Genomic DNA, 275,659 nt, shown 5'->3' with positions numbered 1-275,659 from the left:
AGAATGTTACTTTGACATCCTGCCCAATTTTAGTATCTGCTCAAATCAACACTGAACAAGAACAGAATCCACATTTGACCTGATCCAACCCATGAGGTTAAAATTGCCTCCACAGGTTCTGTCGTTAGAAAGCAGTAAGAGTCAGTATGGTGGCTTAGAAAGAAATGGAAAAGTCAAGGGTAACATTGAGTGAAACACTCCTTGTCGAATGTGAAACGCTGGACTCAAAATAACACTGAACCTCATGAGTTGCCACACTGATATTGATGGAGCCACCCTCTTCAACTCACCAAAATAAAAGCAAAATGTTGTCAGACCAATAACATTTTCCATCATTTTCTGTTTCTGTCCCTTCAACTCATCATCTCCTGTCAGACCAAAATATTTCTCCCACCTCAACTGTTCCTGACTCTAGCCATGCCAACATCTCCATCACACTCTTGTCTCCTCCCTGACCTCCCATATACTCCTGTATGACTGCCCAAATCCCGCAATTCCCTCAGAAATCTCCCAGTCTCATCGAATGGAACATCCACAACCCTCTGCAGGAGAGTATCCCAATGATTGGCAAGCAGCCACCACTCGGTTCAAAATGAATGACCTTTCATCCCAGTCTGCCCTGGAAAGCCCTTTGGAATTGTACAGAGGCAGTGGACATTTCTTCTTCCCTCTTGTCCAAAATAATTGACCCCATATCCTGGAGACCATGCCTCCAACACTTCCTCCACGATCACCTTCAACACTGGTGTCCCAGAAGCCTGTGTTCTTAGCTCCCTGCACAAGAATGAGATAGAGAATCTGGTGAACTGGTATGTCAACAATAATCTCTCCTTCAATGTCAACAACGTAGGACACTGAACAGTGTAGTAGAACAGAGGGATCTAGGAGTACAGATACAAAATTCCCTAAAAGTAGCGTCATAGGTCAATTGGATCGTAAAGAGTGCTTTTGGAACATTGGCCTTTATAAATCAAAGTATTGAGTATAAGAGTTGGAATGTTATGGTGAGGTTATATATAACATTGACAACGCTGAATTTGGAGTATTATGTGCAGTTTTGGTCACCTAATTACAGGAAGGATATTAATAATGTTGAAAGAGCGCAGAGAAGTTTTACAAGGATGTTGCTGGGACTTGAGAAACTGAGTTACAGAGAAAGGTTGAATAGGTTAGGACTTTATTCCCTGGAGCAAAGAAGAATGAGGGCAGATTTGATAGAGGTGTATAAAATTATGATGGGTATAGATAGAGTGAATGCAAGCAGGCTTTTTCCACTGAGGCGAGGGAAGAAAAAAACGAGAGGACATGGGTTAAGGGTGAAGGGGGGCAAAGTTTAAAGGGAATATTATGGGGGGCTTCTTCACACAGAGTGATGGGAATGTGAAATGAACTGCCAGATGGAGTGGTCAATGCAGGCTCACTTTTAACATTTAAGAAAAATTTGGACAGGTACGTGGATGAGAGGGGTGTGGAAGTATATGGTCCAGGTGCAAGTCAGTGGGACTAGGCAGAAAAATGGTTCAGTACAGCCAAGAAGGGCCAAAAGGCCTGTTTCTGTGCTGGAGTGTTCTGTGGTTCTAAAATGACGATTGTCATCAACTTCAGGCAGCGTAAAGGAAAACATGCCCCTGTCTACATCAATGGGGACGAAGTCGAAAGGGTCGAGAACTTCAAGTTTTTAGTTGTCCAGATCACCAACACCTGTCCTGGTCCCTCATGCCATAGTTAAGAAAGCTCATCAACGCCTCGACTTTCTCAGAAGAATAAGGAAATTTGGCATGTCAGCTACGACTTTCACCAACTTCTACAGATGCACCATAGAAAGCATTCTTTCCGGTTGTATCACAGTTTGGTATGGCTCCTGCTCTGCCCAAGACCACAAGGAAATACAAAAGGTCATGAATGTAGCCCAATCCATTATGCAAATCAGCCTCCCACCCATTGACTCTGTCTACACTTCCCACTGCCTCAGCAAAGCAGTCTGCATAATTAAGGACCCCACGCACCCCAGACATTCTCTCTTCCACCTTCTTCCTTTGGGGAAACGATACACAAGTCTGAGGTCAAGTACCAACCGACTCAAGAACAGCTTCTTCCCTGCTGCTGTCAGACTTTTGAACGGACTTGCATGAAGTTGATCTTTCTCTACGCCCTAGCTATGACTATAACACTACATTCTGCACTCTCTCCTTTCCTTCTCTATGAACGGTACGTTTTGTCTGTGTAGTGCATAAGAAACAATATTTTTCACTATGTTAATATATGTGACAATAATAAATCAAAATCAAATCAAATCCTGGTCTCGGTTCCCCAGCCTGAGGAAGCAACCTCTCTGTCTCTGTCCTGGCAAGCCTTTCAGAGCCTCGTAGGAGCATTGAGAGAAGGGAGGTCAGATATTTTATGCTAAACAGGCTGGTGTCAGTCAAGTTGCAGCTACAGAGTGGACATGTGAATTGGCACAGTGGTCCATTCCTGAGAAGTGGCAAATCAATCACATCCAAGGACACAGTAATCTCCCCTTTCCTCAAATGGCAAGCAGACAAAAGAAAAATAAAAAAACGCAGTTAGCTAAGAAATGTGGAAAGTCAGTAAGATACAAATAGACAAAGCAAAGTATCAAGACTTGGAAAGTAGGCACAATAGAATTTGCATGGATAATAAGTATTGAACATGTTAATGGAAGGTAAGGGGGAATATAAACTCATTAAAGACAAGTACAGGCAAGGCGATACTTACATCTGAGATAGAGGTTGTGGATTCAAGTCCCACCCCCAAACTCTAAAGTGCAAAATTCAGGCTGACACTTCAAGGAAGGAAGCACTGTGCTGTCTTTCTCAGAAGATGTCAAACGGAGGTCATGTCTGCCCTCACAGGTGGATGTCAGCTCACTACTCAAAGTTAGCCAGGGGAGTTAACCCCCATGTCCAAGCCAATATTTATCCCTCAGCCAGTCTCGCTGATAACAGACTATCTGGTGATTCTCACATTGCTGCTTTCAGCACCTTGCTACTTGCACATTTGCCAATATGTTTCCCTGTGTCACAACAATGAGATCATTTGAATAGAATATCATAATCTTTGACCCAGCAAGAGTAAGGAAAATGACTTTAAAATACTTGAAAATATTGGGAATTGCTTTAGAAAGTATTTGAAAAGGACTTTGAAGGTTTGTAGCACTTAGAACATAGAACATTCTTGCGCCGACCGGTGGAACCAATCTAATGACCCTCTAACCTAAACTATTCCCATGTTATCCATATGCCTATCCACTGACCATTTGAACGTCCTTAAAGTTGGCGAGTCCACAACTGCTGCAGGCAGGGCATTCCACGCTCTTACTACCCTCTGAGTAAAGAACCTACTCTGACATCCGTCCTATAACTACCACCCCTTAATTTAAAGTTATGTCCCCTCCTGTTAGCCATCACCATCCGAGGAAAAAGGCTCTCACCGTCCACCCTATCTAACCCTCTGATCATCTTGTATGCCTCAATTAGGTCACCTCGTAACCTTCTTCTCTCTAATGAAAACAACCTCAAGTCCCTCAGCCTTTCCTCCTAGGACCTTCCCACCACACCAGGCAACATCCTGGTAAACCTCCTCTGCGCCCTTTCCAATGCCTCCACATCTTTCTTATAATGCAGTGACCAGAACTGTATGCAATACTCCAAGTGCGGCCGCACCAGAGTTTTGTACAGTTGTAACATGACCTCACGGCTCCGAAATTCAATCCCTCTACCAATAAAAGCTAACACACCGTACGCCTTCTTAACAACCTTATCAACCTGGGTGCCAACTTTCAGGGAGCTATGCACATGTACACCAAGATCTCTCTGCTCCGCAACACTACTAAGAGTCCTTCCATTAGCCCTACATTCTGTACTCCTGTTACTCTTAGCAAAGTGAATCACCTCACACTTTTCCATATTAAACTCCATTTGCCACCTCTCGGCCCAGCTCTGCAGATTATCTATGTCCCTCTGCAAACTGTAACATCCATCCTCACTGTCTACAACTCCTCAGACTTTGGTGTCATCAGAAAATTTACTAATCCATCCTTCTACACCCTCATCTAGGTCATTTACAAAAATGACAAACAGCAGTGGCCCCAAAACAGATCCTTGAGGTACACCACTTGTAACTGAACTCCAAGTTGAATATTTCCCATCAACCACCACCCTCTGTCTTCTATCAGCTTGCCAATTCCTGATCCAAACTGCTAAATCACCCTCAATCCCATGCATCTGCATTTTCTGCAGTAGCCGACCATGGGGAACCTTATCAAACGCTTTACTAAAATCCATATAACACCACGTCAACTGCTTTACCCTTATCCACCTCTTTGGTCACCTTTTCAAAAAACTCGATAAGGTTTGTGAGGCACGACCTACCCTTCACAAAACCGTGTTGATTATCCCTAATCAATTTATTTCTCTCTAGATGATTATAAATCCTATCCCTTATAATACTTTCCAAAACTTTGCCCACAACAGAAGTAAGGCTCACCGGTCTATAATTCCCAGGATGGTCTCTACTCCCCTTCTTGAGCAAGGGGACAACATTTGTTATCCTCCAGTCTTCCAGCACTATACCTGTAGCTAATGACGACATGAAGATCAAAGCCAAAGGCTCTGCAATCTCCTCCCTAGCCTCCCAGAGAATCCTAGGGTAAATCCCATCCGACCCAGGGAACTTATCTATTTTCATACTCTCAAGAATTGCTAACACCTCCTCCTTATGTACCTCAATCCGTCAAGTCTACAACCCTGTATCGCAGTATTCTCCTTGACTACACTGACTTTTTCCTGCGTGAATACTAACGAAAAATACTCATTCAGTGCCTCTCCTATCTCTTCAGGCTCCACGCACAACTTTCCACTGCTGTCTCTGACTGGCCCTAATCTTGCCCTAACCAACCTTTTGTTCTTGACAGACCTTTCGAAAGCTTTAGGGTTTTCCTTGATCCGATCCACCAAAGTTTTCTCATGTCCTCTTCTGGCTCTTCTTAACTCTCTCTTTAGCTCCTTCCTGGCTAATTTATAACTCTCCAGTGCCCTAACTGAGTCTTCACGTCTCATCTTTACATAAGCCTCCTTCCACTTCACCAGGGATTCAGCTTCCTTAGTACACCACGGTTCCCTCACTCGACCACTTCTTCCCTGCCTGACAGGTACATATTTATCAAGGACTCACAGTAGCTGCTCCTTGAATAAGCTCCACATTTCAGATGTTCCCAGCCCCTGCAGTTTCCTACTCCACTCTATGTATCCTAAATCTTGCCTAATAGCCTCATAATTACCTTTCCCCCAGCTATAACTTCTGCCCTTCTTAGAACCATAAAAAAGTTACAGCACAGAAAGTAGCCATTCAGCTCATCGTCTATGCTACCCCGAGGAGACCCAGGTGCTCTTTCTGATCACACCTTCCTGCACCCGGCCCATAGCCCTGTCGCTGACAATATTTATGGTGCAGATCCAGGTACTTATTACAACAGTTTAGGGTCTCTCCCTCCAGCATCAACTCAGACAGCGAATTCCAAACACCCACCACCCTCTTCCTCATGTCCTCTCTACACCTAGTGCCACTTATCTTGAATCTATGTCCACTGGTTCTAGAATTTTCCACTAAGGGAAACAACTTTACCATGTCCACTCTATCTCTTCCCTTCAATTTTGTACACCTCTCACAGCTCACACCCCTCAGCCTTCTTTATTTCAAGGAAAAGGCAAAGAATGAATTGTAATTCTTCAGATAATAAAAAATAACAGTCCATTTGACCTGGTGATCCTTGATCTGGAAGTTGCACCAACAGAAAAGGAAATTACAACATGGGGCCTGAATGGCACATAGAAAGAGAAGCAGAAGAAGACTTGTGGAAGGAAGTCTGTCCTGCTGACAGGGAAGATCGCACACGTAGTCCCCTGTTTATGTGGAAACTGCTGCTTAGATAATCGGACAAATCCTTGAAGAAAAGGGACTGGAATTCTGCTTGGAAGAACTGCATAGCTGAAACAGAGACCAATAGTGGCCTGCCTACTATAACACTGAGAAAGTCTCTGTTACACTGACAAAGAACAAAAAAGAATTAGAGCACAGTACCAGGCCCTTCAGCCCTCAAGCCTGCACTGACCACGCTGCTCGACTGAACTAAAACCCCCTCCCGTTCCAGGGACCATATCCCTCTATTCCCATCCCATTCATGTATTTGTCGAGACGCCCCTGAAAAGTCAGTATCGCATCTGCTTCCAACACATCCCCCGGCAGTGAGTTTCAGGCACCCATCACCCTCTGGGTAAAAAATCTGCCTCGGACATCTTTAAACATTGCCCCTCGCATTTAAACCTATGCCCCCTAGTAATTGACTCTTCCACCCTGGGAAAAAACTTCTGCCTATCCACTCTGTCCATGCCCCTCCTAATCTTGTCGGCTTCTATCAGGTCGCCCCTCAACCTCCATCGTTCCAGTGAGAACGAACTAAGCTTCTCCAACCTCTCCTCATAGCTAATGCCTCCATACCAGGCAACATCCTGGTTAATCTTTTCTGTACCCTCTCCAAAGCCTCCACATCCTTCTGGTAGTGTGGTGACCAGAATTGAACACTGTTCCAGCTATCATTTATTGTTCATAGTGACTATCATTTTCCTGAAATTTATGCAGGTTCTGATTTGCGTTCAACTAAATGTTACAAAAGTGAAATCCTTTGGTAATTCCTTCATTTCATGGGGAGGCAGGGGTGTTGGATAAATGTTATTTTGATTTCTGGACCCGTACCAGGATCTTAACAAAAGCATTCAGGAGCTGCTGTGTGCAAATTGACTCTTCTGTACCCCTATGCCGCAACAGTAAATTCACTTGAATAGATTTCTTCATTGATGTAACACACTCTGGAACATCTTGAGGTTGTGAAGGTTCCGTGTAATGGAAGATTTGTTAAATGAGGACTTTGTATACTTCTTTTGCAGTGGAGGAAGAGGACTAAATAACTGTGGGACAAGGAAGCCGAAAAGCAGGATGAGCAGGGGTACTTAGTGGATTTAGCCTATGTACTAAATGTTTTCCTGGGGTGAAATTAAAAGAATCAAGTCAGGAAAGTGTAAATCTGTGTTTTGTAAAACTCTCTCTGGATTCAGGAGCTGGAATTGAAAATTGTCAAATATCAGTCCTGTTATTTAAGCAGAGAGGAACAGGTCACTGCAGACCCATCAGCTTGACATCTGTTGTGAGGAATGAAATGGACAGAAAGACTGAGCTGGTGGGAGAGTCAGTGAGGGTTCATTCAGGATTGGCTTTACCTGACAAACCCAGTTAACTTCCCTTTGAGGAGGTCACCACCATATATATGGGCAATATTTATGGACATTACCTTAGTGGACTTCCAGAGGCCTTTAGATAGGTTTCAACACAGGAGATTATTTGCAAAAACAAGGGTGCAACAATTGGAGGTAACCTTGTCATGAGTGTATCTGTGTATGTGTGTGCACGTGGGCGTGTGTGCGTACATGCGTGTACGTGTGCACACATCTGTGTGCATGTCTGTGTGGGTGCGTGCACACATGCATTTATATGCAAGAGACAGAGCTGTGATAAATGGTGGCCCTCTCAGTGATGTGTACTGGTGCCTTGGCTTTTTACCACACATAGAAATGATCTGGGTGAACAACTTCTGAAAGCACTCTATAGTTAGACAAGTGGAGTCACTTGTATTACAGCAGCCAATCTGCACACAGCAAGATTCCACAATCAGCAGTGACTAGTTTTCTCATGTTCATTCAGACAGCAAAATCAGCCAAAGCCTGAGGGAGGACTCCTGTGATCCTCTTGACAATCGTGCCACAGGATTGCTCACATCTATCAGGGAGGACAGACACTCCAGTGCAGCATCAGATGTTTTGTGCTCAAGTCTCTTGGGTCCAACTTCAAGCCACTTTCCCAAGGATGAGAACTTGCAATCTTGCCCTCCCTGGAGATGCTGCCAGACCTGCTGCATTTCCTGCACTTTCTGGTTTTATTTCAGATTGTCAGCATTTTGCTTTCAGTACCACATAGAACAAAAAACAGTACAGGCCCTTTGGCCCACCAAACCAGCGCCTTTTTAAACTAAAGACCTTTTGCCACTACGTGGCCCGTATCTCTCTATTCTCTGCCTATTTGTGTGTTGCATCTCACTTAAGCATTCAACATCTTCCAGAGCATTTGGGGTGGGTGCCACATATTTCGTGAAAGAGAACTTGTCTTGGGACACAGTACCTCATCTGAAATGGGGACGTCTCATCATTCTCTCAAAGAGATGTCACTCCCACAAGATTAACTCCCCTCTGAAACCTTATTAACCATAACTGCACTTAAGACTTCATTACATTAGAGGGGATATCTGCTCAGTTTCATCTCTCGCTGATTGAATTTATCTTTCAATATCTCCTGTGCCACTTCTTACACACTCTGACTCCATTACCAATGACTGTAATTGACCTCCAGTCCATACTATGTCAGAGGTGAACCAGCTAATCAATATTTTACATGAGGAATATCTGTCAGGTTTGTGTCTGCATTGTGCATGTTACATTCATAGCAACTTGCACAGATCACCCACCAATCAGGTCAACTTTGGCTGTTCTCAGCCTGGCCCATCACTGCTGTCCCAAGCAATAACACTCTCCCTACACTTTTGCCTGAGCCTCTCTCTCCTGTCCCATCTTCCTCAGCCTCTCGCCTCACCCACCTTCGACAACGAGAAGCAAAGGCGAGACCCTAAACCGGCCACACTCAAACAGGAAGATGCTCTCAACTTGGGGAACTGAGAGCTGAACAAGCCCAACCACTCCTATCACCAACCCTGATAGTTGGTGAACAAATGCAGTGAAACAGTATTGACTGAGTTCAACACTGTTTCACAATGACACACGTACACCCCACATCCAAGCTCAATGACATGTATCGGCTGAGGAGCTATAGAATCACGGAATCCTCACAGTATAGAAAGGGGCCATTCAGCCCATTGAGTCTGCACTGACTGCAATCCCACCCAGGCCTGATTCCCACAACTCCATGCATTTACCTTAGCTAGTCCCTCTGACACTAAGGAGCAATTTAGCATGGCCAATCTGCCTAACCAGCGCATCTTTTGGACTGCGGGAGGAAACGGGAGCATCTGGAGGAAACCCACGCAGACACAAGGAGAACGTGCAAGACAGTGACCCGAGCCAGGAGTCGAACCCAGAGCCCTGGTGCTGTGAGGCAGCAGTGCTAACCACTTGTGCTGCCCATCTTCTACTGGGAGGGGAGCAGACAATGATTAGGAGTTGGATAAGAGGCTGCAGAGCTGCTTCGAGGGATGGGTTTTTAAGAACCATTTGAATCTGAGGAAAGCTGCAACGAGAAGTAGTTTTGGAAGGGATACTCAGACAGCAAGTCCCTGATAGCTGACGATTCTGAGATACCACTTGATAAGATGGCTGAGAAAACAGGGCTAACATATTTGCCGCTAGATTCCATCACAGAGTTGAGTTATTACAGTTCATTTCCCCATCCACTTTAACAGGAACTGCATACAGTTTAACACAACACATGCTGGAGCTCCAGGAGCTATGGCATGTGGGGGATGGGCAGTTGGATGTAATTAAATGCTTACAATAAGCCCTTGTAGACTCTTTTAGCCACATAAGGCAAGAGCATGGTGATCCATCAAACTCAAAGGGTCAGTTCACCAGGAGAATAGCATCTGCTTTCTACATGTAATGTAGGCTGGAGAATTCCCCCAGGGTGCCAGTGCGCAGGGAGTACACAAATGTTATTTGTGCAATGAAATTACAGCCATTAACTATCTCTTGTGTCACACAGATTGACAAGTGGGGTCAGTTTGATCCCTTAATGCTTGGACCTGAACACATGAATAAATATAGAACACGACATATCAATACATAAGCAGAGACACAGACTAACTGATAACAGATACTGAGGTGTCCCAATAGTATTAGGGGCAAAGGAAGAATGTGTTCCTCAGTGTTACTCCATGTTGAGGTGCATATTGTGATTTCCCTACTGTTGGTGAGCAGACAATAAATACACATGCAGACTTGGTTAAACTGTGCTCTCGTTGCTCAGCATTTTGTCAGTAAACTGATCAGGGATATTCAAATTCTGCTTTTTTGTTCAGTTGAGGGACATGGACATGGTTAGCTGGCCAGCATTTATTGCCCATCCCTAGTTGCTCTTGGAAGGCAGTTGAGAGTCAACCACATCAATCTAACTCTGGAGTCACATGTCGGCTAGACTGGGTAAGGACAGCAGATTTCCTTCCCAAAACGACATTAGTGAACCAGCTAAGTTTTTTCAGCCATCGACCATGTTTTCTAGGCCAACTTTCTTAGTTTTAATTCCATATATTTTTTATTGAATTCGAATTCCGCTGTCTGCTGTGGTGGGATTCAAACCCAGGTCTGCAAAACATTAGCTGAATTTCTGGATCAATAGTCATGCAATAACACCACGAGGCCATTGCCAAACCAGGGTTAGAGAAAATCTTTCTGAAAACCCCCTTAATGATCATTGCTGGTTCTGTATTAATCTGGATATTTGGGTGGACTGCTACATTCATATGGAGACACTGAGACAGGGAAAGGTTCTCTGATGCATCCAGCTAGTCCCACACAATTCCCAATACCATGGGCATCACAATATATGCATGGTCAGCCCAGATATGACCAAGGGAAAGAATCTGGGAAGTTCCTCAAGTGAAGGGGATGAGGGCAATCTGACCCTGATGAATGTCACATCGTACCTGTCTAAGGTGATGTGTGTTCCAGTCAGAAACAGGTCTCAATCTCGCTGGACGGGTGGAATTCAGCATTCATGAGTGATAACATGTCCTGTGGGAAAGGAAAGAACATTATTCAGATAAATCCCAGGCAGCAGCAAACAGACATGTACATAGATCAGTACTTATGCTCTTCTAGCTGACTCACCCAAAGATCTGCTGCCCATTCCCTAACTAGCAATTCCCATTCTCCCCATTCCCTTCTTCTCACTGACTCACACTGGCTCCAGTCCAACCAGATCTGGATTTTAACATTCCCCATCCTCATTTTCAAATCCCTCCATAGCCTTGACTCCCCCTATCTCTGTCACCTCCTCTGGCCCTACCATCCTCCGAGGGTCGAATTCCAACTCTGGAACATTCCCCATTTCTTATGTCCCAACATGGATGGTCAGGATTTTAGTTTTCAAGGCACTTTTAGGATTCCTGTTTCTGAACCTCTCCATCTCTCTCCCCAGCTCTCCTCCTCCTTTAAGACACACCTTAAAACCTACTTTTGACGTATCTTGTTCATCTTTCCTTATATCTCAATATGGTTTCTCTATCTGATCACTATCCAGGGATATCTTCCAACGCATTAAAAGTGCTATATGTAAATACATGTTCTTATGCCTGTGTGCGTGTGCTTGTGTGCGTGCATGTGGTTGTGTGGGTGCTTGCGTGTGTATTTGTGTGTGTTAAACACCTTAGGTTGTCTCCTGTGGCTGTTGGCTCATCTCAGGCTGTTCATTGTTTCTCTGTGGTGTGATGGATCGAGTCATAGAGGTTTACAGCATGGAAACAGGCTCTTCAGCCCCACTTGTCTGTACTTCGAGTTTTAAGAAAAAGAGATGCAGGTGCATGGAGTCAAACAGTTTAGGAACTTTCAAGCCGTTATTGGATAGGCACATGGAGCACACCAGAATGATAGGGAGTGGGATATCTTGATCTTGGGTTTGGACATAGCTCAGCACAACATTGAGGGCCGAAGGGCCTGTACTGTGCTGTACTGTTCTCTGTATGTTTGTCCTTGCCGCCCAGTTGTTAACCACTAAGCTAATCCCAATTGCCCATGTTTGGCCCATATTCCTCTATACCCATCGTACCCATGTAACTGTCTAAATGCTTTTTCAAAGACAAAATTGTACCCACCTCTACTACTACCTCTGGCAGATTGCTCCAGACACTCGCTACCCTGTGTGTGAAAAAATTGCTCATCTGGACAATTTTGTATCTCTCTCCCCTCTCATCTTAAACCTTTGCCGTCTAGTTTTAGACTCCCCTATCTTTGGGGAAAGACATTGACTATCTAGCTGATCTGTGCCCCTCATTATTTTATAAACCTCTATAAGATCACCCATCTATGCTCCAGAGGAAAGATGTCCCAGTCCATTCAGCCTCTCCTAATGACTCAAACCATCAAGTCCCGGTAGCATCCTAGTAAATCTTTTCTGCCCTCATTCTAGTTTAATAATATCCTTTCTATAATAGGGTGACCAGAACTGTACACAGTATTCCAAGTGTGGCCTCACCAGTGTCTTGTACAACTTCAGCAAGACGTCCCAACTCCTGCGTTCAGTGTTCTGACCGATGAAACCAAGCATACTGAATGCCTTTTTCACCATTCTGTCCATATGTGACTCCACTTTCAAGGAGCTATGAACATGTACCCCAAGATCTCTCTGTTCTGTAACTCTGCCCAACACCCGACCATTAACTGAGTAAATCCTGCCCTCATTCAATCTACCAAAATACATCACCACGCATTTATCAAAATAAACTCCATTCACCATTCGTCAGCCCACTGGCCCAATTGATCAAGACCCTGTTGCAATCCAAGATAACCTTCTTCACTGTCCACCATGCTACCAATCTTAGTGTCATCTGCAAACTTACTAACCATGCCTCCCATATTCTCATCCAAATCATGAATATAAATGACCAATAACAGTGGACCCAGCACTGATCCTTAAGGCACACCACTGGTCACAGGCCTCCAGTTTGAAAAACCACCTCAACAACCACCCTCTGGCTTCTGTCATCAAGCCAATTTTGTATCCATTTAGATACCTCACCCTGGATCCCATGAGATTTTACCTTATGCAGCAACCTACCATACGGTCTCTGGAATTCTCTTCCTCAAAAGGCAGCGGAAGCAGCGTCATTGAATATTTTCAAGCCTGAGCCAGATCAATCCTATATGAACAAGGGTTGAAAGGTTATCATGGGTGGACAGCAATGTGGGGTTGCGCTCATAATCAGATCAACTGGTCTTATTGAACGGGAGAGCAGACTTAAGGGGCCGAATTTTCTGATTGGTTATTTCTTTGCAGTTTCACGGGACCTTGCTTTGTGCAAATTGGTTGCCCATTAAAGGGACTGTGTTCAATATCAGTAAATACAGTACGCATCACTTCCTCTTCAGCCCAGCTGAGACCAGCTCGTGTTCAGAATTACAGTCACAGATCAATGTACAGAACAGACTGACTGAAGGCTGGACTCACTCAGAAATCCATTATTATGTTTCAGAGTGTCTGAGAATCCAGCGGTTTCCATGAGCAAGCTGCAGAGTGCACATGCTTTCCCATAATGGCAGCAGGAACAAGTCAAAATGCTCCTTGAAGCCTGCTTAAAGTTAAAGGTTATTTATTAGTGTCACAAGTAGGGTTACATTCACACTGCAATGAAGTTACTGTGAAAATCCCCGAGTCGCCACACTCCAGAGCCTGTTCGGGTACACTGAAGGAGAATTTAGCACCTAACCACCACATCTTTTGGACTGTGGGGAGAAACCAGAACATCCAGAGGAAACCCATGCAGACACAGGGAGAATGTGCAAACTCCACACAGACAGTGACCCAAGCCAGGAACTGAACCTGGCTCCCTGGCGCTGTGAGGCAGCAGTGCTAACACTGTACCACTGTGCTGCCCATTCAGAAAAGACCACAGATGAATGTCAGTGTTAGCACCCACCTCTACTGACAGACTGGCTGAGCCTGGGTCCCACAGACCAGCAGCTGGAGGCAGTGGCTGCTTCTCTGCATGAGCCACCACACCAATGCCTATCCAATCAGGGCTACACTCCCAAGCATTGGCACACTGGCTTCTAGGGTTAACTGGAACCCAAGTTGAAAGTTTTCCAATCTTGGGTAACCCTTCCTTGGTTCTGATGTTACTTGTGCTGATTGTCGCACAATGCACCAGAAGAGAGTCGCCTGGCTTCAGGGACCACTTGGGAACCTGAGTGACTCATCACCCCAGAGGGTGGAGTCCTGTCTTAGGCAGAAGGCATCTAGAAGATATGGAGGGACTGGGGCAGCCGGTGATGGGGAGGCTGCTGGCCTCGGTGCAGTCTTTCCTCCTGAATGAATACCTTCTGTGTTCCTTACCAAGCCTGCGAGTGTGCGTGCATTGTTATGCCAGTCAACTGCAATGTTCTGCATTCAAGCTGAGGTGTTGACAGGAGGCCCCCTTGTGTTTCCAACACCCCCCCCCCAACCCCCCCACGTGCCCCCACCCCCATCAGCCACTGATTGGTAAGCAAGGGGGCATGAAGACAAACAGGCAGATCTCATTAACGCCCCCAGGGCACACCGTGTCAAGCTGAAAACAAACAGCTTCTGTTAATCGGTTTCCCAAAGCTGAACAATGCCCACAAAGTAAGCACGCAAGTGGAAGATGGACATGTGTATGTGCACTACCAGCCTCTGCCACCAGATGGTGATCATTCTACACATAACCTGTTCGGAGGTTAATGCAGCATCTTCAACTCTCCAACACCCTCTGTCTCTACCTCGCACTCTTACGTAACCCCAGGTTACAATGCATTGTTTTCGGCTCTTTCTCTTGCTTAGCATCACTGCAGACTTCCCAGCACTGTGAGCGGTACCTTCGGCACAGGGACTTTAGCGGTTCAAAAAAGTGGCTCACCACTCAAGGGCAATTGGGGATGGGCAACAAATGTTGCCGGGGGCGCCCAAGGATGGACAAGCAAAATAAAAATTGCTGCCAGTTTCAGAATTATCCTGTCTTTTTGGGGCACTCTTCAAATTGGCACGGTGGCACAGTGGTTAGAACTGCTGCCTCACAGCAGTGACCCAGGTTCAATTCCTAGCTTGGGTCACAGTCTGTGTGGAGTCTGCACGTTCTCCCTGTGTCTGCATGGGTTTCCTCCGGGTGCTCCGGTTTCCTCCCATAGTCTGAAAGTTGAACCGGTTAGGTGCATTGGCTGTGATAAATTCTCCCTCAATGTACCCGAACAGGTGCTGGAGTGTGGCAACCAGGGGATTTTCACAGTAACTCCATCGCAGTGTTCATGTAAGCCTCACTTGTGACACTCACAAATGGGCTTTAAATCTAAAGGGTACTGTTCCTGTACCAATAATGTCCCCCGTATCACAGTAAGAAGTCTCACAACAGCAGGTTGAAGTCCAATAGGTTTATTTGGAATCACGAGCTTCGGGAGTGCTGACTCTCACCTGCTGAAGGAGCAGCACTCCGAAAGCTTGTGATTCCAAATAAACCTATTGGACTTTAACCTGGTGTTGTGAGACTTCTTACCATGCCCACCCCTGTCCAACACTGGCATCCCCACATCATGGCTACCAGCTCTATCACAGCCCTCTGAGTGCGTGTTAATCCACGAGGCTCAGATTATGCATTTAGGATGCAACAATATGATTTGCATTTATGTAGCGCCATTCCGTAGAATTAAATGCCCCACAGTGTCTGCCAGGAGTCACAAAGGTTGACAGTGAGCTGCATAATTCAGGCAGGTGGCCGAAAGGTTGGTCACAAGAGTTGTCTCCAAGGTCAGTTTGCCAGGGAGAGAGTTCAGACCTGGCTGCACTGATGATGAAAGCAGGCATAATGTACACTCAAAGGATGCATGAGGCTCTGGAAAAACTCTCTGCTTCTTCTCATGTTAAAGAGAGCGAGCTAATAACCAGAGATTTAGCTTCCTTTTAGTTGGGAGGAGTGAGCCATGCCTCACAGGAATGGCCAGGGAATGCCCGCTACCTTCTGTCCTGATGCTGAACCACTTCCATGTCATGGCCTCCATTCATTGGCTTCATATCTCTCAGTCACCCCCTCCACCCAATGCCCAGTCTGAGCTTATCTTGTCATTGAGCCATACCTCTGGCTTCCTTCACCTCAGTTACCTCCATTACACTGCTGACCAGCCAATTTCTCTCACTGCTTCCCATGTCAGCCGAGACTGTTAATGGCTCCCTCTCTCCTTTTCTTCAAATCTACCATCATCACTCTCTTCCCTTCGACTCCACTCGTCCTTATGGTCTCATCTGCAAGCCCCACTTCGTGGAAATTGTGTGATGTCACCTCCCCAATCTGTGTCCACATTTCCATGTTCAGGTTTGCCTTGCCCCTGCCACAGGGCTGGAACTGCACTTCTCAAACTTATCATTGACACACGCTGTGATGGGGATAGAACAGTGCAGCACAGGAACAGGCTCTTTGGCCCCAGGATCTTGTGCCAAACATGACACTAAATTAAACTGACCCCTTCTGCCTACCTTCACTCCATATCCCTTCATTCCTTGCATATTCACATGCTTCTTGAAAAGTCCCTAAAACAGATCTGTCTCCACCACCACTTCTGGCAAAAATCGCCCCTTTTTGTTTTATTAGTGTCACAACTAGGCTGACATTAACACTGCAATGAAATTACTGTGAAACCCCCCCACCTCCCCCAGTTGCCACACTCCAGCGCCTGCTTGGGAACACTGAGGGAAAATTTAGCGTGGCCAATTCACCTAACATGCAGGCCTTTCAGACTGTGGGAGGAAACCAGAGCACCTGGAGGAAACGCACTCAGATGTGGGAGACGGGTAAGAATGCGCAGACTACACACAGACAGTGATACGAGTTGGAATCAAACCTGGGTCTCTGGCACAGTAAAGCAGCAGTGCTAACCACTGCGCCGACCATACATCTCACATCTCCTTTGAACTTTTCCCCCTCTCACCTGAAGTGCGTGCCCCCAGTATTAGGCATTTCAACTCTGGGTAAAAGATTCTGACCATCAATCTCTCTATACCTCTCAGAATTTTCTCGAGTTGTATCGGGGTGAACCCTTCTCCCTGCTCGCTCCATAACCAGAGAGAGGGAGGGTCTCATATCAGCTCAGATGACCTTTTCCTGACCTTGCTTACTGGCTGGCTAAAAGCAGGGGAATGAAAGTGTATTCTGGACACTGACAGCAGCAGGAAACTAATTGAAGATAGAATGCTGGCTTCCACTCTCCAAGTGCACTTAGTGTAATGGGCAGGTAGCAGGAGGGAGGGAGCAGAGATAGCAGAGCGCCACAGCTCCTTCAGCTCCAAGCGTACTCCCCACAATCCAATCATCAAATGACATCCCAGGTCAAACTTGCCAACACTCTGATAAGGAGGAAGACTGCAGGCAGCAGACTAATGATGCACTTGAGTGACATGAATGTATCAGGTGAAAAAGGACACCAATGAGTCAGCGACTGTCTCCTGCTCCAACATTGCAAGGTGAAGTCTAGAAAACAAGCCAATTCAGGTCACGGTACAGTGCGACAACTGCTCGGTGTAAACATTGGTTATTGTCTTTGTGATAGGCACTTGCTGAAACTCTGCTATGTATTACTTTATAGAGTCATAGAATCCTGACTGTGCGGAAGGAGGCCGTTTGGCCCATCAAGTCTGCACTGACCACAATCTCACCCAGGCCCTATTCCCCCCGTAACACCATGTATTTACTCTGCCAGTCCCCGACGCGAAGAAGCAATTTAGCATGGCCACTCAACCTCACCCGCATATCTTTGGAGGGCGGGAGGAAACCGAGCAAACCTACACAGGCACGGGGAGAACATGCTGATTCTGCACAGATAGTGGCCCTAGGCTGGAACTGAACCCGGGTCCTTGGCACTGTGAGGCAGCAGTGCTAACCACAGTGCCACGTCACCCTCACGAGCTCACCATTTCCCTGGCAGAATGTATGTTGTTTGACTATCACATTTTTCTTATGCCCAGAGTATTTTTTGAGAGCACTTAGTGCCATCAACAAACACAGACGTACCTTCTGTGAGTTGCTTGAATATTTGCTAGCGTTCTGTTCCACACCAGTATGACTATCGCCTGCTTCCAGATTACTGCTAAATCCAGTCTGTCCATCCCTGTAGGGAACAAGTGTATCCCAAACATCAAACTCCATTGATCCCACAGCATGTGTGGGACCACTGGATGAAGGAAAGCAAAGGTTCTGGGAATCCTGTGATGAGTATCTCACCTCCTGACTCCCCAAAGCCTGTCCACCATCTACAAGGCCCAAGTCAAGAGTGTGATGGAATACTCCCCACTTGCCTGGATGGGTGCAGCTCCAACACTCAAGAAGCTTGACACCATCCAGGACAAAGCAGCCCCGCTTGATTGGTATCCCTTCCACAAACATTCACTCCCTTCACCATTGACTAACTGTGGCAACAGTGTGAACTATCTACAAGATGCACTGCAGCAACTCACCAAGATTCCTTACGCAGCACCTTCCAAACCCATGTCCTCCACCGTCTCGCAGGACAAGAACAGCAGATATCTGCAAGTTCCCTTCCAAGCACCCACCATCCTGACTTGGAAATATATTGCTGCTACTTCACTGTTGCTGGGTCAAAATTTGGGAATTCTCTCCCGAACATCACTGTGGGTATACCTACACCCCAGGGATTATAGTGGTTAAAGGCGGCAGCTCAACGCCACCTTCTCAAGGGGCATCTAGGAATGAGCAATAATGAGCTGATCTCACCAGCAATGCTCAATCCCATAAAATTAATTTAAAAAATAAAATTCTTCACTATTGTCATTGCCAATTTGTTGTAAATTGAATAGCTCAGAGCTATGCAGAGATGACACCAGTTTCTATGAGGGTAACAGCTCTTATTCACAGAGCTTTAACATATCTACTCCGCACTTCAACACTGCCTTCCAGCTCTTTCCACTCATCTGTTTGCCTTCATCAGAGTCCACACCCAGGCTTAACCAATCAAGCACAGCGAGCCTCAATTGTAAATAGACTCACTGAACTAAACAGGACAATTTCATTCCACTGCCTCTTTCTACACTTGGCTCATCATTCCTCTCTAAGAATGCTAATTTCTTAATCCCATTCCATTATTTGATTTTGATTTATTCTTGTCACATACAATGAAAAGTACTGGTTCTTGTGCGCTATACCGTTCATAGAGAAGGAAAGGAGAAAGTGCACTGTAGTGTTACAGTCATCGCTTGGGTGCAGAGAAAGATCAACTTAGTGCAAGGTAAGTCCATTCAAAAATCTGACAGCAGCCAGGAAGAAGCTGTTCTTGAGTTGGTTGGTACATGACCTCAGACTTTTGTATTTTTTTCCTGATGGAAGAAGGTGGAAGAGAGAATGTCTGGGGTGGGTGGGGTCCTTGATTACACTGGCTGCTTTTCCAAGGCAGCGGGAAGTGTAGACAGAGTCAATGGATGGGAGGCTGGTTTTCCTGATGGATTGGGCTACATTAACAAACTTTTGTAGTGCTATTTTGTTGAAGCTGTTCTTGAGTCAGTTGGTATGTGACCTCAGACTTTTGCATCTTTTTCCCAATGAAAAAAGGTGGAAGAGAAAATGTCCAGGGTGCGTGGGGTCCTTGATTGTGCTTAATATGAGGTAGGTCCATTCAAAAAATTTGATGTCAGCAGGGCAGAAGCTGTTGATGATGATGTTCCTCTATAGGTCCAGAGAGAAAGGGTAGCAGCATCAAATGGATAGCCATTCTCAACACCGTGAAGCAGGTCTGTCACACCTCATCCTGTTGTAAAGGTTTGCGGATTCATTGCTGTCAGGGTCATTGATGTATGAGGGGGTTACGATGGAAACTATCCATCCATTAACTCAAGCAGCCCAGTGTCAGGAAATGAAATACATCTCCTCGGGGAGAAATATGGTTTCCATTCATTTGTCAGGCAGCAAGAGAATTTGTTTGCAAGCGATTCTGACTCATAATTTTCCTACTTATGCAGAGCGTCTAACATCAGTTTATGAAGTAATGATGTAAATATGATTTGTGTTGCCAATAAAGCTCTCTATTTCTCCAAATTACCAGGCCCAGTCTGCGCACCAGAAATATATCTTCAACTTCCAGTCTCAGCAGAATGTAATTTTCTTCTTGTTTACAAAGGCTGCAAAGATGCGTTGCCCCTATATATGTTTAGGCCAGAAACTAAACTGGACTAGTCCCATTATACCGTGGCTACAAGAACAGGTCAGAGGCTCAAATCCTCTGGAACCCACCTTCTAACTTCCCAAAGTCATAAGATACAGAAGCAGAATTAGGCCATTCAGCCCATTGAGTCTGCTCGATAATAGCTGATAAGTTTCTCAACCCCATTCTCCTACCTTTTCCCCGTAACCTTTAATCCCCTTACCATTAACAATCTGTCTATCCCTGTCTCAAATACAGTGGCTCCATAGCCTTCTGTCCACTATCTACAAGGCACAAGACAGGGAGGTGATGGAATGCTCTCCACTCACCTGGGTGAATACAGCTCCAACAGCTTAAAATCCCCGCTGTGCAGTAGGAGGCCATTCAGCCCATTGTGTCTGCACTGACTGTCTGACAGAGCAACTTACCCAGGCTCAGCCCATTCCTATTACCTCACGCATTTACTCCGCAGATCCCCCTAACCTACACAACTTGGGACACTGAGGAAGAACTGAGTATGGCCAATCTGCCGAACCTGCACGTCTTTGGAATGTGGGAGGAAACTGGAACACCCAGAAGAAACTCACGCAGACACAGGCAAACTCCACGCAGACAGTGACCCAAGGCCAGAATCCTGATGCGAGTTGGATATGGTCAGTTGAGCCCAAGGCTTGACACTTAACCAATGAGAGTTCTTCTTACTTGCCCCCTCCACTGATTTTTGACCTTTCTTATCCTCAAAGTGCTTCCTCCTGCTGGTGGGCAGACAGAGCATAATCAGCCTGCTGTCACCTCACCCAAGATGCTGACCCTTGGCCTTGGAGAGGGCCCAGGCTTCAAAGCCAAGTCCACTCTGTCCTCACCCACTGCCCAGATGTCTGCAGATTCTGCCAGGCGCCCCTGGATAATGGTACAGAATGGACACACTGGCTGATATCCCTCACCACCCACCAGAGAGCTCAGCTATCCCACAAACCACTGAGATTCCAACATTAACACCATCAATTTGATTTACCCAAAGGGCGAAAAAAATCCGATCTGACAAGAGGAAGCTTGTCTGAAAAGGTTTGATTGCATCTCCATAATCTGATCTCCCCAGGCAATCATTAATGAGTAATTGTCAAAGCACTGGAGAGGCCAGGTTTCCCCAGATAACACTATCCCGTTAAAAAACAAAACAGCATTCCTTATTCTTCACACACAGCCTACATTTGCATAGACAAGCACAGAGCTTCCATCAGGAGTATTCATTCGGAGAAAGCAGCTTTTCTGAGTTCTGCACTGTCATGAAGCCTGACAGATGGAGAGAGCAAATTAAATTCAGCATCAAACGTCAGTAACTGACGGGCTGTGACTCCTGCCAGCTCTGTCTGGAGATGTCTGTCCTGACAAGCCTTCCGACGTTCTAAATATCCATGAATAAAGAAGCCCCTTTCCTAACTCTACCTCACAAAGTATGTTCAGAGAGGAAAAAATCAGCCTGTCTGCTCAAGGACAAATACCTCGTGTGATAAAGCAAGTGAAGATTTCAGAAAGAGAGACAGGATTACACCGGCATATCAGATTCACAAAGTCAAGGCTGCTTCATGGGCATAAGGCCCCACTTGCATTGAGAGAAAGGCTCAATCCTGCGGACACTGGAATCTGAATCAAAATGCTGGAGAAACTCAACAGGTCTTACAGCATTTGTCAGCTTTGCTGAAGGGTCATCCTGACTGGCTCTATTCGCTCTCCAGAGATGCAAAGAGACATTCTCTCTCCACAGAGACCAAAGAAAATTACAGCACTGGAACAGGCCCTTCAGCCTTGCAAGCCTGCACCAACCATGCTACCTGTCTGAACTAAAACCCCAACCTTTCCGGGGAACATATTCCCATCCTATTCATGTATTTGTCCAGACTCATGAAAACTCACTAACGTATCTGCTTCCATTACCTCCCCTGGAAGCGAGTCCCAGGCACCCATCACCCTCTGTGTCAAAAACTTGCCTCGTACATCTCCTTTAAACCTTGCCCCTCGCACCTTAAACCTGTGCCCCCTAGTAATTGACTCTTCCACCCTGGGAAAAAGCTTCTGACTCTCTACTCTGTCCATGCCCCTCATAATCTTGTCAACTTCTATCAGGTTGCCCCTCAACCTCCATCGTTCCAGTAAGAACAAAACAAGTTTCTCCAACTTCTCTTCATAGCTATTACCCTCCAAACGAGGCAACATTCTGGTAAACCTTTTCTGTATCCTCTCCAAAGCCTTCACATCCTTCTGGTGCTGCGGTGACCAGAACTGAACACTATATTCGAAGTGCAGCCTAACTCAAGTTCTATAAAGCTGCAACACGACTTGCCAATTTTTAAACTCAGTGCCCAGGCTGATGAAGGCAAGCATGCCTTATGCCTGCTTGACTACCTTCTCCACCTGCACTGCCACTTTGTGACCTGCGTACCTGTACACCCAGATCCCTCTGCCAATCAATACAAAAGAACATAAGAACATAAGAAATAGGAGCAGGAGTCGGCCATCTAGCCCTTCGAGCCTGCCCCGCCATTCAATAAGATCATGGCTGATCTGTCGTGGCTCAGTTCCACATTTCCGCCCTCTCCCCATAACCCTTTATCCCCTCGCTTATCAAAAATCCATCAACCCGCGTCTTAAAAATATTTAGCGAGGCAGCCTCCACCACCTCAACGGGCAGAGAATTCCAGAGATTCACCACCCTTTGAGTGAAGAAGTTCCTCCTCAACTCTGTTCTAAACCGCCCCCGCTTTATCTTGAGGCTGTGCCCCCTAGTCCTACTGTCCTTTCTGAGCGGGAAGAGTCTCTCCACCTCGATCCTATCCATCCCATTCATCATCTTATACGTCTCAATGAGATCTCCCCTCATTCTTCTAAACTCCAACGAGTACAAGCCTAGTTTATTCAGCCTCTCCTCATAGCTCAACCCCCTCAACTCCGGCATCAGCCTAGTAAACCTCCTCTGCACTCCCTCCAAGGCCAAAATATCCTTGCGTAAGTACGGCACCCAAAACTGCACACAGTACTCCAGCTGCGGCCTCACCAATGCCCTATACAGCCGCAGCAAGACCGCCCTACTTTTATATTCAATACGCTGCCATTTATGTACATTTCCTATCTGTATTAGACCTTCCAAAATATATTACCTCACATTTGTCTGGATTAAACTCCATCTACCACCTCTCCACCAAATTCTCCAACTGAGAGGGTGGGAAGTAAATGGAATCGGCTGCCGTCGGTGGTGGTGGAGGCGAACTCGCTGGGGTCTTTTAAAAGACTTCTGGATGAGTATATGGGATCTAATGGGATTGGGGGTTATAGATAGGTCTATGGCTTAGTAGGTATGGAAGTGATCGGCGCAACTAGTGGGCCGAAGGGCCTGTTTGTGCTGTAGTGTTCTATCTTCTATGATCTATATCCTGCAGTATCCTCTGATGGTCCTCATTGCTATCTGCAATTCCACCAATCTTGGTGTCATCCGCAAACTTACTAATCAAACCAGTTACATTTTCCTCCAAATCCTTTATCTGCTTCCACTATTACAAACAGCAAACAACAATATTACCAACAGCAAAGGTCCCAATATTGATCCCTGAGGAATGCCACTGGTCACAGCCCTTCTCCTGAGGTCCCAAGGATCACAGATACGAGTCTTCAGCCAATTCAGTTCACTCCACATGATAACAAGATATGGCTGAAGGTTCTGGATTCAGCAAAGGCTGTGTGTCCTGACAGTATTCCAGCAATACTACTGAAGACTTGTACTTGAGAACTTGCCATTCCCTCAGCCCAGCTGATACATCTTCTCAAGGGGCAATTAGAAATGGGCAATAAATCACAGAATCCTACAGTGCAGAAGGAGACCATTTGGCCTATCGAGTCTGTTTCAGCCACAATCCCTCCCAGACCCTATCCCCATAACTCCATGTATTTACCCAAGCTAGTCCCCTGACGCTAAGGGGCAATTTAGCATGGCCAATCCACCTAATCTGCACATCTTTGGAGTGTGGGAGGAAACCAGAGCATCCTGGGGAAACCATGCAGACACGGGGAGAACGTGCAGTCTCCGCACAATGACCCAAGCCAGGATTGAACTTGGGTCTCTTTGCTGTGAGGCAGCAGTGCTAACCCATTGTGCCAGCCTAGCTGACCTAGCGAACAATGCCCTCATCCTGTGAATGAATAAAATAGAAAAAGGGGGAAGGCAGAGCTGAGGCAAGGAGGAGAAATGTTCAAGGCCCTGTAAACTGATCAAAATGAGTGTCATCTCTACTCACTCTGAGATATAAAACATACAGCCAGCCCACTGCCCAATCTGCAGTGCAATATGGAAGGAGCTCAGGGATGGGAAAAAGTCTTTCTTTGGCTACAGGTTTGACAATGTGATCTCCTTCACTGTTACAGGTTGATGGGAAGACACCAATAGCTGAACCATAGATCAGATTTTTAAACTGCTGAAACCAATATCTCAGCTCAGTCTGAGAACACATTGTAAACCTGCACTAACTTCAGCACCTCTCCTTCAAGTTTATCAAATCGATTCTCATTGTTGTTCCAAACACCAGTCAGATGGATCCAGAAGAAATGATTTGATTTGATTTATTATTGTCACATGTATTAACATACAGTGAAAAGTAATGTTTTTTGCGTATTATACAGACAACACAGTCTTCGTTGATGTAGACAGGGGCATGTTTTCCGTTACGCTTCCTGAAGTCAATGACAATCTCCTTATTTTGTTGACATTGAGGAGAGATTATTGTTGCCACACCAGTTCACCAGATTCTCTATCTCATTCCTGTACTCTGTCTCATCATTGTTTGAGATCCGACCCACTACGGTAGTGTTGTCAGCAAACTTGAAAATCAAATTTGAAGGGAGTTTGGCCGCACAGTCATAGGTGTATGAGGAGTATAGTGGGCGGCTGAGAACACAGCATTCTGGGGCACCAGCGTTGAGGATTATTGTGGAGGAGGTGTTGTTCCCTATCCTTATTGATTGTCGTCTGTGAGTTTGAAAGTTCAGGATCCAGTCACAGAGGGAGGTTCCGCAGCCCAGCCCATGGAGTTTGGAGATGAGTTTTGTGGGAATAATATTTTGAAAGCTGAGCTGTCGTCAATAAATCGGAGTCTGACATCCGTATCCTTGTTATCGAGGTGTTCCAGGGTTAAGTGCAGGGCTAAGAGATGGCATCTGTTGTGGACCTGTAGTGGCAGTAGGCAAACTGTACTGGATTCAGGAAGTCTGGGAGGCTGGAACTGATCTGTGTCATAACTAACCTTTCAAAGCACTTCATAATGATGGATGTCAGAGTCACCGGCTGACAGTCATTAAGACACATTGCTTCGTTTTTCTTAGGTACCGGAACAATGGTCGTCTCCTTGAAACAGGTAGGGATCTCAGATTGTTGTAAAGAGAGGTTGAAGATGTCTGTGAACACCCTGCCAACTGATCCACGCAGGATCTGAGTGCACATCTGGGTACCCTGTCCGGTCAGTTGCTTTCTGTGGGTTGACCTTCAAGAAAGCTGCTCTAACATCTGCAATGGTGACTCCAGATACAGGTTCATTCACGGCTTCCAGAGTGGAGGGCATGCTCTCGCTGACTTCTTGCTCAAAACAGGCGTAGAATGCAGTGAGCTCATCAGGGAGAGGTGCGTTGGAGCCGGCGATTTTACATGCGTTCATCTTCTAACCTGTTTTGTCTTGCAGACCTTGCTATAGTCGGCAGGGATCAGTGTGGCTCGCCTGGGACTCTAGCTTAGTCAGGTACTTTTGGCATCTTGGATGGATCTTCTTAGATCGTATCTGGCTTTCTTGTATAGGTCAGCATTACCTGACTTGAACACCTCAGACCTGGACTTCAGCAAGCAGTGGATATCCCTGTTCATCCATGATTTCCAGTTGGGGAACACACGGCTTTGCTTCTTTGGCTCAAGTCTTCTAAACACTTAGTAATGAAGTGGTGTACTCGTTCAGGCTAGTTGCAGAGTTTTTAAATACTGACCAGTCCATTGACTCCAATACGTCCCATAGGAGATCACCCGATTCCTCAGACTCTGTTTGATGGATTCTCCTGCTTCAGTTTTCGCTTATAAGCTGGGATCAGGAGAACAGCCTTGTGGTCTGATTTGCCAAAGTGCAGGTGGGCGATAAAGCGGTCGGCATATTTGATATTTGTGTAATAGTGGTCGAGGATGTTGGGACCTCTGGTGGAGCAGGAGACATGTCGGTGGTAACTCGATAGTACGCTCGAGCTTGACCTGATTGAAGTCCACGGCCATGATGAACAAGGCCTCGGGATGTTTTGTCTATTCGTCGTGGTGTATGCAGCACAATCTTCGTGTCCCCATGGGGTGGGATGTAGACTGCCATGAGGATAACGGAAGTGAACTCCTGCGGAAGGTATTAGGGGCAGCATTTTAATGTCAGGTATTCTAGGTCTGGGGAGCAGTGTTGCTACATTTAGGCACCATGAGGTGTTGATTAGGAGGCAGACCCCACCTCCCCTAGCCTTGCCAATCTTCAATAGATTGGGAAACTCTCTGGTTGAAGGGCACAGTCCAGTGAAACAGGAGTGAACCATGTCTCAGTGAAACAGAGTACACAGCAGTCCCTCAGGTTCTCTTTGCAAAGTGAGTCTTGAGTTCTGCATGATGGCTTCTTGCTGACTGCCTCGGGATTTATCTCTTTTCGATCCATCAAGAAACATACAGAAGACAGACTGGGACAGATATTTGCAACAATTGGATTAACTAAGTGCGTCATGGACACCAAGATAAAAAGAAAGACATTTCTATTCAAATTGAATGTCTTTCCACAATCTTAGCCAGAAGGGAATGAGCAAATACACAGATATATTTGATTTCTGTCACTGTGCAAAGTTGCCATTTAAGGTTATTTATTTTGACACGTTTCACGTTTTAACTGAAGGCAGGTCCAAACAAATGGCTTCAAGACCTTGGGGAAGCGCTGCTGCTCGAGGGTGCTGTCAGTACTTAAAGGAACTATCTATCCAGCAGACACAGCAAATCCTGCAACACTCAGCATATTACTTTCACCTTCTCATATTGACGATGTTTAATTGCCTATGGACAATGTGTAGCACCCATGTCCCACCAGAGAATGAAGAGTAGCAGCTGAAAGGAAGAATTCACCTTGTCCTTCTCATGGGTTTGCCTGTCCACCCCTCCGTCAGAACACTCATCTGCAATAAGTTACTCACATTCTGTTCAATGAGCTCAATCCTTCAAAAACTTTGGACTTACCCTTCTTGACTGTGGCTGGAAGTTGTAGCCAAGTCATCGATGGGGAGTTCTGAAGAATTTCTGCTGCTGGTTGATGCAAAGTTGCTGGAACACAGGATGCTGTGTCTCAGGAAATGACAGGACTGCTATTGTCTCAAGAAGAAATAGATAATCATCTGAAGCAAACGAAGATGAAAGGTTATGGAGAGAGAGAGGGCAGAGCGATGGGACCAGACTTGGATTAACCTCACAAAGAGATGCCTCCTTCCCACCTTCAGCCTTGATGGGTTAACATGACACATTTAGCACTCAAGTGCTGAGACCTTGCTTCTGAGCTGTCCTTGTCCACCCTGACCACAACTGCAGCTTGTGAGTGAGCTAAATACAGATCGACCCATCAAAAGAATCAATAACCCCTTTTTGATCAACAATCCGAATGGATATTAAACAGTGAACTCAGAAGATAGGGTGCTATCACCTCATGCACTCTATATACTTTGAGCATTTTAAGCATTTTAATAGTTTTAACATTATAGGTGACAAGATAATTACGGATTATGTCCTTTCAGCCCATTTTAAGCATTCCACCCAGAAAGACTCCCAACATTGCTTCCGTTATATTGGTTCACGAATAATTGCTGGGTCTATCCGGGAGTGAAAGATGCCCTGTGTGAAGAGGGAATTTCTGCTATCAAATCTAAATTTACCTTTTAGTGTGTCCCCTTGTCTCACTTCCTCAATTTAGCGATATTGAGCTTTTTAATTCCATGAAACATAATTTAACAGCTTGCATTTTCTACGGCACTTTCAAAGCAATGTTCTGAAGCAAGGTCCGACAACGAGCAACTAAATAGAGATAGATGGTTAAAAGAGGCAAACTGGACCTGGCAGCTCAGTCAAGTTCATTGACAGGGGCACGAGCAGAAATCTCTGACAGAGAGCGCGAAGTGTTCGGTTATTCTGGGAATTAAGAGTTGCTTTTATACAGAGTTTGTATACTAAGGCTTTGTTAATAAAAGTTGGGTCATCTGTGTATTGAGTCTTGTCCTGTGTCCATCTCCTGTGTAAGTGCACCAAGATAAAGTCCAAATTGGTTGGACTGTCTTCTTGTTTCCAGACAACAGATATCTCAGGGGGTTGTGGGGCTGGAGAAAGTTACTGGGCCATTTGAAAAAAGAGTGAGAATTTCATTATTGATGCATTCCTTGTTTGGGGCCCAGTGTGATTAGCGAGCACGGGGGGTGATGGGTGAATGAGATTTGGTGCCAGGTCTCAGGCAGAATATACAGAGTGTACTATTTGACATACATTTAATTATGAAGGAGTGTTGCTTTTATCTTCTAATTGTAAAGTGTTAGAGAGGCTGTAATTATATAATGTATAATTAGGCTGCATACCATTCACAAATATATATGTAAACAACTGTGCCACCCTGTTTTATTTATTCATTCGTGAGAATGGGCGTCGCTGGCTGGCCGGCCAGCATTTATTGCCCATCCCTAGTCACCCTTGAGAAGGTGCTGGTGAGCTGCCTTCTTTGCCACTGAGTGACTTTCTGGGCAATTTCAGAGGGCAGTTCAGAGTCAATCACATTGCTCTGGCTCTGGAGTCACATGTAGGCCAGACCGGGTAAGGACAGCAGATTTCCTTCCCTAAAGGACCTTCGTGAACCGGATGGGTTTTCCTGACAATCAACAATGGTTTCACAGCCATCAGTAGATTCTTAATTCCAGATAGCTTTTATTGCATTCAGATTGCATCATCTGCTGTGTCGGGGGGGGTTGGTGAGGGGTTTCAGCTGGGCTGGCAGCAGAGAAAGTCAGAATGGTGATGCGCTGGGAATGATTTAAGAAGGAGGTGCCCATTAACCAGTGTTCAATTCCTGGCTGCCAAATCTGGGCAAGTGTTGCCTCCGCCTGTCCTCCCTCCCTCCCTCTCTCTCTCTCTCTCTCTGGCCTCTTCCAGCCCTCTGAAATCTGGGTGCTCCTCCAATTCAGGCCTCATTTCAATCATTCCACCACTGGCAGCCTTGCATTCAGCTCCGTGGGCCCTAATGGCAGCAATTCTCTGCCGAAACCTCTCCCTTCCTTCAATCTTACCTGGCAGCCCAAGCTATCGGTCACATCCTGATCAGGTTCTGGGTCGACGTGGGAGTACCTGTGAAGCACCTCGTTATGTTTTACTGGGTGGAAGTATCGGTTATTGTGTGGCTCATGGAAGGACATGATTCAAGTTTTCCTGCACGATTCCCCCTGTGGTTGGATACTGGGCTGAGACTTTTACATTACCTCACTCTCTGTGAAAGGTGCGCCGTCTGCTCACCCTCCTGCTTGTCTGCAGCAGTATTAGTGCAGTCGTGACCCTGTGGGAGACAAATGGTTCACTCTGGCAACCTTTTCGAATAGAGGAAAACATAAATAAATACATTGATTTCCTTTAGCCCAAAAGGAAGGAGGTTTTTCTTGAGAAAGAAAGGCCGGGGACACACTCTAAGTGCACACGGGCAGCTGTTAGAATTGATTGCAAGGCTCCATGAGGTTGTCTGGCAAATGGCAACTGCAGTAAATAAAACGTTTACTTGCTTGGCAGACACTCTTTTGGATAGAGAAATAGTTTTGCTGTCAGCATTGCATTATCATTTTTAATTAGCCTTTGGATAACCTGCTCTGAACCATCAGACAACAGGAACACTAACCAGTAAACATGATAAAACACCTTCATAAATATCCATGCTGCAGGCTGTTAATTTACTCCATCCATTGTGCAATGGCAGCTACAGATAAATGGTTTCCAGCATCATCATCTAACCTGCTCCTGCTGGCCAATCTGAAATAGAACATAGAACACGAAACATTATAGTGCAGTACAGGCCCTTCGACCCTCGATGTTGCACCAACCTGTGAAACCAATCTAAAGCCCATCTAACCTACACTATTCCAATATCATCAATATGTTTATCCCATGACCCTTTAAATACCCTTAATGTTGGCGAATCCAGTACTGTTGCAGGAAGAGTATTCCTCGTTCTTACTTACTCTGAGTAAAAAACCTACCTCTGATATCTGTCACCCGTCAATTTAAAGCCATTTCCCCTCACGCGAGCCATTTCCATCTGTGGAAAAAGATTCACACTGTCCACTCGACCTAATCCTCTGATCATCTTGTATGCCTCTTTTAAGTCACCTCTTAACCTTCTTCTCTAACGAAAAACAGCCTCAAATCCCTCAAGCCTTTCCTCATAATACCATCCCACCATACCAGGCAACATTCTGGTAAGTCTCTTCTGCACCCTTTCCAATACTTCCACATCACTCTTACAATGCGGCGACCAGAACTGTACGCAATACTCCAAGTGCGGCCGCACCAGAGTTTTGTAAAGCGGCAACGTGACCTCATGGCTCCTGAACTCAATCCCTCTACCATTAAAAGGTAACACACCGTACACCTTCTTAACGACCGTATCAACCTGGGTGCCAACTTCAGGGATCTATGCACACTGACATTGAGATCTCTCTGCTCAACCGCACTACCAAATACCTTACCAATAGCCCTGTTCTCTCTATTCCTGTTACTCCTTCCAAAGTGAATCACTTCACTTTTCTGCATTAACCTCCATTTTCCACCTCTCAACCCAGCTCTGCAGCTTATCTATGTCCCTCTGTAACCTGCAACATCCTTCCGCACTGTCCACAACTCTACTAACTTTAGTGTCATCCGCAAATTTACTAACCCATCCTTCTGCACCCTCATCCAGGTCATTTATAAAAATGACAAACAGCAGTGGCCCCAAAACCGACCCTTGAGATACACCACTAGTATCCGAACTCCAGGATGAACATTTCCCAACAACCACCACCCTCTGTCGTCTAGCAGCTAGCCAATTTCTGATCCAAACTGCTAAATCACCCTCAATCCCATGCATCCATATCTTTTGACTGTTCATGCCTCAAACCACTCTTCTGATTGTACTTTATGGGTGGCATGGTGGAACTGCTGTCCCACAGAGCCAGGGACCCGGGTTCAATTCCGGGCTTGGGTCACTGTCTACGTGGAGTTTGCACACTTTCCCTGTGTCTGCGTGGAGTTCCTCCCAAGTCCAAACATGTGCAGATTAGCCATGCTAAGTTGCCCCTAGTGTCAAGGAATAAGCTAGGGTAAATATGCTTGGGGTGATGGGCATAGGGTCTGGGTGGGATTATGGTCAGTGCAGGTTTGATGGGCTGAATGGCCTCATCCTGCACTGTTGGACTCTATGATTCACCGGCTCGAAGGCAGTTCAAGAGGTCCAGTGGTCGTCAAAAGCAATCTATCATTGTAAAACTTGACCTTTTCATCTTTTCTCTCACCGTATGACATTGTAGGAGGTTTTCGGCACAAGACTCAATTATTGTCCATGTTCCATCAACAAGGACGGTGAAGGGGAAGGTTGTCATTGGTGACAGGAGGAGTGGCAGATTTATCAGGTGATCTAAGCTTTGAAGGGCAAAACACTGCAACAGGCAACGACTCATGGAAGGAGATTTGGAGGTGGTGGGATTGCGAGAAAGTTTTGGGAAGAGAATTCCAGATTGGAGGTAGACTACTACAGCTCTGGTACTAATGATTGAGCTGGGGATGGGAGGGGGGAGTGTGTTGGAAGGCTTGCATTGTACACCAGAGATAAATGCATGGTGAAAATTGGATCACTGGGAGGACAGATTTGTGGGGCATTGAAAAACAATAAAATGGGAAGACTGGTTATTGGGTTTGGACATCAGGAATGCAGGAATCATAGAATCCCTGCAGTGCAGAAGGAAGCCATTCATCCCATCAAGTGTGCACCAACAAAAATCCCACGCAGGCCCTATTCCTGTAACCCAGCATTACCATGCTAATCTCCCTGACACTGACGCACCATTTATCAGGACCAATGCACCTAATCAGCACACCTTTGTGGGAAGAAACCTGAGCACCTGGGAGGAAACCCATGCAGACATGGGGAGAATGTGCAGACTCCACACAGTGACCCAAGTTGGAAATTGAACCCAGGTCCCTGGCGCTGAGAGACAGCAGTGCTAACCACTGTGCCAGAAGTAAGGAATGGGAATTGCAAAGCTGTTGGAAGTTGGGTCACAGGGCAGTAAGAGATGACTGACGAGGTGTCAGGAGAAAGGCAATGGAGGGCTTTGAAATTGAGGCTGCGAATGTTGTCAAGGATCTTGAAGAGTGTCCAGATATTGACCCTCATGCCCTTGACTACAAGCCTTGCTGGTGAACTCAAAGTCTCCTCTCAGTTTGATTTTCTGTGACGCAAGAATCTCACTTCCAGTTTTGCACCGAATGTCAGTCTCAGAGCCAGCTGGATACCTGTCATATCAGCCCAGGAGAAAGCCTCAAAACTGCAGTACATGACTGAGTCAGAATACAGGGAAGCCTCTGACAGCTGAAATTGGCCCATCTCCCAGCAATGCTATTTGTCACCTGGAAGAGTCCATCCCCGATGAAGATGTGCGGGCTAGGTTGATTGGCCATTCTATATTGTCCCTTAGTGTCCCGGAATGCATAGATTAGAGGGATTACTGGATAAATATGTCAGGATATGGGGAAGAGGCCTGGTGCAGGCCTGATGGGCTGAGTGGCCTCTTTCTGCACTGTAGGGTTTCTATGAAAAGACTAGCTCTCCGAATCTCATTAACTGGTGACTCTGTTGTGACATCTTGGGTGAACCGGACAATCACAATTCTTTCACAAGTTATTACAACATAAACATTGCAAAGAAAATGGCTGGAATTTTACTGCCCCGGTTGCCACGGGAATCTGAGTGGGTGAGAGACAGACATGGCGAGGTCTGTTGACTTTGGGTGGGATTTCACGGTTTCGGCATGAGCGAGTCTATAAGATCCTACCCAATGAGGTCACACTTACAGAGAAGAGCCATGACAAATCAGACCCTTCAGGTTGAGCAGGTTGAATCCTGTCATATTCCCATAATCCTTCAAACCCACTTTCTTTCATGCATCTGTTCAGTCTCACTGTGACATTAACATCAGGCAGGATTTTCTCTGCAGGCTTCTTGGCTGAGATTAGAAGGGGTTTCGAAGCCTGCACCTGTAGGGAGACATGTACCCGGAGATGACATCCAAATCGGCTGCGTTCACACTTTTTTTACATCCTTTATGGGACACAGGTGTCACTGGCTGTCATTACGTGGAGATGCCGGCGTTGCGACTGGGGTAAACATAGTAAAAAGTCTCACAACACCAGGTTCAAGTCCAACAGGTTTATTTGATCGTAAATGCCACTAGCTTTCAGAATGTTGTTCCTTCGTCAGGTGAGTGGGGAATTCTGAACTCTCCATTCACCTGACAAAGGGAAAGCGTTCCAAAAGCTAGTAGCATTTACTACCAAATAAACCTGTTGGACTTGAACCTGGTATTGTGAGACTTGTTACTGCGTCACTGGCTGGCCAGCATTTCTTGCCCATCCCCAGGTGCCCGAGAGCAGTTGAGAGTCAGCCACATTCTGTGGATCTAGAGTCACATATATGCCAAACTGGGTCGGGATGGCAGATTTCCTTCCCTAAAGGGCAGTAATGGACCAGATGGGTTTTTCTGACAATCGACAATGATATGGTCATCAGTAGATTCTTTATTCCAGATTTTTTTTAGGTGAATTCAAATTCCACTATCTGCCGTGGTGGGATTCGAACCCAGGTGCCCAGAACATGAGCAGAGTTAAGGGATGAGCGATAATACCACTTGGCCATCACCTCCTCCTGTCATTCTATGAAGGGTAATGGATGAGTTGCCAATATTACCAGGCCAAAGCAAGTCATGGACGACAGGGAGATCTCTTCCGTTTGATCATTCGTCAGTGTAATTTTAATCTGCCGAACTATCCTGTCCAGCAGACATTCTCAGGGAGATTTTGATTGTACACAGATCATCCCACTTAGTTGAACTATTGGCTCCTCAGCCCAATGTCTGGTTCCTCTGGTATGAAGCAGGATTACTATTATCAGCAGGGTAAAACTGACCTGTCTCATCATGCTCTCATCCCAGCTCACACTCCCAGCACATCAACCTTTCGGATGTAGACATACATTTGATTAGTGGATGAACGAACTGACACTTCATGAACAAGTGACGTTGCTATGAACACAAAGCCATCACAAGCCAGGAGGAGAAGAAAGGCCGAGAGGAAAATGGGCTTTGGCTACATCTACAGACAGGTAGAGAGCAGCCATTCTCCAGTTGCATGGTGGGAGAGGGGCCAAATGGATTACTCTTTTTTCTACATTCCTGAGCCCCGTGACTTGACACGACCAGGCAACAGTAAGGGGCAGAATTTAGCTTCCTGTCCATGCTGCCCAATGCCCATCAATATCTATTGGCTGCTGGGTAAATGCCCGAAGGGATGGGGGTAAGAAGTCAATCCAAGGCACCAAGCAGTTGAGAAGGATGGAGGTCAGGCTACAGGCTGGCAGTGAGGTGAAGGGTCCGGGGGGAGGCCTGAGAACAGGTACAGGAGGACCTTCACCTTGCATTGCTTTCCCAAGTGAAGGGGGAGGGGTGGGGCAGGTAGCCAATCAGAAAGGAGATCCACAAGAAGGCAACAGATAGACCAACAAGATATGATAAAGAAAGGCAACTGAAATGTTAAAAAGAATTTAATCACAAAAAAAGGTAAATATAAGAATAACTACAGGTCAACTTTAAAACTGGCATAAACATTTATAAAAAAGGGAAAAAAAAGTTCATTTTTTATTAAAAAACAATAAATTAGGTAATAGCAGGTTTACCTCATGCACATATTTCGATTGAAGTACAACATGTTGAAAAGGGCCCCCCGAGATTGGGAAGCCTCTGAGATTCCACACACAGAGCAGAGAAAGGTTACCCGCGGAGCTGGCTGGGAGGCTGGGCGAATCACCATCAGCTCAGTCACATTGCTGGTTCGCGTTGAAAACACAGTGTATGTATATACTGGAGGTTGGGCAGCTCAACATGGTCACAATTCATTACATTTGAACTGAACATCACCAGCACATCTCCCTTTCAGAAGTAGATCTACATTTTATGTGGCTCCCTCGAACTGTAGCCTTGGCTAGAGAGCCTCATTGTCGATAACCGCCATTTCCCTTTGACGGTCTCTCTCTCCTCAGTCCCCAATGAACCTTTCAACCACAGAAACACAATGGCAACAACAGCAGGTCAGAGGCTCGGAATGCAGTGGCAAGTCAGCCAACTCTTCACTCCCCAAAGCCTGTCCACCATTTACAAGGCACAATTCAAGAGAGTGATGGAATAGTCCCCATTTGTCAACTTGGGTGCAGCTCCAACAATACTCAAGAAGCCTGACACCAACCAGGAGAAAGCACCCTGCTGGACTGGTCCCTCATCCATAACTATTCACTTCCTCGCCCCCAATGAACAGTAGCAGCAGTGTGTACCATCGACAAGGTGCACTGCAGCAACTCGCCAAGTCTCCTTCAAAAGCACCTTCCAAACCTGCGATCTCTGGAAGGACAAGGGCAGCAGATACATGGGAACACCACCACCTGCAAGTTCCCCTCCGAGCTACTCACCATCTTGACATGGAAATATATCGCTGTTCCTTTGCAGTCGTCAGGTCAAAATCCTGGAACTCCCTCCCTAACAGAAATGTACCTGTATCACAGAGATGGCAGTGGTTCAAGAATGCAGCTCACCATCACCTTTTCAAGAGCAATGCGGCATGGGCATTAAATGCTGGTCTAGCTAGTGACATCCATGTCCCATGAACAAACAAATAAAAACTGTTGTTAGTGGTGGATCAATGGAATAAGGACGATTCTGGGTCTGGAGGTGGGGATACAAAGCCCACTCTAAAATGAATGAAATATACTTGATCGAGTAGTTTGGGACAAATCCTACCCACTAGCAGAAGGGCCAGATTTTAGATCATTGCTGAAGGCAGCAGAGGGGGAAAATGAGTTGTGTTCTTTGGATCTGGGATGCACTGCCTGAAACGGCAGTGTATTCCTCTCTGTTTCAAGTTCAACTGTAAGGAAATTGACATGGAGAAACAGCAGATCAAATGGGAAAGGACAGGAGAATGAGAACAGTTAGATCGCTCTTTTCAGAGAGCCAGTACAGGCATGATGGGCAAAACGGCCTCCTCCAGCACTATCTGTGGAAATTAAGGTCATGTGCACCTTATCCACAATGAGTGTGCAAGACACTTAACAGGTGTAGTCTTCTTTGGGTTGGGATGGACAGAGTTGATCAAGATCTCAGCAAGTTCTTTCAACAATGCCAACAGGCAGCTTTGGAATGTGGCAAATGTTTGCAGTTTCTTTATCAGCCAGTGGCAGGCAGCTGGGTCCATGGACAGCACAATGTTCCCATTCACAAATCCTCTGCAGCTACCAAGCCCAGTCTCCTCACCAACTCAGCTGCCAACTTCTACTCCGTGGGATTTATTTTTGTTTCTCTGCGGCTGGTGATTATGATAAGCAATGGGATCCGAGCCCTGAGCACAAGTGGGCTGTGTATTCCTGTCTGTGACAACTTCAGTTACACTCCACTGGCTTCCTTCACAAAGTGCCAGTAACTTCATTCGGAATGTCTCATAGAATGGGAGGGGTTTTAACAGCAAGTCACCCCATGGTTCAATAGGCCCTTTCAGCACTGACTCCCAACCTGATTTGTGTTTAATTACTTTTCTCCTCATGGGACAAATGTCAGGGTCCTAGTTGGATAGTGGCTGCTTGGACTGGGCAGTGAGGGAGAACATTAGGTGTGACTCCTGGTGTCTCAGTTTCATTCACCAAGGGTGGCACTCTGTAGCAGGGCACTGCCCATGTATCCACAACGTAGGCACCTCAGACATGGTTAAAACTGGTGCATTCTTCCCCTTTTCCTTCCTTGACACTTGCTGCTGCAATGGGTGTCTGGGGAAGTACAGGGGGACGGGGGGATTGGAGTTTCGGTCTCAGAATATTGCTGTACATTCCACAAGTGGCCGGAGATCAGTGAGCACACTAACCACGGGAGGTATCAAAGAATTGGTTCGTTCAGTCACTTTGAGAACAGGCCTTGGATTTGACCACAGTGTCACTGGGGCCACCTCCTTCTTGGGATTTGTGGGGTTCAGAATGAAGGGGATGTGGATGCAATATAGCTTAGAGAACACACGGTCATATTGATACAGATAGCTTCAGAGAGGGGAGGACAAGACAGGCTTGCTGATCGTGCTGAGGTGTTGGAAGGCAGAGGGTTGTTCCAAGGAGGTCCTCCAGTGGGGCAGGGTAATTCTGCGTCCTATTCTCTGTACCCTTCCGAAAAGCCTCCCAAGTGTCCCGCACATGGAGACTGACCCAGGATATTATTGTTAAAGGCATGATGTAAATGTGAGTAATTTTTAACTTCCTGTTTCAGGTGGGGTGGGGGGAGCATGTGGGAGAACGAAGTGGAGAAACCCAATACCCTGCTTTTGCATCAAGCAACCAACTCTACAGCTCAACCAGTCAACTCCGCGCCTGACATTCGGCCCATCTCTCTGCCCTCCCTTGTACCCACAATATAGATCCAAGACATTGCAACTATTTGTGGCAACTTACAGATTCATCACCAGATGCCCTCGTGTCTGAACCCCTCCTCAGTGTGGAAAGCCCCAAGCTCGGAAGAAGAAACAATTAATAATATCGATATGTTAATCCCTAACGGTACATAGCCTGGTAACCACCTTTTTTTTCTTTACAAAAACATTTCATGTAAATATATTTATATTTATACATATTTGGCTCTATTTACAAAGAGCAGAGCTGTCTTCTGCATTCTGTCATCCAGCGTGAGGTTCTCAATTTTACAAATCACGGGATTTAATCCATGACTTTGTGTCCATTGGTCCCTTACCAGAGTCCCAGCTCAAAGACATGGGGGGGGAGCAGTCTAGTGACTTTAGTGCAGTCCGGAGCTGGGTCAAAATGGAAAATCCCTCCAAGTCCTCGTTAAAAAGGGATCAGACACCTCCACTCCATATGGATATCCTTCCGCTCCCCCTTCCATTGTCCAAAGTACACTTCCTGAAGTTCACTGGTTTGGGTGGATCTGTACACATCAGGCTGCTCTGAAGGTATATAACCTCACATCTTCAGGCCACCTGCAGACTGAGGGTGGGCAAAGGGAGAGGGCGGAAAGAGAAGGACAAAGCGGGCAACAGCTTGACAACGACTCAAAGTCCAGCTCCTTAAGGCTTTCGTATGACACCAGCCTTTCTCCGAGAGGTCCAGCAAGGTTCCGATTGATGAGGCAGTGGCAAGGAACGACTGACAGCTTTTTAAGCAAAAACAATGGATAAGGATCGGTGAAGAACGGTGGACAACAACCTCGGAAAGTCGGCAGGCCACCACAAGTGGCGGTGCAGAGAAAGCAGGTCTGACCCCGTGAATGACAATAATGACTTCAGTGATGCCTCAGGGAGTTCTACTGGACTGGAACAAGGGCATTGACATCTCTCAGTGTTTCCGTCTCAGGCCTCCGTTCATGTGCCCCGGGTACTTGGGAAGGCAGGGTTCCTCGGGCAGAGGGTCGTGGGAGAAGACGGAATCTTCACCGGAAGAACATGTTGAACTTCTGGTATCTGGGAAGCTGGGCGAATACTGATCCAAGGAGACGGACAGATCCAGATAGTCCTGTAAATCCAACAAGATAAAATAAACCATAACCAAAATCTCCAAATAAACACCCAGACTAGCCAGGAACTAAAAGGCTCCACCAGGGCACACATTTGGAAGTCTGAATTGTTGGCTTTTTGATGTGGGCGAGGCTAAGTCAACTAAACTCTGAAGGATTTGTAACCACACATCCTCCAGACTGTGTGAAGGCCTCTCTATAAAAGGCCTTTCTATTTTCTCAGCTATATAATCCATCTACTTAGATTCCTCTGTTTCAGAGGGCTAAAAACATGCCTTTCTACATTCCCCTCCAGAAGCCAAATATTATGACAAGAAAGTGCTCAATGGAAACGTTTCTTCGCCCAGAGTCGACGTCACAAGTAAATTTGGGTCATGTACAGGAGAATGTTCCCTCACTAAAACTCCCCAGCTCGCCTCACACCTCCATATCCAACAGCCATTGCCCAACAGGCCTCAGATCATCACGCTGAGAGCTAGCAAATCACAAGCTGTCCTGAACTCCATTCATTTCCAGTCCCAGAAACACTGGAGGGCTTGTGCACCTGCTCCAGGTACCTGGTCCTGAGCTGTTCCCCAATGAGCCAGTGACCACTGTGGGGAGGGGGGAGGGTGGGAACACTGATTGCTTAGGATTCACTAACCACGAATGACCCTTCTGACTGAGGAAGCTGAGAGGCCTTCGACAAAGATGGGCAGGTTTGATGGATTGGCAAGGCTAAATTGCCCCTTTGTGTCATGGGGGGAATTAGCAGGGCAAATATGTAGGGTTACGGGGCTGGGGAGATTGTTGTTGGTGCATGCTCGATGGGCTGCATGGCCTCTCTTCTGCACTGGCGGGATTCTGTGAATGGCAGAAACCAGTTGCTGTCACATTCCACCACCTGCCCCCAACCCCCACTCCCCCTCCCTGTCCCCCACCCCAATGACGACACGGTCACCAGCAGGACCTTGTGCAGTGAATGGACGTGAAGTATCACATCTGAACATGGAACATAACAGCGCAGAACAGGCCCTTCGGCCCATGATGTTGTGCCGACCAGTTAAGAAACAATGACCCTCTAACCTAAACCAATCCCTTTCCATCCATAAACCTATCCACGGATCTCTTAAACGCCCCCAAACTAGGCGCATCTACGACTGCAGCAGGCAGGGCATTCCAATCCCTCACCACCCTCTGGGTAAAGAACCTACCCCTGACATCCGTCCTATAACTACCCCCCCTTAATTTAAAGCCATGCCCCCTCGTGCTAGCTTTCTCCATCCGAGGAAAAAGGCTATCACTATCCACCCTGTCTAAACCTCTAATCATCTTATATGTTTCAATAAGATCCCCTCTTAGCTGCCTTCTTTCTAGCGAAAACAACCCCAAATCCCTCAGTCTCTCCTCATGGGACCTCTCCTCCATACCAGGCAACATCCTGGTAAACCTCCAACATTTCCTGTCTTTGAATCTAACTGGTAATAACATTGGATCTGTTGTAATGTGACCAATGGTAACAAGCTGCAAGCGTCAGCTGACTCAGTAAACAATGTGACCAATGGCAGAATGATGCAATTATCAGCTGACCAGCCGACTCAGAATAAATTAGGGCCTATTGGGAATTATGGGTAGCTTGGAGGGTGAAGCCCCAAATCTGGAGTAATGACGCTTCTTTGATTTCCAAGTAGGAGAACATTTTGTTACATGTTTATTGTCTGCACTGGAAGAATTCCTTCTGGATTAACATCCTGAAGCCCTCCGGTAAATCAGCGCTTGACTGAGCGTATCGCTGGTGTTCAGCATAGCCCCACCAGTCTCACCTGATTGGAAGTCATGGCTAGGATCCTGTCCAAATCTTCCACCAGCTGCTTGAATGTCGGCCGCTGGGATGGCATGACGTGCCAACAGTCTCTCATCATCATGTACCTGGGAAGGAACAGGAAGCCAGTTAAATGCAGCATCAACACTGTGAAGCAAGATCCCACGCAGACACACCCCTTCACTACACAATCTGGCCAATACTCAAGCTTTCAAGAAGGAGTGGACTTGTCTAAATGATCACAGCTGGGGTTTCCCTCAAGTGAAGGACCGGCAGCCGAGGCTTTTATCCTGGAATCATTTAGCGAAGTGTTGCCTTCTGTAACAGGCTGATATGGAGGAGTTTCCTCCAAACCTGGCCTTAGATCAGTGCAGGATAAAGATTCCCTCAGTCCTCAGAGGTCAAACACTGGGAAAACCTTGACATTTCCCAACTTGAGAGTATTGCTGAAAAAAAGACATATCCCGTCAAAGCTTTTGACCTTGAACTCATCAGAACAGAATGACAAGAATGCCAGGTTTCAAAGGGAACAGAAATTTACAGGTACAACGCTTGGATATGCACTGTTTGCGAAGTTCAGGGCCCTGTGGATGGATGTAGATAAGTAGGCCACATTGACAGTCTGACTGATGATCTTTAATTGCTTGTTGGTGTAATTCTTGGCACCAACAAGGTGTGTGGTCTAAAACAAAGAACAGTGCAGCACAGCAACAGGCCCTTTGGCCCACCAAGCCTGCGCTAATCATGTTGTCCTACCTAGACCTGTATTCCTCTTGACCCTGTCTGTACATGTGTCTATCCAAAACAGTTTTAAATGTGGCTAACATATCTATCTCAACCACCTCACGTGGCAGTGCATTCCAAGCCCTCATCACTCGCTGTGTAAGAAATCTTTCCCTGCACATCTCCATTGAACCTCTCCTCTCTTATCTTGAACTTATACCCCCTTGTAATTGTCATTTCTGCCCTGGGGAAAAGCTTCCAACTGTTCAGCTTACCTATGCCTCTCATAATTTTATCAACTTCTATCAGGTCGCCCCCCAAGTCTCTGTCTTTCCAGGGAGAACAATCCCAGTTTATTTCATCTCTCCTCATTGCTAATACCCTCCATACCTGGTGAAGCTTTTCTGTACTCTCTCCAAGGCCTCCATGTCCTTCTGGTAATGTGGGGACCAGAATTGGACACAGTCTTCCAAATGTGGCCTAACCAGCATCTTATACACCTGTAACATAATTCGCCAATTTTTATACTCGATGCCCCGGCCGATGAAGGCAAGCATGCCATATGCTTTCTTCACCACCTTTTCCATCTGTGCTGCCACTTTTAAGGATCTGTGAACTGTACTCCCAGATCTCCGTGTGTCTCCCCGCTCCTCATGGTTCTGCAATTTATTTTATAGCTCCCACCTAAATTGGATCTCCCAAAATGCATCACCTCGCGTTTGCCTGGAATAAATTTCATCTGCCATTTCTCTGCCCAATTTTCCAGCCTATCTGTATTCTCTGCCAATCTTGGTATCACCTGCAAACTTGCTAAATAGACCAGCTATATTTTCTTCCAAGTCATTATACATATTATAAACAGCAGAGGTCCCAGCACTGATCCCTATGGAACATCACTAATTATAGACCTCCATTCAGAAAAACACCATTCCACCACAACCCTCTGCATTCTATGGCCAAACCAGTTCTGAATCCATCTAGCTAGCTCACCCCTAATCCCGTGAGATTTCATCTTTTGCACCAGCCTGCCATAAGGGATCTTGTCAAATACCTTACTAAAATCCATGGAGACAACATCTACAGCCCTTCCCTCATCAATCATTTTAGTCACCTCTCCAAAAAGCTCAATTATATTTGTGAAACATCACCTCCCACATATAAAACCATGCTGCCTGTCGCTAGCAAGACTGTGGAATCACATCGAATGTTGGACATGATGCTCTGAAATGTGCAGCTGGTTGAGACAGTAATCGGCCTGTTGTGTCAAGGGACATGATGTTTGTTCTGTTCTGTCACGTCTGATTATTCTTCAGCTGGGGCTCTGTCCTCAGTCTGGTCAGCACACAGCAAACTGCAAGGGGAGGAGGTGTCAATACATTCCGTGTTTGTAGTCTGTACATCCTGAGCCTTCCATTCAGGAATAACATGGTTCCTACAGTGCCATTCATCACAGCAAGGCACTCATTCACAATCTCCATGTGACTCAGTATGAATCGGTATGTCTGTCTGAGCACATCTGCTCACACACTGAGGGCCTGTCACACTGAAGGAGGTGTTACTCCACTGATATTTATCTCCAGGCCCTGGGGCCAATTGTTAAAAAACCTTGTGACACTGCACAAGAGGAAGAGGGACATTTCCATGCTTAACACTTTCCCCATTGAGCAACAATAGCAAAACCGATGAATTAATCAGTCATCACACTTGGTTTTATGTTGCATGACATACACAGGATGCAACTGTACACTGTTCAAAAGGAGCTTAACCTCCGCTGAGGGCTTGGGGATGGCAAAGTGGCTGCCATCCCACAACACCAGGGACATGGCATGTGTTTCTTCTGGATGTTCTGGTTTCCTCCCACACTCCAAAGATGCGCAGGTTAGGTGGATTGGCCACGCTAAATTGCTCCTTAGTGTCCAATGATGTGCAGGTTAGGTGGATTGGCCATGCTAAATTGCCCCTTAGTGTCCAAAGACGTATAGGTTAGGGAGATTGGCGGAGTAAATGCCTGGAGCAGGAAGGGGGGCCAGAGTAAGATGCTCTGTTGGAGAATTGACGCAGACTCGATGGGCTGAATGGCCTCCTTGTGCACTGCAGGGATTCTACGATTGAGTACGGTGGTAAGAATAAACCCGTCACTAGCCCGAGAGGAAGGGAGGAGGAGGAGGAGCCTTTACTCACAGTTCATTGGTGCAGTTTGAGGGCTTGTCCATCCTGTGTCCCTCCTTCAGCAGCTTGAAGAGCTCCTCCACTGGAATGCCAGGGTAGGGGGAACCGCCCAGGGTGAAGATCTCCCACAACAGCACTCCAAAGGACCACCTGAGGAACAACAAGAGTTTCTGGTGAGCGCAGAGACATGAATTCATACCTGCAGACGATCCATGTGGACAACAAAACAAAGGGCGTCAGCAACAAAGAAACATTGAGGGTGGGGTGGACCCTGATAGTGAATTCAGTTAACAATACCATCTTCTTCAACAAGTGGAGCTCATCGGAGACTGAGTCACAGACAGATGGAAGACATTTTCCCCCCATAGCGATATCCTTCTCTGGGCCTGACCAGATCATTGGCAATCCGGTGGCTGGCTGAATGGCACAGCTTGTCACACCATAACTTGATAATTCTCCGGGAACTCCCCCTCTTCTCCCCAGCTATCGCCTCAGCTTCTCCTCCACTGCACTGCAGGAATTTGGGGCGTGGCAGGTCGGGGAACACGGACACGGAGCTGTCTCCCGCTGTAGATTGCCTCCACCAGTCTCAAAGCACCAGCACTCCCTGCTTTTCCTTCTCGCCATTGCCTCTCCAGCTTTCTCTCCTCCTTGGGACCAAACAGTCATTTCCCAATGCCGGCCTCAGTGCTAATTTGTCTCTGACAACATTCCCATGAGGGTCAGTGTTTCACTCCATTAAAATAGAGTTTATAAAGGGGAGGTGATGGCCTAATGGTGTTATCGCCAGACGATTAATCCAGAAACTCCACTAATGTTCTGGGGACCCGGGTTCGAATCCCACCACGGAAGTTTGAACTCAATAAAAATACTTGGAATTAAGAATCTACAGATCACCACGAAACCATTGTCAGAAAAACCCATCTCTGAGTCACTCATGCTCTTTAACGAAGGAATCTGCCCTACAAGTGACTCCAGAGCCACAGCAAGGTGGTTTACACTGAACTGCCCTTTGAACATGGGCAACTGGGGATGGGCAAGAAATGTTGGCCAGCCAGCGACACCCCATGTCCCACAAATTAATTTAAAATCAACACAAGTTGCTGCTATTTACTTGCGTCACAGCTGTTGTCTCACATATCCGTCAATCTGAAGATACAACCTGCTGTGTAGATGAGATGTTCCACTCATACTTACACGTCACTCTGATGTGTGTATATTCGATCAAACAGGGCTTCTGGGGCCATCCACTTGACAGGTAACCGGCCCTGTAAAACCAACCAAAACCCATGAATTAATGATTCCCTGATTATTAGCACCAACACTGGAGAAACATTGCACTATGGTCTCTTTCCAATATCACACACTTCAGCAAAAAGGACAATCTTTCATCCGTGTGAGACTTTAGCTCTTGCCATGGCTTATCTGTTTGACAACTCTCTGTCCCTAACAGCATCTCCACCCAATGGTGGGTGCCCAGGTTGTGTGTCCATATGTCATGTGGAGTTGCATGTTGAGGCCAGAGGTCTGTCAGAATTGATTGGATAGAGTTTGCACTTTGGGCACAGTTGATGAACTGTAATCTGTTTCTGAGCAAATGAATTCATCTTGGGATTGTGGTCAGTTTATTGCAAAATATGTTTTTAACTCACCCTAGTTCAACTTGTCCTGAACCTCAGTGAGATCATATTTGGCTTCCCAAGCATTGTTCCAATCCTCATAATATAAACTTTCAAGATATTAATTGATGTTACAAGTATGCTTATATTAACACTGCAATGAAGTTACTCCTTTCAGGTGCGGGGAATTTAGCTCGGCCAATATACCCAACCAGTATGTCTTTCGGACTGTGGGAGAAAACTGGAGCACCCGGACGAAACCCACGTAGATACAGGGAGAATGTGCAAACTCCACAGACAGTGACCCAAGCTGGGAATCGAACCCAGGTCCCTGGCTCTGTCAGGCAGCAGGCTAACCACTGTGAAAAGAATACTGTGGAACTGGGGAAAGTACAAGTGGATGATGCTAAAATTGGGGTTACACTTATTTGGAAAAGCAAGTGTATCCCCACCAGAGCTCCTTCCTTTCTCTCAGAAAGGCAAGACTCGGGGCGACCTGGTTGAAGTCTTTTAGATCAAAAAAGGGTTGGATAGGATTGACGGAGCGGGGATTGGGGGAAAAGCCAGGTGTAGGAGCCACAATTACAAGACAGCCATGAGCTAATCCGATGGGGAATTCAAATTCCTTAACTGGCAAATCTCAATTGGAAGCCTCCAGCTTTGACAGATGCTGACCAACGCACTGTCATCATAAGCCAGAGGTAAGCATGTCGAGCTGGTCAGAGGTCCAGGAGATTCCAACTCGAAGCCCTGTCAGGATTTCCCCACACCAATGGGAAGGACAGCGGAGTGGAGGAAGGATGTCAGAAAGGAACTGGGGATCGGAGGTTGGAAATCGAAATCCGAACCTTGTTGATGGGGACTGAAGGAACCTTCTCCTCACTCTGGATATTCTCAACCCCCAGGGAGGAAGTCAGAAGAAGTAAAGAAGGATATTTTTACAAAAATGGCCATTTTGAGTGTCTCCTGGCCCCAGACTCCTTTGCAGCTGCCGTGACCCGATGGGAAAATTCTTCCATTTAGCCTTGGGTGAACCTGCGCAGGAGAGCTGGTTCAAATCAGAGCCAAAAGGAAGGATGCAGCTGAGTGGGTCCCCTGTGATTTTAACTGTCTGTCCACTCTGTGCGCTGGGCGAAAATTACCCAGCAAAGGTCTGAGGAAGGCTGGGGAAATTGTTTTTTTGTTATGCCGTTAATAATCTTATCGAGGTCTATAAAATAATGAGGGGCACAGATCTGCTGGACAGTCAACATCTTTTCCCAAAGATAGGGGAGTCTAAAACTAGAGGGCAGAGGTTTAAAGTGACAGGGGAGAGATACAAAAGGGTACAGAGGGACAACTGTTTCACACAGAGGGCGGTAAGTGTCTGGAACAAGCTGCCAGAGGTAGTAGTGGGGGATGGGTATCATTTTCTCTTTTAAAAATCATTTTAAGTTACATGGATAAGATTGGTATCAAGGGATATGGGCCAAACGCGGGCAACTGGGACTTGCTGAGTGGTAAAAAAACAAGAGGGTGGCATGGAGGGGCCGAAGGGCCTGGTTCCAAGCTGTAAACCTCAATGACTCTATAATTCTGGCCATCGCTCCCTTGATGAAGAGATCCAACAACGTCGGCGCACCCAGGCCAGCATGAACAGGATGGAGGTCAGGACTGTCATGAAGATAGCCTGAATAACTGCGGTTTAAGATTGGTCTGTACATCACTCCCAATCCGTCACACTCACATTTGTTGTCTTTTTGTAATAATCAATGTGGTGGATATCGCGCGCCAGTCCAAAGTCAGCAATCTTCATCACGTTATCCTCTGTCACCAGAACATTCCGTGCGGCTAAATCGCGGTGAATGCACTGTGGAGAGAGAAAGAGAGAGAGCAGAGGACCATTAACGCCTGAAGACTTAGCAAACCCACAAATCAGCCACATTTCACCGACTGAGCCCATCTAGACAGAGCCAGCAAAACTGTCTTCAAATCTACACAAATGATCCTTATCCACTAGCGAGGGAGCACTTCACGTGCCTGCAAGCCCCAAATCGTCAGGCTGAAGGAAAAGAAAGATCAGGAGCCTCTCCATGTCGGGGACGGTGGGGTCATTACCATACATCTGAAACAAAGCTGCACTGTAGGTGGCCTGAACCTGAGAGGTACAAGGTTGGCCACTACCTCACTCAACACAATACAGTGGGAATAAGGATACCTTTCTTGCTGGAATTGGTGAAGCCCCACACTGTAGAGCTTTGATCTCTGAATCTAACGAAGGGTATGCTTGCCATAGAAAGGTTGCAGTAAACATTTGATAGACATCTTCCAAGGAGAAATCAAGTCAAACTGACTGATAATCTCAGTTGTTTCAAACGATGAGAGGTCTTCTCCTTGAAACTAAGATTGTGACGAAAGAGCGTGTAGGAGCAGGAGTAGGTGGACCTGGTTCCTGAAGCCTGCTTCACCAGTCAGTAAGATCAGAGCTCATTCTCTATCTCCATTTGCTTTTCCCTCAATCCCTATATTGCTTCATTCCTCTAGCACCAAAAAACTTAGAGCTCAGAGCATCGTGGAGAACATGTCCCTATCTACATCAATGGGAACGCAATAGAAATGACCAAAAGCTTCGGGTTTTAGGTGTCCAGGTCACCAAAACCTGTCCTGATTTCCCCCATGCTGACACTGAAACAAAGAAAGCCCATCAATGCGTCGACTTTCTCAGAAGACTAAGGAAATTTGGCGTGTCAGCTACGACTCTCACCAACTTTTACAGATGCACCATAGAAAGCATTCTTTATGGTTGTATCACAGTTTGGTATGGCTCCTGCTCTGACCAAGACTGCAAGAAACTATGTGAATGTAGCCCAATCCATCACGCAAACCAGCCTCCCATTCACTCTGTCTACACTTCCCGCTGCCTTGGCAAAGCAGCCAGCATAATTAAGGACCCCACACAAGCCAGACATTCTCTCTTCCACCTTCTTCCATCGGGAAAAAGATACAAAAGTCTGAAGTCATGGACCAACCGATTCAAGAACAGCTTCTTCCCTGCTGCTGTCTTTTGAATGGACCGACCTTGCACTAAGTTGATCTTTCTCTACACCCTAGCGATGACTGTAACACTACTTTGTGCACTCTCTCCTTTCCTTCTCTACGAACGGTATGCTTTGACTGTATAGCGTGCAAGAAACAATACTTTTCACTGTATGTTAATACATGTGACAATAAAAAAAAAATCGAAGATCCTTTCATCTCTCATCCTTGAATCGACTCAGTGACTGAGAATGCACAATCCTCTGGGATGAAGAATTTCAAAGACTCCAGAAATTTCTTTTCTTCTCAGTCTGAAATGGTTCACCCCATAACCTGAGACTCTGCCCCTACCAGCCCCCCATTCTAGACTCTCCAAGCCAGGTAAAACAAACTCTCCTTCTGTCAAACCCTCTCCCAATCTTCTACTTCAAAGAGATCACCTTTCCTTCTTCAAAACTCCATTCTGGTCACCCTTGATGTTTCTGTTTGGCTGGCAGAAGCAGAGGTCCTGGGGGGGTTGGGGGGAGGTGGGGGGGGGGGGGGGGGGTGGGGGGCGGCGGCGGTGGAGGCAGGGGGCAGGTGTGGGGAGGGGTTGGTGGTGGTGGTGGTACCAGATTGCCCTCATCCCTCCATCACTGCTTGTCCCTGCTCCCTCATTGATGAGCCAGCTGGCAAATGAAGGTGTGTTGGGGAGGGGAGTGGTGGAGGAGGTTCAGATGGATGGGTCAGAGGTCAGTGGACAGCAAACAATCCTGATAAAGCTAAGAACCATGAGTTTGGTGACAACAACAGCTCACAATGGGGCAACGTCAGAGCGAGTCATTTACATCTCTTCAACACATGTATCTTGAAGAGGAAGACATTCTCAGTGTGATTGCCTGGGAGCCAGGAGACAAGAGGACAAGGTTCAGATTGCTAGTTTGGGCAATGGGCAGGGTTAATGGGTCAGGCACAGACTGTCTCATGCCCTCACCCAATCTCTCTGGGTAAAAGGGTTGTGTGGTCTGTAATACCACCCCGACACCACAGCAATGCCTGGTCATTGCTGACGTCTCCTCCCACTTTATTGGAGGTGGCGGAAGGGCCCTTTCCTCATCTAATTCATCCCAAAATCCGTTGCCGTCAATGGCAGAGCAACTGTTCCCGCAATGTGGTGGCACCAGTGGCACTGATCTGCAGCTGAAGAATTTCTCAAGCAGCCAGACCCTGGGGAACACGCTCTTCCCCTCCCTGACAGACTGCCACTCCCATCCCTCTGAGAAGCAGCCCGTCTTCCCCAGCCCACACTGGCCCCTGGCTGAGAAGTAATGTTTAAACGAGCTCCCCCCCCTGGTCTGTCTTCCTACCTTTTTGGATGCCAGATACTCCATTCCTCTGGCTACCTGGTAACCACACGATACCAGGTCTTTGAAGGACAGCTGTTCCACCGCTATGTGGGCAGGGTTGTAACAGTACTCCATCCCTGGAGGCCGGCGTGCGCGAAGATACTCCCTCAGGTTACCCTTGGAGGCAAACTCAACAATGACGTAGAGAGGACCTGCAGAAAAATATTCCAACTTAATCACCTTCAGGCAGGCTGGCTGAATGGGGCATTGTGGAGGAGTCACGTAAGGAGGGAACGAAGAACAGATTTGCATTTCTACAGCCCATTCATAACTTCAGGACAACTCAGACTGTTTAAGTATCTTTTTCCTGTGGGGTCTTTGATAATGCTGCCTGCTTTTCCGAAGCAGCGGGAAGTGTAGATAGAGTAAATGGATGGGAGGTTAGTTTGCGTGATGGACTGGCCTACATTGGCAAACCTACATTCATGAGCTGATGCAGTCCATCAGGTATAGGTACAGTCACTGTGAGGTCCAAGATTTGGACCCAGCAATGTAGAAGGTACATTTATCTAATTCCCTGTCTGAGGGGGGACACGCAGGAGTGGTGGTCATGGGCGTTGCTGCTACCTTTCTTCCTGCATGTGGTCAAGGGTTGTGGCTTGCAAAGGCGCTGTCACAGGAGGCTGGCAAATTGCTGTGGTGCCCTCTGACAGATGCTACTGCCACTTGGTGCCAGTGTTGGACAGAGTGACTTGTGCCAGGCGATGGAGCAGGAGTGATCTTTCTGGGAGGCAGGGATCAGGGTTAACCTTGGGTGTGTTTTGTTTCACACAGACCATGTATATACACCACCAACAGTGTGCATGGAATTGGGGGTGGGGAGGGGAACACAAAATGCAATGAAAGCTTTCAAACTTGAGTTAGGTTTGAGCAATACATTATCAGGGATGTTGTTGAGAAATTAATACTATTGAATGAGGGTGAGTGGGGGTTAAAATGCAACAGGAAGAACGAGGACTGAAGACACAAACAGGCACAAACAGCCCAGTGGCTGATTGGGGGGATAGGCCTGGACAAAAGGAAGGATTCCCCTTCAGCACTGCTAGCCTCAATGCAGTACTCACCATCCTGAATACAAGCCCCGAGCAAGTTAATGATGTTCTTGTGTTTCCCAATCATCTTCATCATCTCCATCTCAGAGATGAGGTCGGATAGATCCTTCTCTGTGGCGTCAGCTGTAAAGAAAGGGAGGAATGGAAGAGATCATTCTGTCTGTCATCTCCCTTAGCAACAAGCAAGGGAGAGAGAGAGAAGCTTCCTATTGGTCTGCAGTCCCCGACCAAGGCTGGTGCCTGCACAACGCAGAGTAATCCTGAAACCAAACACACCAAGTATCGTCTATGTACCCAGATGTGTGGGGAAGGAGGAATCACTTGAATTTGCTCTTGAGACATGTTTAACCTCTTCACTGCCATGACATGTTCAGGTCAAAAGGCTATTTCCAATGTGTCTCCTCCTCTTTGCCTGGATGAGTGTCCTTGTTGAGTGGCCACAGACAGTGAGCGTCATTAAACTATTCACAAGGTGAGGACAATGGCACAGACATCATACCTAGCCAGGCACACTGGCAATCCTTGCAGCTGTCCCCACCTGGACCTCAGTCATCTAACCCTTGCCACCACCCTTGATAAGATCAAGAAGGTTGGCACAGAGCAGTGGTCTCGCTTTGCCATCTTCAAGCTTCACCAGCTGAGCTGCGGGGAAGAGTTTCTATGATGGAACTCCCTGTAGCCCATGCGGAGAAAGCAGGGCAGTGTGAAAATGTTGACGAGATTGGAAGCTTGACTAAGTTACTCACTGGCTGATATGATGCTGCTGATCAAACAGGAGGACTGGGAGAACTTATCCAAACCTATGATGTGGGGCTTTGTCAATTTCTGATGTGCACACTCCAACTTGGCTCTTCCGTTTTGCACCTTTACACAGGTGTGGAAAGTAAAGTTTATTCTTTCATCACAAGTAGGCTTATGTTAACGCTGCAATGAAGTTACTGTGAAAATCCCCTCGTTGCCACACCTGGCGCAGGTTTGGGTGCACTGAGGAAGAATTTAGCATGACCAAAGCCCCTAACCAGCATGTCTTTCTGAACGAGGGGTGAAACTGGAGCACTCAGAGGAAACCCCACACAGACACGGGGAGAACATGCAAACTCCACACAGCGACCTAAGCCGGGAATTGAACCCGGATCCCTGGTACTGTGAGGCAGCAGTGTTAACCACTGTGCCACTATGCTGCCCTGGAGAATTGGCGCAGCCAATTGCCATGCTGTGACTGATTGGCAACTGCTCAGAAGTGGGTAACAGGAACATCAATGTGGTTATCACCTGCTAACTTAGCAATCAGGTTGAATTTTAATGATGGACAATTCACAGCTCCTTCCCAACATGCAAAGACTGGACAAACTGAGGAAAGTGAGGAAGGTTTGGAGCTGAGCTGAGCCAAGGCAGGGAGGTGGCCTGAATTTTTGGGTGCCGTACTTACGCAAGGATATTTTGGCCTTGGAGGGAGTGCAGAGGAGGTTTACTAGGCTGATGCCGGAGTTGAGGGGGTTGAGCTATGAGGAGAGGCTGAATAAACTAGGCTTGTACTCGTTGGAGTTTAGAAGAATGAGGGGAGATCTCATTGAGACGTATAAGATGATGAATGGGATGGATAGGATAGAGGTGGAGAGGCTCTTCCCGCTCAGAAAGGACAGTAGGACTAGGGGGCACAGCCTCAAGATAAAGGGGGGGGGGGGGGTTTAGAACGGAGTTGAGGAGGAACTTCTTCACTCAAAGGGTGGTGAATCTCTGGAATTCTCTGCCCATTGAGGTGGTGGAGGCTGCCTCGCTAAATATTTTTAAGACGCGGGTTGATGGGTTTTTGATAAGCGAGGGGATTAAGGGTTATGGGAAGAGGGCGGGAATGTGGAACTGAGACATTATTGAATGGCGGGGCAGGCTCGAAGGGCTGGATGGCCTACTCCTGCTCCTATTTCTTACGTTCTTATGAATCATTCAGCGAGCTTGTCCTCCATCACTGAGCAGTGACTACTGCTGGGAAGGTGGCAGCTACACCAACCATTCTGCTTTGCCAACACTGCCAGTCTTCATTCACTCTTCCACACCCGGGCCAATGGGCAAGGCCATGAAATAGCTCCCACTTTGGGAGAGGAGTTTAGCGAAGAGTGTGGAGTCACAGAGCATCTTCCATTTCCCTCAATTCACATTTCTCAGTCTCCAGCAATTCCAACACCTAAGACTGGCTCAGGCAGTGCAGCAACTGATGCCATTGCGGAGATCGGATACATCACTAAACAAACAAGCACTCACCTTTTAACATCTTCACAGCCACAGTAACCGGCTTGTTGGGCTTATCCTTGTCAATGCCAATGGTCTCTCCCATCACCACTTGTCCAAAGCAGCCCTCACCAAGTGGTTTACCCAGTGTCAGCCTGCAGGTCAGGGGAGAACATGTGGATTAAGGTTCACTCCATTTATTCCACTTCAGATTCATTCCTAAATTTATGAGGAGTCCCGTCCACCCTGCCACATTTGTTCTGTACCTCACCGTGCCACCCAAATATTTCCATGGCCATTGCCTGATTTATCAAAGGTCAGACTCTGAGAAGCACATGAGTTTGAGACATTCTTGTTCCCCTCCTGTCAACATTCTGATAGTCTTCAGCCAACAACGCTTCCAGTTCGGATTTCCCTTCTCTCTCCTGCTTCCAACTCTAAGCAGACGTTGGAAAGTAAGAAACACGAGAGGTGTTTGGTGGAGGAGTTTGTGTCCACCCCCCTCCATTAAGCTCCAACACATTGCCCAATCAATCGCAGCAAGCCCAGACAGATCTTATCAAACTAAGACTGGCTGTCTCAATGTAAATCTCATCAGTCTGAGGCTGATCCCATCAGCAAAAATACATCCCAGCAGCTAACCCTCTTTGTAAGCCTTTCTCTGGAAATCTTGGACTGCAGCAGCCCAGGTTAATGGCGGCAAAACATCTGGATATTCATGCACAATTTTTTTCCTTGTTGACATTCCCAGCAGACCCCCCTGAAGGTGTGTGGTTAACTGCCCACAAATCTGTAACTGGCCCACAGGCATTGAGAAATGCAGTACATTTCATACAGATAGATTAAAAAACAGAGTAAGACTGTAGTAAGGCTACAAATCATTACACTGATTTAATATAAAACAAGTAAATGGCTCAGACTCAGATCCTGACAATTTGACAGGGAGCAAGTGTCCCAATCAATGCCCCACCAGCCTCCATCTTTGACAGAGGGGGTGTGCTGGAACTGTTTCTCAAGCAACACCACCAAGATCCCAATCTACTTTTTTATTCATTCCTGGGATGTGGGTGTCACTTGCTGGCCCACATTTATTGCCCATCCCTCGTTGGAAGGCAGTTGAGAGCCAACTGCATTGCTGTGGCTCTGGAGTCACATGTAGGCCAGACCGGGTAAGGACGGCAGATTTCCTTCCCTGAAGGGCATTAGTGAACCAGATGGGCTTTTACAACAATGGTTTCATCAGTAGATTCTTAATTCACGATAATAGGATGTTGGGAGAAGCCACGCGGAGGTTCAGTGCGAGTCCCATGACGATAATTCGGAACAATCTATTGAAGTGTCACCCAAGGCCCATTGCCTGGTCTCTCATACTCTCTGCGAGCTTGCTGTGGTTATCTGGCCCTCAGAGCTCATTGCAAAGCCACAGTCCTGTGGCTTTAACCAGCACCATTCACACCTCACTCCACTCATTCCCAGGACCAAGGAGGGGCTGATCTTCTGGAGGAGGTTAGGACTACATCCACTGGGAGTTTGGGAGAATGAGAGGTGAACCTCTATAAATAGAAGATCCTGAGAGGATTTAATTGGGCAGATGTTACCACTTGGGGAACAGAGTAGAACCAGGGAGAACGATTGAAGACTAAGAGGTCAACTGTTTGAGATAGAGATGAGGACAATTATTTTCTTTCAAAATGTTGTTAGCCTGTCAAATGTTCTTCCACAGGAAGGTGGGTCATTCAATTTATTCAGGGCAGAGTTACACAGATGGTTCATCAATGAGGTGGTTAAGAGTTATGGGTGGGGGGCGGCGCAGGGGGCAAGATGGAGTTGAGACCACAGCCAAGATCTTAATAAATGCTGAAGTAAGCCTGCCCTGATGTTCTGACGATTCCTGTCCCTCACCTACATGAGATACCCTCACAACACAGAGCTGCCAATCAATTATATTATTTGACAAGTTCCACAGAATGCCTGAATCGTACTGACTGAACCTCTGAATTTCCTTTAGAGTTCCACCGCTACAGCAACTGCACCCATCAAATCTATCCTGCCATGTGTCTTCCAGTCTATCCATCTTTGCTGCACTGCCCACAAACAGACAAGAGTGACAAATTTTAACCCTTCGTGTTCTGGCGCCAGGAAGAATGAATTTATAAAACAGCCGATTGCACCATGAATCGGAAGCTCCTCAAACTGGGGATTGTGGAGCTTCTCCAGTTTTGAACACTACGCCCCACTCACTACATGAGGGAACATCAACCTGCCCTCTGTAAATACCAATCGATGCCCTGGGATTGGAGCTCTGCTCTTCCTGTCTCATGTACCAGTGCACAGTCGGAGACGTGACCTTGCAAACTATCCCGGCAGCAGGGTTAACATGGCCCCTCTCGTTGGTCTAGAGTGTGCCCTGTGAGGCAACGGTCTTGTGGCATCATCGTTGAACTCAGAACCCAGAAACTCAGCTAACGTTCTGGGGACCTGGGTTCGAATCCTGCCACGGCAGATGGTGGAATTTGAATTCAATATAAAAAATTTGGAATGAAGAATCAACTGATGACCATGAAACCATTGTCGGAAAAACCCATCTGGTTTACTAAGGTCCTTTAGGGAAGGAAATCTGCCGTCCTTACCTGGTCTGGTCTCCATGTGACGCCTGAGCCACAGCAATATGGTTGACTCAGTTAGGGATGGGCAAAAATTCTGGCCCAGCCAGTGATGTCCACGTCCCACAAATGAATAATTAAAAAAAAATCCTCTCTGATTCAGTTTTGGGGGAGAGTTTGGTAGGAGTGGCAATGATCCTGGTGTTAAGTCAACTCCACAGGTTGGACCAGAGTTTACTGCACCAGATACAAACTCCCAGTGGAGCTAGCGATCAGGCCTGGCTCTCTTGGGCTGCGCTCCCCATTCACACCAAGCATTCTCAATCAGTGTGAGCTTGAGAGTTCCGGGGCTATGGGTCAGTCAAAGCAGCCTCAGGTTCATTTCAAAGCAGGCTTCCAGATATAAGAACTTCACTCCGACCTTTCGGGCTCACAGCTGGGTGGAGTGGTGGCCTTTGGAGCCTTGTGAAATACCCAGTTCACCCCAGGGCATGTGTCCAAGCCTGGAACCACAGCTGATTCACAGCTTCATAAACAGGCAGCAGCCCTGGCTCTATAAATAAGTCTGGTCACGTTTGGAGTACATTCTATTTTTCACTGTGTTTCCTGTTTTTGTTCCGACTGAACGAACTAATAGCTGAGCGTTGATGGAAAGGTTGGCAAAGTGCCCATTCCGCCTCCCTCCAGTTCAGGGAACATACAACCACATTGCCACTCGGACCCAGGCTGCTCTGGGAAAGCTCAAGATCAGTAACACTGAGAGACCAGCACGCAGTACACTCACTTGTCTCTGGAAAACTCCCAGCGAGGGTCTTCGGGAAGCTCGTACTCCGACACCCCTGCCAACATGGGGGTTCCGTTGGATGAGTGTCGGGCTGTCCGAACCAGCAGGACACCCGAGTGCATGGAGGAGCTGGAGTCAACGGATACCTGTGTGGGGACAGACAACGACACTGGACATTACGGTCTGCAAGAGGAATCACACATACAGTAAATCCTCCCAACACTGCACTGTGCTGAGCTTCTGTCCCTTTGACACTCACTCATTCCCAAACCCCACCCTCCACAACCATTTCCATCTCTTCCATCAATGCCAAGAGATTCATTCCTTTCTCAGCTCTCATGATCATGTCTTCATTTCTTGGTGCTTTATCCAGTTCTTGCTGCAAGATGTCAAAAACAGAGGCTGTTTTGAATGAAATCATTGCTTTCCAAGTGGAGGCCGGGTTTGAGTGTGATGTACTCATGGTACATGGAGATATGCCGATCTTGACAAGTGGTTGTTGAGTACAATTGTGTGTGTGTGTGTGTGTGTGTGTGTGTGTGTCCACCTGTGTCAGTGTGTCTGCATGTACCCGTGACATGGTTGTATGTATGTGTCAGTAAGTACTGTGGCGTGTCTGTGTCTGTGTGCATCTGTGCATGTCTGTATCTGCATGTGCGTATCTCTGTCTGTGTCTGCGGTGTGTGTATGTCTGCATGGGTGTGTGTCTGTGGCATGCGCGTGTCTGTGTGCATGTGGATGTGCACACGTGGTGAGTTCCAGACCACCATGCACTCAATTTCAGAAAGAGAGAGGAGATGTGTGACTTACCCTGCTGCTCAGTATCTGCAAGGTTAATATTTCACTGTCTGTAACTGGCAGCACACTGTCAGTTCTCAAGTCTCTCTCCTTTGACCCTGCACTTGAATTGTGCCAGGGGGTTGCCCGATCTCCACCCACCAGCCCGTTCCTGTTGCTGAGTCTGAGTTTCCCCTACAGTTTGAGATCGGGTTTCGCACCGTCTCTGCTTCATTTGGAAGACTTTGAGCAGGTGGCAATGAGAACTACAGCCAGTCCTGAGAACTCAGACTGGTCAGCTGAGCAAAACTCAAACTCTGCATCATTCGGGTGCATTAGACAATGGGTTTGAACTTTAGCTGATTGTGTGAAATGGACTTTATCACAATCTTATTCGCTCTCCACCCAACATCCCATGGGACAATTTAGCACGGCCAATCCCCAGGGGTGGCACAGTGGTTAGCAGTGCTGCCTCACAAGGCAGGATGTTAAATTACTGGCTGATCAGATTTCTCCCAGTGTCCTCTGGAAGGCAGAATATTGGTCTCCTGGCCATTGGAGTGTTCCTGGGTAGTGTAGGACCCTTAACTATTCTCACCCTCTCTAACTGCAATGTCTCTTCTGGAGGACGGGAGATGGGGGAGGGGGAATATTGTCAGTCTGAAGATGTCACTTAGTCTCCAGGAGGACTTTGTGCCAGTTACTCCTGCCCATCCTGTCCTGGACAGATACATTTGCAATGGGTAGATGGATGAAGAGTCTGAAAATGGGGTGGGGCATGGTCTCAGGAGGAGGCCATTTCGAACTGAGATCGGGAGAAACTCCTTCACTCAGGGGAAGCTGGAAATTTTGAGAATTGTCCACCCCACATACCTGTGGGTTCAGCGTGGAGGAGTGAGTGTAAGGAGGATTAGGTGTGGAAGTGGAGTCTGAGATAAAGAATCAGAAATGACCTGACAGACTCTGCAATCTGACTCAGTCTGGGATGGATGACCAGAGGCTGGAACCTTTGTGAATGGGGAGGGGTCACTGCCTTTCAGCACTAAGGTTCCAGCTTCTGGTGTGAATGGGGAGGGGTCTCTGCCTTTCAGCACTCTGCTTAACCAACTGAAGCTGGGGGATTGACAGCATTTACACGGCCAGTTATCCACATCACAGACAGCTGAGGAAAAGGCTTTGCTTATCAATTCTCCTTGGTGTATTTCCTCCTCACCTTACTCACTCAGTATCACTTGTTTCTGGTGAGCTGACTGGGGCAAAGCAGTTAATGGAATATTAACACTGCCCAATTTACTGGACAGCAGTGCAGGTAAAGGAGATTTAATTCAAAATGATATATTGCAGTGACAGACTGATCTAACCTTGCACTCTGCTGAAAGGTTTTCTTTCATTGAAGGGAAGCGTTATTGCGGGGATGGGAGAGAAAGCACTTTGAATTTTGAAGTACGCCTGATATGAATAATGGAACGTGATTACGGTCTTCTTCTGGAGAGACTCCTCAAGGGCACAATTCTACTTTCTGCTACGAGGCAGGATATCAGAACCAAGGGAACCACTGAACAGTAAACAGACCGTTTTCCTGGGAAAAGTGAAGACCGAGAAGTGACTGGGTAGGACTTGAATCGGGTCTCAACAGGATTTCAGAGGATAGAATCACAGCACTTTTTTTAAAACAGTGTAAGAGGCCATTCAGCCCATCGTGTGCACTGACTCTCTGAGTGGGACAAATCACACTGCCATTCTCCTAGCTTCCCAGGTTGATGTGGAATTTGCAGGGGGAATTGTTTTAATAGTGAAACCCGGTCTATTTCTTTTACCCTCTTCCCTGCTCCCACTCAGTCCGCGGCGCTGAGACGAAAGGCAGTGTCTGAACTGCAATAGTAAACAAAACCAGCTAAATCACAGCAGACCAGTGGCTGGGCTGAGCACAGCACTATCCAGACTTTTTACTGTGCTCCCAGTTGTAGGTGGCAGAGTAGCACAGTGGGTTCGCACTGCTGCCTCACAGCGCCAGGGTCCCAGGTTCAATTCTGGCCTTGGGTCATTGTCTGCATGGGTTTCCTCTGAGTGCTCCAGTTCCCTCCCACAGGCCAAAGATGCGCAGATTAGGGGTATTGTTCATGCTCAATTGTCCCTTACTGTCCAAACATGTGTAGGTTAGGGCCATGCTAAATTGCCCCTTATTGTCCCAAGATGTGCAGGTTAGGAGGACTGGCCATGCTAAATTGCCCCTTAGTGTCCAAAGATGTCTAAGCTGGGGGGATTGGCAGGGAAAATACATGTGTTGTAGGGATTGAGTGAGATGGCCTGTTGGGGAGTGAGTGCAGACACGATGGGCCGAATGCCCTCCTCCTGCACTGTAGGGATTCTATCATTTACATCCATTAGGACAGTCCATACCTTTTAATGCGCCCGCCCTGGCAGGATGGTGATCAACTGAACTCCAATTTGGGGTAGTTGAATAAGGCACCATGTCAGAGCATGCAGGGATGTGTTGGGCTCTCCGAGTCTCTTCCATTTGCTAAGGTGCAGTCAATGTGGGCTCACTGGAGATTGGGATTGCCAGTCTGAGTGAGGGTGAAGACAAGCTCGCACAGTCTCTTTGGAGGGTAGGGTGTAGTTTTCTTGAACTCTTTATTTACTTTCTGTTACCTGTCTGCGTAGGGGAATGCTCTTGGCCAGTTTGTGGACAGCCAGCTGGCTGTTGAAGTCTGGTTTCTTGGCAGTGCTCTTCATGCGAATGATGACAGCTGCTACCACCATACAGGAGGTGAGGAAAGCTCCGGTGCAGTAGATGATGATCTCCAGGTACACAGGCGAGGACAGAGTGGAAGGTTTCTCCTCCATCACTGGGCAGGTTGAAAGAAGAACTCATTTAAAGAGGCAGGTAAAACAAAGAGACACACCTCACATCGGTAACAGTGCGACACTCAACGCGGAAGGTCAGAGGTCACAAGATGGATGCAGATTGGCATGCTCCAAGTGCAAGCTGGGAAATTCCTTGCCCTTTCTGGCACACCAATGGAATTGCGGTGCTTGACATGTTGCAGCCTTCATTTCTCATGCATGCAAGACATTGTGGTTGTGCACATTTCTAGTCACTAATCACGGAATCTTTATCGCGTAGAAGGCGGCCATTTGGCCCATTGAGTCTGCACTGACAACAATCCCACCCATCGAGCCTGTACCAGCAACAATCCCACCTAGACCCTGCTCCCATAACCCCTTGTATTTACCCTTCTAATCCCCAAGGCTAGGGTCAATTTAGCATGGCCAATCCACCTAACCTGCACACTGTTGGACCATTAAGTATGGACTCGCACCCAACAACAGACTGCTCGATCAGTGATTTTTGATGCCATTCATATAGATCGTCGAGACAAGTCGACATTTCGAATATTCTTTCCTTCATTCCTGACTTTCCAGCTATCGGGTACTGGTCAGATCTTGACCGGGACCCGAATCGTTTCCACAACAATAGAGAGGGCCTCACGTACACAGGATGAGAAAACCAGCCCACCTCCCCAGCAAAACCACGCCATTGCTGATTATTCTGTCATCACCCTTCCCATCATCCACTGTTGATCACCTGATCTTAACCAATTCCCAAACTGCTCCACCAGAAAATAACATCTCTATTTACCCTGAACGAATGAATTCCTCCAGGACTCTGATCCGTCTATCCAATATCCAGTGGGAAATCATTCCTTCAGTCTCTAACACTGAGCTATGTTGGTCAATGTGATACTTGTGTTCCCAATTCCTCTCCCTGCTCATTTCAGTCTGAGAATTACCTGATAGCAGGGACCCCATAACTTTCTTTATTCCACCCACCAGTGAAAAGTAACACGTTCCAAGTCGACATCTTTTCTCATCACCTCTGTAGCCTTCATCCTGGAGTTCCTGTCTTGTCCCCCATCCCACATTCAGGTCCTGCCCTGACCGCTCAAAACAACAGGCACAGAGGAGGCCAGCATAAAGCTCGGGTTTCATAATGAGACCCAGAGGAGCATTCATGCCCCATGAAGCAATTGGAAATAAAGCTTTGTAAATAACTGGGCCTCCTCTATTCGCGAATGGATCGCCTGGGACTAAGTTCCAGGTTGGAAACTAATTGAGGTTCTTGCTGGTTTATGTTAATTACTCAGTTCAGAATGAGAAGGGAACAAGGCCTCTCAGCTTCCACTCCACTGCCCACAACCAGAAGAGATGGAAAAATGCCATCACGAACAGAACGGAGGATTCTTCAGAGGATTTCTGAACCAACATGTAACTCAGTCCGTGTGTCAGGCAGGTCTGGGCCTTCAGTCTGCCCTGAAGCAATCTCAGTATAAATCCTCAGCCAATCCATCAAAATCATCCTCACCCAAAACACACACCATCCCAAGGTCCCCAAAGCTGAAAAGACAGCTTGACGCAGATACCCACCCCGACAGCGCCAAGTGAGAAAGCTCATCCTCGTGGGCTCTGAAGTGAGCGGGCTGTGTTAAACTGCATCAAAACATTCTCTCTGCTGCTTCCCAACTCAACCGGAGTCCTGCCCTCAATGTCTCAGCATCGCACATGAAGAAAAATGTGAATGAGTGAGACAGGGTGGCGAGAAGGTGGAAGAGAATGGTTCCAGGAAAGAGGAATTTCAGCTGTGTGGATAGATTGGAGAAGCTGTGGTTCTCCTCCCGGGAAAACAAAAGATTGAGAGGAGACCTGATAGGCCTTTTCTGAATCATCAGCGGTTTAGATAAAGCAGACAGATTGATGAAAGGGTCAAAAAGCACAGATTTAAAGTGATTTTTTTTATTGCCCATCCCTAGTTGCCCTTGAGAAGGTGGTAGTGAGCTGCCTTCTTGAATCACTGCAGTCTCTGTGGTGTAGAGTGTTGTTAGGGAGGGAGTTCCAGAATTTTGACCCAGCAACAGTGACAGAACGAACAAATCAGGATGGTGAGCGGCTTGGAGAGGATTGGTAAAGAATCATCAACATGGGGGAAAAAGGTTTGTGATTTGGATCTGGAATGAAGCGGAGGCAGATTCTACCATGCATTTCCAAAGGGAATTAGAGAAGCAACTGAAAAGGGTTGGATACCTAATGGTCATGGGACTAGTTAAAGAATTCAAGCAAAGGGCTCGATTGGCTGAATAGCCTCCTTTTGCACTCTACAGCAGTATTAACCAATCCCCCAAGTATTAACTACATGCTAATGAATGGACAGGGGAGGGAGTTAGGGGGAGGAGGGGAGGGAGTTCGAGACAGGGGGAGGGAGTTTGCGGGGGGGGGGAGGGGAGGGAGGGGAGGGAGTTCGAGACGGGGGAGGGAGGGGAGGGAGTTAGGGGGAAGGGGGAGGCATGATCATGAGATGTACAATCGAGAAAGAGACAGGATTGACAGAGAGAGGGAAATAAAGAGAGGATAATCAGAAAGAGAAAGAGAGCGAACAGGGGGAGAGAGGCGGGGGGGACATGATAGACAGAGAGAGGGAGAGCAGGAGAGAGAGGATAGACAGGGAGGGGGGAGGGGGCAGGAGGATTAATCAAGAGAGGGAGAGGATAGACAGAGAAAAGAAAGACAGGATAGAGAGAGAGAGAGAGAGAGAGAGAGGCAGAGTGAGACACAGAGACAGGCATGGTAAACAGAGAGAGGAAGAGAGGATAGACAGAGTGAGAAAGAGATAGAGAGAGACACCTGATGAACTGGGAGAGAGCAATGATGAAATGAGAAATGAATGAAGAGACAGACAGTGAGGTTCTCCAAGGGAGATGGGGTGAACAATCTCCAAAGTTTAACACCTCACATCTGGATATCTTCCTTTACATTTTCTTTCATTCCTGATGAGCCTGAATGTTTTTGATCCAGTGGGTTCTTGGAGCTTGGGGTTGATGATGCTGAGACACGGCAGAGTGGAGGCTGAGAATCTAACAGAAGTCAACACCAACTCTGGCTGCAAGTAGCTTCAACTCAGAAAAGAAGCACAACCAATGTCTTGCATGCATTCCCCAGGACAGCAAGCTGGGGCCACATCACCACTGCCCACTCTCTGTTACTGGCTGCACACCAGCCTGAGAAGGGCTGAGGCACAAACAGCATTTCTGTTCTGAAATAAACAATATTACTTTCAGCCGTGAGAACAAACGGGACACTGTACCTGAACGCGGGGAGTCCGACCCTGTTAATCGCTTTAGCAGTTCACCCTTGAAGTGGCAAATTTCAGTTCTACATTTTAATTATTGGTCGGAGAAAAACGGGACTGAATATGCAAGACAAGCCAGTGCAAAAAACACACACACACACACACATAATACAGTGCCAATTCCCAGCACACAACCCCCACCCCCTGTCCCCCCTCCACCCCTCCTGTCACCCACCCCCCAACAGATCACATTGAGAACACACCCTGAGGAAAAGAATGGACTTGAAATTTCCAAGTGAAAGGTTGACGTTCGGCAAGTCTGATGAAGAGTACTGATAATTGAGAAAGTTTGCCCCCCATGCTTAACCCTGCATGGGTAACTTTCATCTGCTGCCAATTATCAGCCCTTGCCAACGTTGGTTTGATGGACACTTCCACAGGGCTGGAGGTGGCATCAAGTCAGCATGCTGCAGCTTGAGCATGCTTTGCAGGAAGCATGGTCAGTTGATACAGAGAACGTGCAAAAAAATAAAAGACAACCAACACTCACAACAAAAAAACGCATTTTGAGGGTTTTTTTTAAACACCAAACAAAGCCCAAACACTTCAAGGCAAGCTCCTTCACTGAACTGGAAAATTTAGTCCTCAGGCATTGAAGAACTGAGGGTGTTGAGACATTTCTCTGATTATCATCAGTGCAGGAAAGCCTCAGGTGAAAGCCATTCTGCTCTGGTCTCTATAAGCTTGCCTTGGAGCTTGTACACTGCTTCTCGAAGCCAGGAGCTGCTCATGTGCACCACAGGGTCTGCAGGCAAGACGACAGGCACCCCTTTCATTTACACTCAGCGATGAGTCTTTCACACAGGAGTTGATGCAGACTTAAAGATTTATTTTTTGCAGTTTTGTTTTCTAATGCTCTGTGAAGTGCCTTGGGAATTCTTTATTGTATTGAAGGGGCTGTCTCAATATTAGGTTTTGCTGTTGCTGGGGACACAGAGTCTTCAGCAGTTCAATCTCGAATATTCTCTCTCCCAAAATCTGAGAATCATAGAACCCTACAGTGCAGAAAGAGGCCCTTCGGCCCATCGAGTCTGCACTGACCATAATCCCACCCAGGCCCTACCCCATATCCTTATATATTTGCCCACGAACCCCTCTAACCTACGCATCTCAGGACACTAAGGGACAATTTTAACATGGCCAATCACCCTAACCTGCACATCTTTGGGCTGTGGGAGGAAACCGGAGCACCCAGAGGAAACCCAAACAGACACAAGGACAATGTACAAACGCCACACAGACAGTGACCCAAGCCAGGAATCGAACCCAGGTCCCTGGAGCTGTGAAGCAGCAGTGCTAACCCACTGTGCTACTGTGCCACCCACCGTGCAAGTCAATTCATAAAAGGAACCTTTCCATATGAACTTCAAAAAGTAACACACGGCAGAGGTTGGAATTGGGTGGCACAGTGGTTAGCACAGGGACCCAGATTCGATTCCTGGCTTAGGTCACTGTCTACGCGGAGTCTGCATGTTCTCCCCGTGCCTGTGGGGGTTTCCTCCCATATTCTGAAAGACGTGCTGGTTAGGGTGCATTGATCCGAATACGCACTGGACTGTGACAACTGGGGGAATTTCACACTAACTTCATTGCAGCGTTAATGTAAGCCTTATGTGTGACAAATAAATAAACTTTAAAACCTGGAAGCACCCAGCATGTCAGCAGCATCCGTGGCAAGGAACAGAATTCAAGTTTCAGGTAGACAAACGATTCTTGAACTAAAATGTCAACTCTACAGATGCTGCCAGACCTGCTGAGTATTTCCAACACTTTGTCTTTATTTTGTGTATTTTGCCACCTTTCTTTCAACCGTCATAAGGCAATGCTAGCAAGATGGTTACCCATGGAAAAATGGGTTCTGGGGAATGAATTAAATGAATCAATGTGGAAAAAGCTTGTCTCTGTAATGGCAACTAAGAAACTTCCTGGATTGCCGTAAAATCCCACCAGTCACTTTTGCCCTTTTGAGCTTTTTGTGGAGGTGACAAAAATGATTGACGAGGGAAGTGCTGTGGATGTTGTCTACGTAGACTTGAGCAACGCCTTTGGCAAGGTCCCTCATGGCAGACTGGTACAAAAGATTACATCTCACGCGATCAGGGGCGAGGGAGCTAGGTAGATTCAGAACTGGCTCGGCCATAATAGACAGAGGGTTGCGGTGGAAGAGTGTTTTTCTGAATGGAGATCTGTAACTAGTGGTGTTCTGCAGGGGTCAGTGCTGGGACCTCTGCCCCTTTATATGTATACACACATGACTTGGAAGAAAACCTAGCTGGTCTGATTAGAAAGTTTGTGGATGATACCAAAATTGGCGGAGTTGCGGATAGTGAAGAAGATTGTCAGCAGGACACAGATAGGCTGGAAAATTGGGCAGAGAAATGGCAGATAGAATTTAATCCGGACAAACGCGAGTGATGCATTTTGGTAGATCCTGAACTGTTCTCAGCTTTGTCCAGCTGTCGTTCGAACTCAGTGGAAGTTTGCCCCCTGGCTCAGAGCTTCTAACGGCCATTCAACAACCCAACAGCTGCCCTGTGAGAAGCTCAGCTCAGATTTCCATCCCTGTTTCACTCTCATGCTTTGCCTCTGTGGGCTTGGACTTTAAATGATGCAAGGAACCCAAAGGGAAGTGGCCGAGACATCGATTCACATACGTCAGAGGCTCCAAGATGTTTTCACCATGTTTTAGAACATAGAACATTACAGTGCAGAACAGGCCCTTTGGCCTTTTGTGGGGAAGAATGACTTCACTTGCTCAACACCAGTACTTGATGGCACCTGGAGCGTCCATCAGCCAATGGACACTCATCTACATTTTCCTCCAACACTGGAATTAAAAAATCCTACAGTGCAGAAGGAGACCATTCGGCCCATTGAGCCTGTACTGGCCACACTTGCACCCAGGCCCCATCCCCGTAACCCCCAAATCATTTCTCCTAGCTAGTTCCCCTGACACTGCAGGATAATTTAGCACGGCCAATCCACCTAACACGCACATCTCGTGAAGGTGTCTTCACTTGACTTAGTCTTTAACTCTTTCCTCCTCTCCATTCTATAGTCTGACCCTCAGAGATACACAATCACTCCACAACCTCAACAGTGGGGCAAAGCAATCCTCGTCGTTCTGAAGACTCTCTTGCTCTGGTGTTTAACATAGGGTAGGGTTATATGAGGTAGAAATGGCTCCCAAACACATTTACTGCTGAGGTAGTCACCTACGCACCACGGGCAGTTTGCACTTGAGTTGAGTGGTTATTTATAAAGTGTGGTCACAAACAGTTAGGAACCCAAGTTATGATTGGGAAACTTCTGCCAGTTTTTTGACAGGGGAGAGGAAATGCACTTTTCAACACAGGAGACTTCTGTTCTCCAGCATAAACAGGAACACACACTGGGTTCAAGTCTTTTTCTGTAATACACACACACGCGGTTGGCCTGTGCTTGCAGACTGGGTGGTAAAATGAGTTGAAATGTTTTTGCTTGCACAATTGGCTCCCTCTTTAGAAGCAGTGCGTTCCATGGGACTTTGTTCAAGGGGTTAATGGTGAAGAAAACAGCAGAATGTACCTGGAAGAACCGTCAACCATGCAGAGTGATGGGAAATCCCAATAGAATTACCCGCCAGGCATGTATACTCCCCAGCATCCTCAAAAGTAACATTGCGTAAATATAGAGCTTCCATTTCTTTGTCCGTAGTGTTAACACCGGCTGTCTGGAAGAGAAAACGAAAGCAAACGGACAAGCAGATGACTTGAGAAACTGTGGAGAGATTCAGCTGGAGAAACCATCTTATTAGTGCCATTCGCCCAACACCCAGCGAGTGTTAAGGCAACACCTGGCCCACCTTCCAGGACTGCCAGAGTCCAGACTCATCCTAGGAAGCAAAAGAGGTCTTTGGTTATGTGTTAAACCCGCCACCATTTTGTTTTATCACACCCATCTCCACATGCGAGCAATGGGGCACATGGAGAAAATGGATCCACCAATGTTCGGAACAAGCCAGGACTGCAAAGCGAGACGGAGGGACAAGGTAAGTGACCGCAACATGAGGCGCACTTACTGAAAACACAGACAGGAGGACGAGATACGACAGGGGATTGAGTAGGACCTTGGGAAAATGGAAACTTTGAATGGGCAGGTGAACTCTTCAATTTGAAAACTAATTCCTGAAACTCGCAATCCTTCCTGGGAATGGGCCTTGGTTCCCCCTCTGGGATAGAGGATTCCCAATGATTCAGAGCCCTCTTACTGGAGCAATTGTTCCTTATCTCAGTCCTCACCAGCTGACACGCTACTCTGAAGCTATGAACCACCCCCCCATCCCGAAGCTTTTGACTGTTCAGCAGGAGAAGTGACCTTTTCAGTGTCTGCTCTGTGAAAACCACTGAAGAATTTCAAAATCGTTCAAGGCAAACACCTCTCATCCTTGTCAATGTTTTCTTGACACAGTGACTCCTTCATGTTGGATGTGTGGGGTAAATCTTGGGTGGTCCTAACTGCTGAACTCAAACACAGTGTTTGCGTTGCAGTTTGGCCACTTACACTTGCTCTGTCTCATTAATGACATCCTGGAAACTCTGGAAAAAAACAGAAGCAGCACTTTGGACGATGGCACAGCGGTGCTTGGGAAAACTGTCTACTCAAGGGTTTAGCTTCAAACTACAAGCTGATAAATGGGCAAAGAAATCCGAACAAGCAATTTCACAGCAGAAAAAGGATCAGTGACATGTTATCCTTCGACACCATGGTGATGTTATCACTGGGTCAAAGGTGGAATCACTGTCAGATTAGACTATAGTTTAATGTTTCCTCAAGACCTCAAGCTCCGGATTCTTCCGTGAAATGCAGGGGAAGGCGAGCTTTACAGGCAGAACACGGGATCGGGACAGGCTTGTTCCGTTGGCTGCTCTTCTATTGCCTTACCAACAGAGGCAGTGGCGCAGTGATACTGTCACTGGACTTGTAATCCAGAAATTCAGGGTAATGCTCTGGGGGCCTGGGTTCAAATCCCACCATAGCAGATGGAAGAATTCTAATTCAATAAAAACCTGGAATTACAAGTCTACTGATGACCACGTAACCATTGTTGATTGTCGGAAAAACCCATCTAGTTCACTAATGCCCTTTTGGGAGGGAAATCTGCCTTCCTTGCCTGGTCTGGCCTACATGTGACTCCAGAGCCACAGCCATGTGGTTGACTCGCAACTGCCCTCTGAAATGGCCTAGCAAGCCATTCAGTTGTCTCGAAGGCAGCTTACCACCACCTTCTCAAGGGATGGGCAATAAATGCTGGCCAGCCAGCAAAGCCCACATCCCACAAATAAATAAAAATAAGTTACAAGAACGGGGTGGCACGGTTTGTATATCCAGAGCCACAGCAATTCTCTTAACTGCTCTCTGAGATGGAGGGCAGTTGGGGATGGGCAATAAACTCTGGCCTAGCCAGTGACACCCAAGTCCCATGAACCAAAAGCTTCAGAAGGAGGCCTTGTCGAAGAGTGGGGTCATGCCCCCACCTCTGTAAGAAACCAGGACTTGTTGGTCAGGGAAGGAGCGTGCATAATGTGGTTCAATAGGCTTCTGCCACAAGTCCCCAAAGGGGATAAAACAGTGTGGGCATGTGTGAAGATATGCTAAAAAGACAAAAGCGGCTTTGGACAGCTCCGAGAGAGCAATGCTGCAAACATCATGGATTCCCTGCATGAGAAGGTATTCAAGGACAATCCCAACCTAGCGGGCGATTGTTGTCAACCAGCACATGGAGGTTTCACAGAACAAAAGGAATAACATACAGAAAATGACAAAGATAGAAAGAGCAGTAGGGCGGCACAGAGGGAGCGTTCCTTCACATTGTGGCCATTTTTCCATGTTCATCTTTGGATTTGCACATAAACAGCAGAAAAAGGGGAGAGAACGAAACCTTCACCACCACTATGATGGGAACGCAATCTTTTTACCCACTCAGTCGTCACCAGCTAAACGTTCCCAGCCCTTTTTTCTGACTTGTTTTCTGGCTTTGGGTTTTACCTTCCAACTTTGGACTGCGCACTGTGAGCCACGCAGACTGATTGGCCTCACCAATATAATTGGAAACTTTACAAATATACTCTCCGCTGTCACCTTCAGTCACATTGGACAGAGTCAGCACTTCCGCATCTGAGCTATTAATCCCCGAATGCTAGAACAAACCAATAACAGAGAACATTGGGAGATCTGTAATCAAGAGAACTCAATGTAACACAACCGCCGCTCTTTCTCCACTGAACAGTCACCAGAGGGTGGGGGGAAATCACCGTCCACTAGGGAGGGCTGATAAGTGCCGGCTGGCCTTGCCAGCGTCAGCCTGAGCCAGAGACCACCTTCGATCAAATGTTACCAGTCAGCAATCGCTCAACAGTGACAGGACCCAGTGACAATGGGGGAAAGCTCAGAGGCCTCCAGCTCTCAGCAGTTGACCAGTGCCAAGTCAGGAAGAAGAGGGTTGAAGACACGAGGGCAGCAGAGGACTGCACTCTCAACTTAAACCCACACGACCTGACTGCGGGTAACAAAAGGCAAACATCCGGGAGCACACTCCTTTTGGTGAACACCACTCCTTTTGGCGAACACCACTCCTTTTGGTGAGTTTTGGCATTGAGAATTGGGAAGAGGACGGCTCCACCCTTTGTGTCTCCTCAGTGGACAAAGCGCATCAGTACATCATCATCACAACTATTAAAACTAGCACACAAAGAAAAGGCCACTTTTGCACATTGCTTCATCGCTGAGGGGGTGGGGGGGGCGGGGAGGGGGGAACCTTATCTGTTAGAGTTTCTGACCCAGTTCCCCACTGGGAACAGGTGATGGGGGGGGGGGGTACTTTAGCTGTTTGAGTTTCTGATCCATTTCACCACTGGGACAGGGGCAACTTTACCTGTTAGTTTCTGACACAGTTTCTCGCTGGGGGAGAGAACTTTGTAGAACCCCTACAGTGCAGAAGGCCGTTCAGCCCATCGAATCTGCACTGACAACAACCCCACCCAGGCCCTATTCCCATAACCCCAAACATTTACCCTGCTAATCCTCCTGACACTAGGGTTAATTTAGCATGGCCAATCCACCTAACCTGCACATCTTTGGACTGTGGGAGGAAACTGGAGCGTCCAGAGGAAAAACACACAGACATGGGGAGAATGTGCAAACTCCACATGGAAAGTGACCCAAGCAGGGAATCGAACCCATGTCCCTAGTGCTGTGCGACAGCAGTGCCAACCATTGTGCTGCTCGTCTGTTAAGAGTTTCTGATCCAGTTTTCCTCATTCAATTTTGGGATTGATAAATGTTTCTGATTGCAAATGGCAGTCTCTGGCTCTGGACCTCTGAGACAACAGTATGCTGGGGCAGCTTGATAGTGTCACCCTGAACACTCAGAACAAAAGAAGGAAGCAAAGGCCACTTCTCCAACGCTCAGGAGAAAGGTGCGAGGCATCTGAAATGCCTCTACAGACCTCACGGCACCAGGCACAGACTTGGTCAGTATGGAGCCTGTGGTCCGGTTTGGCTGGGCCACGGATATGTTCCTTTCTTGGGCGGAAGGCTGAACGTGGAAAGGGAAACCAAAGGAATTGGGATAACAGTCAATCCAAACAGGGCTGGGCAAAATGTCAATGAGCAAGCAGTGAGAGAGTCATCAGGGAAGGACTGAAATACACTGCGGGTGTAAACAGGCATTGGATTCCAGTCACAGCCCCTTCGTTCAGAAGGAGCAACATGTCCAGAAGGTGGATTTGTCCCTGAGGTGACATCCCCTCACTTTCAACACAACATCACCGTCAATGTACCACCATAAGAACATAAGAAGTAGGAGCAGGAGTAGGCCATCTAGCCCTTCGAGCCTGCCCCGCCATTCAATAAGATCATGGCTGATCTGTCGTGGCTCAGTTCCACTTTCCCGCCCTCTCCCCATAACCCTTAATCCCCTCGCTTATCAAAAACGTCTTAAAAATATTGAGCGAGGCAGCATCCACCACCTCAACGGGCAGAGAAAACCACCTTTGGTCATACCACAACCCACGGGTCGGGGGTGGGGAGGCTGCACAAAGCGGGCAAGGATCCCAAAAGCTACCTTCAGCCAAATGGAGGGTTTTGTTTCTCTCCACTGCTGGGGGAAGGCTGTGCAAATCATTGCAGTTAGAAATTGGTCAGCAGGTACTCTCAAACCTCAATACCCGAAGCAAGAATGGGGGAACGCAGTGCAGCCAAAGCTGTTTCACTGTGCCTTCAGCACTGGCGGATTGTCATCGACCGATTGTCTTCGAGAACGTGACCAATTTCTCTGCCAAACAACCGGAACTCAGGTGGAGAAAAACTTGTATTTCCTATTCAGCTCTGAAGGAGTCATAAGGTCTCCAAACTATTATTTTCTTTCCCTCCACAGATGCTGCCAGACTTGCTGAGGTTTTCCAACCTCTTCTGTGTTTCTTTCCCCCAGTACTTCCAATTGAAACAAAGGACTATTTGGCCTTTCATTCGACGCTGGAGTCTTTGGGGAAGCTCTGGAGTCTTTGGGGAAGCTTTGTCACTTTGGTTGCTACCCATTTCTGGTCAGATAGCTTCCAACCATATCACACATCCCTCCAGCTGTCATCTTCGCCATCACGGAACTGTGGCTATTTCTCTTCCTCCAGATATTGATGGAGTGGGGAGGGAAGGGGTGGGGGTGAGAGAGGGGGTGGCGCAGCCAAGCACAATATCAATTTACAAAGCTTAAGGGTACGAACAGTTTCCCATACTCAGCAGTTGCCCCTGACAGAGGTATTGATGTAAGGAGCAATGTTTTACAGAGTGATACAGTGGCCTGATGGTGTGAAAGAGGAACCTTCACATGGCTGGTTTCCTCCGAGTACACTGACAAGCCAAGAATCTCCATTCACCCAGAGAAAACTTACTTTCAGGATGTTAACGTAGGGTGATCCATCAGGTCCCAAACTGCTCCCGTTCACCTCCGCGTGCTTCAGCCACTGGATGTGGGGCTGCGGGTCACTGTAGACCTTGCAGACAAACTGCACGTCGCTGCCCACAGTCACGCTCTTGTTGGCAGGCAGGCCAGCCTGCAGGATTGGCCGGTGAGGTGACCGTTCTGAGAGAGACAAAAGCGTCAAGCAGATTAGCGTGGTCAATCCACATCTCTTTGGAGCACCTGGAGGAAACCCACGCAGAGACGGGGAGAATGTGCAGTCTCCATGCAGAGAGTAATCCGAGGCTGGATTCAAATCTGGGTCCTCGGCTTTGTACCCATTCAGACCATGCTGCCGTCAACTCCCTTTGCAACCTCAGTTATTCACAAATCTACAAATTATTCCAACAATTTCAGGCCAGAGTGCTGGTCACTAGGATTCTGAGGCTAAGAAACAGCCAGTACTAGCTAACACCGAGGAGCTACGTTGACCTCCTGATGTAGTTTGGGTGGATGGCTGGGACAATCGATGACTGAAGATGAAGCCATTCAAGAATGGGCAATGTCCTCCTAATCTACCCACGCTGGCCAGGTCAACTTTCCTCCCAGGCCAACATCCTGCTCGCTGCCCTCAACCAATAGTGAGAGCTGAGCTTCAGAAAGTTTGGGTCAGTACATTTCAACCGCACTCCTGAAGCTTGAGCTGCATAATCTCGGCCAACACTCCCAGCACGGTACCGAGGGAGCACCTCGTTGTCAGTGGCACTGCCTTTCAACTCAGACTTGACAAGTAGGGCTGGATAGACTGGGACATTTTTCTCTGGCATCTAGGAGGCTGGGGGTGATCTTACAGAGGATATAAAATAATAGGGGCAGAGAGCAGCTAGATAGTCAATATCTTTCCCCAAAGATCGGGGAGTCTAAAACTTGAGAGCATAGATTGAAAGTGAGAGGGGAGAGATACAAAAGAGTTCGGAGGGGCAATTTTTTCACATAAGGGATGGTGAGTGTCTGGAACAAGCTGCCAGAGGTGGTAGTAGAGGTGGGTACAATTTTGTCTTTTAAAAAGCATTTAGACAGTTATATGGATAAGATGGGTATCGAGGGATATGGGCCAAATGCAAGCAATTGGGATTAGCTGAAAGTTTAAAAAAAAGGGTGGGCAATTTGGGCCGAAGGGCCTGTTTCCATGCTGTAAACCTCTATGACTCCATTTACCCTCACAGATCCCATCACACTGCTCTCTGGGAAACACAAGTGAAGCATTCTCTGCGATCCTGACCAATCTTTACCCTTCATCCTTTTATTTATTCATTTATGGGCATTACAAGTTATTACCCATTTCCCATCACCCTTGAGAAGGACGTAGTGAGCTGCACTCAGTGGTGTCGCTATACCCACAGTCCATTACTAAAACACATGGTCTGCCCATTGTTATGCTGCTGTCTGTGGGAGCTTACTGTGCACAAACTGGCTGCCTTGTTCCCATGTACAATAATGACAATACAACTTCAGTGGCTGTCGGACGCTTTGGAAATTCCCAGGGTGACGCTGTGACAATGCAAGGCCTTTCTTGATGAGCACAGTAACAAATCTCACAACACCAGGTTCAAGGCCAACAGGTTTATGTGGCAACACAAGCTTTTGGAGTGCTGCCCCTTCATCAGGTGAGCAGATAGACAGGGGCAGCTCATTCGTTAGCAACTCCCTTGCCCCAAGCTCCTTCACTAATCCGAGTACTAGCCCATACTGAGCTGTTAAAGCAAGGCTGGACACGAAACAGCGAGCTCAAGAGAGTGACAGCAAGGCGGGCAGGGAGGAGGAGAGCGAGAGCGAGAGCGAGCGAGGGGGGCAGGGAGGAGGAGAGCGAGAGCGAGAGCGAGCGAGAGGGGCAGGGAGGAGGAGCGCGAGAGCGAGCGCGAGAGGGGGAGAGCGAGCGCGAGAGGGGGAGAGCGAGCGCGAGAGGGGGAGAGCGAGCGCGAGAGGGGGAGAGCGAGCGCGAGAGGGGGAGAGCGAGCGCGAGAGGGGGAGAGCGAGCGCGAGAGGGGGAGAGCGAGCGCGAGAGGGGGAGAGCGAGCGCGAGAGGGGGAGAGCGAGCGCGAGAGGGGGAGAGCGAGCGCGAGAGGGGGAGAGCGAGCGCGAGAGGGGGAGAGCGAGCGCGAGAGGGGGAGAGCGAGCGCGAGAGGGGGAGAGCGAGCGCGAGAGGGGGAGAGCGAGCGCGAGAGGGGGAGAGCGAGCGCGAGAGGGGGAGAGCGAGCGCGAGAGGGGAGAGCGAGCGCGAGAGGGGGAGAGCGAGCGCGAGAGGGGGAGAGCGAGCGCGAGAGGGGGAGAGCGAGCGCGAGAGGGGGAGAGCGAGCGCGAGAGGGGGAGAGCGAGCGCGAGAGGGGGAGAGCGAGCGCGAGAGGGGGAGAGCGAGCGCGAGAGGGGGAGAGCGAGCGCGAGAGGGGAGAGCGAGCGCGAGAGGGGGAGAGCGAGCGCGAGAGGGGGAGAGCGAGCGCGAGAGGGGGAGAGCGAGCGCGAGAGGGGGAGAGCGAGCGCGAGAGGGGGAGAGCGAGCGCGAGAGGGGGAGAGCGAGCGCGAGAGGGGGAGAGCGAGCGCGAGAGGGGGAGAGCGAGCGCGAGAGGGGGAGAGCGAGCGCGAGAGGGGGAGAGCGAGCGCGAGAGGGGGAGAGCGAGCGCGAGAGGGGGAGAGCGAGCGCGAGAGGGGGAGAGCGAGCGCGAGAGGGGGAGAGCGAGCGCGAGAGGGGGAGAGCGAGCGCGAGAGGGGGAGAGCGAGCGCGAGAGGGGGAGAGCGAGCGCGAGAGGGGGAGAGCGAGCGCGAGAGGGGGAGAGCGAGCGCGAGAGGGGGAGAGCGAGCGCGAGAGGGGGAGAGCGAGCGCGAGAGGGGGAGAGCGAGCGCGAGAGGGGGAGAGCGAGCGCGAGAGGGGGAGAGCGAGCGCGAGAGGGGGAGAGCGAGCGCGAGAGGGGGAGAGCGAGCGCGAGAGGGGGAGAGCGAGCGCGAGAGGGGGAGAGCGAGCGAGGGAGGCAGGGAGGGGGAGAGCGAGCGAGGGAGGCAGGGAGGGGGAGAGCGAGCGAGGGAGGCAGGGAGGGGGAGAGCGAGCGAGGGAGGCAGGGAGGGGGAGAGCGAGCGAGGGAGGCAGGGAGGGGGAGAGCGAGCGAGGGAGGCAGGGAGGGGGAGAGCGAGAGTGAGAGTGAGGCAGGGAGGCAGAAAGAAAGAGGGAGAGAGAGAGACGGGCTGACTGACTGATGGATACAAGTGCAGTTAGACATACAGCCAGCGAGTACGGAGAAAGGCACACTGCCTCTCAGTGCCCCCTTCCCCTGGAAAGGGTGTAAGTGCGAGTTATCAGGTGGGAATGGAATGGGTTGTCTCTGCCACCCCTGCCCCTGGAGCTGGACTCACAGAAGCAGGTTGCTTTGGAACGATTCCCAGCTCATTGCTGCCATTTCCCAGTTCCACACAATCATGTGAGAGCTACTTCCACAAGCTCCGCTCTGGGCCAGTGTCCAGCTGGAATGATTACAGAGCTGTGGGTTCCCGGGACTCGCTGATCACACAGCAGCCTTCAATTACTCTCACCAACTTTCCCAAGTGCCTCATATGCCTTTTCCTCTCTTTCCGATTAGACAGCAACAGCTTCCTGTTCCTGCAGCTATAGGGGCCCAATACACACACACACACACACAGACACAGAGATACAGACACACAAAGCAGATAGGACGCTGAGCAGTGGGCTGAGTAGGCCATTGCAGCCTTCTCTGACACAAATTTACAACAAATCCAAAACAAATCTGCCCACACTCGCAAACGAAAAAGCAGCAGAAAAGTAGGGGTCCACATGATATCCTCTTTCTCGTTGAGCTTCCCGAGCGCTTGCTCTTTCTTACCTGCTGTGCCACAAACTCCAGCTGCTATCAAATGTCCTTTCCACATTCCACACATTTCCGAATCCCTCAGGGAGGCCCCCACCCCCCCACAACCTGGCCCGCCGGTAATATTACAGCCCGTGTCTTCAGGGCCTTTCAACTTCTCAAGCTGCAGGTGGGCAAGAAGTGCTCAGCCAAAAGCTAAGAAGCAGTTAAACCTGTCCAGCGTGCCAGACCCCTGACCTTATACAGGATCGGGGAGAAACAAAGCAGCTCACAAATTGCTTCATTTTCTCCCATAAGTAGGCTTACATTCACACTGCAATGAAGTTACTGTGAAAATCCCCACATTGCCACACTCCGGCACCTGTTCGGGTTACACTGAGGGAGAACTTAGCATGTCCAATGCACCTAACCCGCATGTCTTTCGGACTGAGAGGGGAAACCGGAGCACCTGGAGGAAACCCACTCAGACACAGGGAGAACGTGCAGACTCCACACAGTCACCCACCCAAACCGGGAATCAAACCTGGCTCCCTGGTGCTGTGAGGCAGCAGTGCTAACCACTGTGCCGCCTAAACACACGAGGTACGGACACTCAGATGGAAGCAAACGGCAGCTCTGGGTGTTGAGACACAACGAAACACTGATTATTGAGACTGTGTATGTGATGATGTGTCTGCGCACTGAGCGAGGGCATGTACTCTGGCCCGGAGCCACACTGAACAGTTTTCATTGCTATCTCCCCACCCAAACAAACTGGGGGGGGGCACAGTGGTTAGCACTGTTGCCTCACAGTGCCAGAGACCTGGGTTCAAGTCACTGCCTGTGCGGAGTCTGCATGTTCTCCCCATGTCTGAATGGGTTTCCTCCAGGTGCTCTGGTTTCCTCCCACATTCCAACTTTGTGCAGGTTAGATTGATTGGCCGTGCTAAATTGCCCAAGTGTCAGGGGGATTAGCAGGGTAAATGCGTGGGGTTATGGGGATATGGCCTGTGTGGGATTGTGGCCGGTACAGATTCAATGAGCTGAAAGGTCTCCCTTTGCACTGCACGATTCTGTGATTCTATGAAACACAACTGAACTTGAAACTGAATTCCCCAGCCCCGTGCACACTGCCATGATCTTACTGAATGGCGGAGCAGGCTCGAGGGGCTGGATGGCCAACTCCTGCTCCGAGTTCTTATGACTGTGTGTGGGGCCATCTATCTCCCTATGACCCTCTCTGGAGGTATTGCTTCCTGGGTGGGGGAAGTGGTTGATGTTATCCACTGTTCTATTGCCTGCTGATGTCAGGGCTTTGCTGCCATCCAGCCATTGTTGACGTGGTCTTCCTGCAGTGTTGACCAATCTTGGCAGCACTACTCTCAAGACTGGCACACATGTCTTCCAGTGCCCATTATTCTCCAGCCAGTATCACCTATAACCAAACCAAAAACCAAGAGGAAGAGGAACGGGCTGTGTATGACCTCCCAGCTGCTGCCTCATCTATTCAGTGTTGTTTAGAAATCCCTTGCTCAATGGGGGCAGGGGGGCGGCGGCGGCGGGTAGATGATCAGTTCCAAGCGATACCAACATCTTTCTGGCCTCTCACCCAGGTGGAGACCTTACACGACAATGCCCAGACAAACCTTCCTCCCCTCTGCAGATCACAGCACAACCTTTGTGCAGGTTCCTCACAAGTCAGGAGTGGGGCATGGAGTTACTTCACTGTCCTAACTCCACTGAGCTCAGTAGAGCACCAAGGGGGCTGGACTATCATTCCAGTACCAAACCCACAACTTTTACCATAGAGTCACAGAGGTTTACAGCATGGAAACAGGCCCTTTGGCCCAACTTGTCCATGCCACCCAGTTTTTAACCACTAAGCTAGTCCCAATTGCCCGCTTGGATCAAAGAGCAGCAACAGGAGTAGGCTTCAAGGGCCACGGGGCCTATTCCTGGAACATCCGCTGCTTTCATCCCTAGCGTGGAGATGCCTGAAGTGGGCACAATAAGAAGTCTCACAACACCAGGTTAAAGTCCAACAGGTTTATTTGGAATCAGGAGCTTTCAGAGCGTTGCCCCTTCATCAGGTGAGTCTCTGAAAGCCCATGACACCAAATAAACCTGTTGGACTTTAACCTGCTTTCATTCCTGGCCAAGATTCACTTCTCAACTCCTACTAATTGCCACCTACGCTTCCTTCACTGTGAACCTAAAGTCACCAGGCAGCTGCAGTGTTGAGCACATAAACCTTTACGTCCCAGTGTTAAAGTGACAGCAGTCACAAACAGGCCTAATTTACTGCCTGCCCCTCTGACACCTCATGCACCCCAGCAGTTAGTGCTAAGTAGGGTGCAATTAAAACAGGGCAAGTAATGGAAGTCTGCAGATACAATAAACGCACAAGAGAGCGAGGATTTATAGCTGCTCTTTCTGTGTGCTTTATTAGGAAGGAAGTTAATGTCAATCAGTCCATCCATCGTCAGGCCAAGGCTGGGCAGTTGTACACTAATGGAGCCGGAGCTATCCGAGACAAGAGAGATGCAAGATCATTCCTTTCTCAGTACCCAGCGAGTCAGCACTCTCAATGTTTCACTTGTGAGTGAGAGGAAGAGAGAGAGAAAGGCAGACCTGCACTGAGGCCACATCTTTCCTGATATCAGCACAGGATTGCAACTGAGAGACATGTTGGTTCAGAAACTGGGGAGATCTCTCTGTCTCAAAACATGGGCACGCAGCCTGTTCTGTTCAGAGAAGCAGGCGGAGCCTCAGTTAAATGTCTCGTTCAGATGGATGGTGCCTAACTACTGTGCTCCTTCACCTCTGGGCTGGAGTGCCAACTTTTGGGGTCAGGTCTCTCGAGTGAGACATCGAAGATAGCAGGAGTTGACCATTTGGCCCTTCAAACCTGCTCTGCTGTTCAATGTGATCATGGCTGCTCAATCTCAACTCCGCACTCCACCATAGCCCTTGACCATGTAGCTGCTGCCCACAACCCTCCGACTCAGGGGTGAAAGTGTTGAGGTACAGACAAAACCAGAAGTGAGAGAATTAATCCCCTTAGATTGTGACCCCTAGCTGCCCCTTGGAGGCAGTTTAGAGTCAACCATATTGCTGTGGTTCTGGATTCACATGTTGGTCAGACTGGTTAAGGACGGTGGACTTCTTTCCTTTAAGGACATGACATGAACCGGATGGGTTTTTGTGACAATCGACAATGATTTCCTGGTCACCAGTCAATGCTTAACTCCAGATTATTTTTAAACTGAATTCAAATTCCACCATCTGCTGTGGTGGGATTCGAACCCGGGTTCACCAGAACATGAGCTGACTTTATGGAAGAATAGTCGAGCGATAATACCACGAGGCCATCGCCTCCCCGGGCGGAGGGTGTCGGAGGCTTCCCAAGTCAGCTGCAGTATTGGAAAGGGAAACTGGGATAGGTGGTGGGGGAGGGAAATAAGTTCCAATGGATCATAGAGAGTCAGGGGTGTGGGAGGGGCGCGGGGAGGGAGACAGAGAGGGAGAGAGACGGAGAGAAGGATACTGCTCATTGAGCTAAATAACTCCGCTCTGGTGTAAAACCTACTCTCTGCAGTCCCTGACTTTGATAGAATCAGTTTGAAAGAAGGTACAAAGCAGGTCTGCAGACAGTGTCCATCCATCAGCCAGTTTAGATTCCAGCTGACTATATTTAATGCACGCAATCTGATGCTTCCTCTCTCCTCTGACTGGCTATCAAAGTGCAATCTGAGGCAGCTGAATAAAACCAGATCGCTATCACCAGTGAGCTGCTTGTGGGTGAACGGAGAGGGAGGGAGGGAGGGAGGGAGGAAGGGGCTTTCCGATCTGTCCAAGATAAGCAAGGCAGAAGTAAACTCCAAGTAATGAGGGGCTGGGGGGGGGGCGGGGCGGGGAGATGAGGGGTGCACTGAAGGGCAGAGCTGCCAAACACAGAGACAAAAGCTTCCCTTTCAGACGCAGCAAAGGTGAGATCCCCATCAGGAACAGTGAAAATAAACATGTCAGCTGGTTCACTGAGAGGAGGGTGGGGGGAGAGGACAAAGGTCAAAGCAAGTAAACGCAGGCCCAATCACTCAACAAAGAGCCTGTCACAGCTACATCGCAGCACACTGAGCAAATACTCAACTCTCCCCCCCACCCCCGTTCCTTCCCTTCAAGCCATGCCTTCAAATCCACCTGAAATATTTCTGTGCAGCTCGGAGGCTGCACAGATAGGTGTACACTCACTGATGGGACTCAACTCCCTGAGTCACCGGCACACTTGGCTGGTGCGTTATTCCGCACTCCTGTTTTACAAGCCCTTCCTTCCCCTCACTTTCAGCAAAAGGTCTCCAAAACCCAAATCCCGTTCCATGAACAGGGGAACAGACACTCCCTTCAATATGTAAACCCCCACTGCAACGCCCCGATGGCAGAGGCAACTTATCCCACAGGCAGGGTAAAAAATATCAAAACCCAACTGTTCAAATCCCCAACTGAAATCACAGCGGGAGGCTATTCAGCCTATCAGAGCTGTACTGGCTCTTTGCAGGATCTGTCCACTCACCTGCTCTTTCCCTCAAATGTGTCCTTTTTAGCCAAGTTCCTTTGGAATCTGCTTCCCTGTCCTTCGAGGTTAATAATTCTCAGCCTGACATGTTTTTCCCCTCATCCTCCCTCTGGTTCTTTTATCAATTACACGCATGTCAATAGCTCACAGCCCGGCCAACAATTCCTCACTTTCTAACTCCATCTGTCTCCTGTTGTGTCTCTCTCTGTCTTGTTGTCTCTTATTGAGCTGACCAAGTAGTAATGAAGGTGAAAAGGGGCAGTTGCTTAAACTTCTAAATCTGAGGGCCTCATCATCGAATCAATGTGTGTGTGTGTGTGTGTGTGTGTGCACACGCCACGAGTAACTCTCATTCCCACTCCAAGCTGTGTCTCAGAAAGGAGCAGGAAGACAGGTGCCACACTTGTAGGGAAAGTAAAGTGCTGGGAATGTGGTCACTCTGGGAGTTCAGGAATTATAGGAAATCATTTGGCCCATTGCGTCTACACTGACTCTCCAACAAAGCATCTTACCCAGACCCTTCCCCACCCGATCTCCGTAACCCACCCCCTGAAAAGATACAAAAGAATGAGGACATGTACCAACTGATTCAAGAACAGCTTCTTCCCTGTTACCACCAAACTTTTGAAGAGACCTATCTTTGCATTAAGTTGATCTTTCTCTGCACCCTAGCTATGACTGTAACACCACATTCTGCAGTCTCTTGTTTCCTTCTCTACGAATGGTATGCCTTGTCTGAAGAGCGTGCAAGAAACAATACTTTTCACTGTATACTGATACATGTGACAATAATAAATCAAATTAAATCACATTTAGCATGGCTGATCCATCTAACCTGCACATCTTTGGAGTGTGGGAGGAAACCGGAGCACCCAGAGGAAACTCACATGGAGAGAATGTGCAGACTCCGCACAAACAGTGACCTGAGGCTGGAATTGAACCCTGGTCCCTGGCGCTGAGGCAGCAGTGCGAAACACTGTGTCACCAAGTTACAGCAGTCAGCTTGAAAACAGCCTCAGCTCCATGAGGAGTGGCCCAGACATGAGGGTAAGAGGGAAAAGGAGGGAAGCTACACACCATGTTCCTGAGCTCATCATTGTTCTTGCAAGAAGCTAATAGAGCTACACATGGTTGTGCTTTGGGCACAATGCATCTCCTTCAAGTCAAAATACATCAATAGGACCTCACACTTCAAAAAGGTAGCAGAGCCCAACACAACAGGCAGATTCTGATGGATAAAGCCAGTTACCTTGGATTTGGACATCCAAAGACAATATTGATAAGAGTTTGCCAGTGAAAAGAAATGGTTCTTACCAACAACATCCAGCTGGTACGTGTGATTAATGCTGCCATATTTGTTCATCACCACACAGGTGTAATTGGCCTTGTCCGAGGGTACAACTCCTTCCATGATCAGACTCCAGTGCTGTGATCGGATCTGGAGGGAATGAACGAGAACAGAAATTTTAAACAAAGAAAGAAAAGGAGAGACTTCCATTGACAAAGTACCTCAAGTGATCAACAGACTTCTCCATCCTGTTTACAGCCAATGAATTGCTCCGAGAGTCTCGTTGTTGCGGGAAGCACAGGCAGCTATCTTATGCACAGCAAGCTCCCAAAACAGCAAGATATCAAAGATCAGATAATCTCTGAAAACAGTAGGATAACAATGGACAGATGATCTGTTTTCCTGATGTTGATTAAGTGGTAAATATTAGCCGCAATACCTGCCCTAATTGGTGCCATAGGATCTGTACATCTATCCAAAAGGCCAGATGGGGCCTCGCATCGGTATCTCATCTGAAAGAGTGCATCTCCAACAAAAGAATTTCCCAACTTAGTTCCCGACTCCACCGGCCCATTCCCGACTTAGTTCCCGACTTCAGTGACCTAATCCCAATTTAGTTCCTGACTTCATTGACTCATTCCTTCTGTACTGCACTGGAGAATCAGCCTTGGTTTTTGTACTTGAGCCTCACTGAGAGACCTGAACCCAGGACTTGGTCCTTCTCACTGAGCCACAGCTGACCTGTGTGGTGGACACTCAATGCCAAGCCATGGCCAACATACTTCTGAAACCTGGCCACATTGCTCCTTCTCCTTACCCAACTAAGGTGGATGTGTGGTACAGGGAAACTCTTGGCCAAGGTACCTCACCCTCTCAGTGATGTGTGTCCCATTGCTCTGGACTCGCGACCAAGTATTGTACCTTGGCTGCAAGCTATTGACATCCGACTCATCCACATCAGTCTGCAGCTCAAACACCATCCAAGCTCTGACTGAAAGAAAACTGCTTTAGCAAAAAAAAACTCAGCTCCAAAAGCTGATTTTGAGGTCTATCAAAATTCAACAGCACAAACCAGATACTTCCGCGAAGTAACCAATTCATTAACAACATTGCTTTGTCACATGTGGGACTTTTTACCAAGGGATACTGAGTAAAATGGGGAGAGGCAGTTGAGATCCACCACAGTGGAAATGGGCTGAATGGCCTCCTCCTAAGCCTATGATTGAGTGGCTCCCCAGTCCATTATCTTTAACAAACAGACACAGGGAGAATTTCACAAAGTGAGACTTTGTCTGATGAACGGGGCAGCACGTGGCACAGTTAGCACTGCTGCCTCATGGCGCCAGGCTTCGATTCCTGGCTTGGGTCACTGTCTGTGTAGAATTTGCATGTTCTCCCCGTGTCTGCGCGGGTTTCCTCCGGGTGCTCCGGTTTTCTCCCACCGTCTGAAAGATGTGCTGATTAGGTGCTAAATTCTCCCTCAGTGGACCTGAGCAGACGCCAGAGTGTGGCGACTAGGGGATTTTCACAGTAACTTCATAGCAGTGTTAATGTAAGCCTTACTTGTGACACTAACAAATAAACTCACTCTTAAAGAATAAGCAAGATTGGTGTGACAGTTCCATTCTCACAGGGCTCTGAGCTCTCTCAAACACAGAGGTTGGGTAGATAGAGCGAGGCCATAAGAACACACAGGTCCCACCCCCTCCAGCGCTGCCCCAAATGATTAGACATGGGAGGAGGATGAGGAAGGAACCCAGAGACTTGCCTCTTGATTGCTGGTTGTGTCTGCTGAGGAACAGGGTGTGCTCATTCACAGCGGTGATATCTCAGTTCTTGCCGTGCAGCACTCAAAGGGTTAAAAAACCTCGAGGTCAATTTGCAGCCAAGCTCAGCATTCTGCAGTGTTGTGTTAGCTTGGAGGTGAAGCCAGGGCATTTTCTCTCAGTCACCTTTGACCAGGATGAAAGGGCAGGCCAACGCGGGAAAGAAGATCCTTGCCGGGTAAGGCTGCCCTGTTTGTGAGGGATGGTATAATGGATTCCAGCTGCTGTGTGACAGGCTCCATCTCAATGTAAACACGATCTAATGGCTCAAGCAGATGTCAAAAGTGCAACTGTGAACCTTGGAAACACGAACATCGGGCCCTCCCAGTGGTAGCCATCTTAACATGGCTGACAGACGTGAGGCCTTTCATCTCCCCCAGCCTGTGGAAACAATCAGCTGTGTAGATGGGCTCAGGTTTTAACTGAAGACAGCTAGTGAGAAGCAGAGTTGAAGCAAGCTCACATCATTGTTCCTCTTCAAGAAGATTTTCATTGATTCGTGGAACATGGGCATCGCTGGCCAGCCACCATTTATTGCCCATCTCGAGTTAGTCTTGGAGGGCAGTTGAGAGTCAACCACATTGGTGAAGCTATTTGATGGAGAGACTGGGGAGGAATCCCTTCAGCCTGTAGACTTGTTCAGGTGGAGAAAGCTGTCTGTTCCATTCAATCTCCTCAGGTCAAAGTGGCAGCACTCTTGAAGCTTCAGGAGATGTTGAGAGAGCGGGGCAGTGGGTCACTGACTGGTCCTCAAAATGAGGCAGATTTGACTCAAAAGGTCAGTTCAGCATTGAAAATGTCCTCTAAAGAGCAAAGGTCTCTTCCAGCATGTTACTCATTATGTTGAGCACTGCAACAGGCCATTCGGCCCAGCTGGTCTAGACTGGTACACATCCCTGTGTGAACCAGCTCAAACTGCTGACTTCCATTGAGCCACGTCCAAGGAGAAAGCAGAGACAATGACACTCCAGGGGGCAGCTGCTCCCTGCCGGCTCAGCACCCGTTCCGCATCATGTTCAGTTGGTATGGAGCCAATGCTCCTTCACACAGGTCAAGGGAGCAACCTCTAAACACACCAAAACCTCAACCAGCTGTGTGATACCACGAAGAACTGGTGATCGTCAAGTTCAGTAACTAAACAAAGTGTTTTGTGGATTAACTAGAAAGCGAGTAAAAGAAATGTGCCACCGACTATGACTGAGGAAGCTCGCACTCAGCCCAAGGATTTGGCCCAATTGGTCAATCAGGTCACATCACTACCCCGAAAATTCACCCCAAAAGGCCACAGAAACCCTGCAGTGCAGGAAGAGGCCATTCGGCCCATTGAGTCCGCACTGACCACAATCCCACTCAGGCCCTACCCCCACATCCTGACATATTCACCCGCTCATCCCTTTCCCCTACGTGTCTCATGGCTCTTAAGGGGCAATTTTTTAACATAGCCAATCGACCGAACTCGCACATCTTTGGACTGTGGGAGGAAACCGGAGTACCCGGAGGAAACCCACGCAGACACGAGGAGAATGTGCAAACTCCACACAGACAGTGACCCGAGCTGGGAATCGAACCCAGGTCCCTGGAGCTGTGAAGCAGCAGTGTTAACCACTGTGCCACGCTACTATAGGCAGTCTCCAGGATCATTTCCATCACCAGAAGCACAGATTTCTGACTTCTTTCCCTGCATTTCCCAGCATCAAATTTCCCCAAAATCATTTCCGAGAATCTTTACGATGCAGTTGGTGGCTTTGTGGCCCATCCAGTCTGAACCCGCTCCCTGGCCTTATAAGAACATAAGAAATAGGAGCAGGAGTAGGCCATCTAGCCCTTCGAGCCTGCCCCGCCATTCAATAAGATCATGGCTGATCTGTTGTGGCTCAGTTCCACTTTCCCACCCTTTCCCCATAACCCTTAATCCCCTCGCTTATCAGAAACCCATCAACCCGGTTCTTAAAAATATTTAGCGAGGCAGCCTCCACCACCTCAACGGGCAGAGAATTCCAGAGATTCACCACCCTTTGAGTGAAGAAGTTCCTCCTCAACTCCGTTCTAAACCGCACCCCCCTTTATCTTGAGGCTGTGCCCCCGAGTCCTACTGTCCTTTCTGAGCGGGAAGAGTCTCTCCACCTCTATCCTATCCATCCCATTCATCATCTTATACGTCTCAATGAGATCTCCCCTCATTCTTCTAAACTCTAACGAGTACAAGCCTAGTTTATTCAGCCTCTCCTCATAGCTCAACCCCCTCAACTCCGGTATCAGCCTAGTAAACCTCCTCTGCACTCCCTCCAAGGCCAAAATATCCTTGCGTAAGTACGGCGCCCAAAACTGCACACAGTACTCCAGCTGCGGCCTCACCAATGCCCTATACAGCTGCAGCAAGACCTCCCTACTTTTATATTCAATCCCCCTTGCTATGAAGGCCAGCATCCCATTCGCCTTCCTGACCACCTGCTGCACCTGCAGGCTGGGTTTTTGCGACTCATGCACCCTGCTTGCAACCCGCGTCTTAAAAATATTTAGTGAGGCAGCCTCCACCACGTCAACGGGCAGAGAATTCCAGAGATTCACCACGCTTTGAATGAAGAAGTTCTTCCTCAACTCCGTTCTAAACCTCGGAAACAGGCACAGACAACAATTCACTAACTCCCTTCTGAATAATCCAATTGACCCTGCCTCCAGCACCCTCTCAGGAGGTTCCTTTCAGCCTCTGAGCACACACTGGGTGAAAAGGCTTTCTCTCCTCTATAATGCAGAAACAGCCCATTCGGCCCTACATGTCCCTGCCTGCCTTTCCGTTCTAACCACCCATTGAGACATGAAGCCCCCCACTTCCCCTCCAACAACAAAGCCTACTGTTCCCCTCTCCTTCTGGTGACTTGATCAAAGAGGTAACTAGAAGAGAACAGATAATCTGGTTGCTGTTTGTGGGATCTTGCAGTGCACAAAGTGGCTGCTGTGATTCCTTTATTGAAACAGTGATTGCACTCCACAAATACTGGATTGGTTGTAATGTGCTTGGGGACATTCCCAGGTTCCCCACAGGGATACAGGTTCCACACTTCTTTGCCTTGCTCAGACTTGGTATCCACCAGTATGGAGTTGGTTGGGAGGCTGTTTTCTCTCTCCATCTCCCTCCAGCCACACAGGGAACGAGATGGTCTGCTGCAGTCAATGCTCCTGCCCACTCCAGCTTTCACCCGATCTTTGCAGGGATATTTTCTGTGGCAGCGTCCATGATGATTGATGATGACACTGCAGAGGCACCGCAGCACAGGAATGTGTCCCCCAGCAGGTTACTTTCTCATTTGCTGTCCACCCCCAGGTGGCATGGTGGTTAGCACTGCTGCCTCACAGTGCCAGAGACCCAGGTTCGATTCCCGGCTTGGATCACTGTCTGTGTGCGCATGCTGCGTGTTTCTCAGTGTGCATGTCTGTGTGCATGAGAGAATCTGTGTGTGTGTATGTCTGTGTGCGTGTGCATGAGAGAATCTGTGTGAGTAAATATATGTGTGTGTGTGTGCGCGCGTGCGTGAGAGAATCTGTGTGGGTATATGTTTGTGTGTGTGTGTGTGAGAGAGAGAATCTGTGTGTGTTTGTGTGCATGTGTGTGTATCTGTGTGCATGCGTGTCTCTGTCTGTGTGCGCGTCTGCTTTGTGTACATTCTCCCGGTGCCTGCTTGGGTTTCCTCTGGGCGCTCTGGGTTCCTCCCACACTCCAGGTTAGGTGGATTGGCCGTGCTAAATTTTCCCTTAGTGTCGGGGGATTAGCAGCATAAATACCTGGGGTTATGGAGATAGCACCTGGGTGGCATTGTGGTCAGTGCAGGCTCGATGGGCGGAATGGTCTCCTTCTGCACCTTGGGTTTCTATGATTCTGGGGCAGTGGGCAGATTTGAGCAGCTCCACACAGACAGCAGGACCAAGAGCAGGAGCGAAGCACAATTCTGGGCCTTCTGATGGCAGCTTTCAATCCAGGTACAGGGCATGGAGCAACACCAACACAGCAGCAGCACTGCAATCAGTCCCCTTAAAGCACCCCGGCCAAGGGTTCAGAGCTCTGCAGGGAGTGAGGGGGACAGACTGTGACCATGATCAGCCTCACAACTGGTTAGAACACAACTGCTGGAAACATCTAAGGATCCTGTGCAGGGCACGTCAGTGAGAAAGCTGCACTCTGAGCTGAGGATAGCCTTCAGCGGCAGAGACACACACACACAATGGAAACTGGGTGTCAACAGCATCCAGTTTCAGTCAGTCCGAGGGAAAGCCTCTCCGGTGTCACTCAGGTATGCAGCTCTCTCTTCACTACGTAGGACTACTGTGTCTGTGCGCGTGCGTGTGTGCATGTGCACATCTATCGTGTGTGTGTGTATCTAATGCGTTTTTGTGTGTGCATCTCGTGTATGCGCGTGTGCATGTTTGCATCCAGTGTGTGTGTACATTCTGTGCGTGTGTGCGCGTGTACGTGCAGAGTGTCTGTTTGTATGCTTGTCTGTGTCCGTATGCGTGAGAGAATCTGTCTGTGTTTCTCTGTGCTTGTGTGCATGCACGAGAGAATTTGTGTGTGTTTCTTTGTGTGCGTGAAAATCTGTATGCGTGTCTGTGTGCAAGAGAATGCGTGTGTGTTTGTGTGCGAGAGAATCCATGTGTGTGTGTGAGAAAGAGTGTGTGAGAGAGAGAGAGAGAGAGAGAGAGAGAAAGAATCTGTGCGCGCGCGTGTGTGTGTGTGTGTGTGTGTGTGTGTGTGTGTGTGTGTGTGCGCGCGTGTGCGCGCTTTGGGGGGTTTGCAGTGAGAATAAGGGTGGGGGAAGGAAACCAAGCATTTGGTCCGATCTGAGTAACATTTGCCCTGAAAATGAGCAGCAGATCAATCACCCCTTCCCTGCCACTGCACCCTCACAGGATCTGGCTGACTGCAAGGTAGAGGCTCAGGCCAGACAGGCAGCAGTTTGCGTCTCTCTCCACGGGACAGGGTGTTACAGCAGCCACCCCACCACCCCCCTGCCCCACGACAGGACAACGGACAAGGCAACAGCTTGTTTTCATAAAGATCTTCTCACCTTTCACAGCAACATTAGAAAAACTAAATCTGACACTGCTTGTGGCTTGTTTTTGCTTCATTCTTTCATGGGTGGCTGGGTGGGTGTTTCTGGCAAGGCCAGCATTTCTGCCCGAAGAATCTCTCTGAAATTGAGTGGCACTGATGGTTACAGCATGGAAACGGGCCTTTCGGCCCCACTTGTCCACACCACCCCTGTTTTTTCACCAGTAAGCCAGTCGCAATTACCCGCATTTGGCCCCTATCCCTCCATACCCATCTTAACCATGTAACTATCTAAGCACTTTCCAGAAGACAAAATTGTACTTGCCTCTACTAGTACCTCTGGTAGCTTGTTCCAGACACTCATCACCCTCTGTGTGAAACAACTGTACGTTATGTATCTCTCCCCTCTCATCTTAAACCTATGCCCTCTAGTTTTAGACTCCCCAACCTTTGATAAATATATTGACTATCTAGCTGATCTATGCCCCTCATTATTTTATAGACCTCTATAAGATCACCCTTCAGCCTCCTACACTCCAGAGAAAAAAATCCCAGTCTCTCCAGTCTCTGTTTATAACTCAAACCATCAAGTCCCAGTAGCATCCTAGAAGATCTGTTTCTAGTTTAATAATATCCTTTCTATTATAGGGTCATCAGTCAATTTCAGGGGAGCAGTTAAGAGTGAACCACATCTGTTGTAAGCCAGATCAGCTAAGGATGGCAGATATCCTTCCTCTCAGGACATGAGCGAACCAGATGGGTTTTACAACAATTGATGATTGGCCATCAGTACTGAAATTAGCTTCATCCCCCAGATTTTATGAATTTAATTTAAATTCCACCAGTTGCCGTGGTGGGATTATGAACCCATGTCCCCTCAGTATCAGCCTGAATCTCTAGACCGGTGACATTACCACTGTACCACCATCTCCCTGATTTCCAGGACAGGAATAAAATTCCCGTCATCCTTTCCCGATGAGACCAGCCACAAAGGATCGACAATTCGATCTGTGAAACGACAGGTGGAAATCCCAAAAATAACCCCAGCTACATCAGTCACACTGAGAACTGGAAAAGGTTATTCCAGGGAATTCCAATCAAGTACCTCCATCAGAGGCACGATGGGCTGAATGGTCTCATTCCCTGCTGCGTTGTTCTCGGAGCATCACATCTTTATTGGGGGCAATACTTTCTCACCCAGCTTCCCTGCAATGAATGGACTGATCAACTGTCAGCCTCCTGTTCACTGTATCAATTCCAGAGATGAGGGGGTTTGAAGAGAGATTGAACAGTTTAGGCTGATACTCTCTGGAATTTAGAAGAATGAGGGGAGATTAAATTGAAGTATACAAGATAATAAAAGGTCTGCATAAAATAGACATGGAGTGGATGTTTCCTCTTGTGGGGCACTCTGGGATGAGAGGTCATAGTCTTAGGATGAAGGGTAGCAAATTTAAAACAGAGCTGAGGAGAAACTACTTCTCCCAAAGGGTTGTGAATCTGTGGAATTCACTACCCCAAAGTGCGATGGATGCTGGGAGAGTGAATAAATTGAAGGAGGAGTTGGACAGATTTTTAATTGGTAATGGGGTTGAAGGGTTATGGGGAGAAGGCAGGAAAATGGGGATGAGGAGCACATCAGTCATGATCGAATGACGGAGTGGACTCAATGGCCTGAATGGCCTCATTCTGCTCCTATATCTTATGAACTACAGACAGGGTCCATGATGCAGAGGGATGAAGGGAGTGAAGACAAACTGTCAATGAAGCCACAGATTTGAATCAGACATCCAATACAAGGCAGAGAAGCAACCAAAGTGTCAACAGTGGTGTAGCAGTGCAAGGTGGTACGCTTAGGCATGGTGTGAATATCGATCCAGCCTGACCAAGTGGAAGGCAGCAGACTTGGTGTCATTAAGAGAGGGGCTCAGTAAATATCCCCAGCCCAGCACACCATCTGTGCCATCGCTCCCAAACTAAGACATTGCCAACTCACCTCCACCTTCAGCTGTTGTTGTGGTGGGTCTGCTTCAGCAAGTGGCTCCCTCTCCACCCTCTTCAACTTCTTCTGTGCACTTTGGAGCTTCAACAGCACCAGTTTCCAACTGAAACCCCCCCAACTCCACCCCTGAGCTTCAACTGCTCTGGTTTCCTACCAAACCCCACCATCCCATACTCCCGTCCGCTGTCTTGGTCTGGTTGGCAAGGCTGTTTTGGCGTTGCCACTGTTGGCACCATTTAGGAATTGAGCCATTGTGACTGGAGTTGAAACCAGCCAGAGACCAAAGGCACCTTCAACCCTGGGTACTTCCAATCATCTGGCAGTGTTACTCCCCATCATCCACTTACACAGCCTCCAAACCGTACCAACACTTCAAATCTGCTGCATAGTTTTTAACAAGATACATAAACTCCACAGTGCTCTGAATCACTGGGTCAAACCACAAAGCAGGCAGGCATGCACATCATGAGAGTGAAACAAAAGGAGTTCTTTAATTAAAGAGGCAGCTAAGCCTGTGCTGGAGGCGCTGACACCTGATGCAGAGCCCCTGACAGTCGGATACTATCGAACCGCTAACTTGCCTGGATTTGCCTGATTGAGAGTTGGGATTTTATTTCTGGATCCTCAGGCTTTTCACAAATTTGATCTCAGTTTGCACCTGGCTGCTCAGGGCTGCACATCAGGCGCCCCTCCCCGTCTCGACAACCTCCCCAGGAATCTCCCAGGCCCTCCCTATCTCCTCTGAGATCTCTTCAGCCTTCTCCCTCCATAACTCATGAACTTTCCCCTCGTCTGACAACCCTCCAAGATCCCTGCAGCCTCTAATTCTAATCAGTCCACCATTGACTGCCGTGCCTTCAGCTCCTGAAACCCAACCATTGAGGGTATCTCTGGAATGCCCACAGTAAACATCTCGATCTTCCCCCTCCTTTCAGCCCCTTTTTAATACATACATCCATGCTATGATCCTAATGAATGGTGGAGCAGGCTCGAGGGGTCAAATGGCCTCCTCCTTCTCCAATCATCTATGTTTTTATATCTTTTCAACCAAGCTTTTGACCACCTGTCAAAGTAAGGCCTCGTGTGACAGGATTTCACATTTTGGTGGCTAAGATTCTTGGGAAGTGCCTGTTATATTAGTCCAATATAAGTCAGGCCACTCAACTAAAGCCCCGCTTCTTAAACTGGGCAAAATAAATAACTCTCTTCATTGACCTGAACGTTGACATGTCCAATGAGTTAATGGAGCTCGCTGGGATAGAACCACCCTTTTTATTGGGGAGATACACAGTGTAGAAATCCACCAGTGCAGATTGAAGTGTAGAGAAATATCTCTTAAGTTTCCATGTCAGCAGGTTGGGGACAATCAGCTGATGAATGTATTCAGGACAGAGATTATTCAGATTTTAGACACTCAAGGAATTCAGTGACATGGGGACGGAATGGCAAAGTGCACTTCAGACAAAAAAAAATCAGCTATGATCTTATTGAATATTGGAGCATGCGGCCTATTCCTGCTCCTAATTCTTGAAGCGAATTTCATAGAATCCCTACTGTGCTGAAGGAGGCCATTTGGCCCATTGAGTCTGCACCAACCACAATCCCACCCAGGTCCCATCCCTGTCAATACATGTGTGTACCCTGCCAATCCCCCTGACACTAACGGGCAATTTTAGCATGGCCACTCAACCTAACCAGCTCATCTTTGGACTGTGGGAGGAAACCGGAGCACCCGGAGGAAACCCACGCAGACACAGGGAGAACGCGCAGACTCCACACAGACAGCGACCCGAGCTGGGGATCGAACCCAATCCCTGGAGCTGTGAAGAAGCAGTGCTAACCACTATGCCACCCCGGCATATAATAATAATAAGTTATAGGATGAAATTTTGCCTGTCACTTTGTCAGACAGTTTGGGTGTTGGGATGTGATTTGACTGTACCTTGAATCCACCGATCCGGTGATCCTGTTTGAAGTCTTTCCCATTCTTTAACCAGTGCAGGGAAGGGAGTGGATTCCCACTCGCTGGGCAGCGGAACTTGACTGTCTTCATGGCGGGCACAGCATGAAGCTTCTTCTCCATCTTCTCTGGCTGGGACCAGTACGGGGCACCTGGTAACACCAAAGAGACAAGTTACATTTCCCACAGCTCAACTGGGCCAATCCAAGCTGGCAAGTAGAAGCACAGGCATTCTACCCAATCGGCAAAGCTCAAACTCAACTGAGTATAAAATAAATCTCCCCATTTTCATTGATGGGTCATCACTTGCCTGATTCCTTAATGTTTTATTCTCTGGTGCTCACAATGGTATGTTTTGGACAGATTCCATTGATGTCACTGTACCAAGGGATGCGTGACCACGAGGAGGCATTGCTTTGGAATGACAGACTGTGCATTAATTCGAGTGACACTTCGTCAGAATTCATCAATTATCTGGGATCTTTCCACTCTCCAATTCCCAGATAATAATGAAGATATTTAAGTGTTGTCACTGGGCTGTGATTGGAAGCATTCTGTCCTCATTCCTCCACAGACTTTGCCCCACTATGGGCAGCTGCGTGGCTTCTAACCTCTGCAATGCACCTCTTCAGTCTTTCGATCCTGGGTCTTGGCTAGATTTCTTGTCATTGGCCTAAACACCTCAGCGTCATTTTCCTAAAGCACCTTCTGACACAGAAAGGCATGAAGTAAACACAAGCCGTATCTGTGGAGGGTGAGTGGGTACTTCTTGCCTGCCAGTAGCACCAACATTGACAGTTAGATCTTCCCTGGCGGCGCAGTGGTTAGCACTGCTGCTTCACATGGCCAGGAACCCGGGTTCCATCAATGCGGGGTCTGCATGTTCTCCCCATATCTGCGTGGGTTTCCTTCAGGTGCTGCAGTTTCCTCTCACAGTCCGAAGATGTGTTAATTAGGTAATTGGTGCGCTAAATTCTCCGACATTGTCGTAGAAATCATAGAAACCCTACAGTACACAAAGAGGCCATTTGGCCCATCGAGTCTGCACCAACCACAATCCCACCCAGGCCCTACCTCCCATATCCCTACACACTTTACCCACTAATCTCTGTAACCTACACATCTCAGGACACGAAGGGGCAATTTTTAGCATGGCTAATCAACCTAACCTGCACATCTTTGTACTGTGGGAGGAAACCGGAGCACCCGGAGGAAACCCACACAGACACAGGGAGAATGTACAAACTCCACACAGACAGTGACCCGAGCCAGGAATCGAACCCAGGTCCCTGGAGGTGTGAAGCAGCAGTGCTAACCACTGCGCCACCTTGTCACCCAGGGGGATTAAATACGGGGTGAGGGCATGGGTGGGATTGTTGTCAATGGGCTCCTTCTGCATGGGAGGGGCTCTATGATTGGATGATAATTGCTTTGCCTGGCTTGCTCCATTCTGGAGCTGGGGAAGCAAACGCTGAAGAACGTCTTCTTCTTAAACCTGTGCTGTTCCCCCAGCTGTGCCTCAGACAGCAGTCAGACATTCCAGCTGCCTGTCTCACAGTGTCACATTCAGAGTCAGCTCAAGCTCGGAGATTAACCCGACAGCAGCTCAGTTACAAGTGTGATTGCAACTGATAGCCCACTCCTGAGTAGACGCTATGAGGCTTCCTGTCACCCCACTATTCATCCCTTTCTAAATTCCACCAATTGGATTCAGTTTTCTGCTTTCATTACAAACTGACGAGGGACCAGACAAAGATGGCCGGAACTCCATTTTGAGTTGTCAGTCAAAGCGCCCCGCTTCGTCTCTGCAGCTGTCATATTGAGCAGGTCGGCTCAGAAAGGGTCTTTTTAAACAATAAGGGATCAGTTTACACTATCTGTCTGCTTTATTCCACGCACTCAGCCCTGCAAACTGACGGCAAGACACAAAGTCAACCGCCTGGCCTCACTGAACCTTGTCTGAGTTTAACAACTGCAGGGAGTTGTTGGATTGTTGCCACTCCCTCCCACAAGGCTGGCACAGTGGCACAGCGGTCAGCACTACTACCTCACAGTGCCAGGGCCCTGGGTTCAATTCCCAGCTTGGGTCACAGTCTGCATGGGGTCTGCGGAGTTCTGACTGTGTCTGCGGGGGTTTCCCCCGGGTGCTCCGGATTCCACAGACCATAGAAGACCAGAGAACCCGACAGTGCAGAAAGAGGCCCTTCGGCCCATCGAGTCTGCACTGACCACAATCCCACTCAGGCCCTACCCCCATATCCCTGCATATTTTACCCACTAATCCCTCTAACTTAAGCATCCCAGGACACCAAGGGACAATTTAGCATGGCCAATCAACCTAACCCGCACATCTTTGGACTGTGAGATTAAACAAGAGCACTAGAGGAAATCCACGCAGACACTAGGATCCTCCCACACTCCAAAGATAGGCAGGTTAGGTGGATTGGCCGTGCTAAATTGCCGCTTCCTGTCAGGGGGATTGGCAGGGTAAATACATGGGGTTATGGGGATGGAGCCTGGGTGAGATTGTAGTTGGTGCAGGCTTGATGGGCCAAATGGCCTCTTTCGGCATTGAAGGGATTCTATGAGCTTGTAGGGCTGTCACAACCCAGAGTGAGGTTTCCTCATTGCCACTGGCAAGGCCCAACAGTCAAACTCAGAGCGATTAGGCACAAGGAACCCCTGAACTCCACCCCCTCTAGCATTCCAAATCTGAGGCAGGAGAAGGCCACACAGTGCGAATCAGATCACTGGATGGTTTTCCTACGTTTTGGGGGAAGGGAAATTGGATCTTCCCCACCGTTTCCTGATGGCCCAGAACTGCAGACTTCTCTACAATTCACTCCCGGACAGATGGTGACGTGATGAGGTAGAATGTTCTGGAATCCAACAGAGGGAACAAAGGCAGGCCTCAGACTCTAACAGGGCTGAGGCCAATCCCTATATCGCTCATTCTCCAGTTTTGGGGTGGGTTTGGCAGGTTGGTGATGCAGAGTTACGCCAACTGTGTGGGTTCAATTCCCCTGGCGGCCGAGGTTACTGATGAAGCCCCCTGCCTTCGCCAGCTTGCCCCCTTGCCTGAGGTGTGTTGATCCTCAGGTTAAATCACCACCAGCCAGCTCTCCTGCTCCAAGGATAGGGCAGTCTCTGATCATCTGGGACTCGAACAATTTACATTTCAATTCTTCCTCACGTCCAGACTGATGAGAAAAAGAAAGGCAGCCTTACATTTAGAGAGCACCTTTCAAAACTGTGGATGTCCCAAAGCATTTTGTAACTAATTAAGTGTGATCACTGTGCAACAGTTGGAAGCAGCAGTCAATCTGGGCACAGCATGTTCCCAGCAATGTGAGAGTGAACAGACCATTATCTCTTTAGTGATGTTGCTTCAGGGTTAAATCCTGCTCAGGGCACTGGGAATACTTTCCCCTGCTCATCTTCACAGTCACCCCAGAGGGCAGGTGAGGCGTCTGTTTTAACATGAGATCCAACAGTGCGGCACTGCCTCAGGACTGCACTGCCCCTTGACTCGGGACTCTGGTGTGAAGCTTCAACTCAGTGCCTTCCGACTCCGAACCACGCAGAGTTCCAACACTTCCTGATGGCACACTTGTTGTAAATATGGTGATGGTCTCTTGAAGGCAACACAAGAGCGAGTTAACTGACTTGAGGGAAATGGTGAGCAATCACCCCAGAGGGTGCAGTCCTCTCTCCCAGGGAGAATCACACAGCAGGCATATAATAAGCAGGTGAAGACTGGAGCTCTGCCCCAGGGCACCCTGGAGCTGCAAACCTCCTGTACTTCAAGTTTATCCCATCAATAAATACCTCTTGTTCCTGACAAAGTCTGCAATCTCTTCATGACACCCTAACAGCCACAACACATCGATAGTTTGAGTAGTACAACCAAAAACGGCCAACATAAAAAGCTGTTGACACAGCCTGTGTGAATGTGGTCAGATCATCGAATCAGAGACTTCCACAGTGCGGAAGGAGGCCATTCAGTCCATCTAATCTGCACTGAATGCAATCCCATCCAGGGCCAATTCCCGTAACTCCAGGTATTTATCCTCGCTCGACCCCCCCTGACATTAAGGGGCAATTTATCATGGCCAATCCACCTAACCTACACATCTGGTGGGTTTGAGTGCCACGGTGGCACAGTGATAGCACTGCTGGCCTCTCAGCGCCAGGGACTCGGGTTCGATTCCCGACTTGGGTCACTGTCTGTGTGGAGTCTGCACATTCTCCACGTGCCTGCATTTCCTCCCAGACTCCAAAGATGTGCGGGTTGGGTGGATTGGCCATACTAAATTGCCCCTTAGTGTCAGGGGGATTAGCAGGGTGAATATGTGGGGTTATGGGAATAGGGCATGGATGGGATTGTTGTCAGTGAAGACTCGATGGGCCAAATGGCCTCCTTCTGCATTTTAGGGATTTTATCATTTTGTGATCTTTTGGACTATGGGAGGAAACTGGAGCACCTGGAGGAAACCCACGCAGATAGAGGGGGAACGTGCAGACTCCACACAGACAGTGATCCGAGGTCAGAATTGAACCCCGATCGCTGGTGCTGAGAGGCAGTGGTGCTAACCACTGTGCTGCCAGATGGCACTCAGGAAGCTGTGCTTCACCAACATGGAAGGATCGACCGAGTCAGGAAAGGGTGAATTTTTTTTTCCTTGCTGGGGAGGTTTTAACTGTTATTCCAGGCACTCGATACAAAGGTTCAGTGTGCACCTCTGAGTGCCTTTGTCTCTTTGCTCCATTCATTCCGGATATCACACGCTTCAGAATAGGCTGACATTTGCAACGGCGGATGAGGAGATGTATCAGCAGGGCCAGAGGCACATTGAGGTGTAGAGTTCCAACGCTTGCCAGTAACACTGGCTGAGTTCTCAGTTCAATCTCTCACCCAATCTGCTCAATCCCTGTTACAGCAATGTCACGTGTCGTTTGCAGGGTGGGGGTGGGAGCGGCAAATAGGTCATTTCAAATCAGGTCTCTTTTCCCCTTCAGCCAAATACTCCACTAAACAAAGCACATTTCATATTTCCTCTCAATTCAGATCCTATCTCCAGCTTGAGGCAGTTCATAGAAACAGACAAACATCAAAACTAGAAGCAGGGGGAGGCCATTTGGCCCTTCGAGCCTGATCTGTCATTCGTTGTGATTCATTGAGAACGAGGACGATGGAATGGAATTCAGACAGCGAGACTGAGAGGTTCTTGAGCAAATTGACATCGGGCAAGATGAGGTATTGAACATGTTGGGAGGCTGAAAAATGGGTAAGTCTCCAGATCCAGATGAATTGTATCCGAGGCTGCTGTGAGAGGCAAGGCAGGAGACTGCAGGGGCTCTGACCCAAAGTTTCAATTCCTCTCTGGCCATGGGGGAAGGTGCCAGATTACTGGAGAACAGTGAATGTAGTTCTACTGTTCAAGAAGAGATCGAGAGATGAAATGGGACTACAGTGGTAGGGAAACTATTGGAGAAACTTCTGAAACAGAGAATCTGTCTCCACTTGGCGAGGCAAAGCATGATCAGGGATAGTCAGCGGGACAGTGTCAGAGGGAGGTCATGCCTACCAAATTAGATTGAGATTTTTTGAGGTGGTGACCAGGTGTGTAAACGAGGTAGTTTATATGGATTTCAGCAAAACTTTTGACAAGGTCCCACATGAGAAACTTGTAAAGAAGGTAAATTTACATGGGATACGAGATAATTTGACAAAGTGGCTCAGTTATAGGAGACAGAGTGTGATGACAGAAGGCTGCTTTAGTGATTGGAAGCTAGTATCCAGTGACACACCACAGGGATCTGTGGTAGAGACAGGATGCCTCACATCCTTTAAAAAGTATCTGCATGAGCACTTGGCACATCCCAACATTCAGGGCTGTGGGCCAACTGCTGGCAGATGGGATCAAGTGGGAGTTCAGGTGTTTCTAATGTGTTGGTACAGACTCAATGGGCCGAAGGGCCTCCTCTACGCTGTATGATTCTATGATCGAATTCAATATCCTGATCACCCTCCTTCCCCCCCATGTCCCTTGATCCCTTTAGCCCCAAGAGCCATATCGAACTGCTTCTTGAAATCAGACAATGTTTTGGCCTCAACTACATTTTGTGGGAGTGAATTCCATGCATTCACCACCCTCTGGGTGAAGAAATTTCTCCTCACCTCAGTCCTAAAAGGTTTACCCCTTATCCTCAATCTATGACCCCTAGTTCTGGACTCACCCACCACTGGGGACATTGTTTCTGAATCTACACAGTCTTACCGTGTTAGAATTTTATAAGTTTCTATGAGATCCCCTCTCACTCTTCCAACCTCCATGAATATAATCCTAACTGGCTTAGTCTCTCCTCATATAACAGACCTGCCATCCCAGGAATCAGCCTGGTAAACCTTCGCTGTGCTCCCTCTGTTAGCAAGGGCATCCTTCCTCAGATAAGGACACCAAAACCACATACAATACTCCAGGTATGGCCACACCAACTCCCTGTACAATTGCAGCAAAATATCCCTATTCCTATCCTCAAATCCTCTCACTATGACCATTTGCCTTCTTTACTGCCTGCTATACCTGCGCACTTCCTTCCAGTGACTGAGGCACGACTTCAGGCTCTGTTACCTGGAACTAGGTGGAGTGTTGGGGATGGGGAGAGGAGAGGGGCACTCATCATAACTCCAACAGCATTGGGAGCCTTCAAAGACCCTAAACTGTATCTAAAATGGAAAGCAGCAAGACACCTCAGCACATTGCAAAGGTCTGGGTGAAAAACCACTCAAGAAAGCGGCCCTGAAATTGACAGTTTTGGAAGTACTGGTTAATCACTGGCCGCCACAACAACAACAGAAAGTGAAGGGGAGGCGATGGCCTAGTGGTATTATCACGAGACTATTAATCCAGAAACTCAGCTCACGTCCTGGGGATCTGGGTTCCAATCCCACCACGGCAGATGGTGGAATCTGAATTCAACAACAAAAAAATCTGGAATTAAGAATCTACTGATGACCAAACTATTGTCAATTGTCAGAAAAACCCATCTGCTTCACTAATGTCCTTTAGGGACAGAAATCTGCCATCCTTACCTGGCCTGGCCTACATGTGACTCCAGAGACACAACAATGTGGTTCACTTCCAAATGCCCTCCAAGGACAATGAGGAATGGGCAATAAATAGTCAGAATTTACATCAGCAACTAATCCAGGGTTGTGCGGATAAGGTGGGGAAATGGATTTGAGGACTGTCAGTTCAGATTAGTCATGATCTCACTGAACAGCAGAGCAGATTCAATGGGCCGAATGGCTTGCTTCTTCTGGTTTTATTGTACATGAAGAGTTAACTGGAATCAGTGATTCCTGACACGATTGCACTTTTAGTGATCCTCTGTCAAAAAATATCCACTCGGAGAATCTGAAAACCGCAGCTATTCAGGTGCAAATTTAAATTCAATGGGCAAATCACGATGATTTGTGAGCAGCAGAGTGAACAAAAAAATTCATGACAATTCATTGATTGTTGCCTCGCTGACGCACCCTGAAGAATAAAAGACAGACCAATTCTTGTGTCAGTGAGAGCAGAACAGGGTGTTTGGATGCTGACATGGAGTTTTGTGTTCCTGGCACCGGTGGGAAGCTTCCAGTCGGTGTGATGGACAATGGTGAATATGGGACGTGTGACAAAGGGCTTGTCACCACCCTCCCCCACCAATCTCCAAGATTCAGGGAGCCAGGGGGACAGCGGGAGCGGGAGCGCAAGGCGGGGGGGAGCGGACAAGCGAGGGGGAGTGAGTGAGTGAGTGAACATTGGCAAGGTGAGGTTTGTACACACCAGAATTTCCAAGAGATTGACAGGGTGGACATGGACAGGAAGCTTCCTCTTGTCAGAGAATCTCAAACTCAGGCTCACTCACTGAAGACAGGGGGTGAGGGAAACATTGTTTTGTCCAGTGTCAGGGTGTTTGGAACTCTCTCATTCCAAAGGAAGTGGGGCAGTGTTGGGGAATATCTTTCAGGGAGAGCTGGATAGATTCCTGGTTAACTGGGGGGCGGGGGTGAAAGGCAGGATTGAGGGGCTCGGGTTCCAATCAGATCAGCCATGATACTGAATGGGCCAGCAGGCTCGAGGGGCCGAGTGGCCTTCTCCTGCCCCTAATTCATCCATCACATTCTGCACGAGCTCAGTCTAACGACTGTCTTCTTTATACACTGTTCAATGCAGAGAGAAGACAAAGCTTACCATGTGCGAGCAGCCTCAGGATGGGACTAAACATCCCAATGTATTACAATGAAGCACCAGTCACTGGTTTTACAAATGCCTCAACACCGCACTCTCACCTCTGAACCAGGAAATGGTGGGAATGACAATGTCACACTCAGGGAGTGCTGCACTGTTAGGGGTGCTGCCTCTTGGATAAAAACCTAACCAAGTCTGGTCTGCCTTGACAGTCAAGTACGAGACATTATGTGGACAGTGTTTTACAGAAGAACTGGGGACTTCTCCCCAGTCTCCGGTCAATAGTCCTCCCTCAACTATAATATGTGAAAGGGATTGCAGTTTCGTTATCACATTGCTGTTAGTGGGATCTTGCTGTGTGAAAATTGGCATCCGCGTTTTCTATGTTACTTCAGAATTACTCCTCTGGCTAAGTTGTGGAAAATGTGGTGGAAATGCAGATTCATTTCCAGATGTCACACACAGTATATCTTCCATTCAGTATGTGGTCAAACAGGGATAATCTGTGTGGTCAGAGTTCATGGAATAATGTGTCAACATTATGTGCGCAATGGGGTCTTCCCAAATCTCATGGGAACCAGATGTCGGAGTGATCCTTCAAAAACTCCAGCAGGGTTCCCGTCCAACCCTGATGGTCTCACTTTGGCTTTGTGGCAGCCAGAGTGACAATTTATCCATGGCCAACTTGGGAAGAGGCTGGGAGGATCACAGCAAGCTGCACCCTGATCAGACCATCAATCCCCTCCTCACTTACGTGCTTCCTTCCTGCCCTTGGCTGTTTCCTCCGACTCATCCTCCTCATCATTTTCACCGTCATTATCTTCATCATCTTCGTCTTCATCCTCATCATCCTCATCGTCCTCCACTGAGAACAGGGCATCTAGACCAGGAGTGCGCTCAGGTTATTAAGGAGTCAAGGCACCAGGAGTTTGTACAGTGTCCCACAAATCAGAGGCCACACAATAACACTTCAGCAAGAATTCATGTTGACTAAGTGTTAGCCACATCAGCTAAGATTGCTACCAAAGCAGTGACCTGTGTACCCTTCTCTGCAACCAGGTATCCCACCCCAGGACAAACCAATTTCCCAATAAAATGCAGGGCAGGCGGGGGGAATTCACAGTTTGCAATGAGATACTGTCTCAAACACAGTCAAACATCCCAAGATCTTTTGTGAGCATCAGTGTCAAGACTAAGTTTGACCATAAGATATAGCTCAGGTGTCCCAAAGAATTGGTGACAGAAACTTGAATGAGCATCTTTAAGAAGGGGGGGGGGAAGAGAGAGAGAGAGAGAGAGAGAGAGAGAGAGAGAGAGAGAGAGAGAGACAGACACACAGAGGTTGAGGGACAGCATCTGTGCATGGCGGATGATTAGATTCAGGATATCCAAGAAGCCAGGATGAGCAGAGCACAGAGATCCTGGAGGAGATAGGGAGGAGTGATATCATGGAGTGACTCAAAAACAAGAATGAACATTTCAATGTTGAGGCATCGCTTAACCGGTCTGGCCTCCATATGACTCCAGGGCAATTGGCCATGCTAAATTGACTTGAATGTCGGGGGATTAGCAGGGTAAATGGCGTTACGGGAAAAGGACTGCGTGGGATTGTTGTCGGTGCAGACTCAATGGGCCAAATGGCGTCCTTCTGCACTGTGTGCATTTTATGATATTCTCCTGGGACACGAAAGGGGAATCCAGCATGTCCAATCCACCTAACAAGTCTTTGGGAGGAAACCAGAGCAATGTGGTCAATTCTCAACTATTCCCCAAGGATAACTAGGGATGGGGAATAAATGCTCGCCAGCCAGCAATGTCCATGTCCCACAAATTAATTTTTTAAAAAATCTGTAACTCCTTCATTGGCGAGCACAGTGGTGAGTGCGAGTGACTTGGGTTTGTGTTGTCAACACTCTGGATGACTTCAAGCTCACTTCAGGAGACAAGTGTTGGAATTGGTAGCAAAGCTGAAGGCTGTAGCGGGTGGGCTGAGGGACAGTTGGCATGGGCCAATGTTGAGTGACAGGAGGTTCATCTCAGAAAGATGTCACCAAGGTTTGGAACAGTCTGGTTCAGCCTCAGGACATGGGGGAGGGGGAGGGACTGACGGTGCTGAGGTGACAGGTGCTGCTTCAGATCAAGAGGGGCAGAACACCAAATGGTGACATATCACTGCTTTTAACATGCTAACTGAGCCACCAGCCAGATGCAGTGCTCCCTTTGCTCATTTCAATTCAAGATAATGGGGGTGAAACTGGCCTGCGACACAAAATAGATGTAATCACATCCTAAACCGCTATTTTACACTGCAAGGGTGGCAGTATACAGTGGCAAAGTGGTTAGCACTACTGTCTCACAGAGCCAGGGATCTGGGTTCGATTCCCCGACTTGGATCACCGCCTGCGCGCAGTTTGTATGTTCTCCCCGGGGAATTCAGAGGAACGAGGGGGAGATCTTATAGAAACATACAAGATTATGAAGGCAATAGATAAGAGAAGCAGGGAGGTTGTTCCCACTGGTGGCTGAAAGTCAAACTAATGAGGGGAGATTTAGGACTGAGTTGAACAGGAACTTCTTCACATAAAGGGTTGTGAATCTGTGGAATTCCCTGCCCAGTGAAGCAGTTGAGGCTACCTCACTGAATGTTTTTAAGGCAAGGATAGATAGATTTTTGAACAGTAAAGGAATTAAGGGTTATGGTGAGCGGGTGGACAAGTGGAGCCGAGTCCACAAAAAGATCAGCCATGATCTTTCTGAATAGCAGAGCAGGCTGCAGGGGTGGGATGGCCTACTCCTGCTCCTGGTTCTTATGTTCTTATGTGTCTGAGTTTCCTCCAGGTGCCCCGGTTTCCTCCCAAACTCCAAGATCTGTGCATTGGATGGATTGGCCATGATAAATTTCCCCTTAGCGTCCCAGGACAGAATCAACAAATCCATACAGTGCAGAAGGTGGTTATTCAGCCCATCGAGCCTGCACCAACCACAATCCCACACAGTCCTATTCCCGTAACGCCACATATTTACCCTGCTAATCCTCCTGACACTAGGGTCAATTTATCATGACCAATCAACCGAACTCACACATCTTTGGACTGTGGGAGGAAACCGGAGCACCCGCAGGAAACCCACGCAGACACGGGGAGAACGTGCAGACTCCACACAGACTGTGAACCACGCCTGGAATCAAACCCGGGGGTCCCTGGCGCTGAGCCAGCAGTGCCAGTCACTGTGCCTCCCGCCTCATCATCAGGGCTCAGACTGCTGGAGCAATGGATTGCCACCTACCGGAGACATTGACTGCAAAGTAGGAGGTTTCACTGCCGGAAGGTCCGTCGGTGACACAGGTGTAGAGGCCGGAATCCTCTCGCACCGAGTTGGTGATCTGGAGATACTCGGCAGTGATTCGGGTGCGGTTGTTGGTGGGCAGCTGTACTCCGTCCTTGGTCCAGTCGATGCTCTGGACATCCTCCCTCAGGCGACAGCGCAGTTCCAGGGTGTTCCCCGGGTGGGCAGAGTACGGCTTGATCTCAGGCTTCTGCTTCAAGGATACTGCAAAGCAAATGGCAAAACGGTTCATGTCAGCGTGCGACCATCACTGAAATATCACCACAACAACATCCACTGATCATGATGCCCACGCAAAGCACAACAGCTGGGAACTTCCCCAGAGAGCTGGCTGAATCGGCCATCGCTAACAGAGCCACAAGTGTGGTTCACACCTCAGGGGCAGTGGGCAAACAGCCAGGCCCCATCCAAACATCATCGCTGGACAGCACAGTGGGGAGAACACATGAACCACCTGCCTCCCCCATGACAGGGGCAAGTCAATCTGGGGCAAGAGGTGGAAAGGGAGGGGGGGGGGGGGGGCGGAGGCAGAAAGGGAGGGAGGGGAGGAGAGGCTGAAAGAGACCGGGGGGAGTGAAAGGGGGAGGGACAGACAGGGGGCAAGAGAAGGGGAGGGGGAAAGAGGGAGAATAAAGGAGGTAAGGGGGGGGGGGGTGGTGGGGGCGGGTGTTGTGTCTGTCCAGGCTCATCAAGTCAATTCAGCATTCCAGCAGAAAACTAACTGCTGTCCCTCGTCTTGCACGTTGAACGTTATTCCCTCAAAGTGTTAAAACTGTTTTAAAATGTTGAAGGATCCTCAAAAGCCCTCATCAGAAGAAGGATCTCGATGAAGTCAGACAGAGAGGTGGACAGAGGTGTTCACGATCCCAATGGCTCCCCCTGTATGGGGGGGGGGGTGAAGAGAGTAATTTGTTTGAGTGGATGTTGTAATCCAGTGGGACTGCAGATGTGTCTCTCAGTGAAGTGCTTCATTATTGCTCCCAGTGTCCAGGTTTCAAAGCACTAACCCAATTTATCCGTGCGTCTCATCCATCAACCCTGTTGGCCAAGCAGCACACAACACTTATAGGCACTCGTGACTTGCATCCTTTCTGCTCTTTGCCAAACTGACGTCCGATTCCTGGTGTCCACGGAGACTAGTTTGTGTGGAAACGACCGGCACCGCCTCATCAATCTTCCCGCTCTCCTGTCCAAACTCCTGAAGGCCGGAGTTTCCGAAGCAGGCCTAGCCCATGGTTAGCGACACATTGCTGTGTCTCTCCCTGCCCCAGGACAACTCCCAGCTCCTAGCGTAGCTCAGCCTGCAGTATTCCTTCTATACACACCAACTTCATGTTGGAAAACTCTTTGGGTGCACCCGAAGATATCAGATCAGAAGCAGGCCATTCGGCCCACTGAGTCTGCTCTGCCACTTAATGAGATTATCACTAACCTGGTCTGATAAGCCTCAATCCCACATCCCCCACCTTATCCCCACCACTCTGGATTCCCAAACTGATGAACAATCTCTTGAATCATGGATAGGATGTAAAGTCACTCCCCCCCCTGCACACAATCTGGGCCAGGGCTCGGGATACAGACATGGAAATAAGTGCTTGTCTTTACTTGTCGCCTTTAACAATCTCAGGTCCTGCACACCGCGGGTACGAGAGAGAAAGTGAGAGGGGGAAAAAAAAAATCAAAGGAGAATAGAGGGGCAAGATCTTATTTTGAACAGAGAGTGGTCGGTGTCTGGAAGGTAGTGCCGGGGATGGTGGAGGAGGAGACAGATAGGACAGGGGTGTTTAAGGGCCTTCAGATAAGCACGTGAATATGCAAGGAATAGAGAGCCATGAGGAGCGGGAGCAGGCAGAAGGGAGTCAGTTCAATCTGATGGGCTGAAGGGCCTGTTCCGGTGCTGTACTATTCTGGATTCTCGGACATGCCCATTTCAGAGGCAGCTGAAGCAAAGCCACTCTTTCAAATGCAGCCTCCAGTTAGTGCACCTGCAGCAGAGAGCTCACCCTCTTCTGTGGAAAGATGGTCCTTAACAATCACCGACAGAACATTCCGGGGCAGGGGGATTCTCCCATCCTGGCTAGGAGATTTCACGGGGGGGGGGGGGGTGCGGGGAGGGGGCCGGATTAGCACCATCGCGCTGGGTGTCCGACCCTGAGTGAGCGGTACGGCGTGGGGGTGGTGCAGTGATCGAGACAGGCCGGGCACTAGGCCCAGGCCTTCTTGGGAGTGACTCCAAGCCAGCGATTGGGCCATGAGGGGCTGGGGGGGGGGGGGGGGGATGCAGGAAGGAGGGGCTGGCCAGCAATTGGGAGGCCTGCCACGTGGGGCCAGTAACCCGCTCAGCGCAGTGCTGCTGGCACCCCGGGTGGGAATGGGCTCCACCTCCTTAACCCTGATCTTCTCTCCACAGACGCTGCCCAATCTGCTCAACAATTTCAGCATTTTTTTATTTCTGACGCCAGCTTCTACATTTCACAAATCCTGCATTTACCATGAGGAGAAAGCTCAACCAGTTGGGAAAGAGATGGAGAGAGAAGAAACTAAAGGGAGAGAGAGTGTTTTTTTAAAGTTTATTTATTGGTGTCACAAGTAAGGCTGACATTAACACTGGAATGAAGTTACTGTGAAAATCCCCTAGTTGCTGCACTCTGGCGCCTGTTCGGGTTACGCACTGAGGAAGAATTTTGCACCAAACTAGAACGTCTTTCAGATGTGGGAGGAAACCGGAGCTCCCAGAGGAAACCCACGCAGACACGGGGAGAACATGCAGACTTCCACACAGACAGTGACCCGAGCCGGGAATCGAACCCAGGCCTCGGGGACTGTGAGGCAGCAGCGCTAACCACACTTAGTCTTCTGTCTGTGCAGCAATCTGCAAGCTTTTTGACTGTCTGTGGAATGCTGCCCAAACCCCCGCCCCTTTCGGGGTTGAGTTTCCCACTCCCCAGTGAGGTGACCCAGCTTGACGTTGCCTCAGCTGGAGGGGTGTCCACCAGGAGCGGGCCCCGGACCTTCTCCACCTCACAGCCACTGACAATCGCTTGCTGCAGCCGTACAGCTAATGCGGACCAGGTTTCAGCTCCGTGTGAGGATAGATTCCTTGCCTGCTTTGAGGCACCCGATCAGTAATCCCTATCCCCTCCTTCCCCCCTACCCTCCCCCGTTCAGCACTGTGTCAAACTTAACTCTTGCAGTGCTGAGGTCTTTTCAGAACACAGGAGTTCAGGGAGATTCCATCCTCAGCACCCACACAAAGAGCCACATAGCGGGGAAACTCAATTAGCACCTTTCACATCCTCAGGACCTTTCACAGAGATTTACCATCATCCAGCATTTTAAACCCCACTCAGTACTGGCAGCTGACAGCAAGCTCTCATTACAGGCCATCACCTAACAGTCAGATTAACTTTTCAGGTGACATTTTTGATTTGATTTGATTTATTTTTGTCTCATATATTAGTATACAGTGAAAAGTATTGTTTCTTGCACGCTATACAGACAAAGCATACCGCTCACAAAGAAGGAAAGGAGAGGGTGCAGAATATAGTGTCACATTCATAGCTAGGGTGCAGAGAAAGATCAACTTAATACTTGATTTTGATTTACCACGTGTATTAGTTTTCTGTGAAAAGTACTGTTTCCTGTGTGCTATGCAGACAAAGCATACTGTTCATAGGGAAGGGAATGAGAGAGTGCAGGATGCAGTATTACAGTTATAACTAGGGTGTAGACAAAGATCAGCTTAATATCTAGTAGGTGCATTCAGAGGTCTAATGCAGCAGCAGAGAAGCTGTTGAGTTGGCTGTTACATGTTTTCAGTTGAAAATCTTATATTTTGTAAACATTGATTGAGGGAAAAGTATTGCGCAGGATTTCTAGTTAAAAAAACCTTTTGCTTTTCTTTGAAGAAATTGGGTCTTTTGCATTCAGTTTGAGAAGGCTGGCAAGTGCCTTGCCTTCCCCCTGACAAATGGTAACTCCAGGGCCCCGTCAGTAAGCACTAGCAGTGCCAACTTGGACTTCAAGTTGGGATTTGAACCCAATACACCTTCTGAATCAGATAATGACCCCCGACCCAACTCCGCCCCCCACCCCTGCCACACACACACACACACAACCCAACCAACCATGGAGGGAGGAGAGAAGGAAAGCGAGAGACGGAGATGAACATGTTCACCACACATCATCGCTAAACAATTCCCAGCAGTTGGCCTCACACGGATAACAGGAAATAAATCATCTTTCTACCCATCTGACCAGGGATAGGCCCCACTAATAAATACAAGATAGGGGAGTGAGAGGAGGAAGAGAAGGCCATTTGGCCCAGTGTATCTGTGCTAGCACTCTGAAGAGGATGTCCAGTTGATTCAACTCCCTCACTCTTTGCCCAGGGCCCTGCCAACGTTTCATCCTTCAGTATTTATCCAGTCCCCTTTTGAAAATGATCACGGAATTGGTTCCATCGTCCTTTTAGCCAGATCATAAATGAAGTGGGTAAAAGCGCTCACATCTCCCCTCAGTAAAGCTGTATTTGGGGGTTAAACAGCCCCCTGTCGGAGTTGGGGATGAACTTCCACACTCCAGTTGACTAATGAAACGTGGGTGACCGAAGGATCAGCTCTGGATGGAAAGCAAGTATCTTCAGGGGAGACAGGGCCACCTCCACTGGACTCAGTTACCTGTACCTCCTCTCGGAGGGGCAGCACGGAGCTGACCGAAACCCCAGGTTAGTCAAGAGACATCTGGCTTCTCATCACCAACAATGTTCACCGCAGACTGCCAATGGTGGTGGTGGTGGTGGTGGTGGTGGTGGTGCGGCTGTACTCTCTCCGCCAGGATTCATGGCTGCTCCATGCAGGCAGGGAGGCAAAGTCACATGTCGTGCACCACCCACAACACACACACACACACACACACACACACACACACAAACACACACACACAGACACAGACAGACACAGCCTCATAGCCCAAAAAAAGCAGAGCGATGGCAGGAAGGGGGCATCAGAACAAAACAGTCAAGACAACTTATCGGAGCATCATGTGCCCGGTCACCATCTCAAATGGAAGAATGAGGACTAACTGTGTACCTTCCTTGCCCTAATACCAACCCCACCACCCCCCCCGCCTTCAACCAAACCCCCGATCTGGCTCGAAGCCCTGGCTAATGTAAAAATACCGCCGGTATAAACCGGAAAGGAGGAGAATTCATCCGGTTTTCCAACTGCGAGGAGAGTTTTCCCAGACTCTCTCTCTCTCTGTTACAGTACAGGATGGGAGTGTGAAAGCTGGGGCAGGAGGAGGTGGAGGGATTAACCCTGGCTTCCAAAACCAACAGCCCTGGGCCACTTCACTCACACTCCCCTCCCAGCCCACCACTGTCCGTCTCTCTCTGTCTGTCTGTCCTTTACTGCTTTCCAATGGAGCTGAACCAGAGAGAGAGGGAGAGAGGCTTTGGGAACACAGGCCCAGTGAAGTGATCGGCCAGGCCTGAGCACACACTGCCAGCCACTGTAATAAAGCTCACAACAAAGGAACAAGCCAAGTGCCCAACAATGAAGGAATTGAATGTATATCCTTCATCAGCAGGTTAACCAGCCAACACCGCACCGCACCACCGCCCGCCCCCCCCCCCACCCCCCCCACCAAACCCCCGCTCCCAGCTCGTTCCCCCCACCCTTCTCCTATTCTCTCCGACAGGGATTCCCAGCTGGGGGGCTGCTGAAGGCATTTCCTGAACTAAAGCACACATGCCATCGGGTCGCGCAAATCCCCAACAGGAAATGGGCCTAAGACAGCCTTTCTGAATGGTGGTGTGGGGCTCTCGTACACAAACGGCCACTGCGTGAGTCAGAATTTAATGAGTAGCTGACTGCCAGAAACCACAGAGCCAACCACCACAACTCCCCCCCCCCCGACCCTCCCCCGGCTCATTCATTAAGAGAAACTAAAAGCAGCTCTCTCTCTCTCTCTCTCTCCTGTCAATATTCATCCATTCACTGGCTGACTGCAGCAAAACAAAATGTGTGTGTGTGGGGAGGGTGGTGCTGGGTAAAGACAGGATTGCTGCTTGGTAGTTACAGACATTGCCAACTTCAAGCAGCTCGTCACATCACCAGCCTCCTTCACCAGCTTCACACAGTCCCAAAGGCATGGAGTTGAGGGCTGTGTCACACTCTCACCACAGCCTTTTCATTCAGCATTTGATGGAAAGCAAGAAGGGATGAAGGGGTGGAGAGGAGTGGGGGGGGTTAGAAACGACTGCGACACACAGGATGAGGGAGCCCCCATGGGCTGGGGAAGGTGGGGGGTAGTGGGCTCACGGTCTGTGAACTGGAACGGGAAGCAAAGTTCCCTTCAGCTCTCAGAAGTTTGCACCGACTCTTTCTTTCCTCTCCAGCACCAGCGGCACGGTGGGTTAGCACTGCCACCTCACAGCGCCAGGGACCCGGGTTCGATTACCAGCCTGGGGTCACTGTCTGTGCAGAGTCTGCACATTCTCCTCGTGGGTTTCCTCTGGGTGCTCCGGTTTCCCCCCCACAGTCCAGAGATGTGCGGGTTCGGTGGATTGGCTGTGTGAATTTGCCCCTCAGTGTCGGGGGGGGCCAATTAGAGTCAATGCCTGGGGTTATGGAGACAGGTGGGATTGTGGTCACAGCAGACTCGATGGGCTGAATGGCTTCCTTGTGCAGTGTCGGGATTCAGTGACCCCTCCTTCTGCCCCCTAACTTCTTGCCTGAAGGCCTGGGGAGCCTGTCATTATCAGGGGGCAGAGAAATCATTCATTCCTGGGTTCCTGACTCAGGACATGAGCCCTGTCCGCCCAGGAGATCAGCTGTCCTGGTACATCACCCTCACCCAATCTGTGCCACCCTCACACACCGATCAGAGCTGGCCTGCAACTAATCTACGATGTCAGACACCCAGCCACTCCAAGGGTGCCTCCCTCTTTCTGCTGCCCCCCTACTTTGCCCTCTGCACCAGATCACTGTGGTCTTTCAGCTCTGGTTAAATAGTGGAAACGCTGACAGTCTCTTTATTGGGCATCATGTCTTCAACAAGTTTGCTTTGCTCTTCATTTGTCTCAAGCGTGGAGCTTTAAGGGTGTTTTCTTGGCAGTTTGAGTTGGCTCCCACCGCCACTCCAAACGAATGCCTCGCCCACACAATGGCACGCCCATCTTGGCTTGGGTAAGGTCTCCGGAACCCACCATGTGGGTAGAAGCCACAGGCCTTGCTCCTGCCAACCACAAGCCAGCAGTACACCACCAGACCACATCAATGCTTCAAACTCCTTCCCCCAACCCAACTGCTTGCTTCCTTCAAAGCCCAACGCTGCAGCAGTCACACAGAGAGACACTGCACTCATTGTGAAAAGCTCATGGCTGCTCTGAAATGGACAAAGCTGTCCCTGCAACTGGTAACGCACTGGGCACACTCCGTTATTCCAACGCACTGCTCAATGGCCTCCCAAATTCAATTCTCCACCAAGCTCCGGAAAGCCCTGCTTTCTGTGTCTAATCGCACACCAAGTCCTGAGCTCACTCACCTCCAAGGATTCCTGGCTAATCCTTTTCCATTTAAACTCCCATCCTTGTTGTGCAGTGATCTCTCTGAGCCCTCGCGTCCTAATCTCCCCTGCTGGTGGTGTTCACAGTATTTTTTGATGGGATCTTGAGAATTCCATGTTTAAACATGAACTGTTCACTGGTAATCTTGAACGATGGACCCCTCCCAGTTTCTGCCAGGCATGGCGTGCTGCTCCTCATGCAGGCTCTTTCTGGACTCTTCTGCCAATCTATTACCATGCGACTCTATCCATCATACTGAGGGCAGTGCTGTTATCCAGTCCCATATTAGCCCTTATTATGTTCAAGGCGCAATATAAATGCAATGTTTTCTTGTTGGACAGGAAGTGAGCGTCCAGGCCTATTTTTAAACCCTGGCTGGATGGACAGAGGCTGGCCAGTTAGGTTCAGATTGTGGCTGGCCCCTCCCTCTGTTCAGCCCCCACCATCCCCTCCCACCCCTGGTGAACTTGAATTCCAGTGATTCAGGTCCCTGGTGAGGGAAAAGGGGGGAGGGGGAGGGGAGGGGTCCTGGTTGGCCAGAAGAAGTCAGGAGTGAGGGCGCCGGGGTGGGGAGATGAGGAGGATGAGGAGGATGAGGATGAGGAGGAGGAGGAGGAGGAGGAGGAGGAGGAGGAGGAGGAGGAGGAGGAGGAGGATGAGGATGAGGATGATGAGGATGAGGATGATGAGGATGAGGATGAGGAGGAGGCGGCAAGTATGGGAATTAAAACCCCCTGCCAGACACGAGTGCTGCAGCACCCTGAGGGGTTGACGGACGGAGAGAAGGGGATAGATGAATGAGAGGGAAAGCTCCAACAGGTACACCTGCACTTGGGACTGTTCAGCCTGGGACTGTGTGTGTGTGTGAGAGAGAGAGTGTGTGAGCTTGGGATTTACTGCAATGTTACAGGGTGTGATGGAAAGATTGTGACTCACTGCCGGGCAATCTTTCATTTGACTCAGGTGGAAGTTGGGGAGGGGGAGGCGGAGGGGTGGGGGGTGGGGGTGTGTGGAAAATAAGCTGATAAATTCACATAGAAATACCTACTCCACGCCATGTGCCAAATGTCTCACGGCTGTGTGAGCCACGTCCCGTTAATCTGCTCTCCCCCCCCCCCCACCTCAGACCAGACCAGTTCCTGCTAGGGAAGCAGTGGGAGGGGTGTGTGTGGGTGTGTGTGTGTGCGTGTGTGCGCATTCAGCAACAACAAGGCAGCCCCCCCGTCCCGTTATATTGGTGCAAGCAGACAGATCCAGAGCTCGTCCGCCGTTCTGTCAACAAGAAAACCAACGCACACAAGGACAGGGGACGAAGCATCCTCGGGATTCTGTTAACCAGACAGACCCTCCTTCCACCTCCCTCCCAGCCAGGAGCTGAATGAACCGGGTCACAGAGAATTCCAGCCCAGACTGACTCAGCTCAGGGCAATTGTCACAGAAAGGGTTGGAATATCACAAGTTCAAATCCCACTGCTGGAATTCAGCAGGCTGGCGCTGAGGGAGTGCCGCCCTGTCTGTGGCGCTGAGGGAGCGCCGCCCTGTCTGTGGCGCTGAGGGAGCGCCGCCCTGTCTGTGGCGCTGAGGGAGTGCTGCTCTGTCTGTGGCGCTGAGGGAGCGCCGCCCTGTCTGTGGCGCTGAGGGAGCGCCGCCCTGTCTGTGGCGCTGAGGGAGTGCTGCTCTGTCTGTGGCGCTGAGGGAGCGCCGCCCTGTCTGTGGCGCTGAGGGAGCGCCGCCCTGTCTGTGGCGCTGAGGGAGTGCTGCTCTGTCTGTGGCGCTGAGGGAGTGCCGCCGAGGGAGTGCCGCCCTGTCTGTGGCGCTGAGGGAGTGCTGCTCTGTCTGTGGCGCTGAGGGAGCGCCGCCCTGTCCGTGGCGCTGAGGGAGCGCCGCCCTGTCCGTGGCGCTGAGGGAGCGCCGCCCTGTCCGTGGCGCTGAGGGAGTGCCGCCCTGTCCGTGGCGCTGAGGGAGTGCCGCCCTGTCCGTGGCGCTGAGGGAGTGCCGCCCTGTCCGTGGCGCTGAGGGAGTGCCGCCCTGTCTGTGGCACTGAGGGAGTGCTGCCCTGTCTGTGGCACTGAGGGAGTGCTGCCCTGTCTGTGGCACTGAGGGAGTGCTGCCCTGTCTGTGGCGCTGAGGGAGTGCTGCTCTGTGGCGCTGAGGGAGAGCTGCTCTGTCTGTGGCGCTGAGGGAGTGCTGCTCTGTCTGTGGCGCTGAGGGAGTGCTGCTCTGTCTGTGGCGCTGAGGGAGCGCTGCCCTGTCTGTGGCGCTGAGGGAGTGCTGCTCTGTCTGTGCGCTGAGGGAGTGCTGCTCTGTCTGTGGCAGTGTTGTCTTGTGGATGCAGCATTCTACCGATCTGTTCGGATCAATACCCACTCTTCAGTCACACTATTAACTTCAATATTGGTCAGGGCAATGGGGGGGAAACTCAGCAGATCAGAGAAATCACAGGAACCCCACCGTGCAGAGGGAGACTATCCGGCCCATTGAGTCTGTACCGACCACAATTCCACCCAGGTGTTCCCCCCCTATCCCTACATATTTACCCGCTAATCCCTCTGACCTACACATCTCAGGGTATGAAAGGGCAATTTTAGCATGGCCAATCATCCTATTTTACACATATATAGATCTTTACATCAAGATATTTTAGATCCAGCACCTTAAAGTCAGCACCCCTGACAGTGCAGCACTTGCTCAGTCCTGCAATGAAGTGTCAAACTGCATTTACACACAGGAGGCCATTTGGCCCATTAAGTCAGCACCAACTTTGAGTATCTTATCAGGCCCTCTCCCCCACCCTAACCCTGTCACCCTGTGCATTTGCAATTGCTAATCCATCTAACCTACTCATCTTTAGACACTAAGGGGCAATTTAGCAATAGCCAATGTACCAAATCCGCACATCTCTGGCCTCTGGGAGGAAATCGGAGCACCCGGAGGAAACCCACGGGGACAATGTGCAGACTCCACACAGACAGTGACCCGAGCCGGGAATTGAACCCTGATCTCTGGCACTGTGAGGCAGCAGCGCTAACCACGGTGCCACCCTCTTCTTCATGGCCTTCTTCCTGATCGTACCGTTGACAGAAACATCGAAACATACATGCTAGAGGCAGGAGGCCGTTCAGCCCTTCTAGCCTGCTCCACCATTCATCACGATCATGGGTGATCATCCAACTCCATAGCCTAGTCCTGCTTTCGCCCCGTAACCTTTGATCCCATTCACTCCATGTGTTATATTCAGCTGCCTCTTGAATACATTCAATGTTTTGGCATCAACTACTTCCTGTGGTCCTGAATTCCGCAGGGTCACCACTCTTTGGGTGAAGAAATGTCTCCTCAGCTCCGTCGTAAATGGTCTACCCTGAATCCTCAGACTGTGACCCCCTGGTTCTGGACTCCCCCACCATTGGGAACATCCTCCCTACATCCACTCTGTCTAGTCTGAAGTCAGCCATGCTCTCTGTCTCAATTATTGGATGATGTGGGGATGCCAGTGTTGGACTGGGGTGGGCACAGCAACAAGTCTCACAACACCAGGTTGAAGTCCAACAGGTTTGTTTGGAATCACCTGCTTTTGGAGTGCTGCTCCTTCAGCAGGTGAGAGTCAGTGCTCTGAAAGTTTGTGATTCCAATTGAACCTGTTGGACTTTAACCTGGCGTTGTGAGACTTTGCACTGTCGATGAGTGGAGGATGTTGACTGGTTTTTGCATTGCCCTTGTGGCCTCAGCTGTCGGAGCGTTATCAGGAGCTGTGGAAAGACAGGAATGCCTGGGTTCCTCTACGTTCAGGAGGATGCTGTCAACAGTTGGCCTTGCATGAACTTTAACACCCACCACCCTCTGTCACCAGGACTGCAATCTCAGCCGAATGCAGAAGCCTCTTCATGAGGTTTAACGTGGGGACACCCAGCAGCTCAACTTTCCTGAGCCTGTCGCCACTGTTTGGAAAGTCTACAAAAGTACAAACACAAGCTCCAAAAGGAAGGGTAGCAGGTGGGAAAAAAAAAAGATTTTTACTCCCAAAGGAGACTCAACTTGAGTTCAACCTTGGACTCAAGAGTCATTACAGCACAGGAGGAGGCTTTTCAGCCCATGCAATCGATGCTGGCTCTCAAGAGAGCAACCAGTCAGTCTGATTCTCCCACTCCTATATCCACAACCCGACAACTTCAATACCTTCAAATGCCCATCCATTTTCGTAGAATTATATAGTGCAGAATGAGGCCATTCAGTCCACTGAGTCGACACCGATCACAATCCTACACAGACCCTATTCCCACAACTCCATGCATTTACCCTCCTAATCCCCCTGACACGAAGGAACAACTTAGCACGGCCAATCCATCTAACCCGCACATCTTGTGCGAGATTGTGAGAGGGAACCGGAGCACCCGGAGAAAACCCACGCAGACATGGGGAGAACGTGCAGACTCCACACAGTGACCCAAGCCGGGAATTGAACCCAGGTCCCTGGCGCTCCGAGGCAGCAGTGCAAACCCACTGTGCCACCGTGCTGCCCAATTTCCTTGCCAAATGATTCACCACCTCCGCTTCTCGCACCCTGAAACGCAGTGGGATCCCGCTCATGAGCACTCGCCCAGTCCTTCTCGCCTGTAAACCTTCCCCACTTGGAAAGCATGCACGCGGGTGAGATGGCTGGCCTCGAGGCCTTCCACAGCCGAACAGCCTATTGCTACTCAGTGCCACTGAGACTCACACACGGGTGAAGCGGGGGCCACTGTGCCAAAACCCCAGTGGCCAACCGACCTGACCACTGCTGGCGGACACAGATCTCCAGCAGGAAAGGGCTGGTGGGGGGTGGGGTGCAGAAAAATGACTGGGTAAAAGGAGAGAGAAATGAAGAGACAGCCCCCCCCCCCCCACACCTTTCCATTCAGCTCCCAAGGAAGGAAGGAAGCAGAACGTTCCGAACAAAGACCGGCCACATTCTTTGACAAACTTCCCTTCAGGCACCCAGAGTTCATGTTAAATTTTATACAACAAGTTCGTGGCTCGCTTCCCAAACTTGCTGCTCTGCCAAGGCCCAAAGCGAGGGACAAAAGGATCTTTTGTGTTTGCCAGTGTAATCATCCTCTCAGCTCTGCGTGCACACTCTGTAATATTCAATCAGCCCGGGGAATTTTTTTTTCTTGTCCTGCCCTGCCTGTGTTTACAGTGATGGAGAAAGTTCACCCCCATCACTCCCCAAAGGCCTGCCTAACCTTCCCTCCTGCACCCACCCCGCCCCTCCACCATCCACAACCCTCCAGGGAGGGTATGCAGACTCCGCGCTCCTGACTCTTACAGGAACTCGGAGTGGGGGGAGTGGGGGGAGGGTGTTTGGGGGGAGTGGTGTGTGTGTTAGTTGAGCCCTCCCCTCTCACCGATCCCCCCCACCCCCCCCCCCATGCCACATGACAACACAAAGCCTTTGTGTGTGTGTATGTGTGCCTGGCCTGCTGGTTAATGCAGGGAGCCTGGCGCAGGCTCGCAAACACCTGCAACTGCGACCACACTTCATGCATCAATGCCAGAAGGTTAGAGGAGAGACAGGGAGAGAGGGAGAAAGCTTGCTGCTTTGTTTTAAACAGGCAATGCTCCCCCCCACCACCGCTCTGCCCTCTCTTCCACATTGTTTTGCTGGTTGGAGTATTTATCCTCTGGAATGCAGTAACCCCGCAGGCAATGTACAAACAACAGGGTGCAGAAGACTAAATACAACTGCCCTTTCAGAAAGCCAGCACATCAACAGGCCAGCCTCCTCCCGAGCTCCCACCTTCCTCCAGCGCTCTCAATGTCCCAACTATCAACTGGGCAGCACGGTGGTGAGCAATGCTGCCTCACAGCACCAGGTACACCCGGGGTTCAGTTCCAGCCTTGGGTCACCGTCTGCGCAGAGTCCGCATGTGAGAATCGTAAAATACCTGCAGTGCAGAAAGAGGCCATTCAGCCCCTCCCACTCAGCCCTATCCCCATGTACAAACTCTACACAGTCACCCGAGGTCAGAATTGAACCTGGGTTTGACATGATCTCATTCTCCCTGTGTCTGCATGAGTTTCCGCCGGGTGCTCCAGGTTCCTCCCACACTCCAAAGACGTGCGGGTTAGGTGGATTGGCCGTGCTGAATTGACGTTCAGTGTCGGGGGGATTAGCAGGGTAGATACGCGAGGTGACAGGGATAGGGCTGCAGTAGAATTGTTGTCGGTGCAGACTTGATGGGCTGAATGGCCTCCTTCTGCAGTATAGGGATTCTATGAAAAACTGAAGCGAATGTAAAAGTAAGTTAAAAGGCCCTGCTTACAGCTGTATTCTCCGCATTGCAGCCTGAACTGACAGAATGGTCTCGGGCTGGGAAACGTTCAGACTGTCAGGGCTCAGCAAAACTCACCAGCAGTGAGATTCTCAGCGAGCACAAGGGACGTCTCCCCAGTGGCTTTCCCAGGTCGTGCTGCGACTGACTGCTGTGACACTGACCAGCAAGATCCCTCTGTTCAGAAAGGTGCCCCGGTGCAATGCACACTGCAGTCAAATAGCTCACTGTAATTCACCAGTCACCATAAAGGCTGGGCAACTCCAGGGTCCCCTGCTGAAGGAAAAGGAATATCCATCCCAATTCCCGTTTTCAGCAACCTCGAATTCACCGCAGCACAGCAGATAGCAGGAGCAGAATGTGGGAGCAGATGGACTGACTCTAATCCACAGGTAGATGGAGAGAGACTCTTCCGTTTGCTCTATGGCCTCACCCCAGCCCATCTCTGAATCCCTCCCCAGCCCAACAATGCGGTGATGTATCTGCAATGTTCCAGCATTCCCCGCTTTAGCATTCCCATTCTGGTCAGCAGCCTCATCCCTGAAGCTCTGCATCCCAATCCTCTAAGCCTTCTCTCTCTCATCCCTCCTCTGTAACACTCTTTAAAACCTCCCTCTTCACTCAGACAGCCTGCCCCAGTGCTTCTTTCATAAGAACTAGGAGCAGGAGTAGGTCGTCTGGCCCTCGAGCCTGCTCCGCCATTCAATAAGATCATGGCTGATCTTTTCGTGGACTCAGCTCCACTTAGCTGCCTGCTCACCGTAACCCTTAATTCCTTTACTGTTCAAAAACCTATCTATCCTTGTCTTAAAAACATTCAATGAGGTAGCCTCAACTACTTCACTGGGCAGGGAATTCCACAGATTCACAACCCTTTGTGTGAATAAGTTCTCAACTCTGTCCTAAATCTGCTCCCCCTTGTTTTGAGGCTATGCCCCCCAGTTCGAGGTTCATCCACCAGTGGAAACAGCTTTTCCCTGCTTCTATCTTATCTATTCCGTTCATAATCTTATATGTTTCTATAAGATCTCCCCTCATTCTTCTGAATTCCTATGAGTATAGCCCCAGTCTACTCAGTCTGTCCTCATAAGCCACCGCTCTCAGCTCTGGAATCAACCTAGTGAATCCCTCCAGTGCCAGTATATCCTTTCTCAAGTAAGGAGACCAAAACTGTACACAGTACTCCAGGTGTGGCCTCACCAGCACCTTATACAGCTGCAACATAACCTCACTGTTTTCAAACTCCATCCCTCTGGCAATGAAGGACACAATTCCATTTGCTTTCTCAATTACCTGCTGCACCTGCAGACCAACACCTTGAGATTCCTGCACAAGGACACCCAGGTCCCTCTGCACAGCAGCATGCTGCAATTTCTTACCATTTAAATAATAGTCCATTTTGCTGTTATTCCTACCAAAATGGATGACCTCGCACGGGGATGGCACTGAGTGTGCGTCAGGGCTGGTTACTGCCCTGTCGAGCACTTCAGGGGAGGTGCTATCCCAATGCAATACAACTTGTTTGTGTTGAAGTTTGGGTAGTTTACCCCAGTTCTGAGAGCTGCAGGGTGAGCGTGCCCCAGGAGGAAAAATGTCCACACACCCGAGTTGCCTCTGCACTTGGAAAGGATGCAAGGATCGGCAGCATGGGAGGGGGGGGGGGGGCGGCAGCGGCGGCGGCGGCAGTCACCCAGTGTTACAGCTACAAGATCAGTAGGGGAGAAAAGCTGCTAACTCTGCACGGCCCTCTTTCAGTGCCTCACACTCGCCCGCCTCTTGTTCCTGTCTTGGAGTGGGGGTCAGGGTGGGGGCAATAGGGGATGGGGAGAACAGTGGGGAGGGTGATGGGGGTGAACCGGCAGCAAGCCACGTGATCAGAAGAGGCTCATTTTAAACACAGCAAGCGCAAGGCAGTGTGTGTGTGTGTCTGTGTGTGTGTGTGTGGGTGGGTGGTGTGTGTGTGTCTGTGCGTGTCTGTGTGTGTCTGTGTGTGTGTGTGCGTGTCTGTGTGTGTGTGCGTGTCTGTGTGTGTCTGTGTGAGCGTGTGTGTGTGTGTCTGTGTGTGCGTGCGCACATGCACCTTCTCCTCAGTCACAGAGGGCCACATCTGCCCCCTCACCCCCTCCACCTGATCTTGCTGCCATCAGCACAGTCAACACAAAATGCCCTCCTGTCACACTCAGCATTTTTGTTATGGTTGACAAAGCAGCAGAGACCGAGTGCAGAGAGCTCGCAGAGACACTGGGCCTTTTGTCTGCCTGTCCCGCATTTAATAAGGAGTGAATATGATTGTAGTATTTACCGCATTCCTTTCAGCACACCTCAGCTTCGCCTCGCACTGACCAAGGGATTACTGCTCCTGATCAGATTTCACTCCACAACTTGACTGATGAGAACCAGAGTTGACCCCCCCCCACCCCACCCCCAACCGACTCCTTTCCTCTCAAATAGCAGCTGCAGTGGGTTATGAAATAATCCTTTCAAAACATTGTACCTTACACCCAGCACAAGACAGAGCAAGAGCGAGAGAGAGAGGGAGAGAGGGGGAGAGAGAGGGAGCAGTCAGCACCACACATTACCCAAATTGCTCCATCCTCCTATTCCTCGCTAGGTTTATATTCCCATTTCCCCCTTAACTGCCCTCAAGCGTCCACTGTCCGAGCCGTGTCACCTTCACCGGCTGAGAGATGCTTTGGGAAGTGGTGACGGGCGCTACCCAAATGCAATGGGCCTTTATCTCTTTGGGAGTTCCCCGTGTCTGAGTGGGTTTGCTCTGGAGAGAGACACGCAGCCAAGAGTCAAAACTCTACTGAGACCAAGATTCGGCACTTGCCTGTCTGTGGGCAAGTTCCCACGGGCCAGGACTTTCCAGCTCCTCCTTGTTGGTGAGCTATTACAGTCCCGTCAAAGTTAAAGGGGGACTGAAATGGTCTCATGGCGTCCAAAACAGGGGCAGGCGAGGTGGCACACTGGTTAGCACTGCTGCCTCACAGTGTCCACTCACCTGATGAAGTGCTTCAAAAGCTAGTGGCTTGTGCTACCAAATAATACCTATTGGACTTTAACCTGGTGCACAGAGACTTCTTACTGTGTTTTACCCCAGTCCAACACTGGCATCTCCCATCATGACCTCACAGCGCCAGAGACCTGGGTTGGATTCCTGGCTTGGGTCACTGTCTGCGTGGAGCTTGCATGTTCTCCCCGTGTCTTCGTGGGTTTCCTCCAGGTGCTCTGGTTTCCTCCCACAGCCTAAAAGATGTGCGAGTTAGTTGGATTGGCCATGCTAAATTGCCCCTCAGTGTCAGGGGCGCTAATTGGGGTAAATGCACAAGGTTATGGGGATAGGGCCTAGGTGGGGTTGTGTTCGGTGCAGGCTCGATGGGCTGAATGGCCTCTTCCTGCACTGTAGGGATTCTGTGATTTTCTATGTCGGTACTGGTTGTTTATCAGACCCTGGGAGAAATTCTTCCTGTTCCACAGCCTGCTGTTGGAATTACAGAAACATGATCCATTTGGAATCTGTAATCAGCAGATGTCCAGATCTCAACAGTAAAAGTCCCATTCAGCATGGTGAAGCATGTCCTTGGTCAGTCCCTGTACTGTGGCCTCAGCGAGCCATCAACTGTTCATTAAGCTCAGGCAAAAAACCTTCTCATCAACTTCATCGTTCCAACTCATCTCCTTCCCCTGGAAACATGTGGGGAGGCAGTGGCAGAGTGGTATTGTCACTGGATGAGCAATCCAGAGACCCAGGCTCGAATCCCACCACGGCAGATGGTAGAATTTGCATTCCATCAAGATGCAGAATTAAGAATCTACTGATGACCAGGAAACCATTGTCACGGACCCATCTGGTTCACTCAAGTCCTTTAGAGAAGGAAATCTGCTGTCCTTGCCCGGTCTGGCCTACATGTGACCCCAGAGCCACAGCAATGTGGTTGACTCTGGCAGCACAGTGGTTAGCACTGCTGCCTCATAGCGCCAGGGACCTGGGTTCGATTCCCAGCTTGGGTCACTGTCTGTGTGGAGTCTGCACGTTCTCCCAGTGTCTGAGTGGGTTTGCTCCGGTTTCTTTCCACGGTCCCAAAGATGTGTTGGTTAGATTGCTAAATTCTCCCTCAGCGTCCCCAAACAGGTATTGGAGTGTGGCAGCTAGGGGATTTTCACAGGAGTGTCAATGTAAGCCTACTAGTGAAGTCAGTGAATAATTAAACTTTAAACTCTTAATGATCTTCTGAAACAGAGGACAGTTGGGCAGCCCATCCCGGAAATGAATAAGTAAAAAAATTCCTTAAATAAAGCTTGCCATCAATTACCCCATCCACGATGACTATTTGCCAGCTCATTCTTAATGTGTTTGATTTCAGCATCGTGTGTTAATTATTTACAACCTGATGGCAAGGAAACACTTCCTTCTCTCTTCATTCCATTGTAGTCACGATTCAATGGACAGTACCTAGCACCTGGCTGTGTTCATTTATCACCTTCTTCTTTGGGAGCTTGCTGTGTGCAAAGTGCCTGCCATGTTTTCTGCCTTACAGCAGGGGGCGATGTGTCACACCTACTTCATTGGCCTTACGAGTGCCACAGGACATTCTGAGGCAAGTTCTCTTTCCTCTCTGTCCACATGGAGATTGGTCATGTAAAGGGATGGGAAATGATTGGTTCAAATGGTCATTGAGATTGCATTGTGTGTTATGTCCTCCAGCCTTGTTGGGCTATCTTCTTCATTAGAGGATCACAGAATCCCGAGAGTGCCATTCGGCCCATCGAGTCTGCACTGACTCTCCGAAAGAGCACCCTATCTAGACCCAATCCCACACCTTAACTCCGTAAACCCACAAACTGATCATTGTCAAACCACCTCATCTTTCCAGTGTAGGAGGAAACTGGAGCACCTGGAGGAAACTCACGCAGACACGGGGAGAATGTGCAAACTCCACAAAGACAGGGACCCAAGCCGGGAAGCGAACAGCTCCCTGGCGCTGCTCACCACTGTGCCACCCTCACTTTCATTGAATCGAGTTCTCTATCCCAAACTGTGCAATAATACAGCTCGGTGCAGACACAGGGACAAGGAAGAGGTCATTCAGCTCTTTGAGTCTGTTCTGTTGTTCACGAGTAGAATAGAATTTCCACAATGCAAAAGGAGGCCATTTACCAATAATCCCATTCAGCCCCTATCCCCATAACCCTATATATTTATTCTGCCAATCCGCCAACACTAAGAAGCAATTGAACATGCCCAACCAACCTAACCTGTACATCATTGGAGTGTGCGAGGAAACCAGAGCACCCGGAGGAAACGCACGCAGACATGGGGAGAACGTGGAGACTCCACACAGACAGCGAGCCGAGGCTGGAATTGAACCATGGGCCCTGGCGCTGTGAGGCAGCAATGCTAACCACTGAGCCACCTCTACTTCTCAGTATCCTCACTCGATCCAGCTGTCAGCCATCTCAGGCCTGGCACAATCTGTCAGTGCCAAATTGAGAATCGCTGATACCAAGCTCTTGTTTCTGTGTAGGAGAGCGTTCCACATTTCTATAAACCAGCGTGTGAAGCTTTGCACTGCCGTCCTCAAAGTCTGAAGACCTGAGCTTGTTCCCACAGGGTCAGACCTGGGCAGGTAGGGAAACACTGCAGCTCCTGGTCTCACATATACACAAGTTCCTGTGTGTCTGCTGCCAGGATAAGGCAGTGGGTTTTCGTGCTCGAACTGAGGTTTACGAAGACAGAGCCTTATCTGATTTCCCCCCCCCACCCCTGTCAGTCCCAACAAAGCTCAAGACCAGCCAAGCTTCCCAACACCAACACTCCACGTGGATGAGACAGAATTCAACCGGATTGAGGGGCCTGTCTTGCTAACACTCCCACGCTCTGCAAAAAAAGACACAAGCTTGGGAACCAAATGAAGCTGACCAGTGCCTGAGGAACTGTTACTGTCTGAATGTGGGAAGCAAGAAAATAGGCTAAAGAAATCAAAACAAGGGAGACCAATCCAGCCTGTAAACGCATGACTTTTTCACCAAGATGCATGCTCCATTCTTCCGTCAGCCATCAGTGAAGCCAAACCTGGAGTATTGTTTGCAGTTTTGGTGTCCTTATCTGAGGAAGGATGTCCTTGCTATAGAGGGAGGACAGCAAAGGTTTACCAGACTGATTCCTGGGATGGCGGGTCTGTCATATGAGGAGAGACTAAATTGGTTAGGATTATATTCACTGGAGATGAGAAGAGTGAGAGGGGATCTCATGGAATCTTCTAAAATTCCAACAGGGTTGGGAACAGGGTAGATTCAGGAAGAATTTTCCCAATGGTGGGGGAGTCCAGAACGAGGGATCATAGTTTGAGGATAAGGGGTAAACCTTTAGGACTGAGGTGAAGAGAAATTTCTTCACCCAGAGGGTGGTGAACGTGTGGAATTCATTCCCACAGAATGTAGTTGAGGCCAAAATGTTGTCTGATTTCAAGAAGAAATTGGATACAGCTCTCAGGGCTGGCTAAATGGCCTCCTCCTGCTTCTAGTTTCTACGTTTCACTTAACTCCTGGCACTGAGATGGGATTTTCCAAATCAGACAACTGAGGTCTGGACCACGTCTGCCACTTGGTGACCCTGTCTGGACAATTCAACTGTGTGGAGATGGCGGTGTTGGACGGGGGTCAACACAGTAAGAAGTCTCACAACACCAGGTTCAAGTCCAACAGGTTTATTTGATAGTAATCCTTTCAGGGTTTGCCCCTCAGTCAGGTGAGTGGACAGAACTCTCCACTCACCTGACAAAGGGGCAAACCCCAAAAGCTAGTGGGTTTTGCTACCAAATAAACCTGTTGGACTTTAACCTGGTTTTGTGAGACTTCTTACTGTGGACAATTCAATCCCAAGACCTCTCCAAGTGGCTTTAATTCTGCTGGAAGCGAGGAAACGTGATGATGTATATTTGGAGTGAGGAGAAACATCTCAAATGAGGGGAACTGAGGAAGGTTGCAGAAACACATCTGGAGAAGCAGATTTTTTATGGGTCTCTTAAAAAATGGTGCCTGTGTTCCAATGAGAAATACCAATCTTGTCTGCAGTACTGCAATCATTCCTGCACAATCCACTAAGGTTATAATCTGGGACGGCAAATGGAGGAATTAAACCAAAGATCAAAAACGACCAGAACATCTGCTGGCATTCATTCCTGCACGTTAACACCCTGCTTTTTATAATGATAGGGCTGAACAAGAGATGCAAACATTCTTCACATCGCACTGATATTCGGTGTAATAAACATCCAGCCGGTAACAGGACAAAGAAAAATAAACCTGGCTTAGTTTTCCGGTCTTGTAGCGGCAGACGTAGGGCTGTTCAAATACAGCAACAGGCCATTCAAATACCCATCCATTTAGACGGGAATGAAATGTGTGGATTGGCCATGCTAAATTGCCCCTTAGTGTCCCAAGGTGTTTACGTTATATGGATTAGCAGTGGGAAATGTATTGGGTTATAGGAATAGGGTGGGGGAAAGGGCCTGGGTAAGAGAGTCAGAGTCAGTGCAGACTCACAGCACCACGACAGAGCACAGAGGCCATTTGGCCCATCGACAACATACCCACCCAGATCCTAGCCCTGTAACTCCACGTATTTAGTCTGTTGATCTCCCTGATGCTAAAGGGTAATTTAGAATGGCCAGTCAACCTAACCCACACATCTTAGAACTGTGGAAACCGGAGCACTCGGAGGAAACCCACGCACGCTTGGGGAGAACGTGCAAACCCCACACAGAGAGTGACCCAAGGTGGGAATTGAACCAGGATCCCTGGCGCTATGAAGGTGCAGCGCTAACCACCTTGCCACCTCAGAAAAATGCTGAGCTGAATGGCCTTCTTGTGCGCTATAGGAATTCTACGATGGTAGAAGTGGGGGCTGTGACGTTCAGCCCCTCACCTGACAGCTGATATGGCCTAGTCTTTGAAAGAAGCAAACTGCCCAACAAGGCTGCATCAATCTTAATATCTGACTGTGAGAATTCTAACACACACACGCACACATTAAAGTCTCCTCTCAGGATCTCAAAGCCCTTTCCACAATTAAGATGTGATCCAAGGTACAATCCCTGTCTGAACGCAGTTTGACAATCTTAATGGCCATGTCTTGTGGTGACAGCCTTCATGCATTGAGCAGAAGCCCAAAATTCAGGCTGAGATTTACCACAAAGCAGAAGTGCATCTCAGCACCTCATCAACACTGTACACCATCCTGAGGCACTTGGCCGAGTGTTCCCAAACACAGTGTGATAACAAGACATGCCAGGGAAGGCTATGCTATTGTCGCTAACTTATTAATCCAGAGACTCAGATTATGTTCTGGGGACCCCGGTTCGAATCCCGCCACAGCAGATGGTGAAATTTGAATTCAACAAAATATATCTGGAATTATGAATCTACGAATGACCATGAAACCATTGTGGATTGTTGGAAAAACCCATCTGGTTCACTCATGTCCTTTAGGGAAGGAAATCTGCCATCCTTACCGAGTCTGGCCAACATGTGACTCCAGAGCCATAGCCATGTGGTTGACTCTCAACTGCCTCTAAGGGGCAACTAGGGGTGGGCGATTAATGCTGGCCAACCAGTGACGCCCACGTCCCACGAGTGAATAAAAAAAAAGCACAAATATATTACACCAGGGAAGAGGCAAGTTTTAAGGAGCGAGTTTAACAAAGAGGTGTAGAAAAGTGGGCAGGTCTAGGGAAGGAACTCCAGAACGTTGGACTTAGGCAGCTGGAAGCTCGGCCGCCAATGCTGAGACAACTAAAACTCAAGAATTTCTCAGAGATTGGAGTCGGGAGATAGGAATGGGGCAGGTCCTGGAGTATAAGCAGGAGAATTTTAAACCGGAGGTGTTGCCAGGAGCCAGTGCAGATGAGCAAGCTGAGTGGGACCTGGGCTACATCAGAACAGGGGCAGCAGAGCTTGGGATAAACTCAATTTTTAGTTCTCGAGTGAAAGATGGGAATCTGATAAGGAGAGCATTGGGAAAGCCAAGTCTCGAGGTAACAGATGCAAGAATGCAGAGCAAGTTCAAGAGGGACGCGTCTATAAAAGACAGATCCACTCACATGGAGACAGAATCAAAAACCAGAGAGTTTGGGACCAAAAATACGATTTAAATGTGAACCATCTGAAAGGTTTGGCCTAGGTTTGAAAAGACAGTCTGTAAAAACCACCAGCAACTTTGAAATCTAAGCCATCGATGTTGACATGGAATGTAGAGCAGACACTAAATTACAGAGCTGGAAACTCTGCCCAGACTCCCTTATCAACACTATCCACAAGATTCTCTGACCATTCACTGGGAAAAGACTGAAATATGAGGGGCAAACTCAAAATCCAATGGGACTGCAACAGTCCAATAAGAGGCTGTCACAATCATAGAAATCTTTGTTACCTCCCGATTCCCACTCCCAGAATCTCCCTCTCTCCCAATCCCTAGAATTCCTCCCTCCCAGTCCCTGAATCCTGACTCCCAATCCCTGAATCCCTCACTCCCTCCCGAACCCAGAATCCCTCACTCCCTCCAGACTCCCAGTCCCTGAATCCCTCACTCCCAATCCCAGAGATCCTCCCTCACCCCTGACTCCCAATCCCAGAATTCCTCACCTTCTTGTTGCATCACAGACTACGGAGTCTGAGGTATCAGACTGATTCTCACGAGGAAGGTTGGAGGCATAAGATGGCAGAGTAGAAGACAATCATTGAATCCCTGTAGTGCAGAAGGAGGCCATTCGGCCCATCGAGTCTGCACCAACCACAATCCCACCCGGCCCTATCCCCATACCCCCATGCATTTACCCTAGCTAGTCTCCCTAAGGGGCAATTTAGCATGGCCAATGCACCTAACCCACACATTTTTGGGCTGTGGGAGGAAACGGGAGCACCCGGAGGAAACCCCACCGAGACAGGCACCCGAGCCGGGAATCAAACCCAGCTTCCTGGCACTGTGAGACAGCAGTGCTAACCACTGCGCCAGTGGGCTGGGTACACAGAAAAAGAATGAAGCAGCACAGTCTAATAAAAGTTTGTGGCGAGTTCGAAACCTCTTGTGGAATTTTTATAAGCTGCAATCAGGGTCCCAAACATGAGAAAAACACTTGTAGTTCTTTGGTGTGCTTACATAAAACTAAACTGGGTGGTTAGCACTGCTGCCTCACAGCGCCAGGAACCCAGGTTCGATTCCCGATTTGGCTCACTGTCCGTGTGGAGTTTGCACGTTCTCCCTGTGTCTGCCTGGGTTTCCTCCTGGTGCTCCAGTTCCCTCCCACAGTCCAAAGAATACGGGTTAGGTGGGCCCGCCATGGTAAACACAGAGAGTTACAGGGATGGGGAGGGGAGTGGACTGAGGTAGAGTGCTCTTTTGGAGGGTCGTGCAGAGTTGATGGGCCTCTTCTGCACCGCAGGGATTCAGATGATTCTACGTCCATCAGCTATCAGGCAGAAAGCCAAGTAAACTTGAAGAAATGTTCCCAGAATTGTGATCTGGTTTGTGAAGACAATCTGAGTGAGAGCAGTGAATTATTTACTGAGTTTGTAAGTGCAGTTGCTATGTTTGTGATAACCTCCTGTTTACTGTTCAGTGTCTGACTGGGCACACAGCCTCCTCCATTGCTTCTCTCGGCCAGTAAGAAACGGCACCCCCTCTCCGTCCCTCCCCCCCCCACAACCTCGGCGGGAGTTGCTCTATGAAAACATTTCCCCAGCTGTCAGAGTTAACCTCTGACCCTCGGGCCCGCTCTGTGTGATAATAAATCGATGGCTCCCGCCTCCCATTTCCCCTGGAGCTGGTCAATTAATCACGACTCCAGACACACAACGTCACTCATTGCTTCCTGTTGCCCTGGCCTTAGGCAATGGGGACGGCCTGAGCAGAGCAGAGCAGCCAGGCCCAGGCGAACCGAGTGCCTTAAGAAGTGGCTACAGGCCACAGCAGTCCCTGTGTGAGAAAACCATTACAACACCCAGGGCTGAGAAATACTCACACAGCCAGTAACAGGAATACCTTTCGCAGGACTGAGCAATGCACCACAACCTCACTTTCCCCTCCGGGACCCACCCTTACTTCTCATTTGTGGGACACGGGTGTCATTGGCTGGGCCAGTGTTTATCCCCCAGCCCGAGTTGCCCGTCAACAGTTAAGAATCAACTGCTGTGGCTCTGGAGTCACACGTGGGCCCCACTGGGGAACGATGGCAAATTTCCTTCCCTAAAGGACATTTGTGATCATTTCCAACATTCGACAATAGTCATCAGTAAATTCTTAACTCCCAAATTTTTTTGTACTGAATTCAAATTCCACCATCTGCTGTGACGGGATTTGAACCCAAGTACCCTGATTCAGAGTTTCTGGATCAATAGTCTCTTGATCATGCCACTAAGCCATTGCCTCCCCCACTACTCCAATTCTCGATTTGCTGAACAAGTGCTTCTGGCCACGAGGGTTGCGGTTACACCGGGGTGACAGACTATTTGGCTGCAGGTCCCAGCTGACGGTCGTGCCTCTTGCTGTGGTACACTTCCCAGGGCACTGTGTCACAGGCAAGCCTCATCATTCTCATTAAACCCAAGCCTCTGCTTCACCACAATGAATGGCCACGGAGAGGAGCGGGCTTGATCAGATTTACCCCTCCCTGGTCTTCACACCAAGCTTCCGGTTATCTTTCAAATACACTGTCTGTAATCACCATGACGGGGAGATGTCAGCTTTAGACTGGGCCAAGCAGATTAAGAAACCTCACAACACCAGGTTAAAGTCCAACAGGGTCACCCACAGAGCAGTGACCAAGCAAAGAATCAGCATGTCTGTACAATGTCCAGTCATCCAAAATATAGAGACTCCCTGCACTTGGAGACTTCATTCTAACCCTTGTCTTTTATTCCTCACCTCCCTGTTTCCCCCCTCTCTGTCCTTGCCCCAAAGGTACTCCACCTCAAACTCCTCCCAGACCACACAACAGGTCATCAGCATCACACGTTAACTCTGTTTCTATCTCTGCTCACCCATTTACATTCCCAGCAGTTGCTGCTTTCATTTCAGCTTTACAACAGCTGTAGCGTTTTGCTTTGTTGCTTTACCCTGTCCTGGGAGTGTTTGATGGGGGACAGTGTCGAGGGAGCTTTACTCTGTATCTAACCCCATGCTGTCCCTGCCCTGGGAGTGTTTGATGGTGTGGATGTGCTGGTGTTGGACTGGGATATACACGGTAAAAAGTCTGACAACACCAGGTTTAAGTCCAACCGACTTATTTGATAGTACACTCACTAGCTTTCGGGTTAGCCCCTTCGTCAGGTGAATGGAGAGTTCTGGCCTCAGACAGAGCATATAACAGCACAGACAGTTTACAGATTACTGATTAGAATGCGAATCTTTACACCTAACCTGCTGTTCAAGTCTTAAAGTGGCTGACAATTGAACAGCAGGTTAGGTGTAAAGGTTCGCATTCTAATCAGTAATCTGTAAACTGTCTGTGCTGTTATATGCTCTGTCTGAGGCCAGAACTCTCCATTCACCTGAGAAAGGGGCAAACCCCGAAAGCTAGGGAGTGTACTATCAAATAAATTGGTTCGACTTAAACCTGGTGTTGTCAGACTTTTTACTGTGTTTGATGGGACAGTGAAGAGGGAGCTTGACTCTGTATCTAACCCCGTGCTGTACCTGTCCTGGGAGTGTTTGATGGGGGACAGTGTAGGAAGGGGACGTTTGTAGAGGAGCTTTATTCTATATCTAAAACAAAAGGTATAGGCTAAGACACACTGCCCATCAAGCCTGCTCCACCTTTCAATGAGATGAGGATTGAATCGATCCATTCTCTGTATCTTTTTCTACTCTTGAATTGCAAGAATCAGTTCTGCTGGATTAACAATGATCCGGTTTGCGACCGACTGGCTTGTGTGGGAGAAAAATTGAATGACTTGACTCTGTTTTAAAATTATATCTTCTTGTGTTAAGCTTCCCCTGCCATCAGCAAAGTTGCTCTCTATGCTGTTTGTTCAAATTCCATCCAAAACCCTCAAAACCCCAATCAAATCTTCCACCTTCCAGGGATTCCAAGTCTGACTGATTTCATCTCTCATTATCTGGCCAATCTATGCTGCACTCCTTCCAAGGCTCATTTGGAAAAAGCAATGCCCAGAAATGTATGTGTGATTCCAGATGTGGCGCGGTATCCAGGTGTGGTGCTGGAAGGAGGTGGTCTGATTTGTGTAGGCTGTTCCCAAGCCCAATGACTCAGTGTGAAATCACAGAGTTTGTTTGCCACGTCCCACCCTGGCACCCTTGAGTCTTCGAGTAGCATCACCTGGAAACAATTTCTTCCGGTTTGACCCTTGAGTTTGGCAGGCAGGCAGGCAGTGGAGGAGTATTTGGCAACGGTCGCAGAATAGCATTCATACCAATTCGCGCTCTCAACTCATCAACAGCATTTACAGATACAGCTCAGTTCTGGGTCTCGCTCGGACAGACAAACCCTGGCTTCAACTCACCAACAATTACAAAAGCAGAGCTTTCTGACAAACTCTCACCACTAACAAGGTCCATAGGCACGCTGGAACGGCACGGTAGCACAGTGGTTTGCACTGCTGCCACACAACTCTCGGGACCCCGGTTCAATCCTGGCATCAGGTCACTGTCTGTGTGGAGTTTGCACATTCTCCTTGTGTCTGCGTGGGTTTCCTCCGGGTGTTCCGGTTTCCTCCCACCTTTCAAAGATGTGCGGGTGAAGATGGTCAACCATGCTAAATTGCCCCTTAGTGTCAGGGGAAATACGTGGGGTTGCGGGGATAGGGTCTGGATGGGATTGTGGTCAGTGCAGACTCAATGGGCCGAATGGCCTCCTTCTGCGCTGTAGGGATTCTATAAATTTATGGCTGCTCTCCGACTCAATGGCATATCAGAAGTTGGAAACACAAAGGCTTTTCGTGTTGTCCTTTTCAGTCTTCAGGACATCCCAGCGCTCATGCCGCACTCAAGTGCTTCCAAAATGGAGTCACCGTTGTCACGTACAAAGCACGGCCACCAATTTTAGCACAGCAAGCTCTCACACAGGACTGTGACCAGACATTGCTTCAGGGCTGGATGCTGTCCAGGTAGAACATACGTGCTTTTCTTTGAACTCATGGCAGGCCATCTTCCATGGTGATTTGAGAAAGAAGAGGGGGAGGGGAGTGAGGGGGAGAGGAGTCGGGGAGGAGGTCGGGGGAAAGAGGTGGGGGTGCAGACTGGAGCCCACCTCACTCCCTCAGTACTGCACTGGAGTCTGAACTGAGGTTATATATCCAAATCCCGGTGATGGCCAGGGGGAGGGGAGGGGAAATTGAACCCACAGGATTCGAATTCACAGGCCTGAGACCAACAGAGGCACAGCTAACATGGTCAGTAATCATTCACACCCATTTTATTTGCAGCAATGAATAAAGCACTGTGAGGGCAGCAGGGAAGAAGCCGTTCTTGAGTCAGTCGGTACATGGCCTCCTTTCGTTCTGAGCTTGTAGAATCATGATGGTTCTTGCACCCTCGATGTGCCAGTAAGATGGCAGATAACCAGAGGGTGAATGAAGGGGCTGTAATGTCGGAATCACAGTGACTGCCTGGGCCCTTTCTTACCCATCACCGCTTACCACACTCAAACATGGAGCTTTGAGAGAGATCTGCACAGCAAATCCACATGAAAATCTTCCATTGTCCAAGCACACTCCCACCACCAGGACAATGCCCACAGGCCCCAGAATCCCGACAGTGCAGAACAGGCCACTCGGCCCATCGAGTCTGTACCGATTCTCTGACAGGGTGTCTGACCCAGGCCCTCTCCCCAGCCCTTTCCACATAACTGAACACATTTCCTGTGACCCATCCACCGACACATCTTAGGAGTGTGGGAGGGAAACTGGAGCACCCAGAGGAGACCCACACAGGACAGTCTAAGATCAGGAAATCTCGTTCTGCTTCTTGACCAACTCTGCATTTGGGCCCGGTGGAGAGGAAACGAAAGGTAAGCCAGCTTGGCACTTGCTGTGTGAAATGTCAATGATATTGCCTCTCTCTACACACTACAGATTCCTCAGCAGTGGCCTTTTCCACAATGTCTTCCTCATCCACTCCTGTTTTGTCTGTAAATAGCCCATATCCTGCTCAAGCCTTCAGGGTGTGGAGATGGGTTCCACAATCAGTCTTTTAACTAACAGGGCATGCATGACCGCATTTCTCAAGGCAACTCCAGGAGCGCCAAACTCACGCACAAGGTTCAACCATTATGCTGAGAAAGCCCACCAATGCCCCTACTTTCTCAGAAGACTTGAGGAAATTTGGCATGTCCGCTACAACTCTCACCAACATTGACAGATGCACTCTAGAAAGAATTCTTTCTGGATGTATCACAGCTTGGCATGGTTCCTACTGTGACCAAGACTGCAAGAAACTACAAAAGGGTCGTGAAAAAAGCCCATTCCATTACTCAAACCAGCCGGCCATCCACTGACTCTGTCCACACTTCCTGCTGCCTTGGGAAAGCAGTCAGCATAATTAAAGGCGTCCCTTTTTTCCACCGTCTTCTGTTGGGAAAAAGCTCCAAAAATCTGAGCTCATGTACCGACTGACTCAAGAACGGCTTCTTCCCTGCTGCCATCAGACTTTTGAACGGACCTACCATATATTTGGGTGATCTTTCTCTGCAGTCGAGCTATGAATGTAACACTATATTCTGCACCCTCTCCTTTCCTTCTCCCCTCTGTGCTCTATGTACAGTATGCTTTGGCTGTATAATGTGCAAGAAACAATACTTTTCACTGTATGTTAATACATGTGACAATAATAAATCAAAGTGCGGCTGGGTCAGGGGAAGAGACAATTTGCAAGCTTGTCAGATCTTTCTGCAATTTCCCTCCTCTCTGTCCACATAACGACACAAGTGAGACTCCTGATTCAGGCTGCTTGCATTGGAACCTCCACTCCAAAACCTGTTGGGTAAAGGTGTGATGTCACAGTCTTTGACAGACAAAGCAGACATTAACCAGGAGGAAAATCCTGCTGGCAGCTGATTGCTAATCCCGGGACGGAACTTGTGGACAGACGCAACATCAAACTGAGTGGAGGAAGTGAGGCAGCAGAAGCTGCCCCTAAGATGTCGGGGCATGTAGCAGAATCAACAGCTTCCAGACAGCAGAACAAACGCTGTGTGGATGAGGAGAGAGTGACAACACACAGTCACTCCACTCTCTCCACAGCTTCAGACAGTGCAGAGTCCCCACTGTGCCAGTTGAGCAGACTGCAAGCTCAGTCAGATTTGTGTCTGACCTATTCCTTTAAAAAGACCCACAGTCTCCGCAAATAACACACACAGCTTTAATTTCATTGAGATGGAATAATATTTACACTGGACTTCAGAATAGGTGGATAAAGGGAACACACTGTGCATCAGTGTACCATACAAGGGTTGAGAGCTTCAGGTTTTTAGGTGTCCAGATTACCAAAAACCTTTGCTGGTCCCCCCATGCCAACACTATAGTTAAGAAAGCCCAACAACACCTCGACTTTCTCAGAAGACTGAGGAAATTTGGCATGTCAGATACGACTCTCACCAACTTTTACAGATGCACCATAGAAAGCATTCTTTCTGGTTGGATCACAGCTTGGTGTGGTTCCTGCTCTGCCCAAGACCGCAAGAAACTACATGAATGTGGCCCAATCCATCACGCAAACCAGCCTCACACCCTGTCCACACTTCCTGCTGCCTCGGCAAAGCAGCCAGCATAACCAAGCTCTCCCCTTCCCCAGACATTCTCTCTTCCATCTTCTTCCTTCGGGAAAAAGACACAGAAGTCTGAGGTCAGGTACCAACTGACTCAAGAACAACTTCTTCCCTGCTGCTGTCAGACTTTTGAATGGACTTACCTTGCATTAAGCTGATCCTTCTCTGCACCCTAGCTATGACTGTAACACTACATTCTGCACTCTCTCCTTTCCTTCTCTATGAACGGTATGTTTTGTCTGTTTCGTGCGCAAGCGACAATACTTTTCACTGACAATAATAAATCAAATCATGTTGCAGACAGGAGTGTCATCGTCCATTGAAACAAGATTTACGGAGAATTGGATGTCCTACCTCCTTTGATCTTAGCAATTAGATACTCTCACTATCTTTTTCATTTCCACGCTGTGAATTTCTCAGATACAGTCAATACTGTCTCTGGAAGACACGCAATGCTATTTTCACTCCTCTGGCAGAGACATGTAAACAGTGTGATGCTTTTTGGTGAGAAATTTTCACTTTAAATGCAGACAGTGGAATTGACCTTACTGTGAGCTGACAGAGAATGAACACTGGTGGAAGTATCTGGCTGCTTCATTGATATCCAGCCTCTCTCAAACACAAGCCCCAAAGGGTGACGCTCACATCAGTGAGCAAAGATCAAGCTTCTGTCCAATGGCTCGAACACAGTGACCCACTAGTGTTAATGACAACGGAGACTATTATAAGCAGAATTCGGGGTTGTTGATCAGGGGCTAAAAGTGGGTCATACACCAAGCCTTCTGCCGGACCAAAGGTAAGGAAAAGAAGCCCAATAGTGTCTACCTGTCCAAAATCAGCAGCAATTGGGATTCACACTCCAACAGCATGTTTGGTATAAGAAGTGGAGAAAGCTCAGTATGGGTAGACAGACTGATCGTCTTACATCTATATCATGTTTTTTATAACTTTCAATATCCAAAAATGTCCCAATCAAAGACTCATTGATGTACCAAACATGGAGTTAATTTTATTCTTAACAAGCTCCCACAAACGGCAATCTGAGAACGGTCAGATATCCAGCTCTTTGTGATGCTCTGTGAGGAATAAATACAGGCCAGGACAGTGCCGGGGGCCGGGGGTGGTACTAACTCTGCTCTTCTTCCACACAGCGCCTGTCAGATTGCTATTTTTGTTGGGCCAGGCAGTCAGGGCCCCAGCTTAAATCTCTGATCTGAAGACAGAATGTCTGACAGTGCAGCATTCCCCCAGTACCCCACACACCCTGGACATTTTTAAAAAATTTATTCATGGGACATGAGTGTCGCTGGCTGGCCGGCATTTATTGCCCATCCCTAGATGCCCCTGCAGGACAGTTCAGACTCAACCACATTGCTGTGGCTCTGGGGTCACATGTAGGCCAGACCGGGTAAGGACAGCAGATTTCCTTCACTCAGGGACATGAGTGAACCAGATGGGTTTTTCTGACAATGGTTTCATGGTCATCAGTAGATTCTTAAGTCCAGATTTTTTTATTGAATTCCAATTCCACCATCAGCTGTGGTGGGATTTGAACCCGGGTCCCCAGAACATTAGCTGAGTTTCTGGATTAATAATTTAGCAATAATACCAATCAGCCATGGGCTCCCCAGACATTCTCTCTCCCACCTTCTTCCACTGGGAAAAAGGTACAAAAATCTGAGATCACATACCAACCGACTCAACAACAGCTTCTTCCCTGCTGTCATCAGACTTTCGAATGGACCAACTATATATAAAGTTGATCTTTCTCCACACCCCAGCTATGACTGTATCATTACATTCTGCACCCTCTCCTTTCCTTCTCTATGAACAGTATGCTTTGTCTGTATAGTCTGCAAGAAACAATACTTTTCACTGTATATTAACACGTGACAATAATAAATCAAATCAAATATTCAGTTGATCTTTCTCTGCATCCTAGCTATGACTGTAACACTATATTCTGCACCCTCTCCTTTCCTTCTCTATGAATGGTATGCTAGTGCGTAAGAAACACTAAATTTCCACTGTACACTAATACATGTGACAATAATAAATCAAATCCAAGAGTATGACAGTGGACAGTCAGCCTGGTCGCTGAAGCAGGGCTCAAACCCACAACCTTCTGACTCCAAGCTCATCATGTTCCTCATTGAAGAGATGATCTGTGATTGTGGGTGAACAGGGAGGGGTGGGGGAAGAGGGGATGGAGTTCCGGTTTCTATCTGACCGCACTGTGCTCAGCCTGAAAAGTGGATGCCCTCACCTCGCTGAGGTGAGGTGAGCGGCAGAATGAGATAGGAAGTCTTACCTTGGTCTGGGAAGGTCAGTGCTGGCCGTGCCATGGAGAAAGACCCCAGGCCAAGCACAGCCCAGCACACCAGGTGAACGCAGCTGATCATTCCACTACTGCTTCTGCTCCCAACGCATCACCATTTGTGCTCCCGTCTCATTCAGCAGCCTGAGCACAAGAGGCCGGTCGCTGGAAGCTGTGAAGGAAGACAACATTTCATTAATACGAGCTGCAAACTTCACAATCAATGCTGCTTTTCCCCAGGTGGGAAATTATTGGTCTGAGAGATGGCTTCACAAGTGACCAATATGACAGAGTTAATGATGAATAGTAGTGCTCCTTCACTGGGTCAATCTGGCTCTTTTCCTACCTCCCCTCATTCAGACCTTGGCTCACTGTTGGGTGATCAGGAAATCTCCTTCCCAAAGGGACTGTCAATGAACTGGGAGGCTATGCACGAACTGCCGACAGACTCTGACTGTGCGAGGCTGAGCGTGGGGTGTTGGATGATGACAGAGAGGTGGGAGGGATGGGGCTAGAAATCAGCAAACTAGAATGCCCCACCAACACAGCACAGAATTGGCCATTGAAGTCTGGATGGCAGCAGTCCCTGGCTAGGAACTCAGTGCCCTGGAGTGAGCTTTCATCAGTCCGAGGATTAGCTCTGTATATACGTACACACACACACACTTTGGCTTTGAGCTAAATCACCAGTAGCTACAGTCACTGTACAAACATACTCCCACTGAGACTAGCACAAGTCCAGTTCCTACAGTAATCACGCTGCAAATGTTTCACTGCTCCACCTTTCAACAATGCTGGCAGTGACAGCGCAGACACCCGCACTCCTGGTAGTGCCCCGGGACACTTCATGGCATTCAAGGTGCCACACAAATGCAACTCACTGAAGCTGTGGTACATGCAGAGAACAGAAACCCAAGCACACACAGATTCCCTGGCTGAATGTGCACTCCGACACTGAGTTTCCCCAGCCCTGCCTCCACTGTGAGCCACGGAAGTGTGTGGGTTAACTCCCATCCACTGCGAAGTTGCCCACTTCGGCAGAGTTTTGGGGGCATGATTTTAGCTTTCTCCAGTGACAAGGTAGTCCTTCCCCAACCACCCCCCCCACACCCCCCCCCCCGCCCCACCCCAGCTCAACCATGCACCAATGGAAAAGGAGTGAACAGGCCGTGAGTTCCCCTATCTCCACCTGGAACATGTCAGAGTCAATTCACAATGGCCTGTGGGGAGAAGGAAAGGTCATGTCGCAACCTGTTCCAGGTGATGCATGGCAGGTGTCCAGTTTGCTTGCTACTCACAGGGGACACATGGACACAGACACGGACACACATGTTGGCACACGCGGACCCACACAAAATAAAAAGGATGCAACAATCTCCTTTCTTGTCCTCTTTCTGACCTGTTGTGACCGAGAATAACTGCTTCAAATGTCCACATTCCCTTATTGATTGAGTTCATGGTTCACCTCACTGCAATCTGGCGGCAGTCCCAATCACGTGCTTCATACATGTAGACAGCAAGATGTCAGTCAGGGAAAGCACACGTGTCCAGAGTACAGACACCAGACACAGAATGATACTCAGAGCATCACAACTCCCGCTTCCCTGAAGCAGCAACAATGGATTTTGAGGTGCAGTCAGCCTGGACGGACGGCGCACACACACACACAGACACACACACAGACACACACACACACACACACACACACACACACACTCTCTCTCTAAGCTGCCAGCCTTGAAGCTCGGTCAGTCGACAACCCAACAACGTGCGTGAAGGAGGAGTTTCACATATGGTTGAGCTGGAGAGTCCACCCCAGTCATCGCCTGTCAGGAACCATCGCTGGTTCCAGTCTCAGAGCCGCAGGAGACCAAAAGCACCATGACAGAGTGAACTCCTTTTCAAACTAAACAGCTTCAAGGTCAATTACACTTAGCAAGGCTTCCTGGAACTGTGAGTGATCAGCGCAATCTTTACTTTAAATCATCCCACAACCATAAGATAATCAAACAAGAACCTCAAGGCACCTTGCTCCCAGCCATAAATTTGACTGCACATAAATGTTCGTGTCAGAGTGATGCATGCCAACAATCAGTGAGTGTCTGTATTACCTCCCAGAACCAATTGGCAGGGGAAGCAGCCACATCATGACTTTGACGTGCCTCTGACTCAGTCATGAGCCATGAGCTCTCTACTTGGCTCAGTGTGTTCAGTGATGAATAATTCCCCAACTATTATCGACCTCTGCATCTTTCAGCAGATCGGCCAAGCTTTGCCCGTGACTGTTGTACAGCTTGGTGGGGTGGGGGGGGCGGGGGTGTCATTCTGGAACGATTAACTCCTCTTCACTGTCCTTCCGGGTAGCCATGTTTGGGAGAGAAGGAAAGCTGCCCTCGTATTGAGAAGCTCCATTAACCCCTCGCTCGGTGCCTGGCTCCTCCCTCTGCCAGACGCATGCAAGGCTTTGCATGACTGTCTCTTCCGAGCCAGTGACTCAACCATAAACTCTGCCAATAACATCAACATAATATCCACCTGTTCATCCTTCATCTGTACAGGTGTCGAGAGGCCATTTGGCCCAAGTGGATCATGCTGGTGTTTATGCTTCAGACAAGTGTCTTCCCAATCTTCTTCATCTAACTCCTTCAACATATCCTTCTGTTCATTCTCCTCAAGTTTAGCAAGTCCACCATTCAGTTTAGTAGCATTTCTGCTGCTAAACTTAACTACTCTACATGCTAACCACTCTGTGTAAAAGAAGATACCCTTACATTTCTGACTGGATTGAGCAGTGACCATCTCGTATTGATGGCACCTGCTTTTGATTCTGCCAACAGTTCCTCTATATCCACTCCAACATCATTTAAACACCTCCATCCAACTATCCTTCAGCTTTTCTTCTTTCTAAATGTTCAATCTTTCCTGACACATCCTCTTAATTCTGGAATCACACTTGTGAATTGTTATCTTCTGTTCTACTTTCTCCAGTGTTTCCTCTGTCCTTTTGATCGCAGGGACAAGAGAATTCTTCTTTGTATTCTCAGGATGGTCTGATCAGGATCCTGTACACTTCCCCTTCAATTCTTACCCTTGATAAATGCATTGTTGGTGTTTTTTAATTGCCCATGTCACTGGCTCCTCAGGATTTATCTATTTGTACCCTTGGGTCCCAAAGTTTTGACTCTTGTTGTGGTCGTCCCTTTGAGGGCAACACAGCAGAGTAAGGGGGGGGGGGTCATCTGGCTTGGGGGACCAATTGGGACACAGCATGACTAATCACCCCAGGGGGTGAGTCCTCTGTTTAGACAGTAGGCATATAGGGGAATAGAGCAGCTGTGCTGGCTGCTGTAAAGTTTTTCTTATCAATAAACACCTTTTGTGTTTGTAATGAAGTATGCAAAAGTGCATTATTGCATTATCCAAGGATTCGACCAAATGCACCATCTTTAAAAATTGCCAAGACACAATTATTCTGCAAGGTGTTCTACTCATTCTGGGCCATGGGCATCGCTGGCGAGCCAGTATTTACTGCCCATTCCTAGTTGTCCTTGGAGGGCAATTGAGAGTCAACCACACTGCTATGGGTCCAGAGTCACATGTCGGCCAGACCAGGTAAGGGACAGCAGATTTCTTCCCCTAAAGGACATGAGTGACCCAGATGGGTTTTTCCGATGATGGTTTCATGGTCACCTGTAGATTCTTAATTCCAGATTGTTTTTTATTGAATTCAAATTTCACCATCAGCCATGGCGGGATTCGAACCCGGGTCCCCAGAATGTTAGCTGAGCGCCTGGATTGATAGTCTAGCAGTAATACCACTAGACCGCAAGTCCCTCACATCCGGAGCTGGGGGATTTTATCCCGTATGTTTGATCGCCCAGTTTGATCCGAGATGCTATCCTTTACTCTCTTCTTCTCGCATCATGTTTCATTCCAGCTTGCTGACCCCTGGCCAGGATGCAGTAGAATATCCGGTCACTTTGAAGGCAAGTGTGAAATGGCAACATCCTGATCCATTGCTTGGGCTGTGCTCAATGAGGGGGGGGGGGGGGGGGGGCGGGGGGGGGGGGGGGGGGGGGGGGGGGGGGGGCGGGGCGGCGGGGGCGGGGGGGGTCCTGATTGAGGTATATAAAGGGAATTGGTAAGGTACACGACGAACAGATGTTCCTGTGTGTGTGTCAGTCTAGAACAAGAGCTCACACAGAGAGTCCAGGATTTCCCTGGGAATTGTGGCGAGTGGTGGAAATAGGCCACGCAAATGTCCATCAACCTCAGAAAGCATTTTCCGGTTTTGGAGTGAGCGCTTCAGAAAATCCTACGCATGGAGTGGGAAAAGATGGGTTCAAAACTGAGATGAGGAGAAACTTTTCTCAGTGAGTTGTTAATCTGTGGAACTCACTGCCCCAGAGTGCAGTGGAGACAGAATCCATCAACAGCTCCAAGGAAGAGACTATTTCAGAGACTATTTCCTTGCATGGATGTAGCTGTTACTTGGGGGCATAACTATAAGGTTCATGGTGGGAGATATAGGAGGAATGTCCAAAGTAAGTTCCTTACTCAGTGTGGTTGGGGTGTGGAATTGCCTGCCTGCTGTGATAGTGGAGTTGGACACTTCAGGAACTTTCAAGTGGTTATTGGACAGGCACATGGAGTACACCAGAATGATAGGGAGTGGGATTGCTTGATCTTGGGTTTGGCAAACATCGAGGGCCGAAGGGCCTGTATTGTGCTGCACAGTTCTATGTTCTTTGAAGAGATAGATATGTTTCTGATGCAAAGTGGGATAAAGGGTGACGGGAAGCAGGCAGGAAAGTGGCGTGGAGACCAGGATAAAATCAGCGACCACCATGTTAAATGGCAGAGCAAGCTCAAAGGGCGGAATTATCTACTCCTGCTTCTAATTCCGAATTATTATCCTGACTTTCCCATTTGAGTGTTTTCAGGAGGAAGCACCATACCAGTGTACGTTAACAGGACAGCTGGGGCAGAGAAAAAGCCTTGCTTCAGCCTTGCTGGGACTGGAGCACACAAACTCTGCTGCGCTGAGGGCAAATCTCACCTAACTCCACCTGGACATTTTGCAGCCTGGTGACGGGTTCCTGGGTGTGTGGAAATCAGTGAGGAATTTACACATCCCTCAACAAACCATCCTGGGCTGGCACCGTGGTTAGTGCTGCTGCCTCACAGCGCCAGGGATCCGGGTTCGATTCCCGGCTCGGGTCACTGTCTGTACAGACTCCGCACATTCTCCTCGTCTTTGTGTGGGTTTCCTTCGGGTGCTCTGATTTCCTCCCCACTCTAAAGATGTGCAGGTCAGGTGGATTGGTCATGCGAAACTGACCCTAGTGTTCAGGGAATTAGCAGGGTAAATGTATGGGGCTGTAGGAATAGGGCCTGGGGTGGGTTTGTGGTTGGCGCAGACTCGATGGGTCTGCACTGCACTGTAGGATCCTATGATCCTGGATAACCCCCCCACTAAGAATCTGTTCTAATCCTTCCCTTCTGTGCTGCTGGATATCACAGTGAACCCAGAAGGCTGAGAGAAAGATTGAATGGAGATGTTTAAAATAATGAAGGGTTTAGGTAGAGTGGTTAGAAAAAGTTTGTTTCTCTTAGCAGCACAAAATAACCAAGAGACCAAAGATTTCAAGTCATCGGTAAAAAGATTACATAGATGTTAAGGAGTAATTTTTTTTCAATGAAGGGTGATGGGGCTTTAATCTTCTCTGCCTCAAAATGGGTCGGAGATGCAGAACCCATCACCTCTGAACCCTAGAACCTGAAGGGTGACAGACCAAGTGTGGGCAAGTGGGATTAGGCTGGATTGTTCTTCCCTGTAACCTGGTGTTGTGAGACTTCTTAAAGTCCAACAGGTTTATTTGGTAGCAAAATCCATGATCTTTCACAGCACTGCCCCTTAAGTCAGGTGAGTGGGAGTTCTGTTCACAAACAGGGCAGATAAACACAAACTCACTTTACAAAATAATGGTTGGAATGCAAGTCCTTACAGGTAATCAAGTCTTAAAGGGACAGATAATGTGAGTGGAGAGAGGGTTAAGCACAGGTTAAAGAGATGTGTATTGTCTCCAGACAGGATAGTTACAATACACACACAATACATTAGAGACAATACACATCTCTTCAATTTGTGCTTAACCCTCTCTCCACTCACATTACCTGTCCCTCTTAGATTTGATTACCTGTAAAGACTTGCATTCCAATCGTTATTTTGTAAATTGAGTTTGTGTCTTCATATGCCCTGTTTGTGAACAGAACTCTCACTCACCTGATAAAGGAGCACTGCTCCACAATCTAGTGGATTTTGCTCCCAAATAAACCTGTTGGACTTTAACCTGGTGTTGTGAGACTTCTCACTGTGTTTACCCCAGTCCAACGCCAGCATCTCCACATCATGGTTACCATCGACACCGCAAACTGCTTGTTCTTCTCTGGCCAGTGCAGGCTTGATGGACCCAATGGCTCTTTTCACACCATAACTATAGACATGGTTCAGCATCCCCCAACTGCAGCCCAGGATAGCAAACGGTTAAATCAAAATCCTTCTGGCCAACAGATGAGCAGATAAACTGCAATTCAGAGAAAGATTCTTCTCCGACTTCCTGTTGGAACCCGTTTACACAGGAAATTAGAAATCAACCTGGATTAGCTTCAGTTTGGAAACTGCTTCCTTGTGAAAACAGAAGAAAAGTGCTCACCAGCGAGGGCGTATATGTCCCTGTTATAAAACAGGGACAGAACGGCAACTCACCGGCAGGTTGGAGAAAGAGAAACCTCCACATTTTACCCCTTAAAAAGGAGTGTTTCTCCACGACCGTCTCATCGAAACCCTCACCAAGGGGAAATAAAACAGGGCAAGAACTGGACTTATACCACACCCACCAACTCGCAGGATTCTGACAGTATAGAAGGAGACCATTCAGCCCATGGTGTCTGCACCAATTCTCTGACAGAGCATCCCACTCAGGTCCTATTCTCACAAACCCACATATTTACTTCCTCGCTTAACCCGCACATCTTGTATCCCTGAGGAAGAATTTCGCATGGCCAATCCACCTAATCTACAGATCTTGGGACAGACACAGAGTCTTTAGCATGGCCAATACACCTGACCAGAACATCATTTGGAGGAAACCGGAGCATCCGGAGGAAACCCACGCTGACACGGGAAGAATGTGCCGACTCCACACAGCCAGTGACTGGAATTGAACCTGGGTCCCTGGCGCTGCAAGGCAGCAGTGCTCACCGCTATGCCACAGAGCTGACTCACTTACTTCAACATCATGTGTGGTCATCTTGGGCTAATGCGCTCTTGACAAATTCAAGATGAATAGCCTCATTAAACTGGGAATTCTAGGTGGTACATCCCTACATCAGAGCTGGACTGAGAGTATGGTAGGCAGGAGGAGGTGGAGAAAGCAGGCATGAAGACAACAACACCTTGTGCAAACTTGTCCTCCACAGTCGATCAGAAGGAATACCTTGCTAATGGAAATAATGACAGTGGGGATTTGGATGGTTTCGGATACTCTGAGCTCGAAACACGAGGAAGAATTGGGAGACGACAAACCAGGGGAAGAACTCCTCCCGAGGCAGTTTCCGAATTTCCCAGGACTCGAGTCTACAGTTTGTATCATCAGGGATGAGAGGTGGTGAAGTTGGTGTTATGGTCTCGCGCTGTTCCACATGCACTGTGGCAGCTCACACCAGCACCTTCGGCAATGAGGAGTGGGCAACAAGCCAGGGTCTGGTCACTGACACCCACCTGCCACCAGAAGGATAGAAGCTAACCGTGACCACTTTCACACTCCTCTCTCTCTCTGAATGGACTGCTCATGAAGGCACTGACTCTTCCTGCTGGTTCCTGGCCGCTATCACTCAAAGGGACGTGAGGTGTAGAAGACAACCATTCAGCCCTTTGGACTTGCTCTGCCGTTCCTACACAGTTCCTCATGGAATCTCTACACTACAGAAGCAGCCACTTGGCCCACCCAGTCTGTACTGACTCTCTGACAGAGGATCTTATCCAGGCCCTCTCCTCATCACCCCACACATTTACCATGGCTCATCCATCGAACCTGTGCATCTTTGGACACCAGGGGCATTTTAGCATGGGCCAATCCACCTAACCTGCACATCTTTGGAGTGTGGGAGGAAACCAGAGCACCCAGAGGGAACACAAGCAGACAAGGGGAGAACAGTACAGATTCTGCACAGACAGTGACCCCAAGCCAGGAACTGAACCGAGGTCCCTGGCGCTGGGAGGCAGCAGTGGTAACCACTGTGTCACCGTGCCGCCCCCGTTTACCCAGCTTGATATCCTAATCCAACGTTCAATTTCCCTCCTGGCCTTGTAAACTGGAGAATGTAGAGCTGCCTCCCTGGTGAGGAACGTGCCAGGTTTGATATGCCCACCACCACCAGGGCTGGAGAAAGGGGCACCTCATTCAGGGAAACAGGTCGGACTCCAATTTCCAGGGGAGCGGGTGGGGCGGGGGGAGAGGAAAGGGGGGGGGGGAGCGGGTGGTAGCTGAAATCCAGCTGTGGTGCCTTCACTTGTGGGATAGCCCACAGGCAGATAACGGGTCGGGCTCATGCAGGAGCCATATTCCCAACGGAGGAAAGCACCTCATTCAAACACAGTAACACAGAGACGAGAAGCAGGAGCCTTCCAGCCTGCTCTGCTCTTCATTATGGCCACGGCCGACCATCAGATTCAACGTCCTGATCCCCCCCTTTTCCCCCCATATGCTTTGGTGCTTTGAGCCGCGGGAGTTCTAACTCTCTGTATGCTGGTCAACAGCAGAAAATGTCTTTTCAGACAAACAAAATGACTGGCTGTATCCCCAGTGGAAAGGGTTCCCTTGGAGGGCCCAGTACACACAGCCTATCCATGGGCCTGTCCCCCATCTTCTCCTCGAGCTCGCAGCTCCTCCTCAAGAGATGACAGCGTCCTTGCTGGATTAGCTCCCATGAAAAGGCAGCTTGTTTGGGATAATTTATTTGTCCACGCTCTGGCCATGTCAGCTGTCTGGTTTGTACAAGGAGCCTGTTTAAACTAAGCAGCATGCTTGGATGCTGTTAAACTGGGAAAATACAGCCTGCTGCATCTGGAATGGTTCTTTGTTGTTAAACATTTTAAACAGCAGCTTTGATGCTCACACTGCGCGAAGTCATGGAACAAGTTTGCCTGGCTGCGATAGTGACGTTAGCAAGCTCCAAATACCTCCTCCGTCCGACTTCATCCCACTCACTCTCCCCACCCCTTCCCCACCAGACAGTTACTAGGGATAGTCTAAGTGAGCAGGCGAGGGTCTGGTCGATGGAGAGATAGAGATCGTCTGAGTGAGTGGGAGAGATAGAGATCGTCTGAGTGAGTGGGCGAGGGTCTGGCAGATGGAGGGATTATCGATAGTCGAAGTGAGTGGGCAAGGGTCCGGCAGACGGAGTACAATGTTAGTAAACTGTGAGGTCATCCATTTTGGTAGGAACTACAGCAAAGTGGACGATGGTACAAAAATTGCAGCATGCTCCTGTGCAGAGGGATCTGGGTGTTCTTGTGCATGGATCACAAAACATTGGTGTGCAGGTAATTAAGGCGGCAAATGGAATTTTGTCCTTCATTGCCAGAGGGTTGGGGTTTAAAAACAGTGAGGCTATGCTGCAGCTGTATAAGGTGCTGGTGAGGCCACATCTGGAGAACTAAGTACAGTTTTGATCTCCTTACTTGAGAAAGGATCTACTGGCACTGGAGGGGGTGCAGAGGAGATTCACGAGGTTGATTTCGGAGTTGAGAGGGTTGGCTTATGAGGAAAACTGAGTAGACTGGGGCTATACTCATTGGAATTCAGAAGAGTGAGTGGGGGATCTTAAAAAATTATGTTTCCAGTGGTGGGTGAAACTAGAGCTATGGGGTATAGCCTCAAAATCAAGGGGGAGCAGATTTAGGACTAAATCGAGAACTTCTTCACACAAAGGGTTGTGAATCTGTGGAATTCCCTGCCCAGTGAAGTAGTTGAGGCTACCTCATTGAATGTTTTTAAGGCAAGGATTGATACATTTTTGAACAGTAAAGGAATTTAGGGTTATAGGGGGCGGGTGGGCAAGTGAAGCCCAGCCCACAAAAAGATCAGCCACGATCTTATTGAACGGTGGAGCAGGCTCGAGGGGCCAGATGGCCGACTCCTGCTCCTGGTTCTTATATTCAGTCCTACAAGGCAGGAGGGTCATTCCATTCCTGACACACGACACAATCAAAACACATCCCCCAAAAAGCCTGAGCCACTCTTCTCAAAATGGTGCTCCCAGGAGGCAGGCTGGCATTCCACCTTGGAGAGAGCCCCGTCTCCCCACCACAACTATGACTGAATGGTGAAGCAGATTCAACGGGCTGAATAGCCTAATTCTACTCCTGTGTCTTCCGGCCATTCCCTTCCGCTGACCCCATTCCTCACCATTAATTCAGGAACCTGGAGCTTTATTTCCGTCCATGAGCAGGACACACCCTGTGAACAGGTTCAAACACCCACCCTTTGAAAGGGCCCACACACAAGCTCTGGGTGGGTTTCTTGCCACACTCCAGAGATGTGTGGGTTGGGTTGACTGGCCACGCTGACTGGTGACAGGCAGACTAGCAGAATAAATACATGGGGGTTACGGGGACAGGCCACGGGTGGGACAAGTTCTTGGTGCAGACTCGATGGGCTAAATGGCCTCTTTCTACTCTGTCGGGGTTCTACGAAAACCGTCTTGCAAGCAACCAAAGAGCTTCTCTTCAGACTCAGAAGCTTCGAATCATTGGAAATTTCCTGCAGAGAACTCTAAACAGAAACAACCAAAATTTGGGAGCGAGGATAGGATGTGGAATCTTTATTACCTCAGCCACGGCAGGGGGTGGGGGGGTCATATGTAACTGACTGCTATAAATACACTACAAACAAACTCGTGAACCAGTGCTGTGCCAGTGTGAGGGGGTACAAAGAAGCTTTGCACGGTGCTCACAAGAGTACAGTCAAAAGTACCAAACTCAATGATTCACCTCAAAGGACAACTTGGGAAGACTTGGAACACATCAATAGGAAAACAAACTGTGGGAGACTTCCTCTTCCATCACAGAGTTCCTCTCTGTATAAATCCATCCCAGTTTCACAAAAAAACCCTGCAGCTTGAGGTCTTTTTCAGTAAAGACTCACAAACAGACAAACACAAACAGGATTAGGTTCTCCGACCAAACTGTCCCAAACACTGAACTCCGGAAAAACTCAAGCTCAGAGATGTAAACCCCCCCTCTCCCAATATGATTCCCGATCTGAGAGGACTACGTGGCTGACATTATTCTCTGCAATACTGCAACTCCATTAGCAGTCAGAGGCTGCCGACAGGTATTCTCATCATGTCGCTCCCAGAAGTTGGTCATGATATAGATACCACAAGAGATAGCAGCAGAATAAGGCCATTTGGCCCATCGAGTCTGCTCTGCCATTCAAACATGGCTGATATGATTCTCATCCCATTCTCCTGCCTTCTCCCCATAACCCCTGATCCCCTTATAGATCAAGAAGCTATCTATCTCTGTCTTAAAGGCAGTCAATGACCTGGCCTCCACAGCCTTCTGCGGCAAAGAATTCCACAGGTTCACCATTCTCTAGCTGAAGAAATTCTTCCTCATCGCAGTTTTGAAGGGGTTGTCCCTTTACTCTGAGGCTGTGTCCTCAGATCCTCGACTCTCCTACTAATGGAAACACCTTCCCCACGTCCATTCCATCTAAACAAGCTACCAAAGGTGAGAAATCCTTGCTTTCGATATTTGCCATGCTGCAGCAGAAAGGCCAGTTTGACCGACTTGTGTGGAACCTCACATCACACAAGTCTCTGGTGCAACCATGAAAAATGGCCCCTGGAACACCTGCACATAACAATTCATTCCCACTGTGTACAGACGGCGAAGAAACTACAGCAATTCAACATCTAATTGGAGAAGCGGGCAGTCAGACCTGTACAGGCAAACTTCCTGTCTCTACAACACAAGTGGCTTCACCTGAAGCCTCTCCAGCCAATCAGACACTCCACCCTAGAGGCGCTGTGGAAGGCATGTCCCCACGCTTGGCCTCTTGGCAAACTCTCCACCACATTGTCCAGAGTCCTTATTAAACAAGGCTTTTCTGCTCCTCTTAGAACATAGAAGCCTGACAATACAGAAGGAGACCACTCGGCCTATCAAGCCTGCACTATCAACAATCCCACCTGGCCCTCACCCCAAAACTTCACGTGTTTACCCTGTTAGTGCCCCCGATACAAGGTGGCAATCTTTGGACTGTGGGAGGAAACGAAAGCACCTGGAGGATATGCACACAGACACAGGGAGAACAGATAATCTCCACATAGACAGTCACCCAAGGCCGGAATTGAACCTGGTCCCTGGTGCTCTGAGATAGCAGTGCTAATCACTGTGCCACCTGATGCAACAGGCTTCCAATGACCTTTGTTTCAAACAGCTTTTATCTTTTCCGTTCAAAATTAGTTTGAACCCATCCTTGTGACAGGATGTCCAGTCAAGTCACAGCTTGGAGTCAGTCAGTCAGTGGGGAAGGAGCAATGGCAGAGGTTCAGTACACACTGCCATCTTCCCACAGGCCTTCTGGTGACACTTTGCACAAGAACTTGCAGTGATGGGAAATCCAAAACTGCACAACAGCTGCAGGGCATCGAGGATGTGTGGTGAGCAGGACAGATAACTGTGTCCCTCCTTAACCCATCAGCTTGAACAAGTGTGAGTGAAGCACTCAGAGTCTGAGTGAGGATTTGTGGAAGCTAGAATATCAAATTCAATGTCAAATTAGGCTGAGAAAGCAAATGAAAGAGTGGGAAAAGAGATAAAACAGACAGAAACAGAAGAGATTCAAGATAATTGGCATTTTTTGAAAATTCCAGTAACAACTGAAATGTGAAAGAATGAGAAGCCACACTTGTAAAGTTTCATTTTCAGGGCCAGAGATATTGTTCCTCACTTACTGAGGTTCAGCACTATTAAACCTGTCAGTACACTGGAATGAACAAGCCTCAATGTTTTCCAGCAAGTGACCCAGTGTCACGGCTTCACACCCTGGATTCTCATGGTGAGTCTCTGTCGCGGAGATAGCAAGACTAAGACTGTTCAGACAGCAACTTCCTGCCTCCCACATTTCACTGCACACGTGCAGTCACTCGAGCTTGTGGTCCAATTCATTCCGGAACCATCTTGCGGGATTGCACCACAGTCCATTTCAGGCTCGTGCCAAGATTCGTTTCAACATTTTGTTTCCTCCAGTCTCCAAATTTCCTGAAGATGGCAAGCCCGAGGCAAGTATGGAGTCCAATCCAAAGCAACATCATCAATCTACTCTCTCTCCAAAGCTGCCAGGCACAAAGCACGTCGCCTGATGATAACCAGATCACATTTGGACACTTAACGTTTGTCCTTTGCTTTTTGGGAAAAAAAAACAATAAAAATCAAACCAAGAGCTTGTTTTAGAAAGATAAACCAGCTGCTGGAACATGCCAAGGGTATTGTAACATTCCTGGCATTCCTTCAGTGAAAAGAGCCCTCAGGCCACAGCAAGGCTAAGCTGCTAACAATTCCACATTCCAATTTGATAAACTCCTCTGGAGCTCCAGTTATCGTACAGGACACCATCTGGATCATTCACACCACAACCAAATCATTAATTCCACCGCTGTGCACCTTCTGACGTGACAAACATTTTTCGCTCCTTTTAAAGGATGTAATGGCTGTTGTTTTGATAAAGCCTTCAACCCCCTCAACAAGCTGCTATGTCAATAAAGTTCTTTCTACTTCTTCTCCTCAATCACTGACCCTGCCAAACAAGGCAACATGACCTTTCCCTATCCAACTTCAACATCTTACCAGCATCTCCCCTGCTTCCTCCCTCCCCACCGAATCACACAGGTCAAACTTTTACCCAACTCCTTAACCGGGTTTCAAACCTGCACCAGAAAAGAGGTCAACAGGAGGAGGCCATTCAGCCCCTCAAACCTCCTGCACCATTCTGTTGGATCTTGGCTGGTCTGCGTCTCATCAACTCAAATCGACCTTAACTCCAATACCTCGAATATCTTGCTAAAATCCTCCACAATCTGAGTTTTTTATTCATTTGTTGGACATGGGCATCGCTGGCTGGCCAGCACTTATTGCCCATCCCTCGTTCAGAGAGCAGTTGAGAGTCAATCACATTGCTACAACTCTGCAGTCACACATAGGCCAGACCAGGTAAGGACAGCAGATTTCCTTCCCTAAAGGACCTTAGCGAAGCAGCTGGGTCTTTCTGACAATTGACATTGGTTTCATGATCATCAGTAGATTCTTAATTCAAACTCCACCATCTACCGTGGTGGGATTCAAACCCGGGTCCCCAGAACTTCGGCCGAGTTTCTGGATTAATAGTCGAGCGATAATATGACTAGGCCATGGCCTTCCCACAATGTATTATTGCCAGTCTCTTCAGCATTGTGGAAAGTGAGAAGAAGAGAATCCCAGATTCCTGTGTTTCCAGATGTTAGTCCTCATTTTCTGAGTTCTAATTTTATGGCAGCCTCCTGTCCAGCAGATCAAATAGTTTTTTGGTGTTGGACACAGCAACCTGGTTAAATCACGATAAACCGCTTAGTGAGGTCATCTGTTCATCTCCGATACACCAGGCCAACAAGCTTAATCTATGAGATCTGTCCTTGTAAATTTAACCCTTTTTAGTCCAGGCAACATCTGTGCAACATCCCTTCAAAAGGCACTGTCTCCTTCCTGAGCTGCAGTGGCCCGAACTGAACACAACATATGGAATGAGGTCCAACCGGAGACTTATACATCTGTTCACAGCTTCCCTTCGAACCATCTGTTCATCCACATTACCACCCTTCCTCTCTATCCCCCACCACACCCCATTCCATTCTTCACCCTCTCCGATAATCCCCAGCACAGTATCAGAGAGAACACATCCCTGTCCATCTGCTTACCAAACCCAACACTGTCCCTTCACCGCAGCCAAACCTACCATCGCATTCTCAACAATCCAACTGGTATTTCACACCAAACATGGTGAATGTGTCTTGAGTGGTGACAGCAGTCAGTGGATAAACAGAGAACCAGTCCAAGCAATCAGAGAAAGATGGAGCCATTTGATTCCAAAGCCAAACCGTTTCCGCCATTGCAATGTGAAGGCGATGGACTTGGAAACCAAATGTCAAGGATCTCACTGTCAATAATCAGTTGGATCAGCTATTTAAGTACTGTGGCTACAACAGCAGGTTGACACTATGGTTAAGAAAGCCCACTACTTCCTCAGAAGACTGGGGAAATTTGACCTGTCAGTTACGACTCTCACCAACTTTTCCAGATGCACAACAGAAAGCATTCTTTCTGGTTATATCACAGCTTGGTCTGGGGCTCCTGCTCTGCCCAAGACTGCAAGGAACTACAAAAGGTTGTGAACGTCGTCCGATCCATCTCTCAAACCAGCCCCCAATCCACTGACTCTGTCTCCACTTCCCGCTGCCTCGGTAAAGCAACCTGGACATACTCTTTTCCATCTTCTTCCCTCAGGAAAAGGATACAAAGGACACGCACCAACCGACTCAAGAACAGCTTCTTCCCTGTTGCCATCAGACTTTTGACTGGTCTTACCTTGCATTAAGTTGATCTTTCGCTACACCCTAGCTATGACTGTAATACTACATTCTGCACGCTCCTTTCCTTCTCTATGTACAGTATGCTTTGTATAGCACACAAGAAACAATCCTTTACATTGTAAAACTAATACATGTGGCAACAATGAATCAAATCAAAAAATCAGAGGCTGGAAATCCGATGGAGAGTAACTCATCTCCTGACTTCCCAAAGCCTGTCCACCATTTACAAGGCACAAGCCAGGAGTGTGATGGGACACTCTCTCCTTGCCTGGATGGCTGCAGCTCCAACCACACTCGAGCAGCTCAGTGTCATCCAGGACAACATGCACCTCACCCACACAGACGCGCTCCAGCACTGACACACAGTGGCAGTGTGTGTACCATTGACAAGATACAATGCAGAAATTCACCCAATTTCCTCCAACAGCACCTTCCAAACCCACCACTACTTCCATCTAGAAGGACAGGGGCAGCAGATACATGGGGAACACCACGACCTCCAAGTTTCCCTCTGAACCACTCACCATCCTGACTTGGAAATACATCGCCGTTCTTTCATTGCAATTGGGTCTAAATCCAGGAACTCCCTCCTGAAGAGCACTGAGGGTGTACCACAGCAGGGACTGCTCTGGTTCAAGAAACAGCACCTTCTGAAGGACAATTAGGGATGGGCAATAAATGTTGGCCCAGCCAGCAACACCAACATCCCGAGCAAGAGCAAAAAAAATTCCTGTGTTCTCTTTAAACATTCATCCACAAAGTGTAACGTCTTCAGAAATACAGAGCTGACAGCTTCCCCTTTGCACTCAGCACTCCTGAAGGAACATCTCCCTGTTGGAGATGGCTCCACACATCAAACCATTGCCCAGAGCTCAGCCCAAGTGGCTACTCTTTAATCATCACCACAACTGAGTGTCAGTAAGATATTCAACCATGAAGGGCATCACTGCTGAGCCCAAACTGTATACATACACACAGGCATGGAGACACACCCACTTCCAATGGGAATCACCGGGCAGGGATCAGGAATTGGAAGCTGGGGCTGGCTTTGATCTTCCTGAGCTCAGGCCAAGCATATGCCCTGGGGAGAGAAGGTGGGGTGACATGGTGGCAGTGGTTCATACTGCTGCCTCACAGAGCCAGGGGCCCGGGTTCGAATCCCGGCCTTGGGTCACTATCTGTGTGGAGTTTGCACATTCTCCCCGTGTCTGCGTGGGTTTCCTCCAGGTGCTCCGGTTTCTTCCCACAGTCCGAAAGACGTGCTGGCTCAATGGATTGGCCGGGCTAAATTCTCCCTCAGTTGACCCAAACAGGCGCCGGAGTGTGGCGACGAGGGGAATTTTCACAGTAACTTCATTGCAGTGTTAATGTAAGCCTACTTGTCACACGAATAAATAAACTTTAACTTATAACTGAATGTTGTTAGGATTGTGAAAGGAAGTGAGAAGTTAAGCTGTGGGAATGAGTTTCTGCCAATGAGGGAGTCTGGGAATGGGAGGCACAACCTTCAAATCAGGAGGGAAATGAGCAAAGACTTCCTCACACCCAGGGTGGTGAGCCCTCTCTTCCTCAATCAGATACTGAACGCTTGATCAATTGGCCATTTTAAACCTTACTTAGACAGATTTCCCCTGCTGTGGAGCCGGTGCTAGCTGAGGTAGAAATCTGTCCTGATCCAAGTGAAGGGTGCACATTCTCGAGGGGCTGAATGGCCTCCTCCTGTTTCTGTGTTCACTGAAGTGGTTATTTCTGTTGTTGAGAGTGCCCAGCGACTCTAGTGTGGAGCTGTCTCACCCCAATCACTGAAGCTGTGACCCCAGCCAGACAGGATGAAACTCTTAGTCATTTCCAACACTTTGTTCGATGAGTCACAGAAATCAAAGCAATTCAGAAATCTAAGCAGGAAAAAAAAAAGCCACCCATTTTTTAAAAAAATATTAACCAAGGCAGCACCATCTTCTGCCTTGTGAGGAAGTGGCTGTGAGCTTTTAAAGCAATTATCAGGTTCTGCACACACATTCAGCACCTTGTCCATCATACATGACTGTACGCAGCTGCCCTTTCCTGTATGGGAGAGAATGATTCAGGTTTAACACTGTCAGACACACACACAGAGCAGTGCAATAATAAACCAGACTAACTCCACGTCCTGACTGCAAAATATCAGCTGCCCTTTGTACTCTGCCCTGTCCCCAAGCCCGGAAGGAAGGATCGATGTGTGTTCTATATGGGAAATAACATCATTAGAACATCATCAGCATCCAAACAACACCAGATTAGATACTCAATATCTCAGCACAAACATGCCACTTGTCCTGACCTGGAAAGATTTCATACAATAACAGGGCATCTACAATCATAACGGTTCCATTTCCACATCATCTATCTTCAATAATCTGCCACCCACACCTTGATTCTCAGAACCAAATGTCAATTTTCTGCCGACACAAACTCCACTGAACAACCCCAACCCTACACTTATCACCATGGAACAGGCATTGACAGAGCTGCTTTCAGGATAGAGTGTTATCCAGGTGAGGGCTGCCTCACAGCACCAGGGACCCGCGCTCGATTCCCGGCTTGGGTCACCGTCTTTGGGGAATCTGCATGTTCTCCCCGTGTCTGCGTGGGTTTCCTCCAGGTGCTCCGGTTTCCAAAACATGTGCAGGTGAGGTGGATTGGCCATGCTAAATTCTCCTCCAGTGTACCTGAACAGGCGCCAGACTGTGGTGACTAGGGGTTTTTCACAGCAACTTCATTGCAGTGTTAATGTAAGGTGACACTGATAAATAATCTGATAAAATAATAATATTATGACTGGGCAATGATCGGGTAGGTTCTGACTGTCCTGGCAATGCTGCTACAGTTCTTTTAATGTATTTTATGAGATGTGGAAATCTGGGTCAGCATTTATTGATCATCCCTAACTGTCCTCCATTTCAAGAAGGCAGTTGAGAGTCAGCCACGTTGCTGTAACTCTGGAGTCACATGTAGGCCAGACCAGGTAAGGATGGCAGATCTCCTTCCCTGAAGGACATTTGTGAACCAGATGGGTTTTTCCGACAATGGGTTGTTTGACAATTTTAAGCACAGAACAGCCTGCTCCTCACAACAAGACTCTTAATTCCAGATTTTTATTACTGAACACAAATTTCACCATCTGCCATGGTGGGATTTGAACCCTGATCCCCAGATCTTGTCCTGGGTCTCTGGATTACTTGTCCAACGACAATACCCTCCTGTTGGAGCTGTCTGCTCTGTCAGATGGGTGTAATCGTGGAGGAGCAGTGAGGTTCTCCTACACGTCTCAGTCAACATTCATCCCTCGACCAGCATCAGTTCGAAACAGAGTACTGGGTCATTTCATCAACAGGACTGTTTGCGGCCTCTTGCTGTGCATGTTACTTCCTACACAACGAGCGAGGTTCACCTGCACAAGTACATCATTGGCTGGAAGGCACTTGGAGAGCTCCTGTGGTTGTGAAAGGTGCTTCAGAAATGCACCTCCACATCACTTGTCTGAAAACATACTTCATGTCTCATGCATGAACAGACAGCAGGGAGAGACACTGGGAGGTATCCTGGTTCCACAAGGGACACAACTACGTCAAGGGGGGAAAGGTGGGGAAACTGATGAAACTTGCAGCAACAAGATGAGACTCCAAATCCTCCTCCAGCTTGGATGACTCAGCAGATCAGAATACGCTGAAAATTCAGTCACATCATCTGCATTTTTCACACACTATTAGCAGCAGAAACTAACCAGCTCAGCACAATTAGCGTTGTTCAAATCCCACAGCTCTCCTGACCAGAGGGCCCTGGAAACACTTCCTGATGTGGAAATTCAGAGACACAGCACCTGGGAATGCTGATGACAACACTGGCTGTTCCCTTTCCAGAAAGATCCCCCCCGACCTCCCCCGTTCCAGGCTGGAGGGGTCACAGCTTCACACAACAATCATGCTACAACGTCACAGAATTGCCCTCCGCACCAAAACATCATCACGTGGGTGGCACAGAGGTTAGCACTGCTGCCTCATAGTACCAGGGACCTGGGTTCGATTCCCGGCTTGGGTCACTGAGTGCAGTTTGCACATTCTCCCCGTGTCCGCGTGGATTTCCTCCGGGTGCTCTGGATTCCTCCCACAGTCCGAACGACGTGCTGGTTAGGGGCTTAATTCCAGCGTACCCCAACAGGCGCCAGAATGTGGCAACTAGGGGATTTTCACAGTAACTTCATTGCAGTGTTAATGTAAGCCGACTTATCACACTAATAAATAAACTTGAACTTAATTCCCTGCCCTGAATACAATATCAACTAGAAGAATCACAGAACCCATATGGTGAAGGAAGAGGCTATTCGGCCCATCGAGTCTGCACTGACAACAATCCCACCCAGGCCCTATTCCCATAACCCCACGTGTATTTACCCTGTCAATCCCCCTGACACGAAGGGGAAATTTAGCATGGTCAATCCACCTAATCCACACTGCAGATACACAAACACAGAAAGAACCATTGCTAACTCCTTAATCTGGAGATGTGTGCGCATCCTTTGACTGCACTGTCCTGTACCCAAAAGCATTAAAGTACCACAGAATTCACTCCAAGACACACAAACACACGTCGGCAGAAACTTTCCAGGTGATATGTTTCTTCTGGCCAAACACACGCCGTTATCTCAGGAGCCTCACATACATGTCGCAGGCGTGCTGAAGGGCCAGGAAGATGTATCACCACAATAGCTGCAGCCGGCCCATTCATTCACCCGCCCCCTTCCCCCACCCGCTACCTCACCAGAAATGCAAGATCACCCAGGCAGCCGCCATCTTTCCTCATTCATGTCCCAATCTCTCAGTAACTCGCAGTGCCTTTGCTCGGTGCCTAATGACTTGCACAAAGACAGCTCTCTGACCTCCACTGGCAGTGTGGTCATTGGTGGCCCTCACACCAGGTGTGAAACCAAACACTGATCCGCCCTCTCACATCAAAGATGCCTCAGCACTGCATCCAACAATATATTCCTCAGACAGAGTCTGTGCCTCAACAGGCTGTCCTGGAACTGATATCTCAAGGCTGACGTCACTTCTAATGGACTTCAGCGGCTGTGAAACTGTCACGTGGCCCCAAATCACCAAAGACCCCTCTCCTACAAGAAGTTGTGAATGTAGCCCAATCCATCACGCAAACCAGCCTCCCACCCATTGACTCTGTCTACACTTCCCGCTGCCTTGGCAAAGCAGCCAGCATTAAGGACCCCACGCACCCCAGACGTTCTCTCTTCCACTTTCTTCCTTTGGGGAAAAGATACACAAGTCTGAGGTCACGTACCAACCGATTCAAGAACAGCTTCTTCCCTGCTGCTGTCAGACTTTTGAATGGACCTACCTTGCATTAAGTTGATCTTTCTCTACATCCTAGCTATGACTGTAACACTACATTCTGCACTCTCTCCTTTCCTTCTCTATGAACGGTAGGCTTTGTCTGTATAGTGTGCAAGAAACAATACTTTTCACTGTATGTTCATCCATGTGACCATAATAAATCAAATCAAATCAAATGGGGCCCATTTCGATTTAGTCCTTCTCTCATCTCTTCCCGGCATCCAGCAGCAAAGCTTCTGGTATTCCCTCGGTTAACTCAGCCTGTTACCACTCAATGAGGGAGTACTCCTGAGGATGACTCTGTCCTTCATTTAAACCCCGCGTGCACAGTGAATGGTGGCTCTCCTGTAATCCAAGGCAGCTCCAGCTAATACAGTTCACCCGTGTGGATTGAGGATCAGCCCTGGTGCTCATACTACAAGTGGAGAGACGGAGGAGGGGGGTGGGGGTGGGGAGGGAGTCAAATTCCTCTGTGTGTTTGTTGTTCAACAAAAGCACTGACCTGCCTGTTTTTCACCAATTGATCTAATCCTCCAATACATCAGGGCCAGATGCACTGCCAGGTGCGTGGCAAAGGTTACAGAGGAATGAGGGAGCTCGGGGTTACTCTGTCCAGTGTGTTTGTTCAGGAAACCATCCAGGGAGCTGGATAAACACATTTCCAGGTGCCCAGCCCCGCTTCACTCAGTCCCCCCTGTGTACGACTCAGTCAGATCCGCCACAACCATCATCCCAAACTCCAGTCCGCGTCTGATCGGTGGCAGGGATGGCTCTGTGGGTAGCATTCACGCCTCGGAGTCAGAAGGTGATGGGTTCACGTCCCACTCCAGGCGATAAGTCCCGAGGGGGTGCTGCATTGTCAAGCTGTAACGTTAACCCTGTCTGCCTTTCCAGGTTAAAGCTAAAAGCAGCAAAGTTCTCCAATGTCCAGGTTAACCTTAACCCCTGCAACAGATTACCTGGTCATTGTTACTTTGCTGTTTAGGGGACAGTGGTCTGCACAAACTGACCGTTGAATTTCTTTCATTACAACATGGGCTGGAAAGCACTTCTGCAGATACTGTGGAAATTCTATATGAAACATATTTGAATGCACACACACTCCTCTCCAACAGCTCTGAACTCTTCTCTATGTTACTCAGTACCAACCGACTCAAGAACAGCTTCTTCCCTGCTGCTGTCAGACTTTTGAATGGACTTACCTTGCACTCAGTTGATCTTTCTCTACACCCTAGCTATGACTGTAACACTACATTCTGCACTCTCTCCTTTCCTTCTCTATGAACGGTCTGCTCTGTTTATATCGTGCGCAAAAAACAATACTTTTCATTGTATGTTAACACGTGACAATAATAAATCAAATCAAATCAAAAAGGTAAGCTTCTCAGTGTCAAATTAAGTGGATGGGTCCCTTCTTACGCAGTCCCTTCTTATAACTCCTCCCCCCCACCCCCCAATTCTCCTGAAGCTACTTGTGGGCTATTGTTTCGGCAAACCCTCCCATATCTGCAGCACACCACCAACACGCACCCCCCCCCCCCCAACCCCCCAATCCCCCGTGGCCAGCCAACACCCCCTGGAACCATGTTCACCAGCTACCCTGTCATGTTATCTGACAACTATTCCAGCAGGGGACTGGTCTCCCCGCCCCCTCACTCCATTCAAGCTGGGGTTAAAACATCAAATATAACAAGACCCTTCACTGTACGGACCCAGATGTGGCTGCGATGAAAAGGCTGAAGGAGTGATCCACATTCTAAGTTGTGGACACAGCAGCAAGGGGGACACTGTCAGTATCTGATACGTCACACAGAGATTCTCTCTGATCCTGTCACTTGTTTTGACTCTGGTGTCTCGCTGCACTCCTTTAACAAGTGCCTTGGGACACTCTGCAATGGCAAGTGCACACTATACACGCAGATTGATCTTACTGAACCCCAACAAATTCAGTGACTAAACTCTGCACACACCACCCGATTGAAACCAGAAAAATACAAGCCTGCATTGGTCTTACTCTGGGGACAGCAGCCAGGGAATGCTTCACCCTGGCTTCATGGTAAGGGTCAAACTCAAGCCTCCATGCGTTGTGGCTGAGATTGGATAAGCCCAACCTGTACATCACTCTAAGTGGCTCAAAGTTTTCTATCCTAATGCGAGTGAGTGTGTGTTGGGGAGAGGGATTTACAATGTAGGCCACATCACTGTCAGGTTCAACTCCACCAACACACGTTCACGTCATTAAACCCGTGCCCTTCCAGACTCCCACAGCCCACCTCACACTCTGCTGGCTCTTTCAGTTGCTCCATGACCTTCCCCCACGTTCCCCCCCCTACCCAATCCATGAAAAGCCACTGGCTATAACGATCTCAGTATCTGCCTCCGTGGTGAAGAACACACAACAGTTTGGATGAACACGCTTCCACAGTGAAGGAAAAACAAAGCACCCATCACACACACAATAAACTGGTCTTCAACACCATTGGTGCCCCTCCACGCACCCCCCCCCCCCCCCCCCCGCCCACCCTGGAGCAAAACATTGCCCTTTTAAAATCACATTTGGTGGGCCCCACCAGAGTGAAAAGGCTGCACTGGAAGGGCCACAGCTGTCACACACACACTCCTCATGCAGGTTTGTTCAGGGGAAATAAAAAGGGGCAAGATCAGGAAAACAAGAGCCACTGAACGCATGAGGGTTTGTGTCTCAATCCCCTTCTAAAATAACCAGACAGATCTGAAATTAACTCATGCAATGAACATGTTGAATTCCTGTCTTTCTAGAGGCTGGTAATCTGGGGTGGAGGATTCGGTGGGGGAAAGGAGAAAAAAAAATGAATGAAGTAAGAACTTTTGGTGGGAGAGTGCATCCCACCGTGGGCGAATAGCGCACAGCTGGGAGTTACCTGTCCACACAGTGTGATGCTCCGGCTCCAAGCGAATTCCTCTTGGCTCAGTGAAGCAAGCAGAAAGGCAAGGTGTAGCGAGGGGAGTGCTGCTTCCTCCCTCCCTCCCTCCGCAGTGTGTCGGCGGGCTCTGCTCTGAGCTGCTGTTCCTGGTCTCTGCTCACACAGGGGGACAAGATGCTGTGTGTATACACAGCCAGGGAAAGTGGGGTTGCGGGGGGGCGAAACTCAGCACTGCTCCAATCTCCACTACTCAGTCCCAATACAAAGGGAGCTGAAAAGCCAGACAATCCGGGGCTCCTTCCGAATGGAAAACTCACTCTCCAAACACAAAAGATTGGGATAATTCAAGCCTCAGCGTCTCTCTCTCTCTCCCTCCACACACACAAACACACAGACAAGAATCCGTTTCTTCCCAACTCCAGCCTCGATACTTTGTGTGCGTCTCTCTCTCTCTCCTTCTGCCTTAGATCCAAACTCCAGTTGGTTTCCCTCCTCCAATTCTTTCCGACTGCCCCAAGTTGGAAGAGTTTGATTGCAAGCGAGTCACACGCTGGCTAGCATCTCCACACCACGTTCAAGCAACCAGCCACTCACATCTGAAAACGCTGCAAGCTCTCTGCTCCTCCTTTTCACCCACCCACTCACACACACGAAAGTTGTTGGCTGGATCTTGTGCAGAAGTGGAGAGGAGAGGGGGACTATTTCAAACTGTACGCTGCTGTCTCTTCCCCCAACACATCCGCGGAAAGAGATTGGGAAGGGGCGGGGGGGGGTGTAGATTTTAATTTTAATCAAAATCCTTCCTTGTGCTTCAGAATTTGTTCTTGCCCAAGTGTTTGGAATGGTGCGCAGTAACTCAATCCTGTGTATGTATATATGTGTGTGTACTCCAGTCAGTGATCTCTCTAACATACATCCCTCTTCCGCTCACCCCCACACTCAGAGCAAAAAAAAACACACGCTTCCCAAAAAGACGAAGGCTGGGCATCTCTCCCACTGACACTGCAATCTGTTATTCTCCTTACATCACACACACACTGGCTTCACACACTCAACAATACCCCAAACTAAAAGCTTACACCTTCCCAACACCGCTCTCTCTCTCTCTCCCACCCATTCAGGGGTGGCTGTTTGTTGAACCCTCAGATTTCATGATTTTCAGTCAGGAGGTGGAGGGGGGGGGTGCGGTGTCTGAAGTGTCCCCCAGGGTGGAATAACTCAAGCTGAATGGGCTGTGGCTCACTGGGTATGAAGGAAGGGGCAGCACGGTGACACACCGGTTAGCACTGCTGCCTCGCAACACCAGGGATTGGGGTTCGGGGCCGGGTGCTCCAGTTTCCTCCCACAGTACGAAAGGTGTACAGCTGAGGTGGATTGGCCATGCTACATTGACCCTGGTGTCGGGGGATTGGCACAGTAAATACTTGGGGTTATGGGGATAGGGTCTGGGTGGGATTGTGGTCGGTGCAGGCTCGATGGGCCAAATGACCTCCTTATACATTGTGGGGATTCTATGATTCTGTCAAAGTTGAGGGTTGCACTCTCACTCCAGATCATCTCTCTTGCTGCTGCACTGTTGGGGGTGCCACACTGCCAGGGGTGCCATTTGTTGAACTCTGCTGAGCAAAGTGATTCCTACCAGCTATAGCCATCAGAGTTCTTACAAAGGTCATATAGTCTCAGTGAGTGACTGAGTGAGGGTCTGTCAGATGGAGTACAATGTTGCGACATGTGAAGTCATCCATTTTGGTAGGAATGACAGCAAAATGGACTATTATTTAAATAGTCCTTTTGCATGAATCACAAAAAATTGGTTTGCAGGTACAGCAGGTAAGTGGAATTTTGTCCTTCATTGCCAGAGGGATGGAGTTTAAAAACAGTGAGGTTATGTTGCAGCTGTATAAGGTGCTGGTGAGGCCACATCTGGAGTACTGAGTACAGTTTTGGTCTCCTTACTTGAGAAAGGATCTACTGGCACTGGAGGGGGTGCAGAGGAGATCCACGAGGTTGATTCTGGAGTTGAGAGGGTTGGCTTATGAGGATGGACTGAGTCGACTGGGTCTATACTCATTGGAATTCACAAGAATGAGGGGAGACCCTAGAGAAACATATATGATTTTGAAGTGAACAGATAAGATAGAAGCAGGGAAGTTGTTTCCACTGGTGGGTGAAATCAGAACTAGGGGGCATAGCCTCAAAATAAGGGGAAGCAGATTTAGGACTGACTTGAGGAGGAATTTCTTCACACAAAGGGTTGTGAATCTGTGGAATTCCCTGCCCAGTGAAGTAGTTGGGGCTACCTCATTGAATGTTTTTAAGGCAAGAATAGGTAAATTTTTGAACAGTAAAGGAATTAAGGGTTCTGGTGAGCAGGCAGCTAAGTGGAGCTGAGTCCACGAAAAGATCAGCCATGATCTTATTGAATGGTGGAGCAGGCTCAAGGGGCCAGACAGCCTACTCCTGCTCCTAGTTGTTATGTTGTTATTATATTCGTGTGGACGGGAAACATTAATTCTTGTCTTCCTCTCTCTTCACACACTGCCAGGCCTGCTGAGTTTATTGCTTCTTTATTTGATGGTCAGAAAACAAATCAGGTTGGGTTGCTAACCATCGTCTCCATTGTTTGCTCAGTCCTCCATTCATCTTGCAAGACCAGCAATCCCCCGGCACCCCGATCCGACCCCATTTATCAATCAGATTTTTCACTGAGCTTCGATCCGAAGGAGCAAGGGTCCAAAATAAGATGGTATCTGCCACATGAGTTCACCCACTTGCACTTGACAAGCCAAGAATGGGTACACACGTTGGCAAAATATTGGGGAGCTGGTGGCCTTGTCTACTAAGCCAGAGAGGCCTCAGGCTAATGAGTTCAAATCCCACCACGGCAGCTGGTGGAATTTCAATTCAGTTCATAAAATCTGCAATCGAGAGCTACTCGCAATAATGGTGAATATGAAACTATTGTCATAGAAAAACCCATCTGCTTCACCAATGTCACACAATCATAGAATCCCTCTTGTGTAGAAGGAGGCCATTCGACCCATCGAGTCTGTACTGACCACAGTCTCACCGAGGCCTTATTCCCATTAATCCCCTGACGCTCGAGTCAATTTTAGCATGGCCAATCAACCTAACACGCACATCTTTGGACGGTGGGAGGAAACCAGAGCACGCTGAGGAAACCCATTTAAGACATGGGGAGAACATGCAAACTCTGGACAGACTGTGACCTGAGTCCAGAATTGAACCCGGGTTCCTAACGCTGTGAGGCAGCAGTGCTGACCACTACGCCATCAGACCATACATAAGGTCATCCATCACACAAACCAGCCTCCCATCCATTGACTCTGTCTACACTTTCCGCTGCCTTGGAAAAGCAACCAACGTAATTAAGGACCGCATGCACCCCAGACATGGTTTTTCTCACCTTCAGGAAAAACATACAGAAGTCTGAGGTCACGTGCCAACCGACTCAAGAACAGTTTCTTCGCTGCTGCTGTCAAGACTTTTGAATCTTCCATTAAGGTGATCTTTCTCTACACCCTAGCTATAACTGTTAACACTACATTCTGCACTCTCTCCTTTCCTTCTGTACAAATGATATGTTTTGTCTGAGAGTGTGCAAGAAAAAAATACCTTTCACTGTATGTTAACACGTAAATCAAATCAAAATCAAAATCAAACCAAACCAAACCCTTTGGGAAGGAAATCTGCTGTCCTTACTGAGTCTGGCCTACCTGTGACTCCAGCCACACAGCAATGTGGTTGACATTTCCTAAATGCTTTCTGAAATCACCAGGCATGACACTCAGGTTAATTAAGGATGGGTAATAAATGCCGAGCATGCTAACAATGTCCACATCCCATTCAATGAAGGCACAGTTTACTCTGAAAGGATTAAGGGCACACAGTCCACCAGCAGAACGTTCCACTTATTTTTCAGTGAAACTCAGCACAACTTCGGTTACTGCTGTCCTGTTTTAGCAGCAGGAAAATAGGTGATACTCACACCTCCCGTTCCTCAGCACTTTGCTGGTGCTTTGCCGCCCTGGAGATGGTGGCGAGGTAAGAGAATGGTTTGTGCAACATTCAGTGCTCCAACAAGATCAACTCTCAGCTTTCCTCCAAATCACAGCTTCCTTGTTGACCATCAGTCAATAATCCACACCAGATGGCACTGTGTGGACTGGACTAATCCGATTCCTACCCATGTTTGTCCAAGCATTTTATGGCCTGTTATGTTCACCTGACAGGTTATTATGGCTCTTTTCTCTTACTGTTCATCAGTGTGGAGCTGATGTGTTGCTGAGTAAATCTCACAGGGATACAGCCAATCATTTCCTTGCCTATTTGCAGCAATCGTATCGTCCAGCGTTAACAGGTCAGCCAACTCTTTCAGCTTGGGTCAAAGGCTTGTTATAAAATGATCACCTTCAATTCCGTGGACACTGGAGTGACAATTCAAATTCCAGATCAGCAGCGAGGGCTGAAAATCACCAAATTCGAGACCACAAGAGAAGAATGTTCCGTCTGTCATGAGCCTGGGCATGGCCTGGCCTCTCGTCAGGCTGAGTTGAGGACTATCTGCTGGGTCATTCCGACAGGAAGAGGAGGAATGCAAAGGTCCTGCCACTGACCCCCACACTGCTTGTGGCAGCAAAGGGGAATTGACCCACTGTCCTCAAGTATAAATCAACACGAGATCCAGTTCACTCTTCCTCTCCTCACTGGGATCCAGGAAATCACCACTCACCTGGGAGGCTTGATGGGGGTTGTGCATGTGTGTGTGTGTCCATATGCATATATATATATATATATATGTGTGTGTGTGTGTGTGTGTGCGCGTGCATGTGGGGGTGGGGATATGTGTCTGTGCATGTATGCACGTAATATATGTATGTGTGTGGGCGTGCGTGTGCATGTGTGGTGTGCACCTGTGCATGTCAGTGTGTGTGTGTATGTATGTGAGTGTATGTGGCTGTGTGTGCGCGCGCATTCATGCGTTTGTGTGAGGGGGGGTGTCAGGGTGGGGATATACGTGTGCACACACGTGGGTGGGTGGGTTTGTGTGCATGGGTGTATGTTTTGTTTGTGTATCTATGTGGGTGGATGGAAGGGGAGGGGGTGGCTGTTTCTCACCAATGGGAGTGGCCGTTATCATCAGCCTCAGTCTTTCTCATCCAACATCTCTCCGAACACACTTCCAGAAGGGGCAGAAAGTTTCCATTTTCACCATCCTAATGACTAAGCTCCAAGGCCAATGTTAGAACTCTTGCCCCAACAACCGTAGCTGAAGCTTGTGACCCAAGTTCCCTTGGCTCTTTCACTGGTGTGTGCGCGCCTTGGTGATTTCTGCGTGGCCACACACCCATCGGCTGCATGGAGCTGACCCCAGGAGGAGGACCTCCCTCCAGCCTGCTCCACCATTCACTGCAAGCTCACTTCATATACCCACTTTGGCCCTGTTTCCCTCCAGACAACGAGTGAACAGAACAATCTCAGCTTCCAAATTCATGGTTGTTCTCACACTAACTGTAGGTTGCAGAAATAAATTTCAGACTGCAACTGCCCTTTTGTACGTGGAACCTTTTCGTCATTCACTCCTGAAAGAATGGGTTCCAATGTTGACCATGCCTCTTAACGCTCGGTTTTCCAAGCAGTGGAAACAATTTCTCTGTACTGACACTAACTTTCCCCAAATACCTTAAAAACTTAGATCAAATTACTCCTCCAAGTTTCTTAGTTTGAGGGATGAGCACCCAGGTTTGGGTGCATTGGGATAAGCTCACTGACTCAGGTTTACCAGGACAGCCCACGTCAAGCAATTGATTTACACTCTCAAATTTATTGATTAGTGTGACAAGTAGGCTTACATTAACACTGCAATGAAGTTACTGTGAAAATCCCTTCACCGTCACACTCCGGTGCCTGTTCGGGGACACTGAGGGAGAATTCAGCACGGCCGTTGCACCTAACCAGCACGTCTTTCGGACTGTGGGAGGAAACCGGAGCACCCGGAGGAAACCCACACAGACGCAGTGAGAACTCCGTGCAGACAATGGCCCAACCGGGAATTGAACCCGGGTCCTTGGCATGTGAGGCAGCAGTGCTAACTACTGTGCCACCCCGTGGTTTTAATCCATCAGCAAAATTACTCAGCTGTACAATTTTGGAAACCGATTCTGGAGATGATGAGAGCCAAGTTAAATCAAGCCAAGTTGGTCAAGTTAGTTTTTGATGGCAAGGGAGGGTAGATTTGGAAATCGCACTTGGGCTCTCCCTTTCCATTCTTGTCAAGATATAAATCAGCTGCCATCTGCTGACCTGCCTTGGCTCAATAACGCTCATCCCTGCTCTCCCCAAATAATCCCACAGCAGCAAAATACTGCAGGCACTGGATATCCCACATTAAAAAAATACAGAAGACAAAGGCATCTGTAGTGTGCAGAGGATATGAAAGTCTGCAAAGGGATATTGATAGTCGAAGTGAATGAGTGAGGATCTATCAGATGGAGTACAATGTTGGTAAATGCGAGGTCATCCATTTTGGTAGGAATAACAGCAAAATGGACCATTATTTAAATGGTAAGAAATTGCAGTATGCTGCTGTGCAGAGGGACCTGGGTGTCCTTGTGCAGGAATCTCAAGGTGTTGGTTTGCAGGTGCAGCAGGTAATTGAGAAGGCAAATGGAATTGTGTCCTTCATTGCCAGAGGGATGGAGTTTAAAAACAGCGAGGTTATGTTGCAGCTGTATAAGGTGCTGGTGAGGCCACACCTGGAGTACTGTGTACAGTTTTGGTCTCTTTACTTGAGAAAGGATATACTGGCACTGGAGGGGGTGCAGAGGAGATTCAAGAGTTTGATTTTGGAGGTGAGAGGTTTGGCTGATGAGGAGAGACTGAGTACACTGGGACTATACTCATTGGAATTCACAAGAATGAGGGGAAATCTTATAGAAACGTACAAGATTTTGAAGGGAATAGATAAGATAGAAGCAGGGAGGTTGTTTCCACTGGTGGGTGAACCGCAAACTCGGGGGCATAGCCTCAAAATAAGGGGGAGCAGATTTCAGACTGAGTTGAGGAGGAACTTCTTCACACAAAGGGTTGTGAATCTGTGGAATTCCCTGCCCAGTGAAGCAGTTGGGGCTACCTCATTGAATGTTTTTTTAAGGCAAGGATAGGTAAGTTTCTGAACAGTAAGGAAATTAAGGGTTATGGTGAACAGGCGACTAAGTGGAGCTGAGTTCACGAAAACATCAGCCATGATCTTATTGAATGGTGGAAGAGGCTCGAGGGGCACAATGGCCTACTGGTTCTAAGCTCCTGGTTCTAATGTTCTTATGTCTACACTTCCCAAGTGCAAAGCAGCCAGCATAATTAAGGACCCCAGGCACCCCGGACATTCTCTCTTCTACCTTCTTCCTTCTGGAAGAAGATACAAAAGTCTGAGGTCACGGACCAACTGATTCAAGAACAGCTTCTTCCCTGCTGCCATCAGACTTTTGAATGGACTGACCTTGCACTAAGTTGATCTTTCTCCACACCCTAGCTATGACTGTAACACTACATTCTGCACCCTCTCCTTTGCTTCTCTATGAACGGTATGCTTTGTCTGTAAAGCGCACAAGAAACAATACTTTTCACCGTCTGTTAATACGTGACAATAATAAATCAAATCCAATCTCAAACACTCAGTAGGCTTGACAAATCCACACAGAAAGAGAAGGAGAGACAGAGACAGAGCTAACATTTCAGCTCGCTGACACTTTTTAAAATCAGAACTGGGAAGAATTGAAGATATCAGCAAGCACAGAAACGGGAATGAAGGGAATCTGGCCAAGTAACAAGTTCCCTGATAAGGATGGAAGTCAGCGATATTAAGTGACGAAAAGGGTGATGGGTGCAAGGCACAAAGAGATGGTAATGGGACAGGAGACAAAAGGTGAAATTGGAGGAGATGCAAAACTGTGATTAATAATGTGCAGGTTAGGCAGATTGGCCGTGCTAAAATTGCTCCTTTGAGTCAGTCCCAAGCTACGTCGGTCAGGAGGATTTAGAGTGGGAGGTGTGTGGGGTTATGGAAACTGGGAACAGGGAGTGGGCCTGGAAAGGATGCTCTGCTGCTGAGTCGGTGTTGGCTGGATGGGCCAAACGACCTCCTTCTGCACTGCAGGGATTCTAGGAAATAAAAAAGCTGCACATCCACCTCAAGCTCTGGAATGTTTTTTTATCGAAGGACAGCATATTTTTGCAGGAGAAAGTTGCAGATTAACACGATTTGAGTGTGCGTCTGTGTGAAGGAATGTGATCCTGCGTCACCTCAGCTTTAACCATGTCCTTCAGTCCAATCAAAAGTTCAGAGCGGTTTCTAAACCTTCCCCCCCACCCCCTCCAGGTGACTTGACTCGAGTCTCCCATCTCCCTCTGAGAGGGCTCTTCATTGGGCCTCTCAGTCTGACTGCAGCAAAGCATTTTCACCCAGAGGAGAAGGGATGGGGGGTGGGTGGGAGGGAAATCACTCAAACCACACTTCAACCCAAGTCAGCTTGGACCCCAGGCCCTGTGGCATCTCTCAGCAGAAGGAAGCGGTGATTAGTCCGTCCCTTTGTGTTGCTGCTGAGTGCGGGCTTGTGTGGCTAATAACCCCATCAAGTGAGTGTCACAGCCATGTGGAAACGCTGGAGATGGCCTTAAGTTTTGTGTGGGAGGGAGTGAGGGGGGGGGGGGGGAGGTGGGGAGAGAGAGAGAGTGTGAGTGAGTGAGTGAGACTGCCCGAGGGCTTCAGATTGCTTTCCTGAGTCAGGAACAATGGTTGAAGGAAGCCAGCTGGATAAAGGGTTAGCAAAGCTCTATTCAAACATGTTTTACCCCCACAGAGATTCCCTGCTCTCCTTTCAGCTGTTCTCTCTCTCTCTCTCTCTCTCTCTGTGCGCACTGCCCCCCCCCCCACCCTCCCCCCCAACCCAACCCAACCCCCACTCGTGCCAGTGTACAAGTCTTGCAGGCGAGGCAAGCCGCTCTTTTCCCTCCCCTCCGCTCGCCCGCCTGCCTTCCTAATTTCCTCATTTTATGCCACGCCGGAACGAGTGTATTTTATTCCCCAAGAGGCCGCTTGCGCGATCACTTTTCAATCCACCGCAACCCCAAACCAGTCAAGAAAGGGGGCGGCGTGGGGTGGGGGGGTTGGTGGGGAGAGGGGGAAAAAAAAAGCTAGGGTGGGAAACAACAACAACAACAGCAGCAGCATTTGGCACTGCTTTTGCACTGGCTTTCAGAGTCCGAAACCCTCACACACCTCCCAAAAAAACTCAGGGACAACAAGGAAACAGGTTTCTCCAATTCAGTTGGATCTGCCAAACTTCACCCTGCAGTTTTCAGCATTCAGAACAGGCACTGCCAAGTCACAGGCAGTGGGCACAACGCATTGGCATGCTGACAGCGAGAGAGAGAGAGAGAGAGAGAGCGCCCGCTCCTTTCCCACTGCCACCACCAATATTTGTGTGGAAATAAAGCAACGAACTAAGTTTCGATTCACCCCTCCTCTCAGTACTGGAGCTTTCACGAGCCAGGTGAATGTGTCCCCACCCCCTCATCAATGGCTTCAGCATAAAAGGATGGAGAGAGGGAGACAGACACTGAAGGGGGCCCAAGTTTGAAGTTTATTTATCGGTGTCACAAGTCAGCTTACATTAACACTGGAGTTAAGTTACTGCGAAAATCCCGCCCACTTGTCACACTCCAGTGCCTGTTCGGGTACACCGAGGGAGAATTTGGCATGGCCAACGCACCTGACCAGCACGTCTTTCGGACTGTGGGAGGAAACCCACGCAGACACGGGGAGAACTTGCAAACTCCACACAGACCCAAGCCGGGAATCGAACCTGGGTCCCTGGAGCTGTGAGGCAGCAGTGTGAACCACCCTGCCGCGCCGGGACTAGAATGCACTACGATTCACCTTTCTCACAATCCAAATGGCACTGTCCTTCGGAAAGCCAAATGGAAGATCTCACATTCTCTCCATGTCTGCGTGGGTTTCCTCCGGGTGCTCCAGTTCCCTCCCACAACCCAAAAACATACGTTACATGGATTGGCCATGTTCAATTCTCCCTCAGTGTACCCGAACAGGTGCCGGAGTGTGGCAACTAAGGGATTTTCTCACTAACTTCATTGTACTGTTAATGTAAACGAACTTGTGACACCAAAAAATAAACTTTAGGTTCGGTGGATTGGCTATGCTAAATTGTCCTGTAAGAAAGCATAGGTTAAAGGGTTAGTGAGGTCAATGTATGGGGTCTTGGGGATGGGTGGAGGGTTGGCACAGATTCAATGGGCTGAATGGCTTCCTTCTGTCCTGTAGGGATTCTGTGATCCATGTTTTGTTCTCCTTCAATAAGGAGACAAACATGAGACAGAGATGAAGAAGCAACTTGCATTTACCTAGTGTCTTGTACAGCTACAGAACATCCCAAAGCAACACAGTACAAGCAAGCTTCCAAAACACTCAATGAGGACACATATTGGTGATGCTGGCTGAGAGTGTCAATGTGCTGACCAGGACACTGGGGAGAGGCTTCCAGCAGAGTTTAACACTGCCGACAGTCATCACCTTGCTCCAATTCACATTCAGCTTTCTCTCTCACTGGCAACAGTCAGCTATTTGACTGCAGTGCCATCATAGCTGCGCTCTGTCCTCACACACACACACACACGTGCATGGTTTGCACACTTTTGAATTCTTTTAGTCATTGAGTTTGGAGCTCTGGACAAGTCTTCCTGCCAGCCCCAATGAATCCAAGATGGGCCACAAGGTAGGAGATCACCTGACACAGCACAGACGAGATTCTGGGCCAAGTGGCTCAAATGCTTGGTCCTTTTGTCAGCTTGAGATACTGTTGGCCTCAAGAGAGCTGGAAAACCAGCAATACCAAACTTATCTTCATACAGCCACCAACAACTTTTCACATAGCCATAACAACTTATCTTCATATTGCACCTTTAAAACAACCCAAGGTACAGCATAGTGGCATCATTGAACAACGCTCAACACCAAGCCACATACAATCATCGAATCCTACAGTGCAGATGAGGCCATTCAGCCCATCGAGGCTGCACCAATTCACAATCCCACCCAGGGTTGATCCCATGCATTTACCCCATGCCAGTCCCGCTGACACTAAGAGGCAATTTAGCATGGCCAATCCATCCAACCCACACATCTTGTGGACTGTGGGGGGAAACCGGAGCACCCAGAGGAAGTCCCACGCAGACACAGGAAGAACGTGCAAACTCCACACAGCCAGTGACACAAACTGGGAATCAAACCCGGGTCCCTGGCGCTGTGAGGCAGCAGTGCTAACCACTGTGCCATCCTCTCGAGTCTTGAAACTGTTCTTGAGTGTGTGACCCCAGATCTCTGCGTCATCTTCCTGACAGAAGAAGTTGGAAGAGAGCAGGGCCAGGGCGTGTGTGGGAGCTGGTACAGCAGGTGACCAGTGGTCAGACACAGGTTTCTGGGAGTATCTTAAAGAGCAAGGGCTGACGGATGTTGTGAACAAAATTCACAATGTGTAAGACGCCACAATGAGAAGAGGAGACTTCTTGGAAAGTTCAAGTGAACAGAGGTTGGAGAGGGGCAAGGGCACGGAGGAATGTGAACTTTATGGTGAGGACATCAAGGTGCTGTCCGACCAGAGCTCGTGAGACTGGAATGATGGGTGAACCAGGAGTCGGGGCAAATAACACAACAGTAGCAGAGACTGGGAGAGGCTTAATTCTGAGGATAGTTTGCACAGGATTTCAGCAGTTAGCTGCTTAGTCATCAGTTCAAATCACGATTATGCGGAGCATTGATAAAAGGTGTAAACACATGCACCGCTCAACCTGAGATATCCAGCCTTCTCTGTTTATATTCCACATTAACAAGTCTGACAACACCAGGTTTTAGTCCAACCTATTTATTTGATAATATACTCACAAGCTTTCGGGGTTAGCCCCTTCGTCAGGTGAATGGAGAACTCTCCATTCACCTGACGAAGGGGCTAACCCCGAAAGCTTGTGAGTATATTATCAAATAAATAGGTTGGACTAAAACCTGGTGTTGTCAGACTTTTTACTGTGTTTACGCCAGTCCAACGCCGGCATACCCACATCATATATTCCACGTTGCCAGTAGCTGCAGTACTTGGTCATTGTATTGGGATAAATAAAAAACACAGCCTGATCTAAACTGGCAATGCCAACCACCGCAGAAACACCTTTTCCCAAACAGGTAGCCAACCTCCAGAGCTTGCCCCCAACTCTGGGGCAGGCACAAACACCAGCTAACAGAAAGCAACACCTTTCTCTACTTTCTCAGAAGACTAAGGAAATTTGGCATGTCAGCTGTGACTCTCACCAACTTTTACAGATGCACCATAGAAAGCATTCTTTCTGACTGTATCACAGCTTAGGATAGCTCCTGCTCTGCCCAAGGCCGCAAGGAACTACAAAAGGTCATGAATGTTGCCCAACCATCATGCAAACCAGCCTCCCATCCATTGACTCTGTCTACACTTTCCGCTGCCTCAGGAAAGCAGCCAGCATAATTAAGGATCCCACACATCCCGGACATTGTCTCTTCCACGTTCTTCCTTTGGGAAAAGGATGCAAAAATCTGAGGTCACGTACCAACTGACTCAAGAATAGCTTCTTCCCTGCTTATGAATGGACCTACCTTTTATTAAGTTGATTTTTCTCTACGCTCTAGTTATGACTGTAACACTACATTCTGCACTTTCTCCCCTTTCCTTCTCTATGAACGGTATGCTTTGTCTGCGTAGTGCGCAAGAAACAATACTTTTCAATATAAATACATGTGACAATAATAAATCAAATCAAAACATTTAAAAGGCACAGTTGGTCTGCCTGAGATCAGAAGGCCAGTGCGCGGTGAGGCTGGAGAGAGTTTGGAGTTCAACCCCCTGATCTGATCTTCCCCCGCCCCACCCCATGCCCGTGATCCAGGTGGTGGAAAATGCTGTTGAAGGAGACCTGCTGAGTTGCTGCAGTGCACCTTGTAGATGGGACGCACTGCTGCCAACTGTTCACTGGTAGTGGAAGGAGTGAACATTTATGGATGGGGTGACAATCAAACAGGGCTGCTTTGTCCTGGATGGTGTCAAATGTCCACCCGCTTTCATCCATTTTCCTGGAGCAAGAAGCTGAAGAGATGTGTGGGTGACATAACTAACTAAAACAGGAGGATTTGTATTCAAGGAGCTCATTAAACATGGTGGCACAGTGGTTAGCACAGTGTGATTCTCACAGCGCCAGGGACTTGGGTTCGATTCCCGGCTTGGGTCACTGTCGATGCAGAACCTGCACATTCTCCCTGTGTCCACGTGGGTTTCTTCTGGGTGCTCTGGTTTCCTCCCACATTCCAAAGACGTGTCAGTTAGGTGTGCAATGGCCATGCTAAATTGCCCTTCAGTGTCCCTAGATGTGTAGGTGAGGTGGATTGGTCCTTGTTTTTTTTTTAAATTTGATTTATTGTCACTTGTATTAGTATACAGTGAAAAGTATTGTTTCTTGTGTGCTATACAATGCATACTGTACATAGAGAAGGAACGGAGAGGATGCAGAATGTAGTATTACAGTCATAGCTAGGCTGGTTCGAGACTTTAAAAGAGTTTTAAAAGCATAGAATGAGAGTGAAGGATGGAATTAGTGGGTATAAATTGCCCCTTAGTGTCCCAAGATGGGTTAGCCATGGTCAATGTGTGGAATTACGGGGATATGGCATGGAAGAGGGCCTGGGTAAGATACTCTGTCAGGGTCAGTGTAAACTTGATGGGCTGAATGGCCTTTTCTGGACTGGAGGGATTGTACCTTTCTATCCCTGAGTTCTCAGCAGTATGTGAAGAATGCTCATTCACTGAAAGGTCAAATGCAACTCAACTTCTCTCAGTCAGGAGGGAAAAGGAAAAGGGAAGCAGTCTTGAACACACAAGAGATAGTCAACAGCTTGAAGTAAGCAACTTCAGCACTTCTTGGGAGGGTAGGCAGGTGAAAGAGACAAAGGAGAGAGAGAGGGGAAGAGGGGGAACAAAGAAGAATGTTAATGAAATAAAGAAACGGACAGTTCCTCTTCATCAACCGACAAACGATAGCAGATGTTTAAAATGGAGAATAGTTGCGATTTCATTCTCCCAAAACCCATTGACAGCACAGCCACATGCTGTCCATCGCAAGAGTGTTACCAAGACAAGGTTAACTCAAACAGAGCTGCCCGAAACAGGACAAACAAAAGAAGTGAAGCTGCGTTTTCCACACACTAAACCCCAGAGGATTAGGTTACACTTCCAGGAAAGTCTGCATCTGAAATCTCTGCATATGGCACCGTCGTCAAAGCAACCAAAGTCCAGCTATGTTCCAATCACCCAGGTACTGAGACTCCACCTCTGCCTGCGAGCCACAGTCAATCCAGTTCAAAAACTGAGGGGGGCTCACATTGACATAACATCTCCCGATATTCTGCACTGAGCAAGCCTGCTTATGGTATTGGCAACATCTGTTTCAAACCTGACCTGAAATAGCCCCAGTCAACACAAGAGGTGACTCCTCAGCCTCCCCTCAGCACAGGCCTCAAGAAAATAATTGTTAGGACCCGACTCCATCACTTAGGGGAGATGATGGCCGAGTGGCATTTTGCTGGACGAATGATCCAGAAACTCAGCCAGGGTCCTGGGTTCGAATCCCACCACGGCAGTGGGAAATCGGAATTCAATAAGACATATCTGTAACTAAGAACTTACTGACCACCACTCAACAACTGTCAGGAAAAACCTCATATCCTTTAGGGAAGGAAATCTGCCGCCCTTACCGTGTCTGGCCTACGTGTGACTCCTGAGCAATGTGGTCGACTTGCAATTGCCCACAAGCAACTAGGGATGGGCAATAAATGTTGGTCACGTCCCACGAACGCATAAAAACAACTAAACAAAGCTCTCACGGTAACACAACTCCCAGTTGTCTTTTCCAAGGTGGAGTCTGTGCGTGCCCAGTTCTTTCAATAACACAGATAAGAATTCCTATGTTGGAGTGTCTGTTGAGTCAGTTCCGTCCTGTCCAAGGTTTGGATCAAGTCTGCATCAGGATGTGCTCTGCAAATCGTTCTCTCTCTCTCCTGAGTAATCCTTATTCGCTTTCTGCTGTGTTCATTTTAAATGATGCTCAATCCAAGTTCAACTTCAGACCAGTGCTGTCTACGCCTATTCTAAGAAATGAACAAACCAGAACACTGCAGCTTTCTAAACCTGAGCCAGGGATCTGAAGGACATTATGAGGGAAATTCTCTTTGTGCCCCCACCTCGCCCACCCTGGTACCCTAGTTAACTCATCACATCGTGGTTCTCCCCCACTTTCTCTCTATTTCCTCAGAGGTTTTGTCAGGAGATCTGTATCTGGTCTATTTGATTTCATCGAACCTGCACAGCGTTCAAGTTAAATACTCAAAACTCAACAGCTTTCTCCTCCTTCAGTAAAGCATCCAATTCTTTGCTGCTCACTGCAACGCACCTTGGGGGCTGTTGACCATACCAAAGGTGCTACATGAATGCGAATGTTGTTGTTATGAGCAGTCAGCATTTGTGAAGCTGGTAAATGAACTCAAGCCCTTCAATACAGGAGTCGACAACACAAATCAGATTGCATTTTGTCCTTTGCGTTCACCTGGGGCGAGAGGAAAGGAGAGACTATCACTCCAGCCACTAACAATAGAGGGTGGCACAGTGGGTTAGCACTGCTGCTTCACAACGCCAGGGACCCGGGTTTGATTCCCAACTTGGGTCATTGTGGGCAGTTGGCATATTCTCCTCATGTCTGCGTGGGTTTCCTCCGGGTGCTCCGGTTTCCTCCCACAGTCAAAGGCATGCTGGTTAGGTGCATTGACTGTGCTACATTCTCCCCGACAGGTGGCCGGAGTGTGGCAAAGAGGGGATTTTCACAGTGACTTCATTGCAGTATTAATGCGTGCCGACTTGTGACACTAATAAACAAACTGAATCAAGGCAATGGACCTAAACTTCCATGAAATAAAATGGTAATCTGGGACGGACCCGCTCCCACTTTCTTTTCGCAAAATCCATGCTATTCTTCCTTATCCAACCTCCCACCGCAGGCCACACCAGAACAGTGGAGGGCGGCTCACGACTCAGGCCTACGGGGGCGGGGGGGAGGAGTGCTGGCAGAGACAGGGGTGAGGTATTGTCAATGGGAGGTACCTGTGTATGTCTGTCAAGTGCTTGAAATTCCTCTCACTTTCTTTGGGTGATTGGCGCTGTCAGAACCATCCAAAGCTTGCAACCGAAATCGCATATTCAGATAGTTCGTCGTGCAGAGCAATTGCTGATCATGAGTTTCAACTTCACAGAATCCCTACAGTGCAGAAAGAGGCCATTCAGCCCATCGAATCTGCACTGACAACAATCCCAGCCAGGCCCTTTGTCCTTAAGCCCAAGTATTAACCCTGCTAATCCTCCTGACACGAAAGGAGTAAATTGGCTTGGCCAATCCAGATAACCTGCACATTTTTGGAGTGTGGGAGGAAACCGGGTGCCTGGAGGAAACCCACGCAGACACGTGGAGAACATGCAGACTCCTTGGACAGTGACTCAAGGACAGGAATCAAACCCAGGCCCTTGGCGCTGTGAGGGAGCAGTCCCTCACTTTGTGCAATCTCCCTGGGATTTTGCGGGCCAAGTGTGGAGGGGTACCCTGCACATCTTTGGGAAGTCCCAGGTCGACTGGAGCACGGAGGTTACAGGTCAATGTTTTCCACTTATCCAGTCATTCCTGGACAGCGCCGTGCAATGAGAAAGAGATTGCCTTTTAGGAAAATGTATGTGGGAGGCAGAAAACCACAGTCTCAGACTAGTCATCCGAAAGCAGCTGGAGTTCTTTTGGATGGTGGAAGGGAATATTGTGCCGAGGGTCAGCCTTTCCAGACCTGTTAGCATTCCCCATCAGTTCTGACCAGTATCCAAGTGGTGACTCGGAAAATGAATTGAAGCAATTTTACAGCATCAAACTCTTCAGTGCCTGTGTGTTGGTCCACTCATTCCCTTGAAGAGGCCAAGAGAACCACACTGGCACGGGTTTTAAAATGGTTTTCTTTCATTGAACAGAACTTTTAAAAAAATTAAAATGACAAAAGCAGAAAAAGCAAACTTGGAGACTGGATTCTACAACAAAAAAAAACTCATGCAGTGAGCTGAGGGGCATCTACAAACTAAATTCATACCGTCACAGAATCCCTACAGTGCACAAAGAGGCCATTCAGCCCATTGGGTGTGGACCGACCTGACTCCCACCCAGATCCTTTTCCCATAACCCCATACAGTTACCCTAGCTAGGTGTCCCTGACACCAAGGGGCAATTTAGCACAATCAATCAATCCACCTAACCAGCACATCTGTGGGAGGGAACTGGAGCACCCAGAGAAAACCCACGCAGACACAGGGACAATGTGCAGGCTCTGCACAGAGAGTGACCTAAACTGGGAATTGAATGCAGCTCTCCGGCGCAGTGAGGCAGCAGTGCTAATCATTGTGCCACCCTAAATTGAACTTGAACACACTAAAACCAAACTATACTTCAATCTTTTCGCAGGCTGTCTCTGTCGAGAAAAACAATCCTTGCCAATAACAATCCTGTTACGCTGTTGTTTGCCTGCACTGTGTACCCTTCAGGAATGCAGTCAATTTTTTTTTTAGGTAACCCAGCATGCCTTTTGATTTGACATGTAGTGAAGCCAGCTACAATTGTTAAGCTTAGCAGAGTTCGTTAAACCCTGCAGTGTACTTTGAGGATACTATGAGGCCTGGACGAGATGTGGACGTGGAGAGGATCTTGCCACGAGTAGAAAAAATTCGAACCAGAGGGCAGAACCTCAGGCTAAAGAGGTGATCCTTTAAAACAGAGATGAGGAGGAATTTCTTCAGCCACAGAGTGGTGAATCTGTGGAATTCTTTGCTGCAGAAGGCTGTGGAGAAGAGGTCACTGAGTGTATTTAAGACAGGCATAGATAGCCCCTGATCCCCATATTATTCGAGAACCTATGGGGAAAAGGCAGGAGAATGGGGATAAGAAAAATAAGTCAGCCATGATTGAATGACGGAGCCGAGTCGATGGGCTGAGTGGCCTAATTCTGCTCCCAAATTTTATGGTCTAGCATTTAATATAATCGTACAGAGGGAGAAATACCTTAAAATGATCATCTTTGCATCGACTAAAGCAAGCAGGGCTAAGCAAACACAGTATCCCTTAACATGTCAGAGAGAGAGAGAGAGAAACTGCTCACTGTCTGTGTTCAGACTGATAGTAATGAATGGCCATGCAACGTGAAAGACACTGTCTGAAAGGCTGGCCACTGCTGGGGTGTAGGTGAACATTTCCAACCAGCTTCTAAAAGCTGCCTTAGGGAATTACAGGATTGCCCCAGTCACACTCCCACCAAAACTAAACGCTGCCAAGTCACTCTCTCACGCACAATCAAGCAAGGGACAGCGTCGCTCACAACACCTCAACACTCAAAAACATTTCCTTTCCTTTTATCTCAAACCATCCTGGATCCAAAATACACGAATGCAGCTTGGCCGACTGGCTGGTACGCCAACTGTCAAAGTGCATAGGCCACGTAAAATTAGCATCAATTGCATGTTTAATGGGCCAAATGGCCTTTCTAATTGTGGGCAGGCATGCATCCCACACTCACATCGACTGAAGTGTCACACCGGGGTATCAGGACATCAGGGTGGCGCGCTGGTGAGCACTGCTGCCTCACAGTGCCAGCAACCTGGGTTCGATTCCTAGCTTGGATCACTGCACAGAGTTGGCACGTTCTATCCGTGTCAGCGTGGGTTTCCTCTGGGTGCTCTGGTTTTCTCTTACACGCCAAAGTTATGGGTGTTAGTTGGATTGGCCATGCTAAATTGCCTCTTAGTGTCCAAAGATGTGCAGGTTAGGTGGCTTGGCCATGCTAAATTGCCCCCAATGTCAGGGGGATTAGCAAGATAAACATGTGGGGTTACTGGGATAGGACCGGAGAGGATGCAGGCTCAATGGGCCGAATGGCCTCTTTTTTCACTGTAGGGATTCTATGAGGCATGATTTACCTGCTGGCTGGGGTCGGGCGTGCACTCACTCAAGCTCCTAACAACTCTGATCCTGGTTTTCCTGCTTTATTTCTCAATCCTTCCCAGCTTCCAGACTGTTCTTCCAAAACGTGTGTGGTGTTCGTCCTCCAAATACAGAAACAGACCATTCAACCCAAAAAGCCCTCGATGAGATGATTTAAAAAAAGACAACCACACGAGACAAGAGCTCGTGCTGTTGGGAGTGTTTCATTGGCGTGAATCCAGCATTGGCCAACTCACAGCCATCAGGTTCAGGAGAACCTGGCAAACCGCAGTGAATGCAGCTCCACAGGGATCAGTGCTGAAGCCTCAACTATTTCCCAATGATATAAGTAACTTGGGTGAAGGGATTAACCTTATTCCAGCCAAATGTGCTGATGGTACAAAGGGAAGCAAGCTGTGAGGAGGACACAAGGAGTCTGCAGAGGGATGCAAATAAATGATGTGATGCACCTAAGTTAAGTGTGGAAGCAAAAATCTGGCTTGTGGCAAAGCCTGAGGTTGTTCACACTGACAGGAGGAACAGGATCTTTAAAACGGAAAGAGGGAGAGGCAGCAGAATGCTGCAGTAAAGAGGGATGATCCCAAAATGTTTACACACAGGTACAGCAAAGAATTTGAAAGTCATTGGCTTGTTCATTCCAAGAGGGATGGAATCTAAGAAAAGGGATTCTTGCTACAACCGTACAAAGCAATGGTGAGATTGGAGAGCTCAGAATAGAATCCCTACAGGGCAGGAGGAGGCCATTTGGCCCATCAAGGCTGCACCGACAACAATCCCAACCAGGCCCTTTCCCCATATCCCTACATATTTACCCTGCTAATTTCTCTGACACTCAACCCAACATGTTTGGGCTGCCTTCTTTTCCAATTATTTTAAATCTCCCAGCTCTGGTTACTGACCCACTCCCGGAAGAAGCAACCTCTGCATTCCTGCTTTCTCAAAAAGCCCCTCATCATTCTGAAAGCCTCTGAAATCTCCCCTGAACCTCTGCTTGAAGGTATTTAAAACCAAGAGTCGTTGTGACCTGGAGTACACTCAAAGGACTTGGAAGGGGCAGGTTCCTGTGCTGTCATTTTCTTTGTTCTTTGACAGTAGACATTGGATCAACAGGAGCTTTCCAAAGGGAGTGGGACTAGGACTTGTAGAGGGCTGCAGGGGAATGGGATTGCTCAATCCAGGAGCCAGCACAGGTACAATGGGCCGAGTGTCCTGTTTCTAGGTCTCCACGAGTGTGTAGGAGGTCTGACCATTAAGGTCATTCCACGTGCTCCAAACTGCAGTGAAACCAGTCAAATCTAGCCATTCATTTTTCACAATCCATCTCCCCTCAAAACAAGCTGCTCTATCACACCCCATGCTTTGCTCTTCCCAATATCTCAGATCTGTCCTGGGGATTTCTTATATGCCTGTAACACCAAGAACACCTTGATTTGGCTGCAAAAGCTCACATTCTTTTGGGTTTACTCATTGACTGGGTGTGGGCATCAATGGCCAGACCAACATTTCTTGTCCATCCCTCAGGGAACTCAAGACGAATTGGTGGTGGTATGGCTTGCTAAGTCACTTCAGGGATGAGTTGGAAATCAGGGTTTGGAGTCACGTGTGGGCCAGACTGGGTGAGGGTGGCAGATTTCCTTCCCTCAAAGACTTGAGCGAACCAGATAAGATTTGACAACAATCTCGGAGTTTCATGTTGATGGTGGTTGCTTTCTTGTCCCCTTGGGATTTGAACTCTGGATTATTCACCTGGGCCTCTGGATTACCAGTCCAGTTCTAACAACCATGCTCCTGTGCCCAGTATCTTAGCACAGAGATTGAAACCAGCGACTGTGGTGCGCACAATATGACCCACGCTCCCAGTTTGACCCGAAGTTCTCAGTGTCTCTTTTGGAGGATTACATTAGCAGTGGGGCCTGCAGCTGTGGGTCAAACCTAACTTTATATTCTCTCCGATCTCTCTCAGCGCAAGACTGTTGGGTCCCACAAGTCTAATAGCTCCATCCAGTGCACTGAAAAGCTTTTAACTTTATTTCTTAAAAAGAGTCAGGAGTAGGCTTACATTAACGCTGCAATGAAGTTATTGTCAAAATCCCCTGGTTGCCATATTCTGGCACCTGTTTGGGTTACACTGAGCGAGAATTTAGCACCTAACGTGTTTCGGACTGTGGGAGGAAACTGGAGCTCCAGAAGGAAACCCGTGCAGACAGGGGGAGAATGTGCAGACTCTGTACAGACAGTAACCCAAGCGGGGAATCGAACCCGGGTCCCTGGCACTGTGAGGCAGCAATGCTAACCACACCAAAAAACATCACACAATAGCCGTGGAGGTCTGTGGAGCCCCAGCACTCTTCCCCAATTTGAACACTGATGGTGAGGGCAAGACGAAGGCAGCTTCTACCCTGCTTGAGCCTCAGTGGCACCAGCCCCCAGTTACTATCTGCTCCTTCTCTGGTTGCCTCCAGTGCAGCTGGCTTTGATTTGAAAACACTTCTGTCCTTGGAACAGGACCAAGTTGAACCAAACTGCCGGTACCCACAACAGGGGTTAGTTCTTTATCTAGGCCATTGGAACAAACAGGATGAGGCCCCGAGTTGGAGATTTGCAGATCAGCTTGCAAACTGAACCTATGTTGATCTGCAGTTTGTCCGCAGGCCATTTATTTCTTCCCTGCCAACTTGTTTACCATCATCAAATTTCAAATACATTCCAGTCTACGGGTCTATGAAAAAAATCCAATCACACTGTGGTTTGACATTGTTCTTGTACAAATTCAAAAGATTTGGCTTTGGAAAAGTGCCTTTCACAACCGCAGCAAGTCCTGAAGTGGCTTATAGCTAATCAAATACTTTGCAAAGTGTAGTCACGGCTGTAAAAATCACATCTAAATCAGTGGACAACAAGTTCCCAACAACAGCAACGGGATCATGAGATGGTAGTGAGAAATGTTGCTCAGGACACCATACCATCCGTGAGCAGCACGGTGGCACAGTGGTTAGCACTGCTGCCTCTCAGCACCAGGGACCTGGGTTCGATTCCCGGCTTGGGTTACTGTCCATGTGGAGTTTGCACGTTCTCCCTGTGTCTGTGTGGGTTTCCCTCCGGGTGCTCCGGTTTCCTCCCACAGTCCGAAAGATGTGGGGGTTAGTTGCATCGGCCGTGCTAGCAACTGTTACCCTTGATAAAACACTGGGGCCAGATGCCACGCTTTGAGGGGGATGTGAAGTCTTTCGAGGGGGTGCGGGGAAGACTGACGAGAATGGTTCCAGGGATGAAGGATATCAATAATAATAAATGATCGGAGGAACTGGGACTGTGCTCATCAGAGGAGAGAATTGAGAGGGAAGTTTCCTAGTTTTCAAGGACACCAAATTTCCAGAAGGAGCTGGCAAAGAAACGACAACGTGACTTTGAGCTCGTTTTATCCAGCAGAGTTTGCAATGGTACTGTCATGTTTATGGCATTTAAAGTGACTATCATTCATCAAACAGGTTGGCCACGGGAGGGGAGTGGGGGTGGAAACAGACTTTTTATCTTTGGAGTGGAAAAGAACAGATCGAGGTCTTTCAAATTCTCAAGAGTTGGCAGTGTTTCCACTTGAAGGGGAATGCAAAGTCAGGGCCATAAATACAAGATTTGAAATAGTGACTAATAAATCCAAATGGGGAAATAAGGAGACATTTCTTTCCTGAGAGACAGAGAGAGATATAGAGTGCTCCGAATGTGGAAGTGGTTACTGCAGGAATTTACAGTCGGAGGAAAGCGCGAGAGCAAAGGGAATGCAAAGATATGCTGAATGGGAGGAGGCAATCCAGAGAGACAAATACCAGTTGTGCTGAACGGGTTTAGTTTCATCAAGACTTCTCAAACAGTGGCCCACACTCAGTAAAGGACTTCTTTTTACTGGTACAAAGAATGAAGAAAATTACAGCACAGGAACAGGCCCTTCAGCCCTCCAAACCTTCCAGTTTCTTTAAAAAGCCAATTCAAATCAAGTCCAACCCAGGAGGGACAGGCCAGATCCAAGATGACAAGGCATTGCATCCCATCTTGGGCTTGGTCATTCAAAATAAAAGTAAACTTCAAGTTATTCAAGTGTACTTAATAGTCTCACAAGTAGGTTTACACTAACACTGCAATGAAGTTGCTTTGAAAACCCCCGAGTCGCCTCACTCCGGCGCCTGTTCGGGTACACTGAGGGCGAATTTAGCATAGCCAATGCACTTAACCAGCACGTCTTGTGGACTGTGGGAGGAAACCCACACAGACATGGGGACAACGTGCAGACTCTGCACAGACAATGAGCCAAGCGGGGAATCGAAATGTGTGATAGCAGGACTAACTGACAGGATGAGGCACTGCCACCCTCCATCTGATGCCTCCATCTTCCGCAAAAGGCAGAGATGGCTTTCCAAAATCACAACAGGTGAAGCCTCAGTTTAACTTGATGGGAACCCTGACCCTTTACTCCACCTGAGCCTGGGTAAAGCACCATTGCAGGTGTCAGCAGTGTGACGGGCAAGCCTCATGCCTCTCTGATCATTGACTCTCCCCTGCCAGGTCCCTGCTTCATCATGGTTTCACTTCTCCCAGCTCAGTATTTTGTGATTGTGCTCGCCATCATTAATGATGCCCCCAGTATACAAAAACAAGCTTCAATGTGGATCATGGAATCATAGAAACCCCACAGTGCAGATAGAGGCCATCCAGTCTATCTGCACCAACTACAATCCCACCCAGGCCCTACCCCACTATCCCTACACATTTATCCACTAATCCCTCTCACCTACGCATCCCAGAACACAAAAGGGGCAATTCAGCATGGCCAATCAACCTAGCCCGCATGTCTTTGGACTGTGGGAGGAAACCGGAGTACCCAGAGGAAACCCACGCAGACACAAGGAGAATGTGCAAACTCCACACAGACAGTGACCCAAGCCGGGAATTGAACCCAGGTCCCTGGAGCTGTGGAGCAGCAGTGCTAACCACTGTGCGACCATACCCTTCAAAGTAATAGCACGAATCATCTCTCACCAATGATGACTGTCGTAAAAGGTTTACAGCATGGAAACAGGCCCTTCGGCCCAACTTGTCCATGCTGCCCGACTGTCCAAGATGGACGAGGCTAAGAGATGGCCTGTTCAATTCTCCCACTCAAACTGGTAGTACCCTGGCAGGGTGATCTTCAGCAGGTCAATAACTCGCCAAAGCAGCAATGCTTCTGAGCGACGAGTGTGGAGAAGAGAGGGCGAAACCTGCACAATGTTGCAGGACAGGATTGAAACTTTGGATCCGACAGACAAGCGCCAGTTTGTGTTAATGGACAAGTTAAATCCTTGTCTGCTTTCAATCAATCAGTCACAATGCTTGACATTTCCACCACCTGAACATATAAAAGAAGCTGACTGCTCACAATGAGAGCGGCCTTTTCAATAGTCATGTCCCACACCACAGCCTGCACCCCTGATAAAAAGCACTCTGCTCTTTTACACTTCCTGTCTAGACAGGAGCGAGTGGATAAACATGGCTTGTTTTCCCTTCCTCTCCGGACCCTGGGAATATCAAATAAAATGCCCACCTTCCACGTGGCAAAAACCACACACCTCCCTCTTGAAGGAGTTCACTTCACACGGTGGGCGGAATTCCACCCTGGGAGACTTGGGGGTGGGGGGCCCGGTCACAAGTCAACTCTGGGCGGTCCGGGATGATCCCGGAGGCGGGCGGAAAATACTGCCCAAGCATCCAACCAGAGGAGGAGTGAGGTTGCTTTGGGATAGTGGGGGAGTGGGAAAGGGGGGGACGGTGAGGTTGCTTTCGGGGAGTGGGGAGGGGGCGAGGGTTGCTTTGGGGTTGAGAACCAAGGGCAATAAATGCTGGCCTGCATCCCAGGAAGGAAAGCTGGAGGAGCAACTTGAGCACCAGCGCACTTCGCAGAGACACGGCTGCTCAGGGCAACTTTTAGTTATGACTCATTTCCCTGGTTGCCACACAGGTCGGCTCGAGCACTGCAGAAACAACATTACTCCAGTGCCTGCGTCAAGGGGTCAAAGAACCCACCATCCATTATCAGCCATGTTTACGATTGGACTCTGATTTTGGTGTTAGCCTCACTTCCGTTGGTCAGTGTACCACAGGTGAAGGACACTGACCAGGTTACAACCTTCTTTCCCCAGACATCTCCTCACCCAGCAGACAAACATCAAATCCATTTAGTTCCTCAGTGCCTGTGCCACAACTATCTTCTTCACACACACACACCCCCTCCATCAACCATGAATATTCAGTATCTCCACAACAATGCTACCACACAGAGTGAACAGGCAGGTCACAAAGTCTCAAATAAACTAAAATGAAGCTTGCATTTACACGCTACTTGCTCTGACCTCAGAACATTTCAGGTGCCGTGTAAAATGCCAAAGGGTATTTAAGGGGCATAGTCATTCTTGTATAACCAGACAACCTGTCTTCTTCATTTATGATTGAGTAATAAATATCAGCCAGGACGTAGTCTTTTTCTAAACAGATTCAAATGCACGAGTGTTGGATAACAGATCAGTCCGTCCCTAATTGTAATGAGTTGGGAAGCCACTCTTAGAGGCATCCATTTTATCCTCTCTTCACATTTCTCAGGGATTTGCTTCTGCCTCCTGACGTATTAGGTGGTCATCTGGGGTTGTAAACCAGGCTGATTGACTGTGGAAAGTTTCATCCGAGCACAAGATGCATTGTACACGACCCGCAGATGTCCTCATGCCATCAAAGAGTGGGTCCTCTCCAGAGGTTTCATATCTGCTTAACCCCATTAGCAAAAAGCAGAGCCCTGACACTAATCAGGTTATTGCAATCTCTTTACAAGTCAAGAACTTGTCCTTTACAGATGAAGTCATTGGGAACAAAAAAAAATCCATTTCTACAAGGGAGCCAACATTCTGAGATGGTGAAGAAACCATTAACAATCAGTTATGTTGAGTTGTGTGATATTTGATCACCCTTTAGAAATCCTGGAATGCAGAATGCTGGAATGTTTTGACTAGTCATGAGACAGTTTTTCTCTTCAGAAATAGAAAAAGGCCATTCACCCATAAACTGATCTTCTCATCAACCTACGGGGGCCACTGCGTCAAGGATCTTCCAGCCGTTCCAATTACAAAGCAGGTTGTTTCATCAACCAATGACAAGAATCAAATACGGCAGCTCTGCCACAATTCTTTACGCGATTGTATCATTTCCGAAAGAGGCTCCAATGATACATTCCCCTGAGCTAAACCTGAGTCGCAGTGAAAATCTGTTGTTGTATATTTTGTGCGCATTTTTAAAAATGATTACCAAAAGTCTGATTTTCAGCTGGTATTTTACAACTTGATATTTATCCTGCTCTTCAAATGTAACATAACTTTACAGAAGCAAAGTATAGCGAGGCACATAATGAGATCTTAGATCAGGGAAGACGGAGACTTCAAGAGCTCCTTGAAGAAGGCAAGCAAGGATACAGAGGTGCAGGGAGGGAAGAATCAGAGCTTGGGGCCGTGGAAACTCAAACTCTGCCACCATTGGGAATGTACAAGATGCCGGAATGGCCACAGGGTTGTGGGTGACAACTCAGATAGGGAGAGGCAAAGATGTGCGACGGGGCAGGTTAAAAAGGGGGACAAGTTTCAAATCATGCCAATGGTTTGACAGGGAGCCGGCGTAGGTCAGTGAGCCTGACGAAGGAGCAGCGCTCTGAAAACTAGTGGTGTTTGCGACCAAATAAACCTGTTGGTCTTGAATCTGGTGTTGTGAGACTTCTTACTGTGTTTCCCCAGCCCAATGCCGGCATCGCCACATCATGACTGCCATAGATCAGTGAGCATAGGACAATGGAAAAATCCAGCCCACGGACAGCAGAATTTTGCACGACCCCCAGTGTGGGAGACCGGTCCAGAGTAAATTGGAATCATCAAACCTCCAGTTAACAAAGGCATATCCGTGGAGATCAGAAACATCAAGTGATTTTACAGAGGTGGGAACTACAGCTAGAACATGAAGTCAGAAGCTGAGTTCAGATTCAAATCTGACACCAATTTGGTTTGATTTATTGTCACAGATAAATGGGACACAGCGAAAAGTATTGTTTCTTGTGCACTACACAGACAAAGCATACTGTTCCTAAATTATGTAGGGGAGAAGGAAAAGAGAGGGGGCAGAAGGTAGCGTTCCAGTCATAGTGAGGGTTTGATTTGATTTATTATTGTCACGTGCATTCTTTCCATTGGCTTCACGCAGATTCCTTTCTCCAGGGATTGTAACAGTGGAGTTAAGGACACAACCAGTTCAGCCATGATCTTACTTGGTGGTGCAGCAGGTTCATGGGGTGGAAGGGCGAACCCTCCCTCCTCATTCTTGTTCTGATGCTGTGACAGTTCCTGTGGGGGGTGGCCACAGAAGTGTCCAAGGGAGATGGATGAAAACAAATTGAGTTTGAAAACATTCAAAGGATCATGAATCACCAAGAGGCAGTGAGGCAGGTGCGGGGGACAATCCATTATTGCAATTTGGGTAATTAACCCCTCCTGAATGGAACAAAGTGCCATGAATGCTGGACCCGACACTGCCCAAGCTTTCTTCTTCTCACAAATACACTCAAACCGTGAGGCAAGTGCAACCTGTCAGTCTGAATCACTATATTGCTACACCTCTGGATCCAGAAACCAAACTATCCCATTTCACCAGAACTTATTCTTATAAACCAGCAGCATATCCTGAAAAATAGAGAGGGAGACACTTGCTCCTTTCCAAAGCTGAGAAGATCACTCCTAAATCCAGCCTGGAGAAAAACGTATTGGTAATGGATTTGAGAGACCCGCAAGGCATTGCAGAATGTTACTGTACCTCAGAGGCTCCAGCCTCTCAGCCTTCTACAGATGCACCATAGAAAGCATCCTTTCCTGATATACCAGTTTGGTATGGCTCCTGCTCTGCTCAAGACCTCAAGAAACTATAAACAGTCATGAATGAAGCCCAGTCCATCACACATCCATCCACTGACTCCCATCTACACTTCCCACTGCCTCAGAAACACAGCCAGCATAATCGAGGACCCCATGCACTACAGACATTCTCTCTTCCACCTTCTTCCATCAGGATAAAGATACAGAAGTCTGAGATCACAGACCAAACGACTCAACAACAGCTTCTTTCCTGCTGCATCAGACTTTTGAATGGATCGATCATATATTAAGCTGATTTTTCCATGTACCCTAGCTATGACTGTAACACTACATTCTGCACTCTCTCCTTTCCTTCTCCCCTATGTACTCTATGAATGGTATGTTTTATCAGTTGATGTCACACAAAACAACTCATGGGCAGCTTTCACAATTTCACACGAGTCCTGCTCAAGCACCCTCCAGCACAGAGTTGTGGCTCCACCTGTCCCAATGTGCTTGCTGCTGGTAGAGACACAAAGACAGACCAGCTTCAGGGAGTAGGGAACATGACAGATCGGTACATTCCTTCCACACCCAACACGTTGGTCAACGTACCAGACTCTCACGTCAAACATCGTGCAGACTCCGCACAGACAGTAACCCAAGCCGGGAATTCAACCTGGGTCCCTGCTGTAAGGCAGTAGTGCTAATCACTGTGCCACCATGCTGCACAGTGGTTAGCACTGCTGCCTCACAGCGCCAGGGACTCAGGTTCAATTCCCAGCTTGGGTGGGAAGTCTGCACGTTCTCCCTGTGTCTGTGTGGGTTTTCTCTGGGTGCTCCGGTTTCCTCCCACGATCCGAAAAATGTGTGGGTTCATCCAATTTGATGTATTCTTGTCACAGGTTTTTTGTGCGCTATACAAACAAAATATAACATTGATGGGGTAGTGGGAAAGGGGACGGTGCAGAGCTTAAGTCGATTGGCAACGTTAAGTTGCCTCTTGGTGCCCAAAGGTGTGTGGGTTGGGAGGCGATTAGCGGCTAAATATATGGCATTATGGGTAGAGGGGCTGGCTAAGATGCTTTATTGCGAAAAGTCAGTACAGATTCATTGGGCTGAGTGGCCTGCTTCTGCACTGTAGGGATTGTATCAAACACAGAGCCATTGCATAAAACCAGGACCAGAGAGGAAGCCCCCACGCAGGAAGCAGACAGGATCCGTGTGATTAGATGTCTATCGGTGAAAGGATAGGGGATCTGCAATCTCTCTGGGTGTTCCAATGTTTTTCCAGAGCTGTCCCAGCAACAATCCTGCTGCCGCTTCTCCCCTCAGACCACAACACAAGTATATCCTTCCAGTGAAACAAGATGTAGCAGCAGAGTGAACTGGCTGCTGCAGGCTGGTCAAGCAAACACCTGCCCAACAGAAGCACTCCCTCCAGCTGTAACACTGCAGGCCGGGTCACACACACAGACACGAAGCTGTCCGACTCAAGTGGAAGGACTCAATCCCCACTCCAACACAACTCCCAGCTTTGGGCTTTATCAGGCATCTGCCACATTCAGGTCAACACACATCCACATCATACAACCCAAATCTGCTGTCTCTAATTCAGAGGCAGCACCTCCCAAACCCACAGCATCTACCACATGTCTCCACCACCTGCGGTTCCTTTCCACGCCACTCACCATCCTGACTTGGAAATACAAAGTTTTTTTTTATTAGTGCCACAAGTATGATTACATTAACACTGCAATGAAGTCATTGTGAACACCTCCTAGTCGCCACACTCTGGCACCCGTTCGGTTACACGGAGAGAGAATTTAGCACTGCCAATGCACCCAACCAGCACGCCTTTCAGACTGTGGGAGGAAGCTGAAGCACCCGGAGGAAACCCATGCAGATATGGGGAGAACATGCAGACTCCGCACAGACAGTGACCCAAACCACGAATCGAACCCGGGTCCATGGCACTGTGAGGCAGCAGTGCTGGCCACTGTGCCACCCAACTTTCCTGTACCGACACTGGGTCAAAATCCTGCAATACCCTTCAATACAGCACTGTGGGTCTACCTACACCACAGGGACTGCAGCGATACATGAAGGCAGCTCACCACCACCACCTTCTCAAAGGGCAACTGGGGATGGGCAATAAATGCTGGGCTGGCCAGTGCGGCCCACGTAGAAATATACAGCACGGAAACAGGCCCTTCAACCCAACTCCATCCATGCTGACCCGGTTTCCTGAACAGGACTAGTCCCAAGAATGAATTTTAAAGCGGTCCTGTTGAAACGGGATCCCTTGGTGATGGTTTTAATTTACCAAATCAGCAGTGTTCAGAGAAGCTGCAGTTCACTTTCAGAGGAGGGAGAGCCACTTACGTTAACATCGTGCCGTCTGCGCAGAGAGACATCACAGGTGCCGACACATCACAGGTGCTGACACACTCCGCACAAGATCAGCGTGCCTGCGGCTTAGATATTGCAGGAGCAGGAACACAGAGCTGGATCTGAGGTGATAAAAATCAGCTTGCTCGAAGCTCGTTCCCGAAGCTGGCGATGCACAGAAAATAGCTTTTCAAACAGGCGAGGCCTGTGACAGACCCTAGTTTGGACCAAGTCATTCTGCCTCTCTGTTTGGGTCAGGACACAAGGGTTCTTGCACATCTGTCCCAGGGCCCATGTGCAGAGCTTCTCCTTATTAATACTAACCAGCTATTCCAAAAAGAGAGGGAGCAAAGTGACACCCAAGAATATTTTGCAGAGCTCCTGCGTCACTCCCTGCATCAGAATTTTAACATCAAGTCAATAGCTGGTGTAAATAATTCAAAAGCCAACCTTATTGGATTTCAGCTGGCTGCTTTATGCCATTGGCATCGTGTCACCTGGTTACCCCGTATAACACTGATCCCAGAATACAGTGTCCATTACCCCACAGCGTGACTGAACCCAGAATACAGTGTCCATTACCCCACAGCGTGACTGATCCCAGAATACAGTGCCCATTACCCCACAGCGTGACTGAACCCAGAATACAGTGCCCATTTCCCCACAGTGTGACTGATCCCAGAATACAGGGTCCATTACCCCACAGTGTGACTGATCCCAGAATACAGTGTCCATTTCCCCACAGCGTGACTGATCCCAGAATACAGTGTCCATTTCCCCACAGACTGACTGATCCCAGAATACAGTGCCCATTACCCCACAGTGTGACTGATACCAGAATACAGTGTCCATTTCCCCACAGCGTGACTGATCCCAGAATACAGTGTCCATTTCCCCACAGACTGACTGATCCCAGAATACAGTGTCCATTACCCCACAGCGTGACTGATCCCAGAATACAGTGCCCATTACCCCACAGTGTGACTGATCCCAGAATACAGTGTCCATTACCCCACAGTGTGACTGATCCCAGAATACAGTGTCCATTACCCCACAGCGTGACTGAACCCAGAATACAGTGTCCATTTCCCCACAGCGTGACTGAACCCAGAATACAGTCTCCATTTCCCCACAGCGTGACTGAACCCAGAATACAGTGTCCATTTCCCCACAGACTGACTGATCCCAGAATACAGTGTCCATTACCCCACAGTGTGACTGATCCCAGAATACAGTGTCCATTTCCCCACAGCGTGACTGATCCCAGAATACAGTGTCCATTACCCCACAGACTGACTGATCCCAGAATACAGTGTCCATTACCCCACAGTGTGACTGATCCCAGAATACAGTGTCCATTTCCCCACAGCGTGACTGATCCCAGAATACAGTGTCCATTTCCCCACAGACTGACTGAGATGAGCAGTCCCCCTCGAGGAGATAGTTCTACCAGCCGGAGAGGCAAGTTCTTTCCCTTCTCCGGATCAGACAGAACTTTCCCACTCTGACTCTTGCCTGTTGTGCAAACAGAAGCTCAGTTCTAAAAACAATTCTAAGAGATGCGTTCAACGCTGGGCAAGGTCAGCATTTTTTGCCCGTCAACTATTTGGCCATTTCAGTGGGCATGCTGTGGTGTCACATGAAGGCCAGACCCAGAATGATGGCAGATTTCCTTCCCAGAGCGTTACTCTCTGAGCTCTGGATCCAGTCAGGTGACAATGCCACCATCTCTCCGAAATCACGTCCCTGACATATAGAATACAAGGTGGCGGCGACAGCAGGCAATTCGGAAGCCAGCTGTTATGTTAGCAGTTCTTTTAAACAAAGGAATTGCGTCACCATGATAAAAATTCTTGCTACAATTGCACAGAGCATTGGTGAGGCCAGATCATAGAAACCCTACAGTGCACAAGGGCCTGTTGACCTGCGCCTGCCACAATCCCACCCAAGTGTGATCCCCGTAACTCTACATATTTACTTGGCTAATCCTGCTGACACAATGGGGGAATTTAGCACGACCAATCCATCTTTTGACTGTGGGAGGAAACCGGAGTAACCAGAGGAAACCCGCGCAGACATGGGGACAATGTGCAGACTCCGCAGACAGTGACCCGAGGCTAGACTTGAACCTGGATCCCTGGCGCTGTGGGGCAGCGGTGCTCACCACCGTGCCCGAGTAGTGTGTGGAGTTTTTTTTTTCTTATTTATAGATGGAGGTACTCTGGGCCGAGAGCAGGGGTGTGCAACCTTCAGCACATTAAGCAGTCCCATGTGTCAACCGGCCTTAATTTCACACACCCGTTTGGATGGTTAAATGCCTGCTTTATGTTTTCCTTCAGCTTGTCGTTGTGAGAAAGTAGACTTCAATAAACAACTTCTTTGTCAAATCCTTCCCAATGTCGTTGCAATGTGCCTGCCCTGTTCTTCACTGTGATGACAATTTGACTAACAGCTTGGTGGCTCTTAAGATATTGCGCTTTGGACTACATTTTTGAAAAGTGGCTCTTCTTGTTATTAAGGTGACTGACCCCAGCCAAGCTTCACCAGACTCATTCCCAGGAACGAGACGATGGTCCTACTCAGAGAGATTGAGTTGGGAATCTCGGACAAGGGATGACAAAAGTCAGAAGAAAGGTTTGGTAATTGTAGACTGAGTAAAGGAGAGATTTCTTCACAGTGGGTTGTGAATCATAGAATCCCTGCAGTGCACAAGGAGGGCATCCAGCCCATCAAGTCTGCACTGGCCATAATCCCACGCAGGTCTTCTTGCATGCATTTACCCTGGCTAGTCCCCCTAATACTATGGGGCAATTTAGCCTGGCAATCTACTGAACCTGAACATCTTTCAAACCATGGGAGCAAACTGCAGCACCAGGAAGAAACCCACGAAGACACGGGGAGAATGTGCAGACTCCAGACAGTCACCCAAGCCAGGAATCAAACCCAGCTCCCTGGCACTATGAGGCAGCAGTGCTAACCAGTGTGCCACCACAATCGGACTAGCAGAGGATGGAATCTTGAAAGTTCTCCAGCGCAGAGAGCTAGAGACGCTCAGTTATCAAGCGTGTTTATGACTGGGATCGGTGGACTAGGGGATACTTTGGGAACTGGGATGTGGGGCTATTGAAGGAACATCAACTTGATAGGTTATTGGATTGTAGATTATCTTACTGAATGGCACAGCAATCTCAAGGAGCTGAATGACTGATTCCGGCTCCACACACAAATAAAAGTGACTGCGGATGCTGGAAACTGAAACCAAAACACAAAGTGCTGGAAAATCTCAGCAGATCAGGCAGTGTCTGTGGAGACAGAATCGAGGCAATGTTTAGAGTCTGGAATACCCTTGCCCCACCTGGAGATCCCCTCAGCAGCAATGACATTGTTGTCAAAATGCAGTATTTGTGAAATGAGTTAACTCTTGATGAGTCTGCTTCTTTCTTTGTGCTGGATCAAGTTCCAGTGGAATCAACACTTCAGCAGAAGAACAGGCCCTTCGGCCCACCAAGCCTGCACCAACACATGGCACTCAACTAAATAATTTAGCTTGTTTTCCTGCATAATGACGTTACCCAAACCCAAGTAGCTTTGAGCCATTAAACCTTCTCAGGACCATGTCGAAGACCCCATGGCACTGTTTTCAAGAAACATAAAATCCCTACAGTGCAGAAGGAGGACAGTCAACTCATCGAGTCTGCTTGAGTGTGGACCTACCATCTGAGCCGGCTCCTATGCCCGTAGCCCTGTGCACTTCCCATGGCTAATCCACCAGGCTGGCACATTTTGGGACACCAAAAGGCAATTTACCATGGCCAATTTTCCTAATTTGGGATTGGAAATTCTACCCCACCGTGTCCTGGTCAATATTTATCATACTAATAACGTGTGTGTTTGTTGCGTCTTGCTGTGTGCCAATCGGTTACTGCATTGCCCAAGTTACAACAGTGACTCAACTGCAAAAGCACTTCAATGGGATCTTGTGAAAGGCAGGATATAAATTTAACCCCTTCTTCTGATTAGGGGTGGATTTAGGCAACATTAGATTTTCCTCCAATTCATTGCACACCTTCCTGTGTTTTCAAGTCCGTTGGGAGTAATTGGAAATGATAGATAATATCAAATGGCCATCAACACATGCCCATTTCAAACAACCAAACAACATTTGTCACAGGTAATGGCAATCTAATTTCCAATATGTCAGTCAAGCAAATGGCACAGTGGTTAGCACTGCTGCTTCACAGCGCCAGGGACCCTGGTTCGATTCCAGCCTCAGGTGACTGTCTGTGTGGAATCTGCACTTTCTCCCCCTGTCTGTACGGCATTTCCTCCGGGTGCTCCAATTTTGTCCCATAGTCCGTAAGAGGTGCTGGTTAGGTGCATCGACCATGCTAAATTCTCCCTCAGTATACCCGAACAGGTGCCGGAGTGTGGCAACTGGGGGATTTCCACAGTGACTTCATTACTGTGTTAATGTAAGCCTCACTTGTGACATTAATCAATAAACTTTAAACAGAGGCTTCAAATGCATACTGGGTAACAAAATACATCATCTTAGCTAAAGAGGAACCTTTATGTATAAGGTGCACTAGCCTGCCCTTCTCTGGGACCGTATCCAGAGTTAATTACCTAGCAGAGCCTGGGATCAAATCCCACTCATCTGTTGCTGGAATGTTTTCCTTAAATAACAATTAATGATCTGAAAACCCTACTCAAAACAGCAATCTTTTCATGATATACCCAAACAGCTTGCGAATGCACATATTTCCTACAAGGCACTAATTACAAAGCTCTTTCAAAAAAAAAGGGGCCAGCACAGACAAGATGGGCTGGACGGCCATCCATATGGATCACCCTTCGGTTGATTGAGTTCCGAGAAAGCCCAGGCTTCACGGTACCCGACTGCTGGTGGCAATCCCACAGACACAGCCCTCTTCCCCCAGGTCACGCAGTGAGGGATATGGGCCGGAGATGACCAAAAGAAGGGGAGCGTGCGAGGAGCTCAGTCACAGCAGACAGGAGGAGAAAAGATGCAAGAGGGCAAGCCAAACCAAGTTGCAGCAGCAACGTATTACAATTTCAGCAATTAATCTTCCAGGCACGAAGCGGGCTGAGAAAGAAATACACCAGAAATAAATCAGCAGGCAGGAAATGAAGCAGGGGCTTGGCAGATCAGCACTGAGGGGAAATGAATAGGCACAGGGCTTGGGGGAAGGGGGACAAGAGACTGTCTCTGAAGACACAAAGACTTTTACGCTAACTTATTAGTGTCACAATTAGGCTTACATTAACACCGTAATGAAGTTACACTCTGGCGCCTGTTTGGGTACACTGAGGGAGAATTTAGCATGGCCAATGCACCTCACCAGCACATCTTTCAGATTGTGGTAGGAAACCGGAGCACGCGGAGGAAACCCACACAGACACGGGGAGAACATGCAGACTCCACACAGACAGTGACCCAAGCCAGGAATCGAACCTGGGTCCCGAGAGGCAGCAGTGCTAACCACCCGAGAGGGACGGGGAAGGAGAGGAGAGAAATGGCAAACAAATCAAACACCATGAAGAAAGAGCAGAATCCCAGCTGAGGAAGTTAACTCGATCAGAGGAATGAGAGACTGTCACAGAAACCCAGTCTGACCACATGTGGTGCAGAGTGCGCTGTCTGTCTGCAGGATGCGGCCACCACAGTCCAGGTCAGTAATTACTGCCTGTCTGCTTCAGGTCTGCTCACTTTGCTTTGCTGGAATTCTGCAGATGCTGGACATGACCACGTGGCCCCTTCAAGGGAGTGAGCCCTGACGGTCACGTGCTCAGACCGAATCCTATGGACAGAGAGAGAGACACCGTGAGAAGCTGAGCCAATCGGGTGCTGAGGTGCACCTTCTGGGTTGGGGAGGAACCTCAGTGCTGGGAATGAAATGAAATCCCTCAGTGTTTCAGCTCAGGCAGGGCCGCGCTGCTGAGGGGAACATTTCCATTTCAGAGTTGGACCAACGTCCTCTCATCACCACCCTGGTCACGTGTAGCTCAGGCTGGGGAGGAGGAGACAGACAGAGAGTTGACATGGATTGCAGCTCTCTCGACCATCGCTTGTGAATAAATCCTTCATAACCTGAAGCCACAACAAGTCACCTTCAAAAAGTTATTACAACGAACAAGAAAGAGTACAGCACGGGCCCTTCGGCCGTCCAATCCTGCACCGATCATGACGCCTGCCTAAACTAAAACCGTATGCATTTAGGGAGTCCACATTTTTCCATTCCCATCCTATTCATGTATTCGTTGCCCCTTAAACGCCGCTGTTCTTACATTGGAGATCGGATCAGACTGTTGGAAAAGCTCAGCAGGTCTGACAGGGAGAGAGAGAAACAGAATCAATGTTTCCAGCTCCGAGGGCCAAAGGTAAGTGGCAGTGGAATTGAAAAGTTAGTGTTATTCCTCTGTCCGCAAACGCTGCCAGACCCACAGAGTGACCAGGATTTTGACCCAGTGACAGTGAAGGAACAGTGATACAGTTCCACGTCAGAACAGTGTGCGGCTGACAGGGGACACTGCAGCTGGTCTGAGCAGGTGTCTGCTTGCTCCTGTCCTCCCAGGCTGTGGGAGTTGGGGATTGGCAAGTTAGTGCCGATGGAGCCTCGAGTTGCCGCAGTGCATCTTGTAGACGCTGCCACTGTGTGTCGGTGATGAAGGAAGGGCATGTCGGGGCAACGCGAACTGACATCAAGGTGTGCCACTGAGCTCAAAGCAGCACAGATTAGGATCTTCTGCAATGTCCATGTTTCTCAGCAATGAGACTTGGTAATGGTGCAGGGACTCAGTGCCAATAAGGAATGGAGCTCTGTTCTAAGGTGATTGGGGTGAAGGTGGTCAGATTTATTCAGCCAACTGATTAACTATTCCCCCACCAGTCGAGCTTGTGTCATGTTGAGTTCAACACAAGTCATGTGATGGTGGACCCATTACTCTTCACACTCAGCTCACTGACCTACCATCCAGCAGCATTGCAGATGAACGGTCGCACACTTTCAAACCTCAATCTTGCCGGGCACCGGGCTTTCCCGAAACCAGCTCCCCCCGCCCCGTTCCATCCTTCCTGACAATTCCCAGCCACCAGTTCGAATTGTGTGCGAACCTCTGTTTTTTAGCTTAAGGGGCTGGGTGGGGGAGGCGTGGAGCTGTAAAAACAAGCTTGCCAGTGCAAACGCAGTGTTCCATACAGCTGCCCACTAAACCAAAGCCAACAGCTAAATAAACAGGGCTGACACCCACTGTCACTCAGAGACTCGCTCTCCTCCTGCTCCCAGCTTCCTCACTCATCAGACAAGCTGGCCCGCACACCAGTGAAGCCTTCCAAACTCAAGCTGGCAATCCAAAGTGCCTTCTCCATTTCCTTCCCACTGGATCCAGGCACTCAGCTTTCCATCAGCATCAGAGGAAGTGCTGAAGACGCTGAGATACCAGGCAGTGATCTCACTGTCCATCATTAAGGTGACAGCTTCCCATCTCTCAATGTTGGACACCATGGTGATCAACACTCTTGTGTTAATCCTGACCCGGTGTCGCTCTCGGGCACAGCGATCTCTGCTGCAGAGTGGGCAGCTCTAAGGAACTCAGCGAGGAGGTTCTCCATTCACTCGCTTTATCTTTCTCCCTGGGTCCACTCTCAGCAAACAGAGCTTTCCAATTTCCTTCCAGACAGTATCAGAGGTAACTGTGGTCAAGGACTGCTCCCCCCGACACTGCTCTCCCTCCAGAGGCTCCCCGCCCCGACACTGCCCTCCCTCCAGAGGCTCCCTGCCCCCGACACTGCTCTCCCTCCAGACGCTCCCCGCCCCGACACTGCCCTCCCTCCAGAGGCTCCCCGCCCCCGACACTGCCCTCCCTCCAGACGCTCCCCGCCCCCGACACTGCCCTCCCTCCAGACACTCGCCCCCGACACTGCCCTCCCTCCAGACACTCGCCCCCGACACTGCTCTCCCTCCAGAGGCTCCCCGCCCCCGACACTGCCCTCCCTCCAGACACTCGCCCCCGACACTGCCCTCCCGCCAGACACTTGCCCCCGACACTGCCCTCCCTCCAGACACTCGCCCCCGACACTGCCCTCCCTCCAGACACTCGCCCCCGACACTGCCCTCCCTCCAGACACTCGCCCCCGACACTGCCCTCTCTCCAGACACTCGCCCCCGACACTGCCCTCCCTCCAGACACTCGCCCCACAACACTACTCTCCTTCCAGACACTCCCGTCTCCAACACTAGCTGCCTCCTGCTTCTAGTTTCCATGTTAATGATAATACAATAAGGTCATTACCTCCCTCAAGTCAACTCATTGCCAATCTCTCGCAGAATCCACCTGAACTCAGAATCCTGACAGTACAGGTGGTGGCCATTCGGCCCACTCAGTCTGCACCGATCACAATCCCACCCAGGCCCTATCCCTGTGACTCCTACGAATCACCCTGACACTGAGGGGTAATATAACATGGCCAACGCAGCTGACCAGCATGTCGTTCGGACCATGGGAGGAAACCAGAGCACCCAGAGGAAACCCGCACAGACATGGGGAGAACGTACGCAGAGAATCACCCGAGACCGGAACTGAACCTGGATCCCTGACGCTGTGAGACAGCAGAGCTAATCGTGGCACCATGGAGCCTCTGCTTCAGAGCTTGCAGGCTGTCTTACACAATGCCAGTCCCTACACACCCTGCTCCATGTGGGCCACACAAATGCATGGAGCAGGAGCAGCACAATGTGAGCGCTAACTCATTAGCTGAAGCACATGACCGGGCCTCCAAGCTGTACCACCATTGTGAAGATTCCTGGTGTTCTCCAATCGCTGGGACCACATTCCCCACATCCCAGATAGGATGAACATGGAGGGAGGGAGTACAGAGCTTCCGAAAACGCAATTTCTTTATCTTTCAAAAGCCATTCAGAATGATTACAGCCGTGGTTTGTCTGACACCAGGTAAACATCTTGAGGAAATGATCTCTCACATTCCTTGAGGCAGATGGAGACACCAGCTGTCTGCTTATTAACAGCTTGGTGCATTTCCCACGGACTTGGGGAATGCCACTGTGGGTGAACGAGCCCACAGCCATGGTAAAAAAAAAGGAGAAAAGCAACAGAGTCATTTCCACATAGGCGCCTCTCCAAATACTTACCAGAAAACAGACCCTGACTCCCCATTCCCACTGAGACAGACCCTGACTCCCCATTCCCACTGTGAGAGAGAGAGAGACCCTGACTCCCCATTCCCACTGAGACAGACCCTGACTCCCCATTCCCACTGAGACAGAGACAGACCCTGACTCCCTATTCTCACTGTGAGAGAGACAGAGACCCTGACTCCCCATTCCCACTGTGAGAGAGACAGAGACCCTGACTCCCCATTCCCACTGAGACAGACCCTGACTCCCCATTCCCACTGAGACAGAGACAGACCCTGACTCCCTATTCCCACTGAGACAGAGACAGACCCTGACTCCCTATTCCCACTGTGAGAGAGAGAGAGACCCTGACTCCCCATTCCCACTGAGACAGACCCTGACTCCCCATTCCCACTGTGAGAGAGAGAGACCCTGACTCCCCATTCCCACTGAGACAGACCCTGACTCCCTACTCCCACTGAGACAGAGACAGACCCTGACTCCCTATTCCCACTGTGAGAGGGGAATAGGAGAGGCTGGTCCATTCTGTCCAGCTTCATCCACCCCATTCAATTGGTGAATCTGCAATCCAACTCCAGTTCCTTGAACATCATTGGAGAGTAGTGATATGCCAATTCCAGATCCCAAATCAAGAACTGATTCAGCACCTCATTTTCTTTCGCACAAGAGAGTTCTCAACTTCTGCTGCCCTGAACTATTTCCAATTTCACTCCTTATATCTCTGGCTCAAACTGTTGCTCCTCATCCCACACTCCCTAACTTGCTGAAGTAGTCTCTCTCTGCAGCCCGTTTCTTGCTCCCTCCCATCTGGAAGCTTGGATCTAACGGCCCCAGACCCAGCTAAATTCTAAACTCCGAGTTGATCTAATCTCTTTCTAATTTTACAGTAGTTAGACAGGATTTTCACAGTCACTTCATTGCAGTGTCAATGTGAGCCTACCTAGAATTGTAGAACCCCTGCAGTGCTCAAGTAGCCCAATCAGCCCATCAAATCCACACTGACTACAATCTCAGCCGGGCCCTATCCCCATAGCCCCATGCTCTTCCCTTAGTTAGCCACCCGGACTCCAAGGGGCAATTTAGCATGGCCAATCTGAATATAAAAGTAGGGAGGTCTTGCTGCAGCTGTATAGGGCATTGGTGAGGCCGCAGCTGGAGTACTGTGTGCAGTTTTGGGCGCCGCACCTGCGCAAGGATATTTTGGCCCTGGAGGGAGTGCAGAGGAGGTTTACTAGGCTGATACCGGAGTTGAGGGGGTTGAGCTATGAGGAGAGGCTGAATAAACTAGGCTTGTACTCGCTAGAGTTTAGAAGAATGAGGGGAGATCTCATTGAGACGTATAAGATGATGAACGGGATGGATAGGATAGAGGTGGAGAGACTCTTCCCGCTCAAAAAAGACAGTAGGACTAGGGGGCACAGCCTCAAGATAAAGGGGAGGCGGTTTAGAACGGAGTTGAGGAGGAACTTCTTCACTCAAAGGGTGGTGAATCTCTGGAATTCTCTGCCCGTTGAAGTGGTGGAGGCTGCCTCGCTAAATATTTTTTAAGAAGCGGGTTGATGGGTTCTTGATAAGAGAGGGGATTAAGGGTTATGGGGAGAGGGCGGGAAAGTGGAACTGAGCCACAACAGATCAGCCATGATCTTATTGAATGGCGGGGCAGGCTCGAAGGGCTAGATGGCCGACTCCTGCTCCTATTTCTTATGTTCAATCTACCTGACCCAGGAAACCGGAGCACCCGGATGAAATGCACGCAGACACGGGGACAATGTGCAGACTCCGCACGGACAGTGAGCCAAGCTGGGAATCAAACCTGGGTCCGTGGAGTTGTGAGGCAGCACTGCTAACCACTAATAAATAAATTTAAAATGAGTTTCATTCCCCCACTCCTCTATTCTCTCGAAATGGTGACTCTTTGCCAGCACACTGTTTCCCGGCCTTTGGTTGACCCTCATAACTAACTGTTTCTCGATCGTCATCCTCGATCACTGCACCAGCCTTGGGGATGATGAGAAATGCTGCCCCCTCCGTCCCCAGCCCCTGGTTAAGTCAACAGTTCAAATCAGAGACCTTGTCAGCTACCCGCTCCACAACTCCGTCATGAGCATCACAAATGCTAAAAAGGTGATCTTCAGCTGCAAGTCCCAGTGCTGAATAAATTCTCATCAGCTTCCTGAAGTTTTCAAGACTTTGTTTTACAAGTTTATTTACTATTGTCACAAGTAGGCTTGCATTAACACTGCCATGAAGTTTCTGTGAAAATCCCCTAGTTGCCACACTCTGGTGCCAGTTCGGGTTACACTGAGGAAGAATTTAGCACCTAACCAGCACGTCTTTCAGACTGTGGGAGGAAACCGGAGCACCCGGGGGATACTCATGCAGACACGGGCAGAACGTGCAGACTCCGCACAGACAGTGACCCAAACCGGGAATCGAACCTGGGTCCCTGGCGCTGTGAGGCAGCAGTGCTCGCAGAATGATAACGTGTCACATACACCACAATGGGAGTGCCTCTCACTACCCCAGCATGCTCCCCGCCACCTGCCCCACCAGCAACTGAGGACAGCCTGAAACAGAACCTCTCCACAAAACACAGCGAAGGTGTCTGCTTTTTAACAAACTGAAATGAAAGTTGCGGCCTTCTGTAACCAGAGGCTGCAGATTTTAAACACGGCACTGTTTACATTGCAGCAATACCCATCTAGAATCTCCCCAAGGGACAGCCCACCCCCTCCCCCACCTCGCCAGCCTCACACAAAACATTCCCGAACTCTCCATCCCAGCCCCCTCACTCCCAACTCACAATCATTTCGGGAGCGACAGTTAAAACATCCACAAGACAAACGGAGACCCCTGCGAGTTGATCATTTTTGCTTCAGCCCCAGGGATCAAGCCGAGCTCGTCCAGGATTATTGTAGTCAGCTTGGGGTTGCTCAGGAAGCCTCGGTACCTGCCTGACTTGGCTAACTTTATTGAGATTGCCTGCAAAGATCAGGAGGTCGAGCGAGAGTGTCACTAAGTCACATTCCACCTTCAATCCCAGCAGTTGGCTCATAGATTGGGCAAAGGTCGTTCAACTCTGCCCGGGCTGTGGCTCCCATTCTAAAACACTTTGCTGGGATGAGAAGTGGGGTGGAGGAGGAAATGGGATCTCTGATGCCTTCCACAGTCAAATAGCTCCTGAATGCTCCCTTGTTCATGACACTGCAGGGTGACTGCCTGCTCCGTACACAGCACCAGTCTGGCTGACAAACACCACCAGGACGAAAATCTTGGCGCACAGGCATTAGTCAACCATCAACCTGTTTTACACACCACCCCATTTATAGAGCAGCTTTGTGTGGTTACACAAGATCAATTTCACTCCACCCAGGTCCACACTTCCACCTCAACCATGTCTTACACATCATGCACGCCGGCAATGAAGACTTGCCAAAGCTTTGGTGTTACAATGCTCACAAAGGCCGTTTTCACCAAGGGCAAACTTTTCCTGATATTCGACACATGAAGTGACATCAGCCCCAAAACAGTTACAAGCAGAAAGTCTGCCACCTCTTTGTTTCACTCCAAAAATCATACAACGCAGAAGAGGCCCACCGAGTCCGCAACAACACAATAGAAACACCTGAACTCCCATCTAATCCCATTTACCAGCACTTGGTCCATAGCCCTGAAAGTTAGGATCTGCCAAGTGCTCATCCAGATACTTTCAAAAGAATGTGACGTAACTCACCTCTCCCACCCTCCCAGGCAGCACGTTCCAGACCGTCACCACTCTCTGCTCCTCACATCCCCCCTAAACTTCCTACTCTTCACCTTGAACCTATGTGACTGACCCTTCAAGTAAGGGGAACACTTATTCCTAATCCACTCTCTCCATGTTTCTTTTAATATTGTACACCTCGATCACGTCGCCTGTCTTCTCCGCTCCAACAAAAACAACCCAAGCCTATTCGATCTCTCTCCGGAACTCAAACATTCCATCCCAGACAGCATCCTGGTAAATCTCTGCACCCCCTCCAGCGCAATCACATCCTTCTGATACTGTGGCAACGAGAACTGCACACAATATTTCAGCTGTGGCTTCACCAAAGCTCGAGATAATTCCAATGTGATTTCCTACTTTTGTAATCTATGCCTCCACTGATAAAGGCAAGTGGCCGATATGCCTTTTTCACCACCCGACTAACACGGCCTTCCGCTTTCAGACATCTGTGGACAAACATGCCAAGGCCCCTTGGTTCCACAGAACTTCCAAATGTCCCATCATTCACTGAGTGCTTCCTTGTCAAATTACTCCTTCCAAAGTGGGTCACCTCACACTTTTCAGGGTTAAATTCCATCTGCCAATGATCTGTCCATTTGACCATTCCATCGAGATCTTCTTGTTGTCCAAGACATTGTGCCTCACTGTCAACCAATCACAAACCTACTAATCCTCCCTCCCATACAGTCATCTATGTCATTTCTCCAGATGATGAATAATAAGAAGGGGCCCAACACAGATCCCTGTGGTACACCACTGGACACTGGCTTCCAGCCACTAAAGCAGTCTATCATCACCCTCTGACTCCTACAACTGAGCTACTTTGGCAAATTACTCTGTATCCCTTGTACATTTATCTTTTTTACAAATCTCCCATGTGGGACTTTGTCAAAGGCTTTGCTGAAATCCATATCAAACTATAACAACTGCACTCCCCTCGTCGACACACCTGATCACCTTCTCAAAAAACTTAATTTCATTGGTTAAGCATGACCTCCCTCTGATGAAGCCAGGCTGACTATCCCTGATCAAGCTTTGCCTCTCCAAGTGGAGACAGATACTCTCCTTCAGAATTTCTCCAATAGGTTTTCTATCACTGACGTGTGACTCACTGGTCTGTAGTTCCTTGGTATGTCTCTAAAATCCTTCTTAAACAGTGGAACTACATTAGGTGTTCTCCAATCATCTGGCACCTAGCCTATGGCCAGAGAGGAATTGAAAATTTGAGTCAGGATCCCTGCAATCTCCCTCCCTTGCCTCTCACAGCAGCCTTGGGCACAATTCATCTGGATCTGGAGATTTATCCACTTTTAAGCCTCCCAACACCTCCAATACCTTGTCCTTCTCCATGTCAATTTGCTCAAGAACCTCACAATCTCTCCCTGAATTCCATACCATCGTCCTCATTCTCTTGGGTGAGGATGGATGTGATGTATTCATTCAACACTCAACCAATATCCTGTGGGTCCACCCACAGATTCCCCCCTTGGTCATGAACGAGCCCTACTCCTCCCCGGATATCCTTTTCTCAGTGATATCCTTACAGAATATCTCGGGATTTTCCAAACTTTCACCAGCTGGACCTTTCTCATATCCCCTCTTTGCATTCCTAATTGCTTTCTTAACATCTACCCTGCAGTTTCTATACCTCATTAATGCCTCTGCTGATTTGCTCCCCTTGAGCTTTTTTTTCCCTTTCTTTTCCTTATTTTATACTGAAGATCTCTGGTCATCCATGGTCCTGTGGGCTTGTTATTCTAACCATCACCCTCAAGGGAATATAGACCATCAAAGAATGGATCTCCAATTTGTGCTGTCATTCTCCTGAATGCTAAAAGCTTACCTTTTCCAAACCACGAGCCCCGCTGTGATCCGCGTCAGAGACAACAGCAACACAAATCGGCCTGCAAGTCTGTTTTCTTGTTCACCTTTCACATTTCACTGTGTGGAAAGGGCTTATCTGAACCACCAGTGCCAACAGCCACCAAAAGCCAGGACATAGTCAGGCCGAGCTTGGGTGGCAGAGTGGTTAGCGCTACTGCCTCTCAGTGCCAGGGATCTGGGTTCGATTTCCGTCTCGGGTCACCGTCTGCGCGGAGTCTGCGCATGCTCCCCGTGTCTGCGTGGGTTTTCCCTGGGTGCCTCCTGTACGACAGTGACGTGCTAAATTGTCCCTTAGAATTCCAAGATGTGCAGGTTAGAATAATTAGCCATGGTAAATGTGTGGGGTTACAGGGAGCAGGAGAGGGCCTGGGTAAGATACTCAGTCAGAGTCAGCGCAGACTCGATGGGCCGAATGGCCTCCATCTGCATTTTTGGGATTGTATGATTCTATAAACTTACAGTGAGATACAAAACCCTGATTCATTCACAAGAACATGATGCAAGACTTTCCCTCCCTATTTCCTTGTTGGCAAAAGGTTAGCTCACCAACCATAGAATCCCTACAGTGCAGAAGGAGGCCATTCAGCCCATTCAGTCTGCACTGACCACATTCCCACCGAGGTCCTATCCCCAAAACCCTATGTGTTTACCCTAGCTAGTCTCCCTGACATTATGGAGCAATTTAGCATGGCCAATCCACCTAACGCACATCTTTGGACTGCAGGCGGAAACCGGAGCATCCAGAGGAAACCTACGCAGACATGGGGAGAACGTGCAAACTCCACACAGACAGTGACCCAAACCAGGAATCGAACCCGGGTCCCTGGCGCTGTGGGGCAGCAATGTTAACCACTGTGCTACCTCATGTGGTACAATCTCCAGAAACAGGTGTCCTCCAAGTCCAGCTCTCGCCATTGATCACCTGGTCACTGCTTCCTCCCACTAAGAACACCTGCCAGCCACACACCACCACCAAACTCCCCTCAAAGACCATTCTTGCCCATCCAACCTGATATGCTGGAGATGAAATGTGGCCAGAAAAGCCTGACTTCTGCCATTAACGCACCCTCCCCAGCCCCCTGACAAATTGTCATGCCAACAGATTTATATTGAGGGACAATGTCACCTTTGGGGGACAAAGAGTGGGTCTAATTATCTCACCAGCTCAATTCTTGACCATTTCTGCTTCACTGCAAAAACAACAACAACAACAACAACTTGCATTCATGTGGAACCCCTTCAATCCAGAGCAATCATCAAACACAAAACTTCAAAGGGAACCCACTGAAGACAACATCGTGACAGCTGACTAAAAACTTGGCCCAAGGGGTCAGGGGTTTTGAAGGCAACCTGAAAGGAGGACAGCGAGGGAAGGTGAAAGGAGGAGGGTGAGAGTATCTGAGAGGCAACCCCAGGCAGGTGAAGGTGAATAAAATTCAGAACAAGCAAGGATTGAAGCAATGTTAGAATACAAAGAGAAGTCTCGTGTGAAGTTGGTTGAAGTCCAACAGGTTTATTTGGTACCATGAGCTTTCGGAGCGCCGCTCCTTCATCTGGAGCACTCACCTGATCAAGGGGCAGCATCCAAAAGCTTGTGATACCAAATAAACCTGTTGGACTGGAACCTGGTGTTGAGACGTTTTACTGTGCTTACTCCAGTCCAACGCCAGCATCTCCACTTGAAAATTAGAAAGGCATCACTGAGGGGAAAAGAAAATCTCGGTGACTCTTGAAGACTGCAGGTGAACAGCCTGTGCAGAAGCAATATATGTTTTCCCAGTGACTTATGGAATATATTTGGATACGTGGAACAACATTTACTGTGCTAAATATTTGAGAATAAATGCACAGATCTAGCCTGATATGAAGGTATTTTGAGAGACAGGATCTACAGGCGTTGAGAGACACAAGGACTGATTAGGGACAGTCAGCATGGCTTTGTGAGTGGAAAATCATGTCTCACAAATTTGATTGAGTTTTTTGAAAGGGTAACCAAGAAGGTGGATGAGGGCAGTACAGTTGATGTTGTCTACATGGACTTTATCAAGGCCTTTGACAAGGTACCACACGGTAGGTTGTTGCATAAAGTTGAATTTCACGTGATCCAGTGTGAAGTATCTGATTGGATACAAAATTAGAGGCGGTTGTAGAGAGTCGTTTTTCCAACTAGAAGCCTGTGACCAGTGGTGTGCCTCAGGGATCAGTGCTGGACCCACTGTTATTTGTCATTTATATTAATCATTTGGATGAGAATATTGGGGGCATGGTTAAGAAGATTGCAGATGACACCAATATTGGTGGTATAGTGGACAGTGAAGAAGGTTATCTCCAATTGCAGTGGGATCTTGATCAATTGGGTCAGTGGGCTGACGAATGGCAGATGGAGTTTAATTTAGACACATGTGAGGTGATCCGTTTTTGTAGACTGAACCAGGGAAGGATTTACTCAGTTAATAGTGGGGTGTTGGGGAGAGTTACAGAACAAAGAGATCTAGGGATACACGTTCATAGCTTCTTGGAAGTGGAGTCACAGGTGGACAGAGTGGTGAAGACGACATTTGGCATGCTTGGTTTCACGGGTCAGAACATTGAATACAGGAGTTGGGACGTCTTGTTGAAGTTGTACAAGACATTGCTAAGGCCACATTTGGAATACTGTATGCAATCCTGGTCATCCTATTATACAAAGGATATTATTAAACTAGAAAGAGTGCAAAAAAGATTTACTAGGATGCTACTGGGACTTGATGGATTGAGTTATAAGGAGAGGCTGAATGGACTGGGATTTTTCCTCTGGAGCGTAGGAGGCTGAGGGGGTGACCTTATAAAGGTCTGTAAAATAACGAGGGGTGCAAATAAGGTCGATCGTCAATATCTTTTCCCAAAGGTCGGGGTGTCTAAAACGAGAGGGATTAGGTTTAAGGTGAGAGGGGTACAAACGAGTTCAGAGGGGCAGTTTCTTCATACAGAGTGGTGAGTGTCTGGAACAAGCTGCCAGAGGCAGTAGTGAAGGCGGGTACAGTTTTACCTTTTAAAAAGCATTTAGACAGTTACATGGATGCAATGGGTATTGAGGGATATGGGCCAAATGTGGGCAATTGGGATTAGCTTAGGGGTTTTAAAATAAATAAGGGCAGCATGGATAAGTTGGGCTAAAAGGGTCTGTTTCCATGCTGTAAACCTCTATGACTCTGTACTCCATTATCAGCATTTACCACGTGTTTCTTTAAAAATGGACACCTGAAATTAAGTATTTGATGGGCACTTGTGTCGAGGTAATAAACGGAAACAGCGGAGTAAAGCGCACATTGTGCTTGTAAATACATTGTATTAAAAAGTAGACTGTGTTGAGATACCTTTGAACATGTGTAATATTTGAAATGATACTTGAAGCTTGTACATCTGATGTGCTACGTATAATTTTACAAGATGTACGCTTTTAAATTTACAAATCGACTGCCTCGAAATGCTGAGGCATCACAAACACTCCAGAGGAGGATGACCACTCTGCTTCTAATTTAAAAAGTCAAGACAATTGGATAGAACTCAATTGCACAAAACATAGAGTGTGTACAGAATGGGATACAGTGAAAAGTACTGCACGCTCTACAGACAAAATGTAGCGTTGATAAAGTACATAGGGGAGAAGGAAAGGTGAGGGTGCAGAATGTGGTGTTACACTCACAGCTCGGGTGTAGACAAAGATGAGCTTCATGTGTGACGGGACCATGGCAGTTTGTCACCATGGACACACAGGAGCCTGTGTGAAGTGTTGATGGTTTCACCAGCAGACTCAGATTCCCTTCATGCATTATGCAGCATCCAGACATTAACATCAATTAACAACTGCTTTGCATTCCAATTAGCAGCTGAACCAAATTTCCTACAATGTATGCAGGCCATTGACTGGAGCCACACCACAGGTGTGGGGTGGGGTGGGGTGGGGTAGAAACTTCTTAAAAAAAAGCAGCACTGCTCCCCACTCCCACAGAATGCCTGCAGTGCAGAAGGAGTAAAAAGTCTGACATCACCAGGTTTAAGTCCAACCGATTTATTTGACAGTAAACTCACTAGCTTTCGAGGTTTCCCTCTTCTTCAGGTTAAGAACCTCGAAAGCTCGTGAGTTTACTATCAAATAATTCGGTTGGACTTAAACCTGGTGTTGTCAGACTTTTTACTGTGTTTACCCCAGTCCAACGCTGGCATATCCACATGCAGAAGGAGGCCATTTGGCCCATCGAGCCTGCACAATCCCACCCAGGGCCCATCCCCATAACGCCACATATTTACCCTGCTAGTCCCCTGACACTAACAAGGGACAATCCACCTAACCTGCACACCTCTGGATTGTGGGAGGAACACACTAAGAACATAAGAACACAAGAAATAGGAGCAGGAGTAGGCCATCTAGCCCTTCGAGCCTGCCCCGCCAGTCAATAAGATCATGGCTGATCTGTCGTGGCTCACGTGACTAAGAAGTCTCACAACACCAGGTTCAAGTCCAACAAGTTTGACCAGTCCAACCAAACAGGTTGGACTTTAACCCGGTCTTGTGAGGCTTCTTATTGTGTTTACCCCAGTCCAACACCAGCATCTCCATATCTGTGGGAGGAAGCCAGAGTGCCCGATGGAAACCCATGCAGAGATGGGGAGAATGTGCAGACTCTGCACAAGCAGTGACCCGAGCCGGGAATCGAACCGGGTCCCTGGCGCTGCGAGGTAGCAGTGCTATGCCACCCCAAATTGTGCCTGATCAAGGTTTTAATTTAGCACTCTCTTGCTGGCGGGCTAATGTTACTTTGCCAAACATGCTGTAAGATCAAAAAAAGCTGAAAGAGAGAGGCAAAGTGAGAACAGTCAGACAAAAGTGCTTTATTTTCTAAGATTTATGGAGCTTTTATCTTAAGACTGAGCGCAATTGTCTTGCTGTGTGCTGCGGGCTACAGCACTTTTGTGTCAAAGATGTGCCTACATTTCCTAGCATGTGCAAACATGCAGAGGCCATACATACCAAGCAATCAATTCAGGAAGTTTGTATTTGTGCTGCTGGCTTACCAACACTCAGGCTGTAATTAACAAAAAAATCCAAGACCAAAAGCAACAACTCACTGGCTTCTTCTATCCAAACTACCACTTAGTTCTTGTCTCCGACAACAAAGGCACTGTTTAACGTTCTTTACATTTCAGCTTAACTCAGCGATGACAATCTTGCCTCCGCCTCACAAAACTGTGGGCTCAACTTCTGCTGTCGAGGCTGGAGTTTCCGATCTGGAACGTAACTCCAGTCCGCGGGCGGCACGGTGGCACATTGTGTCACAGGCATCTCCACATCTGCCTCACGGTGCCGGGGACCCGGGTTCAATTCCAGACTCGGGTGCCTGCTTGTGAGCAATTGTGATGTGGAGATGCTGGCCTTGGACTGGGGTAGGCGCAGTAGGTAGACTCACAACACCAGGTTGAAGTCCAATAGGTTTATTTGGTAGCACAAGCTTTCGGAGTGCTGCTCCTTCATCAGGCAGTTTGCACTTTCTCCCATCGTCTGCGTGACTTCCCTCCAGGTCCTCCCACGGTCCAGAGACACGCAGGTTAGATGGATTTGCAATGGTAAATTGCCCCTCAAAGATGTGTAGGTTCGGTAGACCAGTCATGGTAAACGCATCGGATTACAGGGAGTGGGGGATGAGGTGGTGCGACTGGTTAAGATGCTCCTTCGGAGAGTCAGCACAGACTTGATGGGTCGAATTGCCTCCTTATGCACTGTAGGGATTTTTGGGTTCCTCACCAGAGCCCTGTTTGCCTTCTGGGTGGATGCAAAAGATCCCGCATCATTATTCGGAGGAGAGCTGTGGAGTGTGGCATCTCATTCAAGATTTATTCCTCTACCAACTTCAGCTAAAAAACACAGATGGCCAACCATCCCTTTCAGTTTTCTTTACTCTTTCATGGACTGTGGGCATCGCTGGCTGGGCCAGCATTTCTTACCCATCCCTAATTGCCCCTTCACCTGAGTGGCTTGCTACACCACTGCAGACGACAGTTGAGAGTCAACCACAATGCTGTGGATCTGGAGTCACATGTTAGGCCAGACCAGGTAAGAATGGCATATTTCCTTCCCTGAAGGGCATTCGTGAACCAGATGGGTTTTTTTTTACAACAATCAACAATGGTTCATTGGTCATCAGTCGACTTTTGATTCAAGATTTTTATTGAATACAAATTTCACCATCTATCAGGTTGGGATTCGAACCTGGGTCCCCAGAGGATAACCAACCTAGTCTCAATACCACTGCACCATTGCCTTGACTAGTTGCTGTGGATCGACTGCACTTGCTGACAAAACAGGAACTCTTTGATTATGAAGCTTCCGACCACATGCTGAGGATGTGAAGGGCACTATATAAATACAATTCTTCTTCAACTTAAAAACACACCTGTAAATGGTACAAAAAAAACTTGTGCAGGACCTGGAGAATGGAGGAGACACTCAGGATTTATCTGGAGAATCCAAAGAAATATATCCTAAGCAACTAAAAACATCTTTGCAGATGTCAAGAGGAGAGATATGTGTGAAAACCTGATAGGTTATCTCAAATCTGTCAAAGCCAAATACCACTTGATAAGCGGACACTTGAAGTTTGACCCTGAATATTTACAAATCCTTCACAAGGCCTCCAGATAACAACCAAAATCAAGACTGATCCTCACAGACAAACAAACATGAAGAAAATGGGTTTCCCTGTCCCTTTGTACAAGGACATACCTCCTGAGTTTTCACAAATTGCCCATTCATATTTCAGGCACAAGTTTAAAAATAAATCTCAAACTTGTGACAGACTGCAGTTAAACTGACACTGAACTGACAGTCAACTTGTCTCTGCTTCTGAGAGCAGATTGGGGCTCCAATCAGTCACAAGCTCTCTGCCAGGGTGCTATTTCACTCACTGTGATGGGGAGAGATCCAGGGGAACAATGATGTAAATTAGGAGACAGAGAATCATCCATTTTATATTGGAACAATCCACTTCAGGAGCATTAACATTGAAGGAGAAACCCAAACATTCATGTTAACCAACAGAAGGGTGTCACAGGATTGTGTGTTATAAAACAAAGCAGTCTTTTTTTTTGTACACAAAAGACTTAAACAAATCATGGAATCACTACGGTGCAGGAGGCCATTTGGCCCATCATGTCTGCATGGATGCCCTGAAGAGCATTCAACTCAAACCCAAGCCCCATCCCTGCAACTCCACTATAGCTCACCCATCTAACCTGCACACTAAGGGGCATGGTCAACCCATCTAACCTGCACATCTTTGGACTATGGGAGGAAATGGGAGCATCCAGAGGACACACACGCAGGCATGGGGAGAACGAATGTACAAGCTCCACACGCAGTCGTGAAAGACAGGATTTGAACCCAGGTCCCTGTTGCTATGAGGCATCAGTGCTCACTACTGTGCCACCGTGCACCTTTAACTTAATCAGATGCTTTGTAATCTTGCATCTTCTGCGCTCAGGTTTACTTCTTACTTTCCTCAACAATTCTCTTATCAGAAGTGTCAATGTTAAAATCATTTACTTTCTTGGTGCTGCCTCAGAGTCCTCTGGAAAGCTCTCCTCATCGCCACTCCTCAGTTCCAGAGGTGGTGCTTTCATTTGTTGTATTTTGACTATGTCACTTCCAGTACTTCCAAGTTAATATACCTGGCACTGCTTTTGGCACAAGACTATGAGGACCACTATGGATTCTTCCACAACTTTCAAACTCGGCAATCTGATTCCTCAAGATTCTGAGATTAAGCCCCTACCATGTTCCACGCAATGAATGAAAATGTTATAAGTTTTTACTCTGCTTACAGTGCAGGTCTAGCTGACTGTCCTTTACTTTGGACATCATCTTTCAGTGATCTGCAAACCACATACAGTCCAAAGTGCAACCAAGTCTCTCAGCAAACACCCTCACTCCTGCCCTTGGATGTCCTCAAACTGACCTTTGCATTAATTAGCAGTCATTTACCATTTATTTTTTGATCTGCTGAAATAAATACAACCTTTCAGGGTTCACTGAATGCTTTCAAACTAATTTAGCTCCAAATCCCAAAACTTTAATTCTGGTCAGCCGTTGGTGCAAGAATGGCAGACATCATGGGTGGATCTCCAATCTCATTGACCCTGCCTCGCTACCAGCGAGAATGGAGAATTTGGCGCTCCTCAGAGAAGCCCAGCTGTGTGAGAGAGATCGAAGGTTTCCGCCACACGTCTTTTGTTACTGAGCTAAGTCATGCTGCTTAATACATTGTCTCTCCCATTCTACCTTCACTGACCAAGCAAGGGTCACCTTGGAACTGCCATTGCGCAAGATGTTTCCATAACCTCCAAAGCCTAGGGTTTTAATGACCTTCCCTGTTAATGACTGTTAATATAAAATACAATATCATCAAGCCCCTTTGAACACAGGAAGTGTGAGGCACTCCCCAAGTCGCCAGTGTTCTCAACCAGTCCCACAAATTGCATCATATAAAAGTGAAATACTGCAGAGGCTGGCAGTCTGGATCAAAAACAGAAAGTGCTGGGAAAAGCCAGCAGTATTAGCAGCACCTACAGAGAGAGGGACAGAGCTAAATTTCCAAACCCATATGATTCTTCTTCCAAGTAAAAGAGAGACAGAAGCGTGGTGGATTTTAGGTTTTCTTCAAGCAAAATGGAAAGTCAGTGCTCGGTGTGAGCTGGTCAGATTTTGGGCACAGGATGACGGAAGTGTCAAGGATGAAAGATGATGCTAAAAGTTACACAAAGATAAGCAAATTGGGAAGATATGCAAACTGCCCTGTTTAGCCCAAGGCACACATACATAATCCAACTCTTTCCATTCCATGGAGGGCATTTATTGGTTAACTCTTTCCCTGACCATGCTTCCTAAGTACGTGCCCACGAATAAAAATCAGAAACCAAGATAGTTCCTTTAAACTTGCAGTCTGACACTGGATTCACTTCCCTGGGAAAGGACAAGTTTAGTTCCACCACAATGCCACATTACAACGTCACTTCATTACAGTCCTCAACGGCCACATCAACAGGCGAGTTCACCAACACCAACTCCAACCCTGCCCTCATCTCCAGCTCCTCTGAAGCACTGGTTAGCCATCAGCCATAGGGAGAGATGGCTGATCTCAGTCTGAGTTTCCCTGCCCAGGGGACAATTTTAACATGAGATAGTACAGCACAGGAGGAAGCTGTTCAGCCCATCATATCATGCTGGGCTTTCTGGCAGACATAATCCAATTCATTCCACTCTCCTGCTCTTTTCCCCCTCAGAGGTCTGCAAATTTTATACTCTTAAAAAGCTATCCAATTTCTTTGTGAAGCTTAGTGTGGAACCTATATCATTGACTCCTTTCTCATGTACATTACGATTCTCACCAACTTTTACAGATGCACCATAGAAAGCGTTCTTTCTGGTTGTATCACAGCTTGGTATGGCTCCTGCTCTGACCAAGCCACAAGGAACGACAAAGGGTCATGAATGAAGCCCAGTATGACTCAAACCAGCCTCCCTCCCTTGCTTCTTACTCACCCTGTCCAAACTCCTTATCATCTTGCCCCCTCAGCCTTCTCTGCTCTGCGGAAAACAACTCAAGTCTATCTAAAAGCAAAATGCTGTGTCGACTGGAACCTGAACACAAAATGCTGGAAAATCTCAGCAGGCCCGACAGCATCTGTGGGGAGAGAATAGAGCCAATGTTTCAAGTCGAGATGACCCTTTGCCAGAGCAGCTCTGGGTCATTTAGACTCAAAACATTGGCTCTATTCTCTCCCCACAGATGCTGTCAGACCTGCTGAGAGTTTCCAACATTTTCTGTTTATGTTTCAAGCCTATCGGTCTCTCCTTAGAGCTCAGATACTCCATCCCAGGCACTGTCCTGGCGAATCTCCTCTGTATCCCTCCTCGAGTGCTATCACACCCTCAGCTTTCTCAAGCAACATGTCCCCGGTTAGGATGACTTGTCGCTCCAATTGTTTGACCGAGCTGGGGTTTGCTAATGCCACATCTCCTGGTATTGGTGGCTCGAGATCTAACTCCCACGTGGAATTCCCGCCGGATTGAGTCTCGTTCGGATCTACATTTTCCAACGGGGCGAGCGTAAGCTGTCCCGGTGTGGCTGTCTTTCCAGCAGCTATCCCTCCCACATGACGAAGAACAATTTTCAACAGGCACTGTGTGGGGCCGTATGCTCCCACAGCTGTCAGGCTTCTGCTTATCCTGGCAGACCTACAAAGTGTTGGGGAAAGTGGCGCTCAGATCTGAGCCCATTAATACATTCATGTGCATTACTTGGAATAATCCTGGAGGCAGGGAGGAAACCAAAAACAGATATCAAGGCACCGCAGTCCGGGGGCGATGATGCCATTTTAGGCACGCCATCTGCAATTGCCTGCAAATTCCACTCGACTAGACAGTAGCGTTTTTCCTGGAGATCTTTGCAAACAGCTTATTACACTTCAAAGGCAGGATTCTGCAAAGAATGTCGAAGCATTTAAAATTGATGTGTGCGGGCCGGCAGGTGAGAGATAGAGAGTTGCGACGTTCAACAGTGCTCATCTCGGCAAGGCAGGCATTCTACTAAGTGCTGGTGTCGTTCGCTGGCTGACTGAACCTCCGCCCGCAAGATTTCGGTGAGGACAGCAACTCGGGAGGAATTTTGACAGAGGGGCGACTGTCCCAAACCTTTGGTCCAAAATCAGAAGCAGTGCCTGTTGTCCCTCCAGCGCGTTTTGCTGGCTTTGGTTTGATCAGAAAGGAACTTCTCTTACAAACCCGACAATGCACCAAGAGGCCATTTGGCCCATCAAGTCCACACCGACAGCAATCCCACCCAGGCGCTATCCCTGTATCCCGACATTTTTGCCCACTCATCCCTCGAAGCTACGCATTCTGGGGCACTAAGGGGCAATTTAGCTTGGCCAATCCACCTAACCCCGCACATCTTTGGACTGTGGAAGGAAACCAGAGCACCCGGAGGAAACGCACGCAGACACAGGGGCAAAGTGCCAACTCCGCACATTCAGTGACCTGAGCCGGGAATCGAACCCAGGTCTCTGGAGCTGCGAAGCAACGGTGCTAACCGCTGTGCTGCCGTGCCGCCCACCTGACTTACATGGTGGAAACAGACTTGAGGCATGTCTCTTTGTGAGTGAAGTGCTGAAGATCTGGAAGTCAGAGTACCGGGCAGCAGAGTACTGGAGGGGTCTCGGCTGTGCTTCAGCTGAGAGCAGTTGTGTCTCAAGTCAGGAGCTTTGAGTTAGAATTGCCAAAATTCTAAACTAGTCCACGCTAATACTCAACATTGTTGTCGGGGTGCCTCCTATCAGGTGAGGCCAGGACCCCTTGGGCAGATGCAGGAACCCCCAATGCCACTTTTTGAAGAGGGGCGGCATGGTGGCACAGTGGTTAACACTACTGCCTCGCAGCAAGAAGTCTCACAACACCAGGTTCAAGTCCAACAGGTTTATTTGCAGCAAATGCCACAAGCTTTCGGAACTGGTTGCTCCTTCGTCAGGTGGGTGAGAATTCTGATCACCAACAGGGCACGTAAAAACACAAACCCAATTTACATGCCAGTTCTGAAAGCTAGTGGCGTTTGCTACCAAATAACCCTGTTGGACTTAAACCTGGTGTTGTGAGACTTCTTACTGTGTTTACCCCAGTCCAACGCTGGCATCTCCACATCGTGCCTCTCAGTGCCAGGGACCCAGGTTCAATTCCCAGCTTGAGTCGCTGTCTGTGTGGAGGCTGCACATTCTCCCCGTGTCTGCATGGGTTTCCTCTGGGTGCTCCAGTTTCCTCCCACAGCCTGAAGGACGTGCCGGTAAAGTGCACTGGCCATGTTAAATTCTCCCTCAGTGTACCCGAATAGGCAGTGTGGCGACGAGGGGATTTTCACAGTAACTTGATTGAACTGTTAACCCAAGTTACTTGTGACACTAATACATAAACCTGAGTAGGGAAATTCTGCTGGTATTTTGGAAAATATTAATCCTTCAAATGACAATTTAAAACAGAAACAGATCAGCTGGACATTGTCACAATGATGTTAGTGGGACTTTACCGTGTGAAAATTACAGGTAACCACATTTGAAGAGTACTACATTAGCTGCACAATGCTTTGCAATGAATTCAAGGAAGAGACTTGGTCAGTGCAAATCTTTGCTTCATTGACTTCAGGCACCCAGTGTTTGGATCAAACACTCTCAACTCAGGGTCAGGTGAGAACTACAACATCTTCTGCTCTGGCTCAACGTCACAACATTCGATCAGTGTTACTGACATCGTCCCATTTCCCTTCGCAGCCACCGTAAGAAGAGCAATCGACCCAGTGGCCCTCAAACCTGCTTCACCATCTTGAGTCATCTCCCTCCTGTTGTGAAGTTGGATAGCATAATCGTAGATTGACGTTTCTAAAATTGTAAAATGCTGGGGGAGCATTGCATGGCCCCTTTAAAATGCAGGGCTTCTTCTGCGCTTACAGAGTTAAAACGATGCAAGTACACAGAGAGCCCAAACTGAAACATTCGTATCGAAAGGCCACGCAGCAGTGATACCAAGGCAACAGGCTTTTGAATTTAGCCAATTTGAAATCAGGCACTGAGATAACAAGAACCTATTAAAATTAAATCTGGTGGCTTTGACAACCTAGGTCCAATCCTATTGTGGGAAATATTGATATGCCATCACAGGTATAAAAGAAGGGGACAGTGGGACAAAAAAAGAGAGCAATTGCCACCTGCCTCAGCTCTTAGTTCAGACAGAGAGAATCGCTGACTCTCACAGCTTCATCTATATCTGAGAAAAAGCACCATCAAGACAGCAAAGTAACCAAAGAAGAAAGAAGTTCCAGACAGAAGGCCCAGAATATTCTGGAAGATACAAAACCTGGTTGTAATTTAGAGACTGACTAAATTCTATATTTGTTAATGAGTGGGAATTGTATTTATTGGAACAACATACCATGAGAATCTTGTTTCATTCAGGAATAGTTCACGGTTAGAGGGGATTTATTTGGTTTGCTATTAGTTTACTAAATTTGTACACTCTTAGTACCGACTGACCCATGTTCAACTGCTGTTCACATGGAACCCTTCTCCACTTGAGCCTTCAAAGGTCTCGCTTGAATATTATCGTTAGATAAATAAACTTACGTGTTGATAGTGTGTGTCAGATATTTATTTTGTATTTAACCACTGGAAGTTGTTCAAGAGTCGGTAACATCACTTCACACACACTTGGTAAATACCATAGGGTGAGGAACTACTCTATGGGGGGTTTCGGTATGAGTTCCAGAGGGGGAAATCAACCTCCACTTTATCACACTCCATTCCCTGAAGCATTAAGAGTCTGCCCACCTCAGCATTAAATACTGCCCGTAATGGAGCAACAACAGCCCACTGCCAGAGTGGAAATTTTAAAGATTCACACCCCTGTAAGTTTCGTCCCAGAGTTAGTGAAACCATTACACTCCTGTGTTCCAGATTCTCCTTCAGTCAGAGGGAACATCCTCTCAGTGTTGACCCTGTCAAGCCCCTTCACAAGCTGGTCTATTTCCATGTCGTGACCTCTCATTCTTCTAAACTCCACTGAGTGGAGGCAGAATAGATCCACTTGCCCACATGGCATCCTCATGCTGCTGCTATATACACGCCCACTGATTAACTCTACCAACAGATTTCAACAGATAGCCACAATCTTTCATACTGACAACCGCAGATAGATTTTATAAACATTTTCTCATGTGCTCTAAGAACATAATATTTCGGATCCCTGCAGAGCAGAGGGAGGGCATTCGGCCCATTGAGCTCATACTGGCTCTCTGGAAAGTACCTTACCCAGGCTCACACCCCATCCTATCCCTGTAACACCAGACATTTACCCTGCTCATCCCCTCAACCTGCAGGTCTTGGGAAACTAAGGAGCAATTTAGTATGGCCAATCCACCTAACCTGCACACCTTTGGAAACTGAACGGTGGCGCAGTGTTAGCACTGCTGCCTCACAGCGCCAGAGACTCGGGTTCGAGTCCCGGCCTGAGTCAATGTCTGTGCGGAGTCTGCACGTTCTGTGTCTGCAAGACAGGCAGGTGAAGTGCATTGGCTCGAATAGGCGCCAGAGTGTAGCGATTAGGGGAAAGTCACAGTAACTTCTCTGCAATGTTAATGTAAGCCTGACGTCACTCAAGGATAGCTTTTTCCCTCCCACCTTGTATTAGGTTGTTCTTTCTCTCCACCCTAACTATGACTGTAACACTACATACTGCACCCTCTCCTTTCCTTCTCTATGAACGGTATGCTTCGTCTGTATAGTGCGCAGCAAACAATACCTTTCACTGGGTCCCAGTATACGTGACAATAATAAATCAAATCACGCGACTAATAAATAAACTTCAAAACAATTTAGTACAGCCAATCCACCCAACCCGCACATTTTGGTAGTGTGGGAAAAAACCAGGGTAGCCGGATGAAACACACACAGACACGGGGAGATCATGCAGATTCCGCACAGACAGGGACCCGAGCTGGGAAGTGAACCCAGGTCCCTGGCGTTGTGAGGCAGCAGTGCTAACCACTGGGCCACCATGTGTGAGATGGTCAGCTAAAGCTGGTAGCCCATGTGGATGGTGGTTTTATTACACAGCACTCCAGGGCTGCAGTTGGGAGAAATGTCATCACCTTTCTGTGAGAATTCCACATGGGTGGCCCAGATCAGCTGACACCAGTTTTTGGCTGATATTGCAATGTAAGCAGTCACCTACAGGAACGCGAGCTGGTCTCTCTGGAAGGATAGACTGTCTTTTCCTTGAGGAATGACTGCCTGGTGATAGCTTTCCCTTTATTCAACAAGGGAATCTTATCTTCAGTTTCCAGTTGCTTCCCACCATCGCACTCCCACGGAAATGTCGACCACACCAAGATTAGTGTCACAGTTACATCGTTAAATCTCCCCCACCCCGAGCCCCCACAACTCCCCAGTGGTTGATGTTATTTTTAAAAACAGGGGTCAAAATCTCCCGGCTCAGCATAGCACTGGTATTAGGCCGGAGATCCTGCAGGTCTGGATAGTTCAGCCCCCTGCTCCCAAACCTCAGGCAGACTTGGGCAACTGGCTTTGCAGCACAAACAGCCCACGTTGAACTTCAGAATATAAGTTATAGAATAACATTGGGTAGCACAGCGATTAGCACTGCAACCTCACAGCTCCAGGAAGTCGGGTTCGATTCCCGGCTTGGTTCACTGTCTGTGTGGAGTCTGCATATTCTCCCAGTGTCTGCATGGGTTTCCTCCGGGTGCTCCAGTTTCCTCCCACAGTCCAAAAGGCTTGCCGGTAAAGTGCATTGGCCATGTTAAATTCTCCCTCACTGTATCCGATCAGGCGTCGGAGTGTGGCAACTGGGGGGATTTTCCACATTAAGTTCATTGCAGTGTTAATGTAAGCCTACTTGTGACACTAATAAGTAGCCTTTAATTACAGGAGGAGTGTGCCAGCACTTCATGAGCTGTGTAATTACTGCCCCTCCCCTGCTTAACTTCTCCCATAACTCTGCTATTCTTTCCTTTTCACACATGGATCCAATTCTCTTTTCTAAGTTACCACTAATCTGATTCGACCTCCCATTCTGATTTCGCCAAATCGATTCAAGGAGACCACCACCATTTGGTAGCATTAATATCCATTCAATAACTCCTGCCACCCCTCCCTCCCCCCCCCACCCCCCTCACCCCCCAAACCCCCAGCTGTCTTAAATCATACGACACCTACACCATTTGGCCCATCAGGTGTGCACCAACTCCGTGACCCAGCATCTTCCCCAGGCCCTCACTCCCCACCCTCTCGCTATAAACCCACACACTTATCATGGCTAATCCGTCTAACCGACACATCAAGGGCCACCAAGGATTAACTTGGCACGGCCAATCAACGTCAGCTGCATATCTTTGGAGTGTGGGGGTGGGGGTGGGGGGGAAACCGGAGCACCTGGAGGAAGCCCTCGCAGACACGGGGAGGATGTACAAATTCCACATTGGTGGTGGCCCAAGGCAGAATTGAAGCCAGGTCCTCGACTCCGTGAAGCAGCAGTGTTAACCACTGTGCCACCGCGTTGCCAGAGTGAATGAAAAATCCGTCTCACTCCCCTTCAAACATGTTCAAGGAGCCGGCCTCCACTGGTTGCCGGGGCACAGAATTCCATCAGGTCAACACGCTGGGAGATGGGATTCTTGCTCAGCTCCCACGGCTCAGGGACAGCCCTCATTCTGACAGTGTGCCATTGTTTTAGGTCCCCCCCAGATGAGGGCGGCATGGCAGCACAGTGGTTAGCACTGCTGCCTCACAGCGCCAGCAACCTGGGGTTCGATTCCCAGCTTGGGTCACTGTCTATGCAGAGTCTGCATGTTCTCCCTGTGTCTGCGTGGGTTTCCTCCAGTTTCCTCCCACTGCCAAAAAGATGTGCAGGTAGGTGCATTGGCCAGGTCGGTAAATTGCCCGTGTCCTGGGATGGGTAGTTGAGAGGGATTAGCGGGGTAAGTATGTGGAGTTGTGGGGATGGGGCCTGGGAGGGATGGTGGCTGATGCAAACTCCATGGGCTGGATGACCTCCTTCTTGGCGTAGCATTCAGTTTCAAACTCTTCCAGATCATGAGTGTAAAGTTCAGAGAAATATCGTGTGAGGTTTTTTTGCAGGGCCCTGGGCCCTGACCGTCAGATTACACAGACGTGTCGAGGACAATACCTTCTCCAGCGGCAGTTAAACAGCAAAGGGGAGTGTAGGCAGCACTGAGTGACGTCTGCAAACCCAAACACAAAGATTTACGAATGGAACTGTTTTATTTCTAACTGGACGACAGGGGAAAGGGTGGCACAGTTACCAGAATAAAAGAGTGGAGAGGATTAAGCAGAAATCTGTTCTTGCCAACGGTTTAAAATGAAAACCAATTGAAATTAAGAAATCCAGAAAATGCTGGAAACACATCCTAAGCCGATCTGTGCACAGTTATCATGCCTCAATGTTCCAGGATGCAAATCACACTTTTAGACACGGAGGAATTGGGAGCGGAAGTCGGCAAATTCAGCCCTTCACATCTGCACCGACAACAATCCCACCCAGGCCCTTTCCCCACTTAGTTACCATTGCTAATCCATCTCACTTACACATCCAGGGACACTCAGGAGTAATTTAACATGGCCAACCAACCTAACCCACACATCTTCAATCAGATCCTGGCTGTTCTCCCCCGGTCTCAAATCCAACCTGTTCCCCATATCCCCATCCCGCTTTTTTTTAAAGATTAGAAATATATCTATTTCCTTCCTGACACTATTTAATGATTCAGACCCCACCGTGCTACGGGGCAGCGAGTTCACAAATTCACCACTCTCTACGAGAAATAGTTCCTCCTCGTCGGAGTTTGAAATCTACAGCCTCTCAACCTGTAGCCGGGACACAACGCAGAAAAGTGGCTCTGCTGTCACCCAGTTAGAAACCACTTTGGTGTCCACACAGGTTCTTTGCAAGAGCAGCTTAGCTCTTGTCCCCGTAGCCCTTCGAGAAATTCTTCCTGTCTCTTCAGAGAGTTCTCCAGCTCTGTTTGAAAGTCACCATTGAGCAGTCAGCGCATTCCAGATCCTATCTTCTCTGAGTTTGCTACTCATCTGAAATTATCACTGGGTCTCCACCCTTGTGCCGACAGGAATGGTGTCTGCCCATCCACTCTGTTAGGATCCCTCATGATTTTGACCTTCTCAAGTTTCCTCTCAATATTCTCTTCTCGAAGCAACACAGTTCTGGTTTCTCCAATCGTTCCTTACCATTGATGTCTTTCATCCCTGGAACATTCCCCACACCTTTTTGAAAGCCTTCACACCTTTCAGAGGCAGAATCAAGGGAGCATTTCACTGCATGTATTGCAGAACATACTTGGGCAAGCTTTGATTAGGGTTGAGTAAATGCTAAATGCATAACTAAGTTTACAAACAGCTGTATCGATAAAGATCAAAGAACAGTACAGCACAAGAGGAGGCCCTTCAGCCCTCCAAGCCTGCGCCAATCATGTTGTCCTATCCAGACCAACCGCCTGTATCCCTCGATACCCCACCTGTTCATGTGTCTATCCAGCTAAGTTTTAAATGTGGTGAACATGACTGCCTCAACCATTGCAGGTCCCCATCACCTTCTGTATAAAAAAACTTGCCCTGCACATCTCCACTGTACCTTTCCCCCCTTACCTTCAACCTATGCCCCTTGTGATTGTCATTTCTGCCCTGAGAAAAAGCTTCTCACCCTATCTATACCCCTTATAATTTTATAAACTTCTATCAGGTCGCCACTCAGCCTCTGTCTTTCCAGGAACAGCAATCCCAGTATATTCCATCTCTCCTCATAGCGAATACCCTCCATACCAGGCAACATCCTGGTCAACCTTTTCTGCACTCTATCCAAAGCCTCCACGCCCCTTCTGATGGTGTGGTGACCAGAATTGGACACAGCATTCCAAATGTGGCCCAACCAACGGTTGATAGAGAGTGATAGAAGTTTTCAGCGTGGAAACAGGTCCTTCAGCCCAACTTGTCCATGTCACCCTTTTTTTAAACTCCTAAGCTCTTCACAATTGCCCATATTTGGCCCATATCGCTCTATACTCATCTTACCCATCTAACTCTAAATACTTTTTAAAAGACAAAGTTGTACCCGCTTCTCCTACTACCTCTGGCAGCTTGTTCCAGACCGTTCCAGATATAACTAACATAATTTTCCAACTTTTACACTTGATGCCCTGGCTAATGAAGGCAAGCATGCCATCTGCTTTCTTCACCACCTTTTCCATCTGTGCTGCCACTTTTAAGGATCTGTGAACCTGTAGTCTCAGATCTCTCTGTATGTCTATGCTCCTGATGTGTAATTACTGCCCCTCCCCTGCTTAATTGCAATTCTTTCCTTTTCACACATGGATCCAATTCCCTTTTGTAAGTTGCCATGAATCTGATTGTGTGTACGCCACTGTGCCACCCAAAGTACATAACATTACTCAGTACAAGTGAGGATTTGAACCATCATCACCGGGAGAATGGCCCTCTGAGTATTTTCTAAGTGCTGTACCCATTTGACCACTGATTGCTGTGAGTGGCAGAACGCTGCATGCCTACATTAGTTGGTCCAGAGGCAAGCCATTCAAGACTAGAATAAGAAAGATGAATGAATGCATGAACACCCTGGGCATTGAATCCACACACACACACACAGAAAATACATGCCAGCTGAGAAACCTTAACCAAGTCAACGTCACACATCGCTACGTACTACTGCCAAAGGTTTCTCATGTCTGCCCATGCATAACCAAGTTAACATAGCCAACAGAACAGAATGTCTTTTGTGGCCATCCCTGCCCTTCAGGGCAACGTGGAACGGAGTTGTCCCAATACCTCCTGATTTTAGGCAGAAGCTTGGAGCAAAGAAAGCCTGTTTTTTTTTTAAGTAAAAGGAATGTGGGCTGACAAAGAGAGAGAGTTTGCCTTCTCTGTGTGTGGTACAAACATTTTGCCAGAGGACACATTATTTACTTCAGAATAATCCCCTTAATCTATTTTAAAATAAGGTTATAGCATAAATACACGCTGCAATACATCTCAACAAGCCTACACAGTCAACTGCTTCATATAATTACACGCAAAACAGACAGAACCATTGGGACAAAGCTTTTGTGCGCTGTTCTGCTTCATTCATTTGTCCCCTTTGCTCTTCCATTTCCTGACGTTGAACTTCATTGAAGAGAAACACTCTCCCAGAGAGAATGAGAGAAAGAGGGAGAGAGAGAGAGAGACTCACTTGCCTGGAAATTACTGGTGCAGATATTAGCTTCCAACTGTTGAGTAAATGTGCTGAAGTTACTTCATCTCTTTCTGTGCTGGGGGCAGCATGAAGATAAACAATGGAACACAGAACAGCAGCGAGACTTCCAGTAACTCAAGTCAGTTTGAGACCACTGAATTATACAAGACCATTCCCAGTGGAAGCCGATAAATGCAGGCACCAGCTCAGTGCAACAAGTTGTTGTTGCTCAATGCTCGCATGAGAGCAGCAAGAACCAGAGAATCCCAACAGCACAGAAGGAGGCCATTCAGCTCTTCAATTCTGCATTGATTCTCCAAAAGAACATCTTAACCAGGCCCATGCCCATCCTATCCACATAATCCCACACATTTACCCTGCTAATCCATCTAACTTACACATCGTGGGACACTACAGAGCATTTCAGCATGGCTAATGCCCCTAACCTACACATCGTGAATTTAGATGGCCAATTCACCTCATCTACGCATCCTGGGACACCGAGGGGCAATTTAGCATGGCCAATCCAATCAACCTTTGCATTTTAGGACTGTGGGAGGAAACTGGAGCATCTGGAGGGAACCTGCGCAGACACAAGGAGAACATGCAGACTCCGCACAGGCAGTGACCCAAGGCTCGAATTGAACCTGGGTCCCAGGGGCTGTGGGGTAGCAACGCTAACCGTTGTGCCACCCACAGCATGGATCGGATCAGCAGGACAAATCGTAGAACCCTACAGTGCACAAAGAGGCCCTTTGGCCCATCGAGTTTGCACCGAACACAATCCCACCCAGGCCCTACTCCCATATCCCGACATATTATACCCACTAATCCCTCTCACCTACACATCCCAGGACACTAAGGGGCAATTTCTTTGCATGGCCAATCAACCTAACCCGCACATCTTTGGACTGTGTCCAGAAAAAGGGGGCAATTCTAAGTGAACCCACCTGCCGGATGACTGACAGGAGCTGGTTTGACCTTCCATCTGATGAATGCAGCATTGAACTCCACGGAGAGACCCAGTGAATGGGGTGTGGAACTGGTACACCACCCTCTTCGCCACCCCTTGTATCTGAGAAACGTCACTCTGAAGAAGCAAGTCTTGCTGATGCTTGGAGGTGGTGTGAGCTCCTCTCATAAAGCTCATCACACTGTATGTGGTGGAACCTGATCAGAGTTTACCATCCCTAAACAAGTACTGACCCATACATCATCCAACAACATCTAAATACACCACTGCCCTGTGATAGCTCACCCATGAACAGGGAGCCTTACAGAATATACTCATGGGCTTGGAGATTTCAAACCTCTTCTGATCCTTATCCTCATCCAATACCTAGATATTTGATTTATTATTGTCACACGTCTTGGTACACAGCGAGAGGTATTACTATTTACGCACTCTCCAGACAAAGCATACCATTCATAAAGAAGGAGCGGGTGCAGAATGTGGTGTTACAGTCAAAGCTACGGTGGTTAGAGAGGTTAACAGAATTAGAGTCGAGTTTTAAAAGCATAGACCGAGGATAGAATTAGAGGACATGGTGGGTACAGCTCGCAAGAAGCCACCACACTCAGGCGCTATTTTGACTCACTGCACAAATCCAATTGGTGGAAATAATCAACAGAAAAGCCAATGGTTGAGTTTGCCCCCACCCCTCCTGAATTCAGGAACAACCAGACCCACTGAAGATATGTCAGTGCTGCACCGAGACAGAGCAGTTCACACACAGTGTTCACGGAGCCTACATCCAACCAGAGAAATGGATTGAGACACAGAGCCCGATTTTACCACTGCGTTACATCCATTTTCGGGCGCAAAAACTCGGTAAAGTCAGACATGGGGTGTGTCGTGCAATCTGCGCCTGCCTCCATACCGATTCCCCCTTCACCAAGGTCTGAAAACGGTCGTGATCAGGACCGAACCAGGCGTGACGGCCATATCGGTGTAACGTCATACATTTAAACTGACATACTGGGCCGCACACCCAACTTTACTGCTACCTTCCCCCAGGACCACCGCGTTGGCACATCCAGAATCGGCACGAAACAGACATGCTTCACCCAAGTCCGATTCGGGCTCTCCAGTTAGCGAGCAGGTAAGTGCCGAGCGTCTGACAGCTCTCTGCTTGAGCTCGGACGAGGACGAGGGGGACTGCTGCCACTCTGCCTGTGATCAGTGAGGAGGACGGGGAGGGTCCGCTGCCCCACTGCTTCAGTAAGAAGTCTCACAACACCACAAATACAGGTTTATTTGATATTATTTGATAGGTCAAATAAATCTGTTGGACTTTAACCTTCTTACTGTGCTTACCCCAGTCCAACACTGGCATCTCCACATCATCGGTCTGCCTGAGATCAGTGAGGGGGCTGGTGAGGGGATGCGTCGGGGGGGGGGGGGGGGGGGGGGGGGGTCTGCTGCCACTCTTGCTGGAGATCAGTGAGGGGGGAAGGGGCCCACAATCAGTCTGGGTAGTTGGGGTTGGGAGGATAAGGATTGTCAGTAATGTTGTCGGGTGTATTATCTGGCCCGGGAGCAGCATTCTGTCATTTTATTTTCTGCGCACTCGCAGTTAGAGGAGCTGATCGGAGCTGCAGGGTTTCGGGCGCTTTGGGCCCCGCCCACAGGCTTCTGCAGCGCAATTCGGGATTGTTGCTATTTTTTCCAGAGTGTGTACGGGGGCGCTCGAGAACGGGTCTAAAGTCGGATCTGAAACACTCCCGGTTTCAAGTCCACCTCGCACTGAGAGTCAAAGCGGTAAAATAGGGCCCCACGGAGTCCTGTTCAATCTCCATCTCATTGCTCGAATCAGCCCCTGAACAGATGGAACTAAATCATTGCCATCATCTGACCACAACATCAGCATCACAAGTCCAAGGCAGATAGTGGGGGAAGTCAACAGGATTTCCAATATGTTCCCGACTGATTCTGAGGTCACGTACCAACCGACTCAAGAACAGCTTCTTCCTCGCTGCTGTCAGACTTTTGAATGGACCTACTTTGCACTCAGCTGATCTTTCTCTGCACCCTAGCTATAACAATAACACTACATTCTGCACCCTCCTTTCCTTCTCTATGAAGTGTATGCTTTGTCTATGTAGCACGCAAGAAACAATAGTTTTCACTGTATGTTAATGCATGTAACAATAATAAATCTAATCAAAAAAAAAATCACTGAGTGGCGGTGGGGGGGGGGTCGGGGGCATTGGTCATCAAACAAGGACAGGATGAGTCTGTGCTGTGAAAGCCTTTGTTCACCTCACAGGCACCCAGTCAGAAAGCTGCCAGCACCCATGGGTTCCTCCCTCTCCCATGTCTTCAAAAACAGGAGAGACCAAAAGGCCGGACCAAAACCAGAAGTTTCATCCCTCAGCTCAGAGCAGACGGGAAGTGGCACACCAGCTCTGGTCAGTTTGTTCACAATGCTGCCCGGAAATGAGGTCAAAATGCTAACTTTGAGTGATGCACACGAGTGGTATCACACAGTGATGAAAGACAACCAGGGACTGGAGTTTGTATTCAGTTACCTGTGCTCCTGTTCCCACATGATGTGGTTGAGTGTCCAAACCAGTGACTCACTATCAGCGCCCAGAAGCAACATGGATTTCTACTGCTTACTTCTCAAACTATGACGGAGAATCAAATAAATGTGCCCCCACCCCGAGATCAAATTTCCCCCCCCGACACCCCAACCCTGAGATCAAATTTCACCCCCCCGACACCCCAACCGAGATCAAATTTCACCCCAACACCTCCATCCTATTTGATTTGCTTTATTATTGTCACATGTATTAACACAGTGAAAAGTACTGTTTCTTGCACACTATAAGGACAAAGCATACCATTCATAGCAAAGGAAAGAATACAGAATGTAGTGTTACAGGCATAGCTCGTGTGTAAAGAAAGATCAACTTAATGCAAGGTAAGTCCATTCAAAAGTCTGACATCAATAGATCAAACTCTCCCCTGACACCCCCACCCCAAGATCAGATTACAGCCGACATCAACCAGCCTCAAGATCAGAATCCATCGTCTGATGACCCAAAACTGGGTACCCCCAACACCCTCCCACTCCCCATTCACCTCAAACCCAATATGAAATTCCCCTCTGACTCCCCTTCCTCCCATAGCCCTCAAGATCAGATCAGATTCCCCCTCTGACTCCACCCCCACCCCCCCATCCCACTCCAAGATCAGGAGAGATTCCCTCTCTGCTTTGTGACAATGCCATGCAGCCCCCCCCACCCCCCTTGATGCTCAGGGCTGATGGTCTCCAGCTTTGACTAACTTGCTTAGACCCAAGTAGTTGGTCCCAGCAGAAGGTGCCCTGCCCACGAGTGAAGGAAAACAAAAGGCTTGGAGAATGGAGTCATAACAAGACCAGAAAAAGAGAGAAAAAAAAATCACGTCAGCAAACACCACTTTCTGGGGACCAGTTCACTGGAAAAAACCTCACCCCTAATGGGTGAACAATAGACAAGTCTAACAGCCTTTTCCAACATCAAGAACAGCGCCGAGGGGAATTCAAAACCAACCGGGAGAATTAGAAAGGCTTGAAACTTGCACTCTCCAAAAACTAATTCCACTCATTTTTGTTTTACGGATGGTACAGTGTCCCCGTTCATCCTTGCCCCATCACCAGAAAACATTAACCACAAGTACAGGACTTAAAAAGGGGGCTTCTTTCAGATATAAAAAATTACATTTCCCCCCCCTATTTTCGCCTGGAACAATCACAGACACAGACCACAGGGGAAAGTCTATGCCCCAGAAAAAGGGGAAGGGCTACCTGAGGCAGCTGAAACATCCCCCCCCTCCCCGCTTCCTCTGGCACTGAACACTGCTGCGAAGAGAAACATGGTTTCGACAGCAACTTCTCACACAAAGCGCCGCCACTTTCCAGCACACAGCAAGTTGGGAAACTTTCTCCAAACTTTTCCCCCCAGCTGTGTCAGTTTCACATTATCAAAGAGGGGAAACTTCAGAGACAAATAAAAAGTGAAGGCATTCAAACAAGCACACTCACCGGGTTAGGGCTGCTCCGCTCGTGGATGTGTTTTCAAATTCTTTCTCCAGTCTTTTCCTCTGCGTTACCTTTTGTCCATTGCTACCTTTTCCTGTGGATGGGAGGAGGGGAGGGAGGGAAGGGGATAGACACGTGATCGCCAGATCCTAGACTCCAGCAAATTCCTTCTTGGGGGGAAAAAAAAATTCACCTTTGAAGATTGGCAAGATGGGTTTGATTCGCCCTGCTTGCGATCTGGTGGCCCACGAGTGTTACTGAAGTCCTAATATTTCCAGTGATATTTAGTGCAGCGGAGGGGGGAAAGGGAGAGAGAGAGAGAGAGAGATGGTTCGACTTGGCCACACAAAGCACGTATTTAAAATAGATGCAAATCTAAGGCACCCTCCAGAGAAAAGGTAAAAGTCATCAGACACCCTGTGAGAATCACTGTGCTGTATATTTATATGTATATCAAAAAGGTACATTAAATTCACCTATATCAGCACAGGGCGACCCAAGTCATTGTGTGATTTCAAGAAGAAATTAGATCTAGTTCTTGGGGCTAAAGCAATTGTTTCTTGCTTTTAAAGTTTATTTCTTAGTGTCACAAGTTCAGCTGACATTAACACTGCAATAAAGTTACTGTGAAAGTCCCTTTGTCGCCGGAACCTGTTTGTGGACACTGAGGAAAAATTTAGTATAGCCAATCCACCTTTCAGACTGTGGGAGGAATCATCACTGAATCCCCACAGTGCAGAAGGAGGCCATTCAGCCCATTGAGTCTGTGCCAACTACAATCCCAACTGGGCCCTATCCCCATAACCCCATGCATTCACCCTTGCTCATCCCCCTGGCACTAAGGGGCAATTTAGCATGGCCAATCCACCTAACCCGCACATCTCTGGACTGTGGGAGGAAACCAAAGTACCTGGAGGAAACCCACGCAGACATGGGGAGAACATGCAGACTCCACACAGACAGTGACCCAAGCCAGGAATTAAACCCGGGTCCCTGGCACTGTGAGGCAGCAGTGCTAACCACTGTGCCATTTAAGGGGTACTGGGGTGGGGGTGGTGCAGAAGGGGCATCAGGATATTGAATTCGATGATCAGCCATGATCAGAGTGGCAGAGCAGGCTCAATGGGCCAAATGGCCTCTTCCTGCTTCTAGTTTCTATGTTTCTGTTTGAGAGTCCTGCACAGAACTGTCACCAACTTCAAGCAAAAAAAACCCAAAGGAAGTACTTGGAAACACAGGCAGCGCACAGCTCTCACAGTTGATGCTGCCAGCAGTCAGCAAACGCCTCACTTCACTTGTCCTTTCTTTCAGTCGTACTGGTGGGAAAAATACTATGTGGACACAAACCAGGGGATGTGACAACTCAGTACGTGGGCAACAAAATGTGTCATGGACCACACTCAGAACCTAGGTGGGCCGCACATGGCCCCTGGGGTCACAGATTGCCCACCACTGATCAATGCTATTTACCACACTTACTCCTTCTGGGAGTGAGTCCCACATTCTAACCATTCTCGGAGAAGAGAATGGTCGCACGGTGGCACAGTGGTTCACACTGCTGCCTCACAGCACCAGGGACCCAGGTTCAATTCCAGCCTCAGGTCACTGTCTGCGTGCAGTTTATACGTTCTCCCTGTGTCTGCGTGGGTTTCCTCCGGGTGCTCCGGTTCCCTCCCACACTCCAAAGATGTGCGGGTTAGGTGGATTGGCTGTGCTGAATTGCCCCTTAATGTCACAAGATGTATGTGTTAAGAGGAGGGGTAAATACCTGGGGTTACAGGGAATGGGTTTGGGTGGGACTGTTGTCAGTGCAGGCCAAATGGCCTTCTTCTGCATTGTCGGGACTCTATGCAGACTCGATGGGCCAAAAGGCCTACTTCTGCTCCTACATTTTGTGGTCTTCAGGTAAAGAATTTTCTCCCAAATTCCTGATGGGATTTATTTGTGTTCAGTGTCTGGATATTCCCAGGTAAATCAGATTGGTCAATCTGGCAGCCCAATGTTATCCATGAACATCAGTCAGGGCCACAAGGGTCACACTGTGAGGACAGCTTGATTAATAGTAACAGGAGAGTGGCCATCGACCCAGATGACCATCGGCTGCTCTCCCCTTGGACAGAGAGGGCTGGCTGGTGGTGATTTAACCTGTGGATCAATGCACCTCAAGCTAAGGGGTAAGGCTGAGGAAGCAGGGGGCTCCATCAATAACCTCAGCCACTACGGGAACTGAACCTGCACTGTCCTCTTCCTCTGGAAGAATGAGGAAATAACACGTCAGGCAGTGAGACATGGAGAGGGAAACCGGCTGCTTTCCAAAGGAGGTTGGTTATGTCGTTCAAAAAGGCACATTTCAGGGCTGTGGGAAAGAGGTTATTTAACACCAGCTTTTCTCCAAGGGAGTTGGGAAAGTGGGACATTGGGAGAGCAGTCACTCTGAGTTGTACTGGGTCAGCTGCTTGTGCAGTTTGCCCTGATGTGTTTCTTGGACGTGTATCAATCAGTGCACTGATATCTTTCCCTTCCCCATTTCAATGGCCAACCAGACTTCTCCCTGGCCTGGATGGCCTTTCTCCACAATTCAATAGCACTGCCGAGTGCGGAACCAGCTCCTGTTGTTCATTTTGTTACCAAGGAGCTTCCATCTCCTCCGGAAAGGGGGGACAAATTGTGTAACAATGTGCTTTGGCCTGTGAACAGTGACTGCAGATTAAGGGTCCGAGGATTTAATTCGCTTTCACACGGCAAAAGCAAATTTCAATTAAGTGAAGCTTTTGCCAGTCGCTGTATTTGCTCAGCAACACTTAACTCCCAGCAGTTTGTGCCTGACGTCCAATCTTCTGTAACCACTCGCTGTTTTTCAAATCAGTTCTCTCTCTCACTCACTCTCCATCAAATTTATCTTTTGGTTTCACTGTCAGTTGTGGAAATGGGTTTCAATTTCCCTGCACACCCCTCGGTGGGCCATGAATCCTAATTCATTGAGAATATCTTTGACTTGATTTTGATTTGATTTATTATTGTCACATGTATTGACATATAGTTTTGTTTCTTGCTCGCTATGCAGACAAAGCATACCGTTCATCGAGAAGGAAAGGAGACAGTGCAGAATGTAGTGTTACAGTCATAGCTGGGGTGAAGAGAAAGGTCAGCTTAATGCAAGGTAAGTCCATTTAAAAGTCTGACAGCAGCAGGGAAGAAGCTGTCACCCTGGGATATCTACTGATTTGGCAGTCGTTAGCTATCATCCCATGTTTTCCGGCATGAGGCACATAAGACAAGGTGGCACAGTGGTTAGCACTGCTGCCTCACAGTGCCAGGGACCTGGGTTTGATTCCAGATTTGGGTCACTGTCTGTGCAGAGTTTGCACGTTCTTCCCTGTCTCTGCGTGGGTTTCGTCCAGTTTCCTCCCATCGTTCGAAAGATGTGCTGGTTAGGTGAATCGGCCATGTTCAATTGCCCCTGGGTGTCCCAAGATGTGTAGGTTAGGTGCATTAGCCATCCTAAATTGTCCCTTAATGCCCATAGATGTGTGGTTGGGGGAATAGCAGGGTAAATGCACAGGGTTCCAGAGATAGGGTGGGGGGCGAGTCTTGGGGAGGTGCTCTGTTGGATAGTTGGTGCACATTTGATGGGCCAAATGACCTCCTGCTGCACTGCAGGGATTTTATGAAGGGACCACATTTCAGAAGGATTGTCTGTCAAGTGCGTTGAACAGCTTGAAATCATTCAGGTAGTTTTGCAGGCACACGTTCTCCCTTAAACAGTTTCAGATAAATGCAGTTAGGAGGAAAAATGCCCCAAGAATTAAACCAAGTAGAGATGGCCATGTTTTTGTTGCACGTATGAAGAATGGCATTCATTAAACTGTCTGTGGCATGTTAGCTTCTGGCTCAGATTTCTACCCAGGAGACTTCTGGTTCGAGTCAACATGAGAACTTCAATTTGATTCAGTTGGTCGCACTCTCACCTCCGTGTCAGGGGGTTGCTCGTTCAAGCCCCACCTCAAACTGGATCACCTAATCTAACCCGACACTTCAGGAAGGCACTGAGAATGTGCTGCATTGTTTGAAGATCAAGACGCCAGCTGCCGTGGATGTAAAAACAGCTCATGACCCTGGTTGGAGAGAAAAAAAAGCAGCGATGTTCACACAGTTTGCAAATGTGCAAAGCAAGCTCCCACAAAACAGCATCCATTGACTTTCTTTATTCATTCATGGCATCACTGGCTGGGCTAGTATTTATTGACCATTCTTGGGGCCAGTCTGTGGCTCTGGAGTCACATGTAGGCCAGACCAGGTAAGGATGGCAGATTTCCTTCCCTAAAGGACAACCAGATGGGTTTTTCCAACAATGGACAATGGTTTCATGGTCATCAGTAGACGTTAATGCCAGGTTTCTTACTGAATTGAGTTTCACTATCTGCTGTGGTGGGATTCAAACCCGGGTCCCCAGATCATTATCCTGGGTTTCTGGATTCGTTGAGTAGTGGTTAAACCATTGTGCCAACGTCTCCCTGAGTAATACTGAGGTCACACATCCATTGGCATTGTGGAGAGATCTGAGTGGGTTCCCCTGCCTGAACTGCAGCAGAAGCACTGCACAAATGGTGTAAATGGCCATCCTGAGTCAGGTTCTCTGCTGGCCTTACACTCCAGCACTCTGGGTAATTTCAGGGGGTCAGGGAGGTGGGGGGGAGTGGTTCATCTCTTTTCCTGACCCAGTGAACTCTTCAAGGAGTTTCTCCACAATCAGTTCCTTTGTGGCATTGCTCAAGATGATTCTGAACGCAAAGAATCTGTGATAAAGGACAGAGAGAAACAAAAATGGCTCCTTCAACATGACCCATTTGGACATGGCTCCATACACGTACCATCAATATCTCCGCCAGATTAATGAAGAAGCCCACTGAGGGAAACGCTCTGGCAAATTACTTCCAAACTCCAAAGATAAATGGGTAAATTCCAGGATTCTGCAGGAACTGACACCCTTTTCCCCAGCCCAGGCTTTGAAAATTCCTCTCTAAAGTTCTTCAACACTCTAACTTTCCTGCTTTTAAGGTTTTCTTCAGTGTGGTGAAGCAGAGGTTGATTTCTTCCCCCCGCCCCTGCCGCCCCCCCCGAGAATTAACACCTAACCACTCACAGAGGACTACCTCACCTCATAATCTGTAAAAGTGAATGTGAATGGGTCCAATCCGCACTTCGGCAACTTTTAGTCACTAAATCAAAATAACTCCCTGACACACACTCTCTAAAGTCAACAAGTAACAATTTATTTATCTTACAGTGAATAAGTTAACTAAGCTATTAATAAACCAAATAAAACACAATCCTAATGGAATGCTGTTCCAACAAATATAATTCCTACTCATTAACAAAAAAATAGAATTTTGGCCACTCTCGAAATTATAACCAGGTTTTGTCTCTTCTAGAATATTCTGGGTCTGATTCTTCTTCCTTTCTGGTACCTTTGTGATCGAGCTAAGAGCTGTGAGCTGTGGTAGATGGCAGTGCTCTCTCTTCTTTATCCGACTGCCCTCTTCTTTTATATCTGTGATGACATCTCAATATCCCCACAAGATGATTCTAGGTTGTCAAAACCATCAGATTTAAATTTATTAGGTTCTTGGTATCAAAGTGCCTTATTCAAACTGATTGGCTGCATTCAAAAACGTTCTAAAGCCCAAAAACGTGTTGCTTTGGTATCACTGCTGCTTGGCCTTTGGATACAAATGTTTCAGTTTGGGCTCTCTGTGTACTTGCACTGTTTTTAACTCTAAGAACAGAAAAAGCACCACCTTTTAATGGGACCATTCAATGCTTCTGCCCTCACATTTCACAATTTTCAAACACCAATCTACAATTACTCTACTCAACTTCGCAACACTTGGACACCCCCTTGTTCACCAGATACCCATTCTGGTGTGTTTGCCCCTCGGTAAAGCACATGAGACTGTTAATTGAAGGCTCTCGCTGAATGCCGGCTGTCTCCTCGGATCTCACAGATGAAGCCATTGATATTCCCGGACTCCTTCAGTCACATGAACTGACAATCGCCCTGTTCTGGCAATCGGATCCAGAGGTGGAAGACTTCCTGCACAAAGGAATACTTGCTGGAATCGAATCTTTCTCCTCCTTTCCCTTCAAAACCCAAGCACAGCTCAGTGGCAATGATTTGCACTAGGAAGACAGGTCAAAATTGTCAACCATTCTTAGCAGCTGAATCATAATTCCCATGGAATAAAGTTCGGGATGAGCTGGAATTCCACACTGGTAACTCCGGATGATCTCAACTTGCCAAAGCTTGTCTCATGACGAATCAGAGCAGAGTTAGACCAGGCGAGAGGGCAAAACCATGGAACACTGGACATCCATCATTTGCCAATGAGGCGGGACTGCGAAAGGACATTCACAACTTACTGGTGATAAAGTTCAAAGTGTTGTCGCTCCAAGAGAAAGTGAGGTTAATGCAGCAACTGGGAGCCTGTGGCATGAAGCAGAAAGTGGCCACTGCAGAGGAGTTGGAAATTCCATCATCAGGTTTATCCATTTTTCTGAAATACAAGGTCGACCGCAAAAATCTGCAAAGGATCATGAACATAGTCCAATCCATCACACAAACCAGTCTCCCATCCATTGATTCCACCAACACTTCCCACTGCCTTGGAAAAGCAGCCAGCATAATTAAGGACCTCACGCACCCCGGACATTCTCTCTCCCACCTTTTTCCATCGGGAAAAAGATACAAAAGTCCGAGGTCACGTACCAACCGACTCAAGATCAGATGAGACTTTTGATTTGATTTGATTTATTATTGTCACATGTATTAACATACAGTGAAAAGTATTGTTTCTTGCGCGCTATACAGACAAACCATACTATTCATTGTGAAGGAAAGGAGAATGAAGAATGTAATGTCACAGTCATAGCTTGCGTGTAGAGAAAGATCAATTTAGTGCAAGGTAAGTCCAATCAAAAGTCTGACAGCAGCAGGGAACAAGCTGTTCTTGAGTCGGTTGTTACATGATCTCAAACTTTTGTGTCTTTTTTTCCAATGGAAGAAGGTGGAAGAGAGAATGTCTCGTGGGGTCCTTAGTTATGCTATCTGCTTTGTCTCAGCAGCGGGAAGTGTGGACAGAGTCCATGGATGGGAAGCTGGTTTGCGTGATTGATCAGGCTACATTCACGACCTTTTATAGTTCCTTGTGGTCTTGGTCAGAGCAGGAGCCCATACCAAACTGTGATACAACCGGAAAGAATGCTTTCTGTGGTGCATCTGTAAACGTTGGTGAGTCGGAGCGGACATGCCAAATTTCCTTCGTCTTCTGAGAAAGGAGGGACATTAGTGAGCTTTCTTAACTATAGCGTTGGCATGGGGGACCAGTAAGTTGATCTTTCTCTTCACCTTATCTGCAACGACAACACTACATTCTGCACCCTCCCCTTTCCTTCTCCCCTATGTACTCTACGAACGGTATGCTTTTGTCTGCATAGCGCAACAAACAATACTTTTCAATGTATCCCAATGCATGTGACAATAATAAATCAAATCAATTTCATTTCTTTATTGATGTCACAAGGTTCACATTAACACTGCGGTGAAGTTACTGTGAAAATCCCCTAGTCGCCACACTCCCATGCCTGCTCGGGAAAATTCAGCATGGCCAATGCACCTGACCAGCGCGTCTTTCAGATTGTGGGAGGGAACCGGAGCTCTCGGACGAAACCCACGCAGGCACAGGGAGAATGTGCAGACTCCACACAGACAATGACCCAAGCTGGGAATCGAACCTGGGTTCCTGACACTGTGAGGTAGCAGTGTTAACCCACTGTGCTGCCAAACTGCCCATGTACCATGCAGAGGACAATGTTCTGTCTGTTACCTGTCTGATGTTCTGTCTGGCTTACCAGTGCTTTTAGGAATCACAGGATCCTTGTTTCATTTTAGTTTGACTGTCACAGCGCGAAAGGACAGTTGCGATATTAATCACCTCCTGTGTCTCCTTGTGTACTGATTGATCTTGAGAGGCACCCGGATGAAAGATAGAAGAAACTGTTCTGAGAGCTGTTCTGAAAAAACAGACTGTTGTTTTCGAAGGAGATTTGGGATGCAGAAAGGGGATTATCATAAAATTGAAGCTTAAAGCTGACTCTCAATCGAGATTTCTGAAGGTCAGAACCGTGCCTTCTGCCATACGAGCAAAAGACAAAGCTGACCTGGGGAGTCTGCTGGAAGTCGGACTCCTGGTACATCTGCCCTACAGTGAATGGGTGACACCCATCACTCATGAGAGAGTGCTGGAGAGAGATGGCTCCCTGTGTAACCTGTGGGGATTAACTCCACACTGTGCACTCAACAATATCCACTTCTCCAGATTCAGCACCTAGTTGTTGGCCTTGCTGGTGAACAGAAATTCAGTGAAATAGACCCATGCCAGGCCAACATACACTTGCTCACTGATGAGAAACCACAAGTTCCCATCACAACACACAAGGGGCTGGACAGGTATTACATGTTTGATTTTTGGATATAACAGCAGCTTCAGCCATGTTTCAGAGAGCCAGTGATCAGATCCTGAGTGGCTTGCCTGGAGTTCAGTGCTAACCTGACGACATTTTGGTAACAGGCAAGGCAGACAGGACATATAATGTATGAGTGCCTTGCCTTGAATCAGTCCAAGCATCCATCACTGCAGGTGAACTCCAGATGGCTAACGTTCTTTGCCAGGGTGACACCCCTTTCTTGCACGATTGGATCTGAGAGGGGAATGGTTTCTGCTTGGATTACCTTGAACAATATCAGCACAGCTTCCTCAATGCTGGAATAAGCAGCCGTTCTCGTCCTTCTCCTTGCTGGAGAGAATGCCCACTTGTCAAACTGTCCCATGATTTGGTTTGGTTTATTAGTGTCACATGTATGAACAGACAGTGAAAAGTATTGTTTCTTGCGCATTATACAGACAACGAATACCGTTCATAGAGAAGGAAAGGAGAGGGTGCAGAATGTAGTGTTACAGTCATAGCTAGGGTGTGGAGGAAGATCAACTTAGTGCAAGGTAGGTTCATTCAAAAGTCTGATGGCAGCAGGGAAGAAGCTGTTCTTGAGTCAGTTGGTATGTGATCTTTTGTATCTTTTTCCCGATGGAAGAGAGAATGTCCGGGGTGTGTGGGGTCCTTAATTATGCTGGCTGCTTTTCCAAGGCAGTGGGAAGCGTAGACAGAATCAATGAATGGAAGCCTGCTTTGCATGATGGATTGCGCTATGTTCGCAACCCTTTGTAGTTTCTTGCAGTCTTGGACAGAGCAGGAGCTGTGATCCAACCAGAAAGAATGCTTTCTATGGTGCATTTGTAAAAATTGATGACAGTTGGAGTGGACGTGCTGAATTTCAACATGGTGAGGGGTGCTGTAGTTATGGCAATAATGACAATTTAATTGGCTTCAGAATGGACTGGCCCACATTTTGAATGGCAATGCGCCATGGAACATTGTTAAGGCGGAGGGTTGCTTTGGTGTCTCTTACCAGATCACAGAAGGTGAAACTTACAATGGTGGTGGGAGGGCCAAGGGATCACTGCTTTGGTCTGACCAACATGGATGACACTGGGAAGTTGCTGCTTCTTGTGACAGGAAAGTCCCAGAAACCACACTGCTTCAGCGAATGCCAAGACACTATCCACAGAACCAGCTGGGGACCTCTGGCCTTGTTCAACGCAAAGCCCCAGCCTTTCTGCAAGATCAGGGCATCATGAGGTGTGGACTAAATGATGAAAGACTTTTTCACACATTTACTGCTTTGCTGTGTTTTTATTTGACTTTTGAATTTGTTGTTTTTGACACAGATGGCGTTCGTGGGCATATTGGGTCACACAGATGGTGCACTGATGTGGGAATGGGGCCTCTCCTCCCCGAACACAAAGCTCTGTCTGGGACTCAATGGGATGCGACTGCAAGCAAACTTGCATCAAGAACAGTTTCTTCCCAGCTGCCATCAGACTTTTGGATGGACTTAACAGAACTCTGACAAAGGGTCATCTAGACTCGAAATGTTAGCTCTTTTCTCTCCCCACAGATGCTGTCAGACCTGCTGAGATTTTCCAGCATTTTCTGTTTTTGAAACTCCCCAGTTGTCACTCCCAGAATAACTGGATGTGATATCACTTCTGCTGATAGTTTATCCATGTTAATTTGCGTGAGTTCCTTGATAAAACTGCCAGATGCCGATTTTCAGCTTAGCTGATTGTGGGTAAACTGAGATTATTCATGACAAGATCTGTGGGCCATTAGTGATGACAGTCCCTGTTTGACAGACTTTATCAAACATAGGCAACACTGAGACTTGACTGGACATGAATGCAAATTCCTGTTTCCGAATTAAATGTAAAGTTGTTGAAAACTGACTTGCAGAATGATGTTCAGAACCACGATGCAGGCTTTCCCAACACAGCCATCCTCCCAAGGGATAGAGAATCTGGTGAACTGGCGGTTGGTGACGAGTGGGGTGCCCCAGGGGTCGGTGCTGGGGCCTCAGCTATTTACCATTTATACAGATGATCTGGAGGAGGGAACTGAGTGTAGGGTGTCGAAATTTGCTGATGACACCAAGATTGGGGGAACGGCAAACTGTGCGGAGGGTGTGGAGAGTCTGCAGAAGGATCTAGATAGGCTGGGCGAATGGGCCAGGAAATGGCAAATGGAATTTAATGTTGGCAAGTGCGAGGTGGTCCACTTTGGTAGGAAGAATGGTAGGAAGGATTATTACTTACGTGGCGAAAAACTGCAGCAGGCGACGGTGCAGAGGGACCTCGGGGTCCTTGTGCATGAGTCGCAAAAACCCAGCTTGCAGGTGCAGCAGGTGGTCAGGAAGGCGAATGGGATGCTGGCCTTCATAGCGAGGGGGATTGAATATAAAAGTAGGGAGGTCTTGCTGCAGCTGTATAGGGCATTGGTGAGGCCGCAGCTGGAGTACTGTGTGCAGTTTTGGGCGCCGCACCTGTGCAAGGATATTTTGGCCTTGGAGGGAGTGCAGAGGAGGTTTACTAGGCTGATACCGGAGTTGAGGGGGTTGAGCTATGAGGAGAGGCTGAATAAACTAGGCTTGTACTCGTTAGAGTTTAGAAGAATGAGGGGAGATCTCATTGAGACGCATAAGATGATGAATGGGATGGATAGGATAGAGGTGGAGAGACTCTTCCCGCTCAGAAAGGACAGTAGGACTAGGGGGCACAGCCTCAAGATAAAGGGGGGGCGGTTTAGAACGGAGTTGAGGAACTTCTTCACTCAAAGGGTGGTGAATCTCTGGAATTCTCTGCCCGTTGAAGTGGTGGAGGCTACCTCGCTAAATATTTTTAAGACGCGGGTTGATGGATTCTTGATAAGAGAGGGGATTAAGGGTTATGGGGAGAGGGCGGGAAAGTGGAACTGAGCCACGACAGATCAGCCATGATCTTATTGAATGGCGGGGCAGGCTCGAAGGGCTAGATGGCCTACTCCTGCTCCTATTTCTTATGTTCTACTGAGACAATAATCTCTCCCTCAATGTCAACAAAATGAAGGATAGTCATCGACTTCAGGAAGCGTAAAGGAGAACACGCCCTTGTCTACATCAACGGGGACAAAGTGGAAATGGCCAAGGGCTTCACATTTTTAGGTGTCCAAATCACCAACAACATGTCCTGTTCCCCCCATGCCAATACTTTTGTTAAGAAAGCCCACCAGCGCATCTAATTTCTCAGAAGACTAAGGAAATTTTGGCATGTCAGCTATGATTTTCATCAACTTTTCCAGATGCACCGTAAAGCATACTTTCCGGATGTATCACAGCTTGGTATCACTCCTGCTCTGTCCAAGACCGTAGCCCAATCCATCATACAAACCAGACTCCCATCTATTGACTCTGTCTATACTTCCTGCTGTCTCGGCAATGCAGCCAGCAGAATTAAGGACCCCATGTACCCTGGACATTCTCTCTTCCAGCTTCTTCCTTCAGGAAAAAGATACAAAAGCCTGAGGTCACGTACCAACCGACTCAAGAACAGCTTCTTCCCTGCTGCTGTATGAATCGACCTACTTCACACTAAGTTCATCTTTCTCGACACTCTACTTGGGACTGTAACACTATATTCTGCACTCTCTCCTTTCCTTCTCTATGTATGGTATGCTTTGTCCGTATAATGTGCAAGAAACAATACTTTTCACTGTATAATAAGAAATAGGAGCAGGAGTAGGCCATCTAGCCCTTCGAGCCTGCCCCGCCATTCAATAAGATCATGGCTCATCTGTTGTGGCTCAGTTCCACTTTCCCGCCCTCTCCCCATAACCCTTAATCCCCTCTCTTATCAAGAACCCATCATCAGACCATGTTGCTGAGGTACTGAGACAAACAATGGCTCTGTTTCAATTGTATATCATTCTGTTCATCAGGGATTGTGAAAATGTGAAGCATCTTGGAAGTTAAACATTGTGTCTGCCTACCCATGAGCTCAAGGGAAGCAGATTGAAGACATCAATCTCAGCGAGTACACAAAGGCACGTTGGCAAACAGGATGCAGATTGAAATGAACATCACTTGCATCAGCTCACCTCCGAGGCACTGCATCTAATTTTCAGACACTGAGACAGGTATGACCCTGAGGTTAGAATAGAGTGGTTCAGTGGCACAGTGGTTCACACTGCTGCCTCACAGCACTAGGGACCCAGGTTCGATTCCCGGTTTGGGTCACTGTCTGTGCGGAGTCTGCATGTTCTCTCCATGTCTGCGTGGGTTTCCGCCCACTGTCTGAAAGACGTGCTGGTTAGGGTGCATTGGCCATGCTAAATTCTCCCTCGGTGTACCCGAACAGGTACTGGCGAGTGGCAAGTAGGGGATTTTCATAGTAACTTCATTGCAGTGTGAATGTAAGCCTACTTGTGACTTTAATAATTCATTGCGTCTCAGTTTATTACAGCACAAAACCTCCTGCCAGTTCGCGAGGCCATCTGATGATGAAGAGGAGAAGCAGGATTGAACGATTTATCCTTGCACTCATGCAGGCAACGAACATTATCTTCAGGAAATGATAAGACAATATTCCTTTCCTGTCAAGACCTGCCACTCAGTTTTGGGGCAGAGATGCATTTGTGTATTACAGTCACATTTTCACATCCTTGCTGCGGATGAATCATAGATTTGCTGCCACTCGGAAGCCACATTAGCATGCAGTTCGGCACTCGACACTTAACAAAAGCCAGGACAAAGCCCCCCCGCTTGATTGGCACCCCATCCATAAATATTCAATCCCTCCATCACCAACACTCAGCAGCAGCAGTGTGTACCATCTACAAGGGCAACAGGGAACACTACCACCTGCAAGTGCCCCCCCCGCCAAGCCACTCACCATCCTGACTTGGAAATATATCTCTGTTTCTTACTGTCAAAATCCTGGAGCTCCCTCCCTAACAGCACTGTGGGTGTACCGACACCTCAGGGACTGCAGTGGTTCAAGAAGGTAGCTCACCACCATGTTCTGAAGACCAACTCGGGAGGGACAATGCATTTTGGCCGACCCTGTGATTTTGATTTGATTTATTACTGTCACATGTGTTAGCATACAGTGAAAAGTATTGTTTTTTGCTCGCTGTACAGACAAAACATGGAGAAGGAAGCAAGAGAGTGCAGAATGTAGTGTTACGTTATCGCTAGGGTGTAGAGAAAAACCACCTTAATGCAAAGTAGGTCCATTCAAAAGTCAGTCAGCAGCAGTGAAGAAGCTGTTCTTGAGTCGGTTGGTGCGTGGCCTCAGACTTTTGAATCTTTTTCCTGACGGAAGAAGGTGGAAGAGAGAATGTCCGGGGTGTATGGGGTCCTTAATTATGCTGGTTGCTTTCCCGAGGCAGCAGGAAGCGTGGACAGAGTCAATGGATGGGAGGCTGGTTTGTGTGATGGATTTGGGCTACATTCATGACCTTTCGTGCAGTCTTGGGCAGAGTGTGGGATGTGATGCCTGCATCCCAAGGACAAATAAAGAATAACTTGGGGTGAAAACCTCCCTTTCGTTAATGTCCTTCACAGTCGTCCAAAAGGGACATCATCTGAATGCTCAGCATTCCAGTGCCTCACCTGTGGCTACAGCAGTGTGCCACACCAGGCAGACTGCAGCAGTTGTAGAAGGAAGCTAGCTATCTGTTCAAAGAGTTTTAGAGATGGAGGATTAACGCTGGCCTCACCAGTCATTCTCACACCTGACTAACAAATATAAAAAAAACTCTCACCAACCACTATCAGTTGCTAAGCTACCAATGTCTTTCTGCCGCTGAAATTTTGTCCAGACAATAACCTCACAAATTTGGATGAGAATAACCGTCAAAATTCTTCCAGTTTGTTTGATTCCTTCAGATAAGGTCATGTCATCGGTGGCGTAGTGGTTAGCACTGCTGCCTCACAACACCAGGGACCCGGGTTCGATTCCCGGCTTGGGTCACTGTCTGTGCGGAGTCTGCATGTTCTCCCCGTGTCTGCGTGGGTTTCCTCCCACAGTCCGAAAGACGTGCAGGGTTGGCCATGCTAAATTCTCCCTCAGAGTACCTAAACAGGAGTGTGGCAACTGGGGGATTTTCACAGTAACTTCATTGCAGTGTGAACGTAAGCCCACTTGTGACACTTATAAATAAAAACTCATTCATTGTCGAAAACCGGAGTTCAAAATAAAACTTCTTCTGCGGAAATAAAAACTACTCTCTCTTCTTCACTTCCCCCACCTCCTGTTCATAAATCTGTCCCTTGCCAAATCCAGATGCAGCAGGATTTTGGCAGGCAATTTGCCCCTTCACCTCTGCCAACTTTGAACTTTAACCTACTGTCAGGGTGAGCGAGGGAACAGCGCAAAGAGCCAACTGCTTGCAGCCCAGGTCAGAAGTCACATTTTCATTTCAACAGCGTGACTGAGACCAGAAGTCCACACCTTCAGATGTGTAACGCAGAGGGTCACGGTTGACTGGCCGAGGGTTACAAGACTATGGTTTAATGAGGGGCTTCCAGTGATCACCAAGAGACGAAGTATGAGCTGTTTTTCAACACCAACACAATTCCACCCATGACACTGAATGAAGGCTTTTAACTCGGAGCTGGCTGGGTTCAAATTACAAACCGCACAATGGATGGAGGATGGCTTACTCAATAAAAAAAGTTCTGCTTTTTTCTTCACGTTAAGCAGGTGACTTATTAAAAGCAGCTTCTGAGTAAAGTGAAGATGACAGTAATTCAGCGCGCTGTACTCTCTCCTGTGACTCACAGGCTGTGGGTTTCAATTCTACAATGTGGAAATGCTGACGTTGGACTGGGGTAAACACAGTGAGGATCTCACAACACCAGGTTCAAGTCCAACAGGTTTATTTGGTAGCACGAGCCGCTAGTTTTCGGAGCGCCACCCCTTCATTGGGTGAGATGAAGTGACAGCGCTCCGAAAGCTCACGCTACCATATAAACCTGTTGGACTTTAGCTTGATGTTGTGAGACTTTTTTACTTCAATTCTACTCCAGATCCTCTGGTTTTATTTCAGAAAGGAGCAGGGGGATACTCCCCAATCTTCCTGGAAACAACATCAGTGGCAAAACAGTCGATCATTCCATCATTATTACATTATACGGCGGAACTACTAAAGGTTCTGAATGTAGTCCAATCCAGGATAGGTTTTATGAGGAAAGGTTGAGGGCTTTTCTCTTTGGAGCGGAGGAAGATGAGAGATGATTTAATAGAGGTCGATAAGATGATGAAAGGGATTGATAGAGTGGATGGTCAGAGACTATTTGCTCGGGTGGATGTAGCTATTACTTGGGGGCATAACTATAAGGTTCATGCTGGGAGATATAGGAGGGATGTCCGAGGTAGATTCTTTACTCGGAAAGTGGTTGGGGTGTGGAATGCACTGCCTGCTGTGATCGTGGAGTCGGACACTTTAGAAACTTTCAGGCAGTTATTGGATAGGACATGGAGCACACCAGAATGTTAGGGAGTGGGATAGCTTGATCTTAGTTTCGGACAAAGCTCGGCACAACATTGGGGGCCGAAGGGCCTGCATGTGCTTTACTGTTCTATGTTCTATGTTCAATGTAAACCAGCCTCCCATCCATTGACTCTGTCTACACTTACCACTGCCACAGCAAAGCAGCCAGCATAATCAAGGACTCCATGCACTCCAGACATTCTCTCTTTCACTTTCTTCCTAAAGGACAAACAGACAAAAGTCTGAGGTCACGTACCAACCGACTCAAGAACAGCTTCTTCCCTGCTTCTGTCAGACTTTTGAATGGACCTACCTCACATTAAGTTGATCTTTCTTTACCCCCTAGCTATGCCTGTAACACTACATTCTGCACTCTCTCGTTTCCTTTTCTAGGTAAGGTATGCTTTGTCTGTACGGAGTGCAAGAAACAATACTTTTCACTGTATACTAATACACGTGACAGTAATGAATCAGATCAAATCAAAATTGGTGTCCCTGGGACTGTGAAGAAAGAGAGTAATAACGGAATTGTTAGTGAAGTTCGGAGTTTCTGTGGAATTGAGAATGAGGGAGGCAGTGAATGAGTTAGTGCAACACAGCATGAAGGTAAATAGATCAGCGGGAGTGGGGATCGGAGTAAATGGATCAGTGGGAATGGGGATCAGAGTGAATGGATCAGTGGGAGTGAGGATCGGAGTGAATGGATCAGTGGGAATGGGGATCGGAGTGAATGGATCAGTGGGAATGGGGATCGGAGTGAATGGATCAGTGGGAATGGGGATTGGAGTGAATGGATCAGTGGGAGTGAGGATCGGAGTGAATGGATCAGTGGGAATGGGGATCGGAGTGAATGGATCAGTGGGAATGAGGATCGGAGTGAATGGATCAGTGGGAATGGGGATCGGAGTGAATGGATCAGTGGGAATGAGGATCGGAGTGAATGGATCAGCGGGAATGGGGATCGGAGTGAATGGATCAGTGGGAATGGGGATCGGAGTGAATGGATCAGTGGGAATGAGGATCGGAGTGAATGGATCAGCGGGAGTGAGGATTGGAGTGAATGGATCAGTGGGAATGAGGATCGGAGTGAATGGATCAGTGGGAATGAGGATCGGAGTGAATGGATCAGCGGGAGTGAGGATTGGAGTGAATGGATCAGTGGGAATGAGGATCGGAGTGAATGGATCAGTGGGAGTGAGGATTGGAGTGAATGGATCAGTGTGAATGGGGATTGGAGTGAATGGATCAGTGGGAATGGGGATCGGAGCGAATGGATCAGTGGGAGTGAGGATCGGAGCGAATGGATCAGTGGGAATGAGGATCGGAGTGAATGGATCAGCGGGAGTGAGGATTGGAGTGAATGGATCAGTGGGAATGGGGATCGGAGTGAATGGATCAGCAGGAGTGAGGATCGGAGTGAATGGATCAGTGGGAATGAGGATCGGAGTGAATGGATCAGCGGGAGTGAGGATTGGAGTGAATGGATCAGTGGGAATGGGGATCGGAGTGAATGGATCAGCGGGAGTGAGGATCGGAGTGAATGGATCAGTGGGAATGAGGAGAGTTGATGTATAGTGAGCCTCCTTGTTCAATGTGAGGTCTCTCTTTAAAATTGCGACACTGATATGTCCCTTTCCTGTTTCAGAGAAGAATTATATTTTTGATATACATCTTTCGAGGTAGATGTTGAGAAATTGTGGGAAAGTTCAATGGTTCCATTGAAGTAACAGGAATTGTGATTGTGTCTGTGATTCCTGATATCAGGATCAGAGCTTGAGGAATGGACACGTTCAGATATTTGCTTCCTCGGTACAATGTACTATTCTTTTGCACTGTTCCTTCAATCAGATGGAACACTGCCTATTTCCCTGTCTCGGAGCCTTGCTGCCTGAAATACTGTCCCTCTCTTGAATACTTTCACACTCAATGTCATGGCTTGTGGGTTCAGTGTATGGTGCTCTGACAGGGTGGCGCACGAGACATCCAGGATCAGGGAGTAAGAGGCCTCACTCCAGGAAGTGTGAGAGATCTGGCAGAACCTGGTTTGAATGCTGCTTTCAAAAGGCCAATTCCATTCGCTCTTGGAAGGGACCTCCCCTTCTGCCCTGAGATTGGAGCTGCATAAAGGGCAGGGGAGCTTCTGGTTCAAAGTAGGGGTCAAGCTTACGAGGAACCTTGCAGATCTCAGCTGCCAAAACTGGGGAAAGCCACACTGCCGATGAAGGGCCTTGCTTCCCAAATTGGAGACTTACAACAACAACTCATATTCATATCCCCAAGAATGTAGCCAAACATCGTTTCACCGGAACATTATCAATCAAAATTCCACAACAAATCACTCGAAGAGATGTTAGGACAAAGGAATAAAAGATTGATTAAAGGGGCATCTTCAAGGTGCAAAGCGAGGTTGAGGTGGAGCGATATAAGGAGGGAATTCCAGAGCTTCACACCTCGATAGCTGAAGGCACTGTCACCAATAGTGGAATCCCGCAAGGAGCTGGAAGGGTTGAGAATGTCACTCAGTCCACTATTCAAACTAGCCTCCCATCCATTGACTCTGTCCACACTTCCCGCTGCTTCGGTAAAGCAGCCAGCATAATTAAGGACCCCACGCACACTGGACATTCTCTCTTCCATCTTCTTCCATCAGGAAAAAGATACACGTACCAACCAACTCAAGAACAGCTTCTTCCCTGCTGCTGTCAGACTTTTGAGTGGATTTCCCTCACATTAAGTTGATCTTTCTCTGCACCCTCGCTATGACTGCGACACTACATTCGGCACCCTCTCCTTTCCTTCTCTATGAATGGTATGCTTTGTCTGTGCAGCGTGCAAGAAACAATACTTTTCACTGTATACGATTAGGGGACAATACGAAATCGGACAATTAAAATCAGGGCTGCTCTCCAGGTCGGAGCACAGAGAGTTGGGAAGGGTGGGGAGCTGGAGAGGTTATACATAGAGGGAGGGATGAAGCCAGAGAGAAATTTCAAAACAAGGATGAAAACTTTAACATTATAGGACAGTTTGTTTTAGGCAATCCGTCCATTTTCTTCTGAACAAACATGCTATCAAGTATTCACAGATGGTAGACATCCTTTAACTGCTGAACAGGCACAAAATTAGCTTGCCAATGTTTGCCCTTGTGGCTCCATGCTATATTAAATGGTCACATCCCAGTGCACAAGGAGAAAATCACACTGTTGGCTCAGTGCAAGGGAAGCTCTGGGGAGGATGTTATTTGAATCAAGTGCTGGAGAAAGAATGGATTTCTATTCATGTTGTTACATCATCACCACAGGATGTCCCAAAGCTCTTGACAACTAATGGATTGTACTTGAACCGCTGTCAATGTGATTATGCAAAGAGATAGTTAGTGCCAATTTACACATAGGAAGGTCCCAAACAGCAAATTAATCAATGGCCAGCTAGCCTGATCTGAGTGTGTTGGTTAAGGGTGGAATGTGCAGCCAAGACACTGATTTGAACATGAGGAGGCGATGGTCCAGTGGTATTATTGCTGGACAATTGATCCAGAAACACAACTCATGATCTGGGGGCCCGGTTCAAATCCTGCTATGGCGGATGTTGAAATTTGAATTCAATTAAAAGGTGGCTGGAATTAGGAATCTACTGATGACCATGAAACTTATGCCCTCTAGTTTTATACTCCCCTACCTTTGGGAAAAGGTATTGACTATCTAGCTGATCTATACCCCTCATTATTTTATAGATCTCTGTAAGGTCACCCCCTCAGTCTCCCAGGCTCCAGAAAAAGAAGTCCCAGACTATCCAGCCTCTCTTTATAACTCAAACCATCAAGTTCCGGTAGCATCCTAGTAAGTCTTATCTGCACTCTTTCCGGTTTAAAAATATCTTTTCTAATAGGGTGACCAGAACTGTACACAGTATTCCAAGTATTCCAATGTCTTGTAAAACTTCACAAAGACATTCCAACTCCTGTATTCAATGTTCTGACCAATGAAACCAAGCATGCCGTATGCCTTCTTCACCACTCTGTCCATATGTGACTCCACTTTCAGGGAGCTATGAACATGTAGCCCAAGATCTCTTTGTTTTGTAACTTTCCCCAACGCCCTACCATTAACTGAGTAAATCCTGCTCTGGTTCAATCCACCAAAATGCATCACCTCGCATTTATCTAAATTGAAATCCATCTGCCATTCGTCAGCCCACCGGCCCAATTGATCAACGTTCTGTTGCAATCCTAGACAACCTTCTCTACAGTCCATTATGCCACCAATCTTGGTCATCTGCAAACTTACTAACCATGCATCCTAAGTTCCCAACCAAATCATTGATATAAATGACAAATAACAGTGGGCCCAGCACTGATCCCTGAGGCACACTGCTGGTCACAGGCCTCCAGTTTGAAAAACAACCCTCTGCAACCACCCTCTGTCTTCTGTCATCAAGCCAATTTTGTATCCAATTGGCAACCTCATCCTGAATCCCTTGAGATTTAACCTTATGGAACAACCTACCATTCGGTACCTTGTCAAAAGCCTTGCTAAACTCTGTATGAACAATGTCATATTAGTGAACCAGATGGATTTTTACAACATTCAACAATGATTTCGCGGTCACCATTAGACTTTAAATTCCAGATTTTTATTGAATTCAAATTCCACTTTCTGCTGTGGTGGGATTCGTACCCCAATCCCCAGAACATTGAGTTTTACAATGAATAGTCTAGTGATAGTACCACGAGGCCATCACATCCTCTATGACAATTGATGATAGAAACCAGCTTTCCGATTCCAGATTTTATGAACTGAATTTAAATTGCACCAATTGCCTTGCTCTGATGTGATTTGAATCCTTGTCCTGTGGGCAATAGCCTGGGGCAGCTGGATTATGGTCGAGTGTCATTCCTACTAAGCCACCATCTCCCTCAAACACAAATATAAATGTAAGTCATTGCTGTGAGAGTGTCAAGGTGAGGAGGACAGGCACCAGAAAACTACAGTTTCTGTTTTATCTCACAGTGGCACGGTGGTACAACAGTTAGCACTGCTACCTCTCAGTGCCAGGGACCCAGGTTCAATTCCTGGCTCGGTTCACTGGCTGTGTGGAAGTTTGCACATTCCCCCTGTGTCTGCATGGGTTTCCTCCGGGATCTCCAGTGTCCTCCCACAGTCCGAAAAATGTTCTGGTTTGGTATGTTGACCGTGCTAAATTTCCCTCAGTGTACCCAAACCAGCGTCGGAGTGTAATGGCCAGTCGAGTTGATTTATTGTTTGGTTCAATTTATCATTGTTACAAATATTGGTATACACTGAAAAGCAACATTTCTTACTTGCAGTACAGACAAAGCATACCGTTCATAAAGTACATAGTGGAGGAAAAAAAGGAGAACTTGTTGGATATAGCATTCCAGTCATAGCTATAATGTAGAGAAAGATCAACTTAACACATGGTAGATCCATTAAAAAGTCTGATGACAGCAGGGAAGAAGATGTTCTTTAGTCGGTTGGTACATGACCTCAGATTTTTGAATCTTTTTCCTGACGGAAGAAGGTGGAAGAGAGAATATCGGGTACGTGGGGTCCCTAATTATGCTGGCTGCTCTGCCGAGGCAGCGGGAAGGTACACAGAGTCAATGGATGGGAGGCTGGTTTGTGTAATGAATTGGACTATATTCATGACCTTTTGTACTTTCTGTGGTCTTGGACAAGACAGGTGCCTTGCAAAGCTGTGATACAACCAGAAAGAATGCTTTCTATGGTGTATCTGTCAAAGTCATTGTGGACATGTCAAATTTCCTTCGTCTTCTGAGAAAGTAGAAGTGTTGGTGGGTTTTCTTAACTATGGTGTCTGCATGGGGGTCCAGGACAGGTTGTTGACGATCTGGATACTTAAAAACTTGAAGCTCTCGACCATTTTCACTTCATCCCCTTTGTTGATTTGATTTGACTTATTATTGTCACATGTATTAACATACACTGAAAAGTAGTGTTTCTTGTATAGACAAGCTGTATAGACAAGCATACCATTCATAGAGAAAGAAAGGAAAGGTGCAAAAGTAGTGTTACAGTCATAGCTAGGGCGTACAGAAAGATCAGCTTAGCGCAAACTAAGTCCATTCAAAAGTCTGATGGCAGCAGGGAAGAAGCTGTTCTTGAGTTGGTTGGTGCGTGACCTTAGACCTTTGTATCTCGGGGATTTTCCTAGTAACTTTAATTGCAGTGTTAATGGAAGCCCACTTGTGATGGAAGAAGGTGTAAATAAAGTTCAAACTTTAGCAGTGTGCTCTCCCTTTGCCAAGCGATTTCATCGAAAAACAAGTCACCTGCCTTTCAGTGAACGAAAGAGCGATCCTTGGAAGTGTATTCCATCCTGTGTGGAATTTGCTGTGATGTTCCAACAGGATCCCTCTGCAAGCTGCCTTTTATGAGAGAAATCTGGCTTTCCCATCCTGAGAGGATAATTAAAAGGATGATTTAGATTTTCCAAGTGGAACGTGGCTCCAATCCCAGCCCAGACTGGGCACGCTTCCATGGCTTTTCAAACTGCCCATAACTCAGTGTTAATTGGCATTTCATTGTCAACTTTACCTCCAGACAACAGAATGATGGCTAGCATGGGAAATGGCAAGCCCCAGGAGCGAGGGATGGGGGAGAGTGGGTGCTGTCGTTTATTATTAGGTGGATGTCGGCTAGCAACTTTTAGCAATGTCCATAGCCTCGCTGTCTCTTGCAGTGTTTGAACCAAACCATCATTCATATTCCTGGAGTAGCCAGGGGAAGTAACCCACGCACAGGGCGGAATTTTACCGGCACGTCCGCCCAAGGCTGGGAGAATGCCGTTCTCCCAGCCTCGGCTGCCCCCGGAATTGGGGCAGGCGTGCCGGTAAAATTCCAGCCATGTTGCCTGTCAACAATTATACCCTGAGCTCAGTCGAATGGTAGCAACACTGGCTGACTTTAGCCAGGAAACATGTACCTCTCCCCGCATTGTTACAATGACCTATTAGTCGGGTTACAGGTTTTGTTTCTCACCCCTTTCCAACCCACCCCTTGTAGAGTCACATCTTTAACATGGTGCCCTGTTAAGACAGGATGTGGGACACTGCCCAGTTTGGGTTTGATATGCCACGGTTTGCTGGTGAACCCAGCTGGGTGCGTTCACTCCTGTGTGAGGGGCCGAATGGCCGACTGCTGAACAAAGAACAAAGAAAAATACAGCACAGGAACAGGCCCTTCGGCCCTCCAAGCCTGCACCGACCATGTGTTCATAACTGGACTACCCGTTTGTATCCCACTAGTCCCAGTCTGTTCATGTGGCTATCTAGTTAAGTCTTAAAATGATCCTAGTGTGTCTGCCTCAACCACCCTACTTGGTAGTGCATTCTCCAGGCCCCCACCACCCTCTGTGTAAAATGCGTCCTCCACATATCCGTATTGAACCTTTTCCCCCTTACCTTGAACTTGTGACCCTTAATGTTTGTCATTTCTGACCTGGGAAAAAGCTTCCAACTGTTCACCCTATTTATGCCCTTCATAACTTTCTAAACTTCTACTAGGTTGCCCCTCAACCTCCATCTTTCCAGGGAGAACAACCCTAGTTTACTCAATCTCACCTCATAGCTGAGACCCTCCATACCAGGCAACATCCTAGTAAACCATTTCTGTCCTCTCTCCAAAGCCTCCACTTCTTCTGGTGGTGTGGCGACCAGAACTGGCTGCAGTATTCCAAATGTGGCCTCACCAACGTTCTATATGACTGCAACATCATGTGCCAACTTTTATACTCTATGCCTGCTCCATAGCTCTTATGTTGTAATTTCACAGTGCTCAGAAAGACACAGTATTGAAGTTTTAAATGTTCCAGAAAGTTATCAGTGATGTGCCTCGAGAGACTGGTCAGTGCTACATGATAAATGATTTAAAAGACAGACTGCCGGGCGATAGGTGAGTGAGGCAGCCTGATTTGAGGTTGACGGACAAACATTTCCGCAGGATATCAGATTAGTTCCCAGAGTCTAAGATCAAATCTTTTTGTCAGGCTTCAACACAATTGGATTCCTGCCGTTATTGGATTGGGAGAGATTGGGTCATGAAGGAGAATCAGTAACCCAGGATGAGAGAGATAACTGTCGGGGAGGAATGTTAGGAAGCACTACCAGCAAAGAGCTACAGGAGTTTGGGAATCTGTCCCACCTACAGATGTTAATCAGATGCTCATTTGAAATGATTTTTGTGATATGTAGACAAGGGAGTTGAGGCGGAGTTGACCAGGCTCTGGTCAGAGTTGACTCTGCTCCAGTAAGGTTAAAATTAAAGTTTAAAGTTCATTCATGCGTTTTATTGACAAGTAGGCTTACATTAACACTGCAATTAAGTTACTGTGAAAACCCCCTCGTCGCCACACTCCAGCGCATGTTCGGGTTACACTGAGGGAGAATTTAGCACGGCCAATGCACCCTAACCAGCACGTCTTTTGGACTGTGGGAGGAAACCCATGCAGAGACGGGGAGAATGTGCAAACTCTACACAGACAGTCATCCAAGCTGGGAATCGAATCAGGGTCCCTGGCGTTGTGAGGCAGTGCTAACCACCGTGCCGCCCCGGCACAAAAGGAGACCATTCAGCCCATCACATATTTGCCAGTTGTTTTGGAGAGCAATTCGGTTGGTAAATTCTTGGGAAATGGGACATGGGCATCACAGCATTTATTGCCCATCCTTAGTTGCCCGAGTGCCGTTGAGAGTCAACCACATTGCTGTGGCTCTGGACTCACATGTAGGCCAGGCCAGCTAAGGATGGCAGATTTCCTTCCGTAAAGGGAACCAAATGGGTTTTTCTGACAATCGACAATGGTTTCAGGGTCATCAGCAGATTGTTAACCACAGACATTTTTTATTGAATTCAAATTCCACCAGCTGCTGTGGCAGGATTCGAACCCAAGTCCCCGGAACATCAGCTGAGTTTCTGGATCAGTGGTCTCGTGATAATACCACGAGGCCAAAGCCTCCCCGCTGTGACTGGGGTGAAGCAGAACCACAGAGTCAGATTAGCCTAGTCTCTGTGTTGGCTATGGACTGACTGACCAGCTGGGCATGGGTCATAGCAGGCCCATTGAAAAGCTTCATGCCAGTGTTCCTATGCTGAAGATTGAGTCAAGTCACACCAACCAAGCTCTGAGAATCTGAACTGTCAGAGAGTTTCCCCCAGTTGAATCCCACCAAGCCTCGCTCATGCCTCGCTCACAGAATCATGGAATCTCTACAGTGCAGAAAGAGGCCATTTGGCCCATCGAGTCTTCAGTGACCAACACACTCAAGAAGAGGATACCTCAGGATATGGTTTCTCTGTTCTGTTCAACCCATGCTGTAGTTCAGACCGTGTTAATGAAGTGGTGAGTTTTTAATCAGCCCCTGCTTCTATTCTCTAATTCTTGGAACATGTAATTTAGTTTAACCCCAGATAGAATGCTGCCTGTTGAAGGGTTGAATTGGCAGGCTATTAAAATGCAGACAAAAGGTCAACAAAGAGGGAAGAGTTCAACTCCATTCACATAATGAATGGGGTTTCAATTCTCTGTCATTAAGCAGAATGTGCATTTCTTCTCGGTCCTGCGTCTCATGTGTGTTCAGCTGTTCTAAAAAAGGCATTGGGCATTAAGCTGTTTTTTAAATAATGATTATAATCTTCCAAATGCAGAATCATGCAGCCTTGGAACTGCTCATTTAGTTGTGATTGTGGTACACTTTGGCAGACTCCAGGATTGCACAACCCCTGAACTGGCTGCCCTCAGCTCACTGAGAACCAGCGAGTCACTTCTGGTCCGTGTACCACAGCCTGTGCCCTCTGGGTGTCTCTGATCGTACAAGCCAAGTAACTCCAGTGCGGCACAGTGGTTAGCGCTGCTGCTTCACAGCGCCAGGGACCGGGGTTCAATTCCCGGCTTGGGTCACTGTTATTGCAGAGTCTGCACATCCTCCCCGTGTCTGTGTGGGTTTCCTCCGGTTTGCTCCAACAGTCTGAAAGATGTGCTGGTTAGGGTGCATTGGCCGTGCTAAATTCTCCCTCAGTATACCCGAACAGGCTCCAGAGTGTGGTGACTGGGGGAATTTCACATTAACTTCATTGCAGTCTTAATGTAAGCCTACTCGTGACCGATGAGCAATAAATAAACTTTAAGCCCATCACCATCCTGACTGGGAAATAATATGAATAATAGACTTTACAACTTAAACCTCCCACTGAACAGAGCAAAGGTCGAGTGGCCTGGGGAATGTAGTTACAAGTGGCAGATGGAGGGAGTGGGTGTCTTCTGATCAGTTTGACACTGCCATTTACAATCAAGTGAAATGTGTGTTGCACAGCCACAGTAGAGGTAACTTGCAGTGTCTAAGAGACCCCACCCTTTAGACCAAAGAGTGAAGAGTTTTCGCAGACAGCAGAAAGCCATTGAGAGTGCACCTAACCTGCACTGCAGCAACTCACCAAGGCACTTTCAACAGCACCTTCCAAACTCAACTCTACAATCTAGAAGGAAGAAGGTGACAGATACCTGGGAACACGACCACCTGGAGATTCCCCTCCATTTGATGGTACGGTGGCACAGTAGTTGGCACTGCTGCCTCACAGTGCCAGGGATCCGGGTTGAATTCCAGGCTTGGGTCGCAGTCTGTGTGGAGTTTGCACGTTTCTGGAGATGAGGGGGTTGGACTATGAAGAGAGACTAAATAGACTGGGTCTGTACTTGTTGGAGTTTAGAAGGATGAGGGGGGATCTTATGGAGACATATAAAATAATGAATGGAATGGATAGGGTAGAGGTAGAGAGATTCTTCCCGCTCAGAAAGGACAGCAGGACTACAGGGCACAGCCTCAAGATAAGCGGGGGGGTGGAGGGGGCAGTTTAGAACGGAGTTGAGGAGGAACTTCTTCACTTAAAGGGTGGTGAATCTCTGGAATTCTCTGCCCGTTGAAGTGGTGGAGGCTGCCTCCCTGAATATATTTAAGTCATGGGTAGAGAGGTTTTTGACAGACAAGGGAATTAAGGGTTATGGAGAGAGAGCAGGAAAGTGGAACTGAGCCACTTCAGATCAGCCATGATCTTACTGAATGGCGGGGCAGGCTCGAAGGACTAGATGGCCGACTCCTGCTCCTATTTCTTATGTTCTTATGTTCATTCTCCCCGTGTCTGCGTGGGTTTCCTCTGGGTGCTATGGTTTCCTCCAACAGTCCAAAAGACGTACTGGTTAGGTGCATTGGCCACGCGAAATTCTCCCTCAGTGTCCCCGAACAGGCAATGGAGTGTGACGGCCAGGGGATTTTCACAGTAACTTCATTGCAGTGTTAAGGTAAGCCTTAGTTGTGACTGATAAATGGTAAATAACCTTTGAGCCACTAACTAGCCTGACTTGGAAATATATCGGCCGTTCCTTCACAGTCGCTGAGTCTAAATCCTGGAACTCCCTCCCTTGGCAGCGCTGTGGGTGTACCTCCAGCACATGGACTTCAGTGATTCCAGAAGGCAGCTCACTACCACCTAATTCGGAATGCAGGATAAATGATGGCCTTGTCAGTGATGCCCACTGAATGAATGGAAAAACGGTCCATCGTAAGCTAGCAACGGAAAGGTGTGTGCTTTGCTTGGATGTTTTGTGAAGGACTGTATTGGTCAGACTGTGTGACCGTTGACTTCACTTTCTCTATCATTCAGGATGGGTTTAATTGTAGCAATCTGACTGTGACCTCCTCCTGTTGCCTGACGTGTTGCTGAGGTCGGCACATCCTGTCCGAGTGGGAGTGATCGCAATCTTTTTTTGTCTGTCTCGAGTTGACCAGGACGGAATTGGTTCAATCAACGTGTAAAGAAAGCCACAAACAGAAAGGTGGGGAGTCTGGCTGCTGTGTGGAGATTATTTTAGTTTGAGTGAGAATGGCTAATCTGTACTTAACCCCTCCAGAGCAGGATGAGATCCTCAGCCTGAGCTAATGTAGCTCTGTGACTGTCCCAGCACAGACAGCTGTAGCTCTGTGACTGTCCCAGCACAGACAGCTGTAGCTCTGTGACTGTCCCAGCACAGACAGCTGTAGCTCTGTGACTGTCCCAGCACAGACAGCTGTAGCTCTGTGACTGTCCCAGCACAGACAGCTGTAGCTCTGTGACTGTCCCAGCACAGACAGCTGTAGCTCTGTGACTGTCCCAGCACAGACAGCTGTAGCTCTGTGACTGTCCCAGCACAGACAGCTGTAGCTCTGTGACTGTCCCAGCACAGACAGCTGTAGCTCTGTGACTGTCCCAGCACAGACAGCTGTAGCTCTGTGACTGTCCCAGCAGGGACCAGCTGTAGCTCTGGTACAGTACGGTATGGTGCTGCTAATGACACATCGATCCCAGATACTCCAGCTACGATTCAGATTAGATCAAACTGTGTTACTTAGGCTCTTTTTACAGAATCACAGAGTAATTGCAGGGCAGCCCAGCGTGTCTGCATTGCTTCTCCGACAGAGCATTGTACCCTATCCCTGTAACCCCACATATTCACATCGTCTCTCAGACGTTGCGATGTAGTCTCCATGCTGTATCTCCATGCCATGGTTTATAATAATAGGTAATGTTATGGCACACCGCTCACACACCTTGGATGGGATTGTACAGCCTTGCCCCAGCGAAATTCCCACCCAATGTCAACAAACATTTCCAGACCCTCGCCCGCTCCATTTCCATGGCCGATGAGATGGGAGAGTTCCGGCCCCAGTTTCCGCTGGGATAGTCTCACAGCTACAGCTGGTCTCTGCTGGGACAGTCACCGAGCTACAGCTGGTCTTAGTGTGTCTTGTGTTTGGCAGGGTTGCCTGTTGTCGTTCTCTGAGTCCAGGGACTGGCTCAGCCACATCATGCCACAGTCACTCACCCACAAAAAGGGGACCAGGCAGGATTGACTGGGAGTTCCCAGAAACAATCCCACCTAAAATCCTCCAACTGAGCCAGGACGCTGAGTCAAAGCTGGGCCAGGAACTCATCCTGAACTGTTTCCCTGTACAATCACACACAGACTGGAACTGCCAGCAATCCTTTCAGAGAGCTTGTTCTTTTTCCAATTATACTCAGTGGTGAAGCGGGACCTAAATAAAAAGGCACTGACGTCCTAATGTGGTCTGCTGAATCTGTAGCAGCTGGATTGAGGGACTGACTTTAAACCACTCTGTTACTAAATATGTTCTCACCGTAAATTAGAAGCAAGATTCATCCAAGGTGCAAAACACAGTCTGTTCTTTCGTGAGAAATCTCTGACAAGATTGAATGTTAAATTGTCCTGTTGTGTCGCAGGGTTACAGAAAATGTTCCAATTTATTCTCTTCTGTGTCTTGGCTGCTGGTTCTTCGGTCAGGGACACAGATTGTAAAAGGTAGACTGCCTTTGTCTCGTGTGATTAAAGGATAGACTGGACAAAATAAGGCTTATTTTCCAAAATGTATGCTCCCAGCATGAAGCTGAGGATGCCAGGAGGTTGTTATGCACTGTGGAAACTCGAGACAAGGTCAGTCCGAAGAATGGTGCCAGCTGGCCACATGCAGGCAATTGGGATTAGCTTAGGGGTTTTAAAACAAAGGGTGGAATGGACAAGTTGGGCCAAGGGGCTCGTTTCCATGCTGTAAACCCCTAGGACTCTTTATGGTTCTGTAATTCTCCCCACTGCACCCTTAGCTTGGAGGGCAGGACTGACTGGACATGGATTGATCTGGGCCTCAGTCTTCCCTCTCCTCCGAGCTCTCCTGCCTGCATCTGAACTCACGCTAAGACCACCCACTCCCCCGGCCATTGACCCAGGGCCTGCTGATCTACCTCAGCTCCCACTTTCGCAGTGCCTCAATCGCAACATTCTTACCCTCATCCTCAAATGTCTCCGTGGCTTCGTCCCTCCCTATCTCTGGAATCTCCTCCGCCCCTACGGTGCTCTGAGATCTGGGCTCTCCTCCGATTGTGACCTCCCGATTGTAAAGGAGTCGCAGTGGCGCAGTGGTTAACGTTGCTGCCTCACAGCTCCAGGATCTCTCAGTTCCATTCCCGGCCTGGGTCACTGTCTGTGTGGAGTTTGCACATTCTCCCCATGTCTGCGTGCACAGAGTTGCTTTTTTTTTAAGTGTTTCGGTGTTGCTCAAGTCAGCAGCCAAGTGGTGCACAGCACGATCCCACAAACAGCTGCAAAGTGGATGTCTGATTGCTTTTTTGGTGTGGTGCTTGAGAGAAAGATACTGACCAGGAGAGTTGGAAGGCAAAGGCCTTCTTCAAATGTGGAATGGGTGGAGAGGGGGTCCCTGGTTTCACCTGCAAGTGTTCAGCACTGTCCTCCAGTGCTGCGGTGTAAAGAAATGAATAAGCTTTTACCGCCATCCCTCTTACCCCCACCCCACCCTCCACTGAACACACCCCTGCCCCGCCAAACACCAGCAACACGGATGGCCAGTGAGCTGGTAACCAAGCCTCAGGAAGGAAATGATGTACTCCCAGGTTAAACAGGAGGAATGGGTCTGCAGCAGAACAGGTTGGAGTTAGGGCCACATGTACATCCTTTCCAATAGCAGTGCGGGCTGACCTCGGGGCTGCACCCCCATCTCTCAGCACTGTCTATCCAAACAGAAGCAAGCCAAGAGCAGGACAGAGCAAGGGAACCATACCCTAGTCCTTACTGAAAACCTGTGCTCTTGTGTGACTGCAGTCCCTGGCAATGGGTCTCTGCGCTGCACAGTGGTTTAACAGACCCAGTGAGGTGGGTGGTGAAAGGCCAAAACAAAGTTTGATTTGATTTATCACTGTCACATGTATTAGTACACAGTGAAAAGTATTGTTTCTTGCGTTCTTCATAGACAGAGTATACCATTCATAGAGAAGGAAAGGAGAGGGTGCAGAGCTGAGTGTTACAGTCAGAGTGATGGTGTCGGGGAAGATCATCTTAGTGTGAGAGAAGTCCATTCAGAAGTCTGATAACAGCAGGGAGGAAGCTGTTCTAGAGTCAGTTGGCACATGACCTCAGGCTTGTGTATCCTTTCCCTGATGGATGAAGGTGGAAGAGAGAATGTCCAGGGTGCGTGGGGTCCTTGATTATATTGGCTGCTTTGCCGAAGCAGCAGCAAGTGTAGACAGTGTCAGTGGACTGGAGCTGTTTTGCTGGTTTGATGGACTGGGCTGTGTTTATGAACCTTTCTTGCAGTCTTGGGCAGAGTAGGAGCCATAGCAAGCTGTGATAAAACAATGCTTTCTATTGTGCATCTGTAGAGCAAATTCCTGGCAGCAATAGAGGTCAGGAAGTGGGAAGATGGCCTGAGCCACTTCTTCCTCCAACTCCATTTTGATTTGTCTTGGGTTCAGGGTCTAACTGTGTTTCTTCAGGGTTTGTATGCTGTAACAACACTGGCGGAGATTGTTATTGGTTACGAGTAGTCTTGTTTATTCCTGTATGTTAATCTCAGGAACTGGTTATTCTTCCACTTGCCATCAGATCGCAGACAGCGCAAGCAGTTACGCCGGTCTTGGACGCTCCTGATGTCAAGCCCCTTTTGAATTTGTCCAGCATTTGTTGAGCACCTTGAATTGTCCTTGACAAACCGGGTAGTGAACCGCTGCAGCTCCACCAAGGGGGCTTTTAGGGAGGAGAGCCCTGGGATTTTCACTGGGACTGAACACCTGAAAAGTATCCAAGTCAGCTTACTGTCAGCTATCAACCCTCTCCCAATCAATTTTGTAATCACAGCTCAAGCCCCTTCTCTGAGTAAAAAAAAATCATTAACCTGAAACATGAACTGTGTTTTTCTCTCTCTCTGGATGTTGTCCTGACCTGCTGAGTACTTGAAGCAATTTTCGCTTCTTATTCCCTTCACAGCTGGCTGCGCTGTGCAGGCTGAAACTGCAAAAGTATTATTCACTATTCCTGCTTCAATCCTGGCCCCCATATCGGGAACCTCAGGAAATTAGTGTAGAAATTAGGAGGGGAACATGAAGACATTCTTTTCCAAGAGGACTCCTGGTTAGATGGCACATGAGTTTGTCTGGATGGGAGCAGAAGGATGCTGGGGGATATGGAGCGACGAAGGGGTTTGACAGATGGAGTTCAGTGGAAGGGTTGCCCATTTTGTGTTTGAGAGAGAGACACACATCAGAGCACTTTGCAAATGTTCCACTGGAAACTGCTTAAAATAAGCTTATTTATTCATGTCACAAGTAGGCCGATCTTAACACTGCAATGAGGTTGCTGTGAAAATCCCCGAGTCGCCACACTCCTGTTCAGGTAGACTGAGGAAGAACTTATCATAGTCAATGCACCCAACCAGCATGTCTTTCGGACTGTGGGAGGAAACCCACACAGGCACGGGGAGAACGTACAGATTCCACAACCCAAACCGGGAATCAGCTCAAATTCCCAAATCACTAACAATTCACCAACATTCACCTGCATTTACACAATGCTCTTTGTGGGATCTTGGAGCACACAAACAGTTTGCAGTGTTTACTGACATGCCAGTAGTGAGCAGTGTGCGTGAGGATGTCCTGAGAAGGGGACAAGGTGCCATATTCATACAGATCTGTACCTTTCTTCCCCACGCCACAATGTTAAGGTAGAAGGAAAGAAGCTTTGTCGATTATTTAATGAAATGGTTTTACAGCGTTGAAATTTCTGGTGTACTCTGGTGCATCTGTGTACATTATGAGTAGAATGCCTTACAGCTGTCATATACATTGCACAGAAAGACAGCGATGCCGACCTAAATATAGAGCTCAGATCTCATCTTTTCCTCATTGGCTACAATATCCTTGTGGCTTCGTCTGCCACAACCCACATCCACTGGGAACATCTGGCACCTTCCTGTTCCGACAGTGTCACCGATGTCAAATGAGCCGTTAGCAGTCAATGATTTTCCTTCTTTCTTCATTCCCCTCCGCACTTCTCTTCCCAAAGAGATTCACGAGTGACCTGGCCCCTGCAAGAGGTGAGGGACACGGCTCACGAATCCTGGACTGTGCACTGGTTACTGCAGTGTTAAAATCCCAGAGCAGCTACTCACAGTACAGGCTGGAGTTTCCCCTCCAACGCCAAGCTGAGATGTCAAAGCGGAGGTTTGGTTTTTTTTAAATTCAGTTTTGTTTATTCATTCATGGCAAGTGGGTGTCGCTGGCAAGGCCAGCATTCATTGCCCATCCCCAGTCGCCCTTGAGAAGGTGGCAGTGAGCTGCCTACTGGAACCGCTGCGGTCCATGTGGCGATGATAACGCCAGATTGCAGGATAACCTCATTAAAGAATCAAAGTAAAAGAGAAATGGGGGCATGAGTGGCTGATTCACATGGGCGTTTGCAAGCCAGAGGAATGTACAAAGACGGAAAACTGAAGAACATCCGATCCAGAAATTTCTCTAATCATCCATCAGTGAAACACCATTTTTACAGATGCACCATAAAAAGCACCCTTTCCGGTTGTATCACAGCTTGGTGCGGCTCCTGCTCTGCCCAGGACAGCAAAAAACTACAAAGGGTCGTGAATAAAGCTCAGTCCATCACGCAAACCAGCCTCCCATTCATCAACTCTGTCTACACTTCCCACTGCCTCGGCAAAGCAGCCAACATTATGAAGGTCCCCATGTATCTCGGACATTCTCTCTTCCACCTTCTTTCCTTGGGAAAAAGATACAAAAGGCTGAGGACACGTACCAACCGACTCAGAACAGCTTCTTCCCTGCTGCCATCAGACTTTTGAATGGATCTACCTTTTTTAAGTTGATCTTTCTCCACACTCTCGCTTTGACTGTAACACTACATTCTGCACTCTCTCCTTTCCTGCTCTCTATGAACGGTATGCTTTGTCTGTATAGCGCGCAAGAAACAATACTTTTCACTGAATCCCAATACAAATGACAATAATAAATCAAATCAAATTAAAAGTACAGTATTTTTTTAATTCTCGAGAAGATGCATTGTAGCCTTATTTCCTTTCATACATATTTGGGATTGAGCTGTGCAATATTTCACAAGTAGGTGCAAACACACACATAAATGATTCTCATTGCCATTACTCTCTGATTCAGAATAGTACGTGTTCAAGCCCTACTTCACAGCTGAGTACAAAACTCTAACATGACATTGTGGGAGTGCTGCACTGTCAGAGATGCAGTTCAAAGGTGAACAAGACTCCTGGCAATATTTACCCTTCAATTAACACCACTAGAGACCTGTCTTAGGAAGCTGTTTGTGCAAATTTACTGTGTGAAAATTGGTTGTCTTGTTTCCTGCATGATTCAGAGCTACTTGAAAGTGCTTTGAGACGTCATGAAGGACACTCTATAAATGCAAGTCTTTGTTCTTGTGTTCTGTTCCCTTACTGAACTGGTTTGTGATGAACATTGCACCACAGATGTGCACCCCCTCAATCTGCCTTATCTGATCAGAACATGATGAATAAAATCCAATAATAACTAAGTGAATAACCCTCATGATTTGAACTTGGGCTCAGTGTTACACATAGAGAGAAGAGAAGATTTTTGTTTACCAGCGTTCCTGTCTGTGTTGAATTCTTTTGATGTCAGGTCATTCTGTTACAAACGTACAAACAAGGAGCAAGAGTAGGCCATTCGGCCCCTCGAACCTGTTCTGCCATTTGATAAGAGCATGGCTGGTCTGATAATAATGTGAAATTTGCATCCCGCCAAACCCCAATAACCTACTACCCCTTTGCTGAGAAAGAATGTATCCACCTCTGTCTCAAAAATCGTTAGTGCTTCCACTGCCTTTTCAGGAAGGGAATTCCACCACAAGGATGGGAAAGGATCCAACGGATATGAGCCAAACGTGGGCAATTGTGATGAGCTGGGAGGGCACCATGGTTGGCATGGAACAGTTGGGCCGAATGGCCTGTTTCCATGCTGTATTGCTCTGACTCTGTGACCCTCTGAGTGAAAAGAATTTGCCTCATCTCCATTTTAAATGGGTGACCCCGAGATCTAGATTCTCCCACAAGAGGAACCATCCTCTCCACATCCATCCTGTCAATACCCCTCAGGATTTTATCTTTCACTCAAGTTGCCTTTTACTCTAATAAACTCTCGTGGATACAAGCCTCGCCTGACCAACCTTTCCTCAGAAGACAACCCATCCATTTCAGGTATCAGTCCAGTCAACCTTCTCTGAACTGCTTCCAATAAATTCATAGCTTCCTTTGAATAAGGAGACCAACACTGCACATCGTACTGCAGATGTGGCCTCAGTCATGCTCTGTACAACTGACACATAACATCCCTACTCTTGTGTTCAATTGCCCATTCATCAATAAGTGAAGAAAATATCACAGTCCCAGATGTCCACTGGCTGCTCTCCCCTCCAATAGAAACCCCACAGTGCACTAAGAGGCCACCTGGCCCATTGAGTCTGCACCAACCACAATCCCACCCAGGCCCTACCCCCATATCCCGACCCATTTACCCGCTAATTCCTCGAACATATGCATCTCAGGACACTAAGGGGAAATTTTTAACATGACCAATCAACCTAACCCGCACATCTTTGGACTGTGGGAGGAAACTGGAGCACCCAGAGGAAACCCATGCAGACACGAGGAGAATGTGCAAACTCCACACAGTGACCTGAGCTGGGAAGCGAACCCAGGTCCCTGGAGCTGTGAAGCAGCAGTGCTAACCACAATGCTACCGTGCTGTCCTAACAGGATCACCACACCTCAGGCGAGGGACAAGGGTGAGAAGGAGGGGGCTTCATAAATAACCTCTCAGCTGGTATAGGAATTGAACCCTCAGTGTTGATGTTGCTCTGCATCACTAACCAGCCGTCCAGCCAACTGAGCTAAACCGACCTCCACCATTCATTAATATTCAGGGCCAGACGAGTAGCAATGTCTTCTCCTTGAGTGTGGGTGAATATCATATCATATAGCAGTGAGGTGGCAAAGAGATAGTGCAGGACCTGCTATTCCAAAGAACAAACTCATCAGGTCTGCCCACTCACTCAAAATGGACTGGGCCAACAAGGGGAGGTTGACAGAGGTGGGGGTGTGGTTTAGAACGTTGAGATAACCTACATCCTTCAAATCAACATTCAAAGGGATATCTCCATATTATTCACTCTGCTACAGGCAGCTGTGCGTTCAGTTACCTATGCTGAACTCTGGTATTCCTTCCCTAAATCTCTCTGCCTTTTGACCTCTTTCTCGCTGCCTTTAACACACTCCTTAGAACCTTACTTTTTAACCAATTCGTGGGAATGGGTGTTGCTGGCTGGGCCAGCATTTATTGCCCATCTCCCGTTGCCCTTGAGAAGGTGGTGGTGAGCTGCCTTCTTGAATCGCTGCAGTCCGTGTGCTGTGGGTTGACCCACAATGCCGTTAGGGAGGGAATTCCAGGATTTTGACCCAGCGACTGCGAAGGAACGGCTGATATATTTCCAAATCAGGATGCTGAATGGCTTGAAGGGGAACTTGCAGGTGGTGGTGGTCCCATGTATCTGCTGTCCTTGCCCTTCTAGAAGGAAGTGTCATGGGTTTGGAAGGTGCTGTCTTAGGATCTTTGGTGAACTATTGCAGTGCATCTTGCAGATAGTACACACTGCTGCTTCTGAGCATCGGTGGTGGAGGGAATGGATGTTTGTAGATATGGTGCCAATCAAGCAGAGACTGTATGGTGTTGAGCTTCTTGAGTGTTGTTGGAGCTGCACCCATCCAGGCAAGTGGAAAATATTCCATGACACTCCTGACACCTTGAACCAGGATTGTCCAGCCTAATGTCTCCTTATGTGACTCAAATGTTGCTACAAAGGTAAATGTTTACAGAGGGGAAGGGTTCTTATCTTGTGGAAAGCTGGAGAGAGTGAGATTCGGGATGGCCACTCCCCTTGGGTGTTCCACCAGGTGGTGAAGTAGGGGATGAGCATTGCTGCGTGAGATGGTGGCGGGGGTGGGGTGGCGGGGGGGTATTATCTCTGGTGTTCCAAAGATCACTTTACACAGCAGGTGGTAATGCCAGCTTTGTAACTGTGACTGGGTGGAGACGCAGACCAAGGTGCCACCGAAAGCAGTTGGACCACAACACCAGGACTCTTTGGGCTGAGAACATTCACTGTTGGCTTGCGCAGTTCTTTTCTGTACTTGTCGCGTGAACCCTAACTGCAACAGGGAAGGTTTACAAACTGCAACTTCCCACCCTCACATCTTCCCAAAGCTTTTCAATAACAGGATTGTGAAGCACAAGAGTCTGGAGGCGGCATGGCCATGTGGTGGGCAGATGGGCACAGTGGGGGGTGGGCACCAGGATGTGGAGTTGCAGCCAGCCATGACCGTGAAGGCCATTCCATCCATCATGATTGAACTGTCCCTTTGAAAGGGCTGAATAATTAGCACTGCTCTCTCCCTGTACTCTTGGCAAGTGTTGCGTTGTCACTGTATGATGGGAGAATATTCTGCATGCAGTGCACTGTTGCTGACTCTAATAAGTCATTGGGGGTGACATGGTGGCACAGTGGTTAGCACTGCTGCCTCACAGCACCAGGGATCCCGGTTCAATTCCAACGTCAGGTGACTCCCTTGTGGAGTTTGCACGTTCTCCCCGTGTCTGCGTGAGTTTCCTCCGGGTGCTCCAGTTTCCTCCCACAGTCCAAAGATGTGCGGGTCAGGTGGATTGACCGTACGAAATTGACTCTAAATTGTGTCAGGATGATTAGCCGGGTAAATATGTGAGATCATGGGGATCGGATGTGGATGAGATGGTTGTCGGTGCAGGCCCGATGGGCCAAATGGCCTCCTTCTACACTGTAGGGGTTCTATGATTCTATGAATACATGGAAGGAGATGGAGAGAGGAGGTATTCCTGTCTGGCCAGATCAAGTAAGGACAGCAGATTTCCTTCCCTGAAGGACATCAGTGAACCAGATGGGTGTTTCTGACAATTGACAATGGTCAGCAGTAGACAGATTTTTATTGCATACACATTTCACCATCTGCCGTGGTGGGATTGGAACCCGGGTCCCCAGAGCATTACCCTGGGTCTCTGGATTACTGGTGCAGTGACAATACCATGAGGCCTCCCCGTGACAGCAGTGAAGTTGAAGTGACTCTGGGGCTTGGAACGTGGGTATCATTGATCTGTTCTCCAGGATTACAATACTTCACACTGGCTGAACCCCCGTGAAGGTGGACAATGTCATACTTCCCCTCCCATGATCGCCTTCTGCTTTGTCCTGCTTCAATAAGTCAATCTTGGATATTTTTGCCTTCCCCACCAACATGATGATTTACAAACAAGTCACAAAACAACCACAAACAGAACACTTCCTGAAACACAAAACACATTGCTGATCCTTTAAGAGTTTCCTTATGGAGGGATAATCTGTGTTCTGAAGAAATACCATTGCACATAAGGGGGGAATCATGCAAGCTTTCATTTCTGCATATTATAATCATAAGTAACTCAGGGTGGAATTTTACAGCCCCCTTCTGCCAGCGGAATTTTCCAGTCCCACCAAATGTCAACACCACTCCTATGTTGGGACCGTGACTTGCAGCCAAAGACTTTGACTTGTTTTTGTTAAGACCGTTCTGCCTTTTGACTTGGTGCTGAAAGGATGCAGATCCTTTCCCTGCCTCAGTAATAGAGTTGGAGAGCCCCAGGCATTCCTGACTACCTCTGAGGATTGATATGGTTCCTGGCAAAGAGAATAAAAAATTTACCTCAAAACCTTCCTCTCAAACTCTTCCGCCCGCTGCTTTGAGAAAGGCATCAATTAACCCATCAAGAAAGATCATGTTCCAAAAGGGGCAAAGTCACTAACTTGTTGCCAGGAGTCAAATCAACGTGGAGAGGTTATTCAAAAATGATTCAATCCATGGCACGTGGAAAGTAAAACTGGTGGCATGGTGGTTAGCACTGCTGCCTCGCAGTGCCAGGGACCTGGGTTCGATTCCCGGCTTGGCTCACTGCCTGTGCGGGGTCTGCATGTTCTCCCCATATCTGCCTGGGTTTCCACTGGTTGCTCCGGTTTCCTCCCATGATCCAAAAGACGTGCAAGTTAGGTTGGTTTGGCCATGCTAAATTCTCCCTCAGTGTCAGGTGATCAGTGGGGTAAATACGTGAGGTCGGGCCAAGGTGATGTTGATGCGGACGTGATGGGCTGAATGGCCTCCTTCTGCACTGTAGGGATTCTATGATGTCTACTCACACAGGACTTGAGTTTGACAGTACACCAAATGGCGACAACTCGGACAACCCAATTCCGCACTGATGTATCAGCTGTGGGTCTCACCACCCTGTGACTCTGGGGAGACAGCCATTTCCAAATACCCCAGCAAAGGCCAGTGATGTTCCTACCCGTGACATCTCCATATTCCCCACCCCCCACCTCCCTCCCTCCCTGGCAGCTCAGGGATCATCAGATTTCACAAAGACTATTCAGAGACTATTTCTTCGGGTGGATGCAGCTGTTACTAGGGGGCATAGCTATAAGGTTCATGGCGGGAGATATAAGAGGGATGTCCGAGGTAGGTTCTTTACTCAGAGAGTGGTTGGGGTGTGGAATCCACTGCCTACTGTGATAGTGGAGTCGGACACTTTAGGAACTTTCAAGCCGTTATTGGATAGGCACATGGAGCGCACCAGAATGATAGGGGGTGGGATAGCTTGATCTTGGGTTCGGACATAGCTTGGTACAACATTGAGGCTGAAGGGCCTGTACTGTGCTGTACTGTTCTATGTTCTTCAGCACTCTCTCTGCACTCATCCTCACCAAACACATTCCGAACCTGATCTTTAACCCACCCCTTTTCAAAAGGGTGACTATCAGCATGCATGATGTCAAGGATTCCGAGTGTCTTTGGCTGGGCTGAAGAAGTGAGTGCTGATATTGCTTCAGGCGTGGTAATCTCATATCCATCTCCTTAAATTCCACTCCCCCAGTCCAAGTTAAACAATCTGAGACGGTTGTATTTTTTCCTCTGTTTCTCTTGAACTATCTGCGAGGAGAATAGGAAGGGAAAGGGTGGAGTTAACCTGGCCATCGTCCAGAAAACTAGCTCGTCACCGACTCATCAGAACAGGGCTCAGGCCTGTTGAACTAAAGAAGGTCTGGGGAGAAGATAGGATCTTTATGTTTCCTTGACAGGGAATTCGCTGTGGGAAGAGCAAAAAGGGAACATATTCCATCAACAGAGGAAATCAGGAATTTACAGCTCTTTGTCAACTGGGGCTTATCGTTGGGTGGTAACTGTTGTCTTTTTTGTTCTTTTTGAAAGAAGCAATGCAATCAGAATCATACCAATCTGGCTTTCCGATCTTCCAAAGCTGGAATGATTTGCGTTGCTTTCTCTCCACCCGTTCCCCCCCCCCCCCATTCCCCGGGCCTCTCCCAGTGGCTGTCATTGACACAAGGCAGCTGTGGGGGCAGCAGCGCCAGCTGTGCAAATTCCTGCTGCTTGCCCCCCTACAGAGAATGCCAGAGAGGAACTCGGCCGAGGTATCCTGTTCGGCAACACGCTGTCGGCAGACAGCCGGAGAACACAGGCCCCACCCTCCCGAAGCAGTGCTGAACCACAGAATCCCTGCAGTGCAGAAAGAGGCCATTCGGCCCATCGAGCCTGCGCCAACAACAATCCCACCCAGGCCCTGTCCCTGTAACCCCATGCATTTACCCTAGCTAGTCCCCCTGACACTCAGGGGCAATTTATCATGGCCAATCCACATAACCCACACATCTTTGGACATTAAGGGGCAATTCAGCATGGCCAATCCACCTAACCCACACATCTTTGGACACTATGGGGCAATTTAGCATGGCCATTCTGATTTGATTTAGTTTATTATTACTGTCACGTTATGGCATACAGTGAAAGGTATTGTTTCTTGCACACTATATAGACAAAGCATACTGTTCATAGAGAAAGAAAGGAGAGGGCACAGGATGTAGTGTTACAGTCATAGCTAGGCTGTAGAGAAAGGTCAACTTAACAAGGGGTAAGTTCATTCGAAAGTCTGACAGCAGCAGGGAACAAGCTGTTCTTGAGTCGATTGGTACGTGACGTCAGACTTTTGTATCTTCTTTCCTGATGGAAGAAGGTCCAACGGACCTGCACATCTTTGGAGTGTGGGAGGAAACTGGAGCATCCAGAGGAAACCCATGCAGACACGGGGAGAATGTGCAGACTCCCACACAGAATGGGCTGCCTATTGGAATTAATGCCTCCTGGATGAGGCGTTAAACCAAGGTCCACCCCCTTTCTCTCTCCCCCTGGTCTCTCAGAGACAGAGGGAGACAGAGAGAGTTGCATGGTGGGGTGGTGGGGATGCAAAAGACTCCCATCACACCATCACAAAGCTGTGCAAGCTGAGTTCACCCCAGTGACCGAGTCAGTATCTTTCCCTCATAATCAGAGTCCTCAAAAAAAAGATCTTCTCTATGGGATCTTGCTGTGCTGAGATGCTGCATTATTTCTGATTGCTTTACCCGATAAAGAATAATGTTTCAAACTGGGTGGGAGGAGCCCGGAACGGCACATGCCTTGTGTAAATATAACATCAGATAAGTGAATTGATGGAGATTGATGTCTCCTTGTTGCAGCCTCCAGACAAGTCAGCGCAGCTTCAGCTGAGCTGGATCAGTGAAGAGGGACGGCTGTGAATATTAGGCCTGTTTGACTCGGTGTCACATTGCACCCTGCTGTCAATTTACTCGGGACTTGACGGTTTGAGTTATAAGGAGAGGCTGGTTAGACCAGAACGTTTTTTTCTCTGGAGCGCAGGAGGCTGAGGGGTGATCTTATAGAGGTCTACAAAATAACGAGGGGCATAGAACAGCGAGATAGTCAATACCTTATACCAACGGTAGGGGAGTCTAAAACTAGAGGGCGTAGGCTTAAGGTGAGAGGGGAGAGATACAAAAGGGTCCAGAGAGGCAATTTTTTCACACAGAGGGTGGTGAGTGTCTGGAATGAGCTGCCTGAGGTAGTAGTAGAGGCGGGTACAATTTTGTCTTTTCAAAAGCATTCAGACAGTTACATGGATAAGATGGGTATAGAGGGATATGGGCCAAATATGGGCAACTGGGACGAGCTGAATGGTAAAAAGATTGGGAGGTGCAGATAAGAACATAAGAACATTAGAAATAGGAGCAGGAGTAGACCATCTCGCCCCTCAAGCCTGCCCCGCCATTAAGATGCCGTCTAATGCTTCAGTTGTACAGAACGTTGGTTAGACCGCATTTGGAGTACTGTGTCCAGTTCTGGTCACCTTATTACCGGAAGGACGTGGAGTCTCTGGAAAGGGTGCAGAGGAGGTTTACCAGGATGTTGCCTGGCATGGAGGGGCTGGGTTACGAGGAAAGGTTGGAGAAACTGGGACTATTCTCCTTGGAAAGATGGAGATTGAGGGGGGACATGATAGAAGTATATAAGATACTGAAGGGAATAGATAGAGTTAATAGTGAGAGACTGCTCCCTAGACTGGGTACAAACACGAGAGGTCATGATTTAACGGTGAGGGGGGAGAGGTATAATTTGGAAGTGAGAGGAAGGTTCTTTACGCAGAGAGTTGTGGGGGTATGGAACACGCTACCGAGTAGGGTGGTGGAGGCAGGAACGTTGGACTCGTTTAAGGTTCAGTTAGATAGACACATGAGTGAAACGAGGATGGAGGGTTATAGTAGGGGCTATTAAATAAGGTCAGAACCTCGGGAGACACCGGAAAAGCAGGCTTGTAAGATTAACGTTTTTGTCTTTTTATTCCGCAGGTGGAGGTCCACCTTGTGTCAAACGAGGGGCATGCACACGGTGGGTCGTGCGTGGGCTGCTCTTGGAAGTTCCGGGAGTGGCCTAGCACTTCGTGTTGGTGTGTGTGCTTGATCCTGGACTGGTAGACGGGCGCCGCAACAGCTCGGTGACTAGCACTGCTGGCTGTGCAGATACATGGATTTGGGCCTGTGTCTGTGGGAGTTTGCGCATTCTCCCTGTGGTTGCGTGGGTTTCCTCCGGGCGCTCCGGTTTCTTCCCACACCCCAAAGATGTGCTCTTAGGCTGATTGGTTTTACCAAATTGACACTATTCTCCCCTGAATCTGGCTAAGTTAGGGGTTCCATTCGTAGACATGCAGGGTAGAATAGGTGTAGGGTGATGCGGCGGCGCGGGCTTGTTGGGCCGAAGGGCCTGTTTCCCGTGCTGGGTTGTTCTTTGTTCTTTGTAAGATCACGGCTGATCTGAAGTGGCTCAGTTCCACTTTCCCGCTTTCTCCCCATAACCCTTAATCCCCTTGTCTATCAAAAACCTATCTACCCGTGTCTTAAATATATTTAGCGAGGCAGCCTCCACCACTTCAATGGGCAGAGAATTCCAGAGATTCACCACCCTTTGAGTGAAGAAGTTCCTCCTCAACTCCGTTCTAAACTATCCCCTCCCTTATCTTGAGGCTGTGCCCTGTAGTCCTGCTGTCCTTTCTGAGTGGGAAGAACCTCTCCACCTCTACCTTATCCATCCCCTTCATCATCTTATACGCCTCAATAAGATCCCTCCTCATTCTTCTAAACTCCAACGAGTACAAGCCCAGTCTGTTCAGCCTCTCTTCATAGTTCAACCCCCTCATCTCCGGAATCAGCCTAGTGAACCTCCTCCGCACTCCCTCCAAGGCCAAAATATCCTTGCGTAAGTGCGGCGACCAAAACTGCACACAGTACTCCAGCTGCGGCCTCACCAACGCCCTATACAGCTGCAGCAAGACCTCCCTACTTTTATATTCAATCCCCCTCGCGATGAAGGCCAGCATCCCATTCGCCTTCCTGACCACCTGCTGCACCTGCAGGCTGGGTTTTTGCGATAAGTTGGGCCGAATGGCCTGTTTCCATGCTGTAAACCTCTATGATTCTATGCTCTCCCAAGATGCGAAGGGAGTTGAAACCTAACCCAATTCAGTGGTTAAGGAAAAAGGATTGGCCGCTTACAATCCTTTGAGGAAAGATATTTCTCCTAAATTTTCAATTGGATTTATTCATGATGTTCTTGGCCCCAGGTTCTGATCTTCCCAAAAGTAAAGACCATTGGGCAGAACCTTCCACCCACCATGGGAGCCTTACTCATTGTTAAATCCTGTTGCGCTGAGGCTTACTCCAACGTCAGGTGTCAGGGAACGCAACTCTTTATCATAAAGGAAAAATATTGCCGAAAACGAAAAAGAAAAAACTCAGCAGGTCTCTCAGCATCTGTGG

The 275,659-nt window shown here is 48.3% G+C and overlaps 1 protein-coding gene across 3 annotated transcripts; it reads right to left on the bottom strand.

Annotated features, from left to right (window-relative positions):
- Nucleotides 1-34,884: 34,884 nt before the first annotated feature.
- LOC145361334 (fibroblast growth factor receptor 1-like) lies at nt 34,885-231,685 on the bottom strand. Of its 3 annotated transcripts, none has more exons than XM_080216995.1 (18): nt 231,476-231,685; nt 137,285-137,462; nt 104,255-104,518; nt 101,724-101,849; nt 92,709-92,878; nt 81,921-82,044; nt 72,175-72,365; nt 66,815-66,959; nt 59,716-59,912; nt 56,287-56,432; nt 52,933-53,054; nt 50,686-50,796; nt 49,583-49,773; nt 46,948-47,070; nt 44,800-44,870; nt 43,615-43,752; nt 40,712-40,817; nt 34,885-38,908 (listed from the first exon to the last, which is right to left on the bottom strand). In XM_080216995.1, the coding sequence occupies exons 2-18, from the start codon at nt 137,373-137,375 to the stop codon at nt 38,732-38,734; spliced, it is 2,493 nt and encodes an 830-aa protein (XP_080073121.1). In that variant the 5' UTR covers nt 137,376-137,462; nt 231,476-231,685; the 3' UTR covers nt 34,885-38,731. The 3 variants fall into 3 exon arrangements, with proteins under 3 accessions (XP_080073121.1, XP_080073122.1, XP_080073120.1); XM_080216996.1 differs by lacking the exons at nt 66,815-66,959; nt 231,476-231,685 and adding exons at nt 69,275-69,425; nt 161,271-161,483; XM_080216994.1 differs by lacking the exon at nt 231,476-231,685 and adding an exon at nt 161,271-161,483.
- Nucleotides 231,686-275,659: the final 43,974 nt, after the last annotated feature.

The sequence above is a fragment of the Carcharhinus amblyrhynchos genome, chromosome 34 (assembly GCF_965287045.1).
Source record: "Carcharhinus amblyrhynchos chromosome 34, sCarAmb.v2.hapA, whole genome shotgun sequence".
Classification (NCBI taxonomy): Eukaryota; Metazoa; Chordata; class Chondrichthyes; order Carcharhiniformes; family Carcharhinidae; genus Carcharhinus; species Carcharhinus amblyrhynchos.
This window is presented reverse-complemented; position numbering and strand designations above follow the sequence as displayed.

Bases quoted from the DNA above. Each gene is read 5' to 3' on its own strand.
- LOC145361334 (XM_080216996.1), bottom strand. From the start codon at position 137,375: ATGATCAGCTGCGTTCACCTGGTGTGCTGGGCTGTGCTTGGCCTGGGG. The intron at 49,774-50,685 runs GTGAGTACTGCA...ATTTTTCTGCAG, and splicing joins CGGGGCTTGTATTCAGGATG to GTCCTCTCTACGTCATTGTT. The intron at 40,818-43,614 runs GTGAGTAAAGGC...GTTCCTTCCCAG, and splicing joins TCAAACTGCACCAATGAACT to GTACATGATGATGAGAGACT.